At 40.6% G+C, this 288,358-nt stretch overlaps 6 protein-coding genes, 3 long non-coding RNA genes and 1 pseudogene across 13 annotated transcripts; 5 read left to right on the top strand and 5 right to left on the bottom strand.

The window, feature by feature from the left end:
- The first annotated feature begins 23,701 nt into the window (after positions 1 to 23,701).
- On the top strand, positions 23,702 to 25,360 carry LOC122428919 (ubiquitin carboxyl-terminal hydrolase 17-like protein 6). Its single transcript, XM_043449072.1, has one exon. It carries the CDS (start codon positions 23,735 to 23,737, stop codon positions 25,358 to 25,360), a length of 1,626 nt encoding a protein of 541 aa, XP_043305007.1. The 5' UTR covers positions 23,702 to 23,734.
- Positions 25,361 to 28,215: 2,855 nt separating this feature from the next.
- Positions 28,216 to 29,993, top strand: LOC122428912 (ubiquitin carboxyl-terminal hydrolase 17-like protein 6). Its single transcript, XM_043449058.1, has 2 exons — positions 28,216 to 28,555; positions 28,609 to 29,993. The coding sequence occupies exons 1-2, from the start codon at positions 28,216 to 28,218 to the stop codon at positions 29,991 to 29,993; spliced, it is 1,725 nt and encodes a 574-aa protein (XP_043304993.1).
- Positions 29,994 to 33,379: 3,386 nt separating this feature from the next.
- Positions 33,380 to 43,856, bottom strand: LOC122436779. The gene is made up of 3 exons (XR_006268118.1): positions 43,571 to 43,856; positions 37,059 to 37,063; positions 33,380 to 33,389 (listed from the first exon to the last, which is right to left on the bottom strand). It is a non-coding gene; the product is annotated as an uncharacterized LOC122436779 (long non-coding RNA).
- LOC122436777 lies at positions 33,850 to 36,703 on the top strand. The gene is made up of 2 exons (XR_006268116.1): positions 33,850 to 34,419; positions 35,280 to 36,703. It is a non-coding gene; the product is annotated as an uncharacterized LOC122436777 (long non-coding RNA).
- Positions 43,857 to 60,809: 16,953 nt separating the features above from the next.
- LOC122428903 lies at positions 60,810 to 62,436 on the bottom strand (annotated as a pseudogene).
- A 3,093-nt stretch (positions 62,437 to 65,529) lies between these two features.
- Positions 65,530 to 67,131, bottom strand: LOC122428893 (ubiquitin carboxyl-terminal hydrolase 17-like protein 6). Its single transcript, XM_043449038.1, has one exon. It carries the CDS (start codon positions 67,129 to 67,131, stop codon positions 65,530 to 65,532), a length of 1,602 nt encoding a protein of 533 aa, XP_043304973.1.
- A 2,991-nt stretch (positions 67,132 to 70,122) lies between these two features.
- LOC122428885 (ubiquitin carboxyl-terminal hydrolase 17-like protein 6) lies at positions 70,123 to 72,192 on the bottom strand. The gene has a single exon (XM_043449025.1). It carries the CDS (start codon positions 71,746 to 71,748, stop codon positions 70,123 to 70,125), a length of 1,626 nt encoding a protein of 541 aa, XP_043304960.1. The 5' UTR covers positions 71,749 to 72,192.
- Positions 72,193 to 81,513: 9,321 nt separating this feature from the next.
- On the top strand, positions 81,514 to 88,917 carry LOC122436776 (serpin B3-like). 2 transcript variants are annotated; one of them, XM_043460863.1, is made up of 9 exons: positions 81,515 to 81,666; positions 81,829 to 81,917; positions 82,692 to 82,881; positions 83,482 to 83,535; positions 84,820 to 84,948; positions 85,586 to 85,703; positions 86,833 to 86,975; positions 87,272 to 87,427; positions 88,093 to 88,917. In XM_043460863.1, exons 3-9 carry the CDS (start codon positions 82,717 to 82,719, stop codon positions 88,495 to 88,497), a joined length of 1,170 nt encoding a protein of 389 aa, XP_043316798.1. In that variant the 5' UTR covers positions 81,515 to 81,666; positions 81,829 to 81,917; positions 82,692 to 82,716; the 3' UTR covers positions 88,498 to 88,917. The 2 variants fall into 2 exon arrangements, with proteins under 2 accessions (XP_043316797.1, XP_043316798.1); XM_043460862.1 differs by lacking the exon at positions 81,829 to 81,917 and having other exon boundaries at positions 81,514 to 81,666.
- A 9,459-nt stretch (positions 88,918 to 98,376) lies between these two features.
- On the top strand, positions 98,377 to 103,786 carry LOC122436780. The gene is made up of 2 exons (XR_006268119.1): positions 98,377 to 98,690; positions 103,696 to 103,786. It is a non-coding gene; the product is annotated as an uncharacterized LOC122436780 (long non-coding RNA).
- A 26,404-nt stretch (positions 103,787 to 130,190) lies between these two features.
- On the bottom strand, positions 130,191 to 288,123 carry TTLL7 (tubulin tyrosine ligase like 7). Of its 4 annotated transcripts, none has more exons than XM_043460857.1 (21): positions 287,550 to 288,119; positions 227,211 to 227,412; positions 226,864 to 226,995; positions 222,101 to 222,222; positions 221,075 to 221,142; positions 216,807 to 216,965; positions 214,736 to 214,952; positions 209,599 to 209,763; positions 204,519 to 204,677; positions 199,184 to 199,278; positions 192,819 to 192,966; positions 192,660 to 192,733; positions 191,425 to 191,560; positions 183,767 to 183,853; positions 178,850 to 179,048; positions 174,735 to 174,940; positions 173,538 to 173,672; positions 171,533 to 171,613; positions 160,144 to 160,304; positions 152,124 to 152,297; positions 130,191 to 134,814 (listed from the first exon to the last, which is right to left on the bottom strand). In XM_043460857.1, exons 2-21 carry the CDS (start codon positions 227,233 to 227,235, stop codon positions 134,694 to 134,696), a joined length of 2,664 nt encoding a protein of 887 aa, XP_043316792.1. In that variant the 5' UTR covers positions 227,236 to 227,412; positions 287,550 to 288,119; the 3' UTR covers positions 130,191 to 134,693. The 4 variants fall into 4 exon arrangements, with proteins under 4 accessions (XP_043316792.1, XP_043316794.1, XP_043316796.1 ...); XM_043460859.1 differs by lacking the exon at positions 287,550 to 288,119 and adding an exon at positions 229,361 to 229,420; XM_043460861.1 differs by lacking the exon at positions 130,191 to 134,814 and adding an exon at positions 138,488 to 138,590 and having other exon boundaries at positions 287,550 to 288,121.
- Between the last annotated feature and the right edge of the window lie 235 nt (positions 288,124 to 288,358).

Genomic DNA, 288,358 nt, shown 5'->3' with positions numbered 1-288,358 from the left:
ATGTGGATCTGGTTGCTTTTTTTGAGGGCAGGGGGACAACTTTCCTCTAACAGTGACTCAGGGATCCAGACTGCTTTCATCTTGCATCTATCACCATCTCAAAGTTTTTCCTTTTCAGCCTAGCCAATGAGTGAGAAAGCAAGAAAAATACTCTTGTTCTTAATTGCCTTGGTTTGGAAGTGACACGAATTACTTCTACTCCCAATTAATAGACCAGAATTAGTCACAAGACATCAATACAACTGCAAAGAGAGCTGGGAATTGGAAAGAAGCACACAGATTTAATGAGCACAAACTTCCTTTGCCACATCTTTCTTCACCTAGAATATACTAGGTTTGATATACTGATTCTAAGAGAGGTAGATAGAAAAGCATTAGTTTAAAACTCTGGACTTTAGAGTGAGTTTGAATTTGACTGCCAGCTCTACCTCTTAGAAGCTAAGCATGCTTGGCCAATTCACTTCATCTCTCTGTCCCTCAATCTCCTTCCTATCAAATGAAAATAATACCACTTATTTTGTAAGCTTGTTCCACAGATTATATGTATTGTAAGTTTTTATTATAAATGTTTCTAGAGCAAGACACTACAAGAATTGAGCCATTTCATTTCAAAAGATGATTTACAGATGCTAAAACCAAAAAAGGGGGATAGTGGGTCATATACAGAATACTGTGAAAATTTTATTGATCTCAGTCTTGGATAATTAAATCTTGAAGCTTAGTAAAATTTCTGTTTAACAGAGGAAGCTGGCTTCCTGGTGGCCCCATAAAGAAAAGTCATACTTGGTATCATCATTGTCAATCATCTCATAAGAAGAGTCAGGAAACTTTGCTCCTATATAGCTGGGAGCACATTGTTTCTATTTTGTTCACCTCTTACACGGAGAACTTCCATCTTTGTGACAAAATTTCACCAGAAAAGTTATGAGAAAGATGCAGGCAATCATCTGATTCTTAATATCATCCTTAGTACAGAAAAAAAAAATGGAACTTCGTTGAAAAAGTGTTTTTATTTTTTAAATTTTTTAATTGAGTTAAAAATTCATACAGCATAAATTCATCATCTTAATGTGTATAATTCAGTGTCATTTGACGCAATCAAAACATCATTCAATCATCACCTCTACCAACTTCCAGAACATTTTCATGACCCAAAGGAAACCTCTTAACCGAGTTCTTGAAAACCAATCACATGTTTTCTGTTCCTATGGATTCTGAACATTTCATGTAAGTAGAATTATACCATAAGTGACCTCTTTTGTCTGACTTCAGTCACTTGGCATATATTCAAGGTTCACCCATTTTGTAGTATGGATCAGTTCTTCATTTCTTTTTATGAGTGAATAATACTCCATTGTATGGATTTACCACTTTTTGTTTATTCATTTATCAGTAGATGGATATTTGAGTGTTTGCATCCTTTGGCTATCATGAACAGTGCTGCTGTGAACATTCAGGTATAAGTTTTTGTTTGAATATCTATTTTAGATATATATCTAGGAGTAGAATTGCTAGGTCATATGGTAATTGTAAATTTAATTTTTTTTGAGGACTTGCCAAACTATTTTCCACAGTAACTATATCATTTTACTTACCTACTAGCAAAATACAAGTGCTCCAATTTCTCCACATTTTTGTCAACACATATTGTTTTCTGTATTTTTTTAATTGTAGATATTTTAATGGGTATGCTTCTTTAATGATTTGCATTTCCTTAATTCTAATGATGTGGAATGTCTCTTCACATGTTTGTTGGACATTTGTGTACCATCTTTGGAGAAATGTCTATTCAAGTCCTTTGCCCATTTTTAAGTGTATTTTTATCTTTTTCTTGTGGAGTTGTAAGAATTCTTTGCAAATATTTTCTTCCATTCTATAAGACTGTATCTTTACTTCCTTTATAGCATTCTCTGATGCACAAAATTTTTAATTTTGATGAAGAATAATTTATCTACCTTTTCTTGTTGCTTTTGGTGTATCTGGAAATGCTTCTTAGAAAATTTCTCTTTCTAATAGTTTCAATAACTAGTTGAAAAGAAAAACTAAGTTGTCGATTTGACACAGATAGAGTAAAGGAGTATTCTATGATCTTCCATATTCATTTCTGAGCAAGAATTTACTAAAACTAGTTTCCAGTTTTCAATGTATTCCCCCCAAAATGTGTCTGTCATGAATATGTCTTTAAGGCTATGTTTAGAATCAGATATGTAGATGAGAAATAAGCAGAATCCAACAAATGTTATTAAAATATCTATAGGTATTGTGGCCGAGAGGCAGGAAGGATCCATAATTTAATCAGGAAATTTAGAAAATAAAGAGCAAAGTTTTGGCAGGTAGTTACATCCTGGTTAAATGTATTATAGGCTAGTATCCTAAACAGATCAGCTGAGCCAATTAGATAAAACATATCTTGAACCCAGGAAATATGGTTTATACAACAACCTCATCCGAAGAAAGTAACTTGAAGTTCTGTGTTCATAGCAACAACTAAAAAAGGTTCCAGGTATCCATATTTGAGATAAAAAGAATAACTCTGAATATGCAAAGCCCGATTCCACACCTGAGATATAACTATTCCCATACTAAGTTTCTTTCCAAATCCAGGATGGTTTAGAATTAATTATGAAGATGATGAAGTATTAATACTTTTGTGTCAAGTTCAAAAGTAGATGTTTCATCATTGGGACAATCTGTGTATATTCTGTATTTAAAGTGTTTGCATTGGTTTAAAATTGGCATAGGAGACAGTCTGACGGATTAGCCTTCTGATTCCAAATTCAAGCATGTAATTGACTTGTGATTTCAAGTTGAGGTGTACGATTTTTGATTAAGTTTGTAAACAGAATTAGAACGTTTAAGAGAATTAGATTTACTATATTTAACAATTTATTAGATGGAAATGACATATTTGAACTCTCAAGACAGTTTTGCTCATTAGAGGCTTAAACTTATCTGGTAAAGTACCTCAAGTGCTTAAAAAGAAAACTGAATATATTACATTTATAGCTGAGTTTAAAACCAAGTTTGTAAATGAGTCTATTTAAAGAGAAATTAGTTAATTAAACACTTAGCCAATCCCCCCCTCAAAGTTATTTAAAAATTTAAATTTATAACAAGAACTATTTGTAAATTGAACTGCCAGGTTTAGAAAAAAAAGTAGCGAGTTTTAATTTTGTGAACTCAACATTAATTTAAATTATAGGTAATCCTAATTATACAATATACTGGACTTTAAAATTTCAAAATTTTATAAGCAATGAAGGTAGTTTCTGATACACAGAGTAGTAATAGGATTGTGGATATTATAAAATAACTTCTAATTTATCTATTTTTGTTTTGATTACATTATTCAAAGAGAGCAAGAACTTTCTGGATAGCAAACCATAGACATGATAAGCTAAAGATGGTTCTAATCCAGAGTAGCACTTGGTATGAATCACAGGACTTAAGTGCTTTTGGTCACACACACACACACACACACAAAATTACACAGGAGAAAAAAGAGAAAATGTTTTAGACAGGCAAGATATTTGAAGCACCCCTATCTTCAAGTCATCTTCCAACAGATTGGAGTTATGTGAAATGACCATATGTCATCACGACCATTCAAATTGTTCAAGGAGCAGGTCCTTCTGGGATAAGCAAATGAAATTCGTAAACAAAGGTCAACATACGATAGACCGGGGTCAATTCTGCATATATTCGGTAAAGGCTCAACATTCTTTTAATAAGTGGAAAAGTCAGTCTTCTTCCAAGGAATAAAAAAAAGAAAAAACAGGAACTTCCCTGGTGCTCTAGTGTCTAAGACTCCACGCTCCCAATGCACAGGGCTCGAGTTGATCCCTGATCAGGGAACTAAATCCCACATGCTGCAAGTAAAGGTCCCACATGCCACAATAAAGACTAAAGATCCCACATGCCACAACTAACACCTGGCGCAGCCAAATAAATAAAAATAAAATAAATCATTTTTAAAAAGAAAAACACAGCTTTAGAGCTAGGTACTGTTCTCTGAGCTCTGTTCATGGAGAAATATAATTGCTGCAACTAATATGCATCTCTGAAACACTAGTGACCAGACTAAACTTCCCAGAAAAGACAAGGTCTTGACATTCAGGATGGCTGAGCTCAACAATCTTTTAAACTACCTGCACATGACTTTGTGGTTTTAAAATGGAAAAACGGAGATTTTTAAAGACCTCAAGGAGTGAACAGCTGATATGTTTCTCTAGTGGGAAATGAAGTGCAATCAGGTGGCTTAACAAAGCATGACTTTGGAGTCAGATAGCTTGGGTTCAAATCTTAGCTCAGCAACTTATTAAACAAATGACCTTGGACAGGTCACTTTTCCTCTGGAAGTTTAGTGACTTAATAGAACTGTAAATAGAAAAGGCAACAGCTATTTCCTAGGGTTGTGAAATACTGGTACAGACTTATTACCTTGATCAACATGTAAGAACCACTCAATAAGTTATACAGCTGCTTTCACTGTATTGTTAGATACAGGAAAATTCTGTTAAAAGAGCAGGAGTCCAACATTAACGTGATTGCAAGCTTTTTTCTGTCCTCAGCCTCTAGCCAAGAAATATACATTGCTGTTTTACATTAAGTTCGTGTTTTTCATATACCTGAAGCAAGCTGTCTCTTTAAGAATCAAGAATGATACACGGTCATCTGTTAAACATTTGAAGAAAGGACATAAAAGCTGAAGGCTTTTATTAAAATGTCTCTAGATATGAAATAAAGTTCTTCTCATTGAATGGTCATAAATTGAGAAAGAAGAGGAAAGCCAGTTTGCACAGCTGTGAATGTATAGTTATTATAAACCAAAATTTGATGTTTAAAATCTCACCCATACATGAAGCAACTACAAAATTATTAAAAATTGTGACAGTTTAGAAGTGTTTGATATGACTTTATTATTCTAATTGGTCTTTCAGTATTTCACTGTTAGTTAAATTAATTCTCATATACAGGGATTGACCAGTTCCAAAGCATTAATTGAATACAGAGTCATAGCTTGTATTTTTTTTTTTTTTTTGTAAATTTGGGAGCCTTGGGATGACAGTATGAATGGAATGTCATTTAAGATATCTGAGCCCACCCCGAGAAAATACAGTTTCTGGAAAATGGCCACATGTTCACATCTACCTATGTCTCCATGAAGATGGTCCTCTTGCAAGTAAACTGCTCTGCTTAACTGTTCATTTCAAAGGGACTTGAAACTTTATTAAGCAGCAAATGTCATTTTTCAAAACACTGTGTTCCCCACGGGTTCAATAAGTAGCAAGTATTACTAAATGTATAAGGAGCTGGGAATTCATTTTTTAATTAAGGAATATTTTAAATAAAGAAATTAGGATTTCATTTTTAATAGAGCATGGAAGGGATAAGATAATCATATATTTAAAATTTTTATACAAATATGGACCAGCTGTTCCATATCTTCCCTAGAAGAAAAAATATTAAGAAAGGGCACAGGACATTTAGATGGTGAAAAGAATTGAAGAAGGCTTTGGAACCACTATGCCTGAAGGTCTTCCAAAGGACAATCCATACATCTGGGGTGATTAGGTCCTTCTGGGCCAGATGCTATCACAAAGCCCCAATTAATCTAAATATTCCATTTTTGACAGATATACTCCTGGGGGTTCTACAACAGGAAAGTGAAATTTATAGTTGGGGAGTGAATCTTTGATTGCTAAGCTCAAATTAGGCTGACCTTGGTTGTGGACTTTGATCTCAAAATGGTTGAATTCTGAAAATGCTGTCATTGTCTTTAAAAATCTCAAGCACTGGAGACAGCTTTTTAAGTAGTATAATTAGTATGGAAGCATCTTTCACAGGTTTTATGGCATAACCTTCCATGAACCTGAGAGGGAAGACTTCATCATGTCCAGAAACTGGGAGGGAATTTCTTTACACTCCCATTTACCAGATTAAAAAAAAAAAAAAATTGCTTAAAACTAACTAAGACACATTTAAAGCTCAAAAGTTGGAGTACTTAGGATTTTTTTAAATCTCCCCACAAAAATCTTGAAAACAAATCCTGTCAAATGCTCAATTTCCCTATTTTTGTCAGACATTTTTTGCTTGGCCCTTTCCCTTTTATTAAGCTCTGAACTACTAATAACATTATATTGCAAAATACTATATATGATTGTTAGCAATCACTTGTACCTTTAAGCATTTTTTCAAAGCAGTTGGAAAGTAAAGCTTTGAGATTTGCCAACATGGTAAATCTAAGTTATGAACATATGATTCATCAGAGAAAATAAACTGAGAAAATATTTTTGAAATGCTATGAACACACCACCTTTTCTTCAGAACTTTTTCTCCATTAGCACAAATTGTTAGCTCTCTGAGGAGGTACCAAAACACAGTTTTAACTGAATATACACAGCAAAGTTCAGTGAGTTTTCCTTGCCCCAGAAGCTGGCAAGGAAGGCCAACCAGGTCTCATTGGCAAGAAGGTGCAAGGTGTCAACAAAGCCTTGGAAATACTGAGATTGCCACATGATTGAGAGGACTGACCTCCTGAACTGTCCGGGAATGAGACTTCCAAGGGACCCCAAGCAGTGCACCTGGGCAGACACAGTGGAAAACGAAGTGGATGTTGCTTATGGTCTGATGGTGGAAACAAGCCATCCTAAGAAGAGAAGGTGGAAGTTAATCAGCTGACCCAGGAATGCAGTTGGGGGGCAGGGAGGTCACAGAAGATGAATGATTTAAGTACATCTCAGTGAGGTGGCACTCACCTTCAGTTCAGTTCAGTCGCTCAGTCATGTCCGACTCTTTGAGACCCCATCAACTGCAGCACGCCAGGCTTCCCTGTCCATAACCAACTCCCAGAGTTTAATCAAACTCATGTCCATCAAGTAATGCCATCCAACCATCTCATCCTCTGTCATCCACCCTCTCGCCATCAATCTTTCCCAGTATCAGGGTCTTTTCCAAAGAGTCAGTTCTCTGCATCAGGTCACCAAAGTACTGGAGTTTCAGCTTCAGCATCAGTCCTTGAAATGAATATTCAGGACTGATTTCCTTTAGGATGGACGGTTGGATCTCCTTGCAGAGTCTTCTCCAAAACCACAGTTCAAAAGCCTCAATTCTTCAGCACTCAGCTTTCTTTATAGTCCAACTCTCACATCCATACATGACCACTGGAAAAACCATAGCTTTGACTAGACGGACCTTTGTTGGCAAAGTAATGTCTCTGCTTTTTAATATGCTGTCTAGGTTCTTTCAAGGAACAAGCATCTTTTAATTTCATGGCTGCAGTCACCATCTGCAGTGATTTGGAGTCCCCAAAAATAAAGCCTCTCACTGTTTCCAATGTTTCCCCATCTATTTGCCACAAAGTGATGGTACCGGATTCATGATCTTAGTTTTCTGAATGTTGAGTTTTAAGCCAACTTTTTCACTCTCCTCTTTCACTTTCATCAAGAGGTTCTTTAGTTCTTCTTTGTTTCTGCCATAAGGGTGGTGTCATCTGCATATCTGAGGTTATTGATATTTCTCCCAGAAATCTTGATTTCAGCTTGTGCTTCATCCAGCCTGGCACTAGTCATGATTTATGCTTCATATAAGTTAAATAAGCAAGGTGACATTATACAGCCTTGACTTACTCCTTTTCCTATTTGGAACCAGTCTGTTGTTCCATGTCTAGTTCTAACTGTTGCTTCTTGACCTGCATACAGATTTCTGAGGAGGCAGGTCAGGTGGTCTGGTATTCCCATCTCTTTCAGAATTTTCCACAGGTTGTTGTGGTCCACACAGTCAAAGGCATTGACATAGTCAATAAAGCAGAAGTAGATGTTTTTCTGGTATTCTCTTGCTTTTTTGATGATCCAACAGATGTTTGCAATCTCTGGTTCCCCTGGTTTTTCTAAATCCAGCTTGAACATCTGGAAGTTCATGGTTCACATACTATTGAAGTCTGGCATGGAGAATTTTGAGCATTAGTTTGTTAGCATGTAAGATGAGTGCAATAGTGCAGTAGTTTGAGCATTCTTTGGCATTGTCTTTCTTTGGGACTGGAATGAAAACTGACCTTTTCCAGTCCTGTGGCCACTGCCGAGTTTTCCAAATTTCCTGGCATATTGAGTGCAGCACTTTAACAGCATCATCTTTCAGGATTTGAAATAGCTCCACTGGAATTCCACCACCTCCACTAGCTTTGTTCATAGTGATGCTTCCTAAGGCCCACTTGACTTCACATTCCAGGTTGTCTGGCTCTAGGTGAGTGATCACACCATCATGGTTATCTGGGTCATGAAGATCTTTTTTGTGTAGTTCTTCTGTGTATGCTTGCCACCTCTTCTTAATATCTTCTGCTTCTGTTAAGTCCATACCATTTCTGCCCTTTATTGAGTCCATATTTACATGAAATGTTCCCTTGATATCTCTAATTTTCTTGAAGAGATCTCTAGTCTTTCCTATTCTGTTTTCCTCTATTTCTTTGCACTGATCACTGATGAAGGCTTTCTTATCTCTCCTGGCTATTCTTGAAACTCTGCATTCAAATAGGAATGTCTTTCATTTTCTCCTTTGCCTTTCACTTCTCTTCTATTCTCAGCTATTTGTAAGTCCTCCTCACACAACTGTTTTGCCTCTTCGCATTTCTTTTCCTTGGGGATGGTCTTGATCTCTGCCTCCTGTACAATGTCATGAACCTCTGTCCATGGTTCTTCAGGCACTCTGTCTATCAGATCTAATCCCTTGAATCTATTCCTCACTTCCACTGTATGGTTATAAGGGATTTGGTTTAGGTCATACCTGAATGGTCTAGTGGCTTTCCCTACTTTCTTCAATTTAAATCCGAATTTGGCAATAAGGAGTTCATGATCTGAGCCACAGTCAGCTCCCAGTCTTGTTTCTGCTGACTGTATGGAGCTTCTCCATCTTTGGCTGCAAAGAACATAATCTATCTGATTTTGGTATTGACCATCTGGTGATGTCCATGTGTAGAGTCTTCTCTTGTGTTGTTGGAAGAGGGTGTTTGCTATGACCAGTGTGTTCTCTTGGCAATACTCTGTTAGTCTTTGACCTGCTTCATTTTGTACTCCAAGGCCAAATTAGCCTGTTACTCCAGGTATCTCTTGACTTTCTACTTTTGCATTCCAGTAACATTACCTTAAAGGAAAATGATTATAAATATCGACTCACATGGAGGATCAAGCCACCAGAGATGAGCAAGGAGCAAAGCAAGAGAGAAATGAGAATATTTCCCCACTTCCAATTGCAAGTTAGTTCAGTACAGTCGTTTAGTCATGTCCAACTCTTTGCGATCCCATGGACTGTAGCACACCAGGCCTCCCTGTCCATCATCAACTCCCAGAGCTTGCTCAAGCTCATGGCCATCAAGTTAGTGATGCCATCAAACCATCACATCCTCTGTCGTCCCCTCCTCCTCCTGCCTCAATTTTTCCCAGCATCAGGGTCTTTTCCAATGTCAGTCCTTTGCATCGGGTGGTCAAAATATTGGAGTTTCACCTTCGGCTTCAGTCCTTCCAATGAATATTCAGGACTGATTTCCTTTACAACTGATTGGTTTGATCTCCTTGCTGTCCAAGGGACTCTCAAGAGTCTTCTCCAACACCACAGTTCAAAAGCATCAATTCTTTGGTGCTCAGCTTTCTTTATAATCCAACTCTCACATTCATACATGACCACTGAGAAACCATAGCTTTGACTCTATGGACCTGTGTTAGCAAAGTAATGTCTCTGCTTTTTAATATGCTGTCTAGGTTGGTCATAACTTTTCTTCCAAGGAGCAAGCAGTCACCACCTGCAGTGATTTTGAAGCCCAAGAAAATAAAGTGCAAGTCTTGCACAAGACTTCTTCTTTGTGCAAGACTGAAGGACAACTGGAACTAAACCATTTTAAAATAGCAGAAGAGGATGGGATTAATACACATAGTACTATATATATATATATGCTACTGTATAGCATAGGAGATTCTACTCAATATTCTGTAATAATCTAGATGAGAAAAGAGTCTGAAAAGGAGTGGATACATGTACATGCATAACTGAATCACTGTGCTATACACTTGAAGCCAACACAACATTGTGAATCAACCATACTTCAATTTTAAAAAGATTTTTTCAAAAGGAAGGAAATAGCAGCAGATAATACTGCAGGTACCTGAGAGCATCGCGGCCATTGCTGAGAGTGTGAGAGCAGAAATAACAATACTGGAGAACAGCAGAATAGAAGGACTTGACAAGAAAACACAGGTACTTCTTTCACCAATAGGAAGTATTTGGGGGAACTAGGGTTCCAGTGACTTCAGTGGGGAGGTGCTAAGCCACAGATTATTGTTTTTCACGGCTATTGTGATCCTGTTGTGACTGCAGATAAGAATCTCATGGAAAGCAAATGTAAGCGGTGTATTGATCAGTCTGGACATCACAAGGCTCAGTCCCTGCGTCATACTTTCTCGTAGGCACGTTGCTCTCTGCCATGATTTCCTCAGACCTTCTCTCTTTATTGGCGCCTGGTACAGCTCACCCAGCCCTCTTACTACTGGTATCACATCTTCCAGCACTTGGTCAGCATCCTGGCCAGACAGTTCAAGCCCAGCTTGCTCCCACAGGGTTCAAGAGGAAGAATCTCACAGAACCCTCTTAGGCCAGACAGTTGTGTAGCGGAGGCAATATTTTCATTCTCATCTCTTGCTGATTCCTTTTTCCTTTGTTCACATCAACAATCCTCTTCATCACAGCAGCCCACAGAAGACGCAAGCCTCTCTCCCCTTTTTCCGACCCCGCGTACAAATTTAAGTGGCTCCCTTAGTTCTCCCTTCACATGATCTGGTGGCTGCGAGATGTAGGTGCTCCAAGAATGCATTGTCCTCTAAGCTGACAACTTCTCGAATTATTCTTCTTGACTTTTTCAAATAAATGGAGGGGCTAGTTTGGTCATCTCTCTCTCTTTTTTTTTCAGCTAAAGAATGAAACTTTGTTTCTACTATGGTTTACAATGCAGAGGGATTATAGACTTTTTCTCATGGATAAATCAGCGTAACTAAGGTCTAGACCTGCTTGAGGGCAGGGTCAGCAGTATACATCAAGAGAATAAATGGCTTTTATTAGAGTTGCTGGATTTGACAAATAAAAATGTAGGAGGCCTAGTTAAATTTAAGTTTCAGATAAGCAATGAATAATTTTTTAGTATTAGTACACTCTATCCAATATTTGTCCTTTGTGAAATACTTGGAACATGTTTATGCTAAATAAATGATTCATTATTTGAAATTCATGTTTAATTGAATATCCTGAGTTATATCTGGCAACCCTACTCTTATTTAATTTGATTTTAAGTGGGATAGGGGTGGGATGGTGTAGAAAACTCTTACACGTAGTTTGGCCACCTCTTAGTATGATCTGCAAGGGTTTTTGGAGACAATTTTTAGAATGGGAGACCTACTCATCTCATTTTAGGGGATTGCCTGCATATCTGAAACTTGAAAACAGTCCATCCAGTAAATTGTTCCATCCAGTAAACACCTTAGTGAAAAGATATTAAGAAGGGACAGCAAGAAGACTGCTACTCAAAGGAACAATTTCCACATCTTTCTTAAAGCAACATCACTGACATTTTATTGATACAAAATATGATAGAAACACTACTTTTTATCCTTATTCTATAGGCAATGACAATGAAACTTAAGCATCTTATACAAGATTATCCAGCTAATAAAAGAGTAAAGACAAGATTCTAATTCAGTTCTCCCTGGAACTGAACTTCATGATGTGACATGTTATTTGACACACTCTCACTACTGTCTCACCTGGGCTTTCTTGGTGGCTCAGATAGTAAAGAATCCATCTGCAGTGCAGGAGACCTGGGTTTGATCCCTGGGTTAGGAAGATCCCCTTGAGGAGGGCAGGGCAACCTACTCCAGATTCTTGCCTGGAGAATCCCCATGGACAGAGGAGCCTTGCAGGCTACAGTCCATGAGGTTGCAAAGAGTTGGACACAAGTAAACGACCAAGCACAGCACAGAACTATTACCTCATGTGTTATTTTCTCTTTATAGTGGATCCCTTGTATGACTAAAACAGTATCCATGCATTCACATGCCTGAATATTTTATGTTGCTAAGATTAAAATTCATAGTTTTGGCATTTTAAGTAGATGTTATTTGGACATATACCTAAATCCCTTGTATAAACATATAGCTAAATCCCCTAAACTAAACATATAGCTAAATCCCCTATATCTAAGAGACTAACCATTTGTCAAGTGACACTTCACATTCTCTTTAAATGATTTGATAAAACTGAGAATCTGTTCTCTTGCTATATGAGGAGAACCCAGAGTCAGTAAGTATTTAGTTCTTATGTAGAAATTCACAACTTGAGACTATCTCATATTGTACATCCCCTAATAAACAGCAGGCCAATTACAGGCCAATTAGGTAACGGAAAAAATCATTAGCAAAAGTAGATCTAGCATATCTGGCTTTCAAGACAAACATACTGCAAGAGAAAAAAAATCAATCTGACCCAGCTTGACCCTCAAGAAACTGCAAATCTATTTATTCACTGTACCATGTCCAGTATAACATATCATCTTAAATACTGGTGAATTTTTAACATTCTGTCTGGAAATACTCCTGAATAATGACACGTCACTTTGGGATCAACTTTTTATAGGGTGTTGTATTGTTGTTCAGTCACTAAATCGTGTCCAACTCTTTGTAACTCCATGGACTGCAGCACAGCAGGCTTCCCTGTTCTTCACTGTCTCCTGGAATTTGCTTAAATTCATGTCCATTAAGTCAGTAGCTTATAATATTTTTTCAGATTTTTAAAGACTTTTTTAAAAAAGAGGCTTTTAAGTTCACAACAAAAATAAGAGGAAGGTACAGAGATTTCCATATATCCGCCCCCATATCAGCATCACTCTTTAAAGAGACACATTTGTTACAATTGATATACCTACATTAACACATTATAATCGCCCAAAATTCACAGTTTACTTTAGGGTTCACTGTTCGTGGTGTACATCCTATGGGTTTGGACAGATGTGTAATGATATGCATCTATCACTGTAGTATCACACAGAGAAGTTTCAGTGCCCTAAAAATCCTCTGTGCACCACCTATTCATCCTTCCCCCAATCCCAACCCCTGGAAACCACTGATATCTTTACTGTCTCCATAACTGTGCCTTTTCCAGAATGTCATATAGTAGGAATCATACAGTATGTAGCCTTTCAGATTAGTTCTTTTCACTTGGTATTATACATTCAAGGTTCCTCCATGTCTTTTGGTGGCTTTGCTAGCTCATTTCTTTTTAGTGCTAAATAGTATTTCATTATCTGGATATACAGCAGTCTATTCATTAACCTATTGAAGGGCATGTTGGTTGCTTCCAAGTTTTGGTAGTTATGAATAAAGCTGCTATGAACATCTGTGTATGGACTTAGGTGTGAACATAAGTTGTCATACTCTTTGGGTAAATATTAAGGAGAGCAATTGCTGGATCATATGGTAAGAGTATGTTTAGTTTTGTAATTAACCACCAAACTGTTCTAAAGTAGCTATGCCATTCTGCATTCCAGCTAAGAATGAATGAGTTCTTGTTGCCCCACATTCTGTGAGCATTTAATGTTGTCAGTGTTCTAGATTTTGGCCATTCTGATAGGTGTATAGTGGTATCTTATGGTTGTTTTAATTTGTATTTCCCTGATGGTATGTGGAGCATTTTATTATATGCTTGTTTGTGATCTGAATGTCTTCTTTGGTGAGGTGCCTGCTAAGAACTTTGGCACATTTTTAAATTGTTTGTTTTCTAGTTGTTGAGTGTTAAGAGTTTTTAAATATATTTTGTTTTTTTGTTTTGTTTTGTTTTTTTGGTTTTTATTTATTTATTTATTTATTTATTTTTTCAGTGGGTTTTGTCATACATTGATATGAATCAGCCATAGATTTACACGTATTCCCCATCCCGATCCCCCCTCCCACCTCCCTCTCCACCCAATTCCTCTGGGTCTTCCCAGTGCACCAGGCCCGAGCACTTGTCTCATGCATCCAACCTGGGCTGGCGATCTGTTTCACCATAGATAATATACATGCTGTTTTTTTGAAACATCCCACCCTCACCTTCTCCCACAGAGTTCAAAAGTCTGTTCTGTACTTCTGTGTCTCTTTTTCTGTTTTGCATATAGGGTTGTCGTTACCATCTTTTTAAATATATTTTGGATGACAGTCCTATATCAGATATACCTTTTGCAAATACTTTCTCCCAGTCTGTGGCTTTTTCTTGATTCTTTTGACAAACTTTTAACTTTGTCCTGAGTATACCTCAATTAAAAGACAAATGCCAATTGGGTGCACCCAGAGAAAGCCTGTCTTCATTAACAAAAGCTTCAACTAATTGGGCTTAGGCTTTGAGGATTATATGGCAGTTGGATACGCTGATTTAGGTGCCATTTCATATAAAGATGAAGACAAAATGTGTGGACTTAAGGGAACAATGAAGCTCAGGTATATATGTGAAATAGAAAAAAAAGAGTTAAAGATTCTTTGAGAAGTCTCAAAGTTGAAAATAGAGTTACTCTTCTCAAAACAAAGGGACAAATATCAAGTTTACTTAAATGGATGGGATCTGAGCCCAATATGAAATAGGAATTGCCAATAACCTAAATTAAAAGAATTAGCACATCCAAAATGGATTTATTGTTTCAAAACAAAGAAAAAGAAGAGTCACATAAGGAATGCACAGGTCGTGCCCATCAAACACTGTTGTGGGGCAGGATGCCCTTCCAGGCTAACATGCATATAGTAACTTTAACAGATGTCTATATTGAGCAGAATAGTGCAGCCATAAAGTCACAAAGTTAAAGATTTGAATCATATATAACTATTCTTGCATTGACTTAAAATGTCCTAAACTGTGTATAGATTTGCATTCATTGGTACCAACTTTAATTCACTTCAGTTCAGTTCAGTCACTCAGTCATGTCCAACTCTTTGCAACCCCATGAACCGCAGCACTCCAGACCTCCCTGTCCATCACCAACTCCTGGAGTTTACTCAAACTCATGTCCATTGAGTCAGTGATGCCATCCAACCATCTCATCCTCTGTTATCCCCTTCTCCTCCTGCCCCTAATCCCTCCCAGCATCAGGGTCTTTTCCAATGAGTCAGTTCTTCATATCAGGTGGCCAAAGTATTGGAGTTTCAGCTTCAGCATCAGTCCTTCCAATGAACATTCAGGATTGATTTCCTTTGGGATGGACTGGTTGGATCTCCTTGCAGTCCAAGGGACTCTCAAGAGTCTTCTCCAACACCACATTTCAAAAGCATCGATCCTTTGGCTCTCAGCTTTCTTAAGAGTCCAACTCTCACATCCATACATGACTACTGGTAAAACGAAAGCCTTGACTAGATGGACTTTTGTTGACAAAGTAATGTCTCTGCTTTTTAATATGCTATCTAGGTTGGTCATAACTTTCCTTCCAAGGAGTAAGCATCTTTTAATTTCATGGCTACAGTCACCATCTCCAGCGATTTGGAGTCCCAAAAAATAAAGCCTCTCACTGTTTCCACCGTTTCCCCATCTATTGGCCATGAAATGATGGGACCAGATGCCATCATCTTAGTTTTCTGAATGTTGAGCTTTAAGCCAACTTTTTCACTCTCTTCTTTCACTTTCATCAAGAGGCCCTTTAGTTCGTCTTCACTTTCTGCCATAAGGGTGGTGTCATCTGCATATCTGAGGTTATTGATATTTCTCCCAGCAATCTTGGTTCCAACTTGTGCTTCCTCCAGCCCAGCATTTCTCATGACGTACTCTGCATAGAAGTTAAATAAGCATGGTGACAATATACAGACTTGATGTACTCCTTTTCCTATTTGGAACCAGTCTGTTGTTCCATGTCCAGTTCTAACTGTTGCTTTCTGACCTGCATACAGGTTTCTCAAGAGGCAGGTCAGGTGGTCTGATATTCCAATCTCTTTCAAAATTGTCCACAGTTTAATCAAATGATTAATGACTAGTCCTCTTTTCCCAAGAGCTTTCAGATACATAAGGGTAGTTATTATGTCTTTTTCCACTTTCAAACTATCTATAGGCCAGTCATTTCTAGATTTTCCAATCTTCCTCCTCTTGCCAAGGCTTTCATTTCTTTAATCTTCCTGGTTCCCTTCTCTGACTCTCTTCAAGTTGACTGTGTTACTCTCAGGTGACCCTTGATCAGTTCAGATACTGAAATTTCATTTTTGCAAAGATCATATTAGCTTGTGACTATATCTTTTTGTATCCAGTCACTCAGTCCTATTTGACTCTTTGTGACCCCATGGACTGCAGCACGACAGGCCTCTCTGTCCCTCATCATCTCCTGAAGTTTGCCCAAGTTCATGATCATTGCATGGGTATTGCCATCCAGCCATCTCATCCTCTGACATCCTCTTCTCCTACTGCCCTCAGTCTTTCCCAGCATCAGGGAATGAGTCAGCTGTCCGCATCAGGTGACCAAAATACTGGAACCTCAGCTTCAGGATCAGTCCTTCCAACGAGTATTCAGGGTTGATTTCCCTTAAGATTAATTGGTTTGATATTATTGCTGTCCAAGGGTTTGATCTCCTTGTTGGTTTGATCTCCCTGCTGACTCTCAGGAGTCTTCTTCAGCACCTAAGGCATCAAAGGCATGGATCCTTTGATGCTCTGCCTCCTTTATAGTCCAGCTCTCACAGAGATATGTGACAACTGGGAAGACCATAGCAGAGTAATGTCTCTACTTTTCAACACACTGCCTAGGTTTGTCATAGCTTTCCTCCCAAGAAGCAATCATTTTCTGATTTCGTGGTTGCAGTCACCTTCCACAGTGATTTTGGAGCCCAAGAAGACAAAATCTGTTACTACTTCCATTTTTCCCTTTCTATTTGCCATGAAGTAACGGAGCCAGATGCCTTGATGTTAGTTTTTTTAGTATTTACTTTTAAGCCTTTCACTTTAAGCTCTTTCACTCTCCTCCTTCATCCTCATCAAGAGGCTCTTTAGCTCTCCAGCCTCTCTTGATTCCAGCTTGTAATTCATCCAGCATGGTGTTTCTTATGATGTGCTCAGTGTATGGGTTAAATAAATAGGGTGACAGTAGGCAGCCATGTTGTATTCCTTTCTCAATCCTGAACCAATCAGTTGTTCCATACAGGGTTCTAACTGTTGCTTCTTGACACAAATATAGGTTTCTAAGGAGACAGGTATTTCAAATCTTAAAAGATGATGCTGTGAAAGTGCTACACTCAATATGCCAGCAAATTTAGAAAACTCAGCAGTGGCCACAGGACTGGAAAAAAGTCAGTTTTCATTCCAATCCCAAAGAAAGGCAATGCCAAAGAATGCTCAAACTACCGCACAATTGCACTCATCTCACATGCTAGCAAAGTAATGCTCAAAATTCTCCAAGCCAGGCTTCAACAATACGTGAACCGTGAACCCCCAGATGTTCAAGCTGGTTTTAGAAAAGGCAGAGAAACCAGAGATCAAATTGCCAACATCCGCTGGATCATCAAAAAAGCAAGAGAGTTCCAGAAAAACATCTACTTCTGCTTTATTGACTATGCCAAAGCCTTTGACTGTGTGGATCATCACAAACTGTGGAAAATTCTGAAAGAGATGAAAATACCAGACCACCTGACCTGCCTCTTGAGAAACCTGTATGCAGGTCAGAAAGCAACAGTTAGAACTGGACATGGAAAAAAAAAAAAAAGAACTGGACATGGAACAACAGACCAGTTCCAAATAGGAAAAGGAGTACATCAAGTCTGTATATTGTCACCATGCTTATTTAACTTCTATGCAGAGTACATCATGAGAAATGCTGGGCTGGAGGAAGCACAAGTTGGAACCAAGATTGCTGGGAGAAATATCAATAACCTCAGATATGCAGATGACACCACCCTTATGGCAGAAAGTGAAGACGAACTAAAGGGCCTCTTGATGAAAGTGAAAGAAGAGAGTGAAAAAGTTGGCTTAAAGCTCAACATTCAGAAAACTAAGATGATGGCATCTGGTCCCATCATTTCATGGCCAATAGATGGGGAAACGGTGGAAACAGTGAGAGGCTTTATTTTTTGGGACTCCAAATCGCTGGAGATGGTGACTGTAGCCATGAAATTAAAAGATGCTTACTCCTTGGAAGGAAAGTTATGACCAACCTAGATAGCATATTAAAAAGCAGAGACATTACTTTGTCAACAAAAGTCCATCTAGTCAAGGCTTTCGTTTTACCAGTAGTCATGTATGGATGTGAGAGTTGGACTCTTAAGAAAGCTGAGAGCCAAAGGATCGATGCTTTTGAACTGTGGTGTTGGAGAAGACTCTTGAGAGTCCCTTGGACAGCAAGGAGATCCAACCTAAAGGAGATCAGTCCTGGGTGTTCATTGGAAGGACTGATGCTGAAGCTGAAACTCCAATACTTTGGCCACCTGATGTGAAGAACTGACTCATTGGAAAAGACCCTGATGCTGGGAGGGATTAGGGGCAGGAGGAGAAGGGGATGAGAGAGGATGAGATGGTTGGATGGTATCACCGACTCAATGGACATGAGTTTGAGTAAACTCCAGGAGTTGGTGATGGACAAGGAGGCCTGGCATGCTGTGATTCATGGGGTCACAAAGAGTCAGACACAACTGAGCAACTGAACTGAAATGAACTGAAGGAAACAGGTAAGATGGTCAGGTATTTCCATCTCTTTAAGAGTTTCCACAGTTTGTTAAGAACCACACAGTTAAAGATTTTAGCATAGTCAATGAAACAGAGGTAGATGTCTTTCTGGAGTTCCCTTGTTTTCTCTATGATCCAGTGAATATTGGCAATTTGATCTCTGGTTCCTCTACCTTTTCTAAACCTAGCTTGGATATCTGGAAGTTCTTGGTTTGCATAATGCTGAAGCATAGCATGAAAGATTTTAAGCATGACTTTACCAGCATGGGAGATGAGTGCAATTGTCTGAGGGTTAGAACATTCCTCAGTACTACCTTTCTTGGGAACTGGAGTGAGAATTTACCTTTTCCAGTCCTGTGGCCACTGCTGGATTTTGCTGACATATTGAGTGCAACACTTTGATAGCATCATCCTTTAGGGCTTTGAATAGCTCTGCTAGAATTCCATTGCATCCACTAGCTTTTTTAAGAGCAGTGCTTCCTAAGGCCCACTCGACTTCACACTCCAGAATGTCTAGCTCTGAGTGATTGACCACACTATCGTAGTTATCCAGTTCTTTAAGGTCTTTTTTGTACAGTTTTTCCATGTATTCTTTCCATCATTGATCTCTTCAGCGTCTACTAGATCTCTAATGTTTCTGTCCTTTATTGTGCCCATCTTTGGGTGAAATGTTTCCTTGATAATTCCAATTTTCCTGAAGAGATCTCTAGTCTTCCCCCTTCTGTTGTTTTACTCTGTTTTTGTGCACTGTTCATTGAAGAAGGCCTTCTTGTCTCTCCTTGCTATTCTCCTTAGAACTCTGCATTTAGTTAGATGTACCTTTTCCTTCTCCCTTGTTTTTCGGTTCTCTTCTTTCTTCAGGTTCTGTCATAGCCCAGTTGATAAAGAATTCACCTGCAATGCAGGAGACCCTGGTTCGAATCCTGGGTTGGGAAGATTTGCAGGAGAAGGGAACAGCTACCCACTCCAGTATTCAGGCCTGGAGAATTCCATGGGCTGTATAATTCATGGGGTCACAAAGAGTCAGACACAACTGAGCGATCCCTTTCCTTCTCCCTTGCTTTTCGGTTCTCTTCTTTCTTCAGCTTCTTGTTAAGCCTCCTCAGGTAATCACTTTGCCTGCTTGCTTTTCTTTTTCTTTGGGATTGTTTTGTTCACTGCCTCCTGTACATTACAGACCTCTGTCCATAGTTCTCCAGGCACACTGTTCATTAGATCTAATCCCTTGAATCAATTTGTCACCTCCACTGCATATTCATAGGGGATATGATTTAAGTCATACCTAGTTGGCATACTCTGTTTAGTTTAACCCTGAATTTTGCTATAAGAAGCTGATGATCTCAGCCACAGTCAGCTCCAGGTCTTATTTTTCCTGACTGTATACAGCTTCTCCATCTTCGGCTACAAAGAATGTAATCTATTTGATTTCAGCATTGACCACTTGGTGATGTCTATGTGTGAAGTCATCTTTTGTGTTGTTGAAAAAGTGTGCTTGGTATGACCAGTGCATTCTCTTGGCAGAAGTCAGTTAGCCTTTGCCCTGCTTCATTTTATTCTCCAAGGCCAAATGTGCCTGTTACTTCAGGTATCTCTTGACTCCCTACTTTTGCATTCCAGTTCCCTATGATGAAAAGGACATCTTTTTTTTTGGTGTTAGCTCTAGGAGGTCTTCTAGGTCTTCATAGAACTGATCAAGTTCAGCTTCTTCAGCCTCAGTGGTAGAGGTACAGATCTGAATTACTGTGATGTTGAATGGCTTGCCTTGGAAACAAACTGAGATCATTCTGTCATATTTAAGGCTGTACCCAAGTACTGTGCTTTGGACTCTTTTGTTGATTATGAGGGCTACTCCATTGCTTCTATGGAACTCTTGATCAGAGTAGTAGACATAATGGTCATCTGGATTAAAGTTACCCATTCCTCTCCATTTTAGTTTACCATATCTCTTATGGCTCACTAATAAGACTTCCAAATCATTTTTAACAGAAATTGTTGTCAAGCTAAGCCCCCTACTCCTTTTTCTACTTCTGTACCATTGTCATTTATGTAATTTTTCATTTGAACCCACATGCATAATCTTACTGAGTTAACTCATAAAACTTGTCTTTTTTATATTTTGCTTACCCCTTCAGCTTGTCAATATCTTTAGTCATACTAATAATTTTGTCTTATATATGAAAGTGACCACAGAATTTCTACACAGGAGTGTCTTTAAGGATGAGAGGAGGATGAATCTACTTGGAATTTAGTTTTTAAAGGAGCATTTGCTGAACATATTAGACAAGACTAAGAAAACTTCTAATGGAAGCCAATAAAATGTGGAGAACAGGTTTTCCAATTCATCTCTAGTTTTCTTTATTTATCAAATATTTGATATTCTTCCCAGCTTCATCTTATCACCAAATTTGAAAATCACCCATTCATATTTTCAAGCACACTATCAACAGAATGTTGTACAGAACAGGTTTGAAGACAGAAATGTTATAAACTTTCTATCAGATTAATATTGATGAATTCATCAGAAATATTTTTATATAGTTGCTTAACTTGTTATGACACTGTCTAATTTTACTCCCAAGCAGTCTTTTTGTCTCCTCAATTTAAGCTATCATGACACAAAGGAAAAAGTCAAAATAAAATAATACATTTCCAAGATCTTCTAGTAAAATAGCTCTGACAAAGAATTAGATTCACATGTCTTGTTTTTAGTAAATCCAGCTATCCACTCAATGGCTCACCTATAATTTTGCCTGTGCTTTATGTTAATCTCTAGAATTTAACTTTGGGTTTAATCAAGGTAAATGGAAAGCCCCATGATAGCAGGGTATCATAACCGCCTGTGTCCTGAGAACCCTGCACAGAGCCTAGCATCCAGCAGACACTCAATAAATGGTTAGCTGTTTAGTTGGTTGGTGGGTTGGCTGCATGAATGAATGGCTCTATGGTTCAGAGAATTCGCTCATCCCATTTTTCAAAAAATCAAAATGGCATTTATGTTTCTAGCCTTCTGTTCCCCACACAATTTCTCAAGTTCTTTGCTCCAGATGTCCAGGAAGTAATGTGAAGATACATGTCATCATTTCAGGCATTGGGATTTTCAAGATGGTCCTCCTGAAAAACTCAGCAAGAGTTTTATCCATCTCTTTGGCACTTGGGGCCCGTGGCAGTCACAAGAGAGTAGCCTCAGAGTCGTGGGACGTGGCTTCTTCTAGGCTCCCGCCACATCCCGCCCGATCCCACGCCGCCAGGGGTTCTCTTACCGTCCCACTTCGCCGGCGGGCTCTCTCCTCATCGACTCCCCTTGAATTTTAATAAACCCTTTTCTATAAAAATGTTCTCCTTGTGGATTTAGAATGACTGGCTTTACTGCATAAGTGGAAGCAGGTAACAGAGCCTGATGCAGAGGGTCCAGTGGTTTTCCTGTATCTAATGGAGATTCAGGTGATATCAACTATTTCTTCATCCCTCCCCCTATACTTTCAGTTCTGGGTAACTGAGCAAGTGAGTTCAAGGTCCCTGTCACCCCCTAGTCTCAGAGGGTCAGAGACGAGGCTCCCTGGACCTCCCCACTTTCCCTTCCTCGCTCATCCTAAAGATCCGGGGCTGCTGGTGAGAGTTAGAACATCAGTGAAAAACCTTCTGAGAGGCAGTTGTTGGCAGGTTTAGCTTCTGCTAGGATCTCCAGCTTCTGAACTGATGTCAGACCTGCATGGGCCCTGCTCCATGTCTGATTCTGAAACAGGAGGAAAACTTACCTTGTGCACCGGTGCCTAGAGTTGTGGATATTACAGTTCGTTTGTGGGGAGTGGTTGCCCTCTCATAAGACTCTGTCCCCATTTTCAGAAGCTGTAGAAAATTGACACTGGACAATTTAGAAACACTTATGACTGCCGAGGTCACTTAGAAACTATGCTGGGCCTGTGCAAAAGGTGATATTAGAGAAGAAGAAATAAAACTCCACAGAGACTTCAGGTCTGTGCATCTTGATCGTGATAGAGATATGTAGCCTAGGGCAGAGACAAGGGAGGTCCCACCTGATGGGCTGGTGGTGGGTGATAGACACGGGAAGGGCTTTCTGTGCCCAGAACAGGTCCCATAGTCTGTTGGAAAGTTCATGGTGCGAATAACATGCTTTGGATCAGTGGATATAGAGAAAAGTGATACATTTTAACTTTTCTCACACCATCTTAGAGGATAAGAATTAGTAGTTAAAAAAAATTAAAATGAACAGAAAATACAAAAAAACAAAGAACACTTAAAAATTAAACGAAAGGCAAAAGAAAAAAAAAAAAGAAAGAAAGGAAAACGAAAAATAAAGAACAAGACAACTAAGATTGCAAAGGGGCTGAAGAAATGAATCGAAAGTTGCAGCGAGCCTATGTCTTTCTGAAAGAGCTCACTTTGGACCATGACCAACAGCCCCAAAGGGAGAAAAGCATATGTGCCACACTCGCGGCATCTTTTGGTGCTAGGACCCTGAACGCTAGAAGAGTGGCTCGTGAGAAAGCATCGAAATGGGAGTGGACCTCAGTCGAGGGCAAAGTTGAGGCAAGGGTTTATTGTTGTCCGGGGAGGGGTTGTCCTCAGGCAGGGGTCTGGGGTGGGGAGACCCCTCAAGGGGAGAGGGTAGGTGGGCAGACATATGTTTCCACAAGTGTGTTAGGATCTGAAGGGTGAGCCCACGGAATTCCTCCCCAGCCCGCATGTGTGTGCTGAACTTGGAAGCCCTGCAGTGACTCTCTAGCAGGCAAGTCTGGAAGGCCAAAGCCCCCCCCGAATCATTTGCATCCTGAGCCCTGTGGTGCAGGGCCAGATCGGAAGTGCGTGCGGGGCTTCGTCATGGGGAATTCCCCGAGAAAAGTGTCGGTGGTGGGATGTCGGGAGTGGGAGTGAGCACGCCCTCGGACGCCTCAGCCAATGAGGAGCTTGTGCGTGCGGGGGTGGGGCTGTGGGGAAGCCATCAAAGGCCCGAGGGGGCGGGGCCCAGGCCCTTTTTCAGAGAAGCACCGTCTGAGGGAAGGAGGCGTCGTCTTGCAGCTGCAGGTAGGAGATGCAAAGACTCGTGGGCCTTGATTGCAGAGACCCGGGGGCTGCTTCGGCGCACGGGGGTGGTGCGTGTCCGTCTCCCTTCAACGTCTTCCCCGGAGGGCAAGGTTGTCGGCCCAGCGCCGCTGGTGCGGATGCCCTTCGGGGACCCTGTGTCCCTGAGGGGCCGTCGCCGGCGGTCGGGCGGCCCCAGCGGGGTGACTTGGCTCCTGGGTCAGCAGGGCTGGCGCCTGGCCACCAAGTCGCCCTGAGTTGGAGGGGGCCGTGGGGGGTCGGGGCTGGGCTTCACAATCTGGGGAACACCTGCTACGTGAATGCAGCGCTGCAGTGTCTGAGCCACACGCCGCCCCTGGCCAGCTGGATGGTGTCCCAGCAGCACGCCACCCTCTGTCCGGCCCGCACCTCCTGCACGCTCTGTGCCATGCGAGCTCACGTGACCCGAGCCCTCCTTCACCCGGGAGAGGTGATCCGGCCCCACAAGGACCTGCTGGCGGGCTTCCACACACACCGGCAGGAAGATGCCCACGAGTTTCTGATGTTCACTCTGAATGCCATGCAGCAAGGGTGCTTGAGTGCATCCCAGCCGTCGGGCCATCCCTCCGAGGACACCACCCTCATCCGGCAGATCTTCGGCGGGACGTGGAGGTCTCAGATCCAGTGTCTCCACTGCCTCGGTGTCTCGGACACGTTCGACCCTTATCTGGACATCAGCCTGGATATCACGGCGGCTCAGAGTGTGGAGCAAGCTCTGAGAGAGCTGGTGAAGCCCGAGAAGCTGGACGCTGAAAACGCCTATGACTGTGGCCTTTGTCTCCGGAAGGTGCCTGCCACCAAGAGGTTGACTTTGCACAGCACGTCCCAGGTCCTGGTGCTGGTGCTGAAGCGGTTCACACAGGTGAGCGGGGCCAAAAGGGCTCAGGAAGTGCGCTATCCCCAGTGCCTCGACCTGCAGCCCTACACGTCTGAGCGCAAGGCAGGGCCACTGGCCTACGTGCTCTATGCCGTGCTGGTGCACTCCGGGTGGAGCTGTGAGCGAGGACACTACTTTTCCTACGTGCGAGCGGGCAACGGCCAGTGGTATAAGATGGACGATGCCAAGGTGAGCGCCTGTGACGCGAGTGCTGCCCTGAGCCAGAGCGCCTACGTGCTCTTCTACTCCCGGGAGGGTGCGTGGCAAGGGGGTGCTGGGGGAGGGGCAGCGGCCCCCCTCACGGCTGACCCCACACACCCCGGGGAGCCTGACCCCGCCGGCCCCGGGGAGCCTGCGGGAGACGCCAGCGGCAGAGCTCCTGGGTCGCAGGTGTCCCCGGGGGACACAGAGGTCGAAGGAATCAGCTTAGAGCAGTGGAGACGCCTCCAAGAGCACAAGCGGCCGAAGCCGGCCTTCGACCTCCGGAAGATCCAGTCGGCCCTGCCTGCCGGCGCAGTCGTGATTCACCAGTCCACACACGGAGGAGGGAGACACGGCAAGCTGCCTGAACAGGAGCACGACCGGCTCGACCGGCCCAGCACGGACAGCCCGCCTCCGGGCCTCACGAGTGTTGGCAACGGCCCTTGTGCCAGCGGGAGGGCCCGAGCGACCAAGAGGAAGAACAAGAAGCCGCGGCCATCTCTGGGGCTGTGGCGGTAGGTAGGCTCTGAGGCACATGCCTGCAGAAGCCCAGGCACACTCTGCGTGCGGCACGCCCTGTGTGACGCACCAAGCGTTCCCGGCGAGGAGCGAGTTCCTGTCGGCGGTGTGGCTGGTGCAGCCTCCTGGAAAAAGGCGGGGCCTGCAGTGTGCCCGGGGCCACGGTCTTCACCTGGATCGTGCTGAGCGGCCGAGCTCTCGAGGGCTGGCTCTGCTGGGAAGTTACTGGAGAGGATGGGGTGCGTGACCGGGTCTGAGCACGGTCCGAGGGCCTCGCGCTTCTGCGGGGCTGGGAGAGTCCTCTCTGGATGGGACTTTGGGTGTGGGTTTGCCTTTCTTTCCCCGTCTGCATTCTCTGGCCGCACCGCTGGCCTCTGGTGAGTGACGCGGCAGGGAGACGCCTCCCAGTACGCCCACAGCCAGCCGAGCAAGGAGACGATCTCCTGAGCCCTCCGGGGGGCAGGGAGGAGCGGCTGCAGGTGCGTGAATCGTCTCCTTCTGGCCGGTCAGGCTCTCGAAAACGCCCCAAACGTCGAGCAGGGTCCGGGGAGAAGATGGGCGACCAGGCTCTATGGGTGGAATGTCCTTGGGAGGCGTAGTGCTACCTGGGAAAGGGACCTCCGGCAGGAATGAGGCGGGGATGTGTTCGTCAGCGGCGGGACGCTCGTGCGCAGAGTTGCCTGGGGCTCCATTTCCGGTGCAAGGAGTCTGCTGCAGAACCTCCAAGTGCCAAACGGGACAAGTGATTCACCGTGCCCCGAGCACCACCACCAGCACCACCGGCACCAACACGAAGGCCAAGGGGAGAAGGGCGACCCAATGAGTCCCAAAGAAACTTCTCCGCCAGCATGGCACAGGGGCCTAAGTGGAGATGGGTCATGCAACCGTTCCTTTCTGAAAGCAAAGGTCCTCCCCGCACTGAGGAAAGACCCAAGGCTGCCCTAGATCGTGAGAGCTAGACAACTGGACATCCGACTCTGCCCATCCTATGTGTCAGTCCGTTGTCTCGTCCAGCTTGGCCACGGACAAACGCCGCTGGATGCGATGAGACGCGGCCGGCCTCTGAAGGGTCTGCGGCGGTGGGGAAACTGTCCTTTCCTAGCTACTTTCCCGCCTGCCTCGTCATCCCGCGACCTGGTGGAGGGGCGCTCGAGGACCCGTATCGGTCCCCTCTTGCGGTTTCTTTCTTTCTCTTGGTTGCCGGCTTCAAACCCAAAACCCTCCATCAAACGGTGGACCTGCAATTAGCGATTTAGCATCTCAGACCTAGAGGGACAACTGTGGCTCCTGACCACGCTAGTCGGCTTGGCAAGGAACAGAGAATGTTCCGCTGGCTTTTTCTCCCCGCATGGTTACCTACAAAGCACCGTGCCCACCACACGCAGAGAGGAAAAAGAATGACGAGCAGTATCTTCCCCCAAGAACACGAACAAGCGTGCCCTGGACGAGGAATTCGAGCCACACACAGGCCGCCCTCATTATCACCACCAATCTTCCTCTGCCCCATCGCCTCAAATGGACTTACTGCTTGCCCCATCCACACCCTCTGAAGAAGAAGAAGAAGAAGAAGAAAGAAGATGGAGAAGAAGAAGAAGATGGAGAAGGGGAAGGAGAAGGAGAAGGAGACAGGGAAGGAGGTGAAGAAGTTGGAGAAGGAGAAGAAGTTGAAGCAGGAGAAGAAGGAGAAGAATGGTGATTGGAATGGCGTGGCAGAGGGAATGGGAAGGTCGCCTGATGCTGGGGGAAATCCGTGCAAAAGAGAGACAGATACTGGCTGATCTGGCTTCTCTGTGCCCTAGGAAGGAGGCAAAAGGACAGCAAGTTTGTGAGCAAGTGCGTCATAAAGCACAAAGCAGTAGGGTCCTGGGATGGGATGGGGCAGCGGGAGGTGGGAGGGGTGCAATAGGCTAAGGAAGAAAGCGGGGTCAGGACCGTCTTTTCCTAGTAAGGATCAACGGAATCACCACATCAGCTATGGGAAACCCATGCACTGTGGATCGCCCATAGTGCTGGAAGGCAAGCATAATGTCGAGGTCGGGAGAGCAAACAAACATACATGTCTCACACCAAGAAGGAAACCCACAGTCATCCTCCTCCAGGAGGGAAGTCTGTTTATACCTTAAGTTATAGTGCGTTTTGAGCCCCTACATAGGAAAGATGACTCTCGAAGTCAACTAGTATAATTAAAGTAGAAACAGAGAATAAAAACAAGCAAAAAAATTAATAAAATGAATAGAACATAGAAAAAAATTAAAAAATGAACGAATACACAGAAAAAAAAAAAGAAGAAGAAATAAAGAACAAGACAACTAAGATTGCAAAGGGGCTGAAGAAATGAATCGAAAGTTGCAGCGAGCCTATGTCTTTCTGAAAGAGCTCACTTTGGACCATGACCAACGGCCCCAAAGGGAGAAAAGCATATGTGCCACACTCGCGGCATCTTTTGGTGCTAGGACCCTGAACGCTAGAAGAGTGGCTCGTGAGAAAGCATCGAAATGGGAGTGGACCTCAGTCGAGGGCAAAGTTGAGGCAAGGGTTTATTGTTGTCCGGGGAGGGGTTGTCCTCAGGCAGGGGTCTGGGGTGGGGAGACCCCTCAAGGGGAGAGGGTAGGTGGGCAGACATATGTTTCCACAAGTGTGTTAGGATCTGAAGGGTGAGCCCACGGAATTCCTCCCCAGCCCGCATGTGTGTGCTGAACTTGGAAGCCCTGCAGTGACTCTCTAGCAGGCAAGTCTGGAAGGCCAAAGCCCCCCCCGAATCATTTGCATCCTGAGCCCTGTGGTGCAGGGCCAGATCGGAAGTGCGTGCGGGGCTTCGTCATGGGGAATTCCCCGAGAAAAGTGTCGGTGGTGGGATGTCGGGAGTGGGAGTGAGCACGCCCTCGGAGGCCTCAGCCAATGAGGAGCTTGTGCGTGCGGGGGTGGGGCTGTGGGAAAGCCATCAAAGGCCCGAGGGGGCGGGGCCCAGGCCCTTTTTCAGAGAAGCACCGTCTGAGGGAAGGAGGCGTCGTCTTGCAGCTGCAGGTAGGAGATGCAAAGACTCGTGGGCCTTGATTGCAGGGACCCGGGGGCTGCTTCGGCGCACGGGGGTGGTGCGTGTCCGTCTCCCTTCAACGTCTTCCCCGGAGGGCAAGGTTGTCGGCCCAGCGCAGCTGGTGCGGATGCCCTTCGGGGACCCTGTGTCCCTGAGGGGCCGTCGCCGGCGGTCGGGCGGCCCCAGCGGGGTGACTTGGCTCCTGGGTGAGCAGGGCTGGCGCCTGGCCACCAAGTCGCCCTGAGTTGGAGGGGGCCGTGGGGGGTCGGGGCTGGGCTTCACAATCTGGGGAACACCTGCTACGTGAATGCAGCGCTGCAGTGTCTGAGCCACACGCCGCCCCTGGCCAGCTGGATGGTGTCCCAGCAGCACGCCACCCTCTGTCCGGCCCGCACCTCCTGCACGCTCTGTGCCATGCGAGCTCACGTGACCCGAGCCCTCCTTCACCCGGGAGAGGTGATCCGGCCCCACAAGGACCTGCTGGCGGGCTTCCACACACACCGGCAGGAAGATGCCCACGAGTTTCTGATGTTCACTCTGAATGCCATGCAGCAAGGGTGCTTGAGTGCATCCCAGCCGTCGGGCCATCCCTCCGAGGACACCACCCTCATCCGGCAGATCTTCGGCGGGACGTGGAGGTCTCAGATCCAGTGTCTCCACTGCCTCGGTGTCTCGGACACGTTCGACCCTTATCTGGACATCAGCCTGGATATCACGGCGGCTCAGAGTGTGGAGCAAGCTCTGAGAGAGCTGGTGAAGCCCGAGAAGCTGGACGCTGAAAACGCCTATGACTGTGGCCTTTGTCTCCGGAAGGTGCCTGCCACCAAGAGGTTGACTTTGCACAGCACGTCCCAGGTCCTGGTGCTGGTGCTGAAGCGGTTCACAGAGGTGAGCGGGGCCAAAAGGGCTCAGGAAGTGCGCTATCCCCAGTGCCTCGACCTGCAGCCCTACACGTCTGAGCGGAAGGCAGGGCCACTGGCCTACGTGCTCTATGCCGTGCTGGTGCACTCCGGGTGGAGCTGTGAGCGAGGACACTACTTTTCCTACGTGCGAGCGGGCAACGGCCAGTGGTATAAGATGGACGATGCCAAGGTGAGCGCCTGTGACGCGAGTGCTGCCCTGAGCCAGAGCGCCTACGTGCTCTTCTACTCCCGGGAGTGTGCGTGGCAAGGGGGTGCTGGGGGAGGGGCAGCGGCCCCCCTCACGGCTGACCCCACACAGCCCGGGGAGCCTGCGGGAGACGCCAGCGGCAGAGCTCCTGGGTCGCAGGTGTCCCCGGGGGACACAGAGGTCGAAGGAATCAGCTTAGAGCAGTGGAGATGCCTCCAAGAGCACAAGCGGCCGAAGCCGGCCTTCGACCTCCGGAAGATCCAGTCGGCCCTGCCTGCCGGCGCAGTCGTGATTCACCAGTCCACACACGGAGGAGGGAGACACGCCAAGCTGCCTGAACAGGAGCACGACCGGCTCGACCGGCCCAGCACGGACAGCCCGCCTCCGGGCCCGACGAGCGTTGGCAACGGCCCTTGTGCCAGCGGGAGGGCCCGAGCGACCAAGAGGAAGAACAAGAAGCCGCGGCCATCTCTGGGGCTGTGGCGGTAGGTAGGCTCTGAGGCACATGCCTGCAGAAGCCCAGGCACACTCTGCGGTGACCGGAACCAACGCACCTGTTGTGGACGCAGCCAAGCGTTCCGCGGCGAGGAGCGCGAGTTCCTGTCGGCGGTGTGGCTGGTGCACCTCCTTGGAAAAAGCGGGGCCTCAGGTGTGCCCGGGGCACGGTCTTCACCTGGATCGTGCTGAGGACGGGACCGGCTCCTGCGAGGGCTGGGCTCGCTGGGAAGTTACTGGGAGAGGATGGGGTGCGTGAACCGGGTCTGAGCCATTCCGGTCCGAGGGCTCGCGCTTTCGGCGGGGCAGGGAAGTCCCTCTCTGGGTGGAGACTTGGGTGTGGTTTCCTTCTTTCCCGTCCTGCAATTCTCATGGCCGACACAGGCTGGCCTCTGGTGAGTGACGCGGCAGGGAGACGCCTCCCAGTACGCCCACAGCCAGCCGAGCAAGGAGACGATCTCCTGAGCCCTCCGGGGGGCAGGGAGGAGCAGGTGGAGGTCCGTGAATCGTCTCCTTCTGGCCGGTCAGGCTCTCGAAAACGCCCCAAACGTCGAGCAGGGTCCGGGGAGAAGATGGGCGACCAGGCTCTATGGGTGGAATGTCCTTGGGAGGCGTAGTGCTCCTTGGGAAAGGGACCTCCGGCAGGAATGAGGCGGGGATGTGTTCGTCAGCGGCGGGACGCTCGTGCGCAGAGTTGCCTGGGGCTCCATTTCCGGTGCAAGGAGTCTGCTGCAGAACCTCCAAGTGCCAAACGGGACAAGTGATTCAGCGTGCCCCGAGCACCACCACCAGCACCACCGGCACCAACACGAAGGCCAAGGGGAGAAGGGCGCGCCGAATGAGTCCCAATAGAAACTTCGTTCTCCGCCAGCAGAGAAGATGGCACAGGGGCCTAAGAGGAGATGGGTCTATGGGCAAACCGTAAATCCATCTTCCTAGAAAGCAAAGTCCTCCCCGCACACTGAGGAAAGTACAACAAGGCGTGCCCTAGAATGGGCAGAGCAGCTAGACGAAACTCGGAACATACCCACCTCTGCCCCATACCTAAATGGGTTTGGGGGTCTCAAAGTTGACTTGGGGGGCATGTCGTTTGTGTTACCGGAGGCAACCCGTTGTACTCCGTACAGAGCTTGGCCACGGACAAACGCCGCTGGATGCGATGAGACGCGGCCGGCCTCTGAAGTGTCTGGGGCGGTGGGGAAACTGTCCTCTCCTAGCTGCTTTCCCACCTGCCTCGTCATCCCGCGACCTGGTGGAGGGGCGCTCGAGGACCCGTATCGATCCCCTCTTGCGGTTTCTTTCTTTCTCTTGGTTGCCGGCTTCAAACCCAAAACCCTCCATCAAACGGTGGACCTGCAATTAGCGATTTAGCATCTCAGACCTAGAGGGACAACTGTGGCTCCTGACCGCGCTAGTCGGCTTGGCAAGGAACAGAGAATGTTCCGCTGGCTTTTTCTCCCCGCGTGGTTACCTGCAAAGCACCGGGCCCACCACACGCAGAGAGGAAAAAGAATGACGAGCAGTATCTTCCCCCAAGAACACGAACAAGCGTGCCCTGGACGAGGAATTCGAGCCACACACAGGCCGCCCTCATTATCACCACCAATCTTCCTCTGCCCCATCGCCTCAAATGGACTTACTGCTTGCCCCATCCACACCCTCTGAAGAAGAAGAAGAAGAAGAAGAAGAAGAAGAAAGAAGATGGAGAAGAAGAAGAAGATGGAGAAGGGGAAGGAGAAGGAGAAGGAGACAGGGAAGGAGGTGAAGAAGTTGGAGAAGGAGAAGAAGTTGAAGCAGGAGAAGAAGGAGAAGAATGGTGATTGGAATGGCGTGGCAGAGGGAATGGGAAGGGGGGTCCTCCTGCCTGAACCCTCAGAAGGCCTCGCTGTCCAGTGGATTCTGGGCCTGCGGTCACCGGCACCTCTCCGGGCTCAGCCCTGTCTGTGCGCACCCCACACACCCTCCCCGACCTCATGTTTCAGGACACGGCCCTGACAGGTGTCATCCAAATACAGTCTGATCATTGTTTCTTGCTGGTGAAAAATTAGGAAAGCATTCTTCTAGGCCTGTTTATTCTGACCCGCATTATGACCCAATTGTTTTATTATCTGTATATCATATTTTAGTAGTTGATTATACTCTGAGCTGTTGTGAAGTTCCTTTGCAATTGTTTAAAGTAATTTTCTTTCAAGTTGTGCAGAATGAGTAGTGTGATCAACAGCTCCCCTCCCCCCAAAAGATGTCCGGGTCCTAATCCCCAGAACCTGTGACTGTGTTAGCTCACATGGCAAAAGGGACGTGTGTGGGTGTGGTTACAGAAAGGACCTACACCTGGGGAGGCCCTTCTGAGTTACTGGTGTGGGTGCAGTGTGGCCCCAAGGGTCCTCAGAAGTCAGAGCGGGAGTCAGGAGGGTCACAGTTGGCGAAGGAGACGTGCGGACACGAGCCACAGCGGGCCTGAAGTGGTTGCTGGGCCCACAAGTGAGCAGTGCGGTGACCCCTAGAAAGAACAGACCCCGATCCTCCAGAAGGAACGCAGCCCCGCCGACGCCTCGATGCCCGCACAGCGAGATCCATATTGGACCTCTTCATAGGGATGAGAAAAGGAACTTGTGCTGGTTTGTTATACCAGCAATAAGAAATGAGCAGGCAGGGAAATGTATCTTTTTAAAGATACATGGGCCCCTACTGGTAGGAAGAATTTCTTCAAAGTTTAACATTTTTTCTTTAAAAAATGTATCTTTTTAAAAGATACATGGCCCCCCTAGTGGTAGGAGGAATTTCTTTGTATCAGGGAGTTAGAATGAGGAAAGGTAATTCGATAATATGTATCCTCTGAAAAGCAATTCAGAAGCCATGCTCCTGAGACAGAGGGAAGGGAAGATGTGCATAGATAAGAAAGGCCCTCCCCGTGGGCAGGAAGGGACTGCAGGCAGAGGTGCCTCAGGGAAACAGTGGGAGGGCTGTGTGCTGACTATCTCACTTAGATCTGGAGATGCTCTGGAGACAGCTGAGCTGAGAGGGTGATGCCCAAGGGGGCTCCTGGGGCCTTGCACCTGCATCTTGACCACCAGCCAAGCACCGTCTGACAAAGATGAACATCCAGAACCAGGGGGATCACCACTGGAAGAAAACAACATTAACCAGGGGAAAAATGACCTGATATCACAATGTGTCCCACGTAAACTTAGTTTTCCATCTTTCTCTTCCTTCTGATACCTAGTTGAAAGTGACAACAAAATGTTGTCAAATGCTGAGGTAAGAAGCCAGTCATTCTAAGTTAGTACATTTTTAGGGGAAGAAAGTTTAACATTACATCATTTTGTCCCTCAGGAAACCAGGGTGTTTCCAGTAACTTCTTTCTGAGTGTCTTACACATTATCTTCTGGCCTAGGGCCTATTGACATTTTATGACCTAGGTGAATGCAAAACTGTTTTCCTGTAATCTATTCTTTAATGAACACAAAGGTTAGTCCTTTTGCAGAAGTTATTACTTGAATTTATCTAAAAGGTTTACAACACAGAAACTCTGCAGCTCCGGTGAGGCAGCCCCTGTTTAGCATTCCTGGTTAAAATGAACAATTCTAACCACTTTTAAAATAATATTTTTGGGTTATATTAATACGCATTTGCCAAGCAGGCTAGAATGCCATCAGAGGGGTCTAAATTGAAACACTCCTTTCACCTGGATAATCTTATAGGATACCACCATCTGGGGGACATGTTGTTTAAAGTTCTAAGTTGATTCTGTTTGGAGAGAAATCAGGGAAGGCCTTCTACCTGTGTCACAGAAATTAGGGAGTAGTCTAACATAGCAAGCATCAGAAAGACAGAGATCATCTTTAAGGTGAGCGCTGGGGCAGCTTTTCGAAATTCCTGAAGTCCTGATCTGCCTTGCTTGTCAGGCCTTCTCCTCACGACCTTGTTGTCATGGGTGGGATCTCGTGTGCTGGCTCCCGGCAGCTTACAGTTCCCACAGCCCAATCCCCTGCAGAATCTCCCTTGCTAAGGTTGGCCTGCGGCCCTGCAACTTCGCGGGGAGGGCCTCTCCTCCACCGCAGCCTCCCGCTCTCGCCCGCCCTCGTCTGTTGCCGGGGCCGCTGCGCGTCGCCGCATCGCGCTGTTCGAGCCGGGCGCCCCCTCCGAGGCAGAGGCCCTGGGTGAGCTCGGGTGTTCGGGCGGCCGATGCCGCTGCGGCCTGCCGGCGACGGCGACCCGTCCCGTGGATTCTCGAACCGGCTGTCGGGCGCCCCTGGTGGTGGCTTTCAGATGGTCCCTTCCCTTCCGCGACTTTCACAAGGGCTGCGATTCAGCCGGCAGATACGGAGCAGAGCTCGAGACTCCGGCAGCACTGGCGGCGGTAACCCCGGTGACGCAGAGGCCTGAGTAGACCTGCTCCTGCTGAAGATTGCTCCTGCAGGTTTCTGTGAGCCGCCCTGACGCTACAAGCCAAAAAGCGGGGGCGTTACGGTTGCTCTGGTCGACCAGTATTTCCCCGCGCTTTTTCATCCGTGGGGACTCCGGAGAGAATTGGGAGAGAGAGTCTTCACGGCGGAGCTCCTGTGGCTCGGCGGTCGGCAACCTGTGTCGCTGTTAGGCGTGTTCATTTCCCCTCATCGATCACCCCGCTCCAGGCTCCGGGACTGGGCAAGCCCGGCCGGGTGCGTGCTCGTAGAGCTCGCTAGCGGGTACGCCGGGGCTTCGTCTGCGCGTCCTGCACGCGTCCTACTCCCGCTGGCTTTGACCGTGCAGATTTGCTTGGCGAGGACGGGCTGTGACTCTCACAGCTGGAAAGCGGTCCGGGTGTTTTCTCCGCCCGCGGGGGCCCCCTGGGCTACTGATTGTAGCCAAGAGTGAGTGATCGTGCCCAGTGTGGGGTTCTGTGTCACATTTTCCGGTTTTCCCGTCTCAGCTACAAGTAGCAGCCGTGTGTCTCCATCTGCGGACGGGGCTGGGTTCCGCCACCCGCTCCTGGATTCCGGGCGGTCTACCGCGAAGTTCGGCAAAGCCGGATGCGCGAAACAGCGGCGCTGGGCTGTGTGCTCGGCCAGCACCGCGGTCCCTGGGCTTGTGTCTCCAGGCTGCGCGTCCTCGCCCCCTGGGGACCCAGGTTCGCACCAGAGCCGGGCGTCTTGGAAACTGCTCCACGTCGGCCGCTATCGTGTCACCGAGCTCTGTGATACTACAAGGCCGGGCTGCGCCTTCCCGGGGAGCCTGTGGTCTCTTCCGTTCCCCTTGCGGGCCCGGAAGTTGTGTGAACACACGGTTTTCTCACTGCAGGTGACAACACGGAATGTCGCGGGTGAATAGGGCGATCGCCCAAAGCACGGCTCCAGTCCTGCCCGGTCGCGGTGGTCAGAGGCGCCAAATATCTGAGGCCCAGAAAGCGACCTGTGCGGTCCGCTGAGGTACCAAAGAGACGCGAGCCTGGCGCGGTCTTTAGTGCCTGAAGAGCTTCTGAACTCGCGTTGATGGGAGAACGCGGGAGACATGTATATGCAATCTGCAGGGGACTCCGAGGAAGTGAGTGAGGAGCGGGGTACCGTGCCTTTGCATCCCTGCATCGGCTTTGTCCTGGTGGCATTTAAGCTATTTGGGTGTAACCAGGTGATCACCGCTGAAAGGTCGACCAGATAGCTTGTGGTTCTGAAACTTGCTACATTGTGAACTGTAGTTGCTAAGAAATATTGAAATTATAATTATTAACATTACTATTATTCTTCAGCGTTACTCTAATTATTACCATTGTTTGTAATTAATGATAAAGTTTACCCACAGAATAGCGAGCTGATTTGTTGAAATGACGAAAGAGGAGTTTTGGTATGTTTAAATATTTGTTCAAATGCAAAGAAAACTCTCTCTACAACCCACAAGGCCCTGCCCCATGCCCGGCAGCAGCAATAGGCCCCAAGGCCAGGTGTTGGTGGGGGACTGTTTCCTCCTGTATCCTTCCCAATTAGAAACAAACGCGGTGGGGAAAAATATGTTTGTCTCAGCAATCCCATGGGTGCCCCTCTTACCCTCAGCCTGCCTCCAGCTTCCCTACATCACAAGCCCTGAGAAGGACATGCCCTTCCTATTTTGCTATTACGCCTATGTGTACCCTTAGTCTCAGCCTGATGCAAGTGGTGCTGGCTGATCCCTTGCAATGCAAACAGTAGCTACTAAATGCACTTACTGATCTGTATTTTAAAATCTTCCTAGACATGATAATAGAAGCATAATATTGAGTCAGGAATGTGTGACATTGTTAATGGATTTCCTTACTATTTAGACAATAAATACAGGGCTCCTTATAACTTTTCCATCCTAAAACTAAAGCTATTCAAGGAGGGGGACGAGGCTCAAGAAGCAAGTGATATATACAAATATCACATAAATAAATATGGCTAATTTGCTCTGTTGTAGGGCAGAAACCAACACAAAATGGTAAAACAATTTGCCACGAATTAAAAAAAATTTTTTTTTAAAGAAAGAATACTAAAGCTATTTGAATACCTTTTGTATGCAAAGACATTTTCACATTACTTTTTTCACAGATATATTTCCACATTACTTTTTTCACTTTCTTAGTAGAATTATAATGACAAGAATGGGGTTATTGATATCTTTTAAAAATTGCTGTCTAGAAATGTACCCAATGTATGTGTGTAACGCTCACTAGCCTTCATTTAATTGCCACATTTCGGAAAAAAAAAATTAATGTAGAAGGAATTGGTTTATTTCTTGCTTGTGAGACCAGTGTTTTGTTTTTGTGTTTTTATTCACTATGGAATCACCTGTGTGTCCTTAGACTGATATTCAATAAAGGCTTAAAAGAATCATCAGGCAGGTGTGGAAGTTTCTGAGTTGCTTTCTCTTTTCTGATGTGCTGCCACACAGATTATAGCCTCCCTGGCATCCCAACTCACCAGTGTTCTCAATTCAGGCTTTTGCCAGGTTGTTTATGGAGCCTACTACCTGCAGCTGCAGCGTGAAAACTGCCTGAAGGCAGGAGGCTGCGGAGTCATCAGGTTGACATGTGTGTTCACTTTCAGTCGAGGAACCTAGCCCTGGAACCCTATCTGACTGCTGTTCAGGGTCTGAGAAAAGTTGTTTCATGTATTTTGTTCAGCTTTCTCATTCCCAATAGTAGATGAAAGTCTAGACACTGTTCCTCTCAGCGTTGCAGGAAGGGGAACCCTTTCCAGGGCCCTACACTGGGCTCACACATGCTGACAAAGCAAGAGACTTGGTTGGGAAGAGGTACTCAGGAGGACAGAAGCAGAGTAAGGAAACCCAAGGGGACGTCTCTGCAACGTGACTTGCAGTCTCGGGTTTTATGGTGATGGGGTTAGTTTCCAGGTTGTCTCTGGCCAAACAATCTGACTCAAGGGTCATTTCATGCACTTTGTTCAGCTTTCTATGACCAGTAGTAGGTGAGGAAGTCCAGAAACACCTTCTTGCATTTTACAAGCAGAAATCATATTTCATTAAGAGAAAATATACCTTTGAAAAAATAATTAAAAATCGCCTGACACATATGCTTGAAGGTTACTATTGTTTCATATTCTTTGTTTCGTTCATGAAAATGGTAAAATGAAATATCAGGAGACACAATAAGATGGCTTTTTTCACCACTAGAGAAAATAGGGGCCCCCTCCAATTCAGGGTGACTTGGTGGCCAGGCGCCAGCCCTGCTGACCCAGGAGCCAGGTCACCACGCTGGGGCCACCCAACTGCCAGGAACGGCCCCTCAGGGACAGAGGGTCCCCGAAGGGCATCCGCACCAGCGGCGCTGGGTCGACAAATTTGCCCTCAGGTAAGACATTGAAGGGAGAGGACACGCACCGCCCCCCTGGACAAAAGCAGCCTCCAGGTCTCTGCACACAAGGCCCACGCGTGTTTCCATCTCCACCTGCCTCTGCACGACGACGCCTCCTTCCCTCAGATGGTGCTTCTCCGAAAAAGGGCCTGGGTCCCGCTCCCTCGGTCCTTTGATGGCTTTCCCACAGCCCCACCCCCGCACGGGCAAGCTCCTCATTGGCTGAGGCCTCCGTGGGTGTGCTCACTCCCACTCCTGACATCCCACCACGGACACTTTTCTCGGGGAATTCCCCATGACGAAGATCCGCACACACTTCCCATCTGGCCCTGCACCTAAAGGCTCAGGATGCAAATGATTCGTGGGGCCTTTGGCCTTCCAGCCTTGCCCGCTAGAGAGTCACTGCAGGGCTTCCAAGTTCAGCACACACATGCGGGCTGGGGAGGAATTCCGTGGGCTCACCCTTCAGATCCTAACACACTTGTGGAAACATATGCCTGTCCACCTACCCTCTCCCCTTGAGGGGTCTCCCCACCCCAGACCCCTGCCTGAGGACAACCCCTCCCCTGACAACAATAAACCCTTGCCTCAACTTTGCCCTTGACTAAGGTCCACTCCAATATCTATGCTTTCTCACGAGCCACTCTTCTAGTGTTCAGGGTCCTAGCACCAAAAGATGCCGCGACTGTGGCACATATGCTTTTTGCCCTTTGGGGCCGTTGGTCATGGTCCAAAGCGAGCTCCTTCAGAAAGCCATAGGCTCGCTGCAACTTTGGATTCATTTCTTCAGCTCCTTTTCAATCTTAGTTGTCTTTTTCTTTCCTTCTTATTCTTCTACTCTTTTTATTTTATTTTTTTGCGTTTTCTTTCATTTTTTAATTTTTTTTGTATTTTCTGTTCATTTTATTATTTTTTTTTTTTGCTTGTATTCATTCCCCTTTTCTATTTTAATTACACTAGTTGACATCTAGAGTCATCTTTCCAATTTAGGGGCTCAAGATTCACTATAACTTAAGGTATAAACAGATTTCCCTCCTGGAGGTGAATGACTGTTGGTTTCCTTCTTGGTGTGTGACAGGTATGTTTGTTTTCTCTCGTCTTGGCCATTATGCTTGCCTTCCAGCACTACGGGTGTTCCACAGTCCACGGGTTTCCCATAGCTAACGTGTTGATTCCGTTGATCCTTATTAGGAAAAGACGGCCCTGACCCCACTTTCTTCCTTAGCCTATTGTACCCCTCCCACCTCCCGCTGCCCCATCCCATCCCAGGACCCTACTGCTTTGTGCTTTATGACGCACGTGCTCACACACTTGCTGTCCTTTTGCCTCCTTCCTAGGGCACAGAGAAGCCAGATCAGCCAGTATTTGTCTCTCTTTTGCACGGATTTCCCCCAGCATCAGGTGACCTTCCCATTCCCTCTGCCACGCCATTCCAATCACCATTCTTCTCCTTCTCCTTCTTCTTCTTCTTCAGAGGGTGTGGATGGGGCAAGCAGTAAGTCCATTTTAGGACTTATAAGGTTAATGAGGAATCATGCTATTGCTAGGATAAAACCGATGTCACCGATGCAGTTATATAGAATTGCTTTCAGGGCCGCTGTATGTGCATCTGCTCGTCCATATCATCACCCAATAAGTAAGAATGATATAATTCCCACGCCTTCTCTTCCAATAAATAATTGGAATAGATAATTTGCAGTGATGAGATTAAGTATGGTAATGAGAAATAGGAGGAGGTATTTAAAAAATTGGTTAATGTTGGGATCTGATTTTATATACCATATTGAAAACTCTATAATGGATCATGTGACAAATAAGCTACTGGGACAAATATTGTTGAGAAATAATCTTTTTTAAAGCTAAGTGATAGTTTGACAGTTTGGATCGTAAGTCAGTGTCAGTTTGAGATAATTATTTCTTGACCTGTGTGAATGAATATTATTGTGGGAATCATACTAGTGATGAAGGCACTTGAGATAGTTGTTTTTACATAGAATGTGTAGTTAGAGGTTTTATAGTTATCAGAACTTGTAGTTATGATGGGGATAGTTAGTAAAAGCAGGGTAACTAATGTGAAGGAAGAGAATAGGTTTATTACTTTTATTTGTAGTTGCACCAATTTTTTGGTTCCTAGGACCAACGGATTACTGCCATTCTCTAAAAGTTCAAAAAAGCCATGTTATTATACATGGGGGCATAGAATTAGCAGTTCTTGCATACTTTTTCAGTAAATAAGAAGACATAAGCTTCTATTATTAGATTCACAATCTAATGTTTTTTTTTAAACTACATTTACAGTACAGGGGTCCTAGAATAACCTTTGGGTTCAGTGATAATAGTAATAAGGATAAAATGTTTAATGATATGAGGGCATTCTTTTGTGTAAAGGAGGGTGAAATATTATTGATACAGTGAGTATATTTACCTCATTGTGTTGTGATTAATATGTAAAGAGAATATAAGGCAGTAATTACTATATTTAGTCCTATTAAAATAATTGTAATATTGGATCATCAAAAAGTAGATATTACTACAAATAGCTCTCCAATCAGGTTAGTTGTTGGGGGGAGAGCTAAGTTGGTTAGGCTTGCTAAGAGTCATCAGGTGGCTATTAGTGAAAGGAAGGTTTGTAGACCTCGGGCTAGAATTATTGTTCGACTGTGGATTCGTTCATAGTTAGTTTGCTAGGCAGAAAAGCATGGATGAGGTGAGGCCATGAGCAATTATTAGGGCTGTGGCTCCCATACAGCTTCCAGGTGTTTGGATGAGGATGGCTGCGACGACAAGTGCTATATGACTGACAGAGGAGCATGCAATAACGATTTAAGATCTGTTTGGCGGAGACAGATTGAGCTGGTCATAATTATGCCCCATAGGGATAGTATAAAAAAGGGATATGCTATAAATTCAGTAAGTGGATTTAGGAATGTTGTGATTTGTAGTATGCCATATCCTCCTAATTTTAGTAGGACTGCTGCAAGGACCATGGAGCCTGCAATGGGGGCTTCTCCATGGGCTTTAGGCAATCAAAGGTGGAGGCCGTATAGTGGTGTTTTTACTATGAAGGCTATTATACATGCTAGTCATATGAAAACATTTGATCAGGAGTTGGATAAAGGCTGTACTCAGTATTGGAGCACTAGAAAGTTTAGGGATCCAATTATGTTTTGGAGATAAACTAATGCGACTAGTAGTGGAAGACAGCCTACTAGTGTATAAAACAGGAAGTAGAGGCCGGCGTTTAGGCGTTCTGTTTGATTTCCCCATCGAGTAATAACAATGAGTGTTGGGACTAGTGTTGCTTCAAATAGAATATAAAAGAAAATTAGTTCTATAGCAGTGAAGGTCATAATTAGAAATAGTTGTAGCAGAATTAATATAGTAATATATGCTTTTGGGGGGGTTAGATTTTCTTTTGATAAGTGGTGTTGACTGGCTATTAGTATTAGGGGAGAAGCCATATAGTTAGAATTAATAGTGGTATTGACAGGGAATCAGAAAAAAAATACTAATGAGAAGTTGAGGCTATTATCACTAAATTGATTTATAATTAGAAGGCTTGTGAGGCTAATTAATAGGCTATGAGTTGTAGAATTAATTCAGATCATATTGCCTTTTGATAATCAGGTCAGGGGTATGAGTATTACTGTAGGAATAATATATTTTAGCATTGAAGTAGGTTAAGATTTTGAACGTAATCAGTGCCATATGTATTTGGTACTATTACTAGTAGTGACAATCCTAGTGCCACTTCACAGGCTGCAAAAACTAGTAAAATAATAGGCATCATGGTTGCTAGGGTGAAGTGTGAATTTAGGATCGTTAGGGTGGCTATTACAAATAGGGATAATATTATTCCTTTTAGGCATAGGCGGGAGGACATGAGGTGGGATCGATATATTAATAATCTTGCAAGGGATATTATAAATGCTATTACAATATTTATATATACTAGAGACACTTAGTAATTATGAATTTAATCACAGTCTAATGAGTTGAAATCATTTATTTTATTTTAAACTAAGTACCATATTCGGTTCATTCTAGTCCGTTTGGGGCTCATTCATAAGCTAGGCTTGCGGCTAATAGTAAAATTAAGAAAAGGGCTATGTTAAGTATTGTACCTAGATTATTTGTTTATGAGGCTCATGGTAGTGGTAGAAGGAGTGCAATTTCTAGGTCAAAAAGAAGAAATGTGATGGTCACTAGGAAAAATTTTATAGAGGGTAGGCGAGCTGACCCTATGGGGTCAAATCCACATTCATATGGGCTTGTTTTTTCTGAGTAGACGTTTAATTGAGGAAGTCAGAATGCAATAATATCAAGTAGTGAGGCTAGTGTAAAATTGGTTAGGAGAGCTAGTATTAGGTTTATTATTCTTTTTCGGGTTATACCAAAACTAACTGATTGGAAGTCAACTGTACTAATTAATACTAAAAGAATATGAGCCTCATCAATAGATAGACACGTAGAGGAATAGTCATACTATGTCTATGAAATGTCAGTATCAGGCAGCAGCCTCGAAGCCGAAATGGTGGCTGGAAGTAAAGTGGAATTTTAATTGGCGGAAAAAGCAGACAATTAAGAAAGTGGACCCAATAATAACATGAAGGCCGTGGAAGCCTGTGGCTATGAAGAAAGTTGAGCCATAAACTCTGTCTGAGATAGTAAAAGGTGTTTCATAGTATTCTGAGGCTTGTAGTAGTGTGGAATAGACGTCTAGTGCAATGGTAATAAATAGGGCTTGTAATATGTGGTTACGGTTTCCCTCTATAAGGCTATGATGGGCTTAAGTAATAGAGACTCCTGAGGCTAGTAAGACGGAGGTATTAAGTAGTGGGACTTCTAAGGGGTTAAGTGGGTGAATGTCTGTTGGGGGCCAGCAACTGCCTACTTTGGGTGTTGGGGCAAGGCCTGAGTGATAGAATGCCCAGAAAAATCCAGTGAAAAATAAGACCTCGGAGATAATGAAAAGTATTATTCCATAGCGGAGACCTTTTTGGACAGTTGGAGTGCGGTGTCCTTGGAAGGTACTTTCTCAGATAATATCTCGTCATCATTGATACATTGTAAGTATATTTGTTGTTAGGCCGTGTGTTAGTAGGATTGTTGAGTTGAAGTGAAATCATATAATTAAACCAGAGGTTATTAGGAGGGCTGATAGAGCTCCTGTTAGGGGTCAGGGACTTGGATTTACTATATGGTAGGCATGGGTTTGGTGTGTCATTATGTGTTGTTGTGCAAGTAAAGGCTGACTGGGAGGGTAAATACGTAGGCTTGAATTATAGCTACTGCAAACTCAAGAATTTTAAGTAGTACTAGAATAATAAATGTAATGAGGGCTATTGTGGTACTGATATTTATTAGTGCAAGTGTGGCTCCTCCAATCAGGTGAATTAGCAAATGTCCTGCAGTAACAGTGGCTGTTAGTCATACGGCTAAGGCAATTGGTTGAATAAAAAGGCTAATAGTCTCAATAATGACCAGTATAGGAGTCAATGGGGCTGGTGTTCCTTGTGGAAGGAAGTGGGCGAGTGATGCTTTAGTTTTGTTGCGGAAGCCCGTAACTACAGCTCCTGCTCATAGGGGAAGAGCCATACCCAGGTTTATTGATAGTTGTGTGGTTGGTGGAAATGAGTGGGGTAATAGACCTGGGAGATTTGTTGACCCAATAAAAAAAATTAAAGACATAAGTATTAATGTTCATGTTTGCCCTTTGGCATTATGGATTCCTATTATTTGTTTTGATACAAGTTGAAGTATTCACTGTTGGAGAGAACTAAGACGATTATTTACTAGACGATTTGATGTTGGAAACAGTAGGCTAGGAAACATAACGATGAGGGTAGCAAGCGCAAGGCCTAGGATTAATGGGGTAATAAAAGAGGCAAATAAATTTTCATTCATTTTGTTTCTCATGGGGTGTTTTGTTTTTGTATTTTGGTTGATGTGGGTTCTGGGTTAAAATGGAAACTGTGTTTTGAAATTTTTAATTGAAAAATAATAAAGAGTTCTAGAAATGTTGATGTAATTATTATAAGTCATGTTGATATATCTAGTTGTGGCATATCATTAAGGAGAGTATTGTGCTCTCAGTCTCTAGCTTAAAAGGCTAGTGCTATTTTAGCATCTTAACGATTTTATAGTATTGATGCAGATCATTTTTCAAAATATTTTAGTGGGACTAGTTCAAGAACAATGGGCATGAAGCTGTGATTTGATCCACAGATTTCAGAACATTTTCCATAGTACAGACCTGGTGGAGTTGACATAAGAGTTGGTTGGTTTAGGCGGCCTGGGATTGTGTCTGTTTTTAGTCCTAAAGAAGGTAAGGGTCAAGAGTGTAGTACATCTTCAGAAGAAACTAATATTCGAATTGTTATTTCTGTTGGTAGAACAACTCGGTTATCTACTTCTAGTAGTCGTAGTTCTCCTGGTTTTAATTCTGATGTTGGAATCATATAGAAATCGAACCTTAAGTCTTCATAGTCTGTATATTCATAGCTTCAATATCATTGATGTCCTGTAGTTTTTACTGTGAGAGATGGGTTGTTAATTTCGTCTATCATATATAAGATTCGCAAAGATGGGAGGGCAATTAAAATTAGGATAATGGCTGGTAAGATAGTTCAGACTGTCTCTACCTCTTGGGCGTCTATAGTACTGGTGTGAGTTAGTTTTGTCGTTAGCATTAATGAGATGATGTAGAGTACTAGCGAGCTGATTAGAAAGACAATTATTAGTGTATGATCATGAAAATGTAATAATTCTTCTATGATATGATGTTGCATCTTGGAAGCCTAGTTGTATGGGGTAAGCCATATGAGGTATATGGGGTTTTCACCTGTAACTTAACTTTGACAAAGTTATATCATGTTTTACCAACACCTCATCAATTGAGAAAGACATAGTAGCTATGATGTTGGCTTGAAACCAGCTATGTGGGGGGTCGATTCCTTCCTTTCTTATTTTAAGTTGATGTATGTAGGTTCTTCAAATGTATGATATGGTGGAGGGCACCCATTTAGTCACTCTAAATTTGTTGCTGTCAGCTCTACGGTTAGGACTTCTCGTTTAGGTGTGAACGCTTCTCAGATAATAAAGATTATTAGTATGACTGCTGTTAAAGAGATAAATGAGCCTATAGATGAGATGGTATTTCACATTGTATATGCATCTGGGTAGTCAGAATAGCGTCATGGTATACCAGACAATCCTAGGAAACTCTGTGGGAAAAAAGGTTATATTTACACCTACAAATATAATTATGAAATGGATTTTGGCTCATGTATTATTAAGGGTATATCCTGAGAATAGTGGAAATCAGTGAACAAATCCCCCTATAATAGCAAATACAGCCTCTATTGCTAATACATAGTGGAAATATGCAACTACATAGTATGTGCCATGGAGAACAATATCTAGAGAAGAATTGGCAAGAACAATTCCAGTTAAACCTCCAACTGTAAAAAGGAAAACAAAGCCTAGAGCTCATATTATAGCAGGTGATCATTTAATGTTACCTCCGTGAAGTGTTGCTAATCAACTAAAGACTTTCACTCCAGTTGGGATGGCAATAATTATGGTAGCTGATGTGAAATAGGCTCGTGTGTCAACGTCTATTCCAACTCTGAGCATGTGGTGGGCTCATACGATAAACCCTAGAAATCCAATTGATATTACAGCCCAGACTATTCCCATGTACCCAAATGGTTCTTTTTTTTCCTGAATAATAGGTTACGATGTGAGAGATTATACCAAACCCGGGTGAAATAAGAATATATACTTCAGGGTGTCCAAAGAATCAGAATAAGTGTTGATACAGAATAGGGTCTCCGCCTCCTGCCAGATCAAATAAAGCTGTATTTAAATTTCAGTCTGTTAGTAGTATTGTAATTCCGGCTGCTAGTACAGGGAGTGAGAGAAGCAGTAATATGGCAGTAATTAATACAGATCACATCAATAGAGGGGTTTGATATTGTGATATAGCAGGGGATTTTATATTAATGATTGTTGTAATAAAATTAATGGCCCCTAGAATTGAAGAGACACCTGCCAGGTGTAGAGAAAAAATAGTTAGATCCACTGAAGCCCCTGCGTGGGCTTGATTACCAGCTAGAGGGGGATATACAGTTCAGCCTGTTCCTGCTCCGGCTTCAACTATAGATGATGCTAGAAGTAGTAAAAAAGAGGGAGGGAGGAGTCAGAAACTTATATTATTTATCCGAGAAAATGCTATATCTGGGGCACCAATTATTAGGGGAACTAGTCAATTGCCAAATCCTCCAATTATAATTGGCATTCCTATAAAGAAAATTATTACGAATGCATGTTCGGTTACAACTACGTTATAAATTTGGTCGTCTCCAAGCAGGGTTCCAGGTTGACCCAGTTCAGCACCAATCAATAGGCTTAGGGCTGTTCCTACGATGCCTGCTCAGGCACCAAATATTAAATACAGGGTGCCAATGTCTTTATGATTAGTTGAAAATAATCAGCAGTTGATGAACGTAGGTAAAATAGCTGAGCAAAGCATTAGACTGTAAATCTAAAGACAGGTTTATACTCCTCTGTTTACCAAGCCCTGTGGTGAAACTACATGTTGAATTGCAAATTCAAAGAAGCGGCTTCAATTCTGCCGGGGCTTCTCCCGCCTTTTTTTCCTCACGGAGGGAGAAGTAGATTGAAGCCAGTTGACTAGGGTGTTTAGCTGTTAACTAAAGTTTCCTGGGGGTGGAGCCCACCAATCTAGTGAGGATTTAGCTTAATTAAAGTGGTTGATTTGCATTCAATTGATGTAAGATATGGTCTTGCAATCCTTATCAGGAGTTAAGTATATTATACTTGCTTAGGGCGTTGAAGGCTCTTGGTCTAGGTTAACCTAAACTCCTATTCTAGTACTGATAGAATTGGTGTAAGTGGTAGCAGTATGGTAGATAGCACAACTATTGTAGGTAGGAGGGTTATTTGTTCTGTAGTAGAAAATTGTCATTTTATTTTTATGTTATTTGTGGAGGGGAATATTGTTAGTGCGGTGGAATATGTAAGTCGTATATAAAAATATAGATTTAGTAGTGCTGTAATTGCTATGAGGGTGGGTAAGATGAGGCTATTATTCTTTGTTATTTCTTGGATAATTATTCATTTTGGCATAAATCCTGATAGTGGGGGAAGTCCTCCTATTGATAAGAGGGTGACGAGGATTAGGACTGTTATTACGGGTATTTTATTTTGTGTATGTGATAATGATAGAGTAGTGGTAGTTGAATTGGCTATAAATAGTGTAAACATGGTGGAAGTTATAATAATGTAAATGATCAGATTTAGTAATGTTATAGTGGGATTATATGATAAGACTGCTGTTATTCAGCCTATGTGGGCGATTGATGAGTAAGCTATGATTTTTCGTAGTTGGGTTTGGTTTAGTCCTCCTCAGCCTCCGATCTTAATTGACAGGATGGAAATGGTTAAGATTATGTTTAGATTAATGGATGGAAAGATTTGGTAGAGTACAGATATGGGTGCTAGTTTTTGTCATGTAAGCAGAATTAGGCCTGATGATAAGGGGATGCCTTGTGTTACTTCTGGGACTCAGAAGTGGAATGGGGCTATTCCTAATTTTATGGTGAGGGCTATTGTTATGAGTATTGATGCTATTGGGTTAAATAGTTTATTACAGTTCAGTGACCTGAAAATATTAGGTTGATAACTACGGCTATTATTAGTAGTGTTGAGGCTGTTGATTGGGTTAAAAAATATTTGGTTGATGCTCCTGTAGCTTGGGGGTTATGCATTTTTATTATAATAGGAATGATAGGGAGTATATTTATTTCAAATCCAATTCAAACAAGTAGTCAATGGGCGCTGATTATAACAATGATAGTTCCTAGTATTATTGTTGATAAGATAAGAATAAAGATGATTGGGTTTATTAGTACGGGAAGGATATAAACCAACATTTTCGGGGTATGGGCCCAATAGCTTAAATAGCTGACCTTACTATTAGAATTTGGTGTAATTGGGAGCATGAAGAGTTTTGGATTCTTAGGAGTAGGTTCAATTCCTATAGTTCTAGAAATAAGAGGGCTTAAACCTCTATTATTTACTCTATCACAGTAAATCTTTTGTCAGACATATTTCTTATGTTTGTGGGGGGATGCTTGATAGGAAAATGGGTAGTGATACATGTCATATGCATAGGGCTAGTGTTAGAGGTAAGAAAATTTTTCATAATAGATGCATTAGTTGTTCATAGCGAAATCAAGGATAAGATGCTCGGATTTATAGGAAAGAGATTGTTAGTAGTAGAGATTTAATAGTAAAATTGATTGTGTAAAGTTCTGGTAGAATTGGATTATGAAATGCTCCTAGGAATAGAATTGTTGTGAAGATATTTATTATAATAATGTTGGCATATTCTGCCATGAAAAATAGGGTGAATGGTCCCGCTGCATATTCTACGTTAAAGCCTGAGACTAGTTCTGATTCACCTTCGGTGAGGTCAAATGGGGCTCGATTTGTTTCTGCTAGTGTTGAGATGAATCATATTATTGCTAAGGGTCATGCTGGAAAAATTAGTCACACTTGTTCTTGTGTAATAATTAGAGTGGAAAGTGTGAGGGACCCATTTATTAGGAGAACAGATAATAGGATAATTGCTAGTGTTACTTCATATGAAACTGTTTGTGCTACTGCTCGTAGGGCTCCAATTAGTGCATATTTAGAATTGGAGGCCCAGCCTGATCAACGGACAGAATATACAGCTAGGCTTGATATTGCTAGTATAAATAGAACTCCTAGGTTTATGTTGATGAGAGGATATGGCATCGGTGGGGGGATTCATATAGTTAGGGCTAGGCTTAGGGCTAAAATAAATATTGAAATTGAGGATGTGGTGGGTCGTAGTGGTTCTTTAATAAAAAGTTTAATAGCATCTGCAATAGGTTGGAGTAGGCTGTAGGGGCCTACAACATTTGGGCCTTTCCGAAATTGCATATATCCTAGGACTTTCTGTTCTACTAGTGTGAGGAATGCTATGGCTAGGAGAATAGGAACAATTAGTATTAAAACATTAATTATAAACATTTTGTTTAGGAGAGGATTTGAATCTCTGATTATAAAGGTTTAAGTTTTATGCAATTACTGGGCTCTGCCACCTTAATAAAACCCTTTTCTAGGGTGAAGTTTGTTTGTGAAATTAATTAAGATAAGATCATTAATTGATTTAAGGCGCTTGTTTGAAGTTGGCCTTATTTCTCTGGCCCTTTCGTACTGGGAGAAATACATAATAGATAGAAACCGACCTGGATTACTCCGGTCTGAACTCAGATCATGTAGGACTTTAATCGTTGAACAAACTAACCTTTGATAGCGGTTGCAACATCAGGATGTCCTGATCCAACATCGAGGTCGTAAACCCTGTTGTCGATATGGACTCTTGAATAGGATTGCGCTGTTATCCCTAGGGTAACTTGTTCCGTTGATCAATTTTTTGGATCAATAAGCGATTGTGTGATTTGACTTGTGGGTCTAGTCTTTAAAATCGCTCGGAGGATTTTTTGTTCTCCGAGGTCACCCCAACCAAAGCTGTTAGCCCATAAAGAGTGTTGTTGTTTCCTTAGCAATTAAGTTTGCTTCTTTGGGCTAAGTAGTTAAAGCTCCATAGGGTCTTCTCGTCTTATTCGCATATTCCCGCCTCCTCACGGCAAGGTCGTTTTCACTGATTGGAAGTAAGAGACAGTAAAACCCTCGTGTGGCCATTCATACAAGTCCTTATTTAGGGAACAAGTGATTATGCTACCTTTGCACGGTCAGGACACCACGGACATTTAACAGTTGTCACTGGGCTGGCAGTGCCTCCAATACTAGTTATGCTGGAGGTGATGTTTTTGGTAAACAGGTGGGGTTTAGTGTTTGCCGAGTTCCTTTTACTTCTTTTAATCTTTCCTTAAGTGCATTCCTGTGTTGGATTAACAGTGTGATTAATAAGCTATTTATAGTTAGGATATTCTTATTTTGCTGTTAATAGTCAGAATATTTTCAGGCACTGACTTAAACTCAGGCAGGGAGAAGGTATTTCTTGTTACTCATATTAACATTACTGCTTCTATTTTTAATAGATTAGTCCAGTATTAGGCTAGGAGTTGATTATTTATTATTGAAATTAATGTAATTTTATTGTTGAGCTTTAACACTTTCTTAATTGGTGGCTGCGTTTAGGCCCACTGTGGTGTTGTCAAGTTTTACTCTCTAGTTAAGGTTGTATCCATTTCTAAAAGGCTGTACCTTTTTAGACTAACTTTTAAAAATACAGTATAATTTGCTCATATTTTCGGTATTTTTAAAGCTGAACTAATATTCATTTTCTGGACAACCAGCTATCACCTGGCTCGTTAGGTGTATCACCTCTACTTATAAATCTTCTCACTATTTTGCCACATAGATGAGTTGGTTCTTGGTAAATTGCTCATAAGTAGCTCGTCTGGTTTCGGGGTACTTAGCTGAAATTTGTTTTGTTAAGTTTTTACCAGTTAACTCATTATGCAAAAGGTACAAGTGATAATCTTTGCTTTTTTGTACTTTAATTTTTTTCTTTCATCATTCCTTTGCAGTACTTTCTCTATAGTGCCGTATTTAAAATTTCTATCTCCTATACTTTTAATAATAGGTAAATGTTTTATTTATAGTATTTTGGTAATTTAGTGTAAATGAATTTGTGGGCTAGAATTGGTTCAAGATATACATGACATGTGAAATCTTCTAGGTGCTTTGTTTCAGCTATATCTTGATTTATTCAAGCACACTTTCCAGTATGCTTACCTTGTTACGACTTGTCTCCTCTCATATAATTAATGCATATAAATAAGTTTAAGTGTATTGTGCCTATTTGAGGAGGGTGACTGGTGGTGTGTGCGTGCTTCATGGCCTAGTTCAACTAAGCACTCTATTCTTAGTTTACTGCTAAATCCTCCTTTGGTTATTAATTTCATAATAACTTTCATATTGGATTTTCTTAAGTTAGAAAATGTAGCCCATTTCTTCCCATTCCATAGGTTACACCTTGACCTAACGTTTTTATGTATTATAATTGTGCTTACTTTTGTTCCTTTTTAGGGTTTGCTGAAGATGGCGGTATATAGACTGTATTAGCAAGGAATGGTGAGGTCTATCGGGGTTTACCGATTATAGAACAGGCTCCTCTAGAAGGGTATAAAGCACCGCCAAGTCCTTTGTGTTTTAAGCTATTGCCGGTAGTACTCTGGCGAATAGTTTTGTTTATGCAACTATTTGTGTTTAGGGCTAAGCATAGTGGGGTATCTAATCCCAGTTTGGGTCTTAGCTATCGTGTTTCAGCAGCTGTAGAGTTACTTTCGTTATTTATTTTTGTTGCAATTATGGCTTTTTACAGCTTAATTGGAATTTAACTTTATTTGATGTGGTGCTTTGACACACTTTACGCCGTGTGCCTATTAACTTGGGTTAATCGTATGACTGCGGTGGCTGGCACGAAATTTACCAACCCTAATTAATATGGCTTAGTCAAACTTTCCTTTATGGCTTAATTTTTATCACTGCTGTCTCCCGTGGGGGTGTGGCTAAGCAAGGTGTTGTGAGCTACGGGCGTGTGCTTGATACCAGCTCCTCTTAGTCTTATTAACTTGGAGGGCATTTTCCCTGGGGTGCAGATGCTTGCATGTGTAAGCCTATTAAGAGTTAATAGGAAGGCTGAGACCAAACCTGTGTGTTTATGGAGTTGATACACTCATCTAGGCATTTTCAGTGCCTTGCTTTGTTGTTTAAGCTACATTAACTATGCATAATTGAGGGAGGACGGGTGCTTAAATAGTTACCTCATCCTGGAGTGCTAATCTGAGTATTGGAAATGTGATAAATGTAAAATATTATCTAGGGAGAAGTGTGTTAAAAACAGTGATAACTATATAAGCGGGTGGGGGGGAGAATGGAGGTGGGGGAAGAGAATTATAAAGTTGAGTCGTGAAATAATAATTATGTCCTGTGACCATTGACTGTGATGCCCGTGCCTACCATTATGGGGATGCTCAAGATGCAGTTAAGTCCAGCTACAATTCATGCTCTGTGTCAGGGCCTTAGATGGCCATAGCTGAGTCCAAGCATCCCCCCAAAAATTAAAAATACCAAATGTATGACACCACAGTTATGTGTGAGCATGGGCTGATTAGTCATTAGTCCATCGAGATATCTTATTTAAGAGGAAAGTGTGGGCGATTTTAGGTGAGATGGCCCTGAAGAAAGAACCAGATGTCTGATAAAGTTCATTAAATACTGTTCTGCCTGTAGTCCGAGTCCCCAGTCGGGAAAGAAGACTCTTCGAAACAATGTAACTTGCAATAGGGGAATTTAGTATTGACTCGAGCCAGGGCCTCCCGCCCTCATCAAGGGTGTGAGGACGAAAGGCCCCGAGCCCCAGTTCTCTCGGGTATTTATTAGGTCAAAAAAAAGCAGCAGGTAGTTGGCGCAAGCGGATTGGTTACCCAGTAGGTAGTTGGCGCAAGCGGATTGGTTACACAGTTGCAAGGTAATTTTTGTTGGCCCAACGTGGGGCTTTCAGCTTTCCCCTGATAGGTTCCCTTTTTTCTTGCTAGGCATATGTTGATTGGCTAGCTCCAGGAGGCCTGATAATTATGTTACCTCGGGAAACCAGGCCTACTCCTAATCTAGGCTGCCTGTCATGGCGTTAGCCATGACAGCCTCACATTCCCCACTGTCTGTTGTTTAAGTAGAGGAATCTTCTTCTTCACCCTGTGAAATTGACTGATATTGTTGTCTCAATACCATAATTTTGATGGTATTTAGGCGCTCCCTAATAAATGAGACCAGATGGTTTAAAATGCATGGACCAAAGGTCAGTAACAATATTAATATTATGAGTGGACCCAGGAGGGTGGAAATCAAAGTGGTCAACCAGGGGGAGCGCTGAAACCAAGATTTAAACCAGGCTTGTTGGGCTTCTCGTTCTCTCTTCCGCTGGGCTAGTCTCGCTCTTACTTTCTGGAGAGATTTTTGTACACCCCTGAATGGTCGATATAGAAACAGCATTTTTCTCTCAGTGCTGCACATAATCCTCTTTGTTGCAGAAACAACAAATCTAAACCTCTCTTATTTTGTAACACTACTTTAGCCAAGGAGCTCAAGGATTCTTGGAGGTGTGAAATGGACTGTTCTCGTGGTTTCGCAACCCCAAGCGGCGCAATAAAAAGACTCAACTCTCTCACATTTTTTAATTTGGTTTCGATCCCTTCCTCTCTCCGGGCAGACATAGACAGGCACCTGTTCGTAGTACTGTGGGCCTTTTGGCTCACAGTTATGGGTGAACAGACTGAAAGAGCCGTGAGCAAAGAACTTGGTCAGTTGGTGGGGACCAAACCCATTACTGTCAGCCGCCAGCACGCACAAATCAAAGGTCAGTACTGGCCACCATGTCCCTTTAGGGGCCACGTTGGAGCTCGAATTAAGCACTTCTCCAGTCTCAGGATTGTAGATCATCCAAGTCAGGTTAGCTGGCTGATGGGGGTTGTGGCTGGTTGCTCCTGGGCTGATGAAAACTGTTATCAGCAGGAAAGTTAAGAGGGCTCCCGTCGTACGAGTTTCAGTTTCAAAGAATTTGACCGGTGAGGTTTTGTCTCTCATTCTGCTTGAGCCTTTTTCTGTTCTTCCGGGGTGGCTTGCCGCACGTGATTGCAGTGAACCCAGGGCCCGATCCCGTCGACCTTAACAGCAGTAGAAGTGGTAAGGAGAACAACATAAGGGCCTTTCTATCTAGGTTCTAATGTTTTAGATTGGTGTCATTTTACCCAAACCCAATCACCCGGGCCAATATTATGTGAGGAGATGGTCCCCTTGCTTGGACCCTCGTGTATCTCTTGAATTAATTTTTAAACATGGCTATGTACCTCACTTAATGCCATCAGTGTTTGCTGAAATTGTCCCAAGGTAGGAGGTGGTAAGCATTTTCTCTCGAACATAGGACACACAGGAGGGGGTCTTTCATACAGAATCTCAAAAGGGGTAAGATTCAGCTTATAAGGGGTGTTACGCGCTCAAAAGAGCGTGAAGGGAAGGAGGGTCACCCAGTCCCCGCCAGTCTCTATTGCCAACTTTGTCAGAGTTTCTTTTAGGGTCGGATTCATATTCTCAACCTGTCCTGAGCTCTGGGGATTATATCTATAATGTAACTTCTATTTTGTCCCCAGAGCTTGGGCCAGCCCTTGTACAATCTGGCTCACAAAGGCAGGTCCGTTATCAGAGCCCATAGTCACTGGCAGCCCGTACCTAGGCACTATCTCTTCTAAGATCTTTTTAGCAACCACTGTTGCTGTCTCTTCCTTAGTGGGGAAGGCTTTTACCCACCCTGAGAAGGTATCTACCAGAACCAACAGATAGTGATACCCATACTTGCCTGGTCTTACCCCAGTGAAATCTATCTCCCAGTGTTGCCCTGGCTCTTCCCCCTCGGTACCTCGTTCCACTCTTCATCAGCTGGCACGCTTTGCAAGCCTGGATTGTCTCTCGTACAGTTGCATTTTGTCGAGGGAACCTCAGGCAGGCCGTCTGGAGAAGAGTCAAGGTTTTTTTTTTTCTCTCAAGTGTGTAGTTGTGTGCAGGTGTTCACATAGGTGATGACCCAGGATGGCAGGCAATATCAGGTTGTTGTTTTGATCTTGGTACCATCCATTTTGTCATCCTTCTGGAGGGTGGTATCCTCGTTGATCCAAACGAGGTCAGGGAGGGAATAGTCAGGGACTGGCGGCAGAGTCCCCATACCAGGAGGTGGAAGTCCCACGGCTAATATGGGGGCAGCGTAGTCTCGGCTGGCAGCTTTTAGTAGGGCCCGTCTGAGTGTCTGGAAAGCCTGTTTTATTGGCTCAGTCTAAGTCTAGTTTGGGGTCTCTTTACTTCTCTCATATAAGGGCCGGGCTTTCTCAGCAAACCCCATGATCTACAGTCTACAATATCTAACAGTCCCCCAAAACTCTCTCACCTGGCGGAGGGTCTTGGGCTCTGGTATCTGCAATATTGTTTTCTTCATGGCCTGAGTTAGCCACCTTTGCCCCTGCCTGATCTTATACCCCAAATAGGTGACCTCTTGCTGGGATATTTGCGCCTTCTTTGTGCTAGCACGATACCCCAAGGTGCCTAGAGTCTGTAAGAGGTCACCAGTGGCACAGCTGCGTGCCTCCTCTGTGGTTCTAGCCAACATAAGGTCATCCACATATTGCAGCAGGATGACCTCTGGGTGGCGAGTCCGATATTCATAGAGGTCCTCACTCAAAGCCTCATTAAACAAGGTAGGGGAGTTTTTGAACCCTTGTGGGAGGCGGGTCCAAGTTAGTTGTACTACCGGTTGGCCTTTCCCCTCAGTCCACTCAAAGGCAAATATTTCCTGGCTCTGGGCCGCCAGGGGTAGGCTGAAAAAAGCATCTTTCAAGTCCAACACAGTGTACCAAGTGTACTCAGGCAGCAGACTGCTCAGGAGGGTATACAGGTTCGGGACAGTAGGGTGTATGTCACTCACCCGCTTGTTGACTTCTCATAGGTCCTGGACAGGTCTGTAATCCGTACTCCCCGGCTTCTTCACCGGTAGTAAGGTGGTGTTCCAAGGGGATTGGCACCGCTTGAGAATTCTGGCATCCATGAGCCATCGAATGTGGGGAGTGATCCCCCGCCGAGCCTCCTGGCTCATAGGGTATTGCCTCACCCTCACAGGAGTCGCCTCGGCTTTTAGTTCGATGACGACCAGATGTCTCTGTTTAGCCAGTCCCATTCCTGCTGTTTCTGCCCATGTCAACGGATATTTGTGGACCCACGGTTGTATATCTGGTGTTATAACCTCTGAGGTCTTAGACACAAAAAGTATTCATCTCCTAAAGCTAGAGACAAGACATGTATCGGCTGTCCAAGTCCATCCGTGACTGACATTCCCCCAGGGTCAAAATGGATCTGAGCATTAACTTTAGTCAATAAGTCTCATCTAAGTAGAGGGCTGGGCATTCTGGTATCACCAAAAACGAATGGGGTACCTGGTGGGTCCCCAGATTTACTTTCTGTTCCGTGGTCTAACAATATCTTTTTTGTCCCCGTGGCTCCCTGTACCAAGCTGGTTTTTTTAGACATTGGTCCCAGTTTTTTATTTAAAACAGAGTGTTGGACGCCACTGTCCACCATGAAGCCAACGGGTTTCCCCTCCACATATATGGTTACCCAGGACTCGGGGAGGGGTGCCGAGTCTTGACTCCCCTAGTCACTGTCTTCCCCCGCATATAGAACTCGAGTTCTAGGGGAAATTTTCTCTCTCTGGGTTATTCCTCTCTTTGGGTCCCTCTTAGGGCACTCATTTTTTCAGTGCCCCCGTTCTTTGCAGTAAGTGCACTGATCTTTTTTTAGGGCCTGCCTTTTTGGTCTCTCTTTTTTTCTCGACGAAGTCGTTTTTCCCTTTCTTTTGGGGTATCTCTATTATTAAATACCTTTTTAGCTGCTTTCAGTAAGTCTTGTATTGTCTGTTCTCCTAACCCCTCTATCTTTTGTAATTTCCTCCTGATATCCGGGTCTGCCTGATTCACAAACGCTAGTAGAACTGCAGCGCGTGATTCTTCAGCCTGGGGGTCCATAGGTGTATATTGCCTAAAGGCTTCCATTAGCCTCTCTAGGAAGGCTGACGGGCTCTCAGTGGGCTCTTGCCTTATTAAATTTACCTTCGCCAAATTTGTCGGCTTTCTAGCTGCGGCCCGCAGGCCAGCCATTAGAGTCTGGCGGTACACTCGGAGACGCTCCTTATCTTTTACTCGCTCAAAATCCCAGTTAGGCCGCAACAGAGGAAACCCCTCGTCCACGAGATGAGGCCGGGCGGTTGGTCTCCCGTCGACCCCCGGGACCCGTTTCTGCACCTCTGCCAGGATTCGCTCCCGTTCTTCCGTGGTGAAGAGCACCTGCAACAGCTGCTGACAGTCATCTCAGGTGGGGTTATGAGTGAACAAAATGGAATCTAAGAGGTTAATGAGGCCTTGGGGTTTCTCCAAAAAAGGAGGATTTGGGGTTTTCTAATTATACAGATCACTCGTGGAAAAGGGCCAGTACTGATAGGTTCGCTCTCCGTCCGGGTTAGCTGGTCCCACTAGGACGGGGAGTGCCTGTACAGTAGATGAAGGTAACTCTGGGTCTCCATGATCCTGTTCACCCCTATTTTCTCTATTCTTTCTCCGGGGTCGGGGTTTTCTTATTTCTTCTGATTTATCGGGGGGGGGGGGCTCTCCCCCACGGGGGAACCTGCAACAGAGGAGGGGCATATGGCGGGGGCCTAATTTCCGTTTCTAAGTCAATCAGGTTCCGGTACGAGGATTCCTGCAAGACTGGTTTTGGGCCCTTATTCTTCTTGGCTTCCTCTGGGGGAGTGGGAGTTTCCATAACCAGGGCCTGTACATTAGCCTTATAAACTGGATTCCTGAAAATATCTCTGAAGACTTGTTCCACCAGTTTTCCCCACAGCACAGAGGGCTTCCTTTCTGCTCTCCACCCTGAGCTCCTTTCAGGGGGTATTGAAAATCAGCAGCTACAGCAGCACATTATTTAACCCTTGTAGAGGTAGATGGCAAGTGACCATTGCAAGTGCCAATTTGTGGTTGACAAACCTAACAGTGCGTTTTAATGCATCTCTGTTTTACTTTTTTAACATTCTCTCTACTACTTCCACGTGATATCTATGCCAACTACAAATTGGCACTTGTGAAGAGCATTTGCCAGAGGCTGAACTACAACAGGGGAGAAGGAAGTGGCAGCCCACTCCAGTATTCTTGCCTAGAGAAATCCTTGGACAGAGCAGCCTGGCGGGCTGCCGCCCAGGGGGTTGCACAGAGGTGGACACGACTGAAGCGACTTAGCGTGCCTGCATGCATTGGAGAAAGAAATGGCAACCGACTCCAGTATTCTTGTCTGGAGAATCACAGGGACAGAGGAGCCTGGTGGGCTGCCGTCTATGGGGTCGCACAGAGTCGGACATGACTGAAGCGACTTAGCAGCAGCAGAACTACAACAGGGAATTTGCCAGCTGCTTCAGCGAAGATTGAACACTGTGCTGCTGAAGTGGACGGCCTTCAACATCCACTGAGGGAAATTAGGGGTGGAGAACAAAGCACTCTGAGCTCCGGGGAAACTGGTGGAACAGGTCTTTTATCTTATCTCTCCTTTCTATTCTTTGGAACTCTGCATTCAGATGGGTATATCTTTCCTTTTCTCCATTGCCTTTCACTTCTGGTCTTTTCTCAGTTCTTTGTAGGACCTCCTCTGACAATCAATACTTTCTTGGGGGGAGAGTTTTGGTCACTGTCTCCTATAAAATTTTAAGAGCATCCATCTATAGTACTTCACACACTCTATCAGACATGAATGCGTTGAACTTACTTGTTTCCTCCACAGTGTAAACACAAGGGATTTGATTACATCATACATAAACACTTGCGACAATGTAGCTCTGCGACTGAGGTCCACTCCAATTTCTATGGTTTCTCACTAGCCACCTTTCTAGCGTCCAGGGTCCTAGCACCAAAAGATGCCTCGAGTGTGGCACAAATGATTTTCTCCCTTCAGGGCTGTCGGTCACGATCCAAAGCGAGCTCCTTCAGAAAGGCATAGGATCGCTGCACCTTTGGATTCATTTAATTCAGATCTTTTTCAATCTTAGTTGTCTTTTTCTTTCTATTTTCTTTTTCTTCTTTTCTTTTTTTTTTTTTCTTCTTCGTTCATTTTTAATATTTTTATTTGTATTTTCTGTTTATTTTATTTTTTTTTTTGCTTGTTTTCATTCTCTTTTTCTATTTTATTTACACTAATTGACTTCCAGAGTCATCTTTCCAATTCAGGGGCTCAAAACGCACTATAACATGAGGTATAAACAGATTTCCCTCCTAGAGGAGAATGACAGTTCGTTTCCTTCCTGGTGTGTCACATGTATGTTTGCTTCCTCTCCCGACCTGGACATTATGCTTGCCTTCCAGCACTACGGGCGTACCACAGTCCAGGGTTTCCCATAGCTGAAGTGTTGATTTCGTAGATCCCTACTAGGAAAAGATGGCCCTGACCCCGCTTTCTTCCTTACCCTATTGCATCCATCCCACCTTCTGCGGCACCAACGTCTCCCAGGACCCGACTGCTTTATGCTTTAGGACGCAGATGCTCACAATCTTACTGTCCTTTTGCATCCTTCCCATGGCACAGGGAAGCCAAATCAGCCAGTATTTGTCTCTCTTTTGCACGGATTTCCCCCAGCATCAGGAGACAGTCCCATTCCCTCTGCCACATCATTCCAAACACCGTTCTTCTCCTTCTTTACCATCTTCACCTCCATCTCCTTCTCTGTCTCCTTCTCCTTCCTCTTACTCCTCTTCTTGTTCTTCTTCTTGTCGTTCTTGTTCTTTTTCTTCTTCTTCAGAGGGTATGGATGCGGCAAGAAGTAAGTCCATTTGAGGCAATGGGGCGGAGGAAGATTGGTGGTAATAATGACAGCGGCCTGTGAATGGCTCGACTTCCTCATTCAGGGCACACTTGTTCATGTTCTTGGGGGAAGATACTGCTCATCATTCTTTATCCTCTCTGCCTGTAGAGGGCACGGTTCATTTTAGGTAACTATGCGGGGGTGAAAAGCCAGCAGAATTTTTTCTGTTCTTCGCCAAGCAGACTAGCGGAGTGAGGAGCCACAGTTGTCCCTCTAGGTCTGAGATGTGGAATCGCAAATTTCAGGTTGACAGTTTGATAGAGGGTTTGGGATTTGAAGCCGGTAACAAAGAGAAAGAAAGAAACCGCAAGAGGGGATCGATACCGGTCCTCGAGCGGCCCTCCACCAGGTCGCGGGATGACGAGGAAGGCGGGAAAGCAGCTAGGAGAGGACAGTTTCCCCACCGCCCCAGACACTTCAGAGGCCGGCCGCATCTCATCTCATCCAGCGGCGTTTCTCCGGGGCAAAGCTGGATGAGACAACGGACTGACACATAGGATGGGCAGAGTCGGATGTCCAGTTGTCTAGCTCTCACAATCTAGGGCAGCCTTGGGTCTTTCCTCAGTGCGGGGAGGACCTTTGCTTTCAGAAAGGAACAGTTGCATGACCCATCTCCAATTAGGCACATGTGCCATGCTGGTAGAGAAGTTTCTTCGGGACTCATCGGGTCGCCTTTCTCCCCTTGGCCTTCGTGTTGGTGCCGGTGGTGCTGGTGGTGGTGCTCGTGGCACGCTGAATCGCGTCTCCCGTTTGGCACTTGGAGGTTCTGCAGCAGACTCCTTGCACCGGAAATGGAGCCCCAGGCAACTCTGCGCACGAGCGTCCCGCCGCTGACGAACACATCCCCGCCTCATTCCTGCCGGAGGTCCCTTTCCCAAGGAGCACTACGCCTCCCAAGGACATTCCACCCATAGAGCCTGGTCGCCCATCTTCTCCCCGGACCCTGCTCGACGTTTGGGGCGTTTTCGAGAGCCTGACCGGCCAGAAGGAGACGATTCACGCACCTGCAGCCGCTCCTCCCTGCCCCCCGGAGGGCTCAGGAGATCGTCTCCTTGCTCGGCTGGCTGTGGGCGTACTGGGAGGCGTCTCCCTGCCGCGTCACTCACCAGAGGCCAGCGGTGCGGCCAGAGAATGCAGACGGGGAAAGAAAGGCAAACCCACACCCAAAGTCCCACCCAGAGAGGACTCTCCCAGCCCCGCAGAAGCGCGAGGCCCTCGGACCGTGCTCAGACCCGGTCACGCACCCCATCCTCTCCAGTAACTTCCCAGCAGAGCCAGCCCTCGAGAGCTCGGCCGCTCAGCACGATCCAGGTGAAGACCGTGGCCCCGGGCACACTGCAGGCCCCGCCTTTTTCCAGGAGGCTGCACCAGCCACACCGCCGACAGGAACTCGCTCCTCGCCGGGAACGCTTGGTGCGTCACACAGGGCGTGCCGCACGCAGAGTGTGCCTGGGCTTCTGCAGGCATGTGCCTCAGAGCCTACCTACCGCCACAGCCCCAGAGATGGCCGCGGCTTCTTGTTCTTCCTCTTGGTCGCTCGGGCCCTCCCGCTGGCATAAGGGCCATTGCCAACGCTCGTGAGGCCCGGAGGCGGGCTGTCCATGCTGGAATGGCCGAGCCGGTCATGCTCCTGTTCAGGCAGCTTGCCGTGTCTCCCTCCTCCGTGGTTGGACTGGTGAATCACGACTGCGCCGGCAGGCAGGGCTGACTGGGTCTTCCGGAGGTCGAAGGTCGGCTTCGGCCGCTTGTGCTCTTGGAGGCGTCTCCACTGCTCTAAGCTGATTCCTTCGACCTCTGTGTCCCCCGGGGACACCTGCGACCCAGGAGCTCTGCCGCTGGCGTCTCCCGCAGGCTCCCCGGGGCCGGCGGGGTCAGGCTCCCCGGGGTGTGTGGGGTCAGCCGTGAGGGGGGCCGCTGCCCCTCCCCCAGCACCCCCTTGCCACGCACCCTCCCGGGAGTAGAAGAGCACGTAGGCGCTCTGGCTCAGGGCAGCACTCTCGTCACAGGCGCTCACCTTGGCATCGTCCATCTTATACCACTGGCCGTTGCCCGCTCGCACGTAGGAAAAGTAGTGTCCTCGCTCACAGCTCCACCCGGAGTGCACCAGCACGGCATAGAGCACGTAGGCCAGTGGCCCTGCCTTGCGCTCAGACGTGTAGGGCTGCAGGTCGATCGGACTGGGGATAGCGCACTGCCTGAGCCCTTTTGGCCCCGCTCACCTGTGTGAACCGCTTCAGCACCAGCACCAGGACCTGGGACGTGCTGTGCAAAGTCAACCTCTTGGTGGCAGGCACCTTCCGGAGACAAAGGCCACAGTCATAGGCGTTTTCAGCGTCCAGCTTCTCGGGCTTCACCAGCTCTCTCAGAGCTTGCTCCACACTCTGAGCCGCCGTGATATCCAGGCTGATGTCCAGATAAGGGTCGAACGTGTCCGAGACACCGAGGCAGTGGAGACACTGGATCTGAGACCTCCACGTCCCGCCGAAGATCTGCCGGATGAGGGTGGTGTCCTCGGAGGGATGGCCCGACGGCTGGGATGCACTCAAGCACCCTTGCTGCATGGCATTCAGAGTGAACATCAGAAACTCGTGGGCATCTTCCTGCCGGTGTGTGTGGAAGCCCGCCAGCAGGTCCTTGTGGGGCCGGATCACCTCTCCCGGGTGAAGGAGGGCTCGGGTCACGTGAGCTCGCATGGCACAGAGCGTGCAGGAGGTGCGGGCCGGACAGAGGGTGGCGTGCTGCTGGGACACCATCCAGCTGGCCAGGGGCGGCGTGTGGCTCAGACACTGCAGCGCTGCATTCACGTAGCAGGTGTTCCCCAGATTGTGAAGCCCAGCCCCGACCCCCCACGGCCCCCTCCAACTCAGGGCGACTTGGTGGCCAGGCGCCAGCCCTGCTGACCCAGGAGCCAAGTCACCCCGCTGGGGCCGCCCGACCGCCGGCGACGGCCCCTCAGGGACACAGGGTCCCCGAAGGGCATCCGCACCAGCGGCGCTGGGCCGACAGCCTTGCCCTCCGGGAAAGACGTTGAAGGGAGACGGACACGCACCACCCCCGTGCGCCGAAGCAGCCCCCGGGTCTCTGCAATCAAGGCCCACGAGTCTTTGCATCTCCTACCTGCAGCTGCAAGACGACGCCTCCTTCCCTCAGACGGTGCTTCTCTGAAAAAGGGCCTGGGCCCCGCCCCCTCGGGCCTTTGATGGCTTTCCCACAGCCCCACCCCCGCACGCACAAGCTCCTCATTGGCTGAGGCCTCCGAGGGCGTGCTCACTCCCACTCCCGACATCCCACCACCGACACTTTTCTCGGGGAATTCCCCATGACGAAGCCCCGCACGCACTTCCGATCTGGCCCTGCACCACAGGGCTCAGGATGCAAATGATTCGGGGGGGGCTTTGGCCTTCCAGACTTGCCTGCTAGAGATTCACTGCAGGGCTTCCAAGTTCAGCACACACATGCGGGCTGGGGAGGAATTCCGTGGGCTCACCCTTCAGATCCTAACACACTTGTGGAAACATATGTCTGCCCACCTACCCTCTCCCCTTGAGGGGTCTCCCCACCCCAGACCCCTGCCTGAGGACAACCCCTCCCCGGACAACAATAAACCCTTGCCTCAACTTTGCCCTCGACTGAGGTCCACTCCCATTTCGATGCTTTCTCACGAGCCACTCTTCTAGCGTTCAGGGTCCTAGCACCAAAAGATGCCGCGAGTGTGGCACATATGCTTTTCTCCCTTTGGGGCCGTTGGTCATGGTCCAAAGTGAGCTCTTTCAGAAAGACATAGGCTCGCTGCAACTTTCGATTCATTTCTTCAGCCCCTTTGCAATCTTAGTTGTCTTGTTCTTTATTTCTTCTTCTTTTTTTTTTTTCTGTGTATTCGTTCATTTTTTAATTTTTTTCTATGTTCTATTCATTTTATTAATTTTTTTGCTTGTTTTTATTCTCTGTTTCTACTTTAATTATACTAGTTGACTTCGAGAGTCATCTTTCCTATGTAGGGGCTCAAAACGCACTATAACTTAAGGTATAAACAGACTTCCCTCCTGGAGGAGGATGACTGTGGGTTTCCTTCTTGGTGTGAGACATGTATGTTTGTTTGCTCTCCCGACCTCGACATTATGCTTGCCTTCCAGCACTATGGGCGATCCACAGTGCATGGGTTTCCCATAGCTGATGTGGTGATTCCGTTGATCCTTACTAGGAAAAGACGGTCCTGACCCCGCTTTCTTCCTTAGCCTATTGCACCCCTCCCACCTCCCGCTGCCCCATCCCATCCCAGGACCCTACTGCTTTGTGCTTTATGACGCACTTGCTCACAAACTTGCTGTCCTTTTGCCTCCTTCCTAGGGCACAGAGAAGCCAGATCAGCCAGTATCTGTCTCTCTTTTGCACGGATTTCCCCCAGCATCAGGCGACCTTCCCATTCCCTCTGCCACGCCATTCCAATCACCATTCTTCTCCTTCTTCTCCTGCTTCAACTTCTTCTCCTTCTCCAACTTCTTCACCTCCTTCCCTGTCTCCTTCTCCTTCTCCTTCCCCTTCTCCATCTTCTTCTTCTTCTCCATCTTCTTTCTTCTTCTTCTTCTTCTTCTTCTTCTTCTTCTTCTTCTTCTTCTTCTTCTTCTTCTTCTTCTTCTTCTTCTTCTTCTTCTTCTTCAGGGTGTGGATGGGGCAAGCAGTAAGTCCATTTGAGGCGATGGGGCAGAGGAAGATTGGTGGTGATAATGAGGGCGGCCTGTGTGTGGCTCGAATTCCTCGTCCAGGGCACGCTTGTTCGTGTTCTTGGGGGAAGATACTGCTCGTCATTCTTTTTCCTCTCTGCGTGTGGTGGGCCCGGTGCTTTGCAGGTAACCACGCGGGGAGAAAAAGCCAGCGGAACATTCTCTGTTCCTTGCCAAGCCGACTAGCGCGGTCAGGAGCCACAGTTGTCCCTCTAGGTCTGAGATGCTAAATCGCTAATTGCAGGTCCACCGTTTGATGGAGGGTTTTGGGTTTGAAGCCGGCAACCAAGAGAAAGAAAGAAACCGCAAGAGGGGATCGATACGGGCCCTCGAGCGCCCCTCCAGCAGGTCGCGGGATGACGAGGCAGGTGGGAAAGCAGCTAGGAGAGGACAGTTTCCCCACCGCCCCAGACACTTCAGAGGCCGGCCGCGTCTCATCGCATCCAGCGGCGTTTGTCCGTGGCCAAGCTGGACGAGACAACGGACTGACACATAGGATGGGCAGAGTCGGATGTCCAGTTGTCTAGCTCTCACAATCTAGGGCAGCCTTGTGTCTTTCCTCAGTGCGGGGAGGACCTTTGCTTTCAGAAAGGAACGGTTGCATGACCCATCTCCACTTAGGCCCCTGTGCCATGCTGGCGGAGAAGTTTCTTTGGGACTCATCGGGTCGCCCTTCTCCCCTTGGCCTTCGTGTTGGTGCCGGTGGTGCTGGTGGTGGTGCTCGGGGCACGCTGAATCACTTGTCCCGTTTGGCACTTGGAGGTTCTGCAGCAGACTCCTTGCACCGGAAATGGAGCCCCAGGCAACTCTGCGCACGAGCGTCCCGCCGCTGACGAACACATCCCCGCCTCATTCCTGCCGGAGGTCCCTTTCCCAAGGAGCACTACGCCTCCCAAGGACATTCCACCCATAGAGCCTGGTCGCCCATCTTCTCCCCGGACCCTGCTCGACGTTTGGGGCGTTTTCGAGAGCCTGACCGGCCAGAAGGAGACGATTCACGGACCTCCACCTGCTCCTCCCTGCCCCCCGGAGGGCTCAGGAGATCGTCTCCTTGCTCGGCTGGCTGTGGGCGTACTGGGAGGCGTCTCCCTGCCGCGTCACTCACCAGAGGCCAGCGGTGCGGCCAGAGAATGCAGACGGGGAAAGAAAGGCAAACCCACACCCAAAGTCCCACCCAGAGAGGACTCTCCCAGCCCCGCAGAAGCGCGAGGCCCTCGGACCGTGCTCAGACCCGGTCACGCACCCCATCCTCTCCAGTAACTTCCCAGCAGAGCCAGCCCTCGAGAGCTCGGCCGCTCAGCACGATCCAGGTGAAGACCGTGGCCCCGGGCACACTGCAGGCCCCGCCTTTTTCCAGGAGGCTGCACCAGCCACACCGCCGACAGGAACTCGCTCCTCGCCGGGAACGCTTGGTGCGTCACACAGGGCGTGCCGCACGCAGAGTGTGCCTGGGCTTCTGCAGGCATGTGCCTCAGAGCCTACCTACCGCCACAGCCCCAGAGATGGCCGCGGCTTCTTGTTCTTCCTCTTGGTCGCTCGGGCCCTCCCGCTGGCACAAGGGCCGTTGCCAACGCTCGTCGGGCCCGGAGGCGGGCTGTCCGTGCTGGGCCGGTCGAGCCGGTCGTGCTCCTGTTCAGGCAGCTTGGCGTGTCTCCCTCCTCCGTGTGTGGACTGGTGAATCACGACTGCGCCGGCAGGCAGGGCCGACTGGATCTTCCGGAGGTCGAAGGCCGGCTTCGGCCGCTTGTGCTCTTGGAGGCGTCTCCACTGCTCTAAGCTGATTCCTTCGACCTCTGTGTCCCCCGGGGACACCTGCGACCCAGGAGCTCTGCCGCTGGCGTCTCCCGCAGGCTCCCCGGGCTGTGTGGGGTCAGCCGTGAGGGGGGCCGCTGCCCCTCCCCCAGCACCCCCTTGCCACGCACCCTCCCGGGAGTAGAAGAGCACGTAGGCGCTCTGGCCCAGGGCAGCACTCGCGTCACAGGCGCTCACCTTGGCATCGTCCATCTTATACCACTGGCCGTTGCCCGCTCGCACGTAGGAAAAGTAGTGTCCTCGCTCACAGCTCCACTCGGAGTGCACCAGCACGGCATAGAGCACGTAGCCCAGTGGCCCTGCCTTCCGCTCAGACGTGTAGGGCTGCAGGCCGAGGCACTGGGGATAGCGCACTTCCTGAGCCCTTTTGGCCCCGCTCACCTGTGTCAACCGCTTCAGCACCAGCACCAGGACCTGGGACGTGCTGTGCAAAGTCAACCTCTTGGTGGCAGGCACCTTCCGGAGACAAAGGCCACAGTCATAGGCGTTTTCAGCGTCCAGCTTCTCGGGCTTTACCAGCTCTCTCAGAGCTTGCTCCACACTCTGAGCCGCCGTGATATCCAGGCTGATGTCCAGATAAGGGTCGAAGGTGCCCGAGACACCAAGGCAGTGGATGCACTGGATCTGAGACCACCTAGTTCTGCCGAAGATCTGAGGGATGTGGGTGGTGTCCTCGGAGGGAAGGCCCGACGGCTGGGGTGCGCTCAAGCAGCCTTGCTGCATGGCATTCAGAGTGAACATCAGAAACTCGTGGGCATCTTCCTGCCGGTGTCTGTGGAAGCCCGCCAGCAGGTCCTTGTGGGGCCGGATCACCTCTCCCGGGTGAAGGAGGGCTCGGGTCACGTGAGCTCGCATGGCACAGAGCGTGCAGGAGGTGCGGGCCGGACAGAGGGTGGCGTGCTGCTGGGACACCATCCAGCTGGCCAGGGGCGGCGTGTGGCTCAGACACTGCAGCGCTGCATTCACGTAGCAGGTGTTCCCCAGATTGTGAAGCCCAGCCCCGACCCCCCACGGCCCCCTCCAACTCAGGGCGACTTGGTGGCCAGGCGCCAGCCCTGCTGACCCAGGAGCCAAGTCACCCCGCGGGGGCCGCCCGACCGCCGGCGACGGCCCCTCAGGGACACAGGGTCCCCGAAGGGCATCCGCACCAGCGGCGCTGGGCCGACAACCTTGCCCTCCGGGGAAGACGTTGAAGGGAGACGGACACGCACCACCCCCGTGCGCCGAAGCAGCCCCCGGGTCTCTGCAATCAAGGCCCACGAGTCTTTGCATCTCCTACCTGCAGCTGCAAGACGACGCCTCCTTCCCTCAGACGGTGCTTCTCTGAAAAAGGGCCTGGGCCCCGCCCCCTCGGGCCTTTGATGGCTTTCCCACAGCCCCACCCCCGCACGCACAAGCTCCTCATTGGCTGAGGCGTCCGAGGGCGTGCTCACTCCCACTCCCGACATCCCACCACCGACACTTTTCTCGGGGAATTCCCCATGACGAAGCCCCGCACGCACTTCCGATCTGGCCCTGCACCACAGGGCTCAGGATGCAAATGATTCGGGGGGGGCTTTGGCCTTCCAGACTTGCCTGCTAGAGAGTCACTGCAGGGCTTCCAAGTTCAGCACACACATGCGGGCTGGGGAGGAATTCCGTGGGCTCACCCTTCAGATCCTAACACACTTGTGGAAACATATGTCTGCCCACCTACCCTCTCCCCTTGAGGGGTCTCCCCACCCCAGACCCCTGCCTGAGGACAACCCCTCCCCGGACAACAATAAACCCTTGCCTCAACTTTGCCCTCGACTGAGGTCCACTCCCATTTCGATGCTTTCTCATTGGGAGCCACTCATTACGGTAGGCGGATCCAAGTGCGGTCCGTGGACGCAAAACATGCCACGACTGTAGCACATATGCTTTTCTCCCTTCAGGGCCGGAGGTCATGTTCCAAAGCGAGCTCCTTCAGAAATCCTCAGGCTCGCTGAAACTTTCGATTCATTTCTTCAGCTCCTTTTCAACCTTAGTTGTCTTGTTTATTATTTCTTTCTTTTTTTGGGGGGTGGTATTCGTTCATTTTTTACTTTTTATTTATTTTTTCTTTTTGTATTTTCTGTTCATTTTATTTATTTATTTATTTTTTGCTTGTTATTATTCTCTGTTTCTACCTTAATTACACTAGTTGACTTCTAGAGTCATCTTTCCAATGTAGGGGCTCAAAACGCACTATAACGTAAGGTATAAAGAGTTTTCCCTCCTGGAGGAGGACGACTGTTGGTTTCCTTCTTGGCGTGTGACATGTATGTTTGTTTGCTCTGCCGACCTGGATATTGTGCTTGCCTTCCAACACTACGGGCGTCCCACAGTCCATGGGCTTGCCATAGCTGATGTGGTGATTCCGTTGATCCTTACTAGGAAAAGACGGTCCTGACCCCGCTTTCTTCCTTAGCCTATTGCACCCCTCCCACCTCCCGCTGCCCCATCCCATCCCAGGACCCCACTGCTTTGTGCTTTATGACGCACGTGCTCACACACTTGCTGTCCTTTTGCCTCCTTCCTATGGCACAGAGAAGGCAGATCAGCCAGTATTTGTCTCTCTTTTCAACGGATTTCCCCCAGCATCAGGCGACATTCCCCTTCCCTCTGCCACGCCATTCCAATCACTGTTCTTCTCCTTCTTCAACTTCTTCACCTCCTTCTCCTTCTCCTTCTTCTGCTCCTTCTTCTTCTTCTTCGTCTTCTTCTTCAGAGGGTGTAGATGGGGCAAGCAGAAAGTTCATTTGAGGCGATGGGGCAGAGGAAGACTGGTGGTGATACTGAGGGCGGCCTGTGGGTGGCTCGACTTCCTCGTCCAGGGCACGCTTGTTTGTGTTCTTGGGCGAAGGTACTGCTCATCATTCTTTTTCCTCTCTGCGTGTGGTGGGCACGGTGCTTTGTAGGTAACCGTGCGGGGGGAAAAAGCCAGCGGAACGTTCTCTGTTCCTTGCCAAGCCGACTAGCGCGGTCAGGAGCCACACTTGTCCCTCTAGGTCCGAGATGCTAAATCGCTAATTCCAGGTCCACCGTTTTGGGTTTGAAGCCGGCAACCAAGAGAAAGAAAGAAACCGCAAGAGGGGATTGATGAGGGTCCTCGGGCGCCCCTCCACCAGGTCACGGGATCACGAGGCAGGCGGGAAAGCAGCTAGGAGAGGACAGTTTCCCCACCGCCCCAGACACTTCAGAGGCCGACCGCGTCTCATGGCGTCCACCCGCTTTTGTCCGGGGCCAAGCTGGACGAGACAACTGACTGACAGGTAGGATGGGCAGAGTCGGATGTCCAGTTGTCTTGCTCTCACAATCTAGGGCGGGCTTGCGTCTTTCCTCAGTGCGGGGAGGACCTTTGCTTTCAGAAAGCAATGGTTGCATGACCCATCTCCACTTAGGCCCCTGTGCCATGCTGGTGGAGAAGTTTCTTTGGGACTCCATGGGTCGCCTTTCTCCCCTTGGCCATCGTGTTGGTGCCGGTGGTGCTGGTGCTGGTGCTCGTGGCACGGTGAATCACTTGTCCCGTTTGGCACTTGGAGGTTCTGCAGCAGACTCCTTGCACTGGAAATGGAGCCCAGGCAACTCTGGCACGAGCGTCCTGCCGGTGACGAACACATCCCTGCGTCATTCCTGCCGGAGGTCCCTTTCCCAAGTAGCACTACACCTCCCAAGGACATTCCACATATAGAGCCTGGTCGCCCATCTTCTCCCCGGACCCTGCTCGACGTGTGGGGCGTTTTCGAGAGCCTGACCGGCCAGAAGGAGATGATTCACGCACCTGCACCCGCTCCTCCGTGCACCCCGGACGGCTCAGGAGCTCGTCTCCTTGCTCCGTTGGCTGTGGGCATACTGGGAGGCGTCTCCCTGCCGCATCACTCACCAGAGGCCAGCGGTGCGGCCAGAGAATGCAGACGGGGAAAGAAAGGCAAAGCCACACCCAAAGTCCCGTCCAGAGAGGACTCCCCCACCCCCGCAGAAGTGCGAGGCCCTCGGATCGTGCTGAGACCCGGTCACGCACCCCATCCTCTCCAGGAACTTCCCAGCAGAGGCAGCGCTCGACAGCTCGGCTGCTCAGCGCGATCCAGGTGAACACCGTGGCCCCGGGCACACTGCAGGCCCCGCCTTTTTCCAGGAGGCTGCACCAGCCACACCGCCGAGAGGAACTCGCTCCTCGCCAGAACACTTGGTGGGTCACACAGGGCGTGCCGCACGCAGAGTGTGCCTGGGCGTCTTCACGCATGTGCCTCAGAGCCTACCTCAGAGCCACAGCCTCAGAGATGGCCGCGGCTTCTTGTTCTTCCTCTTGGTCGCTCGGGCCCTCCCGCTGGCATAAGGGCCATTGCCAACGCTCGTGAGGCCCGGAGGCGGGCTGTCCATGCTGGAATGGCCGAGCCGGTCATGCTCCTGTTCAGGCAGCTTGCCGTGTCTCCCTCCTCCGTGGTTGGACTGGTGAATCACGACTGCGCCGGCAGGCAGGGCTGACTGGGTCTTCCGGAGGTCGAAGGTCGGCTTCGGCCGCTTGTGCTCTTGGAGGCGTCTCCACTGCTCTAAGCTGATACCTTCGACCTCTGTGTCCCCCGTGGACACCTGCGACCCAGGAGCTCTGCGGCTGGCGAGTCCCGCAGGCTCCCCGGGGCCGGCGGGGTCAGGCTCCCCGGGGTGTGTGGGGTCAGCCGTGAGGGGGGCCGCTGCCCCTCCCCCAGCTCCCCCTTGCCACGCACCCTCCCGGGAGTAGAAGAGCACGTAGGCGCTCTGGCTCAGGGCAGCACTCTCGTCACAGGCGCTCACCTTGGCATCGTCCATCTTATACCACTGGCTGTTGCCCGCTCGCACGTAAGAAAAGTAGTGTCCTCGCTCACAGCTCCACTCGGAGTGCACCAGCACGGCATAGAGCACGTAGCCCAGTGGCCCTGCCTTCCGCTCAGACGTGTAGGGCTGCAGGCCGAGGCACTGGGGATAGCGCACTTCCTGAGCCCTTTTGGCCCCGCTCACCTGTGTCAACCGCTTCAGCACCAGCACCAGGACCTGGGACGTGCTGTGCAAAGTCAACCTCTTGGTGGCAGGCACCTTCCGGAGACAAACGCCACAGTCATAGGCGTTTTCAGCGGCCAGCTTCTCAGGCTTCACCAGCTCTCTCAGAGCTTGTTCCACACTCTGAGCCGCCGTGATGTCCAGGCTGATGTCCAGATAAGGGGCAAACGTGTCCGAGACTCCGAGGCGGTGGACACACTGGATCTGAGACCTCCAAGTCCCGCCGAAGATCTGCCGGATGAGGGTGGTGTCCTCGGAGGGATGGCCCGACGCCTGCGATGCACTCAAGCACCCTTGCTGCGTGGCATTCAGAGTGAATATCAGAAACTCGTGGGCATCGTCCTGCTGGTGTCTGTGGAAGCCCGCCAGCAGGTGCTTGCGGGGCCAGATCACCTCTCCCGGGTGAAGGAGGGCTCGGGTCCAGTGAGCTCGCACGGCACAGAGCGTGCAGGAGGTGCTGGCCGGACAGAGGGTGGCGTGCTGCTGGGACACCATCCAGCCGGCCAGGGGCGGCGTGTGGCTCAGACACTGCAGCGCTGCATTCACGTGGCAGGTGTTCCCCAGATTCTGAAGCCCAGCCCCGACCCCCCACGGCCCCCTGCAACTCAGGGCGACTTGGTGGCCAGGCGCCAGCCCTGCTGACCCAGGAGCCAAGTCACCCCGCTGGGGCCGCCCGACCACCGGCGACGGCCCCTCACGGACACAGGGTTCCCGAAGGGCATCCGCACCAGCGGCGCTGGGCCGACAACCTTGCCCTCCGGGGAAGACGTTGAAGGGAGACGGACATGCACCTCCCCCGTGCGCAGAAGCAGCCCCCGGGTCTCTGCAAACAAGGCCCACGCGTCTTTCCATCTCCTACCTGCCTCTGCACAACGAAGCCTCCTTCCCTCAGAGGGTGCTTCTCTGAGAAAGGGCCTGGGCCCCGCCCCCTCGGGCCTTTCATGGCTTTCCCACAGCCCCACCCCCGCACGCGCAAGCTCCTCATTGGCTGAGGCGTCCCAGGGCGAGCTCACTCCCACTCCCGACATCCCACCACCGACACTTTTCTCCGGGAATTCCCCATGACGAAGCCCCGCACGCACTTCCGATCTGGCCCTGCACCAAAGGGCTCAGGATGCAAATGATTCCAAGGGCCTTTGGCCTTCCAGACTTGCCTGCTAGACAGTCACTGCAGGGCTTCCAAGTTCAGCACACACATGCGGGCTGGGGAGGAATTCCGTGGGCTCGCCCTTCAGATCCTAACACACTTGTGGAAACACATGTCTGCCCACCTACCCTCTCCCCTTGAGGGCTCTCCCCACCCCAGTCCCCTGCCTGAGGACAACCCCTCCCCGGTCAACAAGAAACCCTTGCCTCAACTTTGCTCCCGACTGAGGTCCACTCCAATTTCTGTGCTTTCTCATGAGCCACTCTTCTAGCGATCAGGGTCCTGGCACCAAAACATGCAGCGACTGTAGCACATATGCTTTTCTCCCTTCAGGGCCGGAGGTCATGTTCCAAAGCGAGCTCCTTCAGAAATCCTCAGGCTCGCTGAAACTTTGGATTCATTTCTTCAGCTCCTTTTCAACCTTAGTTGTCTTGTTTATTATTTCTTTCTTAATTTGGGGGGGGGGTATTCGTTCATTTTTTACTCTTTATTTATTTTTTCTTTTTGTATTTTCTGTTCATTTTATTTATTTATTTATTTATTGCTTGTTATTATTCTCTGTTTCTACCTTAATTACACTAGTTGACTTCTAGAGTCATCTTTCCAATGTAGGGGCTCAAAACGCACTATAACGTAAGGTATAAAGAGATTTCCCTCCTGGAGGAGGATGACTGTTGGTTTCCTTCTTGGCGTGTGACATGTATGTTTGTTTGCTCTGCCGACCTGGATATTGTGCTTGCCTTCCAACACTATGGGCGTTCCACAGTCCATGGGTTTGCCATAGCTGATGTGGTGATTCCGTTGATCCTTACTAGGAAAAGACGGTCCTGACCCCGCTTTCTTCCTTAGCCTATTGCACCCCTCCCACCTCCCGCTGCCCCATCCCATCCCAGGACCCCACTGCTTTGTGCTTTATGATGCACGTGCTCACACACTTGCTGTCCTTTTGCCTCCTTCCGATGGCACAGAGAAGGCAGATCAGCCAGTATTTGTCTCTCTTTTCAACGGATTTCCCCCAGCATCAGGCGACATTCCCCTTCCCTCTGCCACGCCATTCCAATCACTGTTCTTCTCCTTCTTCAACTTCTTCACCTCCTTCTCCTTCTCCTTCTTCTGCTCCTTCTTCTTCTTCTTCGTCTTCTTCTTCAGAGGGTGTAGATGGGGCAAGCAGTAAGTTCATTTGAGGCGATGGGGCAGAGGAAGACTGGTGGTGATACTCAGGGCGGCCTGTGGGTGGCTCGACTTCCTCGTCCAGGGCACGCTTGTTTGTGTTCTTGGGCGAAGGTACTGCTCATCATTCTTTTTCCTCTCTGCGTGTGGTGGGCACGGTGCTTTGTAGGTAACCGTGTGGGGGGAAAAAGCCAGCGGAACGTTCTCTGTTCCTTGCCAAGCCGACTAGCGCGGTCAGGAGCCACACTTGTCCCTCTAGGTCCGAGATGCTAAATCGCTAATTCCAGGTCCACCGTTTTGGGTTTGAAGCCGGCAACCAAGAGAAAGAAAGAAACCGCAAGAGGGGATTGATGAGGGTCCTCGGGCGCCCCTCCACCAGGTCACGGGATCACGAGGCAGGCGGGAAAGCAGCTAGGAGAGGACAGTTTCCCCACCGCCCCAGACACTTCAGAGGCCGACCGCGTCTCATGGCGTCCACCCGCTTTTGTCCGGGGCCAAGCTGGACGAGACAACTGACTGACAGGTAGGATGGGCAGAGTCGGATGTCCAGTTGTCTTGCTCTCACAATCTAGGGCGGGCTTGCGTCTTTCCTCAGTGCGGGGAGGATCTTTGCTTTCAGAAAGCAATGGTTGCATGACCCATCTCCACTTAGGCCCCTGTGCCATGCTGGTGGAGAAGTTTCTTTGGGACTCCATGGGTCGCGTTTCTCCCCTTGGCCTTCGTGTTGGTGCCGGTGGTGCTGGTGCTGGTGCTCGTGGCACGGTGAATCACTTGTCCCGTTTGGCACTTGGAGGTTCTGCAGCAGACTCCTTGCACTGGAAATGGAGCCCAGGCAACTCTGGCACGAGCGTCCTGCCGGTGACGAACACATCCCTGCGTCATTCCTGCCGGAGGTCCCTTTCCCAAGTAGCACTACACCTCCCAAGGACATTCCACATATAGAGCCTGGTCGCCCATCTTCTCCCCGGACCCTGCTCGACGTGTGGGGCGTTTTCGAGAGCCTGACCGGCCAGAAGGAGATGATTCACGCACCTGCACCCGCTCCTCCGTGCACCCCGGACGGCTCAGGAGCTCGTCTCCTTGCTCCGTTGGCTGTGGGCGTACTGGGAGGCGTCTCCCTGCCGCATCACTCACCAGAGGCCAGCGGTGCGGCCAGAGAATGCAGACGGGGAAAGAAAGGCAAACCCACACCCAAAGTCCCGTCCAGAGAGGACTCTCCCACCCCCGCAGAAGAGTGAGGCCCTCGGATCGTGCTCAGACCCGGTCACGCACCCCATGCTCTCCAGGAACTTCCCAGCAGAGCCAGCCCTCGAGAGCTCGGCTGCTCAGCGCGATCCAGGTGAACACCGTGGCCCCGGGCACACTGCAGGCCCCGCCTTTTTCCAGGAGGCTGCACCAGCCACACCGCCGAGAGGAACTCGCTCCTCGCCGGAACACTTGGTGGGTCACACAGGGCGTGCCGCACGCAGAGTGTGCCTGGGCGTCTTCACGCATGTGCCTCAGAGCCTACCTCAGAGACACAGCCTCAGAGATGGCCGCGGCTTCTTGTTCTTCCTCTTGGTCGCTCGGGCCCTCCCGCTGGCATAAGGGCCATTGCCAACGCTCGTGAGGCCCGGAGGCGGGCTGTCCATGCTGGAATGGCCGAGCCGGTCATGCTCCTGTTCAGGCAGCTTGCCGTGTCTCCCTCCTCCGTGGTTGGACTGGTGAATCATGCAGGAGACATGGATTTGATCCCTGGGTTGGAAAGATCCCTGGAGAAGGGAATGGCTACCCACTCCAGTATTCTTGCCTGGAGAATCCCATGGACAGAGAAGCCTGGCGGACTACAGTCCATGGGGTTGCAAAGAGTCAGACACGACCGAGCTACTAATCAACAACAAATGTAGTTACATCTCAATACGAGAGACCTTTGAAACACTTAGAACAATACGATCACAGGAAATAATAGTAAAAAATACAAAAAAGTGATAGACAATTATAAACATGAAGGCTAGTATTTGATTGAATGAGATGGATCAGAGCATAATGTCCCTGTGCTATTTCACTTAAGATAAAGATGTACACTCCTAAACACTCGTTGGTTGTGTGGCTAGCATAGCGTCTTGAGCTTTGCTACTGGCAGGTTGAATCACTAAACATTTCCAGAGGTAAAATAAATGAGGAATCACCTTCACAAGAGAAGACGTTTATGATCAGATTAATAACACAAAGTTTATATATTAATTGAATACAACACACTGTTATTGGCAAGAAATTTTATAAGTTTCATTCACGGGTTTAACCCAACATACCTTAAAACTATATAACCACTGAACACTCCAAGTTTTGGTATTTCCTTGTGTCTGAATAAGTATCAGGAATAACATAAAAATGTGTCCAGTGTAAACTTATAGGTAGAAATATCACATTTAGTTTCAGTAGATTTCCAGATGCTCCTCTGGTTGGGTCTCGAAGAGAACCCAATCTGAAAATAGTGAAAGATTTGAGAAGTTATTAGTGAAAAGTTGTCATTACTCCTTCTGTCACCCTGCCTTATCTTATCTCCAAAACAAGTCATTCTGAGCTAAACTACTACCCTTCTGAAGCTGCACGCTTCACAGCTTACAGGAATCTGTAAGACAGGGAAGCAGAAGCCCTGTGAGTGGGCCTGTGCGTCTTGATCCATCAGTAAACCAGTTGTTGCTCCCGGGCATTTCTCATCAGGAAGATCTGAGGGAGGCGACAAGTTCACTGATCTTTTGTGAAATGTTGGCAGGTTGGGAAACCTGCCCTTGAGAACACAAGAGATTCTCAGGTAGCTAAGTTTGGAGACAGAACACAATCCCTTGAGATGTTAACGCTTCATACAATAATAATGCCTCCACAGGCACCTCGAGGCTCGCTCTAAGGTGTGTGTGTTAGGGGCAGCCTTCCAGCCTCAAGCACTCAGCTCTGAAGGTTCCAGGACCCCCGTCTGCGCAGGGGCCTCAGTCTCTCCGCCTCCCTCTGCACCGCCCTCCCTTCCACCTCTCTCCCTCTTTCTCCCTCTTTTCCTCTCCCTGCCTCCCTACACGCTCTCTCTGTCTGTCTCACCAAACACACACAGCATCTAAACAAGGGAGCTCGGTCAGCAGGGCTCCACCATTAAATACACCCCGGCTTTGGAACTAACCCTCTGGGAAGGCCTCGGGAAAAGTCACTACCGTGGCAGCCAGTTTCCCATGCAGCCCTCCCATCTCCACCCTTGAAACTGGGACTTTACCTCCTGGGGCTCTGAACTGCTGCCATGAGAAGTGGCCCCGAAACCAGCAACAAGCCAGAGTGCATCTCTCCCTCACCCCTCTGGGTTCTGGGAGGAGAAGAACCGCAGGAGCCACGACACAGCCGCCCTCACCCTCAGGCCGGCCCTGCGAGGCTGCTGAGCCCGCCTCCTGCGCGCCCCGCGGCCCAGCGCCGCGTCCGCTCCAACGCCGCCGCCCGGCCAGCTGCTCCAAGGGAGTCGCCAAGAGGATGGCCTCCTGTCCGTGGACCTCTCAGTGTCCGCGGACCTCTCAGTGTCCGCGCTGTGCAGGCTGGTTCAGGATCGCATGGATACAGATAAATGTCTCGTAGTCATGGAAAAGTACTGCCATGGCTTCCCTCCAAACTCTTACAAGTGTTCAGTTTGGCTGATGGGATTGCTGATTGGACCAGAATGAAGAGAACTTCCTCTGCCCCGTCCCCCCAGTTTATTTCTAATCCCAGAGTTGACCTTATTTGTAAATAGATCATGGACATAACTAGTTAACATAAGATCGTATTGACTCAAGCTGGGTCTAATCCATGACTGGACCCTTATATGAAGAGAAGAGACACAGAGAAGACGGTCATGTGGAGACAGAGGCACAAGCCCAGAAACTCTAGGAACCACCAGGAGGTAGAAAAGGGAAAGAGAATTCTCCCCGAGCGCCTCCCGAGGAAGTGTGGTCCTGAGAGCACAGATTTTGCACCTCAAGCCTTCAGAAGCGGGAGAGAACAAACACCGATGGTTTTAAACCTCAGTGTGGGCAGCTCAGGACAGAGGTCCTAGGAACCTAACACACGCCTCCAGAGCAGAGGAGAAGTCCCACCTCACACTCCAGCCTAAGCTGTTAAGTCACGATAGTTTACTAGAGCAAAAAATCAACCACTTCAGCAATTAAAAATCCAGTCAAAGAAGGGCATGAACCTCATCAAAACAACACTGTAAATCAACATTCAATGAAATGCCCTGAATTTCAGGAAAAAATCTTTACCTGAAGTACAGGTAATTAGGATGTTTTGTCAAGTGGTCTTCAAATGCAGGGAGGAAATCCCTGGAACGTGTTAGAGTCGGGCGTTTCTTGTGCAATAATAGATATTTCCTGGAGTCTACGGGAGTTGACGTTGTCTTGCTTGGATCACTGAGAAACTGAAGGTGCTGATGACAGCCGTCCCTGGCGGTCCTGCTGAGATAGGTGCTAAAGCCAGAATCATTTCCCGGAACACAGAGGCTGGTTGCAGAAGTCATGAGGTAGAGATTGGATGGTGCTATCATGGTCTCAGAGTTTGTCTCAGAGGATGAGGCTTAGGAAGTCAGTTGTCACCAAATGTAAAGGAGCCTTGGCAAACCTCCCTTGTCATTAAGTCCCTGCTTCTAGCACTGTGGTAGAGACCCTTCACTAAGCTCAGTACTAAGTCATAGAACATAACTAAGAACTCAATGAATGGAGAGTGAATCAGTAAGAAATTTTAAAAATAGATCATCAAACACATTATGTGATCACCCCTACATTCAAATGGAATCAAGAGTCTTCTTTCAAATGTAAGAGGCCATGAGTCAGTGGCTTCTAGCTGATGCACGAAGCAAAGGCTCTCTCTTTCTTCATTCTATCAAAAAATTAAGAGACCCATAAAAGCAAATCTGGGAGGCAGTGCGATTTTTCTGATATGATAAGAAGTTATAAAATAAAATTGTGACTCAGGACTTACTCAGTCCTTCCTTAATATATAATGTTAATCAATTCAAGGGGCTTCCCAGTTGGAACTGGTGGTAAAGAACCAGTTTGCCAACACAGGAGACATAAGAGACCCGGGTTCAATCCCTGGGTTGGGAAGACCCCCTGGAGGAAGGCATGGCAACCCACTCCAGTATTCTTGCCTGGAGAATACCATGGATGGAGGAGCCTGGTGGCTATAGTCCATGGGGTTGCAAAGAGTGGAAAACGACTGATGTGACTTAAGCAAACACACGCAAAATCAATTGGAATGTTAAATGTCAGTCGAAAACTGCTGAAAGGAAGGGTTGTAGAAATGGTTCTAGAGACAGAAGTTGTGAGAGAGCGTTGGATGGCGATAAGCATAGAGTAGGATGACTGTCCTGAGTGGAACTGGAGGCATGAGAATGGGGAGACGGGTAGTGATGAATGAACTGTCTCAGTCTTCCATGACACACCTACAGACAAGATCATTCCCCAACTAAGGGACATTAAGGTGTATCTGTTTCATCCTTTTCAGATGCTATTTACATTGTACAGATCTGTATCTATAGGGAATGTTAAAACAGTAATTGACAGATATCCTATTATTGAAAGCTTGAAGGATTTTTCTCAAGTAACCAATTTACCTGCAGATGGGTATAACCAGGTGCATAGTAAGAAGGAAGAGATAAAATGCCCCCTAGGATGTGCACCTCAGTAAAGCTGATGAGTCTTCACGCCCTTCACAAGGAAGGAAGAAAACAGTAGGAAAACAGAGGAGCTATTTTGAAGCTACCTACACAGGTATTAGAAATAGGGGGATGGTTCCTGGACATGTCATTTACTCTCAGTTTTATTGGATTCTGGGATTCATGATGCCAATGATGTTGGTATATTTAGAAAATACCCAAAGACAGGTTGGCAAGTACTGACTTGCAAACTGGTCTGAGAATTGCTCAGTATCCTGTGACACTGTGTGACATCACGGTGTCTTCACCTTGTCTAATACATGCCAGGAGCACTTTTGAAAAAGACAGGGAGAAAGCTGTGATATGGTTTCTTGTTTGAACTAACCAAGTTCACTCTAAATGTAAGCAAAATCCTTTGTTTTGCATACGTGCCCAGTCGTGTCCCACCCTTTGCCACCCTCTGGACTGACTGTTGCCCGACAGACTCCTCTGGCCATGGGATTTCCCAGGCAAGAATACTGGAGTGGGTTGCCATTTCCTCCTCCAAAACAAAATCTTGATCTTCATCAGTTAGTGCCTTTCCCTCAAAGCCAGCCTCTGCACCACCAGCCTCGGTAACTCAGTCACAGGAGGAATCAGCTCAGTCAGTGGTTCCCTTGAGTCCTCGTCTCCTGCTCTGTCCCCTGGGCCTCCTCCAGGCCCAGCCGGGGCTCCTTGCTTCTGTCTCTGGGCTCAGAGCCCTTTCTCTTTGAGCCCAAAGACGTCCACCCTGCTCTGGCCCGGGGCCCTCCCGCTCTCTGGCAGCGCCCGTGACGCAGCCCTGACTGGGCGCTCTCATTCCTCAAGTCTGTCGTTTTTCACCCTGGGTCTTCTCTCCTGCTGTTTCCTTCTTCTTTAGACTCAGCTCCCCCATCAGACTCCAGCAGACTCCACCCTCGCTCAGCCCACCCGTCTCAGCTCAGGGGTCTCTGACCGCCAGTGTCCGGGGGTCAGGACACACGTAACCAGGAGGCGCCCTAAGAGCAGCAGGGCTGAGCTCAGGAACCGCCTCTGCGGTTTCGACACACAGGTCTCCCCTCCTCCAGCTGGTGTCTCCAGCCCTGTGCTTCCGGGACCCTGTGGTGGGCGGGTCTTCCTGTGAGTGAGTGACGTGCTGGGACTGCAGACCCCGACCAAGCGCAGTACTGAGTGCGGGGTGAGGAGAGAATTGGCCGCCCACACACGCGTGCTTTCTCCTAGCCTGGTGGGAAAGGAAACCGGTGCAGCTGCTGGGGAAGGCAGCCTGGTAGTTCTTCTAAATCAATCATAGAGTAAAATCGACTAATCAATCGATCAAATGTAAACTTACCGTTGACCCACACATTACTTTATTAAGTATACGACTAAGAAATTAAAACACACATCCACGAAATTGCTAAATTTTACACAACCCTCAAAGAGTGTCTGACACCCTGCCTTCCTCCGTAATGACTATGGCGTCCTTGGAGGAGAATTTAGGGACCCGTTCCCACCCCTTCGGATTTTGTGAGAGAACATGATCTCCTCTGAAAGGGCAGAGGACACAGGATCTTTTCATCCAAATACAAGGAGATTAGCCGGTAAAGGCCCAGAGTCTGTCTACACCTCCCTGTGGGAAGTGGATACACACGCAGCCTCCTGGAACCAGCTACCTGCCTGGAGAGCTCACCTGGGCACTTCACCCCCTTAGACACCTGGGCTTCTGTTCGGTCACTCTGTGGCTCATTTCTGTTATCTGTGAAATGGGGGAAGCAAACTCACCAACATAAATATGGTGTTAAAGCAGAAAATGGGTGAATACAAAACCCCCTCAGTAACTAGTCAGTAGTTTTTAATATTTTTCTATTACAGGAACACCGGAAGCTTGAAGAGATGAGACTGCAGTGATGAGACTCAACCATGCCATTCAAAGAACACATTTTTTCCTTTTTTTTCCTTACAGACATTTGACCCTGTTGTTCTGGTCATGATCAGAAGTGGGTGTGCTGCAGATCAGGATGATTGAGAGCGTTATAATTCTGGAGCTCAAGCTATTTACTTTTCTGAGAAATCTTCCTACTAAAACATTAGAAAACTACCCTTAAAATGGGTCCTGTTTCTATCCCTTGTTCTCACTGAGAGCAAGTGAATGTGCAGGAAAATGAGCTGCCCTCTGACCACAGAAATCAGGGTGCAGCTGGGATTAACTGCAAGGACAATGGGGTCACGGGGAGAACCGCGCCAGGGTCCAACCTCGAGGGGAGGCAAATCATACCTGGTCTCCACCTACAGCTGACACACTTTGCCAATCCCTCTTAAACTGAGACGTTGAGCTATTTTCCCGGATATACAAAATATTTTTAAAGAAACAAGCCTTTTCAGAACTTAAAACAATGTCAGCTTTTCAACTGTTTGTGTTAGAAGTGGTCTTAAATAGGAGTCAACATGAATTAACAAGAGAAGAAAGATTTTTAAGGGTCATTTCTGGCTGGGCCTAGTTCTTAAGGGAATGTGAAGAAGTTGAAACATCAGTGTACCATCATTGCTGTCAGAAAGGCACGTACATGCATTTCATATGAGCCAGGGATGGTAGGTCACAATTTCTTTTGCAGAAGAAAACGACATACAGGAATTGGTCAATAACCTTGTCTTTCCTCATAGAGACTTCTTGCCCATGAAGTTGAAAATAACTGGTGAAGAAATCAAGAGTTGATCTACTTGAAATACCAGCTGCTTTGAGGCACGGGAGGCGGCTATATATTCAGGGCTGATCACGCCCAGCACACCACCTCTGCTTCCTCCAGGAACACAGGTAAGTGCTTCCAGCAGCACTGCATACCTACAGGAATCCTTTCTGGAAATTATAATGATTGTGATGTTTTATCATGCATGTATTAAATATCTCTTTTGGTATGATGGTATTTTACTTATTCTGCCAGAGTAAAAGAACTTTTTCTCCTGATTTAATCCATAGGTAATTTACTTCTTTCTAAAAGAAAACCCACACTCCTCTGGGAGCGCGTGTATCAGGGGTCGGCTGTCCAGTATCCACAGATCCTTCAAGTAAGGCAGGGAGGTACCTGATGGGAAATGGCTGGATGTTACCACATCAGTTTTGCCTTCGAATCTGTTATAAACTCAATGGGAAAGACGTGGAGGCTGGGAAAAATTGAAAGGAAAAAGAAAAGGGGGCAGCAGAGGATGGGATGGTTCTACAGCATCACGGACTCAATGAATATGAATTTGAACAAACTCTGGGAGGGAGTAGAGGACAGAGGAGCTTGTCCGTGGGGTGGAAAGAGTTGGACACTACTTAGCAACTGAACAACAACAACAAAGCATCTGTTATAAAGCATTTTTTGCCCACTCTTGTACAGTCAGTAAGGAAGAAACAGTAAAGATTCTCTATTATTTTTTAGAAAACTTTTCTTTAAATACTAACTTCAATAGTCGTCTAATTATCAGATGGATACAGGGACATCTCCTTATTATGAAATGTATAACATAGATTTTCTATTATATTTAAGAAAACTTTTCTATAAATAAGCCTTCCCAGGTGGCACCCATGGTAGGAAGAGAGCAAGTCTACCAATCCAGGAGCTGTAAGAGATGTGGATTCAGTCCCTGGGTGGGGAAGGTCCCCTGGGGGAAGGCATAGCAACCCACTGCAGTAGTCCTAATTTCTAAAGTCTTCTAATTACTATAGGTATACAAAGGAAAAATCTTAGTTGCCGGAAATCCACAACCCACACATACGGCATTTCTTTTAGAAATTCTCGTTACAGACTAGCCTTCCTTCACTAGAGTGATTATAAAATGCATCTGATGCTCTTCCAGGACTTCCAGACCACATCCGGCCACCATGAGTTCCCTCGGTGAAGCAATCATCCACCTTGCAATCGATCTGTTCCACCAGATCAGAAAATCAGAGAAGGAAAACATCTTCCTGTCCCCTTTCAGTATCTCGTCAGCCTTAGCCATGACTTACTTAGGGGCCCGAGAAAACACCGCATCAGAAATGCAGAAGGTAGGTGGCAGCTGCCTTTCCGTCACAGGTTTGCATGGTTTGTCTGCTGGCTGGAGTGCAGATGACCACAGGTCTGGCTGTCCCCGGGGGTCCCACGGGAAGCTCAAGCAGCCCCACGACTGGGTGGGCACAGAGAGGGGCACACACTGTCCCGCAGGGCTCCCCACCACCTTCCTGTGCCTGGACTTCCTCTGGGGGCTGGGATGACCCCCTACAATTGCCCAACAACCAGAGGTGAGGCTTTAATGGGAGAATTCACTGGAAGTGAGACACTGACTAAAATCCATGCTCCCATGGAAACATCTTCCCATGTTTCCTCAATGATGAATGAAAAACGAGACATGATTCTCTAAGGTGGATAGCGATCAAGCAGCTTTGTGTTTTCCACACACAGATTGTGTTTCTTAAGAAGCAAGTGTTCGCACTGAATATTTCTTTCTTCTTTTCTTTGTTCCCTATGGTTTGGGTTTTTTGGTTTGGTTTGGTACTTGGTTTGCATTTTCTTTCTTCTTCCTGACTTTTTTCTTTCTTTTTTATCGACTGTGATGCACACAGATATATAGGGTAACACTTCTTTGCCCCACTATCTGTCTCCTCCAGGTCCTTCACTTCAGTAAAATCGCAGAGAACACAAGAGGAGCCACAAATGACCGCGTGAGTCACAGAGCACCGGATTTAGAAGTCATGTATCCAACAGGGTCATGGTTTAAACTGGGAATTTCAGACAAAGTGGGAAAAGTCCATCTTTAGGGGACATCTTAAGTGAAATACAGTGGACAGAGTTGTTGCTCATTTCATGTTACATATGTACTTCACATCTTTGTTATCCTGAGAGGAGAGTAGCATGTGCTTCACAGTAAGGGCTCTGAAACCCAAAGGAGCTTCAAATTGTGCTCTGTTGTTCAGGAAGGAAAAATGTGGAAAATACAACTGCTCTGAGCCACATGACTTCATCCCAATTAACTGGGGACAATAAAATGTCTGCTGCAATACATGCAAATCCATGTGAAACAGAATAGCAGTGCCAGGAAAATGAAAACTCTGATATACATTATGTATTTTATTATTATTATAGAAAAATAATGATTACTGTATTTATAATATATGTTTCTAACATTGGATAGTATTAATAAACTCATAATATTAATTTTATTATTGGATAATATTAAATCGTGATGTTAGTTCATATTATTAAGACCAATAGGTAGGCATCAAAATATATTATGGAAAGTGATTAACTGAGACCTATTGTTTATAGACTAGTCCAAAACTCTTAGGCAGCAAGTTTAAGGTTCTGGATTGAGACAAGCCTGAGTTGAAAACCTGGCTCTGGCTCCTTGGAGAAGTTACTTAGCTCTCTGCGCTCTCTTGTTATCGTGTGAATTCAACTAGACTTAGAGATGCTGGCGTGCAGCCGCCAGCAGTGTCCCAGGCACACGCTGCTCCTGCATGAGACGTGTGACCGTCGGTGTGAGGACCTGTGGGTCAGAGTCAGCGGATCGTAGAAGACAGTCCCACCAGGAGCATAACAGGTCTTCATGTCATAACCTCGGACAGCATACAGATCTACTTTCTCACACAGCTGATGACTGTTAGAGACGCACTGTGGGTCTGGCCCTCAAGAAGCTTAAGATTAGCTGAGAAGATTACCCTAACCATTGCAGACAACTAAGGCACAATGCGGTGGAGGAATGGTGCTGGATGTGTAGTTCAAACGAGAGAAGAGCGGAATGTGTTTGAGCGGGAAGCGAGAATCACCTAGAAGACTGACTATAGAGATTAGGAAGGCTGTATCCAGTAACACACACCAATTAGGGGAAGTAACAACAACCATCATCCCTGGGGATACCACCCTCTAACAGGGATCTAACAGACCTCTGGGGGTGTAGCGTTTACATTGACAGAGAATCCAATGAGCTCACTTTTTGGTGTTTGAAGGTTGAAAAGCCAGGAAAAATTCATCATCACTTTCAAAAGCTTCTGACGGAATTAAAGAAATCCACTGATGCCTATGAGCTGAGTGTCGCCAACAGGCTCTATGGAGAAAAGGGGTTTCTGTTTCTCCAGGTGAGTTTCCTGGTCTGTCACACCTTTAGTCTGCACCCCGGGTCCTCCGACCCCATCTCCTAATGGGGAGGGGGGTGGGTGCAGAGGAGCCTGGGGACCCACACGGGGGCATTACTCTCAGGGGCGCCGGGCTCCCCGACCACAACCCCACCCGCCGAGTGTCCAGAGGCTGACAGCCCACCAGTGAGGGCGGGGCTAGGCATTGGCTTATAGAACTCTGCTTAATCAGGATTGAACACATTTAATTTAATTTGGGAATACCTACAACCAGTCCATCCTAAAGGAGATCAGTCCTTGGGTGTTCATTGGAAGTACTGATGCTGAAGCTGAAACTCCAATACTTTGGCCACCTCATAAGAAGAGTTGACTCATTGGAAAAGACTCTGATGCTGGGAGGGATTGGGGGCAGGAGGAGAAGGGGAGGACAGAGGATGAGATGGCTGGATGGCATCACCGACTCGATGGACATGAGTTTGAGTAAACTCCGGGAGTTGGTGATGGACAGGGTGGCCTGGTGTGCTGTGTTTCATGGGGTCACAAAGAGTCAGACACGACTGAGTGAATGAACTGAACTGAACTGAACATAGTTACTAATAAATTATTTTTCATTCCTCCTTTCTTCCTGCTCATGTCATAGGAATACATGGATAATGTTAAGAAATTTTATCTAGCCAGTGTGGAATCTGCTGATTTTAAAAATGCTGCAGAGGAAAGTCGAAAGATGATTAATTCCTGGGTGGAGAGCCAAACCAATGGTAGGTTATGAGAGAGTCACCCATTAAAGATCACCGCTGAGTCCCCACTGCGTGTGAACACAGTGCTGGACCCTGACTGGGCTGCTGGGAACGGGGTGAGATGAGATTGGAGAGGGTGGGGAGGCCCTGCAGGGGGTGGACGGTCCACATCAGTGAGGAGAGAAACCGGTGCGGGGGGCTCCCAGGACCAGCCCCCTGCAGGCACAGCTGAGTCTGGATGACAGTGTCTTTTTGGATCCCAAGTCTCTGCTCAGACTTCAGATTGATTCATAAGTTTCTCTTTAAATTGAAGGCTTAACTTCTGGATTATAATACCTAAGAGAAAATATGCAGAGTCCACCTTTGCTTTCTTAACTGGGAAACAAGCCACTCTCCTTTAAACCATCCTTCTTGCAGAAATGACCACCTGCAGGAGGAGGCTCCTGGCCCACATCCCCCTCCCACAGGATTGTCACAGGTGTCCTCCCCACCCAGGGAGGGGGCTGGACAACGTCTCCATCCCCCTTCCGAAATATAGGCTTAACCTACGGCAACTCCATGTGCAGAATGAAGAAGAAGACAGGGAATGGAAACAAGAGACAAAGCTATTGAGGGAACAGGAAGGGAGGAAAGGGAAGGAAGAAAACTGACCAGTAAAGATCAGCTGAAACCAGTTCTGATGCACAAGGTATTGTCAGAATTGATGACCCAGAATTCCTGGGTCAGGAAGAGCCCCTGGAGGAGGGCACAGCAACCCACTCCAGTATTCCTGCCTAGAGAATCCCCTGGACACAGGAGCCTGGCAGGCTGCAGTCCGTGGGCTCACAGAGTCAGACATGACTGAAGAGGCTTAGCACAGCATGGCATCTTAAGTGTCAGAAATCAGTTCATGAGGATTCCTGTGAGGGGACTGATGTCCCCACACACACAGACTGAACACCTTCCCAGTCAGGAGCAGGGGCGTCCCCATCAGGCCGACTCCATCAGGCTGGGGCCATGAGCAAAGCCTCACCTGGTGAACCGCTGGGCATGGAGTCCCTCACGGGCTGACTTGGGTGAATATTTCATCATCACTTGTAACTTTCAAAGCGTCTGACAGATAAACCACTCATGCCTGTCATGACAGACCTTTGATTTTCTCTCTTTGCAGAAAAAATCAAGGACCTGTTTCCCAAAGACTCTCTTGACAGCTCTACTGTTCTGGTTCTGGTGAACGCCGTCTATTTCAAAGGGCAGTGGAACCAGAAATTTGAGAAAGAAAGTACTGTGGAGGAAAAATTTTGGCTGAACAAGGTATTGTCTGTAATTTATGTATATAACAAAGTGTAGCTACACATGCACTGTGAAATTTAAATACATAGTAATTAATATATAACTGCATATATAAGATAGAATTTGTCAAGACTTATTTTCTTGTCCTTTTTTGAACTTTATTTACGTGGGATTCCTTGAAGAAACTCTTATCTCTAAGACACAGATTTCCCAGATCATCTCTTAGGAGGCTGGGTTTGGTATCTCAATAAGATTAACCTTTTTTTTTTTGGACTAATGCTCACTTGGCATTCTTTTTGCACATGAATTTATTGCAGGATACGAGTAAATCTGTGCAGATGATGAAACAAACCAATCGTTTCAATTTCGTGTCACTGGAGGACGTGCAAGCCAAGATCCTGGAAATCCCGTACAAAGGCGAAGAGCTAAGCATGATGGTGCTGCTGCCCAATGAGGTAGATGGTCTACAGAAGGTAAGACCTGATATTTATAGTGCTTCATGCTATTTCTTAAATTTCCAGTGATACAGTGCTTGTATGGGCTGCTCATAGATTGGTGATACTGGCTGGCAGCATAGAACAAAAAAAATAATAATAGCATCAGTATCTTAACTATCAGTGGCTCAATAGGAAAGAATCTGCCTACAATGTGCAAGCCACAGGAGACATGGGTTCAGTCCCTGGGTCAGGAAGATCCACTGGAGGAGGAAATGACAACCCACTCCAGTATTTCTGCCTCGGAAATCCCACGGACAGAGGCGCCTGGAGGGATACAGACCATGGGGTCACAGAAAGAGTCAGACATGACTTTCACATGAAACAAATGTTGTTTCATTTATGTGTGCATATTAAATACATACACATCTATACATTTGTATAGACACTTCTATATATGCATATGTGTGTGTACATAGGTACATAAAAATAGCAAACTTATAAATATATAAAAACATTTATTTGATCATATGATATATATTCAGGACTGTTATTTTTTCCTCCTCAGACAAAATCTAATACACTGAATCTCCTGTATTCATGTTTACTGTTAAAATAAAGGTTTCCCAGATGTTTCCAACCAAGGTTGGTGGGCTCCATGACCAGTGAGAATCCTGACAGTTGTTCCTTTCCCACTGTTACAGCTTGAAGGTCAGCTCACTGCTGAGAAGTTAATAGAGTGGACGAGCCCACAGAATCTGGGGAAGACACAAGTGGATTTATACCTGCCTCGGTTTAAAGTGGAAGAGAGCTATGACCTCGTGCCCACACTGAAAGCCCTGGGGATGGTGGACGCCTTCAATGACAGGGCTGCCGACTTCTCGGGCATGACTGGGAGACGTGATCTGGTGGTGTCGACGGTCGTCCACAAGTGCTTTGTGGAGGTGACCGAGGAGGGCACGGAGGCCGCGGCTGCTACGGGTGTGGGTGTTGCTTTAACATCAGCACCGTTTCATGAGAGTTTCCGCTGCGATCACCCCTTCCTGTTCTTCATCAAGCACATCAAGACCAACAGCATCCTCTTCTGGGGCCGAGTCTCTTCCCCTTAGACGACCTTGGCCAGCGGCCACACTCGGGGACGTTCAGAGAGCTGTTCCTGGAGCTTGAATGCTGGTGTAACAATCTCCCTTGGATTTATTTTCCTTTCCAAACTTATAGTCACCACTGAGAATGTATTGGATGAAATATTATGTTTGTCTGTCTCTCTCTTTCTACAAACACATGTAACCTACTCTATTCCCCATAAAAACTCCTCCTTGGACAAAATGTTCACTATATTTTAAAAACTTATTTCCATACTCTATCTTCTTCTAACTTTGAAATATCATAGCTCCTATTTCAAAAGTTATATTTACTTTTCAAACCTAGACATTCACATTTATTTGAGTTTAGGTGGTATGTGGGACCCTTACATGTCTAAATTTTTTAATTGTCTGAAATGCATTATCAATAAAACCGTGGCTTGTTCATGTCGTTTGTTGCTCATCCTTTTTTTTCTTTTCAACAAAGTGCAAGTGACCCACCACACATAGAAAAGATCATATAGAAAGATATTATCACATATAGAAAATCAAGAGTACAGCATGATGAGGTTAAAAGGGTAGACTGTTATCAGAACATGAAAGACTTTGTAACCCATGTTGAGAGGTTAAATATAAGCATCTAGAACTCAAACTTGGGATATGAACTGAATCTCTAAATAGATAAGACAGATGATATAAATTTTAGAGTTACTGAGAGAAATATGGTAATTGTAGCTGAAGGCAAAGATGGGATAAGACTGGGAGAGCATATAGTGAGAAGAAGGGCTGCCATATGATCCTGAAGTCCACCAATCTGTAAATGTCAAGAATTGACAAATTTTGTTTCCTAAAACATAACTTTTCTCAGGGCAAGAGGAATCATTTGGAGGTGATATGTTTATTACATAGATTGGCATGATGGTTTCACACATATATACTCACCTCAAAACTCATGTCGTTCATACATTAAATATGTACAGCTCTTTATACATCATTCGTACATGAAGAAAGTTATTTTTGAACAGAAAGTAATAAAATCAATATGTGATTTTAAACATAAAGATAATAGATGCTTAATAAAGAATATAATGCATATACACCACAAGACAGGCTTCCCTGGTGGTGCAGTGGTAAGGAATCTGACTGCCAAGCAGGAGACCTGGGTAAAAAAAGAGTTGGACATGATGTAGTGACTAAATAACACTACACCACAGGGTACCAACGTGTCCCCATTGGCTTGGAGACAGCTAGAGGGGGGACCGGGATGGGGAATACTTGTAAATCTATGGCTGATTCATATCAATGTATGACAAAACGCACTGAAATGTTGTGAAGTAATTAGCCTCCAACTAATAAAAAAATTTAAAAAATAAATAAATAAATTTTAAAAATTTTAAAAAAAATAAATAAATAAAAGACTGGTCAAACCCTGTGTGCAGAAAATGTGGATCAACCGGAACTCTCCCACACCACTGGTAGGGATATGAAAGCTGCAACCACTTAGGAAAAGAGTCTTGAAATTTTATTTTTTCCATCTTTATGAAAATATTATTGGCCCACAGCATTGAGTAAGTTGAAGGTGAACATGTGGTACACTCATTTTCTACATACAAATCTGATACACTTATTTTCTACAAAATGACCACCAGTGCAGTTTGCACTAACACCACTCTCTCATCACAGTATTGTCATTTCTTTTTCGGGAGGGGTGTTGTTCAAGAACAGCTGTCACACTGTTGATCTCTAAGGGAGAGGGGAAGCAGGGGTCTCCTATGCTGCCATCTGGGTGATGTCTCCAGAAAACCATGTATCTCCTTGGTTTAGAAATGCACTTCTAGAGAGTCTTTCTCAAGTATGCAAAGTGGCACATATCAGTACTTTCTTACAAAGTTAAAAGTATGACCAGATGATTACCAGACCATTCATTCCACATCCTGATTTTGCCCAAGAGATATGAACACATCCACCACAAAAGGACTAGGGCACAAATGTTCACTGAAGCCTTATTCGTAATGGCCAAAAAGCTGGCAAAACCTCAGATGTCTAACAGCTGAACAAAACACGTGAACAAAAATACAAACCAAAGAATAGTACTTAGAGATAAAAAGGAAAAAACTACTGAAGCAACGTTGAGTTAAACTCCTACACGCTATGCTGTGCAAACAGGAAACTGAAAAGAATGAGTACATATTATGTAATTCCACTTACATGACAATTTTATACTATGAATAACTGTAGTTGGGCTTCCCTGGTGGCTCAGTGGTAAAGAACCCACCTGATAATGCAGGAGACATGGATTTGATCCCTGGGTTGGAAAGATCCCTGGAGAAGGGAATGGCTACCCACTCCAGTATTCTTGCCTGGAGAATCCCATGGACAGAGAAGCCTGGCGGACTACAGTCCATGGGGTTGCAAAGAGTCAGACACGACCGAGCTACTAATCAACAACAAATGTAGTTACATCTCAATACAAGAGACCTTTGAAACACTTAGAACAATACGATCACAGGAAATAATAGTAAAAAATACAAAAAAGTGATAGACAATTATAAACATGAAGGCTAGTATTTTATTGAATGAGATGGATCAGAGCATAATGTCCCTGTGCTATTTCACTTAAGATACAGATGTACACTCCTAAACACTCGTTGGTTGTGTGGCTAGCATAGCGTCTTGAGCTTTGCTACTGGCAGGTTGAATCACTAAACATTTCCAGAGGTAAAATAAATGAGGAATCACCTTCACAAGAGAAGACGTTTATGATCAGATTAATAACACAAAGTTTATATATTAATTGAATACAACACACTGTTATTGGCAAGAAATTTTATAAGTTTCATTCACGGGTTTAACCCAACATACCTTAAAACTATATAACCACTGAACACTCCAAGTTTTGGTATTTCCTTGTGTCTGAATAAGTATCAGGAATAACATAAAAATGTGTCCAGTGTAAACTTATAGGTAGAAATATCACATTTAGTTTCAGTAGATTTCCAGATGCTCCTCTGGTTGGGTCTCGAAGAGAACCCAATCTGAAAACAGTGAAAGATTTGAGAAGTTATTAATGAAAAGTTGTCATTACTCCTTCTGTCACCCTGCCTTATCTTATCTCCAGAACAAGTCATTCTGAGCTAAACTACTACCCTTCTGAAGCTGCACGCTTCACAGCTTACAGGAATCTGTAAGACAGGGAAGTAGAAGCCCTGTGAGTGGGCCTGTGCGTCTTGATCCATCAGTAAACAACTTCTGTCTTCGTTGTTCCCGGGCATTTCTCATCAGGAAGATCTGAGGGAGGTGACAAGGTCACTGATCTTTTGTGAAATGTTGGCAGGTTGGGAAACCCGCCCTTGAGAACACAAGAGATTCTCAGGTAGCTAAGTTTGGAGACAGAACACAATCCCTTGAGATGTTAACGCTTCATACAATAATAATGCCTCCACAGGCACCTCGAGGCTCGCTCTAAGGTGTGTGTGTTGGGGGCAGCCTTCCAGCCTCAAGCACTCAGCTCTGAAGGTTCCAGGACCCCCGTCTGCGCAGGGGCCTCAGTCTCTCCGCCTCCCTCTGCACCGCCCTCCCTTCCACCTCTCTCCCTCTTTCTCCCTCTTTTCCTCTCCCTGCCTCCCTACACGCTCTCTCTGTCTGTCTCACCAAACACACACAGCATCTAAACAAGGGAGCTCGGTCAGCAGGGCTCCACCATTAAATACACCCCGGCTTTGGAACTAACCCTCTGGGAAGGCCTCGGGAAAAGTCACTACCGTGGCAGCCAGTTTCCCATGCTGCCCTCCCATCTCCACCCTTGAAACTGGGACTTTACCTCCTGGGGCTCTGAACTGCTGCCATGAGAAGTGGCCCCGAAACCAGCAACAAGCCAGAGTGCATCTCTCCCTCACCCCTCTGGGTTCTGGGAGGAGAAGAACCGCAGGAGCCACGACACAGCCGCCCTCACCCTCAGGCCGGCCCTGCGAGGCTGCTGAGCCCGCCTCCTGCGCGCCCCGCGGCCCAGCGCCGCGTCCGCTCCAACGCCGCCGCCCGGCCAGCTGCTCCAAGGGTGTCGCCAAGAGGATGGCCTCCTGTCCGCGGACCTCTCAGTGTCCGCGCTGTGCAGGCTGGTTCAGGATCGCATGGATACAGATAAATGTCTCGTAGTCATGGAAAAGTACTGCCATGGCTTCCCTCCAAACTCTTACAAGTGTTCAGTTTGGCTGATGGATTGCTGATTGGACCAGAATGAAGAGAACTTCCTCTGCCCCGTCCCCCCAGTTTATTTCTAATCCCAGAGTTGACCTTATTTGTAAATAGATCATGGACATAACTAGTTAACATAAGATCGTATTGACTCAAGCTGGGTCTAGTCCATGACTGGACCCTTATATGAAGAGAAGAGACACAGAGAAGACGGTCATGTGGAGACAGAGGCACAAGCCCAGAAACTCTAGGAACCACCAGGAGGTAGAAAAGGGAAAGAGAATTCTCCCCGAGCGCCTCCCGAGGAAGTGTGGTCCTGAGAACACAGATTTTGCACCTCAAGCCTTCAGAAGCGGGAGAGAACAAACACCGGTGGTTTTAAACCTCAGTGTGGGCAGCTCAGGACAGAGGTCCTAGGAACCTAACACACGCCTCCAGAGCAGAGGAGAAGTCCCACCTCACACTCCAGCCTAAGCTGTTAAGTCACAATAGTTTACTAGAGCAAAAAATCAACCATTTCAGCAATTAAAAATCCAGTCAAAGAAGGGCATGAACCTCATCAAAACAACACTGTAAATCAACATTCAATGAAATGCCCTGAATTTCAGGAAAAAATCTTTACCTGAAGTACAGGTAATTAGGATGTTTTGTCAAGTGGTCTTCAAATGCAGGGAGGAAATCCCTGGAACGTGTTAGAGTCGGGCGTTTCTTGTGCAATAATAGATATTTCCTGGAGTCTACGGGAGTTGACGTTGTCTTGCTTGGATCACTGAGAAACTGAAGGTGCTGATGACAGCCGTCCCTGGCGGTCCTGCTGAGATAGGTGCTAAAGCCAGAATCATTTCCCGGAACACAGAGGCTGGTTGCAGAAGTCATGAGGTAGAGATTGGATGGTGCTATCATGGTCTCAGAGTTTGTCTCAGAGGATGAGGCTTAGGAAGTCAGTTGTCACCAAATGTAAAGGAGCCTTGGCAAACCTCCCTTGTCATTAAGTCCCTGCTTCTAGCACTGTGGTAGAGACCCTTCACTAAGCTCAGTACTAAGTCATAGAACATAACTAAGAACTCAATGAATGGAGAGTGAATCAGTAAGAAATTTTAAAAATAGATCATCAAACACATTATGTGATCACCCCTACATTCAAATGGAATCAAGAGTCTTCCTTCAAATGTAAGAGGCCATGAGTCAGTGGCTTCTAGCTGATGCACGAAGCAAAGGCTCTCTCTTTCTTCATTCTATCAAAAAATTAAGAGACCCATAAAAGCAAATCTGGGAGGCAGTGCGATTTTTCTGATATGATAAGAAGTTATAAAATAAAATTGTGACTCAGGACTTACTCAGTCCTTCCTTAATATATAATGTTAATCAATTCAAGGGGCTTCCCAGTTGGAACTGGTGGTAAAGAACCAGTTTGCCAACACAGGAGACATAAGAGACCCGGGTTCAATCCCTGGGTTGGGAAGACCCCCTGGAGGAAGGCATGGCAACCCACTCCAGTATTCTTGCCTGGAGAATACCATGGATGGAGGAGCCTGGTGGCTATAGTCCATGGGGTTGCAAAGAGTGGAAAACGACTGATGTGACTTAAGCAAACACACGCAAAATCAATTGGAATGTTAAATGTCAGTCGAAAACTGCTGAAAGGAAGGGTTGTAGAAATGGTTCTAGAGACAGAAGTTGTGAGAGAGCGTTGGATGGCGATAAGCATAGAGTAGGATGACTGTCCTGAGTGGAACTGGAGGCATGAGAATGGGGAGACGGGTAGTGATGAATGAACTGTCTCAGTCTTCCATGACACACCTACAGACAAGATCATTCCCCAACTAAGGGACATTAAGGTGTATCTGTTTCATCCTTTTCAGATGCTATTTACATTGTACAGATCTGTATCTATAGGGAATGTTAAAACAGTAATTGACAGATATCCTATTATTGAAAGCTTGAAGGATTTTTCTCAAGTAACCAATTTACCTGCAGATGGGTATAACCAGGTGCATAGTAAGAAGGAAGAGATAAAATGCCCCCTAGGATGTGCACCTCAGTAAAGCTGATGAGTCTTCACGCCCTTCACAAGGAAGGAAGAAAACAGTAGGAAAACAGAGGAGCTAATTTGAAGCTACCTACACAGGTATTAGAAATAGGGGGATGGTTCCTGGACATGTCATTTACTCTCAGTTTTATTGGATTCTGGGATTCATGATGCCAATGATGTTGGTATATTTAGAAAATACCCAAAGACAGGTTGGCAAGTACTGACTTGCAAACTGGTCTGAGAATTGCTCAGTATCCTGTGACACTGTGTGACATCACGGTGTCTTCACCTTGTCTAATACATGCCAGGAGCACTTTTGAAAAAGACAGGGAGAAAGCTGTGATATGGTTTCTTGTTTGAACTAACCAAGTTCACTCTAAATGTAAGCAAAATCCTTTGTTTTGCATACGTGCCCAGTCGTGTCCCACCCTTTGCCACCCTCTGGACTGACTGTTGCCCGACAGACTCCTCTGGCCATGGGATTTCCCAGGCAAGAAGACTGGAGTGGGTTGCCATTTCCTCCTCCAAAACAAAATCTTGATCTTCATCAGTTAGTGCCTTTCCCTCAAAGCCAGCCTCTACACCACCAGCCTCGGTAACTCAGTCACAGGAGGCATCAGCTCAGTCAGTGGTTCCCTTGAGTCCTCGTCTCCTGCTCTGTCCCCTGGGCCTCCTCCAGGCCCAGCCGGGGCTCCTTGCTTCTGTCTCTGGGCTCAGAGCCCTTTCTCTTTGAGCCCAAAGACGTCCACCCTGCTCTGGCCCGGGGCCCTCCCGCTCTCTGGCAGCGCCCGTGACGCAGCCCTGACTGGGCGCTCTCATTCCTCAAGTCTGTCGTTTTTCACCCTGGGTCTTCTCTCCTGCTGTTTCCTTCTTTAGACTCAGCTCCCCCATCAGACTCCAGCAGACTCCACCCTCGCTCAGCCCACCCGTCTCAGCTCAGGGGTCTCTGACCGCCAGTGTCCGGGGGTCAGGACACACGTAACCAGGAGGCGCCCTAAGAGCAGCAGGGCTGAGCTCAGGAACCGCCTCTGCGGTTTCGACACACAGGTCTCCCCTCCTCCAGCTGGTGTCTCCAGCCCTGTGCTTCCGGGACCCTGTGGTGGGCGGGTCTTCCTGTGAGTGAGTGACGTGCTGGGACTGTAGACCCCGACCAAGCGCAGTACTGAGTGCGGGGTGAGGAGAGAATGGCCGCCCACACACGCGTGCTTTCTCCTAGCCTGGTGGGAAAGGAAACCGGTGCAGCTGCTGGGGAAGGCAGTCTGGTAGTTCTTCTAAATCAATCATAGAGTAAAATCGACTAATCAATCGATCAAATGTAAACTTACCGTTGACCCACACATTACGTTCTTAAGTATATGACTAAGAAATTAAAACACACGTCCACAATGAAATTGCTGAATTTTACACAACCCTCAAAGAGTGTCTGATACCCTGCCTTCCTCCGTAATGACTATGGCGTCCTTGGAGGAGAATTTAGGGACCCGTTCCCACCCCTTCGGATTTTGCGAGAGAACATGATCTCCTCTGAAAGGGCAGAGGACACAGGATCTTTTCATCCAAATACAAGGAGATTAGTCGGTAAAGGCCCAGAGTCTGTCTACACCTCCCTGTGGGAAGTGGATACACACGCAGCCTCCTGGAACCAGCTACCTGCCTGGAGAGCTCACCTGGGCACTTCACCCCCTTAGACACCTGGGCTTCTGTTCAGTCACTCTGTGGCTCATTTCTGTTATCTGTGAAATGGGGGAAGCAAACTCACCAACATAAATATGGTGTTAAAGCGGAAAATGGGTGAATACAAAACCCCCTCAGTAACTAGTCAGTAGTTTTTAATACTTTTCTACTACAGGAACACCGGAAGCTTGAAGAGATGAGACTGCAGTGATGAGACTCAACCATGCCATTCAAAGAACACATTTTTTCCTTTTTTTTCCTTACAGACATTTGACTCTGTTGTTCTGGTCATGATCAGAAGTGGGTGTGCTGCAGATCAGGATGATTGAGAGCGTTATAATTCTGGAGCTCAAGCTATTTACTTTTCTGAGAAATCTTCCTACTAAAACATTAGAAAACTACCCTTAAAATGGGTCCTGTTTCTATCCCTTGTTCTCACTGAGAGCAAGTGAATGTGCAGGAAAATGAGCTGCCCTCTGACCACAGAAATCAGGGTGCAGCTGGGATTAACTGCAAGGACAATGGGGTCACGGGGAGAACCGCACCAGGGTCCAACCTCGAGGGGAGGCAAATCATACCTGGTCTCCACCTACAGCTGACACACTTTGCCAATCCCTCTTAAACTGAGACGTTGAGCTATTTTCCCGGATATACAAAATATTTTTAAAGAAACAAGCCTTTTCAGAACTTAAAACAATGTCAGCTTTTCAACTGTTTGTGTTAGAAGTGGTCTTAAATAGGAGTCAACATGAATTAACAAGAGAAGAAAGATTTTTAAGGGTCATTTCTGGCTGGGCCTAGTTCTTAAGGGCATGTGAAGAAGTTGAAACATCAGTGTACCATCATTGCTGTCAGAAAGGCACGTACATGCATTTCATGTGAGCCAGGGATGGTAGGTCACAATTTCTTTTGCAGAAGAAAACGACATACAGGAATTGGTCAATAACCTTGTCTTTCCTCATAGAGACTTCTTGCCCATGAAGTTGAAAATAACTGGTGAAGAAATCAAGAGTTGATCTACTTGAAATACCAGCTGCTTTGAGGCACGGGAGGCGGCTATATATTCAGGGCTGATCACGCCCAGCACACCACCTCTGCTTCCTCCAGGAACACAGGTAAGTGCTTCCAGCAGCACTGCATACCTACAGGAATCCTTTCTGAAAATTATAATGATTGTGATGTTTTATCATGCATGTATTAAATATCTCTTTTGGTATGATGGTATTTTACTTATTCTGCCAGAGTAAAAGAACTTTTTCTCCTGATTTAATCCATAGGTAATTTACTTCTTTCTAAAAGAAAACCCACACTCCTCTGGGAGCGCGTGTATCAGGGGTCGGCTGTCCAGTATCCACAGATCCTTCAAGTAAGGCAGGGAGGTACCTGATGGGAAATGGCTGGATGTTACCACATCAGTTTTGCCTTCGAATCTGTTATAAACTCAATGGGAAAGACGTGGAGGCTGGGAAAAATTGAAAGGAAAAAGAAAAGGGGGCAGCAGAGGATGGGATGGTTCTACAGCATCACGGACTCAATGAATATGAATTTGAACAAACTCTGGGAGGGAGTAGAGGACAGAGGAGCTTGTCCGTGGGGTGGAAAGAGTTGGACACTACTTAGCAACTGAACAACAACAACAAAGCATCTGTTATAAAGCATTTTTTGCCCACTCTTGTACAGTCAGTAAGGAAGAAACAGTAAAGATTCTCTATTATTTTTTAGAAAACTTTTCTTTAAATACTAACTTCAATAGTCGTCTAATTATCAGATGGATACAGGGACATCTCCTTATTATGAAATGTATAACATAGATTTTCTATTATATTTAAGAAAACTTTTCTATAAATAAGCCTTCCCAGGTGGCACCCATGGTAGGAAGAGAGCAAGTCTACCAATCCAGGAGCTGTAAGAGATGTGGATTCAGTCCCTGGGTGGGGAAGGTCCCCTGGGGGAAGGCATAGCAACCCACTCCAGTAGTCCTAATTTCTAAAGTCTTCTAATTACTCCATCAGCACCCATGCTACACCCCTGCCAGCTGTGCTTGACCTCACATTCCCCCTTGAAATAGTCCAGGTTCCCCTGGCCCTCTTTCCCTCCTGGTGACATTCCATTCACCCCACCTGTGTGCAGATTTCTGTGACCGCCCGCGCCCCCCCACTCTCCATCCTGTTCTGCCTCGTTCCCTCTGTTGTCCATCAGCTCTCAGCCTCCCAGACAAGAGCTCCTGACCTCCTAACCCCCATCACGCACCCCTTGCCTTCCCCCTCTACGCCCCTTTGCTGCCCATGTTATCTTCTCAGACTAGATCTCTGACACTCCACAGGTTTTGGTGGTGCCTCCTCTCTTCCAACTTCTCTGGGTGGACTCTCTCAACTACATTAGACTTTCTAGTCTAATGGACTGGAGGAGTCTTTCTACTTTCCACCCTTTCCAATGCCCTCCCTCCCCCATAAGCAGATGCATGGATTCAGCAATGGTTGTGATGTGTCACCTGTACCTTGGTTCCTGCTCCCTCCTCCACCATTTCTAAGCACATCTGCTACCCCCACACTGGACTCATCCCCTTGCGTCCACACTGCAGGTCCTAAGAATACTTGCTAGTGCTCTCTGTGGCCCTTTGCATCTGCCATTATCTTCTTGGACTGTAACCCCCACCACTAGCCAAGGTCCCTCCTCCTGGGCAGAGTCTCTGTGCACATGCTGGACCTCCACCCTCTCCAGCCCCTAGGAAGCGCAGAAGCACAGATCAGAGACCACTGCCCAGAGTCACCTCCACCTGATGTGACCTTGAGTCCCTCACATGGTGGTGAGCCTCCTCCTTCCTGGCCCCCATTTACTGCCACCAGTCCCTTCTCCTCCCATCCACTCTCCTGGAGCAACTGCAATCCCACAGATCACCTTGTGTGGCTGCCAGACTCCAGTGTGCGTCTCCCTTTGCACACTGGTTATACACTGAACTGACTCAGCCCCTGTCCTCCTTTTCTCCCACTCCTGTCTCCCACAAGACCCTCTACTTCACCTTCAACACTCCCTTCCACCTGCTAGTTCTGGGGCAATTCATGGGTCTTTTCCTTGATCTGTGCTCCCTCCTGCCATGATGCTCCACCTGTTGTCAGCCTCTTCCTCTTTAATACAGGGTAAGAGTCCTTCTGCTCTCCCCCACCTTTTCTGGTCCACCATTTTGGAGGTTGATGCTTCTATGAGCTTCTCTCTGACCTGTCATATCTGCCTATTATCCTACACTGACGCAGTTGTTTCCCACGGTCTTCAGTGGGCCAGTACCTCTGGCTACCACCTCATCCTCCCCAGGCCTTCTCTCACCACTCGTGTTTCCCTTGCTGGCTTCTTGTGTGCTTTGCTTTGCCTCCTGCACGGACTTCCTCAAGCCCTCAGTCCGTTACTAGGGGCAAAAGTTCCTAGATTCTCCATGTCCACTCCCACCTACACACTCTATCGCATCCCACACTTGGTGCAGGTCTTTACTGACCTTTTCAACAAGCCTCTCCTGCCTTCGACACCAGGCTCCACAGCGAGCCCTTCCTCACTATTAGCACCGCTCTTTACCACATTCTCCCTTGCTCAGCAGACTGCTGGGTCGCCTTTCCAGGTCTCTGCTGCTTTTCAGTTACTGCCTAAATAGCAAAGGAGCAGTCCTCCCCAAGCCCTGTGATATTCCTTCAGCTACCACTGTGAACCTTCCAGCTGGAGTCAGTTGTCTCCTCTGCTCTAAGTTCCCTTCTCCATCCATCACCTTCTGCTCACCCCAACATAGCCATCTGTCTCTTTGTTCAGAAACACTGTACTGAATCCATATGCCCTGCCCCACCAACTCCTGCTCACGCCCTGTGAACACAGTCTATGGTTTCCTTCCAGGCTCCCAACATGTCGCTCCCCATAACCTTTCATATCTCTATTCAGACTCCTCTGTTGCATTTTTTATGACACAGTGCTGAGGGAGCCTTTTCTCCTGACCCTCCTTCCTCTCACGGAGGCACTTTCTGCTCTTCTCTCGCTCTGCACAGCTGACGCCAGATCCACGCCACAGTTCTCAGTCTCACCCTTCACAGCTGTGGGCGCACCTTCCATCCTCCTTGTCTCCTCCTCCTCCTCCCTCCCGTGCAGGCATCTCACCCCAAACACTCTCCTGAACTATCCTCTCCATTGCCTCTGCCCCTTCCTTCAGTTGGAATGTCCCCTCCTTCCTGTTGCTCTCTGCTCACATACACACGACACACCATCTGTTCAAATAGGTCTCCCAACTTTCTCAGCCCTACTAAGAACACTCAGGCATCCTCAGCTTTGGGACCACCACAGTGGCACTTCACTTCTGACCCACTAACGGTAATTCCAACCCACCCAACCCCCCATAATTCAGCTACATTCACTTAGTGGCAGTCTGCCTGGTCCTGGGTCCTTTTCCTCTTTGTTTGACATTCTGGATTCTGATGCCTCCCTCTGCCTGACCTGGGGTATCATCTGCTCACCCGTCACCTCTCTGCCCCGCTCTCCACCTGCCTTCCCCCCAGTGATTCTCACCCGAGGATGCATGACCCCCAAGGCCAGCCTATCAGCAGCATCTCTGAGGATTGTTTTTGTGTTTTCTTTTTGGGTGATTTTGGGTTTGTTTCTGTTTGGAGCAGAGCACTGCTCACCCTCAGATGTTCTGATAGGCCTCCCTTGGGGGCCATGCCCCACCCACCCTGCGGGTGAAACCCCCGCCCCCCCGCCCACCCCGGGAAAGAATCACTGCTGTGGAAGGCCAGCCTGCCTCCCTGGGCTGCACTCTTCCCTTGCCCACCTCGGGCCTCCCATCAGCTGCCAGTGGCCCAGGTCCTCAAAGATCCCAGCACTGCTCCCCTGACACTGGTCGGGCACTGTCCTCCTGGAGCCACCTCATTCCCTTCCCTGTTAGCTCACGGACACCTGAGGCGCCCCAAACCCCAGTCTGCATTACAGCACTCTCTTGTTAAACCACACCCCCTGCCAACACTCCTCTCCCCACCCCTCACCCTTTATGACTCTCGGGCTTTGGAACAATATCTTTGGTGCAGACCTGTCCTCTTGGCACTTTGTCCATTAGCCCAGATTACCATTCTTCATTTCAGCCCTGTGACGCTGTCCCCCTGGGGAGCCTTACCCACCCGCCCCCCCCAGTCTTCCTGTCCCTCTGTGTTTCCACTGAGCAGACCTTTCCCTTCCTCCCTCCCTGCAGTGACTCCCCTTTGTCCTCTCTGTGTGGACTCCCTGGTCCTCCCAGTCCTCAACCTGTAGTCATCACCCCAACACTGGGCGTGTCATCACTCCAGAAGCTCAGTTAAAGCACATGATGTTCCAGTATCTGAAGTTGTCTCATAACCCCCCCACCCCCTCATCTTGATCCCAGACATCCCCCTCCCATGTTCAGCTCTGTCAAACCGGCCTGAACCCCAACCCAAACCCATTCCCTACCCACTCCTGATAGCCACCTCCCACCCTGTCCCCCGACCCCATCCCCAGCAGATCGGATCCATGGTACTGAAGAGCCTGGCTGAAAGTTCTCCCCTAGCCACGACATTCCAGGCACAGCAGCAGCCACTGCTCCCACCCACCACTAGCCACCCCTTTCTTTCCACGCCTCCCTCCACAAGCCTCAGCCCCCACTGGCTAGCCCCGTAACTCTTAAGTCCTTCTGGGTGGCCCGTCTGCCAGAATGCCTCTCTGCTACCTCCCCCTTCTCCTTCCCCCTGCTGCTGTCCAGCCTGTGGCCCTGCCCCTGCCCTCTGCTCTCCATCCTCCCCGGGTGCCTCCCATCGCCTGGTCTGTCTCTGCCAGGTGACCCTCCTGTCCTGCCACCTCAAGACCCGTGTGGACGTTCCTTCCTGTGACTTTTCCTCACGTGATCCACTCCTCCCCTTCCCCTCCCTGGCCTAGGGAGAGCGTCAGCCTCTCCTCTAGGCCCATCATCTCCTCTCCATCCTCCCTGATGCCTCTCATCACTGCCCTGGGTCATCCCTTCTCCATAGGGGGTGCTCCGTCCTGGGGCCTGCTCTCCCAGCTCACACTCCTTCCATCCCCTGCCCTGCCCCCTTCTCTCCAGAACCACCCACTGTCTCTGGTTCAGTCCTTCCGTAGCTCGGGCCACGGTTTCCCTTTAGGCTCCCTTTTCCTTAGCCTGGCACTGGCTCTTCTCGTCTCACTTCCCTTTTCATCCAGCCACTGCTCACAGGACTGACACCAGGCCCCTACCTTCCCCCCTGCTCCCTCCTTCTCCTCCACTGCTCCCACCTCTCCTCCTTCGGACCCTGGAATGCACCCCTGCCCTGCACCATTGCCTTGCTCTCCCACTCCCTGATGACATGATCCAGCTCTCCCCTCTGCCCTCTTTCCCTCTCAGCTGTGCTTTAAGACTCTTCTGGTTCTCCATCCCATTCTGCCTGCCCCTCTGTTCCCCACATCCAGCCTCCTGATCTGAGCCCCCAAGCCCAGGCTCCACCATCCTGCCCTCCGCTCTCTCTTGCTGTGCCTCTGTGCCTCCCCCGGTTTCTTCTCTGACTAGACCTATGGTTTGAAGGTCCCTGTTTTTCCCCTGGCTCCCTGTGTGGAGTCTCTCTGCCACATTCTAGGCCTCCACCCTTTAGAGGTCCCTTGTAAATGACAGAAGCACTGTTGATACCACTTTAATTCCCGGCCACTCCTCTGCCAATTCTATTTGCTACCCACACTGGACCCCATCCACTTGAGTCCACCCTCGAGCCCCCGAGGCCTGCGGTGTTTCTGTGCAGGCTCTCTCGTCTCTCCCTGTGCAGCGCTGCCCACGTCACCAGTCGTCATGGCCCCTGTCTCCAGCTGCTCCTGGGAGCCTTGGGTCCTCACCCAGACCAGGCCATGGTCTTTAGGCTCCCTTTTCCTGTCTCAACTTCCTTCCTCTCCTCTCTTCCCTCTTAGTCAAGCCATTGGCCACAGTTCTTTACCCCAAGCTGCCGCTCCCTCCTCTTCTTCCTTCCCTGGCCGCCACTGCTTCCACTTCTTCTCCATCAGCACCCGTGCTACACCCCTGCCAGCTGTGCTTGACCTCACATTCCCCCTTGAAATAGTCCAGGTCCCCCTGGCCCTCTTTCCCTCCTGGTGACATTCCATTCACCCCACCTGTGTGCAGATTTCTGTGACCGCCCGCGCCCCCGCACTCTCCATCCTGTTCTGCCTCCTTCCCTCTGTTGTCCATCAGCTCTCAGCCTCCCAGACAAGAGCTCCTGACCTCCTAACCCCCATCACCCACCCCTTGCCTTCCCCCTCTGTGCCCCTTTGCTGCCCATGTTATCTTCTCAGACTAGATCTCTCACACTCCACAGGTTTTGATGGTGCCTCCTCTCTTCCAACTTCTCTGGGTGGACTCTCTCCACTCCATTAGACTCCCACCCTTTCCAGTGCCCTCCCTCCCCCCATAAGCAGATGCATGAATTCAGCAATGGTTGTGACGTGTCACCTCCACCTTGGTTCCTGCTCCCTCCTCCACCATTTCTAAGCACATCTGCTACCCCCACACTGGACTCACCCACATGTGTCCACACTGCAGGCCCTCAGAATTCCAATTTGCCAGCTACTTTTTAAGTGCCAATGATATGTTCATGAACAAAACAAAGGGCAAAGATCTGGGTTTTGTTGCCTACATCCTGATATGAGGAGAAAGAAAATCAGCAAACAAATATAAATATAATGTCAGGTGGTGAAAGTGTTATAACAAAAAAATTAGATGATGCAAGAGCATTAATGAATAGGGTAGTGAAGCCTCTCAAGGTTACATCTGAGCAAAGTGGAAGGGAAGAACCAAGCTGTAAGATATCTGCATGGAGAGTTTCATAGGTAGAAGGAATAATTAGGGCAAAGCCTTGAGGTGGAACTACGTTTGGCTTTGTTCACCACAATGAATGAAAGTAGTCTGGCAGGTGAAATAAAATGACACTAAAAAACAGAAAATAGATACAGGAAAAAATAAAAAGAAAAGTAGACAGATGGGACAGATTGAAAACAAATAGCAAGATGGAAAATGTAAATCAACCACATCAATAATTACATTAAATACATATGGTCTAAGCCAATTAAAAATCAGAGATTATCAGTCTGGTTAGAAAATTGAGACAACAATGTGCTATGTAGAAAAAAACAGACATCTACAAGAATCTTAAATAAAGATTCAGAGAGATCAAAAGCAATAAAATGGCAAAAGATATGTCATGTAATCACTAACCATAAGAAAACAAGTATGGCTTTACTAGTATCAGGCAAAAGAGACTTCAAGACAAGAAGCATTACCAGGTATAAAGAGGTACATTTTATAACATTAAAAATGTAAATTCATCTGAAAGACATAAAAATCATTTTTATTGTGGGAGAAGATACATAACATAAGATTTACCATTTGCCCACTTTCAGGTGTAGAGTTCATGACATTAAATACATTCACAATGTTGTCCAACCTTGGCACCATTCATCTCCAGAACATCATCATCTTCCCAGATAAAAACTCTATACCCATTAAACAATAACCTCCCATTTCCCCTTGCCCCAACCCCTTCACTACCACCATTCTATTTTATATCTCTAAAACCTGACTACTTTAAGTACCTTATACAAGCATATGATATTTGTCTTTCTGTCTCTGGCTTATTTCACTTTGCACATCTTCAGGGTCCATCCATATTGTGAAATGTGTTAAAATTTCCTTCCTTTTTAAGACTAAACATTATTTCAATGCATGTATATACTATATTTAGTTTATCCATTCATCTGTCAAGGGACATTTTGGTTGTTTCCACTTTTATGCTATTGTGAATAATGCTGCTACAAAAATGATCATACAAATATCTATTCAATTCCCTGCTTTCAATTCTTTTGGGCATATACCCAGAAATGGAATTGCTGGAGGATATAGAAATTCCATGTTTATTTTTTGTGGGACCAGACATACTGTTATCCACAGGGGCTGCACCATTTTACATTTCCATCAGCAATACACAAGAGTTCCAATTTCTCCAAACTCTCATCAATACTTGTTATTTTCTGTTCTTTTTAAAATATGTAATAACTATCCTAATGGGTGTAAAGTATCTCATTGTGGTTTTAATAATATTCTCTAAAGATTAGTGATTTGGAACAGATTTAATCCTTGTTGGTCATCTGTATATCTTCTTTTGAGAAATGTCTATTTAGTTCCTTTGCCCATTTTTTTTTAAATTGGGATTGTTCTTTTTTTATTGTTAGTTGTAGGAGTGCTTTATATGCTCTATATTAATCCTTTATTAGGTATATAATTTGCAAATATCTTCTCTTATTCCATTGGTTTTTACTCTTTTGAGGTCCTTCAATGCACTTATAATAATCTTAATGAACTTCAAAATACAGGAAGAAAAAAACTGACTGAATTAAAAAGATAAGCTAAAATCTATAATCACAGTTGATTCCTTTGACATTCCTCTCTCAGAAACTGATGGAAACACTAGGCAAAATATCTGTCAAGATAAAGATTTGAATAACAAAGTTGACCTAATTGACATTTATTTTTAATTTTAGTAACACATTTCTAAATAACCCATGGGCCAAGAATAAATCAATTTTGATTTAATTGAATAGCAATAAAAATACAACATATTAAAATTTGTGTGATGCAACTAAAGCAGTGCTTAGTTAGGAAATTTATGCATTTAAACACATAGGAAGGAAAGAATGTGTAAAAATACTGATCTAAAATTCTACAGTAAGAATCTAGAAAAAGAGCAAATAAAAACCAAAGTAAGTAGGGGGAAGAAAACAAAAATATTGGGGCAGAAAACAAAGAAATAGAAAACAAACATCAAGAAAAGTTAGCAAAATCAAAAGACAGTTGTTTGAGAAGAATAAAAATAATGATAAACTTCTAGTGGGCAGAACAAGAGATCAAGATAGGAAGTATATTTCTGGCTTAGATACAGAGAGTTACAAGACACTATCACTCTCACCATAATAACCAAGACAAGGCAGATCAGATAAACTATAAAATAATAGGTTTATAAGACCAATCAAAATACTGAGCACATAAGTAACCCAAACACCAGAATTTGAGGAGCCATATTATGTAGGAAAGGAAAAACCTCCAGATGTTCTCATCCCAGGCAGAAATGTGAAATGCTATCACAGGAAGTATTAGGATTCAGTTCAGTTCAGTTCAGTCGCTCAGTCGTGTCCGACTCTTTGCGACCCCATAAATCGCAGCACGCCAGGTCTCCCTGTCCATCACCAACTCCCTGACTTTACTCCAACTCACGCCCATCGAGTTGGTGATGCCATCCAGCCATCTCATCCTCTGTTGTCCCCTTCTCCTCCTGCCCCCAATCCCTCCCAGCATCAGGGTCTTTTCCAATGACTCAAATCCTCACATGAGGTGGCCAAAGTATTGGAGTTTCAGCTTAGGATACAAGGTAATAAATAAAAGCAATTGTATTTTTGTATCCTATCATCAAAAACTTAGAAAATAAGTTTTCCACTTAAAAAGCATCCAAAATGTATAATACTTTTGAATACATCTAACAAAAAACTCAAGACATGTATATTGAAATTCAGATCATTCTGTGAAAGACTAAAGATTTCTTACATAAATGGATAGAGATAAACCATATTCAGAGATTAGAAGACTCAATAATGCTAAGATGTTAATTTTACACAAATTAATATAGAGTCAATGTAATTCCAATAAAAACCCTAGAAGAATTTTGTAAAAAATTAACAAATATGTCATAAAATTATATGATTCTATAAATGACTTAAAACAGCCAAACATCATTTTTTAAAAGCACAATAAAACTATATTGATACCATTATTTGACTTCAAGACTTTAATATAAAGCTACCATGATTATGTGGTATAAATGTAGTGTTAGTGTAATGATAGACAAAAAAATCTGTGTAAAGAAAACAGTGAGGGTATATATATGATCAAAGATATTTTTGACTAAAGTATAATGTCATGACAATTCAATGAGGAAAGGAAAATATTTTCAACAAACAGAACTGAAACAACAAGACACATCCTTATGGAAAAGCAAATAAACTTCACCCCCTATCTCACTCAATATACAAAAACTAATTTGAGATGTAAACTAAATGTAAAAACTAAACTTGTAAAACTTGGAGAAGAAAAGATAAAGAATATTTTAATCACCTGTGGCATACAAAGATTAAATAAGGTACCAAAAATCATTAACCATAAAAGAAAATATTGAGTAGACATCATCAATATTGAAGACTTGTCCTTGACAAAATATACCATTTAAGCAAATAAAAAGGCAGATCAGTGGACTGCAAGGAACTCCTATAGTGTATACACAGAACAAAGGATTTGAATACGGAGTATAAAAGAAACGACTACAATCAATAATAAGAAGAAAAATGACCCAATTTTTTCAAATGGGCAAAAGATTGAACAGACAATTTACAAAAAAGATACACAAATGGCCAATAAGCACACAAAAAGTGCTCATCAGAGAAATGCAAATTTAAACCAGAATGTGGTTTAAATGTGGTACCATCTTACACACAGTTTTTTTAAAATGGCTTAAATTAAAATACTGACAAAATCATATATTGGTGAGAATGTGTAGTAACTGGAGCCCTCATATACTGCTGGCAGGAGTATAAAAATGCTACAACCACTTTCAAAACTAGCAGTTTCTTATAAAGTGAAACATAAATTTACTCTGATTACCTCGCAGTTCCTATTCTAGATATTTACCTAACAGAAATAATGACATATGCCAAGACAAATGCTTGTACAGGAATGCTTGTAGGGACCTTATTCATATTAGTCAAAAAATGGGAACAATGAAAAATCTCAACAAGAGAATACAGTAAAAACGAAAAACAGCCATGGTATTTTCATACCATGGGTTAATATTCAGCAGTAACAAAAAAGAATGGGTTATTGATACAAGCAACAATTGGATGAATTTCAAATGTCTTATGTTGAGCCAAAAAAGGCTGAACACATAGCTTTATTATTCCATGAAATCCAGAACAGACAGAACAAATATGGGTATGAAAAATCAGAATGGTGATTGCCTATTGGGTTGGGAAATATTCAGATATATATGTATATCTCAATAAGAAAAAAAGTGAGAATTAGAAAGAGGGAGAGAGAGAAATAAAGAGGATGAGAAACAGAATAGGAAAAGAGAATTTGAGATACCAAGTAAGAATAACTCTTTTGGAAAGTTCTGCTATAAAGAGACTCAGGGGGAAAAAAAAATGGAGCAGGAAGGGAATATGGGGTCTAATTAATGTTGTTTTTATGAAGTCAGGTGATATTTCAGCACCTTTGTGCCATGATTCAGAAAAGGAGTACATGAAAATGCAGGGTAAAAAGACCCAAACACAAAAGTGGCATTTTTAAGAAGGTGAGATGAGGTGGATTCAGCATTAAGTACAGGGACTTTTCAGACAGGTTTATGAGCAATCATCCTGATCTCTTTAAACACCCCAAATTAAAAGAGATAATGCATTTAAAATGTTTAATACAGTGGTGGCAGATACACAACTGCCAAACACAAACACACACACACACACACACACACACGCTACTATCACTCCTTTTTCTTTTGGGTGATTTCACAATTTACACTTCTTCCAGCATGCAAATAAAGAAAAGTTTGTCACTAAGGTTGATAAATTTGGGTTAAGGGATTGTCACAGAGGGTTTTCAAAAGACAAGCACTGCATAGAGAGGAAATGTAAAAAACTTCTTGGTCCAAGGCAGGTTCAAGAGCTGAATTAAGGTTACAGAAGAATAACTGGTAATCACCCTTTTCTCATTTGGAACAGATTGAAAACTCCAACTCTTCCACTAATGTTACAAATATCCTAAACTGCCTGTGATTTCTGTAAGCCTCACTGGTTTAGAATTAATATCACTATAGCTCCATTCTCACCACTTAGGACTGCCTCTCTCTCTCTCACACACACACACACACACACGCACGCGCACACGCACACAGCCTGTGTTCAACATTCACAAATACCCACAGCTTGAGATTAATAGTCAGGAATTAGGAGGGCAGAAACCTGCGATAAAAGCCACATGTGAAGGCCAAAGTGGATTTTTAATACTGGGGACAACAAGCATTAACTAATTTTTCCTACTGGAGTGCCCTGTCCTTTAGTCTCTATTTCTGTTCCTAATTGTTCCTGCAGGTAGTAGGTTAACATGGAACGTACTTAGAGAAGGAAGCAATTGAATATGGCATAGACACTGAAAGAAAGGGCTCAATAAAAGAGCAGCATGCGCTCTAATCTGGCCTTTTACAACATCCACTATCAAAGAGCTTTGGGGGTTTAAGGGGATTAGATACCATAACCCATCTGTCAGGTCATTATGTAAGGAAATGCTCCTGCTGTTTTCAAGGGAAGATGCCCTACTGTATATTATTACCATTAAGCGTTTACAGAGTACTGTAGGCTTGCGAAACACTTTCAAGGCATTTTTATTTGTTGTTCCTCACAAAATGCTGTCAACTCCAAGAATTACAAACAAATGATGAAACTGCGGTTCAGTAATCTGATGGCAAAAGTCTCGGTCACCCAGGGAGCAGCAGGAGCTGCAAGGGGAACTTGGAACCATGAGAAAAGGCAATACTTCCTGTCTCCCTCCACCTGAAAATACGCCAATGGCTTTATTTTTTTTGCTTGCTTGTTTCCTTTTTTTAAGTCAACACCTTTTCTCCTGTGTTTTCCTGCAATCTTATGCATTATTTCATAACAAATACTTACGGGTTATTTTCGGTAGACATAGGATGTATCTTAACAACAGCTGTACATCGGTGATTGACATTGTTCCATATGGGAGGAGAAGCAGGATGCATTCAAGCATGAGCATGTATAAAGATGGCCTGATATATCATAGCTATCATTTACAAAACTGGAGATCCCAAATCTAAGGCATAATGAGGCAAAAATGAAATACTACATGTCCATTCATCCATATTGCTCATAATTTACTAGAAAAAAATTTAGTTTTCCAGTAAACCTTAAGGAAGCTACTTAGTATACACGGAAAAAATATAAAGATGCCTGCTGGAAAATAGCAAAGCTATCTAATATGGGCTTCCTAGAGAGCTGTAACATGTCACAATAATGTGGATGCAGTTACCTGACTATGTTTATTTTTCTGAGATTCTCCTCTGCTTTTTAAAACAAAATTATGGGAGTCATTTTTGTGAATTTTGCAATTGAGAGATTGCAGTTTTTCTTTGAAAAGGAATTAATTCCTATTTAAAATAAAGGAATGATAGTATTTATATATTTAGACCTTAATGTTATAAAATATATTCCTCAACTGTGCCAAATTTTAAAGATACTGATCAAACTGGAAGACAATTGAAACTGTTTTGTATCTTCTAAAAGTTATATCTTCCCCACATTGAGAAGTGGTGGGGTCATATATTCTTTATCATGAGCTAGTAAAAATGATTACCAGTATTCAGTTAGCTCTTAAGCACATATCATATGCCGGATACAATCCCTTACCTAAGGAGTTCACAGCCTGATCAAAGAGATGAGATATATTCATATATAACTTTACTGCGTGGTAAAAAGTGGTGGTTCCATCTGTGAATTATAGGTAAACTACTCTGGAGCTTGAGGGAAGGTAAAGCTTCACGGGGTTATCATCTCATTCACTGGGGGAGCCAAGAGGAGGGGTGTAGGTAAGCTTTACCTGATAAATTTCAATTGAGACAGTCCTCCAAGGATGGGCAGACAGGAAAGTAGGATATGGGGCATTCCAGAAGAAGGTAATGAGGCAGAGAAGGTCAAGGAGCAGAGACGGGACTTGTCGTGGAGCACTAACAGTAGCTGGTAGATGTTCAGAGTAACTAGGTGGTTAGACAGGATCAGAGCTACTAGTACAAGGAAGTAGGAGAGAAGACAAAGGCAGACCAATCAGTGCCATTGTTCACAAATTTGGTTAGTTTTCAGCTTTAAGAAATTCTAACTGAGGTGGCCTAGGGTACAGCCTTTGAATCTATAGCTATAATAATCCACAGGTGATGTGATACACAACAAAGCCGGGAGCCACTACTTTCAATTCCTCTCATTCAGGTTGTCTCTTCTTTTCATACCCATCCTCATTGTCCATCTCATGTCCTCATTACTTCTCACCTAGATGTCAGCAATACCTTCTGCCTCACTTCCTTGTTATTGCTGGAATCATGTTCCTAAATTGTACGTATACTCCTCACCACCCTACTTAACACCACTGATGACTCCCTGCTGCCTATTAAACAAAAGACATGGTATGTACTTGGTTAGCCAAAAGCAGACCTCTAACCCACCTTTTATCTGCTTCCAGCACAAACGCACACACATACACACACTCCCCCCACACATACCCACACATACACACATACCCACCCAGACATCCTCCCAACATTTCCTAAAGGCCATTCAGCCTCTGTTGCAATGTTCCATGCTCCCCTTCTCTCCCAGAAGACATACTAATATCATTTTGTCCCTGGGAATCTGTTCTAAAGGAATAATGTAAAATGGTAACTGTCTCTCTTTAGCCCCATCTCTGTCTTCCCACGGCCCTCTCTGGCTCCAGCTGTCAGGAGCTACTGGCAGTTCTCACTGTCTTCTGTGAATGGTCTCCCTCTACTTGATGCCTTCCTGCTAGCTGATTTTCCCCCTTTCTTTTCACGTCGCTGTATTTCATCCTTAAAGACCAATTCTGATGCCCCTCCCCTGGTGAGTCTCCTCCATTCCTCTAAGTAGGTTGCTCTTGCCCTCACCAGACTTCATAGCGGCTGGACTGTGTCTCCACTATCACACTCACCACACTGCATTGCAACGATTTATTCACAATCCATCGCTCTGTCAACCATGAGGGCCCAGAGAACTAGTAGTATTTCTTTCTAGCTAGGTGCTGTATCAGAGGCCTTCCTACATTTGTGAATAAATCAATAAATGGTTCGATTCAGAAGCAGTAACGTCTTCAACCAGAGGAGTTTTGAGGGCCGTTGCATAGGTAAATTTATAGGCTTGTTGCCTGTTAAACAGGAATGATGAAGCTGTGAAAGGTGTCGAAGACAAGGTCAAGCCTAGGTGATGGTGAGGATGATCCTGCAAAAGAAATTAGAAAACATAGGATGAGCAGGAAAGTAAAAGAAAAATATTAATGAATTCAGGCTGGGGCTTGAAGAAAACAAGGAGGAGAGTCGGTGTTCCATGCATAGATGCACTAGACATGGATGTGAGCTGCCGCATCTCTGTCTATGTGAGCTGAGGAATCTGTCTCTCCATGCTCTGCCTGGGATCCTCCATCTTTTGACTCTCACATTTGGGATGTAGTGTGGGTTACTATTAGTCATTTTATGACTACATGAGAATCAATAGATGTGTAACCAGTCTATTGAAAGGGTTGAATATAATGAGTACAAACAGGAAGCAGCTGTATTTTTCCTCCTACCACTGCCCTTTCAACATGTCAGATTCCCCTCTCCCATACCTGAATGACTTTGCAGGCAGTTCAGGTAACTTTCCAGTCATTTTCAGTAAAAAAAAAAAAAAAAAAAAAAATCAGTCCAATTTCAGTAATTATGACTCACTTCCAAGTAATAAAAGGTTCTGTTAAATGTGAAACTTTAATCTCACATCTCATTCAAAACTTCTCTTCTCTTCCCAGCATGATCAGACCCAGCCTGAGTTCAGAATCCTATAATAGAAAAGCTGGACATGATCTGTTCTTCTCCTTTCTCTCCTACCATCTACTATGGCTTTTCTAGAATTAGAGCAGGGAGAGATATGTTCAGAAAAAGGGACAAAATATTGTTATCTAGGCAACAATGTTTATACTTCTGTATTGTCTGTCCCTAATGCTTTATATACTATCTGTATATTCACATGTCAATTTTTTTGCTGGGGTCATTTGTGGGTACTTCAGACTCCCAGGCTGATATGGGCACTCTCCAGTTAATTTCTTATGATTCACACACACACACATGCACACACACACACACACACACACACACACACACACGTGTCCCATCTAAGCACCTGGATCCTGATTACATGGAGAACCTGCTCTATGAAAAATACTTGTTTGTGTGATACTGACTGATGTGAGCAGAGGCCTGTCTTAATGCGGCCACCTCCCCCTTCACAGGTGGCTCTGTAAGCCCCACAACATCTTGATGAACCATCACTCAATAACGAATAGTCTTTTTTGTCTCTGGGAGATCAGTATTGTTATAACATGAGAAGAGAGAGAGAAGAGAAACAGTCAGTCCTCAGTTTTTAAATTTTAAAGATTTGTGAAACTGATAGCAGAAATCAAATTGTGAATGCTAAAGCTCTTCCTCGCAAGAACCAGACTCTTTTTTGCAAGAAAGAGACTTTTTTTAATTCAAAAGCATAGTTTGGGGAATTGGGTAAGAAATAAAAAGGCAAAGCACTGGAAGAACTTGGGACATAAAGTTTATGCCATAAACACTAATTAGAAAGACCAAAAGTGAGTCAGGTTACTGCACTCCAGAGGAGATGAAGATTCAGGGGGCTGGAAGAGGAAAGACAGTAATGAAAGAGAATGTGACTAAGGGAAGAGGTCCCTGAGGCTCAAGACAGAGACCTGAGTCTAGAGGAAAAACAAAACGCACCCTGAAATTGCCTGGCCTTTGCCAGAGCAAAAGGTACGTGTTATGAGTACCATGAGGTAAAGCTGCTCAGTCGTGTCTGACTCTTTGCAACCCAATCGACTGTAGCTTGCCAGGCTCCTCAGTCCATAGAATTTTCCAGGCAAGAATACTGGAGTGGGTTGCCATTTCCTTCGAGGCATAGAAAATAGACTTTTGTCCCATGTCCATTCTAAGAGCATTCAGTGGACCACCACACGTCATTGATGCTAAGAAATTCTTTTGGCTGCTCTTTTATTACATCCAGGAATTTACTATTCACTGCAGTCTGCTTATCACCTGATTATCATGCCTATCTGTTCAGCCCTATCTGAATCATCCTTTATGGACAATCCACCTCCTCCCACTGATGCTCTGGAAGCTCAGGTCACTTGAGAGTTTCCAACAGAGTGCACTGGAGTCTTAGTGTGGTGAAATGACAGTGGCAGGAGAGGCTACCTGCCCCCAGCTTCTGCACATGGGTTGTATTGAGAGTTACTCTCACCCAATGCCCTTAGTAGCCCCCATGCTAAAACACCATCGTTATCATTGCTTCTCTTAGGATAAGGTCTAAACATATCAAGGTTTACCTAGGGGAAAAACACAACAACATCAACAATAAAACCTGACAACCTAAAAAGAGCAGAATACTGCAAGGTAAGTTTCTGTCTTATCACAGGTTGTGACACTAGCTATTGTGACAACTTTCACAACTAAACTCTGTGGGGAAATGGGCTTTCCTGGATAGTGGGCTTTCAAAGTACTTTCTCCCAAGGTCTCAAATATGAAGAGTAGTATAACAAGGCTATTTTATCATTTTCTAAAAACTCTAAGTATGTCAGATAAGTTTCTTAACCAAATCTTACAAGAGAAGAAGGAGGATATACAGAGGTGGTATAACTGTGAGGAATTCTAAAGTCAAATCAACACAGGTATTTAAAGAGGCTCTCTATTGAATTCAGTAATACTCAGTTTTCAAAATTAAATACCTAAAATTTATCAGGTCATAAAAAGTGTTCATAGTACATTCCACATTTCTCTAGATATTCACAAGCAAATATCTCAGTTCACTTAGAAATTTTTTCAGGATCTTTTGAAATCTATTTGTATTGACCATTTCAGAATCTATCATTATTGACCTCAGCAATCATAAGTCACAGCTCCTTCCATTGCTTTCCATAGCAATAAGCTAAAGCATGATGAAAAAACCTTTAATATTCAACAAATCTCTTACAGCTCTTGGGTGAGTGACTACAGTTTATATATTCTATTCATACCTATAGTTGCAAAGTATCTTTGTAGGCTACAGGGTGAGATATTGCTCAATAAAAATTTGTTTTCTTCTCTTTTATTTGTTAGCATTTTAACAAACATTTACTAAGAACTTACTCTGGTGTGCGAGGAACTGAAGACACAAAGATAAACGAGAGACAAGCCTTGCCTTTAGGGAGTTCATAATCGCTTTTATTTAGTGTATTTATGTCGTGTTCTCTTCTTTTTCTCTGTTCAATTTATCTAGATAAACGGGGTGTGCCTGTTAAACTTTGCATTCATACTTGCGTTGCTGTGTTTGAGGTGAAATCTGATTCTCCCTCCCTCTCTTGGTGGCTGTCCACATGAATGTCAGAGGTCTATTTTCTTTTTCTGGTCTTCTCCCTCCTTTCATTTCAAACTTCTTTATATTTCTTCTCCTTTACTTAGTGAGTAAAGTGAAAGTATATTTTGTCTTATTTTTGTTAGATTTGTTAGATTTTTGTGTTCCCTAATCACAAATCTTAATTTTTACACTTAAAATGTCTCTTTACTACTTAGGTAGCCCTTAGGTCAGGGGGCTTCCTGGGTAGCTCAGCTGGTGAAGAATCCACCTGCAATGCAGGAGACCCCAGTTCTAACCCTTGGTCAGAAAGATCCCCTGGAGAAGGGATAGGCTACTCACTTCAGTATTCTTGGGCTTCCCTGGTGGCTCAGGTGGTAAAGAATCTGCCTGCAATGTGGGAGACCTGGGTTCGATCCCTGGGTTGGGAAGATCCCCTGGAAAAGGGAAAGGCTACCCACTCCAGTATTCTGGCCTGGAGAATTCCATGGACAGAGTAGCCTGGCGGGCTATAGTCCATGAGGTTGCAGAGTCAGATGCAACTGAGCAACTGAGAACAGCACAGCACAGGCCTTAGGTAAACATCCCCCTACACAAGTCAGTAGAACTCAACAGAAAAGCAGGCTTTCTACCCTCTGAGTTAACAACTTGGAGGTTGTTTTCATATCTAGATGCTTGGATTATATCCCAAAATAATTTCTTATGAAATATAATGATAATAATAAAAACTCATAAATAATAGAGGATGATTACATTCATTTCTCATTTCTACCCATTGTCTGATAACATATTTTTCACTCAATGATTTTCATTAGACTTGACCTCATTTCTTTTATGTTCTTAGTATGTGGGCCAGAATAAAGGTATTTAATTTGAGAGCAGTAAGAAATGCCCATAAAAGAAATCAGGAAATGTACAGATTTTGAGCAAGAAGAAAAATACTGTCATACCTAGAAAATAACATAAGAGCAAACCTGGCTCAATCACCATTTCACTGTATTTCATGCCTTTACATAATTAACTGCCACATTCAAAATGAGATCAAGTTTACGTGTACATTAATTACACCCTATCTTGTGAAACTCCAAATTTCAAAAGATTAGTTTATGCACCTTATTCATTCTTATTTGGGGACTCTTTATTATGAAGCCTTACCCTATCTTAGGTCCAGAGTACTGAGTGAATATATTATCAACTGGTTTCTCTTGAAAACTTCGCCTCCTCCGATCCACTTTATGCACTCCTGGCCACAGCCGTAAGCTGCTGCAGCTCCCAGCCTCTCTAACGCCGCCCAGCAAGCATGTCTGACCTCTGTCTGTGGGGACCTTCGATCCTTTGTTCTGACAGCTGCCTTCTCTCCACGTTGTGTGATGGGAGAAGTTTGAAAGCTCTTTGGTCACAGGTCTGCGTTTGGATTTTAAACTGAAGATGGATTGTACCACTTCACCACGGCCTAGTGCATCTGTGTAGCTCCAGTTCTCTCGGCTCTTCTTGCCCAACAGTCCTTACTGGCTTCATGCTCAACTCACACCATGGGACTAAAATGATTCAATTCAGTTGAAATATTTGGAATATATACTCTATGCCACACAATCAGATAGGTATTTAGAGATACAAAATGAAAAGACAGCAGCCTTATTTTAATTAATTGTCACACAATTTACTAGGAGTGTAGAGGTTTTGACTTTAGAAATGTATATAAGCCTTAACATAAAGGACAAAGGCAGTTAGTAATGAGGACGTTAGGGGCAGGTGGAGATTTTGACAGATTTCAAGTAAAGGGAATAGCATTTTACAAAAGGAAAAGCAAGGCGGGAACCAGCAAAGCCTCTTCCAAGAATTGCATGAAACAAATGCTACAGATAAACAAAGAGGCTCAGAAAAGCTTAAGATAAAAAGAGGCTTAAAAACTCTTGTAAAAGGCTTAAGATGACAGAACAAGTATTAGATTTAGAATTAATACTCAGGTCTATCAGACTCCAGAGCCCATGCTCTCCACATTATTGCCCCAAACAGAATGAAATTCACTATCCATATTACACATATGTAGCAACAGGATATGCCTTCTTAATTCTTAATTCCTTGAAGGTATTGTACTTCCCATAATATAGTCAATCTAATTTAAACTAGCTTCCTTTCCAATCACTCTATTGAAATAGCGCTTGTGAAGGTCAGAGACAGCCCCAGGTTGACCAATTCACCTCTCTTCTCATCTCACTCCCCATTGTCTGTGCAACTTTCATCTCCTTGAAACAATTTCTCCTCTTGGCACCTGTAACTCTTCCTACTCCTGGTTTTCCTTAGACCTCAGTGGCTGCTCATTTCCAGTCTCCCTTGCTATCTTATCTCTTGCACTACCTCTAATGCAGGAGTATTCAGGTTATGAGTAAAGACTCATAGACAGACTACTCTCTATATGCTTTCATTTCCAAAGTGAATTTATTCCAACGCCATGGTTTTAAATATCTCCAGCTTTGACCACCAATATGACAGAGAAGCGGCTCGCAGAGTAGACTCTGAGCCAGACTTCCTGGATGGTAATCCTAGATCCACCGACTAACGTAAGCTGGCTTATCTTGGGTTAGTTGCTTAATCTTTCTGTGCTTCAGTTCTCTCATTTGAAAATGGATAGGAAAGTAGTAGCTATTTTTATATACAACAATCTTCCTAATAATTCCACTTGAATATCAAATCTCACATGTTAAAAATAAACTCTGTATTCCCCAGCCCCCCACAAACCTTTCCTCTTCGTGTTAGTAAATGTTGGTAAACCATACACTCAGGTGTTCGAGTCAAAAAAATCTAAAACCATCCTTGATTCTTTCCCTTTACTGATTCCCAACACCAGCAAGTCTTACTGCTCTACCTCTCAAATATTTTAGATTTCTCCTATATTCTTCATCTTCATCTTCGCTTTCAATGAAAAGAGAATGAAAGCTACTAACATTAGCAGCCTCCCAAATGTCCTTCCTATGTTCACTCTTTCCATCCTACAATGTCATCTACAAAGCAGTAAAAATGATCTTTCTTCAAAGGTATACTAGCACCTCACTTTTCTGCTTAAAAGCATCCAGTGGCTTTTCATGGAACTTAGTAATAAGCATCCAGCCTCCACACCATGGCCTATATAGCCCATGTGACTAGTTCCTTTTTCTCCATTCTCGTCTGCACTGCCCTCCCTGACTTGTCACCGGCCAATCCCTGCCTCTTGTCACAGCCTTTCTCTGTTCCTTAAACACATCTTGTACTTTTCAAGGACTTTGACTTTTTTGGGCCATCCTTCCACTGGCAGAGATATTTTACCTTGAATCTCCAGTACTTATCAGACTGCCTGGAACATAGTGTGTGTTCTATTAATAGCTTTTTGATTGATTGACTGATTGATGGGTCTGCAAGTCAAAATTTTATTCTTTTAATATGTATTTTAAATTCTTTGGGGGAATTTTCTATATAAAGAATTCTGAAGTAAAATATTTTTAAATGTGCAGAATAATTCCTAAGCTACAACTTTAAAATAGGGATTTTGCAGTTATAAGCGTGTGTGTATGTGTATGTACATATATACATGATCTTGGGATGTTTTTATGTATACGTTTTAAAAAGTAAGTGACTCACTGAATCCATGAAATTTGTTATAATCTGAGGTAACTATGTGTAGTATAGAGTTAGTCCCAGAATGTTAAATATAATTACTGTTTTTCCAAAATTAAGTACGAAAGGACACGAGCAGTACCAGACCTCAAGGGCACAGTGACACAGGGCAATGCCTCCTTGTGGCATTAACATTCCTAACACATGCCTGTCAACAGTCCCAACAGCAAGCTACAGAAAGCATGCAAATATTTACACAGAATTCATAAAATCCTCAAGCTTCTTGCTACAAAGGCTTCTAAAAGTAAGTCTCATATAAATAAGTACTTTGGGTGTATTTTTGTTTCTGGATTTTCCTAAATTTAAAATCACATGAAAATAACTTTCCTAAAAGCATAGAACTGATGCATTTATTTGTAGCCATGACCTTTTTTTTTTCCCTGCTTCTGCCCTCACCCTGGTAAATGCCCCCCAGAGGTTGACAAGTATCTAAAGATCCATAAAACATGAATTTAATAAGTATAATAAATCATTTGTCACTGACATTTTTAAGATTTGGCCTTATCGAATTTTAACTGATAGGTTTTGCAGGTCCTCCTGCTGTTATATGGAAGCAATATAAGTTTAATATTTAGTTACTGCAACCTAAAGACACTGTCTTACTCAAGTATGAAAACCTTAAGAGGAAATAGTGTCCCTAAAGTATTTAAGGCAAGACTTTAAGCCACAAAATCCAGCAAAATTTCCAATTAAAGTTAATCACAATTAATTCTTTGAAAGTTCCACTTTTAGGTCAAGTGTCAGTTGTTTGTAGTCAGAGTTGCCATTCCATTTAATAGTACTAAAATCTCCCTGAGGAAAATTTCCAGATATACTAGTTCTCTTAAAGTCAGATATCTTTCATCTTAATTATTTTCAAACAATATAAACATTAAAAATCCACCATTCACACATGTAAAACTCTTACACTTTTACTTAGTGTCATTAAATCAGATGGAGCAAATATTTCCTGTTGAAAATTATTCCTGACAGGACAAACAATGTCAATATTCAGAAACTCAAACATGGGTGATAAATGAAATCATAATGAAGAAACATATTGTACATAGAAAATATCTGAAGGCTAAATATGATCTCTATAAAACTCATCAACTGCCATAACCCTAACTAATCACTGGACCTCATCCATCATGTTTAGAGGCAGATAAAGTAATAGATTCCTAAGTAAAGCACAGACACGATTCTATCACTTACAATGTAAAATTGCCACTTAATGTATTTTTGTAAAATGTGCTTATGTTGCTCTCTCTTGGTGAAAAAGTGGTACTGTTCAAATTGATTGCCACTGATTTTTTAAAAACTTTTTAAAAAGGTTTTCTTGTTAAGAGAAACAGTTTGTTTTGAAACAGCACTTTCAGTACCATTTGCACAAATTGAAGTGCTAATTGCTAACCTTAGAACAGCTAGGACTACTTTAAATAATTCTGAGTTTCTAAATTGACATGAATTAAAAGCTAGTTGGAGCACACAAACATGTTCATTTATGGACTCCCAGGAAATTTCACTTTGTAATAAACAGGGTACCAAAGAAAATGAATAGGAGGGTACTAACGACTTAAGAAACTTTACTTTGAAAATCTGATTTACTGACAGGTGAAAGTATTTGCTAGCTCCTAAGTGCTCTGTCATTTACATATTTGCAGAAGCAAATTATGACCCATTTGAAAAGAAAATTTATTGTATGAGCACAAGTAGTAGCAAGAAGTCCAATTGATCGGTATAAAAACAAACAAACAAAAACTGTGATTGCCAGTTTTAAAATCAGAGCCAGCGGTCTGCTGGAGCCAACTATTGTTGTTGTTGTTCAGTTGCTAACTGGTGTCGACACTTTTGTGACCCCGTGGATATTAGCCTGCCTGGCTCTTCTGTCCATGGGATTTCCCCGGCAAGAATACTGGAGTGAATTGCCATTTCCTTCTCCAAGGTATCTTTCCAACCCAAGGATCAAACCCATGTCTCCTGCATTTCAGGTGGATTCTTTACCACTGAGTCACCAAGGAAGCCCCGGAGCCAAAGTTAACCGTGAATGCAATGTCGCAACTTCATGTTCCCTGACATAATTTTGATATTAGAAATCTGTCACGTGGAAGTATTTCCACTACAGAAACTGGCAAACACTATAAATGAGGGTTCCGTTTTTCTATGTGTGTATTTACCAGCATATCACTAGAATTGCTGAAGAGCATGCCAAAACGATCTTTTCCATTGGTCAATGACAGCTGATATATAATTAACAAATTGACACAAAACAAAAATTTTCCTAATTGCAATGAGTATAAATACTGAATAAGGAACCTGCCAGGGTAAGTCTACCTACTAGACACTGTAAAAGTGAAAATAATGCTAAATTAAATTATAGAATCTTGGAATAACCAAGCATCTTTTCTTCTCTTTAATTCATTTATAACTCAAGCAACATATAGCATTTTATTATCAGAATAGAAACTTCATAATTACCATTTCCACATTTCCACTCTTCCAAATCAAGAGTCTTTTCAGAGAGGCACTCTAGTCATACTTTAACCTGCATTAGTCAAATAGAGCTCAGTAACCTTTGGGAAATTTAACTTACCAAAATACCACACTCAACCGAAGTGAAAAAACATTTTATGTGTTTTTGTATTTTAAATATGAAATGGAACAAAGTAGATGTTCAATCTTATAAATGAAGACATCAAAGATACAGGCAAAAGTTGGTTTGACAAAGACTTGAAAATGGTGTTCCATCAGCCAAGCCCCTCGCGGTGATTTGGTTCCTCGTCTTTGGAAGGCAAGACTCAGGAACTTTTGAAAGCTGTCCTTTCCTTTAGAAGACATACCCATAAGTTTAGAGAAATAACCTCAAGAACTGTTACGATGTTTAAAACTGTAGAGCAGGACCTTCAGTCTATAAAGTTGTTGCTTTATTGTTTAGTGTCTAAGTTGTGCTGGACTCTCTGTGACCCCATGGACAGTAGCCTGCCAGGCTCTTCTATCCATGGGATTTCCCAGGTAAAAATACTGGAGTGGGTTGCCATTTCCTTCTCCAGGGGATCTTCCCAACCCAGGGATGGAACCTGAGACCCCTGCAATGGCAGGCAGATTCTTTACCACTGAGTTACCAGAGAAGCCTATCCATGAGATAAGAAAATTTAACTTCTGAAATATCAGTAGATCACAGTTGTCAAAGGCAATGCGAGGAACTCACAGTGCCTGGTCTGGTAGCCTATGCCTGCATTAGGTACAGCTCACTGTGTAGGGAGGATTATCAAATGGAAGTTTGATTGATTATCATAATTCCAGTTCTGTCTCTGCCCCCAGCATCTGTTTGAAGATGTTATACCTCACGGTGACTATTTTATTGAAAGGAATATAATATTAATTAATTAATGATTACTATAAATAATGAAGAGACTAATTGAGCAATAGTTCAGTTAAGTAGCTCTAACAATGTCATGAAGAATGACAGCAGAGCTATGGAATTGATACATAGTACCAGAGACTGAGGGCAGAAACACTGTCTTTTAAATTAATCTTTCCATGTATTTCCTCATAATGAAAACCAATAACAAAAGCATACTTTAGATGAAAAGATTCTAGAGAAGATATAACCATTAAAGCAGCAAGAGTTGTCTCTCTATCATTTAAACTTCAGAATAGAATATCTAGTGATGTAAGATTGCTGCTAATATTATTGACAGAAGAACAGGAAGATCATCATATCAGTAACACAGAAAGAAAGAATTATCACACTGCAAAGAACAATCAATGGGAATGCAATTTTCACTGTTACAAGTCATTAGGTTGAAGATATATGAGAATCAGCTTTAAATACAACATATAATCAGAATTTATTTTGGAACCATACAATAAAAATAACTTTTGAAACTGCATCAAATCAATAAGGTATTTACTTAATAAAATAAAAGCCTGACCTCCAAACAGCTATGATTGAAGGTAGTCTATCATAAGCAATGAAAATAAGACTTTATCTCTCTCTTTGATGACTTAAGAAATACACACATCAATCTTCATAAACACCCTATCGACACTATCATTATCATCCCCACTTTACAGATAAGGAAAATGAGAAACACTGTGTTAAGGAACTCACTCAAAATCAGACCATTAGGAGATGGTAGAATTGGGATTCAAATACTGACAGTTTCACTCCTGAGTCCTGCCTCCTGGCAAATGCATTACATACCGCTCATCATTTGTACTAAAATGAAACTGTAGAAAAATCCAAAAATCCTTTCTGAAGAAAAATTTTATTATGTTCTCCTCTTCCTACTATATACTCCTATTTGTAATCTAAATATTAAACATCAATTCTGCTTTCTGTTAAGCAAATTACTTATTGTACCTGGATGCCTCTAAGGGAATTCCATCTGGGAACCAGAGCTAAGCCCTTACATTATAGAGATCTTCCATGCTAACAAAAATAGAATGCATTTCATAGAGTTCCTTACATATCTTTCTGTTATTTGTCCTTATTACATTTCATTATAATGATTTGCTTAGATGACTTTTTCCTGTACTAGAATTGCAGCTCATGAAAATTGAGCATGCTGTCTTATTAATCGTTTGTTTCTCTGGTATCTAGCATAGCTCCTGACATACAGCTGATACTTGATAGCTGTTTGTCAAAATGGAATTACATGTCACAGCCAATGAAAGCAGGCTTGAAAGGAACAACTTCAGCCTGTATATGAAACAATCATTTTTTACACTAAATTTTTCACAACAATGAAGAAAATGTAGATAATCCCTTGATTTCTCTCCTTCATGCCTCATATAAAACAGGTCCAAAAGTCTGAAAGATTCCCCTCAGAAATTCTCTTGCCTCTGGATCCACACACCTCAGCTGAGGCCCTGGTCCTAACTTCAATCACAGTCGCAACTACTTTCCACCAAGCCCAGGCTTCCTCCGTCCACCAGGCCAGCATAGCCAACTCCACAAATCGCAGACCCCATCTTCTTACTACTTGATTTTTTTTTTTTAATGCCCATTGTCTCTGCTGTGTAAAGGATAAAATCCAAACTCTTTTTATTTTTTTTAAATCCAAACTCTTAAGTGCAGCATCTAAGGATTTTGCAATTTGGCCTCAACTTATCTCTCTTTGGGCTTCCTGATGATTCAGGCAATAAAGAACCTGCCTTCAATGCTGGAGACCTGGGTTTGATCCCTGGGTTGAGAAGATCCCCTGGAGAAGGGAATGGCATCCCACTCAGTTATTCTTGCCTGGAGAATCCCATGGACAGAGGAGCCTGGCAAGCTATATAGTAACGGGGTCACAAAGGGTCAGACGGGACTGAGCAACTCTCACACACACACACACACACACACACACACACACACACCCCTCTCTTCATTCACTCAATACCCAAATTAAGCTACACTGAATTTCTCAGCTCTGCGAGTCTGACCCTCTCACCTCTGATGCTCCCTGTGTCTGGATCTCTCTTTTTGGCTGTTGAAATCCTGCTCATATGTCAAGATCTAACTCCACTGCTCTCGGTGACACTGTTCCCAGTTCTCCCACCCAGGATGCACGTAGTTTCTGCTATGCTCGCACACACAAAACCCTCGCATCTTCTTTGTACCACCTGTCTGCATTAGTGCTACCTAGCAGGGACCCGTGCATCTCCCTACCTGGAACGTGAGCCCTGTTTATCCCAGAGGTCCATTCAGCGGCACTTGGCCAGTCGTAGGCCTAGTACTGTTTGTGGTGCTAACAGCATTCACCAAGCTCTGTTGAGTAAGACCAAGAGCAGCCCATGGTGGTGGTGTAGTCGCCAAGTCATGTCCGACCCCTGGGACCCCGTGGACTGCAGCTGCCAGGCTCCTCAGTCCATGGGATTCTTCAGGCAAGAATACTGGAGTGGGTTGCCATTTCCTTCTCCAAGAGCAGCCCATATAAAGCCTTTATTTATTACGATTTTTCTCTACACCTGTTTCAGAGAAGGCATGTGTATGGTAATTCTGTGATATTTATACTTAGTATTTCCAAAAAAACAAATACTTGAGTCTGTTCCTTATAGAAAACTCAATTTTCCCTTCTATTCAATGTTTCCAGAGATCTCATTAGAGGATCTTCGGGGGAACTGAACAGCCACAATGTTTCCTTGTTCAAAACTGACCTGCTACACAGTGAGCTAGACTGCAAAGCTGGAAATAGGTGATGAGAGGACCTTGATCATGGCCCAGAGTGCCATGATCAGTTGGGGAGCTTGCAATCCTAAAATATCTCCACAGAATTGTGCTTCTCTGGGATGGTGGAGAAAGGCATCACATGGAAATAAAATAACAACAAAGAACATTTATTGCGGGGCAAGCACCAGGCTCAGAACCTTGCATAGACTAGGCCAATTAGTTCCCTCCCAGCACAATAAGGGAAAGCCCTATGCTACTATGAAGAAACTGTCATCTGGTATGTGAGGCCACTCTTTCAACCAGCATCTTACTTTACTGAGGATAAAAATATCTAGGGATTTTGGTTTTGCTTGGTCTAAAATCCCTGTGTAAATAATTTTAACTTATTTGTGATCTTGAGACTGGATTTTGTGGATACATAATAGGTGGTTTTACAGAATGGATGAAGATGATCACCACCTGGTAACAAGTTTCCTTCATCCCATTCCTATAGATACTGACATCCTGATGACACCCCAACAGACTCAGATCACAAGAGTCTTCTGATCATCAGTGAGATTATTTTTATACAATGAGGAAATGACAATACTACATAGTTTAATGCTTCCTATATTCCTCACAAAAAAACTCTCACATAGATAGAATCAGTATTATTTTTAAGAAACAAAGACCCTGTCCCACACAGCAGAATCAGGATTGGAACTCACACCATCTGTTTCTTGTTGCAATGGATGTTCTCTTACATAAGAAAGGGAAACAAGACGATAGATGAGAGAAAAAAGCTAAGGGAGATGATAAAGCCGACTCCAACCTATATAAGGAGCTTCATTTTATTTTCCCAAACCTTGGGATTACTTGGGAAGATGTTATGGTGCCATGGAGTTCTTTAAGAAATCTATAATCCCCTATTTAATTATGAAGTACCTAGGTCAGATGTGCAAACTGGTGTGAAAAATTCTATTATGTATGAGAAGTAAGATCAATATTAGAAATTTCAGCTCTAGAAATGGGCTTCTCATGGTTTACCAGGATGTACATTCTCTGGAGATTCTGAGTACCCACAGAACTGAGAGAAGTGAAACCATTTACTTGCTGCTCAGAGAAAATGGATATTATGTGGACCAAAATGCTGGGAAAAAATATCAATCCAAAGTATAGATAATAGTGCAGAAGTGGAATCTGCCTTTGCTCTTTCTATACATTTATGATAAGAATGATGTTTTAGTTAAAACAAGCAAAATAGGCAATGATTATTTAGTATTTTTAGAGTGAGAATAATCACATGGGAATAAGTGGAACTAGGGAGATGAAATATAAAAAATTAAAAGTAGTCAGGAAAAAAATACAAAAAAAACAAATATAAGTAATCTTTGACTGAGAAACCTGAGGCTAAAATAAAAAACCAAGCTAATTCTAAGGAATTTACTTATTCTTTATTTGTAGTAAATGTTTCACAACAACAAGACTATTGTTTCCATTTGAAAGAGTCAAAAACATAATGGAATTAGCTAGATTTGCTTTAAAAAAAAAAACCCTCCATTTTCTTCCACAAATTTGAGTTTTCCTTTGTACATCACATTATGATGCAGAACATCTGCTGAACAAATACCAATTTGAGTTAAAATGATATTAGGTTTTGATGATATACCTATTTTTAGCCTAAGTGATTTTTTGAATTTACATTTTCATCATTTAATGAAAATGAGGTATTATGTGAACTCATATTTTCTTAGATTGCATTCAGGTTTATATATTTTCACCTTCATTGTCACATATTTTCCCTCAAATAAGACATATTCTAAATATAACAATATATTAATGTTTTTACTGATAACAGCATACTGCAGTTTTAAAAAATAAATTTTGTGTTTCTTGACCTTTTAAAAGTTATGTTATTCTAACATTAAAAACAGCAGCATCTATAATAGAACAGAGCTTGGCTAAATTTACATAGTTTTGTTATTATCCTTAAAAGCTTTTGTCACAACAGCGCCAATTTAGGTGGTTTGTGCTCATTACCACCTGTTCTTAGTACAAAATCTGGAATTTGCTTACTTTTACTGTATATTTCTATTACTACATAAAATACTACAGGCTGCCTTGCTGTAAAACTATAAAAATGGTGAGCGTCATTTCTGTGCAACAGTCTAGACACTACTTTCCAAGCCAAAGTTTCAGTATTTTTGATAACTACATAAAATAGTTCAGTTTAGGTCATTATAGTACCATTCAGTGTATAACTCCCTAAGTATACTGAATAGCAGTATTCTTTCTATATTTGTAAAGAGGGAAGCTAATTTGGCAATATTTCCTAAAGGACAAACAACTGAAAGACAAAACTTCTGAAGGCTTTTGAAGTGTCTATCATACTGCTTAAGGGAAACTTAAACACTAGGAAAAAATGGCTTAATAAATTTTGTTTCTCACAAATAATGTAACACATTTTTAATAAATTCTAGCTTTGTAGGAAATTTATCAGTCACAAATTGACCTTTTTTTGTTTATATAAGATTCTTTCAGAAGGCCAGCAAAGGCTTCTAGGTATTAACATATTGTCTGTTATATAAAGCTCTTATCATCTGCAGATGGGTACTGTTAGAATCTCAGTGAAGACAAACTTTTATGTTAGCTCCACCAGAATACTGAAGTGGGTAGCCTATCCCTTCTCCAGCAGATCCGCCCAACCAAGGAATCGAACCAGGGTCTCCTGCATTGTAGGTGGATTCTTTACCAACTGAGCTATCAGGGAAGCCCCTACATCATTAACAGTTTCTCATAAAGATTTGAATCACATTCTGACCACATCTTAAGCATTTTATATTACTTTTCATGTCATGATTACATTTCAAATATCTAATATAGCTCATGTTTACCATTAAGACTATTTATGTATGGCCATCTTTCTCGGGTCAAGACATTGCAGCTGAAATACTTGTTCAAATATTCCTCTGGAAATGGCCAAATTCTCAAGTGACAAGTGTAAGTAAATTCTTGCACTAGATTTGTCAGTGTTCATAATTACATCGCAGTATATATTGAGTAAATAAATAAATAGCCTGATTCTTTTATTAGTGAATGACTTCATTTAGGTAGTTGTTTTTCAAATGTTAGTCAATAGAAGAATTGTCCTGGGAGGTGCCTTTTCAATAAAAGATCCCATAGTGAAATTAGTTTAAAAACTACTGTATGTTCCAGTCCCTTGCTGGAGAATCTTAAAGCATCTTAGAACACTAAAGGCTATTGAGAGGTTCTAGAAATAAAAAGAAACACATTCCCATTTATACACCCAATGTTTTCCACATTTACTAGACCCTGGTGATGGACATTTTTGTCACCATATTCTATATTTCATCACCATATTCTATGTGTATATGAATAGTCATTGAGAGAGAACTTTCTGATAAATAAATTTAAAGATCTATTATTCATCTTACTTTCTACAATAGAGCTAAGTGATAATTTTAAGGCACTACACAAATTTTTCCAGCACTTGAGATTATTTTGTTGTTGTTGTTGTTCAGTCGCTGAGTCATGTCTGACTCTGTGACCCGATTAACTGCAGCTCACCAGGCTTCCCTGCCCATGCCCATCTCCCAGAGCCTGCTCAAACTCATGTCCATTGAGTCAGTGATGCTATCGAACTATCTCATCCTCTGCCACCCTCTTCTCCTTTTGCCCTCAACCTTTCCCAGTATCAGGGTCTTTTCCAATGAGTGGGCTCTTCGCATTAGGTGGCCAAAGCAATGGAACTTCAGCACTTTTTTAGAGATTATTTTAGGATGACTTACTTAGAGTTTTAAAAGATTTTACTGTATGTATACTGATCTTTCAAATTATTTGATAAAATACGGAGATACTGAACTAACCACATTGGTCTCATGTATATCTGTCATTGAAAAAAAATTAAAAATTCAAAGTTTAAATCTTTTTACAGAATATTTTTTACTTTGTAAAATAACAAATTTTAAAAAATATATTTAAAAAGTCAGTGTCTATGTCACTTTGTTGTCAACTTAAAAAAATAATGTATACATGCATTAAGGTTCCTGTCATATGATAGATTTTTCAGTTTCTTTATATATAATCATGTTATAGACAATGGTAATAGTGGTAATAAGACTAGGATATGCTTCTTATTGAGGATCAGTGTTTTAATCATGACAAAATTATAAATTACTGAAAAAAATAACATCATAGCTGAGATGCTGACGTACTTCTATTTGGGTTAGTAATCCTATTGTCATAATCAATGATGCTAGAAAGGTGCTATGCCATATTCAATGATACTAAAAATGCCATTTATAAATTTTAGGCCAGTCTCCTTTCAGCTAACTAAGAGAGGAACTGACGCCAATTTTGTTTACTTGACCTGACTTTAATAGCAGGTAAAGTTATCCCTGGCTTCCCAGGTGGCGTAGCAGTAAAGAATCTGCCTTCCAATGCAGGAGCCATAGGAGACACAGGTTCAATCCCTGGGTGGGAAGATCCCCTGGAGGAAATGGCAACCCACTGCAGTATTCCTGCCAGGATAATCCCATTGACAGAGGAGCCTGGTGGGCTACACCCCATGGCATTGCAAAGAATCAGACATGACTGAGCGCATGTGCACAAAGTTATCCTCACAGTGCTATTGTCAGTGCAGCAGAAGAAATTTATTGCGGAAATATGTTTCATCCCCCTGAAAGCTTAATTGAGAACCAATCTCTTCTACTACTTAAAATCGTGTGTGTGTATGTGTGTGTGTGTGAAACAGAAATAAGCATTTGATGACATATGTAGCTTTCTTATGTTAAAACATTTTTATTACAGTAACATATATGAGTAGTTGAAATAATGTCATCATACAGGTATCACATGCTGAAGCATGACGATGCAGTACTAATTGCAGACTGTGTTGACATTTCAAGCATATTTTCTGTAACAACATTTGCATTCATATACACGCAGTAAAACACATGGGGATAATCTGCATCATGATTCATGGGGGCAAATGTATTGCTTTCAAACTAATCTTCAAACCTAAAATCTTCAGCCAATCTATTAATATTCAAAGTTGTAGTATGTATATTAGTTATTAAATGAACCAACCAGCTCAGGACTAAAACTGTTGTTGTTAGTCTTTGAAAGAGAAATATCAGCATTATCTGATAACTTTTGTAGGTAAGACTAATTTAGAAAATATTAGCCTATTGAATAATGATTTTACCAATAGTTTTCAAATTGGCAGGTGAGGATCAAATAAAAACTTTGTGTAGCTCTTTTTAGTTAATACAGTCCAGTAAATACAAAATGTTTCACCTGCATAGTTTTCCTTCAGTACCATATACCCACTCATAATAAGGCAAAAAGAAAAAAACACCAAGAAAGGCAACAATCTCAAAGTGTGCAATTAATTTTAATTTAACATTTTTGGTCGCAAGAGTGTTATTTGCAGCCATGTGTCTTGGTTCATATGGATCCAAATAATTAATGCTTTTTGGACATTGAAAAGTCAACCTTGTTCTCAAAAATCTCAGCAGAAAAACTGAACTTGATCCAGTAACACATCTTATCTAAGTTTTATTATTGCTGAGGCAAAAATATACCACTATAAACCAATATTTTAAAAAGCAGGATTTCTCTTTTCTTGACTTTTCCATGCAAAGGTCAAAACTTTAAATGGAACTTGAAGTTTAAAAAAGAAGAAAAGAAAGAAAAAAACAGTGTAAGGAATAAAATTTTGATTAATACACTTTCAAAATTTATTTGTAAGTAGCATTAGTCCAAAATATTTAGATAACTAATTCAGTTCTGGAAAGTTTTATTAAATTTCTCAATCTCAAGATGAAAGAAATTTTCACAAATCACCAGGTCACAAGAACACAACAATTGTACTTACACTTTTTATCATTTAACCCTTAGGACCAAGTAAACTAAGACTCAAAATGTTAAAAAAGCATTACAGAACAGAAGAGGAAGGTATTTATTGTCACTCTTCTCAACACATTTGCTATTATATTTTGAAGAATATACATATAAGAATTAATCAAATGCTTTATAGAGAACTACAAATAATAGAGCTTATGCAACTATCAATTTTTTGGTACTTTTGAAAATGTCAAGTAATGTGGAAGTTTAGATTTAAAGAGAATTTTTAAATGGAATGACTTTGTTATGCTAAAGAAGAAAGCATTTGGATTAATTTATATTAAAACATGAAATTTAAAGTTATATAACTAAAGTTTATAATCATATACTTTCTAATGAAAAAAGAATTAGAATGAAATCTTTTTCTTGATGTCTACAGGCCACTATCATCTAGCTGCGTGTAAGTACTGGATGAGAAGACTGGGGTTTTTGGCTTGAGTTTGGTTCATGTTAGTTTCAGGGGGAGAACTAAAGAGAGTTTTGTGTATTTAGACCTAATTCAGAGACATGAAAAATGTGTTTAGATCTTTGCATCTAATATTCCTATTGCCATTTTCATATTCGATCTTACTATAATTTAATTTTTACACATGCAAGATAAAATAAAAATTGTTGCTAATAATCTTAATATGAATCACAATAGTTCCTTCAACAGACTACATGAAGCAAATACTATTACAATGCTGGATTATTACAGTGAAAACTAATCTGCAATCTCATACAATATTCATATATGATAATTTAACATTAAAAGGTTGCTTTTTGGGCAGTTCTGGAATAACTTCAATCATATGCAGTTCTGGAAGGCATTAGTCACAGAATATCAGGGATATATCTTTTAATAACAGAATGAAAATATGCTTTCATCACAAGTAAACCAAACTCCCTATTAGAAACTCTGGTAAGACTGAATATCTTCTGGAGTTTTTCAGATAAAAAGGTATGTTCTCTCCTAGAAGAGAGTCAGACCCATACTATCACTTATACTGATATATTTTAACTCTATGAATAAAAAATTTATAATAAAAACTAAGGAATATTTTATATTACTAAAACATTTCTATGGCCTCTAGAGACTTTCACAGTTTATTACTGTGTCTTCTTAGTTTCTCATTAAGGAATAAGCGTGTACACAATCATAGTCCACAGGGTACCAGGCAGTATATATAAATAATGAGCACATCGCTTTTATTTACATCTTCCTCATATCAGAACTAGATGAGTCTAAAGATGCAAATGTGGGCAAGAAAATTATAGCACTCAAAAAAAGTCAGACTTGGGTAGCTAGAGGAATCAAATTTGATTGTTAATAACTAACTGGGTAGTTTCATATATTTACTCTTTAAAAAAAATTTTTTCCCCTAGGGGGAGACATAGACATTCTTTTCACTCTAGCAAATTAAGTCACCATTGTGATTTAAGCTAACACAAGTGAGTGGCCAAGAAACTGGATTGATATCATACATCAGACCTTTGAAACTGTGTCTCATTCATGAACAAATTATGAATCTGAACCACAAAAATGACTAAAATTGCTCCATGAAAAGGCCTGCTTGCTGATCATTCTTACAATGATTTTGTTAATATCCCAATTTCAGCATTATTTATTCTCCAAAATTCTAAACATATTTAGGAATTCACAAAATGGTGTCATAAACACTCAGAGCTACACTGTGATTTCCTCCATCCTAACATCCTTATCCTCTTTTCCCACAAAGACAATAACTCTCCTTTGGGATGCAATTAGCAAGGAAGAGTATCCATTGGAATATGAGTGGTTGGTAGTCATAAAGAATCCAGTAACTAGCAATAATTTAGGGAAGAACCTATTTTATCCAAATACAGCCTCAGAATATGGCTTTAAAAGAAAAATATATCTAACTTACAACTTTGGGTTGTCAGTTATCCAGCTTGTGAATTAAAGCAGGCCAGTTTGCCCCTCTCAGTTCTCCTTCTGCTTTGGGACCATTTCTTGATTTACTGGAAAAAGCTTTCAGGACAGTAAAAGGAGGTAAAACATTCATGAATGTTGCAAATAACTACCATCTGTGAAAAATAAAACTACTGGGAGAAATTAAAATAAAATTCTAAAAGGTGAATGTTGCAGTCTTGAAGGATACCCATGGTATTTTTTATATTTGTATAGAAAACTGAAAGCTCACTCATAGTTTTTGAAACTGTAAGCAAAAAAGGAAGTAAACTGCTATGAAAATTATGCATAATAACTTTGGACAAGATGAAAACGTCATACTCTTTTGATTTTTTTGAAACTCTCAAGAGCACATCCATGACTAATAACATTTAGTAGTCAGAATCTTCTTTTTGTAATAATTTAGATGACTTTCTATGGTGCAATATGAAACTCTGTATTAGTCTTTGCACTGTACATTGGTCTCAAAATTGAGACTTATAAAATAATGTGACACATTCATTCTGCAACATTGAATTAAGTTTAAAATATCAGCTCTTCCCCTTCTGAAGAAGAGAAGAAATTGTATTTGATCATATGTACCCATCAGAGGTATACTTTCAAAAAAGAAAACATAAGTGGTATGAGTGGTAAGAGATACAAAAACCATATGGAAAGATTTTGCTATTACCACCATTTTCTGTTCCATTTATGTGACTCTCAATAAAAAGTAAAAATATAAGCTAGTAAGTTTAATTTTTAACCCATTGGATTGTCTTTCATTTTAGACAGTATTGTGATCTTACTAGAGCCTTACTGAAAAATTACATTATCATTTTCACAAGTAGCTAGATTCCCACACTGAGGAATAAAAATATTGGAGAATCCGGGTGGGATTTTTATATTAATAGCATGCTACTGTGTGCTATAGTAATAACAAACCCATTTTATACTTAGTCCTATCATCAAGCAACACCAAGCTTCTAATTTTTGTTTTCATTTTAAATGGCTACTAGATATATATAAGAGAATTAATAAAGTAATATACTGTTAATTCTTTTTAAGTCAAAAGTATTACCTAGAAAATAATTTAACACTGTAATGGGATCTTCAAGATCAATTCTGTTTTATATACTCTGCAGCAAAAATAACATTTCTAGTAGGAAGGTATTAATTATAAACCTAGCAAATTCTAGACATTCACATATTTGTGTAAACAATTTTAACATGGTTTATTACATTTCCAGAAAGGTTAAATCTTATATCCAGTTTCCTGCTAATTCTTCTTTCATATATTATAATAAATATATGTGTTATTTGAGTGCATGTGTGTACATATTTCCACACACATATATGTCATATATACATAAAACAGTAGTTAATGGTCACCGTCTTTTCAATGTTAAATTGGGAAAAATATGAATTGCTATTATGCATAACCCATGGCGATCTTCCCTTCTGTTTCACAAATGGCCATATCGGGATGTAAACAAAACATTGGAGCGAGCCATTCCAGGTGAACTGTATTTCAAGTTGTAGGTTGGTGTTCTCATGAAGAATTGTGTACTTCCTGGTAGTAAATACCTAAAAATAATAGTTAAAAAATTAGACTTTTACAAACAAATAAATATATCTCCCACTAAAGTGTTATGTGGTTAATAACTTGTACATCTTACATGAGAAATGACACTATAACAATGCAATCCACATAAAAAGATTTCCTCTCTTGAGGAGGGCAGCCAGGAAAGGGTCATAAAGCCTCACTCAAAGAGCTGAATATAGATGCAAAATGTGGTCTTAGTATCCCAAGATAGCCCATAAAGAGCCATGAACTCACAAGCTAGGAAACTGTTTACATCACTCATGTTAATTTGGAATTCATTAATAATCTCTGTAAATAATATGTGTTGCCAGTCAAATATTTCTTAAAAACATGTAACATGAGAATTTGGCTAACCACATTAAAATAATTATTTCAAGGATGTTGAAACCATTGATTTTAATTTCATAATATATCACTGATGTATTATGACTGTAGTTAATCCGAAATAAAAAGTTAAAGATTAAAATTTATAACTAGATTGTAAATTTTATACTCCTAGACTATTGGGTGCTTAGATTACACAATACCAAAAACAATCATGATTACAGGTTACATGCAACCTTTGCACCCAAATGTATTTCAGAATATATGAATTTTCCAGATTTTAGGCCAATAAGATGTATATACTATATATAATGCAACATCTTCATCAGAGTCTTAGGGCAGCATTCTGCAAACAAATCATTAATACTTCTGTAATGAAATGCAGAAATATTCACAATAAATTGAAAAAATATATAAACAACTTTGTGTCAATTCAGATGTGCCAATAAATGGGTTACTTTTATTTTATTTCTATTAGTTTGAGTTTTCAGAGCTTTGAGATTTAGGAGTTGCAAATAAGAAAGTGTGCCTGTATAATCTTATTCCTCTGGAAAGCCTTGATTGGCATTAGGCCATTCCAATCTATATGTCAGGAGAGAAATGATTAAGGAAATCGACATGAGCAAACACAAGTATCACTATTAAAAGCCTAAGTCCGGATGATGATGAGGACATGCTAGAAAGTCAGGATAAAGATATCTATAAAAAATTTCTAGGAGCAGAAGTTACAACAGAAGGAGATTTATAATTAGTCTTAAAAAGAAACAAAGGTAGAGATCAAATCATTTATTTTCTTCATGTGACTGTAGAATCTTCCAGCCCCAGTATCATACTTCCAAAGACAAATGAAGAAACTGAGGACCAAAGATATTATTAGCTACCAATTCTTTATTAAATAATATTGGTAACTACTAACTTCTGTGTCAAAGGAAAATTACATTTATGCTGTTGTTACATGAATTTTGTAGAAGAATACAAATTCATTATGATCAAACTGCATACAGCACTCAGATTAAAATGGCAGAATTCCACGTAATATTCATAGACATCATTTCATTGTGAATTATCTGATAATATCCCCTAAATCTATTACTTAATATCACAAACTATAAATAATTGCTCAAATCATTATGTTAACAGAGCAGTAAAATAATATACAACAAACTAAATTAAATCAAAATTGCACAATGGGTGATGAATAATGAAACAATTGATTTCTCACATCATAGATTATATAAATCATTTTCTTAATATCACTTGGGTAATTTATATGAATTAATTATTATGTCAAGAGCTAGTGTATCATAATGACTGATCTGATATTCTGCAAGAAACGGGCTGCCCCTCCTATCTAGGGTAAAGCTGCAAAGGAAACTAAGATGTTCGCTCAAAATCCACTATTCCATACTAGTTAAGAGTTATTCTCTCTCCTACTGAAAACTGGTTACATCCTGGTTACATTGATTTTAATTATAGTAAACAGTAACTTTTACCAACTTTCTTTTAAAGAATCTCCAAGAAATAGTTATCATTGGCATTATAATAACATTCACATTGCCTTCTAAACTAAAGATTTCCATTTACACAAGGTGAAAAAATAAAAGTACAAAGTCCAGGGTTACAGCGAACTTACACTATTTTATTTAACACTATTTTGTATTTTAAAAGTATTTGTGTGTGTGTGTGCCAGCACCATTATACTTGCTTTAAAAATATTATTTAATGATTCTCTATGGTATATATTATTATCAGCTCCATTTTATAGATGAATACACCAAAGTGTACAGGCATTAAATGCCTTGCTCACAATCACAAAAGTGACTAGAGCCAGGAGTCAGATCCATTTGGTCTCACTCCAGAACTATCACTCCCAAAAAATACTATATTGCCATTTCTGTGTATGAATTCCAATTTTAAAACTAACAAATACAATGATTACATTTATTTTTCAAAAATATGAAGTATACAAACTTAGAAAGTAGAAAAATATTATCCACAAAACTAAACTTTTTAATAGAAGCAGAAAAGGCTAAAATGAAACTAAAGACGTAAAAAGGAAAAGAAATTCAGTATGAACGTAAAAAAGCATACAAAATCACATTGGAAGAAAGACTTTGCTTCCCTAAAGCAAGGGCTATGGGATACTTTAAAGCATTACAGTGAAACACAAGGGATTATTTGCCTTAATATCTCCATTAAGATCTCTTGGGAGAGACCACACTAGCTGAATATCAAAGATTATTTTTAAAATGTTCTCTGTGATGAAGTTAAATAATACAATTTGATTTTTTTAGCAAGAAGAATCTCTAGAAAGTGGATTTATAGATAGTATCTAAGGAGTGTCTGTTAAAGCACAAAAATATGTTAAGTCTCCAACTTTATTTCTATTGTAGCTTACTCTCGAAGTACAAATATAGCTAACTCGTAGCTAACACATTCTAAGAAGAAATAACACAAACTACCCTCTTTGTTTCATACACATATCCTTACTCCTCAATTCTGAGATTAGGGATACATATCTTCACATACCCATCATATAAATGTAAAATATGCATTTATCTACTTCCTATTTGACATAGAATTGTTTGGTTTGTCAGGTACCAACTTATTGCTGACCATGGAGAATCTCTAGAACATGAAACATATCAAGACTGGTAAGTTAATTAGCCTTGAAACTTACAATACACACACCTCTGAGATTTTCCTGAAGAAAGATCCAGGACCCCTGACCCACCCCCACCCCACCAGAGTAAACTCAGCTTCCTGGTTTGGGTAACATAAGGTAAATAAATTTTATCACTTTATTTAGGCTGTGTTCTTTTTAACTATTTTGATTGTGGTAAAATAAATATATGACATGAATTTTATGATTTTTAGGTATTCATGTTCAGTGTAAATATATTCACACTGTGTAATATTGGCTGTGTAAAATGGCTGTGTAACCAAAACTATAACCTGGTTCCAGATCTTTTCATCATGTCAAGCAGAAACTCTGTACCCATTAAACACTAAATTCGCATTTTCTCCTCCTCCCAGCCCCTGGTAACCTCTATTCTGCTTTCTGTCTCAATGAATTTGTTCTAGATACTGCACATAATTGGAATCATACCATGTTTGTCCTTTTATGTTTGGCTTATTTAACTTAACATGCTTTCAAGGTGCATGAATACTATAACATGTATAAGAATTTCATTCCTTTTTACATAGTATAATATTTTTATGCTTTTATATTTTTATACATAGTATATTTTTATACTAAGCATAACCTTTTAACACAAAATAATATTTTATATTTATAAATTTTATATAATACTATATTTATATTTACAATTTTACATAGGCATAATAATATACATGCGAGTAGCTCAGTGATAAAAGAATCAATCTGCCAGTGCAGGAGATGCAAGTTCGATCCCTGGGTCAGGAAGATACTCTGGAGAAAGAAATGATAATTTATTCCAGCATTCTTGCCTGGACAGGTGAGCTTAGCTGCAGTATTTGGGGTCACAAAGAGTCAAACACGACTGAGTGCCTAAGCACAGCACAGCACAGTCAGACACAACTGAGCACACATGCAAAGACAGCAAAGAGTGGTAACATACACATAAACACGTCACATTTTATCCATCCATTCCTCTGTTGATGGACATTTGGGTGGCTGTCACCATCTGACTATTGGGAAGAATGTTGCTGTGAACAATGGTGTACAAGTATTGGTGTGATTCCTTGTTTTCAGTTCTTCGGGGTATGTACCTAGGAGGGGAAATGCTGGGTCATATGGAATGGCTACCCACTCCAGTATTCTTGCATGGAGAATTCCATGGACAGAGGATCCCGGCAGGCTACAGTCCGTGGGGTCACAAAGAGTAAGACACACCTGAAAGACTAATACTTTCACACTTTTCATGGTAATTCTATATTTAACTTTTTAAGGAACTGCCACTGCTTTCTACAGCATTCATACCATTTTACATTCTGAACCAGTACTAAATTTTCAATATACTTACCAACACTTATTATTCTGTATTTTAAATATAACACCCAGAACACTGTACTGTGGTTTTAACTGTAAATCCCACCTCTTGTCATTTGCTAGCAACATGGATTTGAATGAGCCATTTTACTTCTTTGGGACTCAGTTTTCTCACTGGTGAAAAGAATCTAATAAGTTTCTGCCATGCCTGTCTCACAGAGTATGGACCAAATGGAACAGTGCATGTAGGTGAAATATTATTATTTCTGTGTTACTAACATCAGCCTTGCTTCCCAGGTAGCAAAGTGGTAAAGAGTCCGCCTACCAAGACAGGAGATGCAACGGACACACGTTCAATCCCCGGGTTGGGAAGATTCCTGAGAGAAGGAAATGGCAACACACTCCAGTATTCTTATCTGGAAAATTCCATAGATGGAGGAGCCTAGTGGGCTACAGTCCATGGTGTAGCAACGAGTTGAACACAACTGAACAACTGTTCAGCATCAGCCTCTTTAGCAAGACCACGCCTGTTTAAGATAGATGCGCCAAGCTATCTTAACCTAATATCAAAATAGTATCATGTGTATAACTTGATTTTTAAAACTTTTCAATCAAAAAGTACATAAAATAAACATCTAGTAAATGAATATTATAAAGTGATTACTCATATAAATGCTACCCAGGTTAAATGACTGAATATTCCTAGCACCCCAGAACCAGGTACTGCTGCTTCATAAACTTACCCACTATCCAGACTTCGGAATAGCCATGATGGTGTGATCACTCACCTAGAGCCAGACATCCTGAACTGTGAAGTCAAGTGGATGTTAGGAAGCATCACTACAAACAAAGCTAGGGGAGGTGATGGAATTCCAGCTGAACTATTTCAAATCCTAAAAGATGATGCTTTGAAAGTGCTACACTCAATATGCCAGCAAATTTGGAAAACTCAGCAGTGGTCACAGGATTAGAAAAGGTCAGCTTTCATTCCAATCCCAAAAAAGGCAATGTCAAACAATGTTCAAACTACCTCACAGTTGCACTCATCTCACATGCTAGCAAAGTAATGCTCAAAATTCTCCAAGCTAGGATTCAATAATATGTGAACCAAGAACTTCCAGATGTTCAAGTTGGATTTAGAAAAGGCAGAGGAACCAGAGGTCAAATTGCCAACATCTGTTGGGTCACAGAAAAAACAAGAGTATTCCAGAAAAACATCTACTTCTGCTTTATTAAATATGCCAAAGCCTTTGACTGTGTGGACCACAACAAACTGTGGAAAATTCTTCAAGAGATGGGAACACCAGACCACCATACCTGCCTCCTAAGATCTGTATGCAGGTCAGGAAGCAACAGTTAGAACCAGACATGGAACAGCAGACTGGTTCCAAATTAGGAAAGGAGTACATCGGGGCTGTATATTGTCACCCTGCTTATTTAACTTATATGAAGTGTACATCACGTAAAATGCTGAACTGGATGAAGCATAAGCTAGAATCAAGATTGTCGGGAGAAATATGAAAAACCTCAGATATGCAGATGACACCATCGTTATGGCAGAAAGCAAAGAACTAAAGAGCCTCCTGATGAAAGTGAAAGAGGAGAGTGAAAAAGCTGGCTTAAAACTCAACATTCAAAAAATGAAGATCATGGCATCTGGTCCCATCACTTCATGGCAACTAGATGGGGAAACAATGGAAAAAGTGACAAACTTTATTTTCTGGGGCTCCAAAATCACTGCAGATGGTGATTGCAGCCATGAAATTAAAAGGCACTTGCTCCTTGGAGGGCTTCCCTGATAGCTCAGGGAAGGGATAGGCTACCTACTCCAGTGTCCTTGGGCGTCCCTTGTGGCTCAGCTGGTAAAGAATCTGCCTGCAATGTGGGACCCCTGGGTTCAATCCCTGGGTTGGGAAGATCCCCTAGAGAAGGGAAAGGCTACCCACTCCAGTATTCTGGCTTAGAGAATTCCATGGACAGTCCATTGGCTGGCAAAGAGTCGGACACGACTGAGTGACTTTCACTCACTCACTCACTCACTGCTCCTTGGAAGGAAAGCTATGACCAACCTAGACAGCATATTAAAAAGCAGAGACATTACTTTGTCAACAAACGTCCATCTAGTCATAGCTATGGTTTTTCCAGTAGTTATGTATGGATGTACGTTGGACCATAAAGAAAGCTGACTGCCGAAGAACTGATGCTTTTGAACTGTGGTGTTGGAGAAGACTCTTGAGAGTCCCTTGGACTGCAAGGAGATCAAACCAGTCAATCTTAAAGGAAATCGATCCTGAATATTCATTGGAAGGACTGATGCTGAAGATGAAGGTCCAATACTTTGGCCACCTGATGCGAACAACTGACTTATTAGAAAAGACCCTGATGCTGGGAAAGACTTAAGGCAAGAGGAGAAGGGGATGACAGAAGATGAGACGATTGGATGCATCACCGACTCAACAGAAATGAGTTTGAGCAAGCTCTGGGAGTTGGTGACGGACATGGAAGCCTGGCATGCTGCAGTTCATGGGGGCACAAAGAGTCAGACACAGTTGAGTGACTGAACTATCCAGACTTCAGTGGCAATTACTTCCTGTTTGCCACCTAAGTACATATTCTGTAATACTATAATTCAGTTTTTCTTGGTTTTTATTTAAATATAAATGAAATGAAGTATGTAGTCCTTTGTCTCTGGCTTCTTTTGCTGAATTTCTGTTTGAGATTCATCCATATTGCTGTGTGTGCATGCAGTTTGTTCATTTTCAAATGCTGTAAAATATTCCATTGAGTGGACATTACAAAAACTGTCCATTCTTCCGTGAATAGACAGTTTGGGTATTTCTAATTTTTAGCCATTATAAGTAAATGCTACTGTGATAATTCTAATATGGTCTTGATGCACATGGGCATACATTCTGCTTAGAATCATTGGGAATAAAATAACTGAGAAAATGGTAAGCGTTAGTGGGTTATCCAAACTTTTTTAAAGGTAATGATTTCACTATCATCAGCAGTGTGAGTTTCCATTACTCTATATTCTCATCAACTCATGGTCTGAAAGATGGGTTTCACGTCTCCCTGAGTATGAGCTTGAACACTTCAAATACTTACTGCCTTTAAAAATGCCTCTTCAAGTATCTTCCCCATTTTTCCATGGAGTGTCCTATTTTCTTCTTAGAAACCTGTAGGAGTTCTTATACAGTTTGTGTAACAGTCTTTTGTAGGTTAAACAGGTTGCAAATACCAACTTTCATTCTGAGGCTTGCTTTTTCACCTTAATGGAGTCTGCTAATAAACATATATTCTTAATTTTAATATAGCAAAGTTTATCTTTTCATTTATAATCTGTACTTTTTTGGCCTGATATTTTATACTCTTTGCATACCTCAAGGTCATGAAAAAATTTATATTTTCTTCCAAAATCTTTAGTTTTGCCTTTCATATCTATGTACTCAATAATTTGGAAATGATTTTGTATATGGTGTAGGTAAATTCAAGTTTCTTTTTTCATTATTATTTGGAAACTCAATTGCCCCAGAATGATTTGTTTAAACAAACTTTTAACCCATTTGTTAAAGTGTCCCTGTTTTGTCATAAATCAAGTCTCTATATAAACCCGGGTCTATTTATGGCCTTTCTGTGATGGTTTAGTCACTAAGTAGTGTCCAACTCTTGCAACTTCATGGACCGCAGCCTGCCAGGTGCCTCTGCCCATGGGATTCTCCATGCAAGAATACTAGAGTGGGTTGCCATTTCCTTCTCCAGGGGATGTTCCCAACACAAGAATTGAACCCAAGTCTCCTGCATTGCAGGCAGATTCTTTACCAAATGAGCTATAACGGATGTCCATGGCCTTTCTGAATGATTCTATTGGTCTACTTGTCTATCCTTTTGGTACTAGTGCATTGTCTTCAGTTCAGTTCAGTTCAGTTCAGTCACTCAGTCATGTCTAACACTTTGCAACCCCATGAACCGCAGCACACCAGGCCTCCCTGTCCATCACAAACTCCTGGAATTTACCCAAGATCTTGTCCATTGAGTCAGTGTGCCATCTAACTATCTCATCCTCTGTCCTCCCCTTATCCTCCTGCCTTCAATCTTTCCCAACATCAGGGTCTTTTCAAATGAGTCAGTTCTTCGCATCAGGTGGCCAAAATATTGGAGTTTCATCTTCAACATCAGTCCTTCCAGTGAACACCCAGGATGTTCACTTTAGGATGGACTCCTTTAGGATGGACTGTTTGGATCTCCTTGCAGTCCAAGGGACTCTCAAGAGTCTTCTCCAACACCACAGTTCAAAAGAATCAATTCTTCAGTACTCAGCTTTCTTTATAGTCCAAACTCTCACATCCATACATGACTACTGGAAAAACCATAGCCTTGAAGATGGATCTTTGTTGGCGAAGTAATGTCTCTACTTTTTAATATGATGTCTAGGTTGGTCATAACTTTCCTTCCAAGGAGTAAGTGTCTTTTAATTTCATGGCTGCAATCACCATCTGCAGTGATTATGGAGCCCAAAAAAGTAAAGTCAGCCACTGTTTCCACTGTTTCCCCATCTATTTGCCATGAAGTGATAGTGATGGGACCGGATGCTATGATCTTAGTTTTCTGAATGTTGAGCTTTATTTAAGCCAACTTTTTCACTCAGACATTATAGCTTTATTATAATTCTGAGCACACTGTAGCAAATCAATTCTACTATTTCATGAATGTCTTGTCTATTCTTGGCCCTTTGTTTTTTTTTTTATAAATGTTAGAACAAACGTTAGTCAAATTCTTCACCCTGCAAAAAAAAATTGTTAGGATTTATGTGAGGATTATGTTGAATTTATAGATATGAAGAACTATTTGAGAAGAAATAACATATTGATATTGATTTCAATATCAATATAAGATATGACTTTACATCTTTTACATAGTTCTGCATAAGGGTCTTACATGTTTTTGTTACTTTTATTCTTACATGTTTTTGTTACTTTTATTCTGAAGTATTGGTTATTCTTTGATGCTATTAAAAATGACATCTTATCTAAAATCTGTTTGTTACTGATATAGAAAAAAATTGATTTTATTCCCACTTTGATTTCATCAAAATTGGTAGGTTTACTTAGTAATTTATCTGTAGAGTTATTTAGATTATGAGTGCTATGAATGTAATCACAACCATTAGTAAGGAGTTTTATTTCTTTCTCTCTAATCAAATGCCTTTTATTTTCTTGACCTGCTTCCTTGAGTAAGCCAGGTCAAGTACAATGATAAACAGAAGTGGTAGTTAATAGGTAATCTTGCCCTGTTTCTCTTCTCAAAAGAAAAGCCTTCAACATTGCACCATTAAGTATATGCTTGTAGGGGTTTTGTAGTTACTCTTTATTAGAGTAAGGAATTTCCCTTTTATTTCTAACCTATTAAGCATTTTTTAAAGCAAAAATGTATATTGAATTCTATCAAGTGACTCGTCCGTGTATTTTAAATGATTTTTTATTCTACTAAAATTACATTGATCACATTTTAATTTTATTGTACCTTTAAATGGATTCAATAAACAAAAGTCATGATACATTATCTTATTTAAGGTTTCTGGGTTCATTTTGTCAATATTTATGTAGGATTTTTGCATCTCTGTTCAAGAGTGAGACTGAACTTTCATTATCCTTTGCCATAATATCTCCTGGTCAGGTTTTAGCATCAGGTATGGTAGGCTTTGATATTGGTAGCCTTCTATATTGTCTTGTGTCATCTTTGTAACACGTGTTTTTCAAGGAATTTGTTAATGTAACTTACCAGATTTATCAGCATGAAATTAATAATATGTGTAGTATCTATAGTTATGTCTCTATTTCTATTATTGATGTTAATTACTTTTTAAAATATTTTTGATCAGTCCCAACAGTGATCAATTTTATTAGTCTTTTTAAAAACCCACTTTTGCCATGTTGATCTTCTTTATTCTGTTTGCTTCACTATGTTGTTAATTTCTGCTCTTGTTTTTATTATTTCCTTTTTCTGTATTCTTTGGGTTTACTTTAATGTTACTATGTCATCATCCAAGATGATAGATCATTTAATTTTTGCCTTACCCTCTCTAATTTGCCTTTCGTTCCCTAATTTGTTCTTTAAGTCTATAAGCCTCCCTGTGATAATGATTTATGTACATTCTGCAAGTCTTTATTTCTAATATTTTTGTTACCAAAGTACATTTAAATCCATTATGATTTTATTTTTTATCTTTCCAAAAAGGATGGATTTTGTTACTTTTAAAGGCCTGTGATGATATACAATACTTTGCATGATTTCAATTTTTTAAATATGTTTTATCATTCCACTAGTTGATTTTTATAAAAGATCCAGGTATGCTTACTGTATTGTATTCTGAGGTGGCTGACTTCACTATTATGTGACAGTTAAATCTGTTAATCATATTGTTAAAATTTTCTTTGTTTTTAATTCTTTTGAGAAATATATATTAAAATCTCCCTCAATGGTTGTAGATTTGTATATTTCCCCCTGTAATTCTGTCAACTTTTGCTTTGCAAAATATTTGGGATATTATTACATGCAGGAATCTATGCTGTTTATCAAAGCCCCAGTCTTCGACAGGTCCTGAACTTCTACTTTATTCTCTTAGGTCCGTGTGTCTGTCAAAAGCACTACTCAGTAAAACAAGTACCTGGTTTTAACTCTCTGATGTTTTCAAGCAAATGTTTTGTTGGTACTTTGTCCAGTTTTTCCTACAAATATCAGAGGGAGGATTTGTCCAAATACCTGGTGCTCTATTGATAAAGGCAGAAACTCTAACTCAGAGATTTAAAAAATGACTTTAGCCACAAAAATGAGCTTATATGAAGGCTCAGTACATAAAAGATAGAAATACAGAGATGCTGAGACTAAAAATTGTTTGGCAATCCCAAAGCCTTTGAAAGAAGGCTAGCTATAGTGAAATACTGAGCTTGTCCTAAAGACTCTAGTATCCTAGATATATGTGTATAGATATAGACATGTATGCAGATATAGAGACAGGTAGATTTAATGATCCAAGTGTGAATATCAGTTAGATTTGTTTAGTTATGAGTCCCCCTCTGAGAAACGGCTTCTCAGTTGGTATGGCTATTTTTTTTTTTCTTTTTTTGGTCACACCACACAGCATGCAGGATTTTAGTTCCCTGGCTAGGGATGGAACCCATGCCCCTTGCACTGGAAGCAAGGGGCCTTAACCACTGTACCATCAGGGAAGGTCTTGGTATGTCTATTAAATTGCTATCTTTCTGAGACTGCAAGGTTGAAGGCCACTCTCTTCCATGTAACAGGTGCCACATATACCTTTAATAAATTCTTCAGTTCAGTTCAATTCAGTCGCTCAGTTGTGTGCGACTCTTTGCAACCCCATGAATTGCAGCACGTCAGGACTCCTTGTCCATCACCAACTCCCCGAGTTTACCCAAACTCATGTCCATCGAGTTAGTGATGCCATCCAGCCATTTCATCCTCTGTCGTCCCCTTCTCCTCCTGCCTCCAATCCTTCCCAGCATCAGGGTCTTTTCCAATGAGTCAACTCTTCTCATGAGGTGGCCAAAGTATTGGAGTTTCAGCTTCAGCATCAGTCCTTCCAATGAACACCCAGGACTGATCTCCTTTAGGATGGACTGGTTGGATCTCCTTGCAGTCCAAGGGACTCTCAAGAGTCTTCTCCAACACCACAGTTCAAAAGCATCAATTCTTCAGCGCTCAGCTTTCTTCACAGTTCAACTCTCACATCAATACATGACTACTGGAAAAACCATAGCCTTGACTAGATGGACCTTTGTTGGCAAAGTAATGTCTCTGCTTTTAAATATGCTATACAGGTTGGTCATAACTTTCCTTCCAAGGAGTAAGTGTCTCTTAACTTCATGGCTGCAATCACCATCTGCAGTGATTTTGGAGCCCCAGAAAATAAAGTCTGACACCCTTTCCACTGTTTCCTCATCTATTTGCCATGAAGTGATGGGACCAGATGCCATGATCTTCGTTTTTTGAATGTTGAGTTTTAAGCCAGCTTTTTTACTCTCCTCTTTCACTTTCATCCAGAGGCTTTTTAGTTCTTCTTCACTTTCTGCCATAAAGGTGGTGTCATCTGCATATCTGAGGTTATTGATATTTCGCCCAGCAATCTTGATTCCAGCTTGTCCTTCTTCCAGCCCAGTGCTTCTCATGATGTACTCTGCATAGAAGTTAAATAAGCAGGATGACAATATACAGACTTGACATACTCCTTTTCCCTTTTGGAACAAGTCTGTTGTTCCATGTCCAGTTCTAACTGTTGCTTCCTGACCAACATACAGGTTTCTCAAGAGGCAGGTCAGGTGGTCTGGTATTCCCATCTCTTTCAGCATTTTCCACAGTTTATTGTGATCCACACAGTCAAAGGCTTTGGCATAGGCAATAAAGCAGAAATAGATGTTTTTCTGGAACTCTCTTGCTTTTTCTATGATCCAGCAAATGTTGGCAATTTGATCTCTAGTTCCTCTGCTGTTTCTAAAGCCAGCTTGAACATCTGGAATTTCATGGTCCACATATTGCTGAGGCCTGGCTTGGAGAATTTTGAGCATTACTTTACTAGCATGTGAGATGAGTGCAATTGTGCGGTAGTTTGAGTATTCTTTGGCATGCCTTTCTTTGGGATTGGAATGAAAACTGACCTTTTCCAGTCCTGTGGCCGCTGCTGAGTTTTCCAAACTTGCTGACATATTGAGTGTAGCACTTTCACAGCATCATCTTTCAAGATTTGAAACAGCTCAACTGGAAGTCCATCACCTCCCCTAGCTTTGTCCATAGTGATACTTTCTAAGGCCCCCTTGACTTCACATTCCAAGATATCTGGCTCTAGGTGAGTGATCACACCACTGTGATTATCTGGGTCGTGAAGATCTTTTTTGTACAGTTCTTCTATGTACTCTTGCCATCTCTTCTTAATATATTCTTAAGAAATATTAATATCCTGCAGATGTGTGGTCAAGATAAAGATGGTCCATTAGCCTGACTGATGTGAGCTTTCTGTTCTAATTTTACAGATAACTTAGTCAAATATATATTTCCTCATGAAATATTTAAGTATACCCTATCCATTATTTATATTAGGCATACTTATACTTACTTATAAATATAAATTATTTTACTAGGTATACTTTATAAATAAAATTTATCAATCTATTGTTGTTATTGTCATTCAGTTGCCCAATCACGTCTGACTCTTTGTGACCTCATGAACTGCAGCACATCAGGCCTCTCTGCCCCTCACCATCTCCCAAAGTTTGCTCAAGTTCATGTCCCTTGCATCGGTGATACCATCCAGCCATCTCATTCTCTGACACCCTCTTCTCCTTCTGCCCTCAATCTTTCCCAGCATCAGGGACTTTTCCAATGAGTCAGCTGTTTGCATCAGATGACCAAAACACTGGAGTTTCAACGTCAGCATCAGTCCTTCCCATAGGTATTCATGGTTGATTTCCCTTAAGATGATTGGTTTGATCTTCTTGCTGTCTACGGGACCCTCAGGAATCTTCTCCAGCATCATAGATGAAGGCATCAATCCTTCAGCACCCTGCCTTCTTTACAGTCCAGCTCTCACAACTGTACATGACCACTGGAAAGACCATAACCTTGACTATAGGGACATTTGTTGGCAGCATAATGTCTCTGCTTTTCAACACACTTTCTAGGTTTGTTGTAACTTTCCTGCCAAGAAGCAAACATCTGATTTCATGGCTGCAGTCACCATCCACAATGATTTTAAAGCCCAAGGAGAGGAAATTGATCACTGCTTCTACCTTTTCCCCCTGTATTTGCCATGAAGTAATGGGGCTGGATGCCATCATCTTAGTTTTTTTTAATATTGCTATAGTCTATGAAACAGAGGTAGATTTTTTGGAATTTCCTAGCTTTCTCTATGAACCAGCAAATGTTGGCAATTTGAGCTCTGGTTCCTTTGCCTTTTCTATACCCAGCTTGGATGTCTGGAAGTTCTTGGTTCATGTAATGCTGAAGCCTAGCATGCAAGATTTGAAGCGTGACCTCACTAGCATGGGAGATGAGAACAATTGTCTGATGGTTAGAGCATCCTTTAGTGTACCTTCTCGGGAACTGGGATGAGGACTGTCCTTGTCCAGTCCTGCGGCCACTGCTGGGTCTTCCAGATTTGCTGATATATTGAATGCAACACCCTGATGGCATCATCCTTTAGAGTTTTGAAGAGTTTACTGGAATTCCATTAATCTATTAATAAATATCAAATTAATTGACTCCTACATATAAAGTAAAATGCTGTAGGTTCCTAATATACAAGGGAAAGAACGTGCAGCCACTTTTCCCATTTTTTTAAATTAATGTGACATTAACTTGGACTTTGATAGCTTGATATTAGATGTGCTCAGTCACTCAGTCATGTCCAACTCTTGGCGACCCTATGGACTGGGGCCCACCAGGTTCTTCTATCCATGGAATTCTCTAGGCAAGAATACTGGAGCAGGTTTCCACGCCCTCCTCCAGGGGATCTTCTTGACCCAGAGATTGAATCTGCATCTCTTGCGTCTCCTGCATTGGCAGGTGGATTCCTTTTTTTTTTTAACAGCTTTAAGATAGTTTATTTTTTCTTAATTTTTTTCCATTTATTTTTATTAGTTGGAGGCTAATTACTTTACAATATTGTAGTGGTCTTTGCCATACACTGACATGAATCAGCCATGGATTTACATGTATTCCCCATCCCGATCCCCCCTCCCGCCTCCCTCCCCACCCCATCCCTCTGGGTCTTCCCAGTGCACCAGGCCCGAGCACTTGTCTCATGCATCCAACCTGGGCTGGTCATCTGTTTCACCCTTGATAATATACATGTTTCGATGCTGTTCTCAAACATCCCACCCTCGCCTTCTCCCACAGAGTCCAGAAGTCTGTTATGTACATCTGTGTCTCTTTTTCTGTTTTGCATATAGGATTATTGTTACCATCTTTCTAAATCCCATATGTATGTGTTAGTATACTGTATTGGTCTTCATCTTTCTGGCTTACTTCACTCTGTATAATGGGCTCCAGTTTCATCCATCTCATTAGAACCAATTCAAATGAATTCTTTTTAATGGCTGAGTAATATGCCATGGTATATATATACCACAGCTTCCTTATCCATTCGTCTGCTGATGGGCATCTAGGTTGCTTCCATGTGCTGGCTATTATAAACGGTGCTGTGATGAACACTGGGGTGCACGTGTCTCTTTCAGATCTGGTTTCCTCAGTGTGAATGCCCAGAAGTGGGATTGCTGGGTCATATGGCAGTTCTATTTCCAGTTTTTTAAGGAATCTCCACACTGTTCTCCATAGCGGCTGTACTAGTTTGCATTCCCACCAACAGTGTAAGAGGGTTCCCTTTTCTCCACACCCTCTCCAGCATTTACTGCTTGTAGACTTTTGGATAGCAGCCATCCTGACTGGCGTGCAATGGTACCTCATTGAGGTTTTGATTTGCATTTCTCTGATAATGAGGATTCCTTATCACTAGCGCCACCTGGAAGGACATGTTCATTTCTCTCTGTGTTTCCAAGTAAAACTTTGACCAGTACAAATTTTCTGGCCTCTAACCAGAAGTAAATTATATGATTTGCAGGTTTAAAAGAAGGAATCAGTCAGGCTTGGCTCAGGCCCTTTCTCTTGTTGGATCAGCCTATCTGCAAAAAGAATGCACTTGTACTTGCCATGTCCTTCTCCAGAGATCTTTCCAACCCAGGGATTGAGCTGACGGTCCCTTCCCAGGTGGCACTAGTGATAAAGAACCTACCTGCCAATGCGGGAGTCAAAAGAGACTTAAGTTCGATCCCTGGGTTGGGAAGATCCTCTGGAAGAGGGCACGGCAACCTACTCCAGTATTCTTGCCTGGAGAATCCCCATAGACAGAGGAGCCTGGTGGGCTACAGTCCAAAGGGTGTCAAAGAGTCGGACACAACTGAAATGACTTAGCGCACTCCTGCTTTGGTAGGTGGTATGGTTGCCACTGAGCCACCAGGGAAGCCATTCAGTTGTTACCAGATCCTATGATCTTTTGACTGTCACTTAGTTTTTTAAAATCATGGTTTATACTCTTCTCTCTTGATAATATTACAAAACCTTACACATAATAAAAGTCACATGAAAGTGAAAGTGTTAGTCTCTCAGTTATGTCCAACTCTTTGAGACCTCATGCACTGTAGCCCACCAGGCTCCTCTCTCCATGGAATTCTCCAGGTCAGAACGCTGGAGTGGGTTGCCATGCCCTTCTCCAGGGAATCTTCCCTACCCAAGGATCAAACCAGGGTCTCCTGCACTGCAGGCAGATTCTTTACCATCTAAGCCAAGACATTTGTCTTTAATTCTAATGGGAACTACAATTGTCCTGAGAAGTGCTAAAATGTACTTTGTGTTTACTCTGTGTATCTTTGCAGTTTAAAAACAATATTTTTATATTTTTATAAAACTACCTATTTTAACTGGACAATATTTATAAAAGTCCAATTTTGAAATGAGTCTTAACAAAATCCACCTCCCACAGATCTACTTGGTGATAAAGGGAATAGTAGAGGCATACTGAACATTAAAAGTGAAACTGAAAGCATCGTCTCAACTATATTGGGACAGAGGAAAAAGACAAAATATCCCTGCTGAGGGAGAAAATTAAATTTATTACCATTTTGCATGCTGTTACTTGGCTTTTGAAAGAAAAGCATGTTAAGTTAAATAGTATCATTTCCATGTAGGTTATCTTTGTCACCTTCAGGTTTGTGATTGCTGTTCCTGTTCAGTCTTTTAAAGATTTAAAAACAATCTTTACCAATTGTTCAAGTTAAAAGAATCTTGTAGATAGTAGCAAGTATAAATTTTTAGTCTTCAGCTTTTCTCTAGCCATCTAGACAAGAAGAGACTTTCACTTTCAAAGTGCGTTGCAGCATTACTTTATATAAAACACACAGGATCTAGGAAATGTAAAACAAGTACCTGGAATTACCCCAATCAGTACCAATGCCTGAGAGTGATCCTCTTGAGTCACTTGCATATTTGTAAACCACTAGCAGGCACTGTTTACAAAGCTCGACCAGGCGCTGGCAACACTGAAGCTGCAAAGGAGTCACCACTTCCGGGCTTTTATTGAAAATACTCTCCCAAGAGGATCTGTTGGCATGGAAACAGACATGACCCCATGTGGCTGTTAAAAATGGCAACCAACAATATCACTTACCTAGCAACAAACCAAGAAAGAAAAAGTAGAAATGGCCTCACACATTTGAAGTGACTACAGATGGTTGGAGTTATCTAGTAAATATGCAAAATGAAGGGTAATCTTTATGTTAAAAAAATACAATACAGAATTCCTATCTTTAAAGATTTAACTGATGCCAGCTCTCAGTAGCTAACAGGATGGTTTCCCAACTCATAAAAACTGAGTTACTTTACATTGAAGGAATTGTAAACAGCTAATTTCTCAAAACGTAGGTAGTCTAGAAATACAGATTTCCTAGGAAGCTATATTTATTTTTATATTAATGATAATTCCACAGATTAAAAAGTCACTGTAACTTAATTTGTGATCTCTGTGAACCAACAAAATTTAGATTAATCCCATGATTATGACCACCCCTTTCAAAACATGTTCATATATAATTATGTCCATGATATTCCTAGAGCACACGCTCTATACTATAGAAGTAATGTAATCTCAACAGTGCTGCCCTGCCAGTTCCAAAGGCAGTGTCCTTCAGCACATTCAGCTTAGCGGACAGCAGGCGGTAGTACACAATGCCTTGGTAAACTTAAGTGAGCGCACGTGTGTGTGTGTGTGTGTGTGTGTGTGTACACATATATATTTGTTAACAATTCCTAAGTTGACTGTTATGACCCAAATGAGAAAACATGTTACTACCCCACCAGCATCGGGAAAGAGAGACTGATTTCCTTAGTGTAACAGAAACTCCTTTCAAGCTTCAAGGGGAAAGTTTTCTTGAGACTTGGTGATGGTTCAAGTCTCATTTTACATAAACCAATTTACTTAATCCTCAGAGAAAGAAAAGACTAGATTTTCAGAGAGAAAAAAAATATTAAGAAAAATATTTTTCTGAAGAACTGCACTTCCCAATGGGAAATTCTAAGACTCCATTTTCAATCTTCTGTGGATATTTGATATCTTTGGAATTTTTTTAAAATGCTGTAGGAACTCATAAAGGTATTTTTTAGTAGAAAGTCTATTGTTTATTTTTTCAGGAGAAACATGGTCCCAAAAAGACAGCATGTCATCAGTGAATGACATATTTTCTTAAAGGGAATAAGATCCAAATAAGTAGACTGAAAGAAATAAACTTTCTTCTATGTTTTGAGATGTTCAAGGGCTAATTATATAATACTGTTTTTATTATTTAAAAGGGATTAAAGGCTATTTTCGTTCAAGAAACAGTAATATTTTAGTTAAATTAACTCTAAAATTTTATTTTATTACTAAATGTAAGAAAAACTAATATGACATACATGTTTCTATATCTATATTTGTATATATATGACTTTATTTTTGGGGGCTCCAAAATCACTGCAGATGGTGATTGCAGTCATGAAATTAAAAGACACTTACTCCTTGGAAGGAAAGTTATGACCAACCTAGATAGCATATTAAAAAGCAGAGACATTACTTTGCCAACAAAGGGCTGTCTAGTCAAGGCTACGGTTTTTCCAGTGGTCATGTATGGAGGTGAGAATTGGACTGTGAAGAAAGCTGAGCACCAAAGAATTGATGCTTTTGAACTGTGGTGTTGGAGAAGACTCTTGGAAGTCCCTTGGACTGTAAGGAGATCGAACCAGTCCATCCTAAAGGAGATCAGTCCTGGGTGTTCATTGGAAGGACTGATGCTGAAGCTGAAACTCCAATACTTTGGCCACCTCATGAGAAGAGCTGACTCATTGGAAAAGACCCTGATGATGCTGGGAAGGATTGGGGGCAGGAGGAGAAGGGGACGACAGAGGATGAGATGGTTGGATGGCATCACCGACTTGATGGACATGAGTTTGAGTAAACTCTGGGAGTTGGTGATGGACAGGGAGGCCTGGTGTGCTGTGATTCACGGGGTCGCAAAGAGTCAGACATGACTGAACGACTGAACTGAACACATATCTATCACCAATTTATTTCATGTGATCAAGAAAAATATTGGAGAATGCCAATTAATAAGGGAATTTGTTTATAATATGTCTTGGTCTAGCAAGTCTTACATGCCTAGGTTCAGAGAAATTAAAGTTTCATATGAATGCAAATACACCAAGAAAATGTTCTGACTCCTGACTGAGCACTTTTACATTCTCTTCCCTGGGGTTCTAGTTATTTCCATAAATGTCTACCTCCATCACCACCCTCTCTTCTGAATAAGAATATATTTCTATTTTAATACTTTGGAGCCATTTGATTAGATTCACTCTCAGATCACTCACATCATGGTAATTTTTGTTTTCCTGACTTGAAGTTAAGAAAAGAACAAACAAAATGGAAGAAAGACAAACGAGCTTCTTTTATCAATATAACACCTTAATTTGACATAACATTCTGAGTAATATGTGAGTTATAATATGGGCAGCTTTGGCTTCTCATTCTGTCATTGTTTCTTAAACACTGAAAATAAACATGAGAAGGTTCTCTACCTAATTTTGCTGTGTATGTTCACTACCACTGACCAAAGGCTACATTCTACACTGTTAATCCATATTTAAGTGTCAGAATGCCAGAATCACTCACAAAGAAAAAAGAAAATGACCAGGACTTGCTTTGCTTGCTACTAGGCTAATGGTACCCCCTCTGTAGAAAAGAAACCTATTCTTCAACAAGTGTTTAAGAACTGTGTCCCCAATCTCCTAACCTGCCACCTGGCACAGATGAGTAATGTAAAATCCCTCTAGAACACCACAGTATCTCAATTTCAATACTAACACAAAAAACTTGAAGTAAGTGAAAGAAAGGAGAATAATTTATAACACTAATGCCTTTATCAAAGAACCCAGGGTCTTATCTGCCTGCTTTCTGAATCAAAATTCCAAGGAAATGGGAGGACCAAAATCCATGAATTCAGAAAGAAAAATTAAATGGTTAAAAAGTTCTCTCTGGCACTCCTGAATCCTCAGAGAAATATGAAAAGTAACAACTTCAAATGACATTTTTAAATAATATAACAATAAGATACAGAATACTGAATAACCTCCTGGTAACAAAGGGGAATCACTAATGAAATCCAGAAACTTGAAAAGACACATATTATCCAGTAATCCAACAATTTTCACCACCTTTCTCATGAAAAATATTTAATAAAGCAGCTATCTAAAAAATAAAACATTCATTTCTTTTTCCTCTGGTAGGAGCCCTAATGAATGATTGAGGAGCCCAAAGTTAGTAGCAGAAAGAAGAAAGTAAAAAAAAAAAAAAAATCTGGACCTCACCAACTGGATAATCAGCTCAGAAAGATTAATGATCTGAAAAGTACTAACAAGACAACATCCAACTAAAGTGATAGTGAACAGTAAGAGTCACATCATTTTATTAATAAGTAGTATATAATGATATGCATACATATTCACATAGGCATATAATTCAGCCTAGAAGCAGACCCTTGCCTTAGTATTTCTACAATTTCTTCCCCCAAGACTATTAAAAAATAAAACAAATAAAAATAGAAAGCATTTCTATGATGAATTTCCATAAGAAAATGTCTTTCACTAAAGGGTCTAAACTAGATTCTTTTCTCTGAGGTTTACATACCAGGATTTTGAGTGAAGACAGGGTTTTTCCAAATAATACGTTCCTTCTCCCATAGGCCCCTGCCTCCTCTTCTTCCTCCTCCTGCAACTCTAAGATCCAATGTTACTTCCCTTGGACACCTGTTATGAGCTCTATGGCCCAAGTTTAAGTCCCATAGCACCCAGGCTTGCCCTATCTCAGTAAAACGTGGTAGATAATTTTATTTATGAAAATTCCAAGAGTTTTTCCCTTGGAGAGGACACATTCAGAACGTGGAGCATCATTCTGAATAGCACTCCCAGGAGGCTGCATGTCATTAAAAGAGTCCCTGGGCATGGGCTTCAGCAGCCTGAAAGAGCAAGAGAAAAGGATGAGCTTGTTTTCTATTCAGTGCGTCAGCAAAACCCCTGGGCCAATTGTCAGAAAGCCAATGACAAACATCCACATTATTATTTGATGTTTTGGGATATGAACAGCGAATAGCTTATTCATTTTGTTTTATTATTGGGAGTTGAGACAGGCCGTGGCAGGAAGCAAGGTGGCTCAGAGTTATTTGGATTATATTTTTTCCAAGAGTTTTATACCTAACTGTGAAAGCTACACCATTTATTAAAATCATTCCTTTAGAACTAAGCTAAGAGTAGATTTTTTATCTAGACCACTAGGTTGTTAGATCAAAGGTTAAAGAAGTATACATTTATAGGACATGATTCAAAGAAAAAGTAGAACTCTCCTGGATTCAAAGTGCCAACCAAACACACACAAAGCATTATCTGAGTTCATCAAATTAAGGAACCCAAGGAATGTCAATTGTAAAGGTATAAAATAAATCTGGTGTAAAACTCGTCTCTACAAACCACCAAGTTTTTAAGGAAATGGTTAGAGAGAGGAGGTCAAATTGAATACAGAGCTACTCCTGCTCCATCTGCTCAGTTTGATGGGTTGAGGGTTTGGCTAGTGCTTCAGGGCTTGCAACATAGTAAGCTTGGGAACCACTGGCAATGCTGCTTTGAGAAGAGTGAATAAAGCACAGAGTTAAGAACTTGGACTCTTGACTCACACAACCTGAGTTTAAATGCAGGCTCACTATGAAAATGTGGGTAAGTTATATACTTTATGCTGCAATTTTTTCATCTATACAATGAGAATAATAATAATAGTTTACTCAAAATATTGTAGTGGCAATTATAAAAATATTTAACATATAAAACAGTATCAGGCACTTAGTAATCCTTCAAAAAATATTATTTACTTTCATTATCATTACCAGTAGTAACAGACACCACCAGAGAAATGTGAGTGGAGTACTGTTCCAGGTACAAGAAGAAAGGATTCTGAATGGAATCAAAGTAAATTACCAAAATAGAGTCACTAGCACCCATTTCAATAGCTGACTATCTCACTGTCTTCCATTCATAAAGAGAAGCTGAAATTCATGTTCAACATTCCAACCAGTGGATCAACAAACAGAAAGAAAAAACTCTAATTATGATTTAAGATTAAGAGAAATTCTGTGATAGTCAGCAACTAAGGGTCATGGAGTACAGTTCAAATGTTTTACTTAAGTCTCAGCAGAAATAATTTATAACTGAGACTATTCTCAGATTTCATCACAATCCAGAGCACCTTATGGATTCTCCCTGCTGGTGAATGATAGCTGAGGAAAATTATGGTGGTGAGAGTAAGTCTACAAATGGTATAAATGATTCAGTACTAGATGATGTGAATATTTAAAAAGAGGACATTCAGATCATTTCAGACTAGAAAGTCTGTCAAGATTTTACCCAAAAAAGACATAGTCTGGGTCTTTACATAGGAGTCAAACAATGGAGAGGGGATTGGAAAATGGGTTTGTAGAAGGCAGTCCAATCAGACACTCATTGACATTAATAGTTGGAAGAAATAAAAAAGAAAATTTTTAAGATATTTGAAAAATAATTAATTTGTTTGGGGGGAGCAGAGTTTAAGTAGGAGAGTAATGAGAAAGACAACAGGAAAAATAATAAGAGATTTAGCATATTAGAGAGTCTTGTATCTTTAAAGAAGAAATCTAGACATTAACAATAAATGAAGGAAATCATTACAGATTTTAGGAAATGACTGTGACATCAGGATGGATAAGGGAAACAAAAAACTAGAGGCAAAAATGCTTAGGAATTTATGAATTTCACTTAGCCTTTCTCCCTTAAAGGCTCATCATATCTGAAATCCTACAATACTTTCTGTCTCTTTCATAATCATGACTTTTCGTGTATCTTGTTTTGTCTGTTAGAGACAGCAGAGTTTGTTGATTAACAGAATGGAGACTGGGGCCAGGCTGCTTGAGTTCAAAGCTCAGCTGCGCTAGGTCCTTAGTACCTACCTCTGCCTCAGTTTCCTTATCTCTAAAATGAAGATAATCATAAAACTGCTTCAAAGTGATGTTATGTGGACTAAATCACTTAGTACATGCACAGTGCTTAGAACAATGCCTGGCACATAATAAGTGGTATAGTATTAGCTATTTCCGTTTTTAAGTTTCTTGAGAGCAGTGTTAGTAGCTCAGTCATGTCTGACTCTTTGTGACCCCGTGGACTTGTAGCCTATCAGGCTCCTCTGTCCACGGGATTCTCCAGGCATGAATACTGGAGTAGGTTGCCATTTCCTTCCCCAGGGGATCTTCCTGACCCAGGGATCGAACCCAGATCTCCCACATTGCTGGCAGATTCTTTACCATTTGAGCTACCCCGGGAAGCCTCTTGAGGACAGGGGCTGTATCAAATTCAGCATTGTATCTCCAAAAGTATTTAAATTATCAAATAAATACTAGATAATTGTTAGGAACAATGAAGAACAATCTTGAATTAAATAATTGAGAACTGTTAAGAAAAATAAAATATAAACCACAGTAGCTACAGTGGGGATGTGATAGAAAAACTAACAAGGTTTAGCCCATGGCTGAAAAGACAATGAAGGAGAAAAAGGACATGGATGCACCTGAGACACCAAGCCTGTATGACTGGGAGAGTAACTGGGGTTTGGGGGAGTCCAGAAGGGAAGGCACTTCGGAACAAAAGGGAGCTGTGGAATAACCTCACATGTGCAGAGGACACCACCCTTACAGCAGAAGTGAAGAGGAGCTAAAGAGCCTCTTGATGAAAGTGAGAGTGAAAAAGTTGGCTTAAAGCTCAACTTTCAGAAAACTAAGATCATGGCATCTGGTCCCATCACTTCATGGGAAATAGATGGGGAAACAGTGGGAGCAGTGTCAGACTTTATTTTTGGGGGCTCCAAAATCACTGCAGATGGTGACTGCAGCCATGAAATTAAAAGACACTTACTCCTTGGAAGGAAAGTTATGACCAACTTAGATAGCATATTAAAAAGCAGAGACGTTACTTTGCCAACAAAGGTCCATCTAGTCAAAGCTATGGTTTTTCCAGTAGTCATGTACGGATGTGAGAGTTGGACTGTGAAGAAAGCTGAGTGCCAAAGAATTGATGCTTTTGAGCTGTTGTGTTGGAGAAGACTCTTGAGAGTTCCTTGGACTGCAAGGAGATCCAACCAGTCCATCCTAAAGGAGATCAGTCCTGGGTGTTCATTGGAAGGAGTGATGCTAAAGCTGAAACTCCAATACTTTGGCCACCTCATGTGAAGAGTTGACTCATTGGAAAAGACCCTGATGCTGGGAGGGATTGGGGGCAGGAGGAGAAGGGGATGACAGAGGATGAGATGGCTGGATGGCATCACTGACTCGATGGGCATGAGTTTGAGTAAACTCCGGGAGTTGGTGATGGACAGGGAGGCCTGGCGTGCTGCGATTCATGGAGTCACAAAGAGGCGGACACAACTGAGCGACTGAACTGAACTGAACTGAACTGATGGAATGCTTGGCTTTAGATACTTTGAAGACAAAATGACAGTGAGTCACAACAGCTTTGACAGGACTGAAAGTCTGGAAAGGAGCAGGAGTGCAGCCATGATTTTGGAAGATGGTTACATAAAGGAAACAGCAGAAGAACCATAAGGATACTGATGTAATACTTTCACTCCACTGAATTCAAATTAGTTAGGTGCTATTGTGTTCACAGCCATCATCTCATCTACATCAGCTTAAATATTATAAATTATAGTTAAGCACTGAAACTTATATGCAGTTACAAAACCACATTTTAAGAGAGTAAAGAAATTCAGTCATTTTATTGGGTTATCTTTATAATTAAATAGTAAAAGATGTAAAAAAATGACAGTAATAGAAAATAACTTAAAACTTACCCTGAATCACAAAAACAGTTCCACAGACCTTGGCCATGACTCCAGAGTAAGCGATTAAAAACTCGGTTGAAAATTCTATACAAATTCACTTCCTCAACATCAGGTACCTTCCAGATACGTGGAAGAACTGCACGGATACTTGTTTTCACTATGTCCAAAACCTAGTGCAAAAACCAAAATATTTAAAAATCTAGGTGTATAAGTATGTGTCTAAAATTCAAAGATGAATATATTTAATTCAAATATGACTACACACACACATACTGACTCACTCATTCACTAAAAGACAGTACAGAATGAAAAGTCCAGAAATAGATCCAGTATTTATGAAACTTTGGTATATGACATAAGTGGCAAGTCTGACAATTAGGATAAGAAGACATTAAATTTAAAAATTAAATTTAAGTTAAATTTAAAGTAAATCAATAAACAGATTTTTTTTAAATAGCAATATTCATGAAAAAAATAGCTGAAGGTGAAATCATTACTTTACTCATTCCACAAAAATCAACTTTACAGTGATTAAGGCTTTAAGTTTAAAAAATAAGCCATTAAATATCTTAGTGGAAAGTATTAGTGAATATCTTTTATCATGGGTTAGAAAAAGATTACTTAAATAACAAAAATGTATAGAATATAAACTATTAATAGATTTTGATTATACTAAAATTAAGAACTCTGGCCATCAAAAGACACCTTAAAGGAAATAAAAGATCAAGTTACAGGCTGGGAAAATACATTCAGAACATATACATCTAACCAAATAATAGTATCTGGAATGTATAATGAATGCCTAACCAATTGTTAATAAACACACCAACAAATTAACAGAAAAAAAAATGGACAAAAATACGCAATTCACAAAAGAAGAAAATATGCCCAATAAACATAATGAATAAAAATTGAGACTATAATTAGATATCATTTTCTATCCATTTAGTTGACAAAAATTCAAAGTCTGACAATACCAAGTATTGGAGAAATATGGATCTATAGTATCTCAAAGAAAACTGGCGGGAGTACAAACTGGAAAATATTAGCTGGGCATTAACTGCTAAAGTTGAAAATGCATACCCTATGACCCAGCAAGTTTATTCCTGAGAGAAAATCTCTCATAGGTTAAAAGCAAGTGCATGTACAAGAATGTTCAAACAACTGGTCACAATTGTAGACACCTGAAGAAAACCTAACCCTACATCAGTGAGAAAGTGGATAAATAGTCATAGGCTCATTCCCTTAGACTTTTATACAGCAGTTGAATGAAATAAAAGGGCACACAATACAGAGCATCTTAATTATTAATGGTTAAGTTTTTAAAAAATACATACCAGTCAATACATGCAAAGTGAAACTTTTTATGTAAGTAAAATAGTTAAATTTTAAAAATACTTATGAGGAGTACACATAGATATAATAAGATCATATTAAAAAGACAAAACAAGGGACTGAGGAATACTGAATTCCAGAAAATGGTTACCTGAGACATGAAGGACCAGGGGGATAGGAAGGGAGTCATTTGATAAGATAACAGGTTATTGCCAAAATCCTTGATTTGGGTGTTGGGTTCACAAATGGTACAGCAACTTAAGAACACTATTTAATAAAAGCGGGCCAGTATGTGGACCAGTAATGAGAGAGTATCACAAAACAATGGCTAGGATTAATCTAATTCTGGGTAACTAAGGTCCTAGATATTCTAAAAAATGTATAAATCCCAGAAAGCTACTTTGTCTAGTTCGACATATTTAATATTTTTGCAAATCACGAATTTCCAATGAAATGTTTTCTTAAGAAGTAAATATCACAAATATAGTATCCCAATTTCAAGTCACCAAAGTAGATTTTCATTTCCTATTTTATTCATCTAATATAAGGAACTGACTGTAAATATGACAGTAAAAGATGAAAAAAGAACAACTTTCAAACATAAAGGCTGATAGAAGATATGAGTTTTCTCCGTAGGCACAAATATATAATAGAACTGGAAGCAGATAAAAGAATTTAATTTGTTTCTCTTTAAAACAGCCATATTTAAAGAAGTGATATTAGTTCTTTCTGATGAAGGCAAATTTAGAATAAACATGTGTTTAAAAATCAGTTTAGGAAAAAATGTCTCCAAATAACATTTTATTTATAGAAGAATATCAACTACAGCTTCTCCAAATGAATTGTGTAAACACCACGGTGCCATCCCTTCCTGCTCCAGCTTCTTTCACTGTGAAGTGGGAACAGTATGTAAACCAAAAAGGAATCAGGGGTGTGTGGGTTGAAGGGGAGGAGAATGAGGAAAGATACTACCATCTGTAATAAAGTAGCTTGTGAAAAAAATTGTCCCAGAAAACCTTGTTATTACAGATAATGAAACCTTAATTATGAAGAGGGATTTTAAATTTTTAATATGAATTATTCACAATAATACTGATAAAATATGCACATCAGACATTAATTCATACCTTTTTTTTCTTTGCAGTTGAGCTAATAGTTTAACCTCTTATATTTTCAATGTGGAAAACAGGACTTATGACTGATTGATGCAAGAATCAACACTAGCAGTAAATGGTGAATTTTAATCAATTCTCTTCTCAATTTTTCTTCCTCCTTTCTATGTATTAGTGAGTAATAATGACCCAAAAGTCATAATGCAGGAAGAATTTTTAAAAGTAGCAAAGATAACCCATAAATTGGTTTTAAGAATAAATATGAGTTCTATATAATAAATGAAAGTAAAGTGTTAAAAAATGTTAACTATCTTCATTTTGTATTCTATTATTAATTATTCAACTTTAAAGCAACATAGGGCTTCCCCACTAGCTCAGTGGTAAAAGAATCTGCCTGCAACGCAGGAGACATAGGAAATGATAGGAAATGCAAGTGTTATCCCTGGGTAGAGAAGATCCGATAGAGCAGGAAAAAGTAACCCACTCCAGTATTCTTGCCAGGAAAATTCCATGGACAGAGGAGCCTGGCAGGCTATGGTCTGTGGAGGCACAGAGAGTTGGACACGACTGAAGCGGCTAAGCACCCATGCAGACAAAGTGACAAAGCATTTGAGATGATTCATTTCTTTCTGAACATGTGCACGGTGAGATGCATACGATGCATAAGACCCAAAAAGGAGGGTGAAGAGCATGCACAGCCTGCTTGCTCCCCGCCAAGTACTGCACTAGTACATCACTTAGAGGAGACTCTCTTGGCCACTATTCTTTATACGTTTTATTCTTACTTTTGATGGAATTTTAAAGCATGATGGCCTAATATACTAGCCTTGCTGTTATTGATTGTTGTTTTAGTTAATAAGCCTTCAATTCTTTTGTGACCCCATGGACTATAGCCCACCAGGCTCCTCTCGGTCCATGGGATTTCCCAGGCAAGAATACTGGAACGGGTTGCCATTTCCTTCTCCAGGGGATCTTCCTGACCCAGGGATCAAACCCGCGTCTCCTGCATTGGCAGGTGGATTCTTCACCACTGAACCACCCAGGAAGCCAAAACATATGGCTAAAAGCAGCAACTTCAGAAAGTGGTCAGAGAGTTAGGGGTGGGGAATGCAGCTGCTCCACTCCTAATGTTTCCTCCAACATGGAGATGGATAGACCTTCAGGCCTCTTGCATGCCAGCAAACATCACTGCCTGAGGAGCGATTTCCCTGATTGTGGGACTAGCATGGTCTGGGCAACCCACAAATTTGTTCCTTCTTTGCCAGAGTGCCTACTGGAAAGACACATTCTCTTTTGCTTCCTTTGCCTTTCAATTTCAAGCTCTGGTCCTGGAGAAAAGAGTGGTTTAGAGAGACCTCTAATTTGGAAACCATTAGAGAATAAAAACCAAGGGATCAAGAGCCAAAACCCTTCATCTCTCCTCTAAGTCTTCATATAGACTCTCCATTGCCTGTGTTCACCTGGTGAACTTCCATGTTTTACCTCAAACATCACTTCTTCAGGGAGACCTTTACCTGTCACTAGATACCTTATGATCCCTTAATGCCCAATTCTTCCACTATTAATAATTATCTCACTTTATTTTAATTTCCTGTGTCATTAATGGAGATTGTTAGCTACACAAAAAGAGGAATTATACCTACCAGGTCCCAAGGCTCAAGACAGGTCTAGCACTTAGTAGGTGTTTGTCTTAGTGAAAATGCTCCTTGCAAGGCATTGAAACCTATGTCAATAAGGTAAAAATCAGAGCTAACACTTATTGAGGGCTTACAATGGACAAAGCACTGTTCTAATCACTTTTACAGCAATTCATTTAATACTCAAAAACATTGAGATAGATATGACTTGTTCATTTCTTTCCAAAAATCTTGAGGCTAGATTCCACAACCATAAACATTATATTTCTACAGGAAAACATGTGAATACTCAAAGCAAGAGACAGACAAAAATAGCTTCCTGTCATGTCATTGTCACTGAAAGAGTTCAGGTGGGTTAGGTTTTGCTGCCTAATAGTTTTGAAAGATGTTTTAGTTTTGAAAATGTTTGGATCTCATTTTATAGATGAGAAAATTCAGGCATACAGAAGATAAGTAACTTACCCAAGATCACACAATTAGGTAATGGATAGCAATGTAGCCAGACCCTTGTTCTTAACCACTATCCAGCAATGCTTCATGATTAATTTGATCTGTCCAGGCGACAACAGCAAAATCAGAAGATAATCAAATTGTCTCTGCTTAGATTCAGATTCACCTCTAGGCAAGAAATACTTGGGAAGATGGGTGGAGTCAATGTGTACATACAAGGCTGCCCCGGCATGCCCTCCAGCAGGGCCATGGAATCCATCAGGGGCCAGTTTGCTTAAAAGACCACACAGATGGGGAGACAGTGCCTGCACCTCTAGCAAAATACCAACTGAATAATTTTAGAAAGGCAGAAAACAGGCAAGAAATCAGACTGGAATGAGGTAGATTAGTGTCAGTACTATTTGCAATGCTATTTGGTTTTCTGGGTGCTTTGGGGTTAGAAGCAAATGGATGGAAGATGAATAATTTGTGAAACACAAAAACAAATGGTCAGCAAGGTGCCCTTTGTGTTTATCTGTGGACTCAAGTGAGGCTAACTTATAGAATATGGGTGTCCATTTCCTGACACTGTGACTTTTAAAAGCATCATGATCCAACATTAAGCTCTCCAAGGGAAAAAATAAATGGGAGATTCAGTCAATGAAAGCATTAATAAAATGAAAAGATATGTCTTTTCCATATGAAATATAGCACGTTTGAAAGCATAAAGCACACAGACAAATTCATATTTTGCAAGTACATACAGATGTTGAATGACAAACTGCTCCATATGGCTGAACAGTTGGTCCTAAATTAAAATAATGGCATGAGGTGAGGGAGGTTTAGAAATAACATTAAAATCACTACATGCTGCACTAATGATGCATGCAGCAGCCGAGGCTATAGGGTAAAGGCATCTTTGCTGGTGCAAAATGAACGGCCCTATACAGCATCCATGTCAGCCCAAGTGAAAAAGAGATAGAAAATAATAACATCAAAATGCATGCAGAAGCAGCTACTGCAGATATTTTATAAACCGCTATTTAAAGAAGAAGCATTTGATAAACAAGGATTTCTTAGAATCCTAAAATAAATGTAAATATAATACAACCTTATTATCACTACTTGATATCAGAGAAAAAGCTCTTCAGAAAATTTGGCATTCTTCACCACCCACCATTACTGCAATATTTTCATACTTCAGGTACATTCTTTACAACTGCATTCTTGGGAGAAGGCTAAATTATGCTAGTGTGAAGTTACCATAACATGACATTAAGTAAGATTAGCTGATTCAATTTTCACCTAGTGAGGATTCTTTTCAGTAGTTTAGTCCCACATCGTTGACCTTTAAATTTTACACCCATTAAGGAAGTTTTAAAATAAGGCATGTGGAAGAGTTTGTGTGTGTGTGGCATTCTAATCTGAAAGTTTTACAACATTCTAATGAGCAACTAGCAAAAGCTTTGATACTAGAATGGAAAAAGTAAGATACATATTTCAACAATGGTTTCTAAATGAAATTAAGAGATTTAAATAAGTCTTATGCATTCCACATTTAGAACTCTGCTTGGGACATGGTAGTCTCTCAATCAATATCGTTAAGTGCATGTTTTGATGAGCAAATAAATGAATGAATGAATGAACAACTCTCAAAATCCCCAAGAGTGTCCAGTATAGTTCTTATACAAAATTGACAACCAATAAATGTTTGTCACACTAAATTTTATCACACACAACCACTGTGGTAGACTTGGAGATATGCCATTTGAATCAACTAATCTCTAAGAATGCAGTTAGCTGACAGCATCCCCATATAGGATCAATGATTTTACAACTTCAAGCCAAGTTTAGGCACTCCCCAGACTGCTCTTGGCCAAGGATTGCGCATGGCTGGGATACCAGAGGGAAGCTATTTCTGACCAATGTGGTCGCTCTCACAAGCAACTTGTGTTCTGGGCTCCCCATCAGCCTGACAGGTGTCACTCAGGACTTCTCTAGTCTGAACTTCTTCCTCCCCAATCCTCCTGTTTTCCATTCACTGGTGTCAGACCAATGCTGCAGTCAGAAGGTTCTTCCTGCCTGCTCAAATTTTCTCCACCGTTATCTTTCTTGTGTGTCTTCTCTCAAAAATTTCTTTCACTTCTAACTCTGTCATATGTCTTGCTTTCCAGGGGATTGAACTGATACAGCCACCCAATAGTTATTGACAATCTTGGTACAATCATAGTCTAAAGAAGGATAGTTCTGATTAATCCACATCTAGATGTTAAATTAGTTAAGTTCTTGGCCCTCTAAGTGGGTAACTTTTAATAATACCTAATTCTACCTGGGCTCAAAAAACGCTGTGGACAGTGACTGCAGCCATGAAATCAAAAGATGCTTGCTCTTTGGAAAGAAAACTATGACAAATCTAGACAGCATATTAACAAGTAGAGACATGATTTTGCAGACAAAGGTCCATATAGTCAAGGTATGGTTTTTCCAGTAATCAGGTACAGACATAAGAATTGGACCATAAAGAAAGGCTGAGTGCCGACAAATTGATGCTTTCAAATTGTGGTGCTGAAAAAGACTCTTGAGAGTCCCTTGGACTGCAAGGAGATCAAACCAGTCAATCCTAAAGGACATCAACCCTGAATATTCATTGGAAGGACTGATGCTGAAGCTGAAGCTCCAATACTTTGGCCACCTGATGCACAAAACTGACTGGAAAAGACCCTGATGTTGGGAAAGATTGAAGGCAAAAGAAGTGGGTGCCAGAGGATGAGATGGTTAGATAGCATCACCAACTCAATGGATATGGATTTGAGGAAACTCCAGAAGATAGTGGAGGACAGAGGAGCCAGGTGCGCTCCCATCCATGGGGTCGCAAAGAGTCAGATATGACTTAGCGACTAAACAACAATTCTACATTCCAAAGTTGATCCACATTTCTAGGTTTCTTTTTATTTTTCTTGGGTGCAGTTTCTTAAGCAATAGCACAAGTATCAAGCAGATACTCCAATGAATGGTTAGCATGCTACAACCCAACAGACAAATTTTCAGACCCCTTTAGTCTAATATCAACATGTAAAAGCTTTTAAAATTTTTTTCAATACAGTTTGCAACTTATTATTATACTGGCTTGTTGTCAAATATTTTTACTTGAAATTTATAAACAATTGAGCATGACAACTTTAAAACACAAACTAGTTTCACCTAATTTATAAATAGTACTACTATCATACACACACATCTTTTGATCACTCTGTACAATCATATCACATATAAAAAAACAGAACAGCATTTTCTGGAATTTATTTTTGCGTAGGGTGAGAGATAATGCTCCAACTTAATTTTCTTACAAATCATCAATTGTTCTAGTATCATTTATGGGAAAATTTATCTTTACTCCATTGATTTCAAATGTCATATTTATCAGGTAGTAATATCTTATGAATATTTTAATCTGTTTCTGGGCTATCTGTTTTAATTACCAACTTACTTATCTATCATCTAGGTTAGAAAAAGTACATTGTACTTACAAAAAGATCAACATTCCAATAAAAGGTTCCTATTTTAATGAATCAAGGCTACATACAGTCAGTGACTCGGAGAAAAGGAATTCTGGCCTTACAGAACGTTTTCAGTCTATCTCTGCTACCAGCTTTGCTACACTCTCTTGGATAGCACTTGGCACATAACAGGACACCAAGTTGTCCTTTGTTGAATGAGTTAATGCTTAATTATGGTTTCAGTTTACTCAGAGGAAAGTACCTAATTTCAAAGTCATCATGTGATCAGTGTCAACTTTCACCTTATTAGCAACACATTTCAGAAAGGGGAAGTGATAGTTTGCATTATTTAGGAATACAACAGCTTCACTATAGCTACTAAAATAGTACAGCTCCCCCAAAATAATGTTGCAATCCATCTATGGGCCCCTCAGGCTGTTGGCCACTCCCTTCTCCTACGCTGTGAGATACTGTACTATCTCCTCAAATTTCCAAAGCCCCTCCCCATCAGAAGAAAACTTTCACATCTTTCCACCACAGTGCCACAGACTCTACCTTCCCTTCTATTAGAATAAATGCTCCTGGTTAGGATAAACCTTCCTAGATTACTTGCTCAAGGATTTCCTATCATCACTCTTTCCTGTACCATTTGTCTCTTCTGGATCCTTCTCATCAGCAACTAACAATGGTAAATAGCTGCATCTTTTTAAAAAACAAAACAAACAAAAAACACCTTGTCATTAACCCACATCCCTCTCCAGCTACCACTACATTTCCCCTTTCCCTCTACAGCAAAATTCCTTGAAAAAGTGCCTGGACTAGCCATACTTTTTCCCATTTCTTGAACCTCCTCCACTCAAGTTTTACTCTGCACCATTCCTCTGAATTTGTTATGACCTTCCCTGGTAGCTCAGCTGGTAACCACTATCCTCAAAGTTATCAAAAGCAATAGTCAGGTCATGGTGCTCATGTAATAACTCTCATCAGCAACATCTAGCTCAGTTGATCACTCCATCCCTAAAGTGATTAGCTGATGTCAAGGTAACTCAGTTCTCATGATTTTTCAGACTTTACTGGCTGCTCCTTCTCAGTCCCCTTAGATTAACCCCTTTACCCCATTTCTCTGATTTCTATACATAGAAGTGGTCCTAGGCTCAGCCCTCAAAACTCTCCTCTTTTCTAATCACACTTACTCTTGAGGTAATCTCATCTAGTCCCAAGGCTTAAATATCTTCAGTTCACTTCAGTTCAGTTGCTCAGCTGTGTCTGACTCTTTGTGACCCCATGGACTGCAGCACGCCAGGCTTCCCTGTCCATTACCAACTCCTGGAGCTTACTCAAGTTCATGTCCATTGAGTCAGTGATGCCATCCAACCATCTCATCCTCTGTCGTCCCCTTCTCCTCCTGCCTTTAATCTTTTCCAGAATCAGGGTCTTTTCCACTGAATCAGTTCTTTGCATCAGGTGGCCAAAGTATTGGAGTTTCAGCTTCAGCATCAGTCCTTTCAATGAATATTCAGGACTGATTTCCTTTAGGATGGACTAGTTGGATCTCCTTGCAGTCCAAGGGACTCTCAAGAGTCTTCTCCAACAACACAGTGCAAAAGCATCAATTCTTCAGCACTCAGCTTTCTTTTTAGTCCAACTCTCTCATCCATACATGATTATTGGAAAAACCATAGCTTCGATTACATGGACCTTTGTTGGCAAAGTAATGTCTCTGCTTTTTAATATGCTGTCTAGGTTGGTCACAGCTTTTCTTCTAAGGAGCAAGCATCTTTTAATTTCATGGCTGCAGTCACCATCTGCAGTGATTTTGGAGCCCCCCAAAATAAAGTCTGTCACTGTTTCCATTGTTTCCCCATCTATTTGCATGAAGTGATGGGATCAGATGCCATGATCTTAGTTTTCTGAATGCTGAGTTTTAAGCCAACTTTTTCTTTCTCTTCTTTCACTTTCATCAAGAGGCCCTTTAGTTCTTCTTCACTTTCTGCCATAAGGGTGGTGTCATCTGCATACCTGAGGTTATTGATATTTCTCCCAGAAATCTTGATTCCAGCTTGTGCTTCATCTAGCCCAGCATTTTGCATGATGTACTCTGCATATCAGTTAACTAATCATGGTGACATATACAGCCTTGAGTTACTCTTTTCCCAATTTGGAAACAGTCTGTTGTTCCATGTCCAGTTCTAACTGTGCTTCTTGACCTGCATACAGATTTCTCAGGAGGCAGGTTAGGTAGTCTGGTATTCCCATCTCTTGAAGAATTTTCCACAGTTTGTTGTGATCCACACAGTCAAAGGCTTTGGCATAGTCAATAAAGCAGAAATAGATGTTTTTCCGGAACTCTCTTGTTTTTTTGATGATCCAATGGATGTTGGCAATTTGATCTCTGGTTCCTCTGCCTTTTCTAACAGTGACTCTTAAGTTTTGTATCTCCATATATAGCCTTAGCTCTGAACTCATATATAGAATGAAACACTCAACACCTGCATTAGATGTTTAATCAATGTATCGACTTCAGTATGTTCAAAACGAAAGCAAAACAAAACAATGGGGAAAACGAAGCCCTGTTCTTTCTGCAGCATACACTCAATCAGTTATCAACCTAGCTAAGCCACCATCAGTTCTCAGCTCAGTTACCCTAAAAACCATAGAGTACCTGGTCTCTACCTCTGTTCTGCCGTTTTCCACTTACCCTAGTTCTGTTCTTCACAAGTAGCTCTCATGATCCCTCTAAATTAGAAACCATACTATGTAACTCCTCTGCTCAAAAATTTCTGGTGGTGTTCCATCACTTGGGATAAAACCCGAAGTATTTCCACAACCTGTAAAGCTGTGATCTGATCCCTGCTTATCTATTCAACTTCAACTGTCACCAACACATCACTCACTCTTGACCAGCACAAACCAACTATCCTGTCAATCAGGAAGTAAATGATGTCCCTACGTCTCATGGGCAGACCAGGCTAACTTGTACCCCAGGCCTCTGTATCTGCTCTTCCCTCTGTCTGATGCCATGTAGCTATAGATGTCTGCATAGTATTTTTCTCATTTCATTTAGGTCATCTTCTCTCAATTTTTAATCCTGATTTATTTTTCTTCATAGTTCTTAATACCACCATACATTCTATTATATATTGAATTATTATCAAACACCTTAACTAGAATACAAGCTCCATGAGACCATAGGAATTTTTTTTGATCCACTTGTTTATCCTCAGAACCTAGAACAGCACCTGAAACATAGTAGATAACAAATGTTTGTAAAGGAAACTAGTAAACAAATGAGTATGTGTGTAGTTTGATTATGAATGTGGTTTAACGGTCCTAGTTTAATACATAATCCAAAAGAGCAAAAACCTATTTTGGGGTATCCATTACTCACTTTTCGTTGTTTTACAGAGTCCAATTTTATGAGCCAATATGAAGCCACTTTTGTTTTATGATACTTCCAGTTATCAATGATCTGTTTGAGGGAAGAAATATTAAGAAATTTAATGTAATTAATTTGTGAAATGAAAACACTATTATACTATTTGAAATAAAAGATGCCTACTTTCATTAAAAAAAAGAGTACAAAGATTTTTTTAACATAAGGTAAAAAAGCTATCTGAATTTAAAGTTTTTCTCTTCTTGCTGTAAAAAGCAAACAACCTTTAATGAATGAAACTCAAACGTCTTCAGGAATATAAGGACTGGGAAGAAGCCAAAAATATATATTTTTCATTTTAATTCCAAGAACTGTATTTATAACATCATTCATAATAACAAAATATTGAATAGCACATTAGAAAATAGCCTATATATAATTAGGATTCTATTATTCCCTTTTATTTTTTGGTGCAAATATGCAAAATTTCTGAATATTTATTCTAGTTATATACACTATAACAAACAGATTAAAATAGTTGCTGCATAAGTAAACATGTTGTAACTAATCTAATGTCTAATATACTATATCAATTATATAAGCCTATACACATGTTCTTTACAGAACAATCACAATTATCCACAAACTTTAGTTTTACCCTCAGATTATCTAATTTTTCATCTACCTGACTGAAAAATGTAGTATACAACTTACATCTTAAGAAATATAAATAAAATGTCTGGTGCGAAAACACAGGCTCTACTCTATTGAATAAGATAACAATGTCAATAGAAATATATCTGGCATAATGTTTTACAACTAATATCCATTTTTCTTCCTTCTCCCTTGATGTAACAAATAGCATCTCATTTGTAAACGAGATACCATTTTCACTTTTTAAAATGTATATATAACAAACACAAAGCATAATATTTGGGGGTTTTGGTTATAACTATGTTATGATTACAAAATACAAATTGCCATTATTGATTTTTAACTACAAAAGTCTTTGTTTATTATTGTTTTTGGTTTGTTTTGTTTCTAGACAGTGCTTTAGATAGGTCTAACTGCTAAGTCGCTTCAGTCGTGTCCGACTCTGTGCGACCCCATAGACGGCAGCCCACCAGGCTCCGCCGTCCCTGGGATTCTCCAGGCAAGAATACTGGAGTGGGCTGCCATTTCCTCCTCCATGCAGTTCAGTTCTCTAAAGTGCTGCTGCTGCCGCTGCTATAAAAAGTGAAAAAAAGCCAACTGCACGGCTGTGGTTTCTATCCTACAACTGGCCACTAGATGGCGCTTTCTCCGGGTGAAAAACAACAACAAAAACCAGAAACCAGAAAACATTCTATTACTGAGAAGTTAGATACCTAAGAATGACAATTTGAAAGGATGTTTCAATGAAGAAATATCAATAGAACGTTGAGTGAAGAAATGCTATTTCACTCGAATATTTTAATATCTTGGACCTTCTTTCTAAATCAGGAGTAAGTTACAAACTTTAATGTGAATTTTAGGACTCTGCCATTTTAGAACGTTCCACTGGGTGGCGCAAATGCATATGTAACAAGAAAACACACAACGTTAACACTTCAAAATTCGACTAATACCATTCAAGGTATCATATTCAAATATTTACTTCATGCCCATGGCCCACTCTTTTCCTTATTATCTCATTCCATATTAAATCTTTCAAAATCTTTATAGAAGCAAGCTTAACTTGATGTGTCTTTAATCATTAAGAATAACTATTTAACACTAATTATTTTCAACTTGATGAAGCATCATTAAAATAGGACTATACACTAAAAGATATTTTGCATTGCTGATTATAAACGTGATCTAATTGCTCATGAATCATAATAATTCAAATAACCCCTGTATCTTCTTCTAAAGCTTGTGAGGTCATTCAAGTTTACAATGTCATTGAAGATAATGACATCAGGAAATAAATTTTAATATTTTAAGAAGAAGAATAAAAAGGTATGAGCTTCTTGGAATTTTATATACATCAAATACTCACATCTTCTATCAGAATTAATGATTCTGCATCTGATTTTCCTGGAAACCGGATCTTCATATCCTTGAGAACAAATAAGGTCTGACTTGTTAGATCATCTTCTTGTTCTTTTGGTCTCAGTTTCCGCAAAGACTCACTCTTAAATTTGAAAGAATACAGATATTTGGAGGGGGTCTTATTTCACTGTGTCACCATAATCTAAAAGATAGTTCTAGGTAAAAATGATGTGCTTTTAATTGAAAAAATAACAATGAAAAAGGAAAAAAATAATGTTTTTGCCTTTGTTCTTAGCATTAAAATCTTAGGATTAAATGGATATGATTTCCCAAGAGTGTCTTTCATGCTTCCACCCAGTTGCATTTTATGTAGCTCTAAATACCAAAACAAAAATATGAGTGTTTAAAAAAGTTTCATTTTCTACATATATCTCAGGCAATTCTCAATTAGAAAAAAAAAAAAAAAAAAACAGAAACTTGTTACCAAGTGACATTCATTCACTTATACTTTTCAGACTCTTTCCTTTGGAAGCAACATCCACATTAAATAAACAAATTAAATTGGTCTATGTGAACGTACATGGAGGTATCTACTGAGTTGGCCAACAAGTTCATTTGGGTTTTAAACCTGATTGAACTTGTTGGTCAACCCAACATTTGAGCATTTACTAGAAAACTTGGTTGCAAAAAAATTCACTGACTTCCTCAATACTGAATCTCTAGGATTTATGCTAAAGAAAGAAATATTATATATATGTATATATATATAAAATACTGTATGCAAATTTAATATACAGAAAACATTACTAAAAATTCTGAAGAATGCTCTAAAGATAATTTACCAATAGCTAATTTTTTAACTTATTTATCAATAGTCCCATTAAGGAAAATTTTCCATGAAACAAAATTCCCCAAATTCAGACACACTGTAAAATCAATGCAAATTTACCCTACTCCATGAGCAAACAGAAAATAAATATATTCTCAGTGTTCATCCTTAAGTTTTGTGATAAAGTGAAGCCGGCCTTTTAAGAATCCATATTTGGTTATAGGTGAAGAAAGAGGAATAATCCAAATTCCAGGAGACATGAGTTGAACAAAAGAAAGGATTTGATGTTCAATCTATCCTCCTCCCCGCTAATCCCTCTGCCACCTAAATCCTGAGTATAGTGCTCCTCTCAGGGGAACAAAACAGAAGACTTACCATTAGAGAGTCAGAGGAGCTGGCATCATTACTTTGAGGCAGATGCCTCACGTAGGAGGAGGCACGGTTTAAAGAATGTGACCGAGACCCTGAAGTCGGCCGGGATGCTGTTATCACTTGTTGAGCAGAAAAGGGGCGGATGTCTGCACAAGATGGTGACTGAGAAGAGATGGACCGAGGACAACTGACTGAACGCCTTATGGAGCCTATGGATGATGAAGAAAAGGGATCGCACAGTAGCAGAGTTAGTAGAAGTCCTCCACTCTATTGTATCTATACAAACTAATGATTAGCAGGGTGACTTCTTGTTGTTTTAGTTGCTAAGTCATGTCTGACTCTTTGTGACCCTATGGACCATAGTCCACCAATCTCCTCTGTCCATGGGATTTTCCAGGCTATACCACTGGAGTGGGTTGCCATTTCCTTCTCCAGCAGATCTTTCCAACCCAGGGATTGAATCCACGTCTCTTGAATTGGCAGGCAGGTTCCTTACTGCTGAGCCACTAGAGAAGCCCTAGAAGGCTGGCAGGAAGTGTCAAAGCATCAGCATCATCATGAGAATATACATTTAGAGTTATTTCTTCAATTTAAACAGTGAACATAGTGCAGAACTCCTGTCGTGTATAAAGAATGGCTCTTGTGAGAATAATACTTAAACAGTACTTTAGTGTTCTATTCTTGAAACTTGACAAAAGGACCAGAAGAACAGAAAGCTAACATGTATGGAACACATTCTACAAACCGGGCATCATGCTAGGTGTTACACTATTATCTTTGTTCTCACAGAAACCCTCTGAAGTACAAATCTCTAAAATGTGGAGACTCAGAGAGAGAACATGTCACATGACAAGAAGATTGCCAAGTTCAGTTCTAAATCCTGACTTAATGCCAGCATGCTCCCTTTTTCTATAACATAGACTGGTCACTTATTAGAATCTCTGCAGATGTTAGAAACAGAATATTTTACAGCAGGATTCATAGGGGAAAATGAATAGGGGAGAATGGCCAGGATAAATTGATGTTATCAAATTTAGGGCCCATGAAAAGAAAATAATAATAATGTGTGATTGTGTGCTCAATCGTATCCGACTCCTTGCGACCCCATGGACTGTAACCTGCCAGGCTCCTCTGTCTATAGAATTTTTCTGGCAAGAATACTGGAGTGGGTTGCCATTTCCTACTCCAGAGGATCTTCCCAACCCAGGGATTAAACTCGAATCTCTTGCAGTTTCAACATTGGAGAGCGGGTTGATTATCACTGTGACCTAGGAAGGATGCAATTATTGCAATAATAATAACAGAAAAAAAAAACAAAGATCATATAGCTGGTTATTTTAAGAGTAGTGCTAGACAGACAAGTCTTTACTCACAGAACAGACAAATTTTAAAAGTTAGATATAAATTACCATAGTAAAATATTTAAATGAAGAAAAAATGTCTGGATCAACGATTGTTATCAGAACAACTAGGAAAAATCATAGAATATCTTCTATGCTTGTGCAAATTGAGAACATTTAAAGGGAGAACCAATTATTCCTGACAAATTTTAATGCCTGACATAAAGAAATAGAATGTTATCTGATATTATCAACATCTATAACTTTTCTAGCACATATGTTCTATATACCCTCTGTTGTATATTTTCTCTCTGCTTAGGAAATATATCACTCTTCATTAATTAAATAATTTCATAAAACTCACATGAAGGCAAGTTCAATACCCAAATATTTCTCTTAATTAGCTGTTGAAAAAAATGTAAACCTTTATAAAGGCAATGGACTTGAGCCTTATATTTAGAGACGTATTTCTAAAGGATATTTTGAATTGATGATAAGTCTAATAGTCCTATTTAGTTCTGCAGAGTATAAAAAAGTATACTCATTCAAGCTATAAAAGATGTCAAACAAACAAAAAAAGCTTCCATTTGTTCCTACTGTTAATCTCCTTCTGAAAGTCACACTAGTTTTGAAAGAATGGCACTTCTAAAAAGGGCTGTGTGGAAAACACGCCATTGGTCAGTCTTCTTCTAGTAAATATTCACAAGCATGTACTAATACATACACCTTGGCCCTGCTTTCTTCAAGGGCTTATGATGATGGTTTGGATATGTATAATCTGATTATAGCTGCACACGGAAAACAACTTTCTCTTGAATCACAAGAGATTTTCATTTTTCTTCTGCATACATTAGAATTCAGACAGATTAACAAAGTAGTTAGATATGTCAATGATATTTAGGTAGACTAACAAAAAATGGTTGAAACTTTCATGCATAAATTATCTGAGAAAAAATACTTTAGATATGTCAATGATATTTAGGTAGACTAACAAAAAATGGTTGAAACTTTCATGCATAAATTATCTGAGAAAAAATACTTCATATAGTTTTGCATAGGACTACCATATATCAAATCAAAATATATCCTCTGGTACTGTAACGAGTTTAAATTTCCTATATTAACCCTCTACAATAGAAAGCGTTGTACATAAACTGAATTTTTATCCTCAGTTATCAACATCTCTTTGGAGAGAAAATTCAAGGAAGGCTTGTGGCTATAACATTCCTTAGTGTAAGATTAAAAAGAGAATATAAGAAATTGAAACTGTCGCTGCAATTCTTAATGGCTATGAAAACAAAATACAACTAATAAGGAGACAGATATTAATTGAATTAGACAAGCTTTAAAATGTGAATTTATACTTAAAAACATTTTTAGTACACTCTTTGTCTAATCTCAATTTGTTAAAACTACTGGTCTTAGAAGAAAAAAGAATCTGAGTGCAAGAGCCCTAGTAGTTTTTCTCATCCCTACTCCACCCTCTGTCAGTTCGTGCTGTTAGGGATATACACATTAGCCAATAGGAAAGGGGCTCCAAAACCGATTAAATCTGGGCAGAACAATGTCAGCTTCCAAAAGAGAAACAGAGCCATACTTACACAGAGACATACTGAAACTACTTAAGGAGTCTTTAAGATAAAGGAAATAATGGATAAAAGAGCTTACAAACTCTGAAACAGGTACTCAATAAACATACACTAAAAGAGTGAATAAAAAATGAAATATAATACACTACTTCCCCTCAAAACATATAAGCTCTCAAAGACAGGAAGTATTTTTATGGAATAATTTGAAAGTAAAAGAAACATCATTAAAAATCTTCATATATTAATTCTGCATTGCTCATGCATTTTTCCCATAAGTATGGAAGGCTGAGTTTATCAGGAAACTACCATATTAAACCATTGCTGGAGACAGAGCAACAGAGGCTCAGAAATGTTTTTATGGAGTGATTGAACTCTGTGGAGCTCTGGGACAGTGGAGGACAAGGCAGTCAGAGAGATGAGTGACAGAGGTTAAGAAAAGTCCTGCATCGGAGACAATAGCAGGAAGGGGTATCCGACTGAGCCTGGGCAACACCAATACCACGCTGGACATCTGGGGATGAAAGAAGAATCACAGACACAACACTGGACATTTGGGATCGAAAAATGAATGAAAGAGAGAGAAAATGAGGAAAGAAAGAAAGGAAGAAAGCAGAAAAAGGCAGCAGGAAAGAAGGAAACAGAGAAGCTGGTTAGATCTTCTCCTGAATACTTCCCGTACACCAAAGTCCTGACTGAAGTGCTTACCCATGATGAAAATGGGAGGGAAGAAAACTTCAACTATTTCACAATTGTGTGGCTCACAGATACATTCAAGTCAAATACCTAGAGAGATACACACATTTTTTAAAATAGGGGAGAATATAAAACAAAATGAATGACAGAGTGGGGAACAGAATCAGAGAATATTGGGGCTTAAAAGAGGATGCCATCAGCAGATAACCATGAGGCACAGTTACAGACTCATGCAGAAATTTAGGACTTAACGAAGACTTTGAAACATGGAACAAAAGACTACAGAGATCCTTAAGTCAAACTCCTTTTGTTTTCCATTTGCAGACCCTGAAAGAGATTGTGGGATCCAGACCTGAGTGAGGTCTGGTGGGAAGGAAGTGGGGTAGAATCTAGGTCTCCTCACACACAAGGGTTCATTTGGCCCAAGGTCTTTTATTGAGTTATTTCAGTTTCACACTTCTTCATATAACAACTAAGCTAGAAGAATTTAACTTACTGGATGGCTGGATTAACTTGTAGTGGTTGGACTGTTTAAGATTATACGTAACTTGCTTTTCTCTTTTCTTATCTTGGTACTCGTCTTTTTCATTTTCGTCAGATTCTGAAGAGCTGTTGCTACTGCCATAGCTGCTGTCACTGCTGTAGTACTTCTGTCTTTTCATTATCTCGGTACTCTCAGGCATGGAAGACAGAGGCTAAAATGGAAGGAAATGTTTATTTTGTTAGGGCTCAGAAAGTCTTATGCACATGATTAGTGTAGTATTTCCAGTTTCCCACTTGGCAAATAGATGAGGGAAAAGTGGAAAAGGTGGCAGATTTTATTTTCATGGATTTCAAAATCATTGCAGATGTGAAATTAAAAGACACTTGCAAAAAAAAAAAAAAAAAAAAAGACACTTGCTACTTGGAAGAAAAGCCATGATAAAGCTAGACAGTGTATTAAAAAGCAGAGACATCACTTTGCTGACAAAGGTCCATACAGTCAAAACTATGGTTTTTCCAATAGTCATGTATGGATGTGAGAGTTGCACTATAAAGAAGGCTGAGTACTGAAGAATTGATGCTTTCGAACTGCGGTGTTGGAGAAGACTCGTGAGAGTCCCTTGAACTGCAAGGAGATCAAACTAGTCAATCCTAAAGGAAATCAACCCTAAATATACAATTGAAGGACTGATGCTGAAGCTGAAGCTCCAATACTTTGGCCACCTGATGTGAAGAGCTGACTCACTGGAAAAGACCTTGATGCTGGGAAAGATTGAGGGCAGGAAGAGAAGGGGGAGACAGAGGATGAGATGGTTGGATGGCATCACCAACTAAATGGACATGAGTTTGAGCAAACTGCGGGAGATAGTGAAGGACAGGGAAGCCTGATGTGCTGCAGTCCACTGGGGTTGCAAAGAGTCAGACTCAACTTAGAGGCTGACCAACAAAATGTTCAAAATCACTCAATAAATGTGTATATGTGTATGTGTGCGTGTGTGTTTGTGAGAGAGAAAGGAGGAGGAGAGAAGGAAGAAAAAGAGAAGCAAAAGAGGCAAAAAATAAAATAAGAAAGCAATAGTCCGATAAGCCATTATAAGTAAGATAATTCACTATAAACAAAACAGGCCACATCTTAAAACAGTCTATGAGCCTATCCACTTGAATAATGTGCAACAAGAAGCAAGATATTCCTCACATGTTTAACTTCATTATGGACACTTTAAGAAACAAAATTTTTAGTTAATTTTCCATGTTCCAAATTGGTCATGTTTTTTCTTGGAGGATTCCTACCTCTGACACATAGTATCTGGTCATAATGGAACAACATTGCTTTTCATTGCCCACACCACATTTTAAAAGGAGATATGAAAATTTCAGTATTACATAATTTTTTTAGAAATTAAATGCTATGTAGATGGGTAAGTTTGTAAAGATTCAAAATGCCATGATATCATGTTTCAGCATCTCTATCAGAATCATTTGTCACTGAATCCCCCAGTCAATGTGTTTCCAGTGATGACAGCTGAAAGAATAAAACATAAGGGAAGTGGGACATCTTCACTTCACAAAGAATGTGCACAACCAAGTAGAGTTGGACAGTTTTGTAACTTAGTCATTTTAAGAGACAATTACACACTCTATATGCCTCTTATTCCTGCTAGGGAAGGTTCCTGTAATTGTATACTAGTTTCTCATTCTCTGTTAAATCAAACAAAAATGTTTTGATGTTAGCACACACTGTAATAAAATCCTTGGCTACCCTGGGATTTCATGGAAATGAGGTATGTCCTCTCATGTAGCAGTGTAGGATGGAAAGATGAAGAAAGAAAAAGCATTTCACAAAGTGCCTAGAATACATAGTAAGCCAAAGCACAGTCTTAAAGTCACTGTCTTAGCAAAGGATGAGAAATAAACAAAGCAGGGAATTAATTTAATACCCTAAGTACCAACTTGTGTTTAAGATATGTTCTTCTTTTGATAGTCTAATATTTACTGAGAGCTAATAATGTTCAAAGAGATACACAGAAAAACATTTACCAGTAACACAATCATCAAACACTTTGATAGTCCTGGGGAATATGAATTCTAGAGAAAGGATGTTTCTTCAGAAGTCTAGCATACCCAGAAAAAAAAAATTAGCACAATGAGGCTTGCTAGTAGTACCTTCCTTCAAGTAGGCAAAGAGCTTTAAAATTTCTTAAGGAACTTGCCTACATAATGAGTTGAGTCTATGAAGAATCGCAAACAGAAATGGACAGCTAAATCTTTGTTTCATACATGTATTTGGGACTAGTTAAAAATACATTGTTCAAGCAGACTTCTTAATGAATAAGAAGTCATAGAAAATAAACTCCAAAGAGTGCCTTAACTACAAAATGAAATTTGTAAACTGGTATTGAGTTCTAACACAAACCATACCATTCATTTTTATGTCCAACTGTATTATGAACTGGGTTGCATATTAAAAATATATAAATGGTATAAAGAATAACAAAACAAATACCAAATACATTCTACCTGACTGAAAAACAATGATAATACTTTATGTGATATTATTTATGTATATACAACTGAGCGACTAAGCCCACATTTATGTATTTAATAGCAAATCAATATTTCTTATATTCTCAAATAATTGAAACTTTGTTTCTCCTAGTACCAGTTTCATTTAACCTTGATTACCTTCAATTATTCTACCAGTGAATACATTGGAAATCAATATTTGGTGTGTGATAACATCCCTCTCAAAAGGAAAGGCCATTTTAAAATTTGGCATACTCCAGACCCTCGGTGTACAGGATGTTAGAAGTTGTAAAAGTACTTTTATTTCAGATTGATTATGCAACTTCCAGTACTTTGAAATATTTCGAGTGTTAATAACTACAGGAATTAATCAATTTTTTCATTTCAAGAAATACATTGCTGCACTATACTATGCGCCAAGTCGCTTTAGTCGTGTCTGACTCCTTGCAACCCCGTGGACTGTAGCCTGTCAGGCCCCTCTGTGCATGGGATTCCCCAGGCAAGAATGCTGGAGTGGGTTGCCATTCCCTTTTCCAGGGCGTCTTCCCAACCCAGAGATTGAACGTGTGTCTCTTATGTCTCCTTCATTGGCAGGTGGGTTTTTTACCACTAGTGCCACCATGGTTAGCCCCTACTATTTGCCTGGAATAAGAGGGGTTGAGAAATACACAGTGTGAATTCTGTCCTCTTGGAGGTAATATTTTTATTTGGATGATAAGCCTTTTTTCACGAAGCTAAACAAAATTATAAGACAGCAGAAGGGTGACTTAGAGTCTTTGCATTTGCAAATCTTCCACAAATATTTGTGCACCCAGGTTGCCTCACATCTGGTTTGCTAAACTGCTAAATAATTAATATACAAAGTTTAGAAACTTCCCTATATTTTCCAAAATGAAGCAATAACATGAAGGTGTTCACTTTTACTCATACTCTAAAAATATATTTGTTCCAAAGGAATTACCAACATCTTCTACAGTTCTTTAATATAGAACACCTAATTCAAAAGAACAACGCCTGACACCCATGTTTCCGGTCTTCACCAGATACGTATCTGTCACCAGATTTGTCTTGTACCCATTTACTCTCCAAGATTCTCTCACTTGAGTCATACCAAATTCCTTGTCGTTTTTCCAATACCGTATGCAGTGTTATACCTCCATGTCTTTGCCTTTAATGTTCGCCTGACCCTAAATGTCCTCCTACCCTTCTTGAATGTTTAGGGAACTACTCAAGATGCAGTTCAAATGGTGCTTCCTTTATGAAGCCATCCATAGTCCACCAATCCCTTTCTTCTCTATGTTGCTGTAGCACTTTTCACTCTCTTAATTGCAGTACTTGCCGCAATATACCCTGGTTTTTGGTTCACCTATCTGCCCTTCCACTAGTCAACAAGGTCCCTGTGGACACATTCAACAAACTTAACTAATGGTTTTGAGAACCTACTAAGGGCCACATGCTATATTCAGTGCTAGAGGTGTAAAGATGAAATACACCTCCTACCTTCAAGGGACTCACAAGCTCATATGAAGGCAAATACACATACAATCTTTTGTCACAACTGTTTTACAAAAGTGTCATTTGTGGTACAGCAATAGAAGGAGAGGACAGAAGATCCAGGTCTAATAAGAGGCATGGGGGAAGATTTCACAGCAGCAACTGGATGAGGAGGGGGTCTCTAATCAATCAAGCAGTGAATCAATTATTTTTTTTAGTAAGCAGGCATGTAAGAAAAATCATGAACGCATGACAGAGCAGGATATCTGTCAGGATGAAGTGATAGTTTTAGTACTGCTGAAATGTAAAGTGAAAAAAAGCAGAATGAAAACTCTTTCCAAGATGTTAGGAATTCAAATTTCGCACTTTACTTGCAAAGCCTTTGACATGAAAAGAACACATGAATGAAGCACAGAGCAGATGAAGGTAAAGCAAACACTTGCCTATTTTTGCCAGCATGATCACTTTCTATGTATTCTTAGAAACTTTAACTGTTTTACCTCACACAAACTTAATATAGGAGGGCTAGGAAAAGATGGGGCTCCTCATTAGTATCTCTAGAGTCATGATTTGTCTTATCTAAAATGCTACACATCTCTGAAAATTATACATCTGGAGATATATGGAAAACTTAATACTGAGTATATAATGATGGTACCAATTCTAGGTCTTATTTGACCCTGACTCATAGGGCTTTCACTCGATTCAGGATAGAATCAGAAAATGAGATAAACTAACAAAATGAAGCTTCTCCTAAATACAAGATAATGTCATCTAATTCTATCTTCACTGGAAACATAGTCCACAAAGTTTCTTGAAAGTGGCATCAGTCATTTGTAGAGTCAGAAAAGTGAAAAGAAAATCAACTGTCCATAGAAGAGTCTACTTTGATAGGAAGTAAGGGAGAAGGTACCTTTGGTCCTCGAGACTTGGTAGTTTTGCCCATTAGCTTTTCATCATCAATTTCACATTGTTCCAGAAGATCCAAAATGTCTTCCTCCTTAAAAAAAAAAAAAAAAAATTAATTAAAATCATGATCACTAATGGACTCCAGAATTTTTCCAAGTTCATTAGTCTTCATGTATTGTAAAGATTCCAAAAACTATTTAACAAAGATTGTTCAGATCAAATGAGAAATAAAGGATCATGGCAAACTCTTGAAAAAACTTTCACTAAAATATGGTAATAAAAATAGTACTAAGCTGAAATTATTATGTAGTGATAATCATAAACAAATATATCCTTAAGTTTTCATAAATTATTAATATCTTAGAATATAATACTTCAATAAATTAGCCTGTTGGATACTTTAAAACTTCTAAAAGTTCACTCTGATTTCACTAGACCACAATTTCATCAATCATTTCCATATTGATTAGTGTAAAATAAAATTACAACTTCAGACAGAACACTGATGACTGGCCTAATAGGTTCGTTTACAACAATCCAATGTTAATATTTAGGTAATGGACACAGTTTAATGAAACTCAAATTTTAACTATTGAACAAGGATATCTTTAGAACTTTATGAAAGTTTTTCATTCTATAGGCCTAATATCTTCTCTTATACTCTTCGAAAGTCACTTCGAAGTCAAAGGGTAACATTATGAAAACTCAGGAGCAACAGGAGTACAATAGCTATACTAAAAGTGGTACAGTCAACTGCTTTCATTATCTATTCAACATATAAAATATCATATCTTCACTTATATATTTATGACTTATATTTGTATTTCTTTTTTTAAAGGGGGGTTACAAGAAACTAGAAATCTCACTGTGCAATGGAAATCCATAAAAAGGTCACTCTTCATCCCAACCTAAGATTTAGTTATTAAAATACCAAAAGATTCTTGTTATAAAGCTTTGATTAAACAACAAAACAATCCTACAACGAATTCCAAAGATACAGTACACAATAGTTAAAAAGTAAGGAGTTCCACTTTTGTTCGGAGAAAGAAGGTCATATAGACAATATTTTCATCATAAAAGCTAAAAAAAGATGATAAACTAAATAATCATACTTTTTAAGACATCAGAAAGCTGTGGATAAAAGTAATGTAAAAGGAATTATACCAGAGAGGGAAAAGTGCTCCTAAGTGAGCAGAGATAAGTGGCCACTTTCCACGTTGGGGTCATTTGTCAAGCCTAGAAACAGTTGAGTAGAGAGGTCTATAATAGGCATAGAGATTCTGCAAGAATCCAGTGGAGTTTTCTAGTGTCATGTGGGCTAGTGAGATGCCTAGAAGAGACCCACAGACCTGGTTCTCTTCACCTTCTGCCTCTCCAACAGCAATTTTAGTTGAGTATGTAGTGGAATAGGAGGATAGAGCCATGGATAGAAAACCAAAAACACTTCTCTATAGTCGTGAAATTACTAGATACCAGTAGACAATGAGGCCTGTAATAGAGTGAATAGATACCACTCACAAGGTGTTTGAAACCAGAGATAAACTAAAGCAAACCCTCTGCAACGCAGCCTGAGCCTCCGTTCAACTTTTTTCTTTTTTTACTTCATTTTTCGTTGAAATATATTTGACATATAACATTGTGTAAATTTTAGGGAGACAAAATGTTGACTTGATACCTTTATGCATTTAACATGATTGCCGTTTTAGCAATAGTTAGCTCCTTTATCATATCACATAATCATCCATTTCTTGAGACTGAGATAATTAAGTAATGTTTGATAATTACAATATGATATTGTTGTCTATATTCACTATACTGAGCATTAGATCTCTAGGGCTTATTTACTTCTAGTTACAAGACTGTACCCTTAAACAGTATTTCTCCTAGTCCACCACACCCCAGCCCTAGTAACCACTATTTACTCTTTGTGTTATGCATCTGTCTTTTTTGGATTCCACATCTAAGTGATATCAAACAGAATTTGTCTTTCTCTGTCTGACTTATCTCACTTATGTCCTCAAGGTCCATCCACATTGTCACAAATAGCAGGACCACCTTCTTTCTAGTAGCTGACTAATTTATATATATAAATTTATATATATATATATATATATATTTATATATATACCACATCATCTTTACCTGCTCATCCACTGATGGGCACTTAGGTTGCTTCCATAACTTGGCTAGTGAGAATTATGCTGCAATAAACATGTGAGTGCATTTATCTCTGATATCCTGTTTCCATTTCCTTTGGGTAAATACTCAGAAATGGAATTGCTGGATCATATAGTAGATCTATTTATAATTTTTTGAGGAACCTCTGTATTGTTTTCTTTAGTGAAAACAAATTTAGTGGGAACAAATTTATATTCCCACCAATGGATTATAAGAGTTCCCATTTCTCTCCATCCTTTCCAACACTTTTTACCTCTTATCTTCTTGATAACAGCCATTCTAACAAGTGCGAGGTGATATCTCATTGTGGTCTTGATTTGAATTTCCCTGATGATTAGGGATGCTGAGCATCTTTCTATGTACCTGTTGGCCACTGGAATATCTTCTTTGGAAAACTGTCTACTTAGTCCCTCTGTTCATTTTTAATCAAGTTGTTTATTTGTATGTGTGTTGTGAGTTTATTTGTATGTGAGTTGTATGAGTTCTTTACAAATATTAGATATTAACCCTTTCTCTTATATATGGTTTGCAAAAATTTTCTCCCATTCTGTAGGTGACCTTTTCATTTTGTTGTTTCTTTTGGTGTGCAGAAACGTTTAAGTTTGATACAGTTCCCACTGTTGAGTTTTTGCTTTTGCTCAACTTTTCTTTGCCTCAAAGATTAGCCTCTTGACCTAGCGCCCTGAAATAAGAAACAAATGCCTTCTTTTGAACAAAATAGTATCAGTTCAATTTTGATTATTTTTAACAATGTCTGTAGAATAAATGAAAATTATAGGACATTCAAACTAACAGAAAAATGTGATCCACAATTAAAAGGAAAAATCATCAATAAAAGCAAGTCCATAAATGATCCAGATGTTAAAATTAACAGACAAGAATTTTAAAATAACTTATATGCATATTAGATAAAATTGATAAAAACAGAATGAATAAAAGATGCAAACTTTTAATAGAGAAACAGAATTCAAAAAGCCAAATGGACATTCTTGAGTTGAAAAATGTAAGAACTGATTGGATAGCCTCACTGGCACACTAAATTCAGCAAAGATACATCAATAGAAATCATCCAAACTGAAGGACAGAGAGAGAGAGAGAAGGAAAGTAGAACGTAATATCAAAGACACAGTCTGTCCGTTAGTATCCACGGGGGTTGGTTCCAGAACCTCCTGCAGATATCAAAATCTGTAGATGCCCAAGTTCCTCATACAACATGGTGCAATATTTGCATATGACCTACACAAATCCTCCTATATATTTTAAATCAGCTTTAGATTACTTATAATACATAATACAAAGTAAATGCCATATAAATAGTTACAAATATAATGCTACGAAAGGAGTTGCTGGAGCATGCCAAATTCACGCTTTGCTTTCTGGAACTTCCTGAATTTTTTTCCAAATATTTTAACCTACAGTTGGTTGAATTCACAGATGGAGAACCTGTGAATACAGAAGGCCAACTGTATCTGAGATGCTGTCCAATGACCTAATATGTGTAATGAGAGTCCCATAAAGAGACAATATACAGAATAACACAGAAAAAATCTGAAGGAAAAGCAAAAGACAGGTTTCCGAAACCAATGAGAGAGATGAATCCACAGCTTCAAGAGGTCAAGAAAATTATGAGCAGGGTGAATATTAAAAAAAACAAAAAACAAAAAACCACAGACACATCAAGGTCAAAATTCTGAAAATAAAGAAAAAGGCTGCCAGGAGAAAAAAAAATCATATTACATTCAGATGTGCTGGTATTTAAAAAAAAGAAGTGCCAACATAGAATTCTATACTCAGTTAAATTACAATTTTAAGTAAAGGTATAAATAAAAGACAAATGCAGACAAAAACCAAAACCAAGAAAAACAAACAAACAAACAACAAAAAAAGAAACAAGCAAAAGACTCATCACCACTACACTCATGCTACAAGGAACATGAAACAATAGACTTCTTCAAACTGAAGGAAGACAAACCTTGTCAAAAGCATGAATATGCACAATAGAATGAAGAACACAAAAGGTAAGTAAACATGTAAACAGGAAACAATTTAAAATCATTGAATGCTTAGATAATAGTAACAATAATACATTTTGAGGTTTGAAACTTATGTAAAAGTAAAGTATATGATAACAGCACAAACTATGGAAGGAGACATTAAATGAAGCTAAATTGATATGGTCCTTATATAGTCTATGAAGTGGTAAATTATCAATTCGGGGTAGATTATTATGATTAAAGGATGCATACTGTAATTTCTTTTGAGAAAAAATCATATTATGATACCTATGGCTGATTCATGTTGAGGTTTGACAGAAAACAGCAAAATTCTGTAAAGCAATTATCCTTCAATAAAAACTAAATTAATTTTAAAAAATCATATTATGCTACAAATATAAATAGAACAAAAGATAAAATAGTATAATAAAAATAATTGATAGAAAAACATAAAATAGTATAATAAAAGATTAAAAAAGTATGAAAATAAATGGATGGAAAAGATATGTAATTGAAATAGTAATCATAAGAAAGAAACTAGTATGACTGCATTAATCACACAAAGTAAATCTTAAGACAAGAAGCAATACCCAAGAGATTTACATTTCATAATGGTAAAATAGAATATATGAATTCATTAAAAAGACACCTTTGTAACTTCAAAGGATATGAAATCAAAACTGACAGAACTAAATCCACAATCACAGTTGGAATGTTTAACAAATCTCTCAGTAATTGCTAGAACAAGCGGGACAAAATAATAAGAAAGGTTATAGAATATTTGAGAAACAGTAATAGCCAAATTTACTTAAAAGACATATATAAAACTCTATAACCATCACCTGTAGCATACATGTTATTCTCAAGTAAATTTGGAAATTTATTAAAATAGTTACCATATTAAGTTAAAGCAAGTCTCAATTTATTTTACAAGACTAAAATCAGAATATGTTTTCTAACATCAATGAACTAAACAAGAAATTCTTACCACAAATAAAACTAGAACTTTTTAAACATATGGAAATTAAGCAACAAACTTCTAAGTAATGAAAATAAAAGTCAGAATATAATTTGAAATGCAGTTAGTAAAAATACAATACATAAAAATGCTAGATATAAAAGGAAATATACAAAAATAACCAGATGTTTACAACCTGGCAACAAATCAAAAACAAAAAAATTTACAAACAATATTATCAGTGACAATAGCAAAAAATTAAGAATTAAATACTTAAGAATAAATTTAATGAACTATGCATAAGAAATATAAATGGAAAACTATCAACATAGAGAAAGATCCAATTAAAGATCCAAGTAGATGGAGAGATATGCCATATTAATGGATCATAAGACTCAGTATTGTTAAATCCCTAGAAATTGTTTTATAAATTCCTCAATCCCGATTAAAACACCAGCAGCGTTTTTTGTAATTAAAAAATTAATCAAGATTTAGAATAAAACTGATTCTAAAATTTATGAAAGAATAAAAGGACTAGAAAAGCTAAGAGTTTAAAAGAAAGGAAGAAATTTGAGGACTCACTCTCCCTAGTTTTGACACTATGAAACAACAGTAATGAAAACTGTGCAAAGATTGTGTAAGAATAGACTCACAGGCCAATGGAATGGGGTAGGCAAAGTGCTGACATTTAAACTAAATTTTGAAATGTATTCATTGGAAGGACTGATGCTGAAGCTGAAACTCCAATACTTTGACCACCTGATGAGAAGAACTGATTCATCGGAAAAGACCCTGATTCTGGGAAAGATTGACAGCAGGAGAAGAAGAGGACGGCAGAGGATAAGATGGTTGGATGACATCACTAACTCAATGGACATGAGTTTGAGCAAGCTTGGGGAGCTGGTGATGGACAGGGAAGCCTGGCGTGCTGCAGTCCATGGGGTCGCAAAGAGTCAGACACGACAGAGCGACTGAACTGAACTGAACTGAAAGTACTTTAAACAAACTATTTTAATTAACCTCAATTTTATTTTCACAACCTGTCAAATATACTTTTAATACTACTATTATATTAGTGATCCAATCAAACAAATAGTTTAGTCTAAGTTTACAAATTGAAACATAGCGGAGCTGGAATTTGAACACAGGTCTGTCTGGGTCCAAAATGCTTAGTATTTCTTAGTACAGAGTGATGGGAAGATGGAACAAAGACTGTATTCACAGGAGACAGAAATAACATTACAGAACAGGTGAAGGAAAATTAACAAAGGTCTCTCACTATCTGGGTCAGGAAAAACAAAAAAAACTACAGAACATAATTCTAACAGTGGAAATAATTGCATATGTCAAAAGAGGGAAATTGGAAGGAAAAGAGCATTACAGTGTACAATATCCCTTCTGCTTCCGTCTCTTTGGCCTATTCTGCTTGAAAATGGCTTTATAACCTTCTACTGCAGAATTTGAGTGCAAAGACTATAGAAAAATCTATTTATAATAAACTTTACCATGATTTTTAAATCAGTATAACAGGGTAGCCAAGATATGGAGGTATCATACTAGGGAGATTTCCAGCAACATAAAATATAAACAACTATAATAGGTCTGCATGCTGGAATTGAGAACACAAGAAAATGTAAGTATGAGTAAATATGAATACTTAAAAAACTATTAAAGACCACTGACTCTTTAGACAGCAAAAAAAAAATCTTATTTGTCCAGTGGGACTTTAGTAAGCACGACGCTAGCAGGGGCTTGATTAGCCTCTGCATGCTGGGCTTGTCCTCTTGAAATGCTCCTTTTTGGAAACTTCAGCTCCTATTGAGTTCTGATTACCCTCCTTACAAGGTCATGTAAAGAGAAAGAAACACCCAGCCTGCTCTCCAGATGTTCCATCTCTCTCAACTGAGGCACCAGACATATGAGTGTAGCCACCTTGGATTTCCATCCCCAGATGAGCTTTCCAATAAATGCAAATATATGATTCACTCCAAGCTAGCTCAGCAGAAGAATCACTCAACTGAGCCCAGGCAAGATTGCAGAATAATGAGCAAATAAATGAAATGGCTTATTATATTGTAATAGATAACTAATAGACCTTTTAATAAGGCATACAGGTTATTCTGCATGTGTATGTGTGTGTTTCAATTATTTCTCATATGCCATGTCTAATCAGCATCAGGAAAAAATATTGTATAGTACTAGTTATAATCCAAATAATGAGAACATCACAAACCACTAGGTTATTTCAATCTATTTTTTATTCAGTTACGTATACACAACTCTATAATAAAACATTTATTACAATAGATTACAAAATAACATCAACATTCTCTACCTCGTAATTTGTCCTGTTAGACAACTTATTTATGAAATCATTTGCCTGGTTATGAAACACTACCAACTTTAAAATGGAAGAAAAGTGCATCTTAAAAGTGAAATGGTTTTACATGTGGAACTAAGATGGGTTGTTTTTAAAGACATATTGTTTGGCTTCATTCTTTTTTTTTTCTTTATAAACATTCATTCTTTTACCTTCATCCTTTTCAAAGGATTATTCAGCTCTCGCTGGAATGAAGCCGCTCTTCCCGAAAGGAAGGTCTGAAAGGCAACAGCCAACAAATTTTCATACTTTTCAAGTAGTGTTTTATCTTCAGGAGGATAAATTCGCCTACAATAAAATCAGATAAAGCAGCTTTTTAAAAAAGCTATTATAGTGCAAGACTATAATCCAAGTGTAAGGTAAACAACAAGGATAATCCATGACTCTGTATCAGTCACTTTCCTAGGTGCTAGAAATAAAGATGAATACAGTACGAGAAATTCATAAATTTTTATGTTACCATACAAACTGAAGTTTATCTAGAGAATTATCATTAAGTGATGAATTCCAGAAAGCATAGTATAAAGATCTGGTTGAGGGAAGGTGGTTTAAGAAGAACTGCAATGGGACATATTAGAGAAATACTGGGGAGCTTTGTCAGAGACAGTTTAAGTGATGAGATTTGGAAAGTTTTAGACTTAGTGTGATTATTGATGTATACAAGAATGTAGGGATTAAGCCTAATGATTTTTTGAGGGGTGGCAGAATTTTCCTCTCTGCTGGAGAAAATTAGGTAGATAATTAGGTTGAGAGCAATGTGTTTTCATCACTACTGCTGATGGTATTAAGGCTGGAAAGAACACCTTACCGGGAGGGCAGGAAGTTCAGTGATGTCAAATTCTCCTAATTCTGCTGAGTCATTATCAAATCTTGGGAAGAGGGGCAGTCTTTCAGGAACACAGAGCTCAGAGTGGCCCCCGTCTTCTCCTGTCAGATGTGACACTGTGGAGGGGGTCCAGTTCCACACAGTCCACGTCCCTTTCCACTGTCTCATACTGGCTCCCCCAGACAGTTTCACTATTTGCCTCCTTCCTGATACATTTGAATTTACAGCAAAGTGCAAAAACAACTTTGAACTGACAGAAAGGAATACTAAGAGACCTGACTTTCTCAAAATATTATATGATAATAAAATAATATAACAGGATAACATCAGGCTTAAAAGACTTTACACAACCACCCTTGAGGATGGCAAGCAGGAGCTCTCACCAAGTCTGAACCATCTACTTGCTGACTATCTTTCCCTGCTGGAAGTAAATTGAACAAAAACTACTTTCTCAGCATGAAATAAACACGGCTTAAAATAAGCCTAAAAGTTAAAAAATATAGACACTGCTGTTTTGACACTTCACTTTTTCAATCTATAAAAAAACAAAAGCACGTTTACCTGTAATTCCCCATGTGTCGATTTTCGTGTTCTTCTTTCGAGATCTGCTTCCGTACCTGAGCGAGTCTCTCCTTCTAGAAATGAAGACATTTTACAAATAAAACCTGACAAGTGAATTATGTAATTCAAACCGTAGGTACATTGTTAAAATTTTCATACCAGCTCTTCTTTCCGCTTCTCCAACTGATGTCTCTGTTGTTCCCAATCTGAGGAACCTGGTAAGGGTCTTTTTATTGAATTCTGACCATAAAGCCTCCTTTGAGCTTCAGCTTTTTGTTTAGCCAAGTTTTTCCTTTTATCACTGGTCCTAAAATATAGAACATAAGACCACATTCCAGAATTCAAATAAGCTCTGATCTTATCCCTGTAAGGAGAATTAGCAGAAGAGGAGATACAGTGGGAATAGGAATCAATGTTTATTACATTTATATATTCACACATATATTTATCTACTCATTCATCAAATATGGATTTCCATCCAACAAACAGAAGTTTTGAAGGAACAAGAGAAAATGGTGATAGTATAGCAACTGAGTAGCTATGAAATCTTAGGTCAATTAATTGCTGGGTCTGTTTTTCCATCTATCAAATGTTAACAATAGCACTTCTCTTCTAAAGTTCTTATAAAGATATAAAGATTAACTTGGAATGACACTGCAAGCATGATCATCTGCTCAGTTGTGTCAGACTCTTTGCGACACCATGGATCGCAGCACACCAGGCTTCCCTGTCCTTCTCTATCTCCTGCAGTTTGCTCAACTAATGTTCATTCAGTTGGCGATGCCATCCAACTACCTCATCCTCTGTCTCCCCTTCTCCTCCTGCCCTCGATCCTTCCCAGCATCAGGGTCTTTTCCACTGTCACCTCTTCACATCAGGTGGCCAAAGTATTGGGGCTTCAGCTTCAACATCAGCCCTTCCAATGAATATTCAGGGTTGATTTCCTTTAGGATTGACTGCTTTCATCATTTTGCTGTCCAAGAGACTCAAGAGTTCTCCAGCACCACAATTCAAAAGCATCAATTCTTCAGCACTCAGCCATTTTTCTGGTCCAACTCTCATATCCATACATGATTAATGGAAAAATCATAACTTTGACACTTGTCAAAGGCCTTATATAGACCTTTGTCAGCAAAGTAATATCTCTGCTTTTTAATATGCTGTCTAGGACTGCCATAGCTTTTCTTCCAAGGAGCAAGCATCTTTTAATTTTGTGGCTGTAGTCACCATCCATAGTTATTTTAGAGTCCAAGAAAATAAAATCTGTCACTGTTTCCACTTTTACCCCATGTATTTGCCAAGAAATGATGGGGCAAGATACCAAGATCTTAGTTTTTCTGAATGTTGAGTTTTAAACCAGCTTTTTCCCTCTCTTCTTTCACCTTCATCAAAAGGCTCTTTAGTTCCTCTTCTCTTTCTGCCATTAGAGTGGTATCATCTGCATATACGAGGTTGCTGATATTTCTCCCAGTAATCTTGATTCCAGTTTGTGCTTCATCCAGCCCAGCATTTTCCATAATGTACTCTGCATAGACATTGAAAACAGGGTGACAATGTACAGCCTGGACGTACTCCTTTCCCAGTTTGGAACCAGTCTGTTTTTCCATGTTCGGTTCTAACTGCTGCTTCTTGACCTGCATATAGATTTCTTAGGAGACAGGTCAGATGGTCTGGTATCCCCATATCTTTAAGAATTTTCCGCAATGTGTTGTGATCCACACAATCAAAGCCTTTATAGTGTAGTCAATGTAGCCGAAGTAGACTTTTTCTGGAATTTTCTTGCTTTTTCTATGATCCAACTAAGATCATAGCATCCGGTCCCATCACTTCATGGCAAATAGATGGGGAAACAGTGGAAACAGTAGCTGACTTTATTTTTTTGGGTTCCAAAATTACTGCAGATGGTGATTACAGCCATGAAATTAAAAGACACTTACTCCTTGAAAGGAAAGTTATGACCAACCTAGACAGCATATTAAAAAGCAGAGACATTACTTTGTCAACAAAGGTCCATCTAGTTAAGGCTATGGTTTTTCCAGTGGTCATGTATGGATGTGAGAGTTGGACTATAAAGAAAGCTGAGCACTGAAGAATTGATGCTTTTGAACTGTGGTGTTGGAGAAGACTCTTGAGAGTCCCTTGGACTGCAAGGAGATCCAACCAGTCCATCCTAAAGGAGATCAGTCCTGGGTGTTCATTGGAAGGACTGATGTTGAAGCTGAAACTCCAATACTCTGGCTACCTGATGGGAAGAGCTGACTCATTTGAAAAGACCCTGATGCTGGGAAAGATTGAGGACAGGAGGAGAAGGGGACAACAGAGGATGAGATGGTTGGATGGCATCACCGACTCAATGGACATGGGTTTAGGTGAACTCCGGGAGTTGGTGATGGACAGGGAGGCCTGGCGCGCTGCTGTTCATGGGGTTGCAAAGAGTCGGACACGACTGAGCGACTGCACTCAACTGAACAGATGATGGCAATTTGATCTCTGGTTCCTCTGACTTTTCTAAATCCAGCTTGTATATTTTTGGTTCACATACTGTTGAAGCCTAGCTTGAATGATTTTGAGCATTACCTTGCTAGCATGTGAAATGAGCACATTTGTACAGCAGTTTGAATATTCTTTGCCTTTCTTTGCCTGGAATTGGGATGAAAACTGACCTTTTCCCCTCCTGTGGCCCCAGATGAATTTTCCAAATTTGCTTTGGTGATTAATCACTATTATTAATTAAATGAACTTGAGATGGCAACAAGATTTGTAATTTTAACAACTGGATGGTTAAGAATATAATTTTTCCAGTGATAAATATGAAATTTGGCTGAATTTCCTTTTTTTAGGGAAACGGAAAATGTGATTTAGGTAGCTCTTAACTTTTATTTTATTCTATTTTACCTAGGACAAATCATTTCTACATACCATACAATTTAAAGGAAAGACGGGAGAGAAAGGAGGAATAGAAATAAAACGAAGAGGAAAGAACAAACACTAAACAATTGGAAAGGAAAAAAGGTAAGAGAAAGAAAAAATGAAATGACAGAATAGAGGAAGGGAGAACAAAAAAAGGACTGAGAATACCATGATGAGAATGCTGTGGAAGAAATGAAGGCAGAGATATATGCACCTCTACACAGCAAACACTTCACTCACAGACAAGGACACTAACACACACACACAGCTCAAGAACATACAAGTAAAGAACTATGTTTGCATTCCCATAAAAACTAGTATAAATAAGCACTAATGACTCTTAGTCCAGAACAAAATTTAACCAGAGACCAAAGGATCTCCATTCATGCAGCATTTTAATCAGTGTTTTTCCGCTCAGCTATATCCATACACTGACCTAAGGAGTTTTGTTTACACTTTCTTGAGTTCTTTCCACTACTCATTATCCTGTGATTCCATCCAAGGGTTTTCTCTTTCTACTCAGCTGGCCTCACACATACAAGCTCTTGTAATATGGAAACTCTGGAAGTTCTATGAACATGCTGTGTTTGCCTCACTTCCTAATCTTACTACAAGGAGTCACCTTTGAAAGAAATGTCCTTCCCCATCCTTGTCATCATTTTATTTAGTACTCACCATACACTAGTTCTAGATATGGCCTTGGAAATACAAAGATGAATAGAGACATTGCCCTCAAGCTGCAATGGTCTAAAGGGAGAGAGGGGAATACCACATGAATAAATACACAGATTACAGTGGATGCCACTTAAAAAGTGATAATAGTAGGGGTGATGGCAAAAGCGAGGAAGTAAACCACTTTGCTACAGCAAAGGCTTCAAACAGAAGGTCAGGTTTGTGCTAGGTATTCAAGAATGAGTTAACCAAAATGTGGCATATACACGCAATGGGCCTTAACAGGGAAGGAAATTCTGACTACATGCTACAATATGGATGAGTCTTGAATACATTGTGCTTTCCCTGGAGGCTCTAATGGTAAAGAGTCTGTCTGCAGTGCAGGAGACCTGGGTTCGATCCCTGGGTCAGGAAGATCCCCTGAAGAAGTAAATGGCAACCCATTCCAGTATTCCTGACTGGAAAATTCCATGGACAGAGGAGCCTGGCGGGCTACAGTCCACGGGGTTGCAAAGAGTCAGACATGACTGAGAGACTAACACTTGAATACATCATGCTAACCTAAACAAGGCAGATACAAAACAGCAAATATTGTATGATTCTACTTATATGAAGTACCTAATCAAACTCATAGAGACAGAAAGCAGAACAGGTGTTTACCAGGGGCTGGTGGGAGGGAAAAACATGAGTTGTCTAATAGGTACAGAATTTCAGTTTCACGCAATGAAAAAGTTCTGGAGAAGGATGGAGGTAATTATTGCATTATAATGTGAATGCACTTATTGCCACTGAACTGCACACTTAAAGACTGGTTACAGTAGTAAGTTTCAAGTATATCTTACCACAGTTTTTTAAAAATGAGTCAACATTAACCAGAGGGACAAAACTAAAGAAAATTTAAATGCGAATACATACAAAACTATGGACATGCGAAACAGCATCGTATGAGTTCTTTAAAAAAATTAAGTCCAAGGCAAGGAAAAGAGAAGAACAAAAGGTGATCAGGTTGGCAAGAGATGCAAGGGCTAGATTATAAAGAGTCTATGTCTAAAGATCAAAAATGACTTGCAGGCAATGTTTAAACTTTCTGATAACGTGGAAACAATCTGAGCAGAACAGTAACATTTACATGTGTCTCTTTAAATGTTGGCATCCCTCAGGCTCTGCCCTTGCCCCTCTCTACTTCTCAATATATACACTCTATGTTCTCATCCACTGGATTCAACGGCAATCCATACATGTATGTCAGTCACATGGAGGTCTCTTATCTCCTGGGAACTTGTATATCAAATCTCCCACTTGACAATTCCACCTGAGTGTCTCAAAGCACTTCAAAATCAGCATGTTTAAAACTGAATTATCTCTTAATTTCTACTTCCCCCATTACTTCTGTTTCTTGCCTAAAACCCTTATCTAAATAAAAGACATACTGTCAAACAACTCATCCAGGCCAGAAACCTAGGAGTCATGGGGATTGTGAACCCCCAGCGCCTACTCTTTTGGCAGTAGGCACTCAATAAACCCTTGTTAAATGACTTGGAGAGCAACAGAGCAGAAACCACAAGATGGTGTGAAAGCCAGTGCTGAAGGAAGGGAATCAATAAAACAGACCAGGAGAGAAATAAGAAGTCCTTAAACTTGAAGAGGAAACTAAGAAATTAAGTCATACATTTGACAGGACTACTTAAACAATAAGTATGCCAAAAAATGTATAGACATATTGCTTAAATAATCTAAAATACCTGATACACTTGTATAAGTGAAAAATTTCCCATTCTATATCTCTTTCCTTCCTATTCATTTCCTTTAGAATAACTGAAATATTAGTAGAATTTAGGCAAATCATTCTCTGATCACAAAAAGAAAGGCTCATATGAAAATTTCTGAACAAGTTATATCTCAATCTCTTTTTAATAATGCCTTCCATATAAGTCTACTTCTCAATCAGGCATTTACTAAATGTTTGAAAATATTTCAAGTAAATAAATTGCTTGGAGGCATCCCACAGCTCTTACAGAGTTCTTGAAATAACAATTAGAATCAATTGAGATCACAAAATTCCTGAGTTTAAGTGACCTAAAAGATGTCCTAGAAGTTATTTGAACACTTATACTAGCAGACAGCTCACTATTTCATTAAACAATTCAGTTAAACTTCTAACAAGTTTCTCTCATAATAAGCTAACAGCTTCCCACATAGTAACATTTCAAATATTTGATATTCATGATCATGTAAATGGCAGCCAGTCTAATAATATTCCATTGATCCAGCAATCCCAATTTGGGGAATATATCCAAAGAAGTTTAAATCAGGATTTAGAGTGATACTCACACTGCCATGTTCACTGCAGCATTATTCACAACAGCCAAGACAAGGAAGCAACCTATGTTCATCAGTGGATGAATGGATAAAAAAATGTGGTGTGATGGAATATTATTCAGCCTTTAAAAAGAAGGAAATCTTGTCTATTCTTTTCAATGGGAAAAGTTAAGCTCACTTAACTGCTTCTCTTTTCCATTTACCCTGGCAGCCTGAAATACTGGGAAGACCTCTGGATAGAAAGGTAGGAAATGCATTTTTTAGTTTTCTTTACTTTCTGAGTGACCTTTATGCTTTAGTTTCTTCTCGTGATGTAAGGAAACAATCTAGAAGGTTTCCTAAGGTATGCTCCAATTCCACCTCATACTCTGTATTAAATAATTATACCAATAATGAAATTTAAGCATATTTATTATAGGTTCAAATCATACAGGAGGAAGGGGAAACAGAGTTCAGGAAGAGAGGAAAAGATATTTAAAAAGAAGGAAATTAAATGGGTTTGAAGAACAGAATCAAGAAACTCAAAATATAAATACTAAAATTATAAGCCAATTCTATTTACAAACGACTGTTCTACACCAAACATAGTGAAAAAATTCCAAAAGACAGAGGAAACAATTTACCTAATATTTAGTAGCTTCAGTGCATTTAGCAGCACTCCCTTTTTCACATCATAGTCTATTTTCTGATCAGTGCCAAAGCTCGGAGCTCGATTGATCTGAAATTAACAAAGAAAACAATGAGTAACCAAATGCTGGCAGATCAATCTATTGAATTTATCAGTAAATTCAGATTTACTGAATCTATCAATTCAGTAAAAATTTTTTACCCTAATGTGGGATCCCCAACCAGTAGAAAGACTCCAATAAATCTCAAAGCTCTACATAGTCAATGGTCCAGTCACCACTGCCACACCTCCATTCCCCATCACCTTAATTTAAGTCAAGGACTTGCAAGGATTTGACTGTCATCACTGCTCCTTCCCCCTGCTGCCTTAGCTCAGGATTTTTCAGTCAGCATTATCTGCTCTCTCCCCAGTCCACTCTTGCCAAATTATCACCCCATGCATTCCAGGTATTAAATTTAGAAAGGTAAAGTGATTCATCCTGACAAAAAGTTTGGATGACCAGTAATAAGAATAATAACACAGAACAAAAAATAACATGCATGTTACCAATATAGTAATAATTATATTCACATATGTATTTTGCATGTTGAAATTATCAGTGCCCTCTTTTCACTGCTTTCAGATCTTCTGGATGGATCATCCATTGCTACCTAAAAAATAAATTTTCTCTCTTTCTACCTGGGTCAGACAGTAATTCATCAGTTTTCATTTTACTTCATTTCACTGAAATTACTTGGAGGATACCATTAAAGGTATCTGAAGACTAACCTGTATAAGCTTTTCTAACTGTTAAAGGATTCTTGGGAATAAATGAGCCATCTGTGGCTGTTCTACTTTACTCCATCATTTCCAAAGTTTCATTAAGAAGAAAAATAACAAGCAATTATATATACTATCTATCTATCTATCTATCTATCTATATCTATATCTATATCTATATCTATATCTATATATATATACACACACACACACACACACACACCCAGAAATTTAGTTTATAATATGCTACAACTTCAAGAGCTAGAGTTTTTGTTTTTTCTTTGCTGTTGTTGGGTTTTGTTGTTATTGTTGTTGATGTTATGAAAATGTAATTGGGATAGCAGATATTTAGGGAAATTACTTATTCTATTAACTCAATTGATGAGAACACTATTGAATTCAAAACTACAGCTTAGCTTCTTGACCACCAACTAATTCCACAGGCTATCTCAAAAAACAAGAATGCTGTTACTCATAGAAGAGGGTCATCTTATACAAATCCATCACCACAAGAGACAAGGTAACTGACAGCATGCATTTTACAACTGGCAGCTTAAGGAGATACCACATTATAGTTAAATCATCCAGGAATATAAATGCTTCTAATCAGAAATGTGGCACAAGATCACTGCAGAAAAATTAGAAACAAAAGTCCAACAGACAACAGAGAGATCACATGCATCCCAACACCTAGCATTTTGTTAACCATTTGATAAATGGTGTTTCAGATATTTGCTACACATATTCATCATATTCACTTTACCTTCCAAATATATCTCTATACTACATATTTTACTTTATAACCAAGGTTTTCTCTGAATGGTGTGTTGTATAAATCTTGTATGCCATCATTTTAATGGCTACATGGTATTCCTTGTGTAGAGATACGGCAAACTAATTTCTTCAATAGAGATATATGCCTTACTGTATTATGTCCTTGCTGATTTCTGATTTAAAAGGTGATGAACCTATTTCTATCTTTGTGATGTAGAAGAGAATAACTTGGTAATTGCAAGAATATGCATTTATTCCAGGTGATTTTGAGAAAGGAAGTTTATTAGTCTACTACTTCAAAGTTCCAAGCATTTCCTCTTACAAGTGCAGAGAAAAGATAGAGCAATATATTTTATATAAAAAAAAGTTTCCGGCATTCCATCTCTAGAATTTATAAAACAAAGATAGTTCTGCTGCTAGATATAACAGGATTATTAAAGTAAAACAGACATTTAGGAATTGATGATTAAGTGGTTCACTGAAATGTTATCTATCTGTATAGAATATCTTAGTGTTTCATTCAAAATTGCAGCCTGGAATTCTGCCAGACATATCCCTCTACCAGGATGGTAGGGAGGTCTTGATACAATACAATCACAATCCTCTCTCTTATCTATTTTAGATTCTTCACTCTAACATCATTTGAAAGAAATTGGTCTGTGAAGAAATGTGCCTCCATACTAAATAAACTAATATATAGAAAGGTAAAAAAACTTAACTCAATTAACATTTTGCATTTTAAGTTTTATGAGAAATTTAAAGGAAAAAAATAAAAGAAAAACCACAAATGGCTGACAGAAGAAATGCCGAAAATTATGGCTCCATTCAGCCAAACTTCTACTATGTGATGACTTCTTTGTTCTCATTTCCTAACATGGTTGTAAAACAGACAAAGTTTACAAGTGTTAGAGTCTTAAAGTACAGCAGCTTGTAAATGCACACAAAAGGAAAATTAATAGAAAGCAAATTAAATTGATATATTTATTAACTGTCCAAATCACAGTTTTATTATCAAGATAAGCTCAATCATTTCATGCACAGATAAAAGTTTCCATAATAGTTTCTGGGCTCCTAAATTAGTGCTGTTCCCTCTGGACTATAACTTATCCCAACCTCAGCCCCAACTCTCCTGATCCCTGGCCCCTCCCCACTTTCTACAGCCTTAAGTACTCTGACTAGGTGTTCACTCTTTTGCAAAGACTCTTTTGAACTCACAAATACACATGTACACAGAGAGACGAATCATTGTTTGTGCTGCCTCCTGTGTCCTACTTATACTTGTAATTATTATTATAAAACACATAACTGAGTCTCCTACAAAAACAGGACAAGTATTCTCTTATTTTTCCTTTATCTCCACCATCTGGTGCAATGATTTGCAAATTAAGGATACTTAAAATATTAGAAATATATTTATACTCCACTTAATTTCCATGTTTTTCCCTAAAAATGTTTTCTATGATTGAAAATCTCTGTAATTTGTCACTATGAATCATCGCCTGCAATTACTGAAGTTAACTAAAAGTTATCACATGCTCAGAGGCATCCTCTGCCTTATTCCACTTGATGGCGCCAAAAGGTTTTTAACAGTATATATTCGCACTACTATAATCTCAGGTTCTTTCAACTGTTTTGATATGTTCCAACATGTTCAGTACTCACAGCTGCCTATTATTGTGGTGTTTTTTAAAGGGCTATGATTGATTTGAAAATGATGAAACAATGAATATAAAATTAAAATAAGTTATTGTGGAGTGTTTTTTTTTAAGTGATTTATTGATCAGGAAGTTATGGAGAAAATAAAGTATAAAGAAATATGAATGCAAGCAACGGTATTCTTGAGCTTTTAAAAAATACATAATTCAACCATTCAGTCAATTCTGATCTAACCAAGCAACAGTCAGCTTCAGTTAGGCAAATGCTTTTAAAATTAGGTGAATAAAATACCTATAAAATCATTATTTCTTATTATCCTTTCAGTTCTATTTCACGCACGTGCCTTCACTTCTTTCCCACCCCATCAAAGCTAAAAGACAAGTATAGGGCAAAAAATAATACAGGTAAGAACAGGAATTGATACTTTCAAATTGTAATGCTGGAGAAAATCTTGAGAGTCCCTTGGACTGCAAGGTGATCAAACCAGCCAATCTAAAGGAAATCAACACTGAATATTCATTGGAAGTGCTGATGTGGAAGTTGAAACTCCAATACTTTGGCCACCTGATGCAAAGAGCTGACTCACTGGAAAAGACCCTGATGCTTGGAAGAAAGACTGAAGGCAAAAGGAGAAGCGGGTAGCAGAGGATGAGATGGTTAGACAGCATCACCAACTTAATGGACATGAATCTGAGCAAACTCCAAGAGGTGGTAAGGGGCAGGGAAGCCTGCAGGGAAGCTGCAGTCCACGGGGTCACAAAGAGTTGGATACAAGTGAGCAACTGAACAACAAAGAACAGGAAAGGAAAGTAAGATAAGAAAATGGTATAAATAAAGACGACAATGTCAGGACTAAGTAAGACGAAGGGCCACTGTTCAGAATCAAGTGCTTTCACATTCAAGGAACGGAGGAAGTAAAAGGATATGTAAAGTTGTTCACATTTATCTTATTTCTAGGATCCAAGCCAGGAGTATAATTTGAATACCTGACAGAGTTGTATTTGATTAGCAATATAATACACATTATTTGTTCACAGTAGATTCAACAAACACACGTATGAAAGCAGGAGCCTCAAACAGGAAGTGTTCTTTCCTAAAAATATATTTTGAATGTCTTGATTTCACCTATCACTCATTCAATTCGCTTTCCAAAATCTTGGTATTACAGATGTAACTTCTAATTTCTAAATCATTAACAAAAACAAAGAGGTAATCAACTTAAAATTAAAGGGAGTTGATGATGAAATCTTCTATAACAATATATTCCTTAAAATGTAAGTAATCTAGTAAATACTAAGTGTTTAGGTAGGTGCTATTTTCCTAAACACAGTGTTTTGTGGCCATGCGACCGGTGACAACAGAGACTGAAGATCAGAACCAGGCGTACTGGCTGGGGTGCTGTAGGACCACATGACTTCTTGGGTTTCTTCTATATGTAATAAAAACATAATAAAAAAGAAAGGTAAAAAAACTTAAACAGAGATCATTTTTATTTTTCCTTTGTATTACTCTGTATTTTCTAAATGTTAAGTGACCTTTTATAATGGAAGAAAAATAATGATGACTCTAACTACAGGGACTGGCAGAAAACCAACCCAAAGGCACAGCTGATAGGCTAGACACGAGGGGAGCCCTAGGCACATAATACTGTCTTGAAGAATTCATGTTACCCAGTGTGTTAGGTGTTAACTAAGATTAATGAGCTAACTGGAGCCTCTCTTCTCTAGGAGAGTTTGAAGGGGAGGGGCACTGAAGCCAGGGAGCTACAGTCCAGCAGCCCAAGCACCCACACAGAAGAAACACAACATCCTGAAGTCATGAAGTGGAAGATCTGTGACGCTGAGAAAACGGTAGAGAAAGTAGACCTCAAATCAGTAACAGCAGATCCAGGCATATATGCACAATGCCTAGCCTAGAAATTCACCCAATGCTGATTTGGGAAAAATAAGATCAAACACACTGATCCACTCTAGCAAATGTTGTATTCCTTGAATTTTCATTCTCTTCCTCCAATATACTCCACTCAAGACTCTTTATGCTCAATGAATGAAATATCTGTGCCAAGTACACATTTAACAAGCAGTTGTTTCAATAGACAAGAATAGTACTCACTTCTCTTTCTTCTTAAAGAAACACCTTACCTCCAGAAGCCATGGCTTTAGTTTTCTATCCAACAAAATATCAAATCCCAGAACTTCAAAGCAGACACTTTCACTTCCTGGAGGTTGACCAGGTCTGCACATTCGATATGCATGCAGGACATGAGGTTCTGCTACAATCAGAGTCTTCACCACCAATTCCTATAAGGATTGTGATTCAAACAAAAGAATGAAAAGCTTTATTTCTTTATATCCATTTATATACATGGAAATAAGGCCTGGATTTATGAACTAGCATGCTGGCCAGGTTCACAAAACTCTATTGTATCTTATCCCTACTGTTGCTCAGACTGCATTTCACCCAACTCATGCCCTGCCCACTGTGGTCCAGGCATGCTCACCTTCTCTAGGCTCCTCGCACTAGCTGATCCCTCTTCCTGGAACACTCTTCCCCCAATAATTCAATGTCTGGCTCCTTGACATTCAGAGAGTCTTTCCCTGACACCTGAGTCAAAAGTAGGCACCCAAACATTATTCCTTACAGTGTCACTACACAGCATAGGCCCAGCTCATCTTTTTTCTTTTTGTTTTGGGGCAGAGTCTTTGTCTGTATCATTTACAACCCCATTCCCATTCCTTAACAATAGTACCTGGCATTTAGTAAATGCTGAAAATCATTTGTGAACAAATAAAATAAAAGTTTATGAATGTGGCTTGAATTTGTTAAATAGGTAAGCTAGGATCATAAGCGCGCCTTCTCAGAAACCATACAAAAGGGGAGGGGGTGGGAGGCAAAAAAAATTCCAAGGAAAATAACTATTTCACAAGCAACATTATAGAACCTCCATTTAGAGAAAGGCTGAAAGGCCAAGAAGACAAAATTTGGGACAGTTGGGTTTCTTCATGCAGTGATGACTTCGTAGTTCAAAAGGTTTATCTGAGATCAGAGTAATGCCAATCAACGACCTATCAACATTTTCTCTGAGGACACATAATACAACTAGGGTGAGTTACTAATGCTAATAAAAGAAAAAGTTGATTTACTGAAGTCTAAGAACAAGCTATGGATTGCAGAAAAGCTGTCCCCCTGGTTTCTGCTTAGAATATATTCTTTTTAAGCCCCTCTCTACAGGTAGACAGCATATTAAAAAGCAGAGACATTACTTTGCCAACAAAGGTCCATCTAGTTAAAGCTATGGTTTTTCTAGTAGTCATGTATGGATGCGAGAGTTGGACTATAAAGAAAGCTGAGTGCTGAAGGATTGATGCTTTTGAACTGTGGTGTTGGAGAAGACTCTTGAGAGTCCCGTGGACAGCAAGAAGATCCAACCAGTCCATCCTAAAGGAGATCAGTCCTGGGTGTTCATTGGAAGGACTGATGCTGAAGCTGAAACTCCAGTACTTTGGCAATCTGATGCAAAGAACTGACTCATTTGAAAAGACCCTGATGCTGGGAAAGACTGAAGGTGGGAGGAGAAGGGGACGACAGAGGATGAGATGGTTGGATGGCATCACCAACTCAATGGACATGAGCTTGAGTAAACTCCGGGAGTTGGTGATGGACAGGGAGGCCTGGCGTGCAGTCCATGGGGTCGCAAAGAGTCAGACATGACTGAGCGACTGAACTGAACTGAACTATAGGTACAGGCAATATTGTATGGCAATTAAGAATCTGGCTCCAAAGTCAGACTTTCTGAGTTATTCCAGACTTTTCTACTTATTGGATGTGCAACCCCAGTCATGTTCTTTAACTTTATGAGTCTCATTTTTCTCAAATGTAAGCTGGCAATAATAATAATAATACCTGCTTTTAAAAGACTGATGAAAGGACAAAATGAGACTCCATGTGAAATGCTTAGCATAGTGCCTAGAACAGAGTAAACCTTCAAAAGGGGTAAGCAACTTAATTACTATTGCTATGTTTATCCTTCATTCTTCTAGAACTCCACCTCATATGTCTGGTTAGCCACAAATATTCCATTGCCTGGGGAAGCAGCATTTATTATATGACAGAAAAAATGGAAGACAAAGTTAATTTCACTGTTACCCAGAATCCCAACACAGACTGTATTTGGGTCTATCAGAGATGCCTTGTAAGGCTGTTCTCAGAAATTTTATTCAAAATAACAAATTCATGGTATTAATAGCACCACAGATATGGAGATAAAAGAGCAAAGAATACTTTACATAAATCTTGAGATATTACTGAAACTACTTGACTAGGGGAAAAAAGTTAAAACCTTTGCTAACAATTGTCTATGTGAAATAAGACATGCTGGGAGTGAGGAGGTGGGGATGAATATTTAGACTCTGAATTGCAAATCTGTGTTTTTTTCTACATAAAAAACAACGTATTTTCAAGAATGTAAAGACAAGATTGCATGTATATGTGAAGTCAGGAATGACATAATCAAACAAAATTCCACTAATGCTTCTAAGAATTTCCAGTATTGATGATTTTTAGATTTTTACCTAAAGTATATAAAAGGCATTCAGTAAGGATGATTTTATGAATGGTTTTAGTCATTTTTAACCTTCATGGCCTGATTTTCTCTTGATTTCTTATTCTTTCTTGACCAGCACAAAAGCACACAGAGAGAGTATTGATGAATGTTAGTTTTCATATACAGACAGCTACTTCTTAGATAAATTACCATCAATAAAGTGGTCATTGAAAAAAGTTCTAAGTTAAATTCATGAAATTTGTAAACTATTAAGATAAAAATTTACTGAATAATTGCCCTCTCCACCTTCTCTTGTCATTCTCTTTTTTACATTATCCCATTGACTGATCTTAAGAAGATATCTGTAAGTATATGCAATTCTTAATAAAGAATGGAAATTTTAAAATAATTACATAAATACAGTCAGTTTGACAGGATAATTGTAGGAAAGCACTTGGAAGCTATCAGTCTATTATTTATTAATTGGTTATTTATAAGATAATTTATATACAACTAATATAGTCAAAATTTATCCATTTATAGAAAAACTCATGAAATGGGTAAGAGCACAATTACTATATTCAGGTCATATCTGAAAATTATATTCTAGGCTCTAACTGAAAACTTAATTTCCATAGTCATTAGTATTAGTTGTACTCCTAATTAAATTATGTGGGGAAAGCACCACTTAAAACCAATGTCTGTAAAGCTAATGGGACTCATTTTTCTCTCTAATTGACTCTCAGTATATTCCTCTCTAATTGACAACCCAATAGGTTCCACCTTTTCACAAAGACTTCTCTGAAGAATCAAAGTGAAGAATTTAGTAAAGAAAAAAGAACACCAGAGGGCATCTAAAATTTGGTCTCACTGAGCTAGTCATCAAACAACCCATTCATTAAATCATCCAGGTATCACAAAATAGGATCTACCATCAATGAGATATTTTCCAAAATTGCAAATTTCAGCAGTTTGATGCTTCTGACCCACAGGATAGTAAGCTATCATTATGAGAATATTTTTTTTAACATTTTAATATTTTTTTAACATTTCTGCTAAGATTAATAAAAGGGTCTGTTTCATCAAGGTTATCTTCTCATATGGATTTCCTTTTCTTTCTTAACCATTACCACTTGGAATTGCATCCCCTGCCATGGCTTTAGTTATGAATTTTACCCCATACATATACTGTTAACTGCGTGCTTTTCTACCTGAGAGAGAATTTCAAGTTCAACATATCTAAAGTAAAATCCATCATAGCCTAGTGGACTTTTAAAAACTTGATTCAGGTGTCAATTCCTCCAGGAAGTCCTCTTCCTATCTCCATTTACACTATACTCCATCTATTCCCTCTACAATACAAAGGCTACTATATGTGATCTTAATCTACATTCCCACAAATCCAATGTATGTCTATATTTTTGTACTTGATACACTGCATTTTATTAACAATTTATGTGCAGGTTTTTCCTACCAAACTCTTGAGACTCTTGGAGTTGTATCTTACATATCTTCAAATTAACAGCCAGAGACAAGCTTATAGTACAGCTTCAACAAATGTTTACTGAATAAATGAATGAATTAACAAATCAATAGGTAGAACTCTTTTCTCTCATCTGCAAAACTAAGCTCTATATCCTCTTCTCAAAATAAATTTCTTTCTATTCTATTTTAAATAACGCCACACCCACCATTCACCTCAAAATTATTCCTTAGAACTACAGAGGAATCTCTGAATACTTCTTTCCCACCTCCCCATTCTGAACACTCAGTTCATCTCTAAGGTCCACCTCATTGTCACCTCTTTCAATTCAGACCATCCTTTTCACTTAAGCTACTCTCAAGCACCCTCCTCTATCTACTCTTGGTCTTTACTCTAACCCATCTAGCACTCATTCTCAGATTTATCTTTTAAATTCATGGCCTTTGGCATTATTACTTCCCTTAAAAACTGAATGAATCCATACTGTCTACCAAGTTAAGCCTTGCTTTTCAGGCCTAAAAGTTAGTCTTCACGTATATTATCATAAGTCCTCATGAATCTCCCACAAATACAATATGTGCCAATCTGGACCTCTTTTAACTATTCTCGTACTTCCATGCCTTGACTTATGCTTTGAAAAGCGAAAGTGAAAGTTGCTCACTCGTGTCCACTCTTTGGGACCCCATGGACTGTAGGTTGCCAGGCTCCTCTGTCCGTGGAATTCTCCAGGCCAGAATACTGGAGTGGATAGCCATTCCCTTCTCCAGGGCATCATCCCAACCCAGGGATCGAACCCAGGTCTTCTTCATTGCAGGCCAATTCTTTATCATCTGAGCCACGAGGGAAGACCAAGAATACTGAAGTAGGTAGCCTATCTCTTCCCCAGCAGAGCTTCCCAACCCAGGAATAGAGCCAGGGTCTCCTGCACTGCAGGCAGACTCTTTACCAGCTGAGCTACCAGGAAAGCCTGACCTATGCTTTGGCCTCCATTTAAAATTCCCTTTCCAATCATGGGCAGTAAAAGTACTACTTATCTATTAGTACTACTTATCTACTTATTACACACCACTTTCTTCATTAAAATACACTATATCTGCTCAATCTAATGTAACGGGTTCTTTATTTTAAATGGCTGATGATCCTTTCAATTAATATGAGGAGAGACAATTAAAATTATGAAATGGTACAATCTTACTGAAATATCACTCCAAAACTTAGCAACATCATGCTGATTTGCTTGTAGGAATTCTGTGAACCATTTGATGGAACGTTTGCTGCCTTTGTTTTCAGTTTCATCTCTTTCAAAACGTTCATTATGCTTGTTCACAGAGTAGTTTGTCAGATGCATGTACAACTGGGTCTGTAACAAGTAAGAACCAACGCTGTTACCACCTGTGAAACTCTAGAACCACAAGGTTCCGCAGAAAAGAAAGTATTCAAAAAGAAAAGACAATTTTAAAGTTTAAAATATGCAGATTGATAATTTCATGATTATATAATTTTCAAATAAAATGCAATGGCACATTTTTCTGAAAAGGATTGTGAATATAGTCATCTACAAAGTTACTCTGTATGTTACTGAAAATATATCTACCATAGAAGTATGAAAATAATAATGATATGTAGGGTAATTAAGTGAAAATGCAAAACTATATATTGCTAAGCAAGAAAAGTGCTCTAACTCTGAAGTTTGCTTTTCTGAGTTGGTTTGTTTTCATGTTTTTCTAAAATTTTCATTCTAATTTGTTTTGGGAAAAGAATTTTCTGAAACAGCATTCTGGGTCTTTTCCAACAAAAATTTTAAAGTGAAAGTTCAAGTAAGTAGCAGAAACAGAAGCGGTATACCAGCCACAACCTCTGCTCTGCCATCCTGGCTGGGAGATCACTGTGACTTGTTAACACGACACACGGCCCTCAGGGTCAGCAGACAGAAACATCACACAATGCTGCGCACGTGTCTAAGTGACTAACCGTAAATTTACAGTGCTCCATACTGGCACTCTTAGGGGTCTTAGTCTCTTTATAGTCTTATGTTTGTTGACACTGTTATCCTCAAATAAACTTGAAAAAGAACTCAAAATTTAAACCTTCTCATGATTTAACGGCTCCATGTCAATCTATCATAAACACTCACTCATGATCCTACTCCCAGAGACCACTTGAGATAACTATGTTGCATTGCAATTAATATATACTTCAAGCATATGATTATTATTTTGATTTGTTAATAACCAATGATATTTAGATCATATTTTATTTTTACTACAGTTACTTAAGTCTATAGTACTGAAATCTTTGAAACAAATATATAGAAATGATCATATGAGCTACATGTTATTTTATGTATTTAATATAAATTAGTAAATACAGGTATTTACTAATCCACATGCCCACAAGTAATTAAGAATTTTTTTTTTCATTCATTGAACAAAATTTTAGGAACATCCACTACTGGGAGGAATATGTGCTGGGCCCTGTGGACACAAAGACGAACAAGACAGACACAGTAGAAAAAGCTTTAAGTTAAAAGAAAGTGCATAAATCTCAAGCTTGACTAATTTTAAGTGCTTGATTTAAAGAAAAAGGAAATTAATCAAACTGTAACATTTCCTAGTTTCCAAACTAGAAATCATTTTTTGGTTTGGAAAATAATTTTTGAGGAGCTCTCCATTTGGCAGAATACTAACAGCAATAATAAAAATTCTAGCTATCCTAGTGAAAGAGAAATGAAACTGCATTTTTATTAAAACATTATCTTTGTACGTAGGATTGGAAATTCCACAATTTCACATCTACCTTGACAAAAAATCCCCATCAAACAGTTAATTGTCAGTTGGACATTTTTCACAAGGGGAAGTGATGGCAGCTATGAATCAATAGCAACCTACATTCTCTACCCTATTTTTCAATGTATAGGCTCAAAATAATTAATTAGGATTACAAAGTTTTACAAGGATTGGTGGACTGATACATTGGTAGCAAAAAATTGAATGCTCATTATATTTCAATTTCTGAAATTCTCTTATATGATCTCCTTATATGTAGTTTATCAATATTTAATTCTTACTTAAGACAAAATGCATAAAATACACACCATTTTAAAAATTAGAAATATGAAGAGGGAAAAAAATATGCAGCAGTCTGCTGTCCCAAAACAACCAAATGGGAGCATTTTGGTTTCCTTTTTCCTCCTTTTTTTCTTAAACTTCTTTTACATAAAGCGACCTCATTTTAGATAAAGCTTTGTATTTCACTCTTTAGATTTTTCATACCTTCATGTAAGAATTCAATCATGAAATTTTAGAGGTATATGATGAAGACTGAGGTTTATACAAGAGAATATACCTTTTCATACATATGAGAACCAAAGCCAGGAGATGATGTGACTCAACAGTACTTGGCAAAGCAAAACCTAGAGGCCTCATCTCCTGACTCTCATCTTCAATACGACTTCCTAACCCAGTGTACTTAAGCAGATTATATACATACAACTTAAGAAACTGGAATAAATCACTTTATCATCCAAATGAGCTTCTAAGTCTAACCTTTTCCTATCTGGTCCCTTCCTCTTTCCTCTCAAAACCTGACTATCTGCCTTACATTTATATAATCCAGCCTTACTCACACCAACTATTTTAATTATAATCTATGACCTGACAAGCCCCAGATTATGCCTGTAGCTCACCTCTCTCATCTGAACATCAGACCTAAACTGTATATCCAAATGCCAATAGTATAGATCCATTTTGAAGTTATACGGGCATCTCAAACCAGACACATCAGCTTTTTGCAAAGCCTTTAAAAGCTGCTATACTCCCTATCACAGTGAATGTCACCCATCCACCCAACTGTCTGTGCCAAAACTCTTGAGTTTTATCCTTAATTTCTCTCTTCAATCCCTCATTCAACAAATCAACCTGTCAGTATGTCAATGCTATCTATGTTACCATAGATATATCTGAAACCCATGTTCTTATTCTTTACTTCAAATTACGTCATCTTTTTTCTCACACATGGTTAGACTAGAAATACAGTTTCTTATCCCCCTTACTCTAGTCTCTCCCATCCATTTATAGCACCATCTCACATTCCCCACACTGTAGACCAGGTGACCTTTTTAGGACAAAAATCTCATTCCTTCTTTCCCTTGTTTAATATCTTTCAATGCTTCCTTTATTCTAAGGGTAAATTCTATAATCCTAGCTATGGTCTACCAAGATCTGGCCTCTAGGGTTCTCCATCCTGATATAAGAACATCCATCCTTTCTTAGTCTGTGCATATATGTTAAGTTGCTTCATGGCTGACTCTATGCAACCCTATGAATCATAGCCTACCAGGCTTCTCTGTGCATGGGATTCTTCAGGCAAGAATACTGGAGTGGGTTACCATGCCCTCCTCCAGGGGATCTTCCTGACTCAGGGATCAAACCCACATCTCTTAAGTCTTCTGCATTGGCAGCCAGGTTCTTTACCACTAGTACCACCTAGGAAACCCTTCTTAGTCTGGGCTTCAGCCATGCTGAATACATCTACTCTTTGCAGACATAACATGCTCCCTCTCATCTCTGGGCCACTCTTCTACCTGGAGCTTTAACCCATCCCACGCCATCTCTGGCCTAGCTAACCCCTCACTATTCAAACTATTCACTATTTACTTTATAAACTCCCTCTCTAACCTTCATCTCCAACTGAGTTAGATGCCCTTGCTATACACTGCCATAGTACCCTCAGTTTCTTAAACCATTACACTCATCACTAGGCATTATAATTGCTTATCTTATTTTCTGCCTCCCCACTAGATTGTTGCTTTGTAAGATCAAGTACATGGTCACTGTTTTTCCAAAACCAGCACAATGTCTAGAATGCAGTAGAGTCCAAACATTACTTGGAGACTGGATATATCTACACCTTATGACCTTTATTTATTTATTTTTTTTTTTATTTTTTTTTTCCAGTGGGTTTTGTCATACATTGATATGAATCAGCCATGGATTTACATGTATTCCCAATCCCGATCCCCCCTCCCACCTCCCTCTCCACCCGATTCCTCTGGGTCTTCCCAGTGCACCAGGCCGGAGCACTTGTCTCATGCATCCCACCTGGGCTGGTGATCTGTTTCACCATAGATAGTATACATGCTGTTCTTTTGAAATATCCCACCCTCACATTCTCCCACAAAGTTCAAAAGTCTGTTCTGTATTTCTGTGTCTCTTTTTCTGTTTTGCATATAGGGTTATACCTTATGACCTTTAAAGAGATGCTGCTTTCTTTCATCTTCCTTTCCTGTAAAAATTTTGGCAGTTCCCTTACTTCTTCATTGACCAGGTCTAAAACATTTTTTAGATAATTGAACATAGTAACCTTTATGATCAGTCATTATTTAATTTTGGAAAATGACCACTCGGTGGAGTTAATTATGTACATAATATTGGAGAAGAGCAATAACCAGGCTTTTGACAAAAATGGGAAACAAACCTTAATTAGGTGTAATATTTACTATAATTAGTAGATCCAAAAAAAGAGGTAGAGGTTAAGTGAACTCTTAAGTGTGGAGAATAAACTACAGTTTATCTCTCAGAAACTACAAATTACAGTTATGACTTTTATCATAAATTATGATAATAAATTATAGCTAGACCTTCATAAACTATACAGGCATGACTTTCATCTATATGTTATGGCTTCACAAAGGTAATCTTAGGGAAAAATACAAAAATCTCCACTAAATAGAATTTAAAAATGTATCCCAAAACTGCCAATGTATTTCTCTACTTCATAATTAGTTAACGTAAATTTAAAACCCTCTCTTTTCTTCCAATAAAAATTATAACTCTACTTTCTGATAAAATTTTCTTTCTCTGTTTCATGTACTTTCTCCCACATTCTAAAACATACCTTTCATACAAAACCTGCTCAAATACCCCCTTTACTGTGAGAAATTGAACAAAATCTATTCCTACACTCAATTCCATTACACTTAATCTGCACTTCTCAATGGCATATTATTTTAACTTATATTTCCACATCAGTCACTTCTATCCAGGACCACTATATACACATACATACTTCAAAATCCAGCCTTATGCTCAGAGCACCCAGAGGGGGGTGCCTTTTCCTAATCAGCCTTCCTGGAACAGGAGATACATAATTTTTTTCTAATTTTCACAAAGCTGTCTATAAATTAGAGGCAGTCTTGTTTATGTATATAATTCTTCTAGACTATAAAAGTCTGACAGGAAGAATTTTGTTCATTTAATGTTTATACACAATGGGTATTTTAAAAAGCAGATCCTGAACAAATGGATAAAATCATAGTGTCTAGTACCACTTACCAAGTTGGACTCATTAGGTGGAATGTACTTCTCTGTTCCCATTCGCACAAGTCCATCATGGTAGAGAAATATTTTTAGTGGATCACATGACGTTACCAGGATATAAATTCTTAAATCAAACTTGTAACCTTCCATTAGGAAAGGCTTTTCAATGTATTCTTGAACAATCAAATGATCCTGAGATGGAAGCTTGTCACCATTTCTTATCAAAGAAATCCTAAATTTAAAGAAAAGATTAAAAGAATAATTTTGGAGTCAAGATGTTTACAAAGTTGCAGACAATACTCAAGAGGAAAGTGATTCCATCACATACACACAAAAAAATAGCATAAAGATACTGTCAGAAGCAATTTTTTGGAATCCTGGATACAAACCAAAAGCTTGTAATAACCAGGGAACTTGTAATAAAAAATAAAACAAAAACAAAACAGTTGAATCTCTCTAAAAGAACTTCTTTGCATTTTAATTTACTCCGGTACCACTCCATCTCCCAGCTCAGCAGTGGCCTTGAGCAGCAGCCCCTGTTCCTACTATAGGCACTGATTCTAGAGGTAGCAGAACAGACCTATTCTTGGGGTTGCTTTGTTCGTCCATGTGTTTAAATCAGTTTGGGGGTTCCCTGGAGGATCTCAAAGGATTTGCTTTTATCTTGTCTAATTGAGAACTCTCCCAGTGCTGAGGCAGCTACTTGGGGGAGGGGGATGGGAGACAAATGCTGATAAACATTTAGAGACAGATGTATTAGTCCCTGCTGCCTAAGACAACAAATGTTTGGGGGAAATGACAGACTAACTGAAAAGATTGGGATAAAAGACTGGGGAATGAGACTCTTTGGGGAAGAAGGGCTTTGAAAAGCTCTGAACTATTTCTATGATTCTAGAAGCCCATATGCATGCCCAGGGTTAAATGCATGCTCAGGAAAAGACTTGAGAAGGCCCTAGGTAACCATCAAGCTCTGTATAAGCAGGAAGTGAAGGCTAAGGCAGAGTTGCAAATGCCTAGCTGAGCACTGAAGGCATGCTACAACTTGCATACACACACACACACACACACACACACACACACAACCCCATCTGCAAGGACTGGGGGAATTTTTTTGTTCCAAGTGTTCATAGAAATCTCTGTTCAAATACTAATAGATTGGACAATTACAGCTGACCACTGGCCTAACAGAACAGGAACTTCAGAGACCACACACAATAAAGAATAGAGACTTTACAAAACTGTTTCAGAAAGGTCATTAAACAAATAAACAACATCTAGAACAAACAGTAATAAAAAACCCTGTAGAGGAGAATCTAATTATCAAAGTTGCTACATTACAATATTCACAATGTCCAGTTTTCAACAAAATATCATCAGTCGTGCAAAAAAAAAAAACAAAGTATGGCCCATACAAAGAAAAATTCTCAATTAATAGAAACTATACCCAAAGAAATCAAGATATTTTGTTTACTAGACAATAAATTATTTAAATCAACTATTTTAACTTTGCTCAAAGAGCTAAAGGAAATCATGTACAAAGAACGGAAGGAAATCACAGGAATAATATCTCACCAAAGGCAGAATAGCAGTAGAGACATAAATTATATTTCAAAGGTGGTGGGGAATGTGGGTGGGAGCCAAACAGAAATTCAGAGGTTGAAAAGTACAGTAACTGAAACAAAAATTCATTGGAGGAGTTAAACATAAGATTTGGGAAGGCAGAAAAGAATCAGCAAACTTGAAGATAAATCAATTGAGATTAGTCTGAGAAATAAGAAAGTAAAAATAAAAGAAAAATGAACTGACCTGAGAGTCCTACAAGACAATATTAATAATATCAACATGCTCATAAAGGCAGTCTCAAAAGGTGAAAAAGGGGAAAAAATACTCTGAAGAATTAATGGCTGGAAATCTCCCAATCTGATGAAAAATATTACCCTATACATCCAAGAGGTGTAATAAGCAACAATTAGGAATCCATTTTATTATTTTTTCATATTAGAACTCAACCATGAGCAAATGCCTACATTTAGTCTTTCTCCCAATTGTTTAAAAATTTTATGTATTCTAGATGAAAAATACCTACCCATGACCCATTGCGCCATTAGCTGGTTTTACTATAAAAGTCTTCTGCTTTCTTTTTTTCTTTAATTCTTTCATGTAGTTTTGAAATTGTGTATATTCAGCAGGGAAGATCCATGTTCGAGGAACAAAGGCATAATCCAGAGGCCGGGACTTGATCATTCTATAAATTAGAGATAATATGAAAAGTACTTTCTATTCCAACTTGTCTAAACTTCCTTTCTCTGTGCTACTGATATTTACTACAATGATTTAAATTCCCTCCATTTCTTCATTTATTGATCCATTCACTGACTCATTTTTTAAAATGCCTATTAATCACCTACTACTTGTTAAGCACTATTCTAGATACTAAGGATATAGTAGTGAAAAAAACAGACAAGAATTTCTGCCCTATGTACTAATTTACATATTAATAGATCAAATGTTTGAGTATATGTTATATATTGGGCACTGAGGATTAACATGGTCTTGGTTCTAAGGTATTTACAGACAAGCCATTAATTAAATACAATGTGATAACCGCAAAAAAGTTATATAAGGCAAGGTAAAATGTGGCTCTGGGATGAGGGTGGTCAATATGGTTCACAGCCAGGTGTCATTCACACTGCCCCTTAAAAGATGATTTGGAGTTCACTGGGTCATACACAGGGAGGAATTTTCAAATTGCCTTTTACCCCAGTACTTTTTGAGTTTTACTACTTCTGTGAGAAAACCAGTGAAGCCTCTGAGCCAGCAGAGGTTTTGCTTATATGAACTACTATCTACCTACACATGTGTTTTTATTGCTATAATGTTTGTCCTGACATTTTGCATTTGCTATAAATCAGGCTACCTATACGATATATAACTTAGGGATATTGATACAATACTAGATATAAAATGTTTGCTTTTGATTAATCCAAATGCTATTTATTTCATACACACTGATTCTCAATGACAATTTTTAAACCAGTAGAAATATTTTAAATTATTGTCTATTAAAGAAAAACCTGATTGTTTCTCAATGACAATTTTTAAATCAATAGAAATATTTTAAATTATTGTCTATTAAAGAAAAATCTGATTGTTTCTCAATGACAATTTTTAAATCAATAGAAATATTTTAAATTATTATCTATTAAAGAAAAATCTGATTGTTTCAAAAAGTCTTCTTTATAAATGTATGCAAGTCTTTTATAGATGCGCAAATATTATTCCCAAACGAGATTAGTAAAAATTAAAATGGGACCCTAGTATGCAATGTGCACAGAAGTAGGGCCATTTTGTAATACTAGAGCGTGGAATATATAAGCCACTGGACTCCATGACTAGAAGGTCATACAGTTATACTTCAAGTGCTCTTTCAAGAGAACCCTGTAAAAAAATTTATGTTTCCACTATAAGAAGAAAAATATCACCAACTCCACCTATCAAATCCAAAATAAACCAACCAGCTAAACAACCTCACTACAAAATAGGCTAACATTGATTGGTCTGAAACACACAAACACACACAAATCTAATGGAAGCACAATAACAATACCATTTTTGCTTCCAACACCCTTACATGTATTCATACTTTTATAAATAAATTTGTAATAATATAAAATTAGATTAAGTTAAACCTTTAATAGAACAATACATTTAAAACTAACCATGAAGTGTTTATGAATAATACCATTTATTCATTTGAAAAAAATCCAAGCATACATATATTCAAGAAAAATACTTTATTCAATTTAGGTGATCTAGCACAAATCATTTAATATAAAAATATGTAGCTTCAAAAGAGACAAGCAGTCTTACTTAGGAATTTGGTATACTGGAATAATTTCTGCTCAGAGTTCTGTCATAGATTTACTAAATGATAGTGAACATGCTTTTTTTAACTCTATTTTTAATATTACTTGGTCATCACTTTTTACCTAATAGAAGATCTTTTTTTCCTCAAGGAGAGTTGCAAGGATTCTACAGAATGGAAAACTGCCTAATTGCAATAGCCTACTAATGGGTCTACATTTAATCCTCTTGCCTCTCCTGGGCCATAACACTTCTGTTCTCTACAAAGCAGCCAGAAGGATCTTGGAAAAATGCAAATTTGGTCATATTATCAACTTCATCTCCCCCTTCTCTTCTGTGGCATTTAGGATAAAGACTGTCATCCTGAAAAATCACTCATGAACCAATCTCCCCCACTGCTCCCCATGAACCTCTCTGTGCTCCAGCTACATTGGCCTTATTTCAGAATCTAGACTATCCATGTTTTCTCCCAGCACAGGACTTAGAACCATACTATCCTTCTTGCCCAGAAGGCTATTACATACCATCTGCACCAATAAACTCTTACTCATCATTCATATCTCAGCTTCCATATCACTTCCTCAGGGAAACTCTCCAAAGTTTCCTTAAGTTAGAAGTCCTTCACTATGCACCAATTTAGGACTACATACTTCTACTTCATAGCACTTGTCACAACTGCAATGCAAGGCTGTAAAAGCCATAACTCTGCTTTTGATCACTTCGTGCTCAGAGCCCAGCACAATGCCTGGCACTTAACAGACACTTAATAAATGTGTTAAATGGAAACAAATGACTTAAAAGAAACACATGTCCAAATTAGAGGTTCATTCCCATTCCTCTGAAGTCCATCCTTGTAATTCCTATGTTAACAAATCACACCCTCCACATAACATCCTAATCCAGAAATCTAAGAATCTTGGAGACTTCTCGCCCCCTTTCCCTCAATTCTCACATCAGAGGAGTTTTCAAGTCCCAGCAATGCCATGTTCTTTGTATCTTTCAGATTCATCTTCTCTTCCCCATTCGTCCTATCTCTCTGAACTAGATAATGACAAGCATCTCTTCCAGGGCTTTCACTCTCTGGTCCTACCTTCATTGAATCCATTATCCTATGGTGTCACCAAAACTATCTAAAACAGATTATTTCTCTGCTGAGGCCCATTAAATAGCTCCTCATTTCTCTCAGGACAGGCAGAAATGTTTGTTGAGTAAAGAGATTAAAGAAACAATGATTAAATGATTAAACAAAATACAATAATACAGTGTACACAGCTTAGTCTTTACATTTATTTCCAGCATCATCTGAGGTTGAGCCTCCCAATATCCTATTTAACCATAAAAATTGCTTGAGGTTCTCCCAAACATATCATGTGATTTAAGTCTCCCTATACCTCCTCCCACTGTTGTCTTTGCCTACAATTTTCTTCTCTTCTTCTCAAAGGGTGAACTCCTCTACTCCTTTCAATATCCACCTCATAATTTAATTTCTCCAGAAACCCTTCCCTGCTGTCTCATAAAGAATCTCTCACCTTCTTTGTCACACAGTCTCTACCTCGAATGTGACATCACCAAACTATTTATGCATCAGTGCTCCTCTCTTACTAAAATGTGAGTTCTAGGCAGAAACCAGGCTTTAATTAACTTGTTTACTTCAAAGCTAGCAGTCTCAAGGGCATATAATAGACATGCAAAAAATATTGTTGTGTGAATGGATTATAAGCTTTCACATGGATGAATACTAATATTTCTTGAATTACAAGCATCTTCCTAACCTTCATCTGTGAAAGAATCCTCTTTTTCATATTTTTTTCTCAATTTATCAACTTCCTGAAAATAAAAAATCTAATAAACAGAAATATAAACTGCAGAAAAATTCTGTAATATATTCTTCACAACACTTTACCTGTTAACAGTTTTTCCCATGAAGGCATATTATTACTCTAAATAATGGTCTCCAAAATAAATATCTGTGCATGTAGCCCTGAGTAGGCACATATACATGTGTTCTACGTGTGTGCACACAGGCACCTATTACAGTGCTTCGCACATATCAGATGCTCAGTAACCAGTATTCTGAACACATCCACATGAGGGATAAAATGTGACAAATTAGTTTGTACAAGGTTTAACTGAAAATAAGTGAGCATATATTGAATGTTATATACAGAAAACTTCTTACATTTAAACAAACAATTTCTTTTGCTGGAGAGATAGCAAGTTGCAGTGAAAAGAACCCTGAAATTCTGAAGACCAAGATCCTACTCCAGTTCTGCTCTTAACTTTGACTTTACACAAGGTATTCATGTCTCTGACCCTCAATTACCTCCTCTGCAAAGTCAAAGAACAGAACCAGGAAAATTTTAAGACCCTTCCAGCTCTGAAATTCTATCTCTTCCATTGAAATCCCATTTCAAATCAATGTTAATTTGTTAAAGATAGCACTATGTAATTTTTAATAGGTCTTCTCTATTACAAGAAAATGAAGATTACTTGGTCATATTTCTCGCTAGGAAATCCTTCCTACAGATCTCCCCCATTCCTGGAAAATGGTTGATCCTCTGCAAAATAAAAAGGTAAACATTAATATTCTCATTGACCTAATGGATATATTCATTTATACTATGATACAGTTACAGTCATCCTTTGTGTTTAGTGCTTTTTAGTAAGAGACTAAAGACTAAAAAAACTGGTGAAAATGGACTTGCTGTCTACAGTCAATTTTGTACAAGTCACTACAAAAACAGGTAAAGGAGAGCTATACAAAATCTTAATAGCCTAAAACTCCATGTATTTCATTTTTATTTTTTAATTTACTTGTATTGCATTCTAGTAATAAAATAATGAAGGCAAATTACACATAGCTGACATTACAAGGGATGGCTGTATTCAGACGCCTTTATGCCATCTATTCCACATCGTTCATCTGTATGTATAATGCAGAGCACCAGCCTAGGAAGAGCTTTCCTCTATCAATTCTTCCTTAAAGATGGAAAGAGCTTAAAGTTAAATCTGAAAGGACGCAGTCTTCAGGCAACAGGCTAGTCAGGTAAATTGTGTTGTGTGTATAGTCGCTAAGTCGTGTCTGACTCTTTTCCAGACCCTATGGACTGTAGCCTGCCAGGCTCTTCTGTCCATGGGATTTCTCAGGCAAGAATACTAGAGTGGGTTGACATTTCCTTCTCCAGAGGATCTTCACAACCCAGGGATCAAACCTGTGTATCCTACATTGGCAGGAGGATTCTTTACTGCTGAGCCACTGGGGAAGCCCATTCAGGCAAGAATACTGGAGTGGGTTGCCATTTCCTCCTCCAGGAAATCTTGCCAACAGAGGGATCCAACCCGCATCTCTGGTGTCTCCTGCAGTGCAGGCAGATTCTTTACTCACTGATCCATCGGGGCCATCAGGGAGAAACGAATTAATGTGTCAACATATTAAGAACCTTACCTAAAGAAAACTATAATGGAATTCATAGAATTTTCCTACTGACCAATAATTCGTCATGATTAATTTCCTACCTGGTAATTTTGCAGCTCTGCAATCTTCTCTTGCTGAACAGCAGAATCACACCATATAAGATTGCTTGTTTCATCTTCATCTGGCGTTTTCAAAAATCCCATTTCATCTATTACTAAACGCACTGCAAGTAAACAGTTAAGTTAAACCAAAATTAAAATGCTTCTGAAACACAGTCATCGTGAAAATCTTATATATGTATATATATATATATATATATATATATATATATATATATATCAATTTTAGCTCACAGGATTTTATCTGTAAAATTTCCATTAGTTATAGCATAATCTTAATTTAGGTACAGTGAATTATCTAAGGCTAGATTATACTCAACAGCAACAGAGAACTGCTTTTAGTTGGCACCCAAAATCCTTAGTTTCAATTTTCTGAGATATAACAGGCACACAACGCTGTTAAAGAGCTTAGTGACTATGCATAGCTCAGTGAAAACACACACACAGCCGACACAACACCTCGACTCAGGAAAATGTACTTTTATGGCTTTTTCATGCCCTTGGGCTAGGTACAAAAAGAAAGGATAAAAATAGTCCCTGATCATCAGACCCACCCTATACTTTCCACCTCCCTAATTCAAATTATTTTTAGCAGTTAAAACCAAGTCGGTTATACTGACATAGGATACAAAATAATAAAGCAGAATTATAGTAGAGATCTAGAAACTCTGTCCTTCCCATCAGCTCCGACCCTCTAATCCTAAGCACAAAAAATATGTTCAGAGAAAATCGTGCTTTATAAATTCCACAATACTGGATATAATAATAAACATATTAATATCTTTCTTCCCATGTATTTCAAGTTTAGAATAAAATCAGAAATACTTAGGATAAACTTTGGATTCCAATAGAATTTGGAGTCTTAATATAACAGTGTAACTAGACAGGAGTGTTTCAATGCCTACTTTCCTTTTATTGCCCATAGATAGGAAGATATAGCAAAAAGGGGTTAACTAAGTATACTTGGCTCAAGTATGAAACTAATGACCAGATACCAGTTGGTCTCAAGTCCAAGGGACTCCTGATTTCTTTTTGATCATGGAGACAGAACCGGCTTTTCATGCAATAATAGCTGGAACACAGGCATAATAATAGAAGAAGACAGGGACTGGAGACAAATGAGGTTAGGGAGAGGACTGTTGGGCTGAAGCTACTTTTTTCCATGAGCAGCTTGATAAAACTTGGGGTTGTTCTGAAGGCCCAGGTGACAACATACAGTACAAATTTGGGGAAAGGGCTGTTCCTCTCTCTGCCTCAGACTACCAAGCAGCATTGGCATCCTGAGGCCCAGGAGCTTCTGTGTCATCTAGAGCTCATGGGGAGGGGAAAGACCGTAGTGACACAGCCTGGGAAAGTTCTTTTAACTGGCTCACAAGCAGAAAACAATGTCTAGGTCAGAACTGCAGCTCAGAAGCAGACACGGTCCCAAGTACATGCAAGTCATTGTCCCAGGCCTCTCAGAAATCACTAGGAAGACCTTGATGAGAGAAATGACACTGGCAGTAGTTGCGGACAGAGGGGGTATAATGAACTACTAAAATGCGGGTATTAATGTAAACGTGAGCTGGAGAGGATGGAAACATTCAGATATATAACAATGGTGGAAATAATCCATTCTTTCTCTAAATTCACAAAATCAAATTTGTAAGGTCAGTCTTATATAAATCTCTCTTACTATAAAATTCAAAGCTTGAAGAACTGAAAGAGTTGAACTTCAAAAAAAAAATAATGTTAGGAATTAAACTGTCACTGTTTTTCAGCTAAGCTATTTACTCATATTTTGGTTTGAAATGAAATTTTAGAAATCATTTGGCATACTTTTAAGTATACCATCCTCCACTGCATAGAAAAGAAATTCCTTTAACATGTCAGTTCCAAATACAAGGTTGTTAGCAGCCAAAGTCTAAATGCATGCTTTTAAATGCTGGCCTTTTAGGAAAGTGAAACAAAGTGAAAGTTGCTCGGTCATGTCTGACTCTTTGCAACCCCATCAACTGTACAGTCCATGGAATTCTCCAGGCCAGAATACTGGAGTGGGTAGCCTTTCCCTTCTCTAAGGGATCTTCCCAACCCAGGGATTGAACTCAGGTCTCCCACATTGAAGGCGGATTCTTTTTTTTTTCTTCATTTATTTTTATTAGTTGGAGGCTAATTACTTTACAATATTGTAATGGTTTTTGTCATACATTGACATGAATCAGCCATGGATTTACATGTATTCCCCATCCCGATCCCCCCCTCCCACCTTGCAGGTGGATTCTTTACCAGCTGAGTCTTTTAGGAGTTCTCTTAAAAAAAGAACTGAAATAATCGCCTCAATATATAATTTCTACCAAACCAAATTCCCTTATTGGTAAAACAGAGATAACCACACCAATCATTTTTCTCACATTTCTCCTTGCATAATTAAGTATTCCTTCTACAATCTGTCTTGTCCCCATTTAATAAAAATTGCCAAATACGCGTTCCTCACAAACTTGGCCTACTTCTTTTTTTTGCCTTGACCCATAGAGCTTTCAGAAGCTGTTCAGGAGTTTTAAAAATAGGAATCCATATAACAACTCTCTGAATTTTAGATAGAGGACACTTTAATGTTACTCAATTTAAATTTTGATTCATATTTTATTTAGGCAGTATGATATAGTAAAAAGAACACTAAATTTGGAAGCAAATTCATTCAGGTTCAAGTTCTACTTTTGCCATCTGTACAACCTTGAGGAAGTTGTTCTCACTGAGCTTTCATTTATTCAACTGTGCCTAAGGGGTGTTTTAAAAAGTAATAAAGTTTCATCATATATTAATTATAGGATTACTATGACAGTGTAGTTCACTATTCCACAATGTGTCTCCATGAGAAATTATGGGAAAAATTTTTCCCAAGACTCAGGAATAGACACATTGCATTTCCTTTGAATAACCAGTATGGTTTCATCTTCTGGGCGCTGCGTATTCTATACCTGATTATTTGCAATTATTAGCTTTGCTTGCTAGGCAGCTCAGAGTCAAATCCAGACACATCTCTAACTATAGAGAATTTCATGGAATGCAGATTATATTCTGATCAGCCACAAGCTTCATTCAATTTTATTATTTTTATTTTTCCTTATTTATTTTCTCATGGCTATTAGCCACTTCAAATTCACTATTAGAGCAAGGAAAGTCAGAGAAAGCGGCAACAAGGGAGTAACACAGCGTATTTCACAGGGTTATCTGGAAGACTAGGTGAGGTAATTCATGTGAAAATATTTGGTCCAGGGTTATAAAAGCATTAATAGTAAAATTAGTAGTGGTTAAAGTATTCTACATGAGGAAACAGGCAACATCAGGGAGAAAACGCAAGTGTCCTGACTATGGCTTAATCATCTTTCATTACATAATCCAACCTGTCAAAGGAGCAGTAGTTAAATTACAAGAAGTAATCTGTTGCACATCATTAGGTTAAATAAGGGAAAGCAAGGTAACATTATCTCCTGGACCCATGGCCAACTGTCTCTTTCCCTCCCCTATACTTGCTCTGTTTTCTCCCAGAAGTCTCTGGTCCAAGTCTCCAAGTCTGACCGAGCAGGGATTTTGCTAAACACAACTGAGCAGGCTCGGCACAGAGGTCTGGAATCAGCATGAAGAAGGCTAATGCAACTTCAGTCCTTGGTAGTGACAGGGAACTACACCTAAAAACACTCTCCTCGAGATCAAGTTCCTTATAAATCCCACCACAATCTTAAAAGCAAACAAGCTGGGAAGTTAACACTGCCCCATCTATCACTTTGACAATGGTTACTCTTGTTTTTTCATGCTAGAAAATACACTGCAAATAACTCACATCTCATTCTCCCACATTAACTTAATTTGAAGTTTTTCCTGTGAAGAACAGAGTATTAGGGGACCTCAATTCCTATTAAATATTCCATTGATTGCTGATGAACTTTGGTGAAATACTGTAAGTGGAAATGTGACTCTCAAAGATTAACAAGGGTAAGAATAATTAATATCCTTGAGATTCATATGGTTTTCCTCAACTCTTTTAATGCAAAATTATTTGTTTTAAAAAGGAAGATTATTTGAGTACTTGTAGTAGTGATGAGTTTCTCAGTGCAATGCTGGGAAAGAATATCTTAATTTAAAGCAATTAATTCTTACCTATTCTCTCCACTGCAAATACCGCTTACATGTAAAAAATAAATTATACAAATAAAAAGAAACAGTATCATCCAAATTATTTTTAAAGCAAACAGAGAAATATGTTCTTACACTATTTTTAAGTCAGTTTCTCATTGTTTAATATGAACCTCAAATTCTGCAGTTTTCAGTGTACATGTAATATTTTTTAATCTGTTTTTAAAATTATTTACAAAGTAATGAATATTAAAAGTTAAAAATAATTTTAGCCCCAAGTGAAAAATTCATTAGACTCACATAATTGTCCTAACTAATCACATCTGTATTTCAAAATTAAAGCTAGAACCACTGTGTTTTACTGTTCATATTACTTTATACTTGATTTTAAAACTAAGCATTAAAATTATATACATTTAATCCAATCTCCTCAATACCTAGAGCTCTTGAGCTTCACTGATGTTCTATTTGGTTATTGACATGTTAAATATGTCATAAAAAAGAAAATTCTATAAAAGGCATTCAGAAATCCATTATATAGAAGAAAATTATCTCTTAATTTTTACATTGTTGTTAACATCAAATAGCTTTCCCAACAATTATGAAAATATCACTATTCTGAAGAGACCTACCAATTTCAAACTTTGTCCCAGCAACATTTGCTGTAATGGTTCCTTTCTTTTTCTTCTTTCTGACTTTCCTTTTCATCGTGCTTTGATAAGGCAATTCCGTATTCAGATCCAGGGGAGTAGGTCCCTGAATAACTTTAAAAGAAATGTAAACCAACCAAATATCATTGAAATAATAAGAACTCCATACCAGAGAACACAAATGCTCCGCCCCCCAACAAGGTAAAAGTATAAATTCTTATTCTTTAAGGGTCCCCAATTGATTTTTAATTCTTGGAAAGATTACCCGTGATGACCTATAAAATGTAGATCTATATAGCATGTCCACATGATTAAATCACGCTGCTTACCTCTTTCCTGAGGCAGAGACGGCATTCTTGTCTGTGCGGATCAACGAGCAGTGTGTGTTGCTGCACTAGCTCTTAGGAAACCTGGAAGACCTGCATTAGTCTAAGTAGGATATGGCTCCAAATCACTGCAAGTTCCTATCATATTATCTCGGTGGAATCCTCAGATTTCAGGACACTGAAATTATATGAGATAAGAAGGTACCTGCAGGAATTTTAAAACAAAGGTATGTAGAAAACAACTCATATTTTTTCTTCAATATATGTCAATACTCTTCTTTTTAAAAGTCAAGTAAAGATCAAAGTTAATGTAGTCAGTAAACAAATGTAGTTGATTTATTAAACCTTATGCAAAATGCCAAGCAACAGTCATCTGTTTTTAGAAGAACACAGTCTAAAGGAAACATGCTTACATACAGTAAATAACATGATTTACACAAACAAGAAAAACATTAACATTATTCACTACCATTTATTGAACACTTTCTATCTCAGGCCACTTATACCACTTAATCTTTCAACAAAACTATAAGGTAGAAGCTTTTATCTCCAACAGGTAAATACGTTGAGCTCAGAAAGGACAAATCTTTACAAAGAAAGTAAGTGACAAAGTGGAGATTAAAATAGTACCTCTCTGATATCAGGACCCGATACAACCTTCAACTGAATGCCTGGAAACCTAGCTACAGCTCCACTTTTAATATTAAATGGTGAAATAAGTGCCAGGGCCAGGGCAGAGGTCACAGGCTGACAGAATGGAGAAAAAAGAAATTCCCTTTTAAGGTGTGCGTCAGGGGAGGGGGTGACTACATAAAAAAGATCACATTTGAGTTATGCCTTTAAATATGAGAACAATTTTGAAAAGTAGAAAATAGGAGGAGTCATTACCAAAATGATCTTATTTGGGGACACAGAGGAACACAATAAAACATTTTACAATGAATGAACTAATTAGATGTGGCCATGCCCCAACATGGCCTGTATTACATTTCACTTTTATTTTCATTATGTAAGTATGTATGAACCTAGGGGTTGTACCCTGACTACACTATACTGTACTATCAGCTTTCTAATTTCTCCCGTCATACATCAAGAATCTTGAACATAAAACGTCTCCAAATATAATGAAAAGTTATAAAACCTGTCACAATAAACAAAGGTATGATATCAACATCTTTATCAAAAGATTATCAGGTTTATGAGAAATTCAGAAGTATTTGAAAATTCAGCTAAATAAAATGTGACTCATACATCACTCCCAACAGTCATTAAAAATAAGACTAATTATTAAAGAAAATTTAGAAGTTAATTTATTTTCAGGAATTATTTTCACTACAATAATTCTCTAGAATAATTCAAAATCAAAACTAGGGAAATATCTATTACAGACCAACTGTGGACAGGTACTATGTTAAGAATCTAAACTATTTTACCTGATTAACAAACTTGGAACTTGGGTCTCATCTCCCCCAGTATCCCAGATATGGAAATTAAGGCTAAACAAGTTAACTAAATCAAGTTAAAACATCTTATAAGAAGAAAACCTAGGTTTTGAACCTAATTCTGTCTGATCATTCTATTCACTGAGCTCCACTATTTTCAGGCTGCATGCTAATATACTGTCTAGATGTACAAGAAGCTTGTGACTCTACTGCAGTCCATACTGCAAGATACGGGAATATTCTGGGAATTCATGATACCTCAAACAGTGAAATCACAGTAAACACCCCTAACCTGATAATAGATCCCTATTCCAAGCTGGAAATATACTGGATCATTTTTCAGAATAAAAGAAAGGAGTAGTCTAAAGTTCAGTTGATTTCTCTCTGGAAAGTCTGATACCTTAGGGAGGTAACTATTTGAGTTTACAGGTCCTTATCCAGCACCTTGTTATTGGAGTAAACAAAGATCTCTTATAGTAACAGAGTGCTTATTACGTTGAAAGTAGGTGACGAAGGCAACAAGAGTTTAAGAACAATATTTGCCTAACTTTACTAACAATAAATCAATAATTGTTATAGGCCATAAAAGCAGATTTATTCATTTCTGACTTAAATAATGAGGCTCACAAATTCAATCTGTGTAGGGCTCAAAACAAGAACTGAGCTCCCCAGCTGGCACTAGTAGTAAAAAAAGAAAACAAACAACCCCACCTGCCAATGCAGGAAACAAGAGACGTGGGTTCGATCCCTGTGTCGGGAAGATTCCCTGGAGGAGGGCATGGCAAACAACTCCAGTATTCTTGAGTTCCCTGGTGGCTCAGACGGTAAAGAATCCACCTGCAATGCAGGAGACCAGAGTTCGATCCCTGGATTGGGAAGATCCTCTTGAGGAGGGGATGGCAACCCACTCCAGTATTCTTGCCTAGAGAATCCCCATAGCCAGAGGAGCCTGGTGGGCTACAGTCCACGGGGTCTCAAAGAGTTGGACAAGACTGAGTGACTAAGCACAGCACACAAAACAAGAACTATTATTCCTTCCTCCAACAACACAAGAATTAAAGGCCTTAAAATTATTCTCTCCATCAGTTCAGTTCAGTTCAGTCGCTCAGTCGTGTCTGACTCTTTGCGACCCCATGAATCGCAGCACGCCAGGCCTCCCTATCCATCACCAACTCCCTGACTTTACTCAAACTCATGCCCATCGAGTTGGTGATGCCATCCAGCCATCTCATCCTCTGTCGTCCCCTTCTCCTCCTGCCCCCAATCCCTCTTAGCATCAGGGTCTTTTCCAATGAGTCAACTCTTCGTATCAGGTAGCCAAAGTACTGGAGTTTCAGCTTCAGCATCAGTCCTTCCAATGAACACCCAGGACTGATCTCCTTTAGGGTGGACTGGTTGGATCTCCTTGCAGTCCAAGGGACTCTCAAGGGTCTTCTCCAACACCACAGTTCAAAAGCATCAATTCTTTGGTGCTCAGCTTTCTTTATAGTCCAACGCTCATATCCATACATGACCACTGGAAAAACCATAGCCTTGACTAGATGGACCTTTGTTGGCAAAGTAATGTCTCTGCTGTTTAATATGCTATCTAGGTTGCTCATAACTTTCCTTCCAAGGAGTAAGCGTCTTTTAATTTCACGGCTGCAGTCACCATCTGCAGTGATTTTGGAGCCCAAAAAAATAAAGTCTGACACTGCCTCCACTGTTTCCTCATCTATTTCCCATGATGGGACCAGATGCCATGATCTTAGTTTTCTGTATGTTGATACACTTAATTCCATTTATGATTTGGTGAATAACAAGAAAAGTGCTCTAACAAATTCCAGGACTTCATTCTGCCATTCAATTCTCACCATTTCACTTTATTCTAAACAAGAGATTTGAGATGACAGATTGATCACATCGCTCAGACAATGCCATGGCTACCTTCTTTCCAAAAGGAGAAGCATGTTTCAATTACCTCTGAAATAACCCAATAGTTTCTGAAGTTTGGCTACAAAGTAAAATCACCTGGGGCCTTTTGAAAATCCTGGTACCCCGGCCACACCCTAGACCCAGGCGAGGCATAAGCAGCAGCATTTGTTGTTGTTCAGTCCCAGACCCCATGGACTGCAGCATGCCAGGCTTCCCTGTCCATCACCAACTCCTGGAGCTTGCTCAAATTCTTGTCCATTGAGTCAGTGATACCATCCAAGTATCTCATCCTCTGTCGTCCCCTTCTCCTGCTTTCAATCTTTCCCAGCATCAAGGTCTTTTCCAATGAGTCAGTTCTTCCCATCAGGTGGCCAAAGTATTGGAGCTTCAGCTTCAGCATCAGACCTTCCAAAGAATATTAAGGGTTGATTTCCTTTAGAATTGACTGGTTTGATCTCCTTGCAGTCCAAGGGACTCTCAAGAGTATTCTCCAGCACCACAATTCGAAAGCATCAATTCTTGGGTGCTCAATCTTCTTTATGGTCCAACTCTCACACCTGTACATAACTACTGGGAAAACCATAGCTTTGATTAGACGGAACTTTGTCAGCAAAGTAATGTCTCTGCTTTTTAATATGCCATCTAGATTTGTCATGGCTTTTCTTACAAGAAACAAATGTCTTTTAATTTCATGGCTGCATTCAACATCTGCAGTGATTCTGGTGCCCAAGGAAATAAAGTCTATCACTGTTTGCATTGTTTCCCCATCTATTTGCCACGAAGTTATGGGACCAGATGCCATGATCTTAGTTTTTTGAATACTGAGTTTTAAGCCAGCTTTTTCACGCTCCTCCTTCACCTTCATCAAGAGGCTGTTTAGTTCCTCTTCACTCTCTGCCATAATGGTGCTGTGATCTGCGTATCTGAGGCTACTGTTATTTCTCCTGGCAGTCTTGATTTCAGCTTGTGCTTCATCCAGCCTGACATTTTGCATGATGTAGTCTGCACATAAATAAACAGGGTGACAATATACAGGCTTGATGCACTCCTTTCCCAATTTGGAACCAGTCTGTTGTACCATGTCTGGTTCAAACTGTTGCTTCTTGACCTGCATACAGGTTTCTCAGGAGGCAGGTAAGGTGGTCTGGTATTTTTATCTCTTTAAGAATTTTCCACAGTTTGTTGTCATACATACAGTCAAAGGCTTTAGCGTAGTCAATGAAGCAGAAGTAGATATTTTTCTGGAATTCTCTTGCTTTTTCTATGATACAATGGATGTTGGCAATTTTTAAAACTCTGTAAATGAGTCTAGTGTGTAGTAAGGCTGACAACCTCTGCTGTAAGCACACAACTGCATTAAAGCAAATAGTAGTTAATTACAACATGAAAGTGAAAGTGTTAGTCGCTCAGTTAGTCACTCAGCCTTGTCTGACTCTGTGACCCCACAGACTATAGCTGGCCAGGCTCCTGTGTCCACGGAATTCTCTGTGCAAGAATACTTGAGTGGGTAGCCATTCCCTTCTCCAGTGGATCTTCCTAACCAAGGATCAAACCCAGGTCTCCTGCCTTGCAGGCAGATTCTTTACTGTCTGTGCCACGAGGGAAGCCCCAATTACAAGGTAAACATATATAATTTTAAGAAAAATGTAAAACAAAGATGAAAACATTTATAACTGTATGAAAAAGGTCAAATACGTGAAAGTCATCTATAAAAACCCTCATTATCTAGTTCAAATAAACCAATTAGGAGCAAAAGAATTGGGAGATCAGCAGAAATTGATTTCTAACACAATTTTATTTTGCAAGTAAGGAAGCCATTTCCAAGAGAAATCAATTTACCAAAATTTCAAGGATAGTAACTTTAAATGCAGAACATCAAGAGCTACCATGCAAAACAACAGCTACATAAAATGCTAATACATTGTGATAGTATTCTTTCTTCACAGTTCTTCCTGAATTTCTACCCATCACTTAAAATCCACATAAATTTCTGCTTTTTCCTTAAAGCTTCTTCTGATCATTGGCTGAAGAAATTCATTTGTCCCTCTTCTTGTCTATCAGAGACTATTTGCATCCCTATCATAGCACCAATCACAAACCAAGAAACTAAGCTCTGTGAAAATGGTGGTTTTCTTCTATCCTGTTCATTCCTCCACTCCAAGGCCCTGAAATAGTGCTTAACATAGTACTCAATAAGAGCCTGTTCATAAATTTAAAGAAAATAATCTTTACAAAAGACTAAAATAATCTTTAGTCAAAATTAACTAATGACATGTGGGAACAAGAAGAGGTGGTTATGGAGCTCTAAGAAGCTATATATATAACTTTCACATTTTTAAGCAAAAAAAGCAAAGCACATTAAAGTTCACATTTCGTAAAATGATGGATATGTGCACAGAGCAGTGGTGGCCTTTTGTAGTAATAGCTGGGGGCAGAGCTAAGGAAGTCTTCCATGTATACCCTTTAGTACCCAAAGCCCGTGTCACCTATTCAAAAAGTTAAATATACGTGATAAAAGTCTGTGTCAACATTATCATGTTGAGAATAAAAATATTCAAATTTTATATTTCAGTTAGATGAGAGAATATGGTAGAAAGAGTTCTGAGCAAGAAGTCAATTAGAATTCTTACCTTTACCCTGCCATTTACCAGACAAATGACTTAATATGGAGAAGGAAAGAACTGATTCTTTCCAGCTCTAAAGTCTAAAATGTCAACTAGTTGAGGATGCTATGTTGTATGACAACATGATGAAGACAAAGATATTTTTCTTTCATGTAAAAAACAGGGAAACTCTGACCACCCCCAACAGTCCCCCCAACCCATGCCCCGGTGATGCTATATATGGGTTTTTGTACATATTTGTGAAATTTTAGCTTACCATAGATTACTAAAATAATCTAACAAAAAAGGTCAGTTAGAATAAAAATTAGAGCTAAATTGAAAATACGTAAAATAATGTCAAGTAAAAATGTGATAAAAGCGCCATTTCCTGGGGTCCAGTGGTTAGGACTTGGAGCTTTCACTCCTGGTGCTGGGGTTGAATCCCTGCTCCAGAAACTAAGTTCCCACAAGCCACATAGTGTGGCCCAAAAAAAAGGAAGAAAAGTTGTTTTTCTGGTAATGAGAGGAAGGGGACGAGACTCAAACAAAGCAGTACCTTCTGTACACTAACCGCTTTCACATACCTTTATGTGTAATTTTTAGTCCATACAAAGAACTTTTGATTCTAATATTACATTTGGTAAAGTTTACATTCCATGGCAAGTAACTTGCCCAAAGTCACACTTTAATAGGTGACAATGAAGTGGTTTATCTCTAAAGTCCATGTTCTTTCCCACTTTTTGTGCTACTTTCAAAACTCAGTCTTTAAACATATTAAGGATTTCTCAAGAAGCTTAACTCTGTTTGACTGGAACTATTTTAAAAGCTAGGGAATGAGAGCCACAGAATCAAACTGCGATTTAAAATGTGGTTGAGATCACAAAGTCCTAGCAGATTTAGCCTCTCTTTTTGGATACCCTAGGCAGCTGGTGGCACCCAGATCACCATCCTGTTTCCCTTCATTAATGTATTGCAATTCAACCAATATTGTTATGGATCAGGTGCTGTTCTCAGTAAATAAAATGGATTTAACAGTTTTCTTTCTTTGTGGTGTTTGCATTCTAGTTGGGGAGAGACAAATAATAACAGCAAACATTAAATAAGTAAACTTAAGAAAATGCTCAGCTTTATGGAGAAAAAAACAGTTGGTAGTTACAATTTCAAGAGTGTGATAGGAGCAGAGCAGTGGGGAGGATGAAGTTTTGTAATTTTAAATATTGTATCCAGACAGGCCTTCCTGGGGATGATTTACCAAGGAAGGCAATGACTTGTTATCACAAACAGAGTTGATAAAAATATTATGCATACGTGCAGATAAGGGCATGTAACCATGGACAGATGTGAACACATATAATAAGGAGGAAATGAAGAAAGTGACTACTTTCTGGATACTGAACAATCTTTAAGCCCTTCAAAGTGATTCTTCTTCCAAAACCCTAGGTTCCTATGTCTTTATTCTCTACATTAATTTTTATATTACTATTATTTTCACACTGACCAGGGGTGGAACAAATATGTCTCACAATGGATGTAACTGGTTTTGCATACTTTTGAGACTGAGGTCTCAATCACTCCCTCCACTGTGTCCCCAGCTTGTACTGACATTAGACTGTGACACACTCCTCAGGACCCTCTCTGGTTCTCGGCTCCTAGTATCACAGTTTTGTGAATCTAGCTCACTCCTAATCCCACTTCCATAATTTTAGTTCTCAAGACTCATCAAAAAAAATCTGTATTATCCAGTTCAGGCTATGTAATGCTGAAGTAATCTCAGGAGTTCAAAACATCCTTGATGACGCTACACATACTGGCAGGGTATATATACTGGTATATAGGTATATAGGGTATATATACTGGTAGCTACATACATGATGCTACAAAGACTGGGTGTTCCACATATCATAATCACACAGAAGCCCAAGCTGTCAGAGCAGCCACCATCCTAACAATAACCAGTCACTGTGCCAGAGGGCAAGAGAGCTTTGGAGGATCTTATCCAGGCAACCAATGACAGAATTTCTGCTCACAATTCAGCAGCCTGAAGCAGTCACATGACCGCAGTGAACAAGAGTTAGGAAGTGCTATCATATCAAATGACTAGCAGGAAAAAAAAACTAGTAAATAACACTAAGAACCACCAGAGACTCAAACTTTGATTACAATCTATTTGAACCTAGTACTATTTTATAGTTCTCCATAGCTCTACTCTATATCATTCTCCCCTGCCTAGAAAAATAAATAGCTGAAGATTCTGTATTGGGTCCAGTCTAGTCCTTGGCTTTACCCAGAGGGTAATTAAACTTCTCTACCCTGAACTGCTGTGGACAGAAATAACAAAGGTGATGAAGAGGAATAAGACAAGGAGGAAGATGAGGAAGACGGTGTTGACACAGTCACTTTTGTAAAATATACTATGTTCCAGGCACACATCTAGGAGTCAACATTTAAAAAACTCTGATGTACCAACCCTAAATGGTATTCTGGTATTATTATTCCCATAGATAGCTGTTTAAAGAAAAGAGGTATATTGAACAATGATACTAAAACATAAATAATGTTATAAAACGATAATTATGCTAATCTGCCTCAAAATAATTCTCTCTAGATTCCTAAACTGTTATTCCTAAACTTTCATCATCCTGAACTGATGAAAGATGTTTCAATGACTACTTTAAGAAAAATGGAAAATAATAAATATAACAAAAATTATATCCAATTAAGCTTTCACTTTGGGGGGAAAACACTCATCATACTCATAAGGTCTTATTTGCAGGGCCATTACTGCAAGTAGCATTGAGAAATCTATTATTTCATCAAGGTCATCAAAATAAGACTGTTGTTTTTTGTAGGTACAAGAAATAATATTTCCAAACATCAGGTCATGAATACAATTTTGTCCATTCTTGTGCTTTAAAACATTAAATTTCAGCACTTGAGCCCCAAACCAAATTTGACATATTTTTATTTTCAAAGAAATGATGCTTTTTCTTATGAGAAAAATTTGAAAAATGAAAGTAAACGAAACATGTGCTACCTGTTAAATGTTAAAACTTGAAGTGTTTATTATTTTTTTAATATTGTTAGGACTAGAGTTAATGTGAGCCCTAGATCACCAAGTTCAATTTTAATGTACATACTAATCACCTGAGTATGTTGTTAAAGTTCAGATTCTGACTCATTAGGCCTGGGGTGTAGTCTGAGAGTCTGTATTTCTAACAAGTTCCCAGGAGTGTTGGTCCAGAGACTACACTTTTGCAGCAAGGCTCTAGATAACCACAATGCTTAACACTATGCTGATAGAATTTATTTTTTAACTTAAAGCCTTTCTTTATAAAATGTAAAAATTATGAAATTCCAAAATGATTTTATAGTAGTGATGTAAGTTATAAATTAATATTAAAGGAGTCCATGAGTCAAAAAAAAAGTAATAACATTTAAAAGACTGGGAAATGTTGGTGGAGAGCAGTGATTGACTCTCAAAGTATGGCCAAGAAACAACAGCATCAGCATTCGCTGTGAAGTTATTAGAAATGCATATTCTCACAGCCAGCCCGAGATCTTCTGAATCAGAAACCTCGGGGTGAGGCCCAGCAACTGACAAGCCCTCCAGACAATTCTGATGTAGGCTAAAGCTTGAGAATCACTGGATTAGAGGGCAAAGGGCCAATGGCATGCACAAACTCTAAGAAACTAAGGGACGCCACTACGGGAGCCTATTCCCCCCTCACTGGTCTTCCGAAGCCAAGCCATATGGATGACTTAGAAAGCCCCTTGTCAGGATTTCCTTGGCGGTCCAGGGGTTAAGACTCTGCACACCCAATGCAGGGAGTATGGGTTTGATACTTGGTCGGGAATCCCACATGCCACACTGCAGCCAAAAAATAAAAATCTCCTGGTCAAGCAACAAGTAGGGAAACCACATGCCACCCAGGGCCCTGAGCAGCTAGAAGGGAAAGACATTTGCTTCAAAGGATCTCATTTGCTACTGCAGACAGCCCTGCTATGTGAGGTGAGGTTCTGCTAATTTCGAAAGAGAGTTTATACCCCTGTTCATGCCCAAACCAGATACCAATGTTGATCAACAGAGACATTCATTTTAAAGACAAGCAACCTACCAAAAACAATTAAACATTTGAGAGTTAATAGCAATCACAAAGATCAATTTTACGACCCCTACTCTCAAGTACTGGGCCAGTAGCATAGGAGCTTGATCTGAAAAGGTCATGGAGAGCAGAAAAATGGTGGGGAAGTGGATGAAATGAAAATCTACAGGAGAGTGCTTACATTGTTGTATACTCATACAGTGAAAGTGCTATACACACGTGAAAATAAATGAACTAGACGTACATGATGAACTGATGAATCTCACAAACAATGCAGATCAAAGAGAGTTGAGGAATACATTATACAGCAGTACATTATTTATATGAAGTTTAAAATTATTAAAATAAAAAAAAATAAATAAAATTATTAAAATAATAATATATGATACACATTGAGGTATACTATAGCTCTCTTAGGAATTAATGCATATAAAAGAAGAGTGTAAAGCCCCTAAAGGAAATGATAAACACCAAGTCTGATACCTCTTGAGAGAAACAGAGAGCTTCCAATAACCAGTCCTGTTTTACAGAATGTGAGCATCTATGCTCCTATATGCCAAAGATGTAACTCTTAATATAAAAAATGAATATACCTTTATCATTATAGCCTTCTGAAAGAATAGGCAGAAATGAAATAGTGAAAATAGTTTTGTTTGAACCACTGTCTGTCTCCTTAGAAGTATTACATTCTAAATTAGACTGTTGAAAACTGAGGTCCAACTCCGATTCATGAGCAATGTGATGGGAATCACTGACGGATTTAAAGAGGAGTGTATTGTGTTGTGTGCTCAGTCATGTGAACTCTTTGTGATCCTTTGGATGATAGCCTGCCAGGTTCCTCTGTCCATGGGTCTTTTCAGGCAAGAACACTGGAGTGGGCTGCCATTTCCTCCTGCAGGGGATCTTCCCAACCCAGGTATGTAACCTGCATCTCCTACATTTCCAGGAGATTCTTTACCGCTCAGCCATCAGGAAAGCCCCCTAAAGAGGAGTAACAAAATCCAAATTTCTCTTTGGTAGGTTATACCAGCAGCTATTGTGGAGAATGGATGGGAAAGGGGCAGAGGTGAACAGGCAGTTTCAAGAGTTACAAAACTCCAGGAGAGAGATGGTAAGAGCTTGATCATGGAAACAAGCAACAGACACAGGGAGAAAGAGTAGGGTTACTACAGAAGAACAGCAGAACCTGGTGATCAAGAAGGAAAAAGTTATCTCAGATGACTTACAGATCTCTGCCTTATGAGAACAGAGCAGAAGACGGCACCGTTCATCTAGAGAAGGCAGAAAGAAAAGCCACTTTGAGGGATAAGATGATTATAATTTTACATTTGCAGAAAAGGATGGATGGAAAAAATGGAAAATAAGACAAAAGAATTTGTGATGACTAAAGATAAGGAAAACATCCACTTTTATAAATAAAATGTTTTTAGTTAAACACAGAAAGGTCCCTTCTGAAGCATAACTGCTCCTATTTCTGTGCTTTCTGCCAGAAAACAATAATAGATTTTCAAAATGCCCAGCTGTCTGATGAGTGAACAAATGACATCACCCAAACAACTGTCATAACAATAATACATTGCCACCACTCATTGTGTGTACAAATTAAAAGGATTTTTACAGAAGCTACACACTCCCTGAACATAGAAGCTTTTGTCTCCCTTTCTCAGACTGGGTATATTTTCAAAAGCTACTTCTGTAGTGTGTTCTAGACCTTAAAAAAACCATTTAATCAAACACTTGTAAAGACCCAATAGGGAGTCTTACATAATGCGACATTATACAAGAATAAACAGAAAAGTATTTATTCACTCTAGCAACAATTAATATTGACCTTGAGCAACAGGGGTAACTCCCACTAATGTACTGCATATTTATATTTCAAATTGCCTTAGCCTGCTTAGTATTTGCTCAATGTTTATATTACAGTACCCATACAAAATTCCACTAAGCTCTGTGGAATCTTGTGTTTGGAATTTAGTGTAGTATGACATGAAAGAATTGGGATTGATAAATAGGTAATGATAACACAGCACACCTTGAAAGCATTGTTTTCCTTATTAATAGTTGTATTTCCAATACTTATGATAATGAAAAAGGCAAAAAGCTCACTCAAAAATGTTGAACTAAATAAAATTCAAAGCCAGTATCAGCTATAAGTAAATTATTAAAGTGACAGATGACAGGCTGATTACATTATATAGCCATCAAATGCTTAAGGACAGTTAAAAGCTGCTTTGGGTACATTTCTCCTGGAATATAATGTTGCAGTTCTATATAATTCTCCAGTAACCTAAAAGAAAGTCTCACTTGCTCCCTAGGAATAACACATTATGTTATCAATTAACTTGTGGATATATCATTCACTTTTGTAAATCCATTTGCCCCTTTCATTCCCCCGCCCTGCAAAGAGCTGTACCGTATCTAAGACAGCTGAACCTCGCATTGTCAAAATACTCAGGCCATGCTGGGTTTCCCTGGCAGCTCAGCTTGTAAAGAATCTGCCTGAATGCAGAAGACCCCAGTTGGATTCCTGGGTCGGGAAGATCCGCTGGAGAAGGGAAAGGCTACCCACTCCAGTATTCTGGCCTGGAGAATTCCATGGACTGTATAATTCATGGCGTCACAAAGAGGGGAACATGGCTGAATGACTTTCACTTTCACTCTCATGCTGACTCCACAAAGACCTCTCTCTCGTTCTAAGCTATAAAGTTGTAACTGGAGGTTCTTTGGACCCTTCTTTCCATTTCAGTAACCTATACCACATGATGAAAGAAAGGGACTAGGGGAAGTGGAGAATTTTTGAAATATCCGCTTCTCTCTTCCCTGCCAGAAAAGGCACAACAGATACCAAAATGTGCAGCTGGTGAACAAGTGACATCACCCAACAGTCATCTGATGCCAGCACAACAGTCCAAAACTTGACTGTTTAGCTTCTGCTGAAAACCTGACGTGTCTCTCATGTTTCTCATCTTGGGCAAAGGCATCATTACAGTCAAGTAAAGCAAAATCATCTTTATCTCTTTCTTTGACTTTTGTGTTTGATACTCATTCAATGCACACCCTGTAACTAATTTTAGGGTATATATTAGTTCTATTATTAATCTTACCTATCTACTTCTAAAATATGTTTTAAGTCTTAAATGCATAAAATGCATTGGGTTGTTAAGCCTCTGATGTCATCCATATCAGTTAGTAAGCTAACACATGAAGAAAGACTATCAGCTATCTAGTCGCCTTTCACTAGTTCTTCCTTACTAAGTCACCTGAATAACTATTAGATGTGGCATTGTACTGATCTAAATAGCTACATTTCCCAGACTTTCTTGCAGGTATACGTGGCCGTGTGACCAAGTTCTGGCCAGTGAGTAAAGGTGAAAGTTGTTGAGCAAGACTTTCCAGTTAAGGGAGGTACACAAGTGATGGACACTCATTTATTTTCTTTCTTCCTTCCATTCTGAAATGCAAATGTGATTACATAAAATGCCAAAAATCAAGAGAAATAAGAAGAGACTTCATTATATGTTTCCTCTATGAGGTAACTGTCTCCAAGGCAGCAGCTTTAAAAATGTCTTAATTTACATAGTCTTCAATCTCAAACACAGAGCCTGGAACATAGGAGCTAAACTGCTGAGCTTCTGTCTCAGAGAGATACAATTCTATGGGAGATTTTGAACTTAACAAAGAGTACTCACAGATACAGAGAACAAATAATGGTTACCAGTGATGAGGGAGGGGAGGGGCAACACAGGCCTGAGGGAGTAGAAGATACAAACTAACGGGCGTAAGACAGGCCACAAGCATGTGCTGCCCCACTGGGGAAGACAGCCAATATTTTGTAACTGCAAATGGAGTGCAACCTTTAAAACTGTATATTCTTTTAAATTTCTATTTTATTAATTTCTAGAATCAGGTAAATTTGTCACAGTGTTCAAGTCCCTCTAAATTAAATTAAATCCCAGTAAAATTAAGCCATAGTCTTAAAGAGTCATGCAGTCCAAGTATAGAAAATCCACATGAAAGAAAACAAAATGCACAAACCTAGTTCATATAATGCTCTGTATCCCCCATCAGCTAAACTAAGCTGGGTGTGTCACCATTAATATCCTAAGGATAGAAGAAATAATAAGGCTATTTTATTTCTAGATCATTACACAAGGTGCAAGAGAATTTACAAGAACAGCTTTTGGAAAGAAGTAAAATACTAATAGCTTTTATCTAATAAACCCCACTATTAAGAAAACTAATTAAACTTAACTATATTTTAATAAGTTTGACTCATTTTAAAATAAGACTCTTTCCCCAGAGTCATTCCAGACCTTTAAAAACACTATCTGGCACCACAATCTTTGCTGTGAAACCAGTCCTTTTATAGAATTGCAAAGAAACAGAACTATTTTTGTCCTTCATTCTAAAAACAATAACAGAATGCAGAATAAAATTAGTGCCCAAAGTTTACCAGTGCTCAATAAAATAATACCCACAGACACTAAACTTTCCAATAGTACAAATTTCTTTTTTAATAATTCTTTCTTCTCTTGACCTCTACTTTCCCTTCTCACACAGAATAAATAAATACTATTGAGATGTACCACTACTCTGTTTAAAAGTTTAGTTACCCTCCATTATTTCATTACATTTCTAATTAAGGCAATAAACATCTTTTAACGTTCACTGTTTTGAAAGTGTTAATCGCTCATTCGTGTCTGACTCTTTGTAATCCCATGGACTGTAGTCCTCCAGGTTCCCCTATCTATGGAATTCTCCAAGGAAGAATAATGGAGTGGGTAGCCATTCTCTACTCCAGTGGATCTTCCCGACCCAGGGATTAAACCCAAGTCTCCTGAATTAAAGGTAGATTCTTAATTGTCTAAGCCACTTTTATTAGATGCTATATTGAATGTGTCCTGCCTTCAACATACACATTTATCCTTCAGAAAAGTAGTTTAGCATATCCAAAACTACCTAAAAGATAAGAATTCATCAAAAATAAACTGAAATACTGATTATATCAACAGAAATACACTTAATGAAAGTCGACCCTAAGAATGAGTAAAATTAAATATATACCATAAGTTCACAACATGCACCTCAGTGTTATAGATTTACTACTATACAAAATTAATGAAGTTGATTTTCTGTGGTGCCTCATAGGATTTAGATTTATTATTTTTAATGTTACCTCGTATCCAAAGCAATCCATATACAGGAAATCAAGACGGCAGTGTATGGGGGGTGTGGAGCTCACCTTTCGCTCCACAAACACAACTACGAGTGCAACAATTCTCACGGGAAACTAACTAGGAACCTGCAGAAGGACTCCTATATAACCAAGGCTGCAAGAAAGATTTACACAGAATTGGGTAGGATGGGAAGAAACACTTCAGGTTGGATCTATGCCCCTGAGAGAATTAAGAAGAAAAGGGACATCACACGGATGGAGCGTGTCGTGGGGAATGAGTGGGTCCAGCCCAGACTGGATATCCCAGTCCTGGGGTCCAAAGCACAGGAGACAAGCCACCTTGACTGCATAGGGAACCGCAGGGACAGATGAAACTGGGGAAGCCGACTCCACTGATGAGAAGTGCAGCAGTGCTGCTATGTCCCCAGGGCAAAGAAGGCGAGAGAGGGCTGCCCTGGCAACCACTGCCTCCTTGCTTGCCAGTCTGAGCCAACCGAACACTCCAGCCTCCCTCATCCATGTCACAGCTTGCCATGGAATCTACAGCAGCCAGGACCTGGGAAAAGATTTGATCTAGGGATGCAGAGATGATCCAGATGCCTAGGATGTGGCCCAGGTGGGGCAGCTGCTGGGGCTACTGTTGGTGCTTACGCAAACAGCATGTCCCAGAAGCAGGCCAAACTCCTGGGACCATGGCCACCTGAATTTCTGAGAAGTCCTTGTACTACGCTGTCCGACTTGGGTAAATGCTCTGGACATCCACTCTATGCCACAGACTAGCACTACACCTGGAGAAGCCACCAGAGAAGAAAAGAGGACTGGGAACTGCATCAAGCAAAGCCACAGGTAGCGGATCTGTGGCTCACACAAGCAGTGGGTCAGATCTCTGTGGACTTACATGGTCACAAGAATACACAGAAGAACTGTACAAAAAAGATCTTCATGACCCAGATAATTATGATGGTGTGATCACTCACCTAGAGCCAGACATCCTGGAGTGTGAAGTCAAGTGGGCCTTGGGAAGCATCACTACGAACATAGCTAGTGGAGGTGATGGAATTCCAGCTGAGCTATTTCAAATCCTGAAAGATGATGCTGTTACAGTGCTGCATTCAGTATGTCAGCAAATTTAGAAAACTCAGCAGTGGCCACAGGACTGGAAAAGGTCAGTTTTCATTACAATCCCAAAGAAAGGAAATGCCAAAGAACGCTCAAACTACCGCACAATTGCACTCATCTCACACGCTAGTAAAGTAATGCTTAATATTCTCCAAGCCAGGCTTCAGCAATACATGAACCATGAACTTCCAGATGTTCAAGCTGGATTTAGAAAAGGCAGAGGAACCAGAGATCAAATTGCCAACATCGCCGGATCATCGAAAAAGCAAGAGAGTTCCAGAAAAACACCTATTTCTGCTTTATTGACTATGCCAAAGCCTTTGACTGTGTGGGTCACAATAAACTGTGGAAAATTCTGAAAGAGATGGGAATACCAGACCACCTGACCTGCCTCTTGAGAAACCTGTATGCAGGTCAAGAAGCAACAGTTAGAACTGGACATGGAACAACAGACTGGTTCCAAACAGGAAAAGGAGTACATCAAGGATGTATATTGTCACCCTGCTTATTTAACTTATATGCAGAGTACGTCATGAGAAACGCTGGGATGGAGTAAGCCTAAGCTGGAATCAAGATTGCCAGGAGAAATATCAATAACCTCAGATATGCAGATGACACCACCCTTTTGGCAGAAAGTGAAGAAGAACTAAAGAGCCTGTTGATGAAAGTGAAAGAGGAGAGTGAAAAAGTTGGCTTAAAGCTCAACATTCAGAAAACTAGGATCATGGCATCTAGTCCCATCACTTCATGGCAAATAGGTGGGGAAACAGTGGAAACAGTGGCTGACTTAATTTTCCTGAGCTCCAAAATCACAACAGATGGTGATTGCAGCCATGGAATTAAAAGACGCTTACTCCTTAGAAGGAAAGTTATGACCAACCTAGACAGCATATTAAAAAGCAAAGACATTACTCTGCCAACAAAAGTCCATATAGTCAAGGCTATGGTTTTTCCAGTGGTCATGTATGGATGTGAGAGTTGGTCAATAAAGAAAGCTGAGCGCCAAATAATTGATGCTTTTGAACTGTGGTGTTGGAGAAGAGTCTTGAGAGTCCCTAGGACTGTAAGGAGATCCATCCAGTCCATCCTAAAGGAGATCAGTCCTGGGTGTTTGTTGGAAGGACTGATGTTGAAGCTGAAACTCCAACACTTTGGCCACCTGATGCAAAGAGCTGACTCTTTGGAAAAGACCCTGATGCTGGGAAAGATTGAGGGCAGGAGGAGAAGGGGATGACAGAGGATGAGATGGTTGGATGGCATCACCAACTCAATGGACATGGGTGAACTCCAGGAGTTGGCGATGGACAGGGAGGCCTGGCGTGCTGCTGTTCATGGGGTCGCAAGGAGTCAGACATGACTGAGCGACTGAACTGAACTGAACTGACCTGGTGGCTCAGACAGTAAAGAATCTGCTTGCAAAAAAAAAAAAAAGAATCTGCTTGCAATGTGGGAGACCCACATTCGATCCCTGGGTCGGGAAGATCCCTGGGAGAAGGGATTGGCTACCATTCCAGTCTTCTTGCCTGGAGAATTCCATAGAGGGAGGAGCCTGGCAGGCTACAGTTCATGGGGTCACAAAGAGTAGAACATGACTGAGTGACTGAGTGCACCAACGCTCTCACACATACAAAGGAACAGAAAGATATCCACTCTTGGATTGGAAGAGTAAATATTGTTAACACGGCCATACTACCAAAAGTAATCTATAGATTTAACACAACCCCTATCAAAATACACATGATATTTTCTAAAGAATGAGAATACATCAATCTAAAATTCATACAGCATCACTAAAGACCCAGGATTGCCAAAACAATTTTGTAAGAAAAAAAAAAAAAAAAAAACCTGGAAGTATAACCCTCCTAGACTGTAACCACAGCTACAGTAATAAAAACAGCACACTACTGGCACAAAAACAGATACAAAGATGAATGAAATAGAATAGAGAGTCCAGAAATAAACCCATGTACCTATGGTCAATTGATCTACAACAAAGGAGACAAGAACATACAATGGAGAAAAGGCAGTCTCTTCAACAAGTGGTGATGAGAAAACTGTACACCCACATGAAAAACAATGAAATGAGAACATTCTTTCAAACCATATACAGACATTAACTCAACATGCTTTAAAGACTTACATATAAGACAAGAAATCGTCAAACTCCTAGAAGCGAACATAGATGGAACACTCTTTGAAATAAACTGTAGCAGTATTTTCTTGGATAAGTATCATAAGGTAAAGGAAATAAATGCAAAAGTATACAAATGGAATCTAATTAAGTTTAAAAGCTTTTTGCACAGCAAATGAAACTATCAACCAAATTAAAAGACGGTCTATGGAATGACAAAAAATATTTGCAAATGATGTGACTGACAGTGGGTTAATATCCAAACTATACAACCAACTCTTACAACTCAATATCAAAAATACAAACAACCCAATCAAAAAATGGGCAGAAGACCTTAAAGAGACACCTTTCCAAAAAAAACATGCAGATGTCTAACAGGCACACGAAAAGTTGCTCAACATGGCTAATGTTAGAAAAATACAAATCAAGACAATGAGCTATCACCTCACACCTGTCAGAATGGCTACCATCAAAAAGTCTACGAATAATAAATGCTGGAGAGGGTATGGAGAAAAGGGAACCTTCATACACTGTTGATAGGAGTTCAGTTCAGTTCAGTCCAGTTGAGTCACGCAGTCATGTCCGACTCCTTGCAACCCCATGAACAGTAGCGCGCCAGGCCTCCCTGTCCATCGCCAACTCCTGGAGTTCACCCAAACCCATGTCCATTGAGTCAGTGATGCCATCCAACCATCTCATCCTCTGTCATCCCCTTCTCCTCCTGCCCTCAATCTTTCCCAGCATCAGGGTCTTTTCCAAAGAGTCAGCTCTTTGCATCAGGTGGCCAAAGTGTTGGAGTTTCAGCTTCAACATCAGTCCTTCCAACAAACACCCAGGACTGATCTCCTTTAGGATGGACTGGATGGATCTCCTTACAGTCCTAGGGACTCTCAAGACTCTTCTCCAACACCACAGTTCAAAAGCATCAATTCTGTGGCACTCAGCTTTCTTTATAGACCAACTCTCACATCCATACATGACCACTGGAAAAACCATAGCCTTGACTATATGGACTTTTGTTGGCAGAGTAATGTCTTTGCTTTTTAATATGCTGTCTAGGTTGGTCATAACTTTCCTTCTAAGGAGTAAGCGTCTTTTAATTCCATGGCTGCAATCACCATCTGTTGTGATTTTGGAGCTCAGGAAAATTAAGTCAGCCACTGTTTCCACTGTTTCCCCACCTATTTGCCATGAAGTGATGGGACTAGATGCCATGATCCTAGTTTTCTGAATGTTGAGCTTTAAGCCAACTTTTTCACTCTCCTCTTTCACTTTCATCAACAGGCTCTTTAGTTCTTCTTCACTTTCTGCCAAAAGGGTGGTGTCATCTGCATATCTGAGGTTATTGATATTTCTCCTGGCAATCTTGATTCCAGCTTAGGCTTACTCCATCCCAGCGTTTCTCATGACGTACTCTGCATATAAGTTAAATAAGCAGGGTGACAATATACATCCTTGATGTACTCCTTTTCCTGTTTGGAACCAGTCTGTTGTTCCATGTCCAGTTCTAACTGTTGCTTCTTGACCTGCATACAGGTTTCTCAAGAGGCAGGTCAGGTGGTCTGGTATTCCCATCTCTTTCAGAATTTTCCACAGTTTATTGTGACCCACACAGTCAAAGGCTTTGGCATAGTCAATAAAGCAGAAATAGGTGTTTTTCTGGAACTCTCTTGCTTTTTCGATGATCCGGCGATGTTGGCAATTTGATCTCTGGTTCCTCTGCCTTTTCTAAATCCAGCTTGAACATCTGGAAGTTCATGGTTCATGTATTGCTGAAGCCTGGCTTGGAGAATATTAAGCATTACTTTACTAGCGTGTGAGATGAGTGCAATTGTGCGGTAGTTTGAGCGTTCTTTGGCATTTCCTTTCTTTGGGATTGTAATGAAAACTGACCTTTTCCAGTCCTGTGGCCACTGCTGAGTTTTCTAAATTTGCTGACATACTGAATGCAGCACTGTAACAGCATCATCTTTCAGGATTTGAAATAGCTCAACTGGAATTCCATCACCTCCACTAGCTATGTTCGTAGTGATGCTTCCCAAGGCCCACTTGACTTCACACTCCAGGATGTCTGGCTCTAGGTGAGTGATCACACCATCATGATTATCTGGGTCATGAAGATCTTTTTTGTATAGGTTTTCTGTGTATTCTTGCCACCTCTTCTTAATATCTTCTGCTTCTGTCAGATCCATACCATTTCTGTCCTTTATTGAACCTATCTTTGCATGAAATGTTCCCTTGGTATCTAATTTTCTTGAAGAGATCTCTGGTCTTTCCCATACTGTTGTTTTCCTCTATTTCTTTGCATTGATCACTGAGGAAGGCTTTCTTATCTCTCCTTGCTATTCTTTGGAACTCTGCATTCAAATGGGTATATCGTTCCTTTTCTCCTTTGCTTTTCGCTTCTCTTGTTTTCACAGCTATTTGTAAGGGGTCCTCAGACAGCCATTTTGCTTTCTTGCATTTCTTTTTCTTGGGGTTGGTCTTGATCCCTTTCTCTTGTACAATGTCACGAACCTCTGTCCATAGTTCATCAGGCACTCTGTCTATCAGATCTAGTCCCTTAAATCTATTTCTCACTTCCACTGTATAATCATAAGCCATTTGATTTAGGTCATACCTGAATGGCTTAATGGTTTTCCCCACTTTCTTCAACTTAAGTCTGAATTTGGCAATAAGGTGTTCATGATCTGAGCCACAGTCCACTCCCGGTCTTGTTTTTCCTGACTGTATAGAGCTTCTCCATCTTTGGTCACAAAGAATATAATTAGTCTGATTTCAGTGTTGGCCATCTGGTGATGTCCATGTGTAGAGTCTTCTCTTGTGTTTTTGGAAGAGGGTGTTTGCTGTGACCAGTGCATTCTCTTGGCAAAATTCTATTAGCCTTTGCCCTGCTTCATTCTGTACTCCAAGGCCAAATCTGCCTGTTACTCCAAGTGTTTCTTGACTTCCTACTTTTGCATTCCAGTCCCCTATAATGAAAAGGACATCTTTTTTGGGTGTTAGTTCTAAAAGTTCTTGTAGGTCTTCATAGAACCATTTAACTTCAACTTCTTCAGCATTACTGGTAGGGGCATACACTTGGATTACTATGATATTGAATGGTTTGCTTTGGAAATGAACAGAAATCATTCTGTCATTTTTGAGATTGCATCCAAGTACTGCATTTCAGACTCTTTTGTTGACTATGATGGCTACTTCATTTCTTCTAAGGGATTCTTGTCTACCCTCGTAGATATAATGGTCATCTGAGTTAAATTCACCCATTCCAGTCCATTTTAGTTCGCGGATTCTTAGAATGTCAACATTCATTCTTGCCATCTCCTGTTCGACCACTTCCAATTTGCCTTGATTCATGTACCTAACATTCCAGGTTCCTATGCAATACTGCTCTTTACAGCATCTGACCTTGCTTCCATCACCAGTCACATCCACCAGCTGGGTGTTGTTTTTGTTTTGGCTCCATCCCTTCATTCTTTCTGAAGTTATTTCTCCACTGATCTCCAGCAGCATATTGGGCATCTACTGACCTGGGGAGTTCATCTTTCAGTGTTCTATCTTTTTGCCTTTTCATACTGTTGATGGGGTTCTCAAAGCAAGAATACTGAAGTGGTTTGCCATTCCCTTCTCCAGTGGACCACATTCTGTCAGATCTCTCCACCATTACCTGTCCGTCTTGAGTGGCCCCAAGTATAAGCTGGTATAGCCACTATGGTGAGCAGTATGAAAGTGAAAATGAGTCACTCAGTCGTGTCTGACCCTTTGTGACCCCATCGACTGTAGCCCACGAGGCCCCTCTGTCCATGGAATTCTCCAGGCAAGAATACTGAAGTGGGTTGCCTTTTCCTTCTCCAGGGGATCTTCCCAACCCAGGGATCGAACCCAGGTCTCCCACATTGCAGGCAGACTCTTTACTGACTGAGCCTCCATGGAAATCACAGAGAGCAGTATGGAGGTTTCTCAAAACACTAAAACTAACCATATGATCTACCAATCCTTCCCTGGGAATATATCTGGAAAAGACGAAAACTCTTAATTCAAAAAGATACATGTACCCCAACATTCATAAGCAGCACTATTTATAGTAGCCAAGACATGGAAGAAACCCAAGTACCCATCAACAGATGACTGGATGAAAAGATGTGGTAAGTAAAGTGAAAGTCATTCATTCGTTTCTGACTCTTTGTGACCCCATGAACTATACAGTCCATGGGATTCTCTAGGCTAGAATACTGAAGTGGGTAACCTTTCTCTTCTCCAGAGGATCTTCCCAACCTAGGGATCAAATCCCAGTCTCCCACATTGCAGGCAGACTTTTTAACAGCTGAGCCACAAGGGAAGCCCAAGAATACTGGAGTGGGTAGCCTATCCCTTCTCCAGCAAATCTTCCCAACCCAGGAATTGAACCAGGGTCTTCTGCATTGCAGGTGTATTCTTTACCAATTGAGCTATCAGGGAAGCCCAAAGATGTGGTATATACATATATATATATGTATATATATATTATATGTAGAAAAGATATCAAGTATAAAATTGACTATTACTCAGCCATAAAAAGAATAAAATACTGCCATTTGCAGCAATGTGGATATACCTAGAGAATCATTATGCTTAGCAAAATGAGTAAGAGAAAGACAAACACTGTATAATATTACACATGGAATCTAAAAAACAACACAAATGAATGTATATGCAAAACAGAAACAGACTCATAGATACAGAAAACTAACTTGTTATCAGAGGGGAAAGGGAAGGGGAGAAGGACAAATTAAGGGTATCAGATTGAGATAAACAAACTACTATATATAAAATAGATAAGCAATAAGGATATACTGTATAGCACAGGGGATTATACTTATTATCTTGTAATAATCTATAATGGATTACAATCTGTGAAAATACTTAATCACTATGCTGTATACCTGAAATTAACATAATATTATAAATGAACTATACTTCAGTAAAGGCTTCCCTGGTGGCTTAGAGGGTAAAGCAGCTGCCTGCAATGCAGGAAACATGGGTTTGATCGCTGGGCCGGGAAGATACTCTGGAGAAGGAAATGGCAACCCACTCTGGTATTCTTGCCTGGAAAATCCCATGGACGGAGAAGCCTGGTAGGCTACAGTCCATGTGGTCACAAAGAGTCAGACACAACTGAGCGACTTCACTTTTATACCTCAATAAAAGGAGAAACTTTTAACAGTTATCCATATACTTTCCAAGTCTGACTAGGAAAATATGCAATCTTTAGAACAATTTTAATCAAGGTACTGTAAAGCTATTCACCTGTTTCTCTCTTGGGCTGGCTTTGGTTATCATGTCACATTACTGGAACTTATACTAACAGATTATTTTTTAAAACCTTCATTTATATCATCTCAGTCAATCTATCAAAGAAAAAAGTTTGCTTTCTTTAAGAGCATGGAAAATATGAACCTTAAACAGCAATATACATTTGGTGTGCAATTTTAGTCTACCTACATTGTTCTCTGCTATTGTTTAGTTAGTTTATTAATTATTTTACTTAAATGTCTTCTTTAAATAACTAGAATATAAGCTTCTGTACAGTGTATATATTGTGCATTCCCCAGAGCACTTCATGTGTTCAAAATATGGGTGGGTCTCCTCCAGTCAGGTGAAGTCCTTAAGAGAAAACAGACGGAAGTCCCCAGGGAAACAGAGAACTCAGTCTCAGACTGTCTTGGACTTCAGCTACAACATCAGCTCTTCACTGGGTCTACCTGTGAGATTGCCAATCCCACAGATTTTGAATTTTCCAGTGTCCAGTCACATAAACTAATTCATATTCATTCTCTCCTCCTCTCCCTCCCTCCTTTCTTCTCTTCATCCCTCTCCCACTTCCTTGACATCTCTCCCTCTTCCCCTCGTCTCTTCCACTCTATGTATATACTATTGGTTCTGTTTCTTTAGAGAACCCTGAGTAAAATAGTCACTATTCCATAGGGTCAGCTACATTTCATGAGACTAAAACTGAAATTTTAAAGCAAAAAGGTTCTGGAGAAAAAGATATACCAATCTAAATATAACCAAGGCCTAAACTAAGGTTTCTAGATTATTATAAAAAGAATGGATAAAGACAGTTGTATAAAGAACAGTCTACAGGATTTATCTCAAGAACAAAACTGAGAAAATGAATAGAGTATATAGATTATTTCATAATCACCACCACATTTCATTGATTCTAAGCCATACTGCTTTGCTTTTTAACAGTGAAAAACAGATAAAACTGTGGTGCATCTTGCAATCACTATCAGCCAGGTGGCAGTGCTGACACAGTGGTCACTGCCTGTACATGTACATCAGAATCTGCAGAATCGATGTCAGAGACTGAGAGAGAAACGCAGACAAGATGATGGAACACTCTTTTAACAAATAGTACATCACTAACTCTCGATGACACAGAGGATAATGTACAGAAAAACCCAGAAAATGAGGACTCTAAAGAAGAAGATATTCGAAAGTATCTGCCCTTGAATGTGAAGCAATTTAAGAAATGTCTTGATCAATCTGACTCATATTTTCTCTTATTTAGGTTTGCATTAAAGTCAGGTGACTTTTTAAAATCTCTTTAAAAGGCTCTTTCAACATGTATAAAATAAAATTGTAGTACTAAGAAAGGATCCATGTCATAGCTGAAATTGTAATGAACAACGCGTCTTACAATGAATGTGACCTTAACTGTAATGAAAAATAGCAGTGCATCAGCTATTAAAATCACGAGTGTATAGAACTAATGACAACTCCAACCATTATTTGAACCTTTATGCGAACAGTTTCCAAGCCTGAATGTGCATCATAATCTCCTGGAGGGCTTGAATAAGATCATTAGACCTCATCCCCAAACTTCTAGCTCAAGGCAGCACAACTCATCTCAGACTTATTCTAGCAAGGCTGCAAAACCTCACATACTCTTGACTGGGCAGGATTAGCCCAGAGCAAAGGGTTAACCCTTCAGAGCAAAGGTATCAGTACCTGCAACTGCACACAGGGAGGGGAAACAACGACTGATACAGGAGTGATCCATTTCCAAATGCGATTCTGACACCAACAATCTGTGCAGTAACTGCATAATGTACTAACATCTCTAATCATTAACCTGAAAAATAAAAGAAAGTAGAACTAAGACCCCTTCTGGCTCTAAAATTCTAAAAATCTTTGGCCCAATCAAGGAAAAAAATTATAGTCTAGGTCATTTATGATCTGGATAGGCTTCTATTCAAGCCTCACTCAAAATTCAACTTTCAACATTCCAATTAAAATTGGACTTAAATGCAGAACTTCTAAAGGAGTTCAGAAATTCTTCTCCTAAAAACAATGATAAAACTGCACAAAACTGTCAAAACAACCATCTAGGACTCTGGGATATATGAAATTGAAAAGCTTTCATTCAAGAAAAACTAATGAACTTGGAGGAAGAACAGTGGGAGTGGCATTTTAGCCATATGGAGTTATCCTCATATACCACTACCTTCTAGTTCCATCAGTACTGCGGCTGGATGGGGCATGAAATACAGCAACTTTGCAGCTGGATGGATCTGACTTGATTTGGAGTAAAGTGTGAAAAAGCACCATGCCAAGAGGCATTATCAAAGACAATAGTAAACTTGGTGGCAGATAATCAGGGAAGGTCAACATCACAGTTGCCTGTCGTGGTGATCTTGTCTATGACATTATTGGACCAGAAAAACACTGGAGTCATAAGTACCTACCCTCCATCACTCCTGATCCCAAACTGAAGTTGCTTGCCATTTCCTCTGCCCTCTTTCCTCATCACCTCCACTCCCCATGCGCTCAGTCACTAAGTCATGTCTGACTCTTTGTGACCCCAGGGACTGTAGTTCTCCAGGCTCCTCCGTTCATGGAATTTCTCAGGCAAGAATACTGGAGTGGGCTACCATTTCCTTCTCCAGGGGATCTTCCTAACCTATGAATGGAACCCACGTCTCCTGCATTGGCAGACAAATTCTTTATCACTAAGCCACCAGGGAAGCTCCTCCACTCCTTACTCACCCCTTAAAAGGATAAGAACTTAAGCATGGAATCAATTCATATTTTCAATGAAGACATTACGCCCCTCTGGCTAATCGAAAGTCAATTATACCTGCTTCTAGACTTTCAATTGAGTTCTAGTTAGATGAAACATATTATAACTAAGTTCTAAGCAAAATAGGCTTTATTACAAACGCTAAAGTCAGCTAAGATACTGGCCTTAAAAAGTGTCTTTTCTTCTGGCTGCTTCTAACACTAAAGCTAGAGAATTGAGGTATCTTTCTCAACTTATGAGTTCCTAATGTTTGCCTGTCTAACAGAGTTTCCGTTTTGTGCTGTCAAAGAAAAATAGAAATGCTGATTTTATAACTTTGATCTATACAGCCACCAAATGGAACTTTCCTTCACCCAAGGAAGTGGGAAGATGTGGTAAAGATATTAATAATAAACATTAAAGTTGTTTAGAAGTCTGCCTACCCTTTAATTTTATATTTTATTTATTTTATATAATCTATTCTTAATGACAAGAATTAGTAAAAAGATAAATGTTTATTTCAGTATAAAATCTTTATTCTCAGAATATTCTTATTCATCATAATGGAAAACAAGAAAAATATTCACAAAAGAGTAATTTTCCCTTGAATACAGAAACATCTTTCTGAGCAAAATAAGTACTCCATAAATATTTACTGAATTAAATTAATAATTTTAGAAAACTGCTGCAAAAAATTTCCAGTTTTATTGCTTATGACTATTTTCTCAAAGTATTAGAAACAATCAAGAACACTCATTTGATATTTAATTACATTACTTTACTTTCCTTAGGTTTGAAAGTGAAACTGTTAGTTGCTCAGTTGTGTCTGACTCTTTGCAACACCATGGACTGTAGCTCACCATGCTCCTGTCCCTGGAATTCTTCAGGGAAGAATACTGGAGTGGGTAGCCATTCCCTTCTCCAGGAGATCTTCCCAATCCAGGGATCAAACTCGGGTCTTCCGCATCTCAGGCAGATTCTTTACCATCTGAGCCATGACGGAAGCCTCTTTCAAGGTTTACTTTTAGTAAAATGACCATGAGGTAATACAGTAACTTGGTAAATGAAATATTTAGGTTTCCAGAGAGGACACAAATACACTCAAACAAGCTAGTCATAACACACAACAGTTAAATGTCACAGTTTATTATCTAGATTATACTGAGTCCAATGTGTGTTACATTACTAAATTTGAAACATTATTTACAAATGATATCTCATATCACACAAAATCAAATACATCACGTTTGTGTACATAAATCATCACTTTAAGAACAATCCACTGATTTTGGTACTACTAAAAACAGGAAACTGGAGACACTAAATTAAAAAATCCCAACAACAGAAATAATACTCAAAACAATTTGTTATTAATTTACTTATTTAAGGTAGCCTATAATTTTCCCTCTCATTAAAGAAAATATTCTGGAAAGCAACTAGAAAATACAGCAAAAGTATAACATAGATAATGTGCTTAATATCACATCTAGGAATTAATAAAATCACCAAAAATGCTGAGGCTTCATTGTGAACAAGGATGCTACCCCAACCATCCCTTAACATCTGTAACTGAAAACAACTTAAGTATATCTAATAGAGAAATGATGTAAATTATGATATAGCCAAATAATGAATTGTATGGTCATCAAAACTGACTATGAAGACCTATACTGGTGTGGGAGGCAGACAATTATTTGACCAATATATATATGAATCACAATAAATAAATTATATTATTCACTTTACCATGAATGTGCTCAGTCATTCAGTAGTATCCAACTCTTTGTGAACCTATGGACTGTAGCCTGCCATGGAATTTTCCAGGCAAGAATACAAGAGGTGGGTTGTCATTTCCAACTCTAGGGGATCTTTCTGATCCAGAAATCAAACCTACGTCTCTTGCGTCTCCTGCATTGGCAGATGGATTCTTTACCACTGTGCCACCTGGGAAGTCCTTACCATGAATGAGTGAATGACTAAAATTGGAGAAGAATTAATTTACTAAACCTAAACAAATATATTTCAATTGAGATATTATATTCACCACCTATCTGCTTTACATATCATATTCCATTTGTTTTTGAAATTTTAAAATACTTTAAGGCAAAGACATGAAAATCATCAATTATTTATGCCAGGAAGAACTTTACTGTATTATATAAAAACCTCTTAAGATAAATCTATAAGTTGGCTATTTCCAAAAAAGGAGAGATTCCCAAGTAGGACACAAGGATTATGATTGTGAATTATAACGTTTTGTGTTTATTTTAGTCCTTGGAATATTTCCTAAACTACCTCAGAGGTTAACACTTCTAGAGCAAATCAAAATTTAAGCTAAGTGATCTCAGATTTCAGGAAATCAAGCCAAGACTTAGATCATCAAGTAAAAATAGCTATCAGTGAAATTACAGTACAAGTTACACTTGTTCGAGGTGCTATTCACACTGCAAATCACAGAAAATTAAGAACATATAGTAAGTAATACTGAATTCCTTTAAAAAAAACTTTCCTTTAGAGATGAATAGAAAATAAAACAAAATCCTAAAAATCTTTTGTTTTCCTAATCAATCTGCTTTTTAATCAATCTGTTCTTTAAGTTCTGATTTCTAGTTTGAGATTACCAATGGGATGCCCAAGTAAAAATTCCAGGAAGCAGTCAGAAATTAAAACAATTGTTAAATAAAAGTAAATAAACAAGATGCAGTTGTTCTTCACTTGTCTACCTCTCAGCTGAGGATACTATGAAAGAGATCAGCCTTAGTTCAAGATCCCCATAAACAAACACTAACATGAGGATTCAGATACAAGGAGTGTACTTCAGGAAGTACAGGAAACCCTGTTAGGGGAGTTGGGAAGTGAGACAGGGAAGAGGATGCAATCAAGCCACACTGTAGGTGCTTGGCGCTTAATTCCCAAAGGAACTCTAGGAAACAGTGTAAAACACCACCGGCTTCAGAGCTAACCCACCCAGGGATCAGTCCTTCGTTGATGGCTGCTGTAGGAGGCAAGTGAGTATTAATCCCTTAGCACTTTTACTCTTCCTGAGAGGCTACAGTGGGGATGGGGGCAGTGGCAGGAGATGAGGCCTGGAAAGGCAAGGGGCCTCTCTTTCCACAGCTTCTAGAAAGGTCCTCAAAACCCCCAAGGGAAAGAAATGCAGATATTGGCAGGCGGTTGGAAGTAGGGAGAATATAAAGAAGTGGTAAAGTGCCAAGGATATGGGCAGGGCACTGAGGTCTTCTAATCAACAGCTATCCTTAAGTTACCTTATTTGAGCCTAAGACTTAATAATCACTTACCTGATGATGGATCCATTCCACACTATGGTTTAAATTCAACCCACAGACCATCTACCATGGCCCAGCTATCATATTTATAAAAACAAGTTAAAATATCAACACCAGTTCTTAGCAAGGTCTGGGGTTCAGTTTCTATATGGAGGACTTAGGAATGACACCCTGGTTTAGATGGGTGAGCTAGACAATTTGACACTGCCCAGCAAGCACGCTATAGTCACTTATATTGTTTATTTGCCGTATTTGCAGAGTATGTATTCTTTATTAGATTAGGTTTGTGTGTGTGTGTGTGTGTGTGTGTGGTTTTGATGAAGTTGATATAGATGTTCTACATATGTGGTTCACATCTACAGAATTCACCAGAGTGGCCCACGGCTAGAACTTTTTGTTCTGTCAACTCCACTACACGTATTTGAGTTTGCTACAGTCTTGGTTCTGTGTTCCATCCTGGAAGGTTCTTCTCAACCCTGCAGTTTTACAGCCCATGTGCACTTACTTTCTGGTTCTTGGCATATTGTCTTTGGTTCTCACTACTGTTAAGGTTTTGATGCCTCTATTATGTAGTAATAAACTGCCCATTCCAGCCCCCATGCCCTGTAAAAAGCACATCCTAAAAATAGAAGACAAGAGGAAAACAAGGAAGAGATGGGAAGAAATGATTTATATCATTAAAACCTCTAGTTCCTGGGGATTTCCCTGCTGGTCCTGTGATTATGACTCTTCCCTGCAAGGCAAGGGACATGGGTTCAATCCCCAGCCAGGGAACTAAGAGCCTACAGGCCCTGAAGTAAGTAAGCCCATGCACCACAATGTCTGGGCCTGCACACCACAACTAGAGATCCCGTGTGCTGCAAATAAGACCCAACACAGCCAAATAAATAAACAAACTCCTAGTTCCTAACTCTCCTTTAAACTCCAGATTCTATAACCAAAGCTTTTCCCTTGGACATCTCAACCTTAGTGGCATTTTCTATCTCAAAACTTCAACAATTCCAGTAAGGGCATAAAGTCTACCAAAAGACTTGCATGAGAATGTTCATAGTGGTTTTTGTAATAATAGGCCAAAACCAGAAAAAAAAACAAACATCACCTAAAAGTAAAATAAAGAAATAAATTACGATATAGCAATACAATGGAAAACTACACACACAAAAAAAAACAAAAATGAACTACAGCTACTCACAATAACATGGATTACTATTACAGCATGATGAGTGAAAGAAGCTGGATACAAAAGAGTATGCCCATATATTATGTATGATTTCATTCATATGAGGTTCAAGAATGAGAAAAACTAAACCTAAACAATATTCAAAACTGCATGGTACTGGCACAAAAGCAGACACATAGATCAATGAAACAGACTAGAGATCCCAGAAATAAACCCATACCCTTATGATCAATTATTCTACAACAAAGGAAACAAGAATATACAATGAAAAAAAAGATAATGTCTCCAGTAATTGATGTTGGAAAACTGGACAGCTACATGTAGAAGAATGAAATTAGAACATATTTTAATACAATGTACAAAAATAAACTCAAAATAGATTAAAGACCTAAATGTAAGACCTGAAACCATAGAACTCCTAAAAGAGAACATAGGCAGAATACTCTTGGACATAAATTATAGCAATATTTTTTATCTAAGGCAAAATAAATAAAGCAAAAATAAACAAGTGAGACATAAAAACTTAAAAGCTTTTGCTCAGCAAAAGAAACCATCAGCAAAATGGAAAGATGACCTTCTGAATGGGAGAAAGTATTTGCAAATGGTATGATTGATAAGAGGTTAATACCCAAAATATACCAAATATTCAAACAACCCAGTATCAAAATAAACAACCCAATTACAAAATGGTCAAAGACATGAAAATAGACACTTTTCCAAAGAAGATATATAGATGCCAACAGGTATATTAAAAAAAAAAAAATGCTCAACATCACTAACCATCAGAGAAATTGCAAATCAAAACCACAATATCACCTCACACCTGTCAAAATGTCTATCTTCAAAAAGTCTACAAATAATAAATGTTGGTGAAGATGTGGACAAAAGTGAAGCCTAGTACACTGTTGGTGGGAATGTAAGTTGGTACAGCTATTATGGAAAACAGTATGGACATTCCTCAGAAAACTAAAAATAAAATACCATATGATCTAGCAATTCTACTCCTGGGTATATATCCAAAGAAAATGAAAACACTAATTTGAAAAGATATATGCACCCTAATGCTCATAGCAACATTATTTACAACAGCCAAGATACGGAAGCAACCTAAGTGTCCATCAATAGATGAAAGGATAAAGAAGATGTCACACACACACACATACACACACACAGAGGAATATTACTCAGTCATAAAAAGAATGAAAGAATGCCATTTGCAAAAAATGTATATGTACTGATACCTAGAGGGTATTATGTGTGTAATAAGCCAGACAGAGAAACACAAATACCCTGTTATCACTTATATGTGAAATCAAGAATAATAAAACAAATGTGTATAACAAAACAGAAACAAACTCACAAATACAGAGAACAAACTATTGGTTACTAGTGAGGAGAGGAAATGGAGAGGCAAAATGGAGGTATGGGATTAAAAGACACAAGCTACTGTATATAAAATAAATAAGAAACAAGAATATATTTTATAGCATAAAGAAATATAGCCATTGTTTTATAATAACTGTAAACATAGTAGAATCTACAAAAATATTAAATTACTATTTTGTACATCTGAAACTAATATAATACTACAAATCAACCAAAATTCAATTTTGAAAAAAAAAAACAAAAATCTAAATCTGAAGTGATAGAATTCAGAATAAAGGCCACCTCTGGGCAGAATTAGGGGTCATTCATTGTGATCAGTCATGACAGAAACCTTCTGGGATGCTGGAAATATTCTATATCTTGACCTGGGTGATGTTTATACAAGTTTAAACATATTTAAAAATCCATCAAGCCATATACTTAATATGTGAGCAGTTTGTATATATTACATATATGTGCATGTAAGTGGCTGAGACCTCAATGTTTTTATAGACAGTGATATATAACCATCAGAGATAGGAGGAGAATAAGGTGACTCTAGGGTCACAGAGGTCAAAGGAAGGACAGGGTTTCTAAAAAGTTCTGATATGAGCAACTGTGTGAGTACTACAGAAAGAAAGAGCGAAAAGACAAAAGACCAAGAAGTAGACATCTTATTTAGAAAATTGGAGGTTATGACTGTCCCGGGAACAACAACAAGAAAAGTCAGGTTACTGAAAGTTTACTAGATTAAAGGAGGGAGAGATGACCTTCCAAAGGGAATGGGCAAAGAAAGAGGACGTGTAGTTTAGGGGAAAGCAAGTTTAAGGAAAGCTGGGTCTTTGGAGAGGTGGGTAGTAAAAGAGGGATATGATAGGAAAAAAACGAGAATATATTTGAGCCAGTAAGTTGAAAATAATTAAAAATAAAAGAGAAATGAAGTGCCTAATGGGTTAGGCACAAGGATCTCACTATAGCCCACAGGTTAAATTCAGTCTACTTCTTATTTTATAAATAAATATTTAGTGTAACACAATCACCCCCATTTCTGTATGTATTGTCTAAAGCTGCTTTCTCCTTAAAAGGACAGGATTGAATAGTTGCAATAGAAACCATCTGACCTCATACAGAAAAGTTTACTGACCCCAGAATGGGGGTATTCTAGGAGTTAAAAGTAAAATTAACATAGAGAGGTTAACTCTCTACAAAAGAAAAAATGTGAGATTTTGCCAACATACAGTGGTCAAGAGAAGGAGGGATAAAAAAAACTAGGGCTATTCTATGCCAAGGAATGAGCAATGCACTGAGTGTTCATATACAAATTAGAAATCGCTTCAGGCCTCTAGAAAATCAGTCAACTAAATGGCTACCCACTCTAGTATTCTTTTTTTTTTTCATTTATTTTTATTAGTTGGAGGCTAATTACTTTACAACATTGTAGTGGGTTTTGTCATACATTGACCTGAATCAGCCATGGATTTACATGTATTCCCCATCCCGATCCCCCCTCCCACCTCCCTCTCCACCCGATTCCTCTGGGTCTTCCCAGTGCACCAGGCCCGAGCACTTGTCTCATGCATCCCACCTGGGCTGGTGATCTGTTTCACCATAGATAGTATACATGCTGTTCTTTTGAAACATCCCACCCTCACCTTCTCCCACAAAGTTCAAAAGTCTGTTCTGTATTTCTGTGTCTCTTTTTCTGTTTTGCATATAGGGTTATCGTTACCATCTTTCTAAATTCCATATATATGTGTTAGTATGCTGTAATGTTCTTTATCTTTCTGGCTTACTTCACTCTGTATAATGGGCTCCAGTTTCATCCATCTCATTAGGACTGGTTCAAATGAATTCTTTTTAATGGCTGAGTAATATTCCATGGTGTATATGTACCACAGCTTCCTTATCCATTCATCTGCTGATGGGCATCTAGGTTGCTTCCATGTCCTGGCTATTATAAACAGTGCTGCGATGAACATTGGGGTGCACGTGTCTCTTTCAGATCTGGTTTCCTCAGTGTGTATGCCCAGAAGTGGGATTGCTGGGTCATATGGCAGTTCTATTTCCAGTTTTTTAAGGAATCTCCACACTGTTCTCCATAGTGGCTGTACTAGTTTGCATTCCCACCAACAGTGTAAGAGGGTTCCCTTTTCTCCACACCCTCTCCAGCATTTATTGTTTGTAGACTTTTGGATATCAGCCATCCTGACTAGTGTGTAATGGTACCTCATTGTGGTTTTGATTTTCATTTCTCTGATAATGAGTGATGTTGAGCATCTTTTCATGTGTTTGTTAGCCATCTGTATGTCTTCTTTGGAGAAATGTCTGTTTAGTTCTTTGGCCCATTTTTTGATTGGGTCATTTATTTTTCTGGAATTGAGCTACAGGAGTTGCTTGTATATTTTTGAGATTAATCCTTTGTCTGTTTCTTCATTTGCTATTATTTTCTCCCATTCTGAAGGCTGTCTTTTCACCTTGCTTATAGTTTCCTTTGTTGTGCAAAAGCTTTTAAGTTTCATTAGGTCCCATTTGTTTAGTTTTGCTTTTATTTCCAATATTCTGGGAGGTGGGTCATAGAGGATCCTGCTGTGATTTATGTCGGAGAGTGTTTTGCCTATGTTCTCCTCTAGGAATTTTATAGTTTCTGGTCTTGCATTTAGATCTTTAATCCATTTTGAGTTTATTTTTGTGTATGGTGTTAGAAAGTGTTCTAGCTTCATTCTTTTACAAGTGGTTGACCAGTTTTCCCAGCACCACTTGTTAAAGAGGTTGTCTTTTTTCCATTGTATATCCTTGCCTCCTTTGTCAAAGATAAGGTGTCCATAGGTTCGTGGATTTATCTCTGGGCTTTTTTTTTCTGTTCCATTGATCTATATTTCTGTCTTTGTGCCAGTACAATACTGTCTTGATGACTGTGGCTTTGTAGTAGAGTCTGAAGTCAGGCAGGTTGATTCCTCCAGTTCCATTCTTCTTTCTCAAGATTACTTTGGCTATTCGAGGTTTTTTGTATTTCCATATAAATTGTGAAATTCTTTGTTCTAGTTCTGTGAAAAACACTGCTGGTAGCTTAATAGGGATTGCAGTGAATCTATAGATTGCTTTGGGTAGTATAGCCATTTTGACAATATTGATTCTTCCAATCCATGAACACGGTATGTTTCTCCATCTGTTTGTGTCCTCTTTGATTTCTTTCATCAGTGTTTTATAGTTTTCTATGTATAGGTCTTTTGTTTCTTTAGGTAGATATACTCCTAAGTATTTTATTCTTTTTGTTGCAATGGTGAATGGTATTGTTTCCTTAATTTCTCTTTCTGTTTTCTCATTGTTAGTGTGTAGGAATGCAAGGGATTTCTGTGTGTTGATTTGTGTGTGTGTGTGTGTGTGTGTGTGTTGATTTCATATCCTGCAACTTTATTGTATTTGTTGATTAGCTCTAGTAATTTTCTGGTAGAGTCTTCAGGGTTTTCTATGTAGCGGATCATGTCATCTGCAAACAGCGAGAGTTTCACTTCTTCTTTTCCTATCTGGATTCCTTTTACTTCTTTTTCTGCTCTGATTGCTGTGGTCAAAACTTCCAAAACTATGTTGAATAGTAGTGGTGAGAGTGGGCACCCTTGTCTTATTCCTGATTTCAGGGGAAATGCTTTCAATTTTTCACCATTGAGGGTAATGCTTGCTGTGGGTTTGTCATATATAGCTTTTATTATGTTGAGGTATGTTCCTTCTATTCCTGCTTTCTGGGGAGTTATTATCATAAATGGATGTTGAATTTTGTCAAAGGCTTTCTCTGCATCTATTGAGATAATCATATGGTTTTTATCTTTCAATTACTCTAGTATTCTTAACATGGAAAATTCTATGGACAGAGGAGCCTAGCAGGCTATAGTACATGGGGTCACAAAGAGTTAGACATGACTGAGTGACTGAGCATGCATGCACATAAAAATATTAACTACTACTGATGCTTCTTTCCAAATTTGCTAATATATTGAGTGCAATACTTACACAGCATCATCTTTTAGGATTTCAAATAGCTCAACTGGAATTCCATCACCTTCCACTAGTTTTGTTTGTAGTAATGCTTCCTAAGGCCCATTTGACTTCGCATTCCAGGATGTCTGGCTCTAGGTGAGTGATCCTACCATTGTGATTATCTGAGTCATGAAGATCTTTTTTGTATGGTTCTTCTGTGTATTCTTGCCACCTGTTCTTAATATCTTCTGCTTCTGTCAGATCCATACCACTTCTGTCCTTTATTGTGCCCATCTTTGCATGAAACATTCCCTTGGTATCTCTAATTTTCTCAAAGAGATCTCTAGTCTTTCCCATTCTATTGTTTCCTCTATTTCTTTGCACTAATCACTTAGGAAGGCTTTCTTATCTCTCCTTGCTATTCTCTGGAACTCTGCATTCAAATGGGTATATCTTTCCTTTTCTCCTTTGCCTTTCGCTTCTCTTCTTTTCACAGCTATTTGCAAGGCATCCTGAGACAACCATTTCGCCTTTTTGCATTTCATTTTCTTGGGGATGATCTTGATCCCTGTCTCCTGTACAATGTCACGAACCTCTGTCCATAGTTCTTCACGCACTCTATCAGATCTACTCCCTTAAATCTATTTGTCACTTCCACTGCATAATCGTAAGGGATTTGATTTAGGTCATACCTGAATGGTCTAGTGGTTTTCCCTATTTTCTTCAATTTAAGTCTGAATTTGGCAATAAGGAGTTCATGATCTGAAGCCACAGTCCACTCCTGGTCTTGTTTTTGCTGACTCTATAGAGCTTCTCCATCTTTGGCTGCCAAGAATATAATCAATCTGATTTTGGTACTATCTCATGATGACCATGCATATAGTCTTCTCTTGTGTTGTTGGAAGAGAGTGTTTGCTGTGACCAGTGCGTTCTTTTGTCAAATCTCTATTAGCCTTTGCCCTGCTTCATTCTGTACTCCAAGGCCAAATCTGGCTGTTATTCCAGGTGTTCCTTGACTTCCCACTTTTGCATTACAGTCCCCTATAGTGAAAAGGACATCTTTTTTGGGTGTTAGTCCTAGAAGGTCTTTCAGGTCTTCATAGAACTGTTCAGCTTCTTCAGAATTACTGGTCGGGGCTCAGACTTGGATTACTGTGATATTTATGAATGGTCTGCCTCAGAAACAAAGAGAGATCATTCTGTCGTTTTTGAGACTGCATCCACGTTCTGCATTTTGGACTCTTTTGTTGACTATGATGGCTACTCTATTTCTTCTAAGGGATTCCTGCCCACAGTAGTAGATATAATGGTCATCTGAGTTAAATTCACCCATTCCATTTCATTTTAGTTTGCTGATTCCTAAAATGTTGATGTTCACTCTTGCCATCTCCTATTTGACCATTTCCAATTTGCCTTGATTCATGGACCTAACATTCCAGGTTCCTATGCAATATTGCTCATCATTGGACTTTATTCCCATCACCAGTCACATCCACAACAGGGTGTTGTTTTTGTGTTAGCTCCATCTCTAAAGTTCCATCTAGTCAAAGCTATGGTTTTTCCAGCCATCATATAAGAATGTGAAAGTTGGACTATAAAGAAAGCTGAGTGCTGAAGAATTGATGCTTTTGAACTATAGTGTTGGAGAAGACTCTTGAGTGTCCCTTGAACTGCAAGGAGATCTAACCAGTCCATCCTAAAGGAAATCAGTCCTGAATATTCATTGGAAGGACTGATGCTGAAGCTGAAACTCCAGTACTGTGGCCACCTCATGCGAAGAGTTGACTCATTGGAAAAGAACTCGATGCTGAGAGGGATTGGGGGCAGGAGAAGAAGGGGACAACAAAGGATGAGATGGTTGGATAGCATCACCAATTCAATGGACATGAGTTTGAGTAAACTCCAGGAGTTGGTGATGCACAGGAAGGCCTGGCATACTGCAGTCCATAGGGTCTCAGAGTTGGACATGACTGATCAACTGAACTGAACTGAACTGATGCCTACTACTATAGCAATGACTAATATTAATATCAAACTGCTTACTGAACATTTCCATCTTGACATTCTCAATGCCACCACAAACTCAAAATATCCAAAACCAAAACTCACAATCTTGGCATCTTCCTTTCCTTAACCCCTAGCAATGCCATGCCCAAATACTGCTTTGTTTATCCCCTGATTATTTTTGGAGCCCACCTACTTGTTTCCATGCACATACTTCACCCCACATCTAGTCCTGGCTGCCATCACTCTTTCACTTGGACCACTATGGTAGGTTTCAAATAGTACTATTTATCTTTATACTCTTAGTCCCCTACAATCCATTTCCTGCAATGCAGATTACAAAATACAAATATGACCACAAATCTTGTCATGTTACTCTATTTCCCTTCCCCCTATCATCCTACCTGGCTAACACCCCTTTGACAGCTTTTCAGTGCTCGTCTAACAAAATCCAAAGGCCCATGTTTTGGTCCCACTAATGGACCAAAAAGATCTTTCCAAAAAAATAAGACGTGTGGTACTAGTCAATTCAGCCACACTAACACTATTTCCTAGATATCCCTTCCTTGCATGGTTTCAGGTTAGAGTTACCTGCAAGAAGAAATCTGTATGCAATTTTGAAGACGAAGGTAAAGAAGTAGCCCTTATATTCCTAAAGTCACTACAGGGGCACCATGCACTATTGTATTTGTTGATGTTCAATCGCTAAGTCATGTCTGACTCTTTGTGACCCCATGGACTGCAGTACACCAGGCTTCCCTGTCCTTCACCATTTCTGGAGACTGCTCAAACTCCTGTCCATTGAGTCGGTGATGACATCCAACCACTTGACACTAATCTGCTGGCTCCTCCTTTTGGCAGAGGGCAGGATCTGAGCCTGCAGCTGCTCCAGATCCTACCGGATCTTCTTCAGCCTCTCTAAATCCTGGCACATCTAGCCTTTCCAGACCAGGCACATGTGCGGCTCCATGGCAAAGAACACCAGCTCTTCCTAGAGGCCACTCACATTGTCAAGACTAAAGAAAGCAAGAGTCAGATATAGGTTCCAGTTTGTTCTCATGGGTTCCATTCTGTCCTAGTAGATTCTTTTTTTTTTTTTTTTTTTTTTTTTGAATGTTTAGTGGTTTATTTGTAATTATCCAAAACAACCAATGTCCCTCAGCTGTAAACAAGCTTAGTTATTAAAAAGGAACAGATTACTGATACATGCAAAACAGATCATCTCAAAGGCATCATGCTAAGTGAAAGAAACCAGATTCAAAGGCTACATATGTTATCAATTCAGGTATGTGACACTGCTGCAAACAAAACAGGGAAAGAATAATATCCTAGTAGATTCTAACTCGTGTTCAATCTCGTGTTCAATTCTTTGACACATCCAGCCTTCCTGACTCAGCACCAGATGAAAAAAGACAAGCCCTCTGTAGACTGCTTTTCATCTTTATAGTAAATATTTTACTCCCCAACACTCTTAGTGGTTCTGCTTCCCTCATGGAACCCTGATGTGTCAGTCAGCCTGCCTGTCTTTCCAGCCTGATTATGAGCCCCTTCCCTTTCACTCTCTGTGATAACCCCCACCACACAGACTTTGTACATGATACTCTTTCTGACTGAAATACACTTGCATCTGTCCCTGGCCTTTGCCTAGTTAGAGCCCACCTTACCTGACATTACCCTCAGAACATGGATACTCTTCCTTCATAGCACCGAGAGTAGCAATTATATGTTTACTTTTAATTAATTCCATCCCTCTCACTGGCCTCAGTTCAGTTCAGTTCAGTCGCTTAGTCATGTCCGACTCTGCAACCCCATGAACTGCAGCACGCCAGGCCTCCCTGTCCATCACCAACTGCCGGAGTTTACTCAAACTCATGCCCATCAAGTTGGTGATGCCATCCAGCCATCCCATTCTCTGTTGCCACCTTCTCCTCCTGCCCCCAATCCCTCCCAGCATCAGCATCTTTTCCAATGAGTCAACTCTTCACATGAGGTGGCCAAAGTACTGGAGTTTCAGCTTCAGCATCAGTCCTTCCAATGAACACCCAGGACTGATCTCCTTTAGGATGGACAGGTTGGATCTCCTTGCAGTCCAAGGGACTCTAAAGAGTCTTCTCCAACACCACAGTTCAAAAGCATCAATTTTTCGGCACTCAGCTTTCTTCATAGTCCAACTCTCACATCCATACATGACCACTGGAAAAACAATAGCCTTGACCAGACGGACCTCTGCTGGCAAAGTAATATCTCTGCTTTTTAATATGCTATCTAGGTTGCTCATAACTTTCCTTCCAAGGAGCAAGCGTCTTTTAATTTCATGGCTACAGTCACCATCCGCAGTGATTTTGGAGCCCAAAAAAATGAACTCTGACACTGTTTCCACTGTCTCCCCATCTATTTCCCATGAGATGATGGGACCAGATGCCATGATCTTAGTTTTCTGAATGTTAAGCTTTAAGCCAACTTTTTCACTCTCTTCTTTCACTTTCATCAACAGGCTTTTTAGTTCCTCTTCACTTTCTGCCATAAGGGTGGTGTCATCTGCATATCTGAGGTTATTGATATTTCTTCCAGCAATCTTGATTCCAGCTTGTGCTTCCTCCAGCCCAGCGTTTCTCATGATGTACTCTGCATATAAATTAAATAAGCAGGGTGACAGTATACAGCCTTGATGTACTCCTTTTCCTATTTGGAACCAGTCTGTTGTTCCATGTCCAGTTCTAACTGTTGCTTCTTGACCTACATACAGGTTTCTCAAGAGGCAGGTCAGGTGGTCTGGTATTCCCATATCTTGAAGAATTTTCCACAGTTTATTGTGATCCACACAGTCGAAGGCTTTGGCGTAGTCAATGAAGCAGAAATAGATGTTTTTCTGGAACTCTCTTGCTTTTTCGATGATCCAACAGATATTGGCAATTTGACCTCTGGTTCCTCTGCCTTTTCTAAAACCAGCTTGAACATCTGGAAGTTCTCAGTTCACGTATTGCTGAAGCCTGGCTTGGAGAATTTTGAGCATTACTTTAGTAGCGTGTGAGATGAGTGCAATTGTGCGATAGCTTGAGCATTCTTTGGGATTGCCTTTCTTAGGGACTGGAATGAAAACACACCAGCCTATGAACTTGCAAAGAAAAGGGACTATGTGTGGTTCTGCTCACAGGTGTTTTCCAAGCACCTAGAAAAGCACCTGGGACAAGATAGGTGCTAAATAAATGAATGAATATTTGTTCTTTTGTCAAGCATTATGTAAAATGCATGATGTAGATTATCTCACGTGACACAAAAACCCTATAAGGCTGGAACTATTATCATTCTCATTTTACAGATAAATAGATGAAGTTACACCACCATAGGTGGTAAGACATATCTTACCATTTATGCACAAAGAACAGCTTTACTTCAGCGTTCATACTCTCAATCCCTTTGCCCTTCACAACACTATAAGGTCAGTGTAATAAGATTTTTCTTTCTCATTTGACAAATGAAGGAGCTGGGTATTCCTAAGGCCATGCTAAGTACAAGTTAAGTGTAAAACCCAGGTCCAATACCAAGTTCATTGCTTTAAAAAATCAACACACTTGAGCCCTCTACCTCTTAGAAGCCAGGAACAAAATTCTATACTGCTATCCACATTCAGATTCACAACTCTCTCCTATTATAACTAACTTTCACAGTAAACTCTACAAGCATGATATGCTTTTCAAAAATCAGTAAGTTGATGGGAAGACATAGCACAGCACCTTAAACAATACAATTGTATGCTGATGTCATACAATGTCACAACATAGTTTCTGTTAGCATAATTTTAACTCATTTAGCATAATTTTTAACACATCTCAAGACCTTTAATCAAAGGAAATATAGAATGTGGGGAAATGCATATCATAGCCTCATAACATGTTTATATGGAAAATTTTATCAATAGGAAGTTAGTTTTTCATAAGGAAAAGGAAGGAAGAAGGAAGAAATATGAATAAGGGAGAAAAGTCAAGGGAAGCAAGTGGAAAGGACAGGTTGAGGACAGGTAAATTTTTGTTCCCAGCAAGATTATGCCATTTTTTTCAGTCACCAAGCGTATGATTTCATTTTTGCCTCGATGAAATATGCTTAGTCATTAATCACATGGCCTCTGACAATGGCTGTCCTATGTGACACATTCTAGATTTCAGCTGTCAGTCACAAGAGATTCATAGTTCCACAATGTCAAAGGCAATAATCTGAGAATGAGGACAGCAGAGTGAGAGCACATGGCAGATAATCATACTGACAGCACATGTCAGTCTTCATAAGATTCAACTCAGTGGTTTAGACATATCTCACAAATTCTAGAATCAAATCCAAGTGGATTATTCCTACCTTGGGTTTTATCATATTGGAATACTCTGAAAACCAATAACCCATCATTCAAATCCTACATTCAGAAAGTGTTCCTCCCTCTCTACTAACACTTCACCTCAAAACTGTTCCAGTGCTATCAGCTGAATTTAATTTTGTGCCTACAAACACTAACAAAGTAAAGGAGTAAGTCCTTCATAAGGCTTAAAAGTCTTCAGCTGTCTTAATATTCTCAAATGCAAAGCTTTTTAAACTGAATCATCTGTAAAAGGTCAAAAAGCTAATTTTCCTTCCTGAAATCTGACACTTCAATTTTAAATAGTTAATTTCAGCTTTGAATATATGATGCCTGTTGTTATATTTCATTTTCAGGTGCACTGACAAGCAGAAATACCAACTAGCATTCTCAGTCACAAAACTTAAAGCTATTCAACTTCTTTTGCAAATATCTGACTCTATCATAATACACTTGCATTGTGCATTTTCTTAAGCCAATGGAAATAAAAAATGACTAAAGTATTAAATGCTTACTAAGCACCAAATACTATTCTAAGAACTTTAAATCTATTAACTCATTTAAATTTATTTAAGAGTATGTGTATCCTACAAATGCTCTAATACTTGAATAGGTTGAAAGAAAATGAACAAAGGAAAAGGTAAAGCAAGTATGCATTTTACCTAAACAAGGCTGCTGTAGCAATTTACAAATCCATTTCCTAGACACAGTGAAAATGTTTATTTTATTTGAACGTGTACTAAATGTAAGGAACACATACGTCCATGAAAAATGAATGCTTTCCCAGTCACCATTATGGAAGCTGTTGTTGAAAAATAAGCAGCAAACTAAAGATTATGACAAGAAGTAAATTCTCATCTAAATGCAAAGAGAACTGATAAATTATACATTTTAAATAAATCATTCAGATAATCTTTTTGAAGCAGTTATATTATAGAAAAATCATAATGAAAAGTAATTATAATAAATAAATAATCTTCTTAAGACCAAAACAAACAACAATAGCAAAAAACATATCCACAGGCTGCTAAGTATACTGACTTAATACAATGGAAAATATACTTTGTTTATAAGCACACAAAAAAATGTTCCTGACATCATAACACTAAGCATAATAGTTTTTGATGTCAAGAGGCAAAAGCATTTGTAGGTTAATACTCACTTTTTTGTACTTTCTAGAGAATATACATAAGACATCATGCTTCTCAGGTAGGGCAGTGGTAAAGAATCTGCCTGCCAATACAGGAGATGCAAGAGACATGGGTTCGATCTCTGGGTTGGGAAGATACCTTGAAGTAGGAAATGGCAAACCAGTCCAGTATTCTTGCCTGGAAAATTCCATGGACAGAGAAGTCTGGCAGGCTACAGTCCATGGGGTCGCAAAAAGTCAGACATGACTGACCACACACAAGCAGGAGCACCGTACACCAGACACAATCCACTACATAATATCACAACTTAGGGACTAAACAACAAACCTGCATACCTGCATATTGGGTATGAAAGAGGATTCCCTATGAATTTTGAACTCCAGTACAGGTTTTTTGGCTTCTTTGTTTTTAAATACAGACCACGATCTATGGAATGTCATGGAATCAATTTAGTGATATTCAATCAGCATTTTTAAATGAAAGAATAGCATTGACAAAAATATAAGAGTGCCAGGCTGCACTGAATGCAGGAGGAAAAGTAAGTACTGAGTCTTTAAACTTTGATTTCCAAGGAAGGGGAAGGGGGATGCATGGGTGTGTTTGGAGGTATGTATATATACTATGGCAAGAAACAAATCATTATTCTTACCATGAGTTGCAGCCAAATATGTTCAAAAGTTATCCTAGTAAACACATGAGATTTAAAAAAAAAAAAAAAAACCATCCTGGAAATGGTATTCATTTTCTAATTTGAATACACTTACTTGCGTTTTTCTCTAACCCTGGAGTGTCCTCCTTTGCCACCCAATATTCAAGCATAGCTTAGCTGTCCCTTTGTTTTCTTCTCTGTCTTAAGCAGAATGGACTGTTCGGTGCATGAACACTCACGAAACTGTATCATACTTTTTAAGTGTTAGATTTAAAGTTCTTTACTGTAAAGGGCAGTGTCTTTCATTCTGAGCAATACGAATAAAAACACAGAGCCTGAAACATAGTGGGGCTTAATGTATGTGCTTGTTTGTTTGTTTAATCGGGTTACAGCAACTCCCCATTATTTTACTCGTGAAATTTTGATGTTACAAAATACAAATTAAGAATGAATCATGTCTTCCACCTTTCTGAATAATCACAAATATAGTTACTTTAATATCTGGTTTATTGACATCTAGTCTACATGATACCCTTCTTTGCCAAGGATTATGTCAAAGAAACAGGAAGTCAAACTTTGAAAGTATCTCTATTGCATTAGCTTACACTGTTTACACAGCCTATTCTCTTATCTATTTTAATATTAAATCGACTTTTCCAATTCCTGTTTTCATACTTGGTTTTAATTAAGCAGATTTACTGAACACTTACCAAACAAAATACACTGTTATGGTTTGTTTCCATTTTATGAATGGCAATGGGGAAATAAAACATTTTCACTAAAAGGTAAATCAAAAGGAAACAAATAATGATTTATTCTCTCTTAACCCCACCAAACTCTCTTTATCACCTATGTTCATCTAAATAAAGATATTTGATCATGTCTTTCACATATCTTAACTTCACTGAAGTACTGCGACAATGTGATTATACAAGAAAAAAGTCTTTTAAAATATATATTATATATTCAAATATATAAATACATGGGGCTTCCCAGGTGGCTCAGTGGTAAAGAATCCACCTGCCAAAGCAGGAGATGCAGGTTCCCTGGGTCAGGGAAAATCCCCTGGGGGAGGGAATGGCAACCCACTCTAGTAGTCTTGACTGGAAAATTCCATGGATAGAGAAGCCTAGTGGGCTACAGTCCATGGGGTTACAAAGAGTCAGACATGACTGAACGTGCACAGACAGACATATAAATATATATACAAACATACAAATATATGGTTTTAATATATTATATCCCTGACCAGTCAAAAGTTTATTATCACAATGAATAATTAAGACGTTTAATATGTATTATTCACCATATCTAGTAAGTACTGGCTAATGAAAACTACAGAAATTTAAATAAAATAGAATTTAAATTCATTTAGCATTAGAAGAAAGTAATTTAAAATTATAACAGGATATAAATGAGAATTAAAATTGAAAGAATGCCAGAAAGCATACTCCTTAAAAATCTATTTCAAGAATCTATGTGAAAAACTCTGCCAGTCTTTCTGAAAATTTAATCTTCAAAATTTCTAGCTCCAATCTTTTATAATCATAAAAGGCGAAGAAGAAAATCACACAGCATTCTTAGTTTCAAAACTTTGGCCCAAATCAAATGGTTTAATGACCTTATACTTAATGCAGCTTCACTTAAAACTATGAGTCCAAGTATTAGGAAGAACAGCCAGCCATCACTGATTCACCTCAGGAAGAAGCAAGCTGCAGCATCTGCATTTCTGATGATGTCCAAAGAAGGTAAAGCACTGGTCATAGGCCAAGTATGTCCTCCTGGAGCACACACAGAAGCACTGGAAGTAGACAAAACTCAGAGCTTGCTACATTTGAATTCAATGTAAATGTGGTTCCTTTGGGCCAGAAAAGGGCTAAGGAAAGGTAAAAGTAATAATTTACAGTGCTATACTTTGATCCCAAGATTGGACAATTTAGGTATGTTCTTAGAATACAGCAATATTTTCCTTTTTCCCTTAATTTTATTAACAAGAGTTACGTGACTACTTCACCTGTACTATACTAAGTATTTAGTTTGTACATCTACAACTTCTTGGAATAACCTATAACAAAACAATGAATTTCCTATTTTCCTAATTTTAGTCCATTAGAATTTGTATAACATCTATCTCACCTACCAAATATGTATCTAAGGATTTTAGGGTTAAAATTATAACCATTCATCTATTATGGCATCTGAGGCAACTGCTTAAGAAGACTATCAGGATAAAAATGATTCAGACACCAGTCACAGAGACTGTTACAAATGTGCCCAGGGGACTACAGGCATTAGAGAAGCTTTTCTTTCTCAAGTTCCCAGTTCACTTATTGGCTTTTCACAGACAAGAATCCAAAAATTAGAGGAGATGGCCTAATTCAGGGACCCTAAATCAGAATTAAATCCAAAACTCAAGAGACAGATAAATTATGGTCGTAGATAGAAAGAAAAAGAAAGAAAGGAAGGAAGGAAGGTCAAGAAAGAGAAGGCAAGGGAAGGAGGAAGGAAAGGGTAGCCCCTTAATTACCCTCTAGAATGTAATATGATAGATTTTTCATAATATAGAGAAGAAATGCTTTTTGTCAAAAATCAAACATTCATCTAGTTTTCCTAAGAGAAACTATAAATCTCAACCATGAAAGCAAGACTAATAAATAGGTGGTATAAATCTAATATTTAAATATTTTCATATTTTTATTACTAATTTGGTAACTCATTATATAACTCATTTTTTAAGAATCAGTTTAAATCAAATTAGAAGATATTCCAATAAAACAAGAAGTTCTTGGTACTTAGAAAAGGAAAACTAAATGAGAATTATAGTTTGTTAACAAATAATAGCATATATTAATAATTCATCATTTATAATTAATATAGAGTGTTAATCATAAATATTACAAATAAGTGAGCATTTATTTAAACTCCAAAACTCTAATCTGGCCGTGATGAAAATGGAAATTTCTAATATGATGGACATTTGGCTATGTTATAATCAAAATTAGTTGCTTATAATCTTAAAACAATTATTGAGGCTAGGATATAAATTTGACTCCATTCATTCATTAGTTCAACACAGATTAAAAGTACCTAATTGACTCCAAACCTAAGACCATCACCTCCCCATTGATTTAGTCTGGACAAAAAGGATCTGAGCCCTCCTCTCTCTTGTGGGCCCTGGGAAGCAGAGAGAAGCCCAACCTCTAGCTTCAGCCGCCTGCAGACGCCACACTGAATCTGAGTTAGGCTACCTTGGGCAGCCCCAGAAGGCTTTTAACGATATAGAAAATGTGTACAGATCGTAGGATTTACCTGACACAAGTCTCAAGAGATGACAAATGAAAGAAAATTCAACTCAAACACTCAAAAAGATTTTTAAAAATCAAACACACATTCCAGTCATCTGATACTTGACTTTAAAAGATCAAAATTAAGTAAGCAAACCAACCTTCTGGAATGCTCACACAATTATTACAAATTAATTTTACTCCTCTATTCAAAGAAGTCTGAGGCCTAATTCAATTTTTACTAAGCAAAAGTTTACCAAACCCCAACAATTTTGTTTTCACTTTCCCTCACTAGAGACTCAACCAATGGTTTAAAAAAACACTCAAGAAAAAATGTTTTGCTCTGAAGAAAAAATTACACTTCTTTACAAGAGAGATAGAAGTGGTAATTCTGACTATTTTATCTGTACATAGGACTTTCAGCTAAAATGGGCATTTGGAGCTACATCCCACATCATAAATTTAGGAATTCTAACACCCACTCCTCTGTGCATTGTAACAAATGATAAATTTATTTTGGAGGAGGTTTAAAACCTTATAGGGTCATTCCTTTAGCCTTTTTGGTACAGACAGAAGTCCTCCTATTATTCGGTCTAGATGACTTTCAAATCATGGAATTCTTTACTTGATTGAAAAGCAATAGGTAGGCATTTGACTGAATTGAAAAGAAATAGCATTGATTGAAAAGAAATAGTAGATAATCCTCAGGGAGCAAAACCTCAAATGGATTGTTCCTCACAATCACAGCTAAGAACAATAATATGTATGAAGGAATTCCTAAAAGATAGGCAGAACTCCAATTTTTTGAGATTCTATAATGTTCATTGCTGGATTAAGCCAGGTCATCAGAGAGCTATATACCTGGGACCATGCTACCTTGCTGGTCACAGTCACCTTAACAGAAGGATGCATGCTGCTCAATTGCTTGTCATGTCTGACTCTGCATGACCATATGGACTATAGCCCGCCAGGCTGCTCTGGCCATGGGGTTCTACAGGCAAGAATACTGGGGTGGGTTACGATGCCCTCCTCCAGATCTTCCCAACCCAGGAATCGAACCCTTATCTTTTATGTCTTCTACATTGGCAGGTGGGTTCTTTACCACTAGCGCCACCTGGGAAGCCCTTAACAGGATAGTTGTCATTTATTGAGCAGACACTGCAATCTTTACCTATATCACAATGCTCTCAAGGCAGATATTATTCTCATGATACAGAAGGAAATCTTTGGAGGTTACTTCCACCAAAGACATACATCCACATCATCCACATCATGTGCCCAGGTTGAAAGACATTATTAAAAAATAGTCCAAAGAATCCAGTGAATTTCACTGTAATGATATGAAGACATTTTGCACTACACTAAATTGAATCCACTTTAAAAGAAACTACAGCATAAATTTCACTTTGGATTCTATGTAGGAAAAACTTTGTTCCTCTTAGGCAATTGGTTTCTTCATGTATGAGGTTTTTAATTAATCATTAAAATTTCTGTATGCTTCCTTTCCCTGGAAATTAGAAAACTAGAATCAAATGTGTGCTCAGCTCTAATAAACATGAAGGATTTCATAAAATGGATTTTGTGAGCTAATGTCTCCCCTAGCTGACTTGATCTTATTTTTTCCCTCACTGATAATGCTAAGATTTTTTATCAACTCATTTTGTATGTTCATACTATTACGAACTAGATATCTTCAAATGCTATTTAACAAAATATTGTCAAAACTCTACAAGGTGTACATTTTACTATATACAAATAGTATGTCAATAAAGTGCTGGGGAAAAGTACAAAAAAAATCCATTTACAATAATCAAAATCAAAAGACAGTAATTTAAGTGTTTCTTGCACTATCTTTTAGTCAATTTTTGACAAAACATTCTAAATTACTTCATCCTTGAGTAAGTCATCTCTGAATTAATATTTCTATTCTGTTTATTGTGTGTGTATTTAGTCACTCAGTTGGGTCCAACTCTTTGCAACCCCATAGACTGTAACCCGCCAGACTCCTCTGTCCATGTAATTCTCCAGGCAAGAATACTGGAATGGGTAGTGATTCCCTTCTCTAGGGGATCTTCCCAACCCAGAGACTGAACCCGGGTCTCCTGCATTGCAGGCAGTTTCTTTACCATCTGAGCCACCAGGGAAGTTCAATTCTATTTATTACAATTTAAAACTTAAAATATAGTTTTATGCCTATATATAACATTTATCAGCATGGGGATAACTTTGAGGGATTTCATTTTGTGAAGATTACATTATGGACTTTTATTGGTCTATTTATGATTTTTTTTTTAGGAAATTAGAGTGCATATCAAAGAATCAATGTGGGGGGAAAAGCATATTTTGTGAAATAAAAATACTAGTGGAGAAAAAAGAAAACATGCACCTGGAACAACCTGATTAAGCCAATGCCAAATGTGAGATAAACATGTCCACACCTGTGGCTTCACTTTTCCCCTTATCTTGGTCTTCTTAGTAGTGTTTCTCAAACTTTTGGTGTTGGAACTCTTTACACCATTTGGTTTTGGTGAGATTCATTTTGTGAGTCATATTTACCAATATTCATCCTATTAGAAACTAAAACTGATAAATGTTTGAAATCTTTATTCATTTTAAAATAACGATAATAAAACCATTACATGTTAACAAAATCATATTACATTAAAAATAACTACAGCTTTTTAAAAAAGAAATAAGTGACACTGTTTTGTATTTTTTTGAATTCCTCTAATATCCTGCTTCAAGAAAACAGATTCTCATATCTGCTTCAGCATTCATTTTTATAAGTTCTTTTGGTTTAAATACACAACAAAATTTGGCCTCATAGAGATATATAGTTGGGAAAAGGAGTTTTAGTAGCCTTCTCAGGTTATTATAGATATTTGAATTTGATACAACACCCAAACTCAACAAGTAGTAGTTTCTTAGTGCCAAATGAGGCCAGTAATAGTCTAACAACAAAATCCAAATAAATGAAGCACAATAAAAAGGAAGAAGCTGCAAACCAACATCTCTTCCAAACTTAAAAGCAAAAATAATTAACAATGTTGACAAATTGAATACAGTGAGTGTGTATATTTTTAAGTCTATATGTGTATGTGTATGTCATGTACACATGACCAAGTGGGATTTATCCCATGTATTCAAGGCTGATTCAATACTCAAAAATTAATCAATGCAATCCACCATATCAACAGGCTAAGAGAAAAGTCATGGGTCCATATCAATTGATAAAGAAAAAAGCATTTGATGTAATTTGATATCCATTCAGGATAAAAAGTCTCAGTATATTAGGAGCAGAGTGGCAACTTCCTCAACCTAACAAAGAACAACTACAAAAAAACATACAGCGAACAGCATACTTGGGCTTCCCTGGTGGTTCAGTGGTAAAGAAACCACCTGCCAATGCAGGAGATGTGAGTTCAATTACAGGGTAGGAAAGCTTCCCTAGAGAAGGAAATGGCAACCCACTCCAGTATTCTTGCCTAGGAAATCCCATGTGCAGATTTCATGCTGGGCTACAGTCCATGGGATGCAAAAGAGTCAGTCATGTCTTAGCGACTAAACAACAACAACAACATCATACTTAGTAAAATAATGTCTTCCTGTAATATTTGGAATAAGGCAAGGATGTCTACTCTCACCATTCTTACTTAGCACAATACTGGAAATTCTAACCATTGCAATCAGGCACGAAAAATGAATTAAAGGCATACAGATTGAAAGAAATAAAATTGTTTTCATTTTCAGATGACACAATTGTTTACATTTAAAAAATCCTCAAAGAATCTGCAGTCCTAGATTCAAGATGTATGTGAGCTTAGTAAGGTTTCAGGATATAAGACCAACACAATAACCAGCTGCATTTCTATATACTGACAGAGAAGAAATGGAAACAAAAATTTCAAATGCAGTTTCTTTATAGTTGCTCCAAAGAAAATGAAATACTTAGGTATAAATCTAACAAAATATAACTATGCATAATCAAAATTATGATATTCTGATAAAAGTCATCAAGTAAGACCTAAATATTAATACCTGGAGAAACATACCATGTTTACAGATTGGAAGAATCAACATAGTAAAGATTCTAATTCTCCCTAAATTAACATACAGGTTTAGCATAATTCCTTTCATCATATTAAAGTATAGCAACAAAATTCTACATTAAATAGGTTTAAAAGTGGATTTTCCAAAAAGAAAAAGTTAATCAAAATTAAGTTTAATTTGTTAAATAATTACACCAGACATCATAATTGCATAGTCTCAAAAATAATCTCATGGACTTCAAAGACTAAAGAGAAAAATAATAAACATCAATTTGAAAAAATTTTCTTAATACATTTTTAAAGTGCTAAAAACAATGCTGCACAGGCAACAAAAGCAAAACTAGATAAGACTACATTGAACAAAATTTTTGTGTACATCAAAGAACAGAATCAATAGAGTGAAAAAAGCAACCTATTGAGTGGGAGAAAATCATTTATTTGATAAAGGGTTAACATCCAGAATATAGAGATAACTCCAACAACTCAACAACAAAAAAAATCAAATAACCAGATTTTAAAATGGGCAAAGGACTTGCATAGACATTTCTCCAAAGATAATATTCAAATAGCCAACAGGTACATGAAAGACGCTCAACATCATTAATCATCAAGGAAATGCAAATCAAAACCACAGTGAGATATCACCTCATACTCAGTAAGCTGCCTACTATAAATAAATAAACAAGTGTTATAGAGGATATGGAAAAATTGGAACCCTTGCACACTCCTGACAGGAAAATAAAGTGATATAATCACTATGGAAAACAGTATGGGAGGTCCCCAAAAATCAAAAATAGAACTACTATATGATCCAGGAAGCCCATTTCTAGAGAGAAATAAAGAGTCTTGGAGAGATATTTGTACATCTTTGTTCACAGTGGCATTTTTCTCATTAGCAAAGATGTGGAAGCAACCCAAATGTATATCAACAGATGAGCAAAGAAAAACTGGTGTATATACATGATGGAATATTATTTGGTTTTAAAAAAGAAGGAAATGCTGTCATATTCTATAAATGGGCAAAATTTTAGCAATTATATTAAGTGAAACAAACTAGTCACAAAAAACAAATAATATATGATTCCATTTATACTAAGGTATCCAAACTAGTAAAAGTCATAGAAACAGAAAATATAATGGTGGTTACCAAAGACTTGGGGGAGAGGGAAGTTGTTATTTAATGGGTATAAGATTTCTGATTTGCAAGAGGAGAAAGTTCTTGGAGACCTATTTCACAACAAAGTTAATATATTTAATGCTACTGAACTAGATACTTAAAAATGTTTAACATAGTAAATTTGATGCTGTGCGCTTCATATTAATAATATTTTAATTCATTTTAATAATATCATATTAAAAATATATATAAAAATACAAAATATTACCTGGAGAAAGAGCTGCATTTATGGAATGCCTACAAAATATGAGAAATCATCCAAACAATTACATAAATCATGGTACCTTGATACTACTATGGACTTTTTTCTTTCAGAAAACATGAATATCACTTGTATGTTACCATAATATATATAGTTATACCAAGGAGAGAAAAATTTTTGGATTACCATTAGGTAATTTTACTTGGAGATCTAAATATCCATATTCATAAGTAATGCTGAGTGTGTTCATTTAATTTTGTTCCCAGCAGAAGTTACACTTTAGGACCTTCACTTCATCCTATATTTATTATTCTAGTCCCTTATGAATTCAAAAACAAAATTCATAGATACTCTTTCGAGAACATTATGGGAATAAATATGCCATACTATAACTAATGAAAAACACATTAACTTTTAATTCCTTAGTCAAGGATGAAAACAGCTATCAATACATATAAACCCAAGATACATTTTTAAGGAGAAAATGCCTCCTATTCCAAAATGACAACCTCCTAACATATGTAGCAGCAAATCTTTCTTTCTGCCAGAAACACTCATTCGGCACTTATTTTTGACAAGTGAAAAAGCTTTTCCACATATACACAGCCCACTTGATTTTAAAAAACGCTGATCCCTCCCTTTAAAACTTTTCTTTCATTAAAATGTCTATTTTCCTTTAATTTTTGCAGCAAGTTCCAGAAATAACTTGTTTCAATTTTCCAAAAATAATGCATTGAAATATGTGTGTGTTGACTAAGGGTGAAGCTGATATGGACTAAAAGCAGACAACACAGAAAAAAATATTCAGTGGATTTGACAAGTTATTTTTTTCTCAAATACTGTAACACTAGTAAAACCATTAAAACTATGCAATATGAACAAAGCTCATCCCCTTGCTTACATGTTATACATTGACCTACTGTCAAAGCTAATATCAAGAGGGGCAGTTTTAGACCAATTTCTAATCCTACTATGATTTTGCACACATTTTTATCTTCTTTTTTTTCTCTCCCGAGCTTGATTTTTCACATCATTAAAACGGAAGAAATAATATCTGCCAATCTTTAGGATTCTAGACTAAGAGATGCTAAGTAATTAAACATTACCATCTTCAATGTGATCAAACGAACAGCTAAATGAAAATGTCTCCATCTGGTTTCATATGAATTATGCTGATTGTAGAAAATGTTCAAGGTCTAGCTTTCCTCTCCACAGAGTAGCTAGCACATAGTTGTTGGGTAACTGCAGACAGACTGATTCTAAATATAAACTGAGATGTGTGCTAAAATTATTGTCCTGATTTTTCAGCAATCATTATGCTACACATGGCTACAGATTTTATTTATTAAATACCTTGAAAAAACATATTTTCAATAATAGCAATGACAGAATTACCTGTGAAAATTGTCCTATCAAATGATTCAAATTAAATGTACAGTTTCTAAACTTTTCCTACCTAGTACTCTATATGTATGACCATTCATATTCACATATGCAAACTTAATATTAAAACCACATCAACTAGGTTTTACACAAATTTTAAGTGGGTTCACATCCCTCACAGAAGAAAGATAGTACTACCTTAAATGAGAAGTACAACAAAGAAAACCCTAAAATTCTAATCCAGCAAAGAACATTCAAATAATCTTGAAGCTGCTGCCTAGGCTATTGCTGATCCACCTTCCAAATCTGCAAATGCTAGATTTACTTTAAAAAGTCAATGTCACTGCAAATAAGCTCATGGAAAAGGGAGGAGAGTTTTTATGAAAACAAGCTATTGTCATCTTCTTGAATTAGGTGTGGCACCAGTTCAGACTTGCAAAGTAGTGGGTAAAAGAGATAGAAATGTTCAAATTAATCTTTTATCAAACATAATGTTCCATTTCACATGATTATGCAGAAGAACAAAGATAACACAGAAGTTTGGAAGCTCGGGAGCCAAAATACAACTCAGAAAAACCAAACAATGTGGATGGTTCAGCATGCCCAATGGACCAAGAATATCATCAATTTCAAAAGGAAAGACTTCTCAGTCAGCCCCAGGGGAGACCCAGTGACCACTGGACGATCTAACTCTGAACCTTTAAAGAAATCAAAGGAACACAGGACAACTAATCACTTGCAAGAAAAAAAAGGAAACTGGATTTATCACTCAACTCCCAGAACCTAAGTCCCAGAACTTGATGGCTTTGTAAACTACCTATGGCTTTGTGCACTACAGGTAGGTAAACATCAAATGGGAACTAAGGAAAATAGGTGTTGGAAAATAAGTAAGCAAGCCTACTTAAATTTAAGTTTTTAGCTCTAACTTAACCCTATGGAAACTGCTGACTAAGCCCAGTTGAACTTTGACAAAAATAATGCCTGGAAGGAATGCAAATAGATTTATCACCTTCAAACTTTAAGCAAACTGCTTTAAATAGTTAAGTCCCAACTAAGCATAGAACAAATTCTGCCCAAAATACTCTGCCCACCTCTAAGTCCAACTTCCACCAGAAATCATGTCAGGTCCTGAAAGGTGGGGCCCATTTTTGGTTTATAAAGATGCTTCAGTTTTCATTGTTTCCTTTCAGGGCTTCCCAAACTGAGAGCATATTCCAAGTATCTGCCTTTCTGCTCCCTACTTGCTCCCTCAAGGCACATTCATATCCCTAATTCCCCTTCCACAGGTTCTCAGAGACACTTCATGGCCTCCCTGCCTCAGTGGCTTCCCGGCCTCAAAGTCCAAGGAGAGTGGGAGTGGTACCCAGAGGAAACCCAGGCAAGAGCCTAGGGGAGCAAGGCAGAGGCCTGGCCAATGTATGAATACCTGTCCAAGGAGGTAGGGTCATGTATTCCTACAGCTGGAGGGACATGGAGGAACAGTCTCTCTCCTCAATGTGGGGAACTTCCCCTGGTCGAGGGATACTGGGAACGAGAGCGGGAGGAGATGCTAGGAATGTCCAGCATCTCCTGGGGGCTTGCTGTCTCTAGCAATGTACACAGCAGAGGCGACAGGAGTCTTTGGTGTCCACCACACACTCTTACACCCTGCAACCAGGGCTTCTGCAGAGAATTGGAGGAGGTCTGGAATTCCTGCCCCCATCAGTGTGGATTCTCCAAATTAGAAGCCGAGAGTGAGTTCATAAGCCTTGCACTGCCAAGATATCGAAGCTGGAGACCTGGGAAACTGATACAGGTGGGTGGGAGAAGCTGAAGTTTGAAAGGGAGAGATAGTGTGTGGAGAATGAGGGGGGATTCCTGAGGGAAGGACAGGAGAAACGAGAGAGCTGAGGTCTACACACACAACACCAGGACCAGAAAGTAGTTTATCACACATGCTCCTTCTCTGGCTGCAAATTCCTGCTCACTCCCACAAAATCTGTCCTCCATTACCTACAGCTTTTCCCTCCAGTGGTCCCAACTACCTGCCTTTCTCCCAGCACCCATGGTTTAACTAATCTTTCTAATCAAAAGACAAGTTTGCCTGAAATAGTGTAATCTGAAGAGACATAGACAGGAGTGTTATTAATTATTAATATGCAAATATCCTATACTTAATATACTAATACTCCAAAGAGAATATACAGAATCCATCAAGGTTTTAAAATTTGTATAAAATTCAGTCAAGATGATAGAGAACTGACTTGTGGACACAGCAGGGGAAGTGGGACAAATTGAAAGAGTAGCACTGAAATATATACCTTACCATGTGTAAAATAGATAGCCAGTGGGAATTTTCTGTGGGACAGAGAGCTCAATCCAGCGCTCTGTGACAACCCAGAGGGGTGGGATGGGGTGGGAGATGGGAGGGGAGCGCAGTTCAAGTGGGAGGGGACATACGTATACCTATGGCTGATTCCTGTTGATTATGAAAGAAACCTACACAACATTGTAAAGCAATTATCCTCCAATTAAAAATAAATACATAAAGAAGAAAAAGAAGAAATTAGTCAAACTAAGCATCATAAAAAATCCATAACAATGTGTGGTGATGGATGTTAACTAGACTTATTGTGGGGATCATTTTGCAATATATACAAATACTGAATCTTTACGTTGTATACCCAAAACTAATATAATGTTATAATGTCATTTATACCTCAATTTTTTTTTCAAAAAAATCAAACTAAGAACTCACACCTTTTAAACCAGAAATTTTATTTCTGAGACTAAAGAACTAATTTCTAAAATTTAGAAGAGAGCTTATGAACAAAGATACTCATCATAGTGTTATTTATTATCATCAAAATACAGTGACAATGAGGAGTGATTAGGAATTTATGGCACATCTACCTAATGGAAAATTATGTAGACATTTTAAATGTTCACGGTCAAACTACAATTAAGTGAAAAGTAATGTTATAAAATTTAAAATAAAGACTATAATGGAAGGGGGAAATCTTTTAAAAGGCAAACTTCCTTGGAAGAGGAAAAATCTTACTTGCATAGAAAATTTTCTGGGTTTAGTGCTTTAAATAGCAGTACCCAGGAAAAGTAACATTTTCCGGAAGAGCACTTGGAACAAGGAATATGGAGAATGTGAGCACAACCAGCCAAAGAGAAATTTGGCTTGCTTAGAGACCTACGCTAGTTCCCTAGATTACCTGATAACCAGTAGATTTCACTGCCTGACATGCAAAGTCCTTCGTAATCTGTCACCAGGTATCCAAAAGTAGGTGACCACTTCTCAGCTGAACTTCATCTGCTTTCTCTTTACTTACTGAAGCCTTCCCATCTCAGAGTGATTTCATTCACTTCCATCCACGAAAACTTTCATGATCCTCTTACGACCCTAGTCATCACTGTTTCTCCTTCTTAAAGTGTTGTGGCACTTAAATCTGCCTTACCCTTTCCTGGTATTAAGCCAGTATTAATCTATTTGGTTAGTTACTAATATGTAGGTAACCAGCTCTCCAGCTAAACTTTCAGTTTCCCCACCTAGACTTTTAGAATTCAGACGGTCTGCAGACAGTAGTCATACCTACCCACACTGAGCGAGAGAAGAAAGGGTAGAGAGAGACAGGAAACATTTCTAAGGCCAAGTTGGTATTATATTTATACTCGTGATGAACATCTAAATAAAATGTGCTATGTCTGTTTTCAAATGTTCCTGCTGACCCTCCAGCACTAGAACATGCAGTTTCCTTTTTGTTTTAATAGCAGTGGGATTGAATTTTGCTTATTCATTCATACCAATTCTGCTTTCCCTTTGGGATTAAATAGATTGGACTGCAAAAGGCCTCACTGAAGTCATAAGAAAAAAAAAAAAAAAAAGAAATGACCTTCTAGAAATCAAAATCAAGACTCATCTCAAGACCTTACTTGTCTTAACTAGTCTTGTCTGAACAACAAATGTAAATCTGTGCCTCCATTTTATGACTTTAGTCTATCAATATCCTCATTAACTTAAAAAAGAATTCTCCAGAGCAAATGGTTCAATACTTTAGAAATGATGGCCTACAATGACTATGTTCCTATCAGACATCATATACTATTCTAGTACTTGGAGATAATGAGCATTTGCACTATAGCAACCTGCCTCCTGAGACATCAACGAGAGTTGCAGGTCTTAAGAGAAAATACATAAATCATAAATGAAAGCAAATCAAATGGCCAAGCAAGGAAGGAAGAAAAAACCTAGTATCCATTAGTTTCGCAGAAAGAGCATACAAGGTCAATATAATTGTTGACTCAGAAGGGCAGGGCAAAAACAAATCAATACAATGTCCCATTAAACAGAATTACACTTTGCTACAACACACATATTTTGTGTAAGAGTCAGTGTTGTCCAGGTTCCACCACTAGCTGTGTAATCTTGAAACTTCTCTGTATTTCAATTCCTTCATCTGTAAAATGGAGCTATCACCTGCTATGCCAAATCATAGAGTAGTAATGAATCAAATCATATTATCAGCCTGGGTTTATCTGTCACCATATCATGGGTAACACACCGTACAAAAACAGTTCAGTCACATATGCCATGTACTAAATAACTGTTCTTATTGCAAATGTTTCCCTAACATCAAAAAAAAAAAAAATCAGATTGCCTTTACTTTCCTAAAAGATTTCTCCAACACTTAAGCATTTACCATCTATCACTGCCAAAACTGTGTTGAATATCTCCTGTTATGAACTAGCTCTCCTATGCAATGTTGTCCAGATATTATTTTTTGGCATATGCTTTCTAAGAAAATAGTATTTTTTCATGCAATTCAAAAAATGTTCCCTCTTTTATACTAAAAGAACAATAATTCCATATACAGGAAGTTTACAGGTTGTTGCTATTACTTGAGATTACTATTATGAAAATTAGTTCTATGTTTAATATGTAATAAAATCATACATATGTACACACAACTTGGACACACTTGGATACACAACTCCTTAATGCAGTGGAAGATTCGTGGGTTTGGGGACCAGGAACACTTGTATCCAAATTCCTATTCTGTGACCTTGAGCACACGATTTAACTTCCCGCTCTTCACTTTCCACATTTGGTTCTGCGTTACGATTTAATGAAATCATATATATACGAAGTGGCTAAACTCTAAAAGTATTATTTCTTAATCCCCTTAAATCTTTTCCTACTATGCCAAGACCAATTAAACCCACTCTGAATACAAGACAAGTTGGATACAGCGTCTTAGCGGAGGGATGCAACACGATGTTGAGCGGAGAGTGGCACGCATTAGGCATCCAAAGGAAGAAGTAGAGAAACTGGCTGGTACAGAGAAGGGCCCCAGACTTCACTCGCCTGTGCGAAAAACCCACTCATCTGGCACTGAAGGTGGCACAGCACGTTCACGAAGGTTTGTGCCGCGATGTGGGCAAAGGACGGGATTACAGAGCAAGCCATCGGGAAGCCTCCTGGCTCGCCCTACCCGACCTCGCCCGCCGGGCTCGCTCATCTGGAACCTGGAAGCTCAGGCGAGAGCCCAGCAACTGACCTCGCCCCCCCGCCCCCGCACCCCGATTCCGCCCAGATCTCTCAGGGCACGAATGGTGCTGAATCATTAGCACCAACAGTAGCAGCTCCCCGTGCCGCTGCTCCCGCGGCGGTCAGTGATCCCGGGGCAGTGACCGTCCGGGCGGCGGCCACACCTCGCGGGCGTGGGGACGGGAAAAGGGGGTCGGGGAGGATTGGGGCAGCAGGTACTCACCCGGGGTGAGGAGAGCCCAGCCCCTGGGTCTCGCCTCCGGCCTGAGGACGGTCCCTGCGCGGTTCCCGCGCTCCTCGGCTTCCCTCCGCGGCCGCCCCGGGCCGAGCAGCCTGCGCTGATGGTCCGGTGCTCCCCTCCACCCGCCCACTGCCCGCGGCCGCCACAGCTCCGGGCGCCGGCGCTAGACCCGGAGCAGCTGGAGCAGCTGGCGCTGCCGAAGGGGTGGCGGCTACCGACGGGCCAGACCATTAGCGGGCGGCGACCGGGGGTGCGCGCCGTGCGCGGCGGAGCGGGAGCGAGGGCGCCGGGCCGGCGACGGTTGGGAGGACCCACGGCCAAGGGGGGCTCCTCCGCGCCCCGCCCCGCGCCCGGAGGGCCTGGGGGTGGGAGGGGCCGACGTGGGGAGAGGCCGCTTTTCCCGGCTGGGCGGTGGGGACGGCCCTTGACTTTTCGGTCCCCCTCCGCGTTTGCCTTGGTCCGGCTCGGGGCAGCTTTAGAACCCGGCAAACAGAGGACCTAGCAACGCGGGCGCCTGGGCGGTGTCCCCTCCTAAGGAGATGCGAAAGGGCGCCGGCCCGGAACCCTGCCTCCGTGCCCGCTCCTGCTCCCTGCGGGGCCCCGGGCGCCAGTCCTGCTGCTGAGCTCACCGCTGACGCCTCACCACCAAAGCCAGCGGGCCGTCTGGAACCCTGCAAGGGGCTCCACATCTTTTATCCAAGCATCTCTGTGGCGCAAAGAATAAAAGGGCCAGCTTTCAAGGCCCGCTCGAAGTTAGAAAATAAAATCAACTGGGATCCCATCCTGTAGGG

This window comes from Cervus canadensis, chromosome 2 (assembly GCF_019320065.1).
Source record: "Cervus canadensis isolate Bull #8, Minnesota chromosome 2, ASM1932006v1, whole genome shotgun sequence".
NCBI lineage: Eukaryota > Metazoa > Chordata > Mammalia > Artiodactyla > Cervidae > Cervus > Cervus canadensis.
Note: the sequence above shows the minus strand (reverse complement) of the source record. Positions and strands in the feature narration are given on the sequence as shown.

What these genes read in the sequence shown, in the direction of transcription:
- TTLL7 (XM_043460857.1), bottom strand. Translation starts at nt 227,235, where the DNA reads ATGCCGTCTCTGCCTCAGGAAAGAG. An exon ending in AGAAGCGGAAAGAAGAGCTG is followed by an intron (nt 192,734 to 192,818) that starts GTATGAAAATTT and finishes CTTCATTTCTAG; the next exon opens with AAGGAGAGACTCGCTCAGGT. An exon ending in CAAGTTAATCCAGCCATCCA is followed by an intron (nt 174,941 to 178,849) that starts GTAAGTTAAATT and finishes CATCATCCATAG; the next exon opens with GCTCCATAAGGCGTTCAGTC.
- LOC122428893 (XM_043449038.1), bottom strand. Translation starts at nt 67,131, where the DNA reads ATGCAAAGACTCGTGGGCCTTGATTGCAGAGACCCGGGGGCTGCTTCG.
- LOC122428885 (XM_043449025.1), bottom strand. Translation starts at nt 71,748, where the DNA reads ATGGAAAGACGCGTGGGCCTTGTTTGCAGAGACCCGGGGGCTGCTTCT.
- LOC122428912 (XM_043449058.1), top strand. Translation starts at nt 28,216, where the DNA reads ATGTCGGGAGTGGGAGTGAGCACGCCCTCGGAGGCCTCAGCCAATGAG. An exon ending in CCCTGTGTCCCTGAGGGGCC is followed by an intron (nt 28,556 to 28,608) that starts GTCGCCGGCGGT and finishes CTGGGTGAGCAG; the next exon opens with GGCTGGCGCCTGGCCACCAA.
- LOC122436776 (XM_043460862.1), top strand. Translation starts at nt 82,717, where the DNA reads ATGAGTTCCCTCGGTGAAGCAATCATCCACCTTGCAATCGATCTGTTC. An exon ending in CCGCATCAGAAATGCAGAAG is followed by an intron (nt 82,882 to 83,481) that starts GTAGGTGGCAGC and finishes TGTCTCCTCCAG; the next exon opens with GTCCTTCACTTCAGTAAAAT. An exon ending in AGGGGTTTCTGTTTCTCCAG is followed by an intron (nt 84,949 to 85,585) that starts GTGAGTTTCCTG and finishes CTCATGTCATAG; the next exon opens with GAATACATGGATAATGTTAA.
- LOC122428919 (XM_043449072.1), top strand. Translation starts at nt 23,735, where the DNA reads ATGCAAAGACTCGTGGGCCTTGATTGCAGAGACCCGGGGGCTGCTTCG.